This window comes from Balaenoptera acutorostrata, chromosome 1 (genome assembly GCF_949987535.1).
Source record: "Balaenoptera acutorostrata chromosome 1, mBalAcu1.1, whole genome shotgun sequence".
In the NCBI taxonomy this organism is placed as follows: domain Eukaryota; kingdom Metazoa; phylum Chordata; class Mammalia; order Artiodactyla; family Balaenopteridae; genus Balaenoptera; species Balaenoptera acutorostrata.
In genome coordinates this window covers 196,643,420-196,924,641 of record NC_080064.1, presented here as the reverse complement: position 1 = coordinate 196,924,641, position 281,222 = coordinate 196,643,420, and the positions used below count along the sequence as shown (strand labels likewise).

Below are 281,222 nucleotides of genomic sequence, written 5' to 3'. Positions count from 1 at the left end.
ACACCCTAGTCCCAGAGCACCGTCACACACGGTCCCCGCTCGTCCTCCCCACAGCCCGCTAAGCAGCGGGAGAGTCCATGTTGAAGATGCCACGTTGGAGGCCCAGAGAGGTGGCTCGCGTGCCTGTGTCACACAGCCAGCCAGGGGCAGAGTTAGCACTGGGGTCCCACCGGTGCCCTCCCCTCTTCCCTGGGCAGACGCTCCCCCCGCCATCAGCTCTCCCACTGGCCTCCTGTGCACCTCCTGGCAACCCCCAGGTGGGCCCCTCGGCCTCCCAGACTGGGGGCCGCACGGGGCAGGGGGATGACCCCCCCCCGGTGCCCTGCAGACCCGGGGTCCCCGTCAGAGTAGCCATTTCCACTCGCCTCCTCCTCAAACCTCAGCACCAAGAACCCGCCCCCACTCCACCCTCAGCAAGGCTTTGTTCCCTCCTGCACAGAGATGCCCCCAGAAGATCCCTCCCACAGCTCCCGTCACCAGCCTGATGGACAGCCCGCTGCGCCCCACGCTCCCCGCCCCGCCCCCCACCCCAGCGGGAGCCACTCCTCCTGCAGCCAGCCTCTCGGCCAGCCCAGCCCCCGTCCGCCCCTCCTCACGGCCCTCCTCCACCTGCACGTCCGTCCCGGCCGCCCCCTGCCGCCCAGCTACCTGTTGTCTACCTGCCGTCTCCTCTCACCTGTCGCCTAGTTAGTTCATTCCTGAGGACCACGCCTCTCACCTGGGCCGGCTCCTCCTCCCCTGCGCCCGCCTGCTGCCCCGGTGGGCTGCCTTCTGCCCCGCCCCTGCTCTGAGACCCTGGGAGTCCCAGCTCACCTGGTTTCTAGCCTGCGTGAGGTGCTGTCACCTCTCCCTCCTTCCTGCAAGGCCTGCGGCCTCGGCTCCCCCGAGTTTCCTCCCCTTTCCCGTGCTCCGTCCTGCAGCCTCCCTGTGACCTGTCCCCAGGCCAGCCCCCTCTCCAGGGAAGGCGTCCTCAGGGTTCTGTGTCCTGCATCCTTGCTTCCCGCGGGCTCAGCTCCCCGGACGCTCCCATCACTCTCCTAACGCGGTGCTGATAATCCGCACCGCGCGGCTGGCCTATTTCTTCTAAACGCCAATCCTGTGCTGCTTCTCCTTGTCAGTTCTGCGAATGTCCCACTTGTGCCAAAAGCACATCGCGTCCAAAGTCGACCTCCTCACCCATCCCCGCAGCCTGCTGACCTCAGGGCCCTACTCCCTGTTCAACCCGTGAGTCTGAGTGTTGTCTGGACTCCTACCTTCCCCCACTGTGCCCTGGGGACTCCCCCTCAAACCTGTCCCCTCCCCATGGTGACTTTCCTGACACTCAGTCCTCGTTTCATGCCTTGTCTATTGTGCCTCAGAACAGCCTCCCAGCACCAACCCCCCTTCCTCCCAGCCTGACCCTGATCCTTCTAAACAGAGAAACCTGCTGTCTTATCCCCCCACTTAAAACCCTTAAAGGCCCCCAAAGCCTCAGAATATGGTGCAGAACCCTTGCCTGGGCTGACAGGCAGCTCCGACCCAGCCCTGGCCCTCATGCCAGCCTGCTCGCCCTCCCAGCCCCCTGCAGCCCAGCCGGGGACAGCTGCCCACCCCTCTGAGTGCCACATGCTGTTCTGGGGAGAAACTTCCCGAACCCTCAACCCCACGGACCCCTTGGCCATCATCTTCCACATCTCAGCTTCTCCAATACTTCCTGCAGAAAGCATCCCCCAGATGCCCCCAGACGCTCTAGGTGGCCCAGCGACGGGGCACGTGTGTTTCCCCATCGCGGCCGGGGTCACCCCTGCTCTGTGACGTTTATTTTACACCAGACTGAGGCCGAGTTCCACAAAAGCAGGAGCAGGTCCACCAGGCTGGCCCTTAACCCCAGAGCTGAGCACTTGTCAACACAGGCGAGTGGCTCAGTCACTGTCAGATAAATGCAGGGAAATGCTGAGAAGCGTGGCCCTGACCTGGCTGACAGCCCGCCCGCCCAGGGTCACCTGCTCAGGGCTGCAGCCTCGCGCCCTCACTGCCCAGTCCCCGGGGAGGCGGCGGCAGGAATCGGCCTCCAGAGGTGCAGGCTGACCCCCTCAGCTTCAGCCCTACCCAGGCAGCCACTCAAACTGTCCCCTCCACTGCCTCCTCTTGGCGGGGAGCTGAAATAATCCCCCTCGCAGCATGGCTGAAAAACTAAACAACCTGGGGCACACGTGAAAGGGCTTCGTACGCTGCAAAGGTCTATAGAAGGATGTTTCCATTTACAAGTGGGACCGGAGCATCTTATATCAATACCTAACATGTACAGAGTACCAACAATACAGCAGGCCCCGCTCCACGCCTTCTGCATAGATTATTTAATCCTCTTTTTTTTTTTGTTTATTTATTTATTTATTTATTTATTTATTTTTGGCTGTGTTGGGTCTTCGGTTCGTGCGAGGGCTTTCTCCAGTTGCGGCAAGCGGGGGCCACTCTTCATCGCGGTGCGGGGACCGCTCTTCATCGCGGTGCGCGGGCCTTTCTCTATCGCGGCCCCTCCCGTCGCGGGGCACAGGCTCCAGACGCGCAGGCTCAGCAATTGTGGCTCACGGGCCCAGCTGCTCCGTGGCATGTGGGATCTTCCCAGACCAGGGCTCGAACCCGTGTCCCCTGCATTAGCAGGCAGATTCTCAACCACTGCGCCACCAGGGAAGCCCCTATTTAATCCTCTTGATACCAAGGAAGTATCATCCTCCTTCTGCAAGTATGACACGGAGAGGACAGGTAACGTGCCCAAGGCCCCGCAGCGGGTAGGAGGGCCAAGGCGGGACTCAGCTCAGGCGACGTGACTCCAGCCCCACAGCCCTCGCGGCTGCGCCATTCGGCACGTCTGTGCCGGGCCTCCCAGCCCGCGCGACAGGTGGACACGTGCACACAGGCGCTGAGGAACCTTCCGGCGCTCACCCTTTCCGACAGTTCAGGCAGTTTCCTCTGCAACGTGCAGGACATTCTAATTTGTCAGAACGTACAAAATCTTGCCTCTCCCCAGCTCCCCTTCGAATAATCGCTGGGTTTCTCCATAGAGGGCCGCCAGGCCACTCGGATAAAGTACAGAAGGAACACGGTGTGGGAGGCTGAGGGCCTGGGGCCGTGGGGGGAGCAGGCAGGCCCCTCCCGTCAGCCGGGCCATCCAACAGAGCCGGTGTCCAGAGGGGCTGGTGGGCCACCTTCTGTCGCCTGCGGGCACTGGCCAGGGCGCTGTCTGCTGCACGCCTAGCTTCTCCTGGCCGGTTCCCTGCAGACTTGGGATCCCGCTGCTGGGGGGGTGGGGGGGGCGGGGGGAATCTGCCAGAGGGGGCGGGGCGCAGCTTGGGGGAGGGGTGGGCACCGAGCCTCATGCCAGGTGCGGGGACCAGGGGAGCCATCCCTGCCTTCTGGAAGGTGTGGAGCTCAGCTGGAGCATATCCCTGGACCAAGGAGGCTGGGCTCGGTTCCAGGCCCTCCTCAGAGCGGGGAGGCACCCCAGCTGTGGTCCCAGTGCGTTTCCAGGCCCGGCTCTGGATGGGGCCGAGAGGTCCCTGAAGCAGGGGTATGGCTGCCCTCTGCAAGGTGAAGGAGCACAGCCTTGGAGCTGGACCCGTGCGGCCCCGAGTCCCTCCACCTGCCTCCATGCTCCGATGTTAGGCGCTCACACACCCTTTCAAGCTTCTGCTCCTCCTTCTGTACAATGGGGATAAACTCCTGCTTGCAGGCTGCTGGAAGGTGTGAAAGTGACCTTGGACGGGGTGCAGCTGCTGTTTTGGTTCTGTCAGACGCTGGCTGCAGGAAAAGCCAGAGGTTACGATGGCAGGAGGCTGAGTGTCTCACAGGAAGCCGGGCAGCTCGGCTCTCAGCCCAGCATCTCAGCGTCGGGCCTGGTCCTCCCACAGGCCCTGCAATTCTCAGCCGTAGCCCTCGGGTGTGGAGGCCGGCTCCACAGGTCACTAGAAAAGGCACTGACAACCCAGCGCTAACCTTGACCCATTTTCTGGCATCCGATCCCAGTAACACGTCACTCCTGCCTTGGGCCTGACAGCTTATGGTGGCAAGTGGCACTCCCCGCTTCACCAAGGTTCCTGCTGCCGTTGTACTGATGAGGCGACCGAGGGGCAGGGCCTCCCAGCTGGAAGGGGCAGGGCTGGATTTGTCCCCAAGCTTTCTAATCCCACTGCTTCTTTTTCCTGTGCCGTACTGCCGTCTCCTAAATGGGACGTAAATCCAGTTTAGCAAGCCAGGGAACAGAAGCATTTTGAAAGAAGCCTGCCATAAATACACAGGGCAAAAGAATAATTCTGGTGTCGAACACGAATTCAAAACGCTAGGATGTCAGAGCGGCACGTGGAGGGTCAGATGCGGGGATGTGGAGGATTCAGAGGAGGGAGAGCTGAGGGCTGTTTGTTTAAATAAAATGATCAGCAGAGGAGATTCCACCGTGTTACGAAAGGAAACCAAGACCCAGAGGAGGAAAGCGCGTGGAGCCCAGCGTCCGAGTCCGTGCGAGGAGCCTGGTTCCAGAAGGAGGCCAGTGAGACCTGCAGACCCAGCCCAGCCCACTTCTAGTCGTGGGCCCTTTAAAATATCTCCACCAGCGGTGTCCTCATGCAGAGAATGATAATAGCTGACATCATCAAGGCCGGTTCACGCTGTGCCTGACAGACACAATATCACATTTAGCCTTTGCAACACCGTCCAGGAAGTGGGTATTGCTGTTGAGCCCATTCCGGGAAAAGCCAAGTGAATCACCCACTGAGAAGCAGTGAGGCCAGGTGTCCAACAGGGGCCTGGACGGTACTCTTGAGCTGCTGGTATTATCAGGAGGATTGCAGGACAATCCCTGACCCAACCCCACCTCGTCCTCTACTGATCTGGCCCAAGCCCCTTCCCACACCCTGCCAAGCGCCCATCCAAGCCCACGCAGCCCAACGCGCCCAGCACCTCCCTGCACCCGGTAGCCCTCCGTCCTCCGTCTCAGCCGGGCCCCTCTGATGGCCCCAGGAAACTCTGCCAACTAGAGAAGGCCACTCGCCATCCGGTTCCAGAAGAATGAAGTCAGTGACACTGCATCGCCGACCTTCGACACCCCCTGAAAGGAGGTCAGAGCGATGAGGAATGAGGCTCTCTGTGCTTTGTGAGAAACCCGCAGAACAAGCCTTCAGAGAGTTATATAGTTTCAGATTTGATGAGCCCAATTTCTTGCATCTTCTCATACCTAGAAAAGCACTAAAATCATCATTGGAAACATCCGCTCCTGGTGACGAGTAGCCCCTGACCGAGAGGTGTGCTTGAGTGCACGAACCCCTTCTCCAAATCGCGTATATGCTGACTCCCCTTTTACCTCTTTAGAATAGCTCCTCAGAGCTACCGAGAGCCTGTCTCCCGGGCCGTAGTCCTCAGTAAGTCCCCAAACAAAACTGAACTCACAGCTCTCACGTCCTGTGCTTTTTTATTCAGTTGATAACTCCTAGCACTCACTTTTACTGTAGCACTTATTACATTGTATCATAACTAGGAGGCTACAGCTTGTTTATTCCAAGTATACAGTGTTTCCCAAAGGTAGTAGATTTATCAACTTTGTATCCCCAGCAAGGAAAAAAGGAAGGAAGGAAAAAAGGAAGAGAGGGAGGGGGGGAGGGGGGGAAGGGCAAACGCCAGAGACACACTAAGTAAACTGCTAAACAACAGGCATTAGATGGAATCATTTGAAATTGCCAACATTCTGCCCCTTTCGTCTACAAATCGGCAGTCTGACAATATTTAACCTACTACAATGAGGGTGGGTTTCCCCACTGCCCAGCACCGCAAGCCCGCCCCTGCCCCTCTGGGGAGCAGAGCCCCGCCTTTCGTTTGGGGGCTGTTTATATGTGTCCTGATGTCCTCATCACACACATCGGTTGGGAGAGAGTCTCCCAAGGTGGGCGCCAGGTCAGGACTGTTTTCGGGCAGCGTGCAGGCCCAGGACTCCAGGGGACTGTCCTAGTGACCCGGGTAAGTCACCAGCCGCTCTGCACCTCTGTGTGAGCAATGAAGTTAGAGCAAATGACCTCTTTTAAAATCAGTTTGTTGAGTGATAATTAACTTATAATAAACTGAACATAATCAAAGTACACAGCTGGATTGTTTCCGAAAATTGTCTACCCCCATGGAGCTGCCAGCACCACCAGGATAAAAGCTATGTCCACCACCCCCATGATTTCTCGGCGCCTGTTGGTGACCCCTCCTCTGCCCCTCCCGACTCCGTTCGAGACCCTCCCCCAACCAGGCACCCGCTGGGCCGCTCGATGGCTGGGTCACATTTTCTAGATTTTCACCTGAGTGGACATACAAGGCACGGGCTCTTCTGGGGCTGGCGTCTGCCGCTCGGCACAGTTATTCTGCGGTTCATCCGCGCCCTATCGTGTACCGATGGTCCTGTCCCTTTCATTGCTGAGGAGCGCCCATTGTACGATACTCCACATTTACCCTTTCATCCCAGTCTGGGGCCGCAAAAAGCTGCTAGAACAACCACACCCGAGTCTTTGCAGCAGGTGGCTTCCTAGGACCCTCTCCTCACTGTCCCAGCTCAGCAGCTGCCGAGGCCCCACCATCCTTTTCCTCCACAGGGATCCGACTCAGGAGGAAGCAGGAAACCAGCTTGCTTGGGTTTGAACCCCGCTCTGCCACTTGTGGTGCGACCTTGGGCAACTCTCGGTGTCCTTCGTTTCATGGGGGTGATAGCTGCCCCCAGCTCCTCGGGGCGCCGTGAGCCGTACAGGACAGCCCAGATCTGAAGCGCTCTGCACAGCGCCAGGCACCACGTTCAGAAATGGCAGCTGTTGGCACGTTGCCTCTTAGAAGTTGGATCTGTCTGGGGTCTCTGGGCAGTTACCCAACCCTCCGCGGCAGCCCTATTTCAGTGAGGGCCGAGGGAAAGAGTGACTTGAGCAGGGCCAGGCTTTGAGCTGGGGGTTAGCACAGATGTGTCCCGACACCCACCTCCACGACCGTTCCTCGGCAGGCAATGGGCAGTGGCACTGAAAGGCCCTGGGATTTTTCTAATTGCTTTTCTTAGTGGTCCCTGAGGACCGCTGAGGGAGGCTCAGCACAGCCGGCCAGAGGTGGATGGGAAACCACGCTCCTTTGGTGAGTGCACAGGAGCCAGCAACCTGCAGACATCATGGGGGGGTGGAGACAGGTGGAGCAGAGAGGCTGCTACCCCCTTCTACCTGCCCACAAGGCTCCGTGCAGCACGGAGACCAGAAGCCCAAAGGGGCGTCTGTGAGTCCGAGGTGGGCAGCTAGAGTCCTGGGAGGCTCTGGGCCCTCAGGCATCTTTCCAGACCAGAATTCTGGCTCTGCGCCTTACTAAGGACATCAGTTCGGGTAGGGTGGGCTTTGCCAAGGTAACACACAGGCTCGTAATTTCAGTGGCTCAACATAAAGTTCATTCCTCGCGTACATCAACTTGTGTGCGGTGCCGGGGGCGCAGAAAGCTTCCACCTACAAGTGATACATGTGAGTTCTGCTCACATTTCATTGGTCAAAGGAAGTCACAGGGCCACGGCTAACACCAGAGTGAGGACATGCCAGCCTGCCCTGTGCCAGAGGCAGAGGGCCGGAAATATTTGGTGGAGGCGCTAATGACCACGACACTAGCCAAGTGACCTCTGAGCCCATTTCCTCTTCTGCAAAATGAGGACAATGACAGTATTTGCCTCACAGACTGTTGTGAGGATTATAAAAAACACATGTAACACCCTCGGCACAGGGTAGCCCTGGGGCGAGTAAAATGAAATTCAGATGCTCCTCCAGGTGGCCCCCAGGGAGGCTGAGCCCAGGGGCGTCCATGCTCTGTAGGGGTCTCCCACCTCTGCAGACACGTACCTGGCTCCTGGGGCCCCTCCACCGAGCAGCCTGCAGAGGCTGGAAACTCTCCCCCTCCCAGATCAACAAGGACCCCCTTCGGTGGGCAGACCTCACCGCCACACCCGCTGCTCCCAGCCTCACCCACACTCATCTCTGACTTCCTGTCAGTCTTTATGACAAATTCGCCCTCTGTCCAGTCAGAGGACAGGGGCGCATAAAAGAAGGGATGGAGATTCTACGGGAAATGAAGGAAATTCATTTCTATCCTGTACAGGGCCTTGTGCTGGGTGCTCCCCCCAGGTTACCCCTTTTTGACCTCATAATAGACCACGATGAGGCGGGTGTGACCGTCCTCGTTTTGAGGTTAGGGAACTCACCCAGGTCACACAGCTGCAAGTGGCAGAGCTGGACCTGAACCCAGATCTCTGTGACTCCGGCTTCCGGGCTGTCTTCTGTTATTTTGTGCAGACTTTACTTCTACACAAATCATGAGCTCACACACAGCCCAGGCTCGGGCGTTCAGTCTTCGTGTCCTATCACGCTGTGGTGGAAACTGCTCCCTCTGGGGCTCTTAGTGCCAGCTCAGAGGCTTACTGTGTGACTCTGGACAAGTTTCTTCACCTCTCTGGGCCTCAGTTTCCTCACCTGAAGATGACGCTGTTGAACTAGATGACCTTAGGGACTCTAGGATTCTGGGACATTGAGGCTGCCCACACTTGCTCCCGCCTTTGGCTCTAACACTGTATTAGAAAGCACTGCAGAGAAGAATGGACGAAGATCCCGTATTTGAGGTTATGTGGCGTATTAAACCCTCATCAACATCTGAAACCAAAAATAGTGTGCCGTTGTTGTTTTTTAAAAAGACTGTCGGGTATTTGTAATCCACAGCAGTTCTCTCTTTCTTGCTATTTATAACAAATTCTGGTTTCCTCTATGGCTAAGTCTGTCTCCTTCCATAACAGAGGAAGTCAGGCTGCGCCCTCGCTGAGCAGAGGTCCCCACGTCTGCACCCCAGTAGGCCCTCTCTGGGGTTCGGAGCTCCTGCTGGCGAGCAGGACTGGTCTCTGTCTCCGGCTGGGCCACCTGCCAGCAGGGTGGGCTAAGGCCTGATCTCCCAGGAACCCAGCTGGGCAAGGCTGGGGGCTGCAGCTGGAGGCCGGGAGCTCTGTATCCCGCAACCCCAGAACTCCAGGTCAACGCTCAGATATTTCCTCCAAATGCCAGTGCCTGGTGCTAACGCTAAAGAAGAACCACAGAACAGGACTCAAGTTCAGGGCCTAAGGGTCTCTCTTAGGTGTTCTGATTTGTTACTGTAGGGTTGCAGTCGAGAACCAGGCCGACCCGAGAGATCTGGGCCAGACGGCTGCCCCCAGGTGCTGCCGGAGTATTGTCACCGCAGTAGCACGGGAGCCTCCTGCCGCGGAGCCCCCCTCACAACTCCCCAGGGTCCCATCTGCCCAGACGCCCACCGCTCCCGTCGGGAGAGATGATGGAGGCCCAAGACGCCGGGGGAGGGCCTCGGCTCGGGACAAGAGCTGAGGCTCAATCTGCAGTCCAGTAGGGGGAAGGATGGGGCCAACACAGGGTAGCGTGCGTGTGTGTGTGTGTGTGTGTGTGTGTGTGTATGTGTGTGTGTGTGTGTGTAGGAGGGTGGGAGATACGCATGCAGGCAGCTGATGCAGAGAAGCCTCAGGGTTTGGGAAGGAGGGAAGGAAAGAGGGGCAGCGGGAGGAGGGGGTGGGGTGAGAACACACCTGAGGAGGAAGCAGGGCTGTGCTGAGGCTGGACACCCACTAAGAGGGCGGGCACCATCCTAGGCTTCCCCGGACCCTCTAACTAAATCTGCCCAGGCTGTGGTTTAGGCCTCTTTACTACCCCTAGGATCCCCATCTGACCTCCTCGCCTCGGGACAGCAGCTCCAGGAGTCTGGACATCTAGCTGCCCTGTTGCTCCCTGTGGCCCAGGAGGGAGCCGCCCTGAGGCCCTGACCTCTAGGAGGCCTGACTTTCCATCCCTTGTGCCTCCCTGCTCCTCCTGGCTCGACACCCTGTGACCTGGAGGGATGGGGGGGGGGGGGGAGACAGCGGCTCTGGCGCCATTTCCCAGCAGTGAAGCTGTGAGTCAGAAGGTCACCTACTCTCGGAAGTCAGAGGGGACCTCTGGAGGCAGGAAACCAGAGTCGGGCCCCGGAGAAGCCCAGAGTCTGGTGGGCAGGAGAGCAGCTTTGCAAAATGCAACGTTGTCATCCGAGAGCACAAGCCTGGAACACAAGCTGGGGAGCTGTGCTCCCTGGGCAGCTGCTCGGAGGTGATCTGGGAGCCTGGAACCGGACGCATGAGGTCAGATCCTGGGTCTGTTGCTTATATGCTGGGTGAGACTCAGTGTCCCTGTCGGCAAAACTGAAAAAGAATACAGCCTAGCTCACAAGGTGATGAGCACGAAATGAGAACACGCATGTAAAGCACCTCGTTTGTGTAGTTGGCCCCTAAATGTTAGTCTCCTCCCCACCTTATCTTGGTTGGAAGAGAATGTGCAGGATCTCACTCTTCAGCATTCTGCTGGCCTCCTGCTCTGGCAGGAGTAACCTACTGGCCCCAGAAAGACCTTCCTCTAGGTTCAAATGCTAGTGAAAGGTGCAGGATCCCCCCCCCCACGACCTCCCCCATTCCCCTGCCCCTCCTCCACCCTGGGGCACTGCTGGGGGTGCTGCTCTTTTCCATCAGGACTGGGTAGCGAGTAGGGGGTGTTGATTTGCCCTTGAAATGTGCCCTAGAAATTATCTTTATTTTTTGGTTTGACCATAGTAGGTCAAACCAAACTGGGATCTGGGCTACGGATGGAGCAGTTATCTGTGGGTTGGGTGGGGGAGGGAAAGAAAGGGGGATGGCAACAAAGATGCATCCTCAGCCCCTAACCCATACCCTTTCCAAAATCTCTGGCATGGTTTCATCATCTGTGGGTGATGCAAGAGGCTTGGAGTCAGACTCCCCTTCCTCCCCAACCGTCCCGCCGCCCCCCCAGAGCGCTCCTTCCACATCTGGAGCTGCAGCTGGGTCCTCCTCTTGGGCTCTTTCCAGGCAGGGAGCTGGTTGAAGTGGGAGGGGGAGGGCAGCTGGTGAGAGGCCCCGTGAATGGCCCCAATGTTGGGAGCCGGGGGGCAGGGAGAAGGGGTCGGGCTCAGATGGAGGGCAGAGGGACTGCAAAGGCCACTGTGACTTCCCACGGCACTGGCCACCTCCATCACTGCCCCGTGTTTCAAGTTCCCAGGGCTCCCCTTGTCCTTTATACCCAAACGAAGGCAGCTGCCCTCCACACCCCCTTCCCACTCACCTCCGCACAACCTCTACCCAGGTGCCCGGAGCTGAGTGCCCCCTTTGTTCCCCGTCTCCCTGGGGCAGCTCAGGCCTCCCACATTGACCCTCTGCCCCCATGGCCACAACAAGCAGTGTGAGCTAGGCGGGGAGCGGGGTCATCTGTGGGTCACAAAGGTCACTGGAGCCTCCGTGGTCTCACAGAAGGGAGGGGCCGTCTGGCCGGGGATCAACCCAGAGATGAACTTTAAAACGCTGCAGGGTGTAGGTGGAGGGAATTTTAGTTAGACATTAGCAAGAATCCCCCTCAGTAAAGGTTGGCAAATTCACTGGAATAAATGCAGAAGGGAGGCCTTCCCGGCGCTTTCAAAATACAAACCGCCAGGCGCTGTGGGACCCTTTGCAGAGAAGCGCTGGGCCCAGAGACCCGGGTTCTTACCCTGGCTTAGCCACTGACTCCTGTGTAACCTCGGTAGTTCCCCTCTCTGTCCCGGCTTCCGCATTAATGGGCTGGGGTCCCACCGAGGCTGAGGGTCTGCGGCTCCGGGGTCCGAGGCTCCGGTGCGGTCAGCTCCTCGGCCCGCGTTCCTCCGTGACCCCCAGGCCACCAGGCCAGGCCCCCCGGCCAGGCCCCCAGCAAACGCGTGGACGTGAGGCGAGGGGTTCCTTTAAAGGCTTCCGCCCCGCCCCTGCTGCCGGCTCGGGCCTTCGATTGGTGCAGCAGGCTCGGGGGCGGAGCTAGGGGGCGGAGCCGGGACTGGTTCGGGGGCGGAGCCTCCGCGGGGCCGGCCCCCGCCCCCTTTGTTCGTGCGGCGGCGGGAGGCGCTGCGGGCTGGAGGTGCGCGCGCGGGAGCCGCGCCGTGGGGAGCGGGTCGCGCCCGGGCTGTCAGCTGGCTCCGCGCCGCCGCCCGATGGCTCGAGGGGGCGCGCGGGCCCGGCCCCGGGGGTCCTCCGCCGGCCGCGGGTGAGCCCTCCGCCGGCCGCCCGCGAGCATGTCACCTCCAGCCGCCGCAGCCTCCGTCCGCAGCGCCCGCGCCCCCGCCTCTCGCAGCCGCAGCCGCAGCCGCCGCCGCCGCCCGGGGCATTGGTCCCCAGGCCCCCGCCCCTGATCGACGCGGGACCCGGCGTCGGAGCACCATGGCGGGCCAGGGGGACTGCTGCGTCAAGGTGGCCGTCAGGTAGGACGGGCGGCGGGGCGCGTGCGCGGAGGACTCGGCTTTGTCTCGCGTGGGCGCGGGGCGGGGGTCCGGGGGTCCCGGGGAGCCGCTCGACCCGCAGTCGGCGTCCGCGGAGGTCGGGCTGGCCAGGCTGGAGGGCGCCGCGTGCTGGCCCGGCCCCCGCAGGGATCAGCGGCCCCGCGGGCGGCTGGAGGTGGCTTTGTTTGGGTGGTAATTTCGGGCCCCTCTTGGGAGCCCTTAATGATCAGAAAATCGAATAAACAAGGAAATCCGGTATTTCACACCCAGCCCTGGCCCAGGCCGGAGCGTCTGTGTGTTTCCTCTTCGCCTCCCCACGGGCTGCTGTCTCATGCGGGCACATTGGATGGGGGGAAATTTCCCTGCATCCACCCTAGCCGGCTGGTCCTGCGCTCTTGGTCCAGCTGGGGAGGCAGCACGTCGCCCCCGGGCCCGTTCAGCAGACAAAGATCGAGTGCTGCACGAATGGAAGGGCTGGGATGGGGCCTTGGCCCTCCTTGGGGAGTCCGCCGCTTTGGAGAGAACCCTGCCGGCCCTGTCCCCAGAGGGGCTGGATCTGGGGAGGGAGGATGGGGTGTCTCCGAGGTTCTGCCTCTGAGAGGGCAGGATGCTGTGACGCTGATGCCCATCGTCAGGCCTTCAGACAGAGCTGAGCGGGGCGGGGTCGCATGGACTTACCTGGGACTTGAAGGGGCACAGAGGCAGAAGTGAGGTGGGCAGAGGACAGGGCACCTGGAGGTGCGGGGCTTTGTGTTGGGTGGGGACACTTCATGCCACGTCACCCCTCCGTTTTTGATTTGGGCTTTTCTCTTTGAGGGGGTCTGATGGTGGGAGAGTGCCAGTCTGGGACTGGTCACCAATGAAGGGATGGTGGAGGACATCATTCAGCCCTGTGTGATGGGGGTGGGAGTCTGAGTCCGGGTCTACGGTGGGTCTGAGCAGGTCTCTGGTTTCCCTGGTTTGTAGATGACCCAGATTCCAGGATTCCAGGGCAGTCACTCAGAGATGACTATGGAAAACACCCCAGGGCAGGTGCCATCACCCCCACCACCACCAGCCACCTGGCCAGCCCTCTGCAGCCTGGAGGGGGTCAGGGGATGGCTGATCACAGCTCTGGGGTTGAGGGAGGGAGACCGAGGTGCCCTCCCCCCACGTCCCCGGCTGCACTCAGCATCACTGGGCACAGACCTGTTGGCCCCGGATGGCCTGAGACAAAGAGGAGCCCCAAAGGTGCCTGGTGGGCCGGCTGGGTGGGGCCAGGCTGCTGCGTGGCTGACCGTGCAGCAGGATCCTCTGGGGGGCGAGGGCGAGGGAGGGTACGGTGTGGGTGGGCGTGTGGGAGTGGGAGATGTAGATAAGACAGCTGCAGCTGAGTGGGAGAGTCCGGGCGCATCATAAAAGGAAACTGTGAACCAGGGCTGGGAAGGAGGGGACTTGGGGTGCCCCTCCCAGGGGGCTTTCCTTTAGACTCCATCTTACCCAAGAGAGCCAAACAAAGCCCCCCCGCCCCCACAAGCAGGGCCCCCAGGCTAGACTGGGGCAGGGTAAGATGTGGGAAAGCCCGCGGCCTTGGCATCTTGTGCAGAGTGAGGAAGAGCTGGTGTTCCCTTCCCACCGCCGCCAGAAGTTCCCGGGACCCTTCCCGCCCAGAGGGCATTGTGCCTGCCCACTGCTCCGGCTTCTGCCCGTGACAGGCGTCATCTCTGCTTCCACGGAGATTGCCCCGGGGGGAGCCGGACGCCCCCACTCCTTGCCTCTGTTGCTGATCTGGATGGAGGGGTGGGGAGATTTGAGCATCAGAAGAGCCGGGCTTTCAGGGCCTCCTGGAAGGTGAAGGCCCCACCCACTCCTCCCCTCCCACCCCAGCCCAAGCGCCCAGCCAGGCACACGCCAGACCTCAACGCGCAGCTGGCCGTGGAGGGCAGACAATGCCTGGACAGAGCCCAGTTTCTAATCAGAAAGCTGAGGACAGGACCTGGCTTGGGCTGGGGCTGGGACGGGGAGCAGATGGTACCACTGGGGGGCTGTAGGGGAGAATTCTCCGGGCTTTGGGGTCCCCTTCAACCCCCCCAGCCCCACCCTTGGCAATCGCTTGTCCCACTTAAAGGATTGGGCGGTGGGCTGGAGTAGCGTAGAGCATTGCTGGGAAGAACCAAGGATTTGGAATTGCCGAGAGCCTAGCCCAGCAGCACACCGAGCTGTCTTTTTGGAAACCCTTTCTTATATCTAACTGAGAATAACTAAAGGCAAGCCCTGGGTCCCACTCTTGAGACAGGGAGGCCGGGAAAGAGACAGACTTGGTCTGGGGACGGGTGTGTGCGTAGGTGTAAGGGTGGAGGTCCGGGAGCTGCTAGACTAGGTAAGAAGTGCCAGGCCCAGGGCTCTTGGCCCTGTAATCTCTCCAGATGAGGATCAAAGCTGGCTTGTCTGCAGAGCCACGGGGAAGGCCAAGGGGGTGCAGAGCCAGAGGAGGCGACTTTCAGGACCTGGGGCTATGGGATAAGGGGAGAAGGTGTACGTGTGAGCAGACCCCAAAGCCCCACCCCAGGCCACCCTGGAGTCTGGCCCATCTGCCCCTGAACTCTGCCCCGGGACTCCCAGGCCAGCCCCTCCAGCCTGCCCCGTGATACGTTTATCCATAAATCCCCTCGTACGATAAGGACTCTCTCAGCTCCTCAGCTCCGAGGCTGGCCTAGGGGCCCGCTTCTACCTGGGGCCGGGGTTTGGACGGGGTGCTGGGGAGAGCTGACCTGCCCCAGGCTGCAGAAATACAGGCCTGACTAGTGGGGGGAGAAGGGGAAGGGGTGGCTGTTAAGAAATGCCAGTTGGCAAAGTTGAGAATGGGGAAGGAAGCCAAGTCACGTGGTGCATTTATTTAAGACCCTTTCAAGCCCCCAGCTCTGAGCCCCCAGCCCGAGGGGAGCCCTCAGTATGGCCTAACCTCCTTCCCCCTTATCTTTGCCTGGTTTCCTTAAGCTTCCTTCCTTAGTCTGCTAGGGTGGGGATGGGGGCTCTGCCGGTTCCACATCCATCCCTGGACACTGCAGGGTCAGGCAGGGGCTGGAAAGGGGACGGGGAGCACCAGCCAGGGGCCCAGGGACAGTCAGATGGCAGCCCTGCTCTCTCCTTCAGGTTCTCTAGCTGCAGTTATTCCCCTGGATCCAGGCTCCTCTGACGTCTTAAGTCAGTGTCTGTCTAAATTTTGAATCAAGACAATTGGTGGTTTGGGACAAAGACACTGAAGACAGAAAAAACTGAGTGAGGGTGGGGATGCCGTGCCTTCAGAGCCCCCCTTCCCCGCCCCCTGCCCCCACTCTGGCGGAGTCCAAGGCCAGTCAAGGCCAACCAGTGCCCTCTGTGGCCCCTGCTGTCCAGTTCACAGACCTGGAAAACTGAGGCCCAGGCAGGGCCTCCTGTGGCCAGTGGAGACCTGAGAGTCTCGGTGGCGGGCTTCTGCTGCAGAAATAGGGCTTACGTCATCACCAGGAAGTGCAGTGTAGTAACCGCAGGCCCCGGAAGTGTGCCCCCCACCCCGCCCCAGCCAGCCTGCCTGATTGGCTCTCAGCTTTTGAAGACCTCATAGAGGGGGGTGGGGCGGGGGCTGAGGAAGTGGCTGAGGTGACATGTGCCTGGCACCCTTATTCCTACAGCTCTGGGGGCAGAGGGCAGGGCTGGGGCCCACGAAGTCGGTTACTGGCTGGGTCATGGGGCCCCATTTCTGTTTTTCCTTCTGGGCCTCAGTTTTACCCACTGTAGAATGGGATCAGCGCTTTGTTCTGGTTTGTCCATTTGTGACGAGGAGCGGTTTGGATGCAGTAGAAGGTGGCCGGTCCTTAAAGGGTGACTCTTGAGAAGCTAAGTGTGAATAAAATGTTTTAAAAATAAGCCCTTAAAGTGTACCTAAGCGGTGTCTCTCTGGGTTAAGCCACAGTGACTGGTAGGTAAAAAGAGGAATTCACCTCGAGCCCTTGGATCGATTGATTGATGATTGATTGCAGGAAGCTCGCTGTGATAGAAGGACTGAGCAGGGAGGGGCTGGGCGCTGCCATTTCCTGCATGCTCACTGAGCGCCAGGTGTCACGCCTGCGTTGTCCCACGGGAGCCCGCGAGGTGACGGATGTCATGCCCATCGTAGAGATGGGCACAGGCTCACAGCAGTAAATGGAGGCATCTGAATTTGAGCCCAGGGCACCCTTGCTTCCAAGCACGTGCTTCTCACACTGCTCCACGTGGCCTCCTCGTCCGGCTGCTAATTAGCTCTTTCTGGGCACCTCTGTGCCTCCGTTTCCTCCAGCCCTTTCTGCACATCATGGCCGTGACCGCGAACGTGGGAAGGTACTCGGGGAGGCACACAGGGCTGTGCAGATGTGACGGGTGAGGCCGGCTGGGCCTTCTCTGTGGGTTGCCTGTCCCCACGTGCTCCTAGTTTGGGGGAGTTTCTCCCCCACCACCACTGGGTGGGAGCCGCCCTTCTCCCTTTCCTGAGATACACGCAGCTGCCCCTGGAATTTGTTTTCCTGCCTGAGTGCCACCTCGCCACCCTCTAGGGAAGTTCCAGGACAGCCAAGTCTCCTCTTGCTCCCTCTACACCCACCCCCACCCCAAGTGCCCTTGGGCTCCTGTCTCTCTCCTTTAACCTCTAGACAAGCAGCTCCTTAGGAGGAGGCGGGGGCCCTGAGAGGCTACTGGGCTCTGGAGGGGAGGAAGCCTCCTGCTGGGGTGGGGAGTGGGCTGGGATGGTCGGCCTTGACCCCAGGGGCTAATTCTCTGTCCCAGGGGGATGGGGCGGTGGAGCTCAGTGGCAGGGGCCACGGAGCCCACAGCAGGTGGCAGCACTGTTGGCGGCAGTGTCCTGTCCTCTGGAGCACTCCCTCTCTCCCCTCGGCTGCTCTGGGAGTGGAAGGGATGGAGGGCCACGGTTCCCCATCCCCAGGCCCCCAGATGCCTGAGCCCCTGTCCCTCTGCCATCCTCGGCGGAAGCCCGCCATCAGAGTGGTGGCAGAGGCCACCAGTCCTTCCTCTAGGCCGGACTGGTCCTTCCTGAGGCTGGAGTTAAGGCGCCCCGAGGAGAGCCTGGCAGGGCGGCTGGGGACCAGGGCCAGCGGGGTGGGGAGAGGCTCAGGCCAGGCGCCTGTTGCTGTGCATTCCTCAGCAGGGGAGTGTCCCCAGGGCCCAGTCCCCACTGAGCTGTCCCCCACCAGATGCAGATGCCGGCACAGCTCTGGGCTCTGCCGCGTCTCCTGGGAGGTCACGGGAAACCTCTGCCAGATGCCCCGGGATGCCGGAGCACAGCTGAGCGGGCTTCCCTGAGCTGGGAACGCCCTCTTGCCAGGCCCTGAGCTGCTGCTCATAGGCTCACAGGCCTGCAGGCTCGCGTGGCCAACAGCAGGCAGGGGCCTCTGAAGCTCAGGATCGGGACTGGCCGCCCTCGCCCTCGGCCCCTCCTCGCTCCAGCTCCTGCCCTCCCAGCCCCTCTGCCCGCCTGCTTCCTCCCCCGTGCCTGCTTCGGCCATTCTGGGGGTGCCTGGGCCCAGCTGAGATCCCGATGCCCTGGGGGGCTGTGGATAAGACTCCCCGCGCCCTCCCCCATTGGACGGCTTGTCCGGGCATTCCTCAGAAGTCAGTGGCCAGAACCCTGGGATGAACAGAGAGGAAGAGAGAGAGAGAGGTTAAGGGCATCCTCAGGAGGGAGTAGGGTCAGTGTGCTGAACCCCAGGTCTCCTGTAGGTTCCCTCTGAGTGTCTGCACCGCTCCCTGTGCTCCCGGGAAGATGTGTGAGGGCAGAAGTAGGCAGAGGGGGCTGACAGACCCCTTTCACCAGCTGAGCCCTGTAAACCCATGCCCTTTGACCCCGCCGTACAAAGCCTTCTTTTTTGGGGGTTCAGAGCCAGTCTTTTCCCTGCGGCAGCCTCAGGAAGGCTGGGCTGGGGAGGGTCTGAGAGGCCAGGAGAAGGGCCGGTGGGAGGACACCTGGGCCCTCTGGCTGTCATGGGGCTCCCCACACTGCACCCCTGCAGCTAAAAGGGCCAGCACCCCAGGCTGGACCTGCCACCCTGCTTCAGAGAGGACAGGCCCCCACGGGAAGACGCTTTCTCTGTGCTAAGTCGGCTAAAGCCCCCCGGGTGTCTGGGAGCCAGACTCCCCTGAGAGAGCAGGGATTTTGCTTCCAGCCGCCTTCCCGGAGCTGGCAGGCTGCCACGGTGGGAGGAGGAGGGGGAGGAGAGGACGCCTGGTAAAGTGGGTGCGGGCGTCCTCTTTCTGCCACAGAGGGAGGTGGGCGCTGTGCTCATGCAGGGAAGCAGCCTTCTGCGTCCTCGGCCCCCTGCTTCCCCTGCCCAGGCCTCGGCTTTCTTCACTACAAAATGGGGAAATGCTTCCCCAGCAGACAGCTCTCAGCCCTGCTGGCAGCTGTCAGCAGGATCATCTTTCTCCAGCCCACCTCTCTCCGCGCCAGGGCTGCTTAGAGGGTGAGGCCAGACTGGGCACAGTCAGGCTTGGTTTGAATTTCACCTCCACCATTAGGAGTGTGTGACTTCGGGCTTGTTCAGATTCTCCTTTCTGAGCCTCAGTAAAGAGGGGTCTTTACACATGACATGTGTTCATGCATGTAAAGGAGCTCCACACGTAGGTTCTCAAAAGATATTAGGTACTGTCCTTATCCGATGAGGCTTGGGTGGTATCAGTGACCATGATTCCAGAGGAGGAAGATTGCACAGTCTCCCAGGCTCCCCTTCCCAGGGCTCCACAGCCTTTGCAGGCAGGAAGTTCCTTCTGCCAGCTTATCTGAATCCCTCCCGCTGTAGCTGGTTTCCCCTTTGGTCTCGCTCTGTCACTGATGGGGACGAGCTGATGATCCCTGGCAGGTCATGGCATGGCCGAGTGATTTGGTGTGCCAGGCAGACAGGAGGTCCTGGGGCTCCTCTTGGTGTCCCCTGCCACACACACACACACTCACACGCACACACACACACACTTCCACGACGGAGGCCACGACAGCCCAGCCCCAGATGAAGGCAGGCACGCGACTGTGGGCTGGCCTGAGGAGGGGAGGCCGTGAAATCTGGGCAACCTTGGGAGCAGGACACCCCAAGACGGGGTGCTGGGCGTCCTTACTTCTCTGGGCCTCCCTGGGCTGTCCCGCTTGGCCAGGGGCTCCTATTCAGGGTTCCAGAAAGGTGTTAGGGGGTCCTGAAGGAGAGAAGAGCAGATAGGCTTATATCCTTGGGGCTTTTTCCAAAGGGACTAGTTACATGGGCGACCGTGGCCATCTGAGGGGAGATTCTAGTCCGGGTCTGTGGTTCTTCTCAAAGACTTAAAGGTGAGGCCTGAGAGGGTGTCTCCCAGCCTGGAAGTTCCCAGAGTGACATTAGTCACAGGTGGGCAGCTGCATGCAGGCTGGTTCTCCCTCCTTCTGCACTGAATCTTCAGGCCCACAGCCAGGAAAGGTGGTCTTCCTAGAAGACGTTGTTACCAATTAGCTATGTGACCTTGAGCTGCATTAATTTCTCTCTGAGCCCTCATTTGTAAATTGGGGCGGGGGGCGATACCCCCCTTAGAACGTGTGCAAAGTGTGGTAGGTACAGCGACCAGCAAAGAGGCATCTTGCTCCCTAAGTGCCGAGTTATTACCTACTGGGGAATTGAGTCAGCAGAGATGTAACGGGGTTCCAGGTACCAGCAAAAAAGGGTGTCAGGAATCAGACCATACACCACAGCTGTAAGAATTTTCTAGGATTCTGCAACAGTTCTTGGTTATTTTAATATCACAGCCTGTTATCTCTCGGAGAAAAGTAGGACTTCTTCGAGGGGAAAGAGCCTGGCGGCCTCATCCCTAGGAATTTTGGGCAAAGATTTGGGGGCAGGTCAATGAGGGATCAAATGAGGGACCGGAGGCAGCTGATTGGGCAGGACGGATTTCACCTGAGAAGCTGAGCTACACCCACCGCCCCTCCCCCAGCCCAAGGTTACTGGGCGGAGCCCTGGGCGATGATTGGCCAGCTTTGTGTGATGTCACCGAGGACGGGGTGGGGTGTGGGGCTCCGGCCGGCTACCCTTTGAGGGAGGGACTTTTCCTCCCGGGCGGTATCAGCATCCCCCCGGCCTGCCTGTCTCCTCTGTCCGCCCCTTCCGCCCTGTGCCGGCTCCCCGAAAAGCCCAGGGACCGTTGAGCTCAGCGGCTGCCGCAGGCCTGGGCTCGGGCTGGCGGCCTCTGTCCCCCGCCTGGAGCACCAGCCCGTGTGGGGGCGGCCCCGAGCGCCCGCAGTCCCTCTGCGCCAGCGTGCGTGGACAGATACTAAAATCACCAGCCACAGCACACCAGCTCCCGCCCCGTTGCGCACCGAGGACCCTGGGCCAGATCCCGCCTCCGAAGAGCTAGCGCCGGCCCTTCCTCCGCGCCCCCGTCCCACCCCCTCCCCCTCCCACCGCCCTCTCTGCGGGTTGCCAAGTGGCGAATAGACCGGGCTCTGTTCTGGGAGATTCCGGGCCTTTCTTAGTGGGGCCGTCCGCCCGCCCTCCCCCTGCAGGACCTGGAGAAGGAATGGGGGAGGTTTGGGGGGGATGGGGCTTGGGGTGAGGTGCCCGTGGGTGACATTCAGGGGGGTCTCTGGACAGAAATGATACTGGACGTTGGGTCCACAAAACTTTGACAAAAACAGGCAGCACGGTTTGCCAATTTGAGTTTCCAAATATTGCATTAAATCATGATTTATCTTGAGTACTGAGTTTTTTCATGCTCCCTTAAATTTTGCACTTGAGGCGAATACCTCAGTCACCTCACCCCGGCCCTGCATCTGGTCCACAGCACCCAGCGTCCATGGTTTACTGGCAAGACCCTGGAACCTGGTTCCCGCCCCTGACCTCCCGCCCGCACCCCAAGGGAGGAACAGGGCTGGGAGTGGTGCCACCCTGCATAGCCGGAAGCTGCCTCCTTCCCCTCATCTGGGGCCGTGATGCTGGCGGAGGGCCACTAGCTCTGAGGGCAGCCCACAGAAGTGACCTCACCCCAGGCGGGGCCGGGACAGGAGCTGCCGGAGGGGAGGGCGATGGAGTTCTTAGAAAGTTAAAGCTGGGAAGAGGTCGTCCAGATGACACAGGAGGAAGCGGGGGCTCCTGGACCACAGGAGGATGGGGCAGGGGCTTGTCCGGGGCCCGTCTTTGTCTCCCGCCTGCAGGGCCTGGGTTCAGATTCTCCACTGGGCAGGGTGTGGTGGGCAGGAGCCCCAGGACGCTCGCCCCCGCTGGACTGTGCCTTGAAGGCTGGGCGCCGGAGCCCAGCCTGGCGCATGTGTGAGGCTGTGGTCAGACTCGCCCCCGGCTGCCTCTTGCCCCTGATGGTGATGCGTGGAGGGAGTTTATATATCCATCTAGACGCTGAGTTTCCCCGGGCAGGAGGCAGCTGGACAAGCGGAGAAGCCGCAGGCTTCAGACTCCCAGCTTCCCTGTATTTACTGTGTGTGACTCAACTGCTTCAAGCCTCGACTTTCCTCTCTGGACAGTGGGCGTTGAAATCCCTAGCTCATCACCTCCCTTAAGTGAGGTGGTCCGTGGCAGGTGCCTGGCCCAGCACCTGCCCATGGAAAGCATCCATGCAATCTTCATTCTCTCTGCTGCCATCTCCAGTTACTCATTCAAGGCCCATTCCCGGGACTAACACGCCCCCCTCCTGGTCCAGGTCAGTGGCTTTGGGAACTAGTGACTCATCCTGGGCCCGTGTCCTCTGTCTCCCAGCTGGTACCCCATTCTCTGGGTAACAGTACTCACCCACCATGGCTGCCAGGCACACTGGTGCGTAGAGTGGGCCGGTGTGGGGCTGTAATCTCTGTAATCTCAGTAATCTCTGACCCCAGAGGACCCCGCAGCAGGTGTGCCAGGCTCTGGAGGGCCCCTCCTCTACGCCCTGTCTCCTAGACTGCTCTCCTGGCCACCCTCTTGGTCTGGGGGCTGGTGGGCGGAGCAGAAGCTGGCCCCTTGTCGACTGGCTCTGCCCGGCAGGGCTGCTGCCCCCTCCCGTGCTCCCACTGTCTCCCGGGACCCTGATTCGATTTCCTCCAATCACCAGCATTGCCATCTGCCTGTGGTAATTAAATGGTGTTTGAACGGGATCCAGAAATCCCATCGCAAGCAGCCCACATGGCAGGGAGGGCGTCTTTGGGAGCTGGTGCCGGCCAGCAGAGCTGGAGGGGCCTCAGAGGCTGCCCCCCGCCAGGCCCCCGGTCCCCCTGGGAGCCCTGGACACCCTGGGCCCCCCGGGCCCGAGCTCCTGATTTCCCGCCCGATGCCCGGTCCCCCCTGAGGTCACTGCCTGGCACGCTGGGCCCTGCCCCTCAGCCACATGAAGGACAGGAGCATCGAAGCAGCAGAGCACGCACCGCCCGGGCTCAGACCCTGCTGCCCCTGCTGCCTGCGGCTGGCCGGGCACCAGCTATTTCCTCATCCACGGCGGGGACCACAGCGTCCCCCTCGGTGTGGTCGTGCGTGTCGGCTGCCACCACCAGCGGTCCAGGTGGGAGCGCTGCAGCCTGGGCGTCTTACTGGCAGGTCAGGTTTCTGGTCTGCAGGTGCAGAAAGGATGGGTGGAATCCACAGCTCCCTTCCCAGCCAGAAACCAGTCTGAGGGGGACTGAGAAGCTGGATTCTCACTACAGCCTGTCCCGGAACAGCTGGATGGGGGGACGGGGTGGTAGCCTCCTTGGACGTCCAGACCTGGCAACTTCCATGGTGTAAGGACCTGTCCACACCTCAGGGGAAAGGCTGCTGCAGGAAGGCCACCATCCATGGGTGTGAACTGGGCCTGGGGTTCTAACCACTTGCTCCCCCGGCCTCTTTAACCCCCTCGCAGCAAAGTGCAGGTAGCAGGCCCAGGTGAGCACCTCACCTGGCCTGCAGCTCTGAGGGGCCTCGGGGGCTGGACAGCCGGGGACAGGGGCAGGATGGCGGCTCGGAGGGCCCGGCTCTGCAGCGAGGCTCCCCGAGGTCCTGGACGCCTGCCGGCCTGGCCCTCGCACTCTTTTCTTCTCCTGGTAAATGTTGGCTTAGGGAGAGGAATGCTGACAAGCAGCTCATTGTGAGAGCCCGGCAGAGGGGCTGGCTTTGTGAGCCCACGAGCCGCGGAGCCTACCCCCCCGCCCCCACCGCCTTACTTTAGGCATCAGGAGGTGCTCCCTGCCAATCCCGACACACGCATGCTCACTGACTCACACTTGGTTGCCATGGGGACCTCCTCCGGCAGTGGCTGCTTGGAAGAGGGGAAGGGGCGGCCGGCGCCTGGAGACGGCCCTGTCCAAGGCTGCGCCCCACCTTAGCCCTGATGCCGCTTCCCTTCCTGTTTACCGGGGAGCCCCCAGGGTCTAGGATTTGGCCCCTCCTGTGGCTGGTGCCCCTGCTGGATGTCCCTGCCTTTCTCCAACTTTTGCCTGGACCTGCTCTGCCGGGCTGTGCCTGGTCCGGCCCCCTTGGCTCCCTGAGAGGAAAGAGCTTGTGCCTGAGACCGCTCCTCCGGCATCTGGTAGAGGGGGGCGGGTCCTGAGCTGGGGGATCCCTGCAGCCCCCGCAGGCCTGGGCAGAGGCGCTGGTCTCCTGCGGAACGCAGCCCCGGGGTGGGCAGCCAGGCCTCGCCCTTCCTTCCCCTACCTGGTCTTGGGCTTTGCCTGCCCAGAAGGGGGCCAGCTGCCTTCTCGCCCCCGCTCTGTGGGACGGACTCACAGGCTCCAATTGGGAGCGTGTGCTTTAATGTCAGTCAGACCTGTCACGATCCGTTACACGACCTTGGGCGAGTCATTTAAACTCTCCCAGCCTCTGTTTTCTCATCTGTAAAATCAGGCAAATAATACATACCTCGCCGGTTTATGGTAAAGGATACATGAATTCATTTAGGTAAAATACCTTTAACATAGATTCTATACGTAGAGTGCTCATAAAACGTTAGCAGCTGCTGCTTTGGGAGGTGTTGATATTGCTATTACTGTTACTGTTAGCGTAGTATTACAAAGCTGCCCTCACCCTAGGTTTCCTTCCTTCTCCTCCCGCTTGTGGGGCAGGAGGGGCCTGGGGGAGTGGATGCTTGGCGGCAGGACGGGCAGGAGGGTGGCTGCAGTCCCCCCCGCAGCTGGTCTGACCCAGGACTCCCCCCGCCCCGGGCAGGATCCGGCCCCAGCTGTCAAAAGAGAAGATTGAGGGCTGCCACATCTGCACCTCGGTCACCCCGGGGGAGCCCCAGGTCCTCCTGGGGAAGGACAAGGCCTTCACCTATGACTTCGTCTTTGACCTGGACACGTGGCAGGAGCAGATTTACTCTACCTGCGTGAGCAAGCTCGTGGAGGGCTGCTTCGAGGGCTACAATGCCACGGTGCTGGCCTACGGGCAGGTAAGCTATACCTCCTCCCACCTACAGCCACTGCAGCCCCGGGCTCCCTGTCTGACGGGAGAGAGAGCCGCCCTCGGAGCAGCTGAGACGCGGCTGCAGTTTTGTCTGTGGTCCGAGGGTGCTGCCGCGTTGCTGGCTGTGGCTTTGGGACCAGGCCGGGCAGGGACCCAGGCTGGGAGGTAAATGAGGGGGACGCAGCCAGGGTCCGGGGCTCGCTGGCGCCCCCAGGGTGCTGGATAACACCCTCCTCCCGTCTTTGCCAACGCAGACGGGGGCCGGGAAGACATACACTATGGGCACCGGTTTCGACGTGGCGATGGCGGAGGAGGAGCAGGGCATCATCCCGAGGGCCATCGCGCACCTCTTTGGGGGCATCGCTGAGCGCAAGCGGCGGGCACAGGAGCAGGGTGTGGCTGGGCCCGAGTTCAAAGTCAGCGCCCAGTTCCTGGAGGTACCGTGGCCTTGTGGGTGGGCTGGAGGGAGACGGGGGCAGCAAGACCTGGAAGCTGGGCTCCCCGCCAGGGCCGCGGGAAGAGCCTGGGGAGCCAGGGAGGCATCTGCCTGTGATGAGCTTCCCGCTGCTGGAAGTATCCCAGCCGGAGCCGGAGGACCACCGGGTGGGACACTGAAGGGGCTCGCTGCCTCAGACAGAGCTTGAGTCAGTGAGAACCTGTAGGAGCTCTTCCAACCCTGACTGATTACAGCCCCGACATGTACCAGATGTGTGACCTTGGGCAAGTCATTTCACCACTCTGCAAAATGGGGGTGATGACACCTGTTTCCTAGGGGTTTCAGGGGATGATGAGGAAGCACGTGCCCAGCACACAGTGAGACTCTAGTTCTCGCCCCTTCTGGCCTCTGCTGGGTCCTCCCCAGCCTCAGAGCGGCCTGCCCTGTCCCTTTCTGGCTGAGGTCCTTCCTGACCCTCTGAGCCTTCTCTAACCCCAGGGCAGGAAGGTCCTCCTGAGGGGCCTTTCTGGCATCTGGCCCTGCCTCTCCCTGGGAGGATGTCCGGGTGCCGAGCCCAGGGACCATGGCAGCTAGGGGCTTTGCGGGTGGGGAGGGGACCTCTGGCCTCCCAAGGGGCCTCTCAGAAGCGTCTCCAGGAAGGCCGGTGGGCCTGGGTACTTCTCATGAGGCCCGGTGTCACCAGGCTCCTGCTCTAGCACAGCTGGACCGCGCAGCTCCAGTTCCCAGTGTCCAAACTCCAGCCCACGGACCCCCGGCCCTGGGACGTTTGCTGGGTGTGGGGCCACCCTGGGCTCAGACTGCACCCAGGTTGTCCTCGGGGGGAGAGATGGGGCCCCAGCCCTCCCCAGGTCTCGTGTCCCCCCCCGTGCCCCCCGACCCCGGCCCCAGCGGGGCTGCTTTCCCCTTAGGGGACCTGTACTGTAGACTTGAGAGTTTCTCTTTGCTCTTCTGGACTTTTGCTTCTGATGAAGAGTCTGCCTCTGTGTGTGTATATGTGTGTGTGTGCATATATGTGTATGTGTGTGTATGTGTAGGCACGTGCGTGTGTCTGTATGTATGTGTTTGTGTGTATATGTATGTGTAGATGTGTGTAGGTGCATGTTTCTGTATGTGTGTGCACATGTGCATATGTGTGCGTCTGTGTATGTCTGCATGTGTTCGTGCGTATGTGTATGTGTGTAGGTATGTGTGTGCGTATATGTGTATGTGTTTGTGTGTATGCGTGTTCTATGCTGTGTATTTCTATAAGCTTCCTCATCTCTTTGTTTTTTCCTTTCTCCGTCCTTTTGCCATAGAGAGCCCCAAAGAGCAGTTCAGTACCTAGAAAACCCATGCCAAAGGGCGACCCACAAGGGGTTAAACGATGCAGTGCGTCTGTCCCAACAGACAGACAGACACCAAGGCCCCCGTGTCTGCACCGGTCCCTTCCGTTTCCTCTTCCCCTTCCTGTGGGGTATTTCTGTCCCTTTAAGGCCATCAAAGCCTCGGATGTCCGAGGGCTGTGGCCTGCCCCCTCCCCCCACGGGATTCTGTTGGCCGCTGACCAGCTGCCCCGTCCCTCCTGCTCCCCGGCCCCAGCTCCCTGCAGGGTGAAAATTCCAGCAGGTGAAACTTTCCCTGCCAGCAACTCCAAACACAAGAGTCTGCAAGCCTGAGACCACCTGAAATGGGGTGATGCTTCTGGCCAGGCCACCTCCCATGGTGGCGTCCCCAGGCTGCCCTCCATCCCACATTCCTCAGCCCCCAGGGACCATGGGCATCGCATAGGGCGCTGCTCAGCTCTCCACTGAGTCCCACCTCCCCTCCCTCCTGGAGCCACCCCCCCACCCCCCTTCCCGCCCTGTAACATCCCAGGCTCCGCCCCAACCACGTCACATGCTGTTCGTCCACGTGAGGGCTCGAGTCCCCTTGTCCCCACCAGGTCCTTAGCCCCCCACCAGGGCTGAGCGCTGGGTGCCACTTCCTTGGGGAGTGGAAGGGCTCTCAGGATAGCTCTCCCCGGGGCCCAGCTGCCCTGCCCTGTCCAGGGGAAAGATCCCGGAGCCGGAGCCCAGAGAGGGCCAGGGGTGGCCAGGTAGCCTCCCAGAGCCTGGTTTCCACACCTGCAAAGCAGAGCTGGCCTGTGACACGAGAGAGCCCCGGGGGCCCCTCCGCACCCACCTGCACCCAGCGGCTGTCTTCCGCCCGCACAGCTCTACAACGAGGAGATCCTCGACCTCTTCGACAGCGCCCGTGACCCCGACGCCCGCCACCGCAGGTCCAACATCAAGATCCACGAGGACGCCAACGGCGGCATCTACACCACGGGCGTCACCTCCCGCCTCATCAGCTCCCAGGAGGAGGTGAGCATCTGAGGAGCTGCCCGGGGGCTGGGGGCTGGGGCTGGGCTTTGCAGCCAGCTGGTCCTCACGTCGGCCCTCCGCAGCTGATCCAGTGCCTGAAGCAGGGCGCCCTGTCGCGCACCACGGCCAGCACCCAGATGAACGTGCAGAGCTCCCGCTCCCACGCCATCTTCACCATCCACGTGTGCCAGATGCGCCTGTGCACCCGGCCCGACCTGGTGAGCAGCCCGCGGCGTGTCGGAGGGCGGGGTGGGGACGGAGCCCGGGCTCTGGGGGTTCGGGCTCACCCTGCCGGCTTGCGGACCTTTCTTTTTCTCAGGGGGGGAGAACCGGCACGTGCACGCAGTCAGATGCGCTGTGTGTGTGAGACCCCCAGCCACGCTGCACCCCGAATCCCGAGGGCAGGGGCTGAGAGCAGAGGAGCCCAAGGTGGGCGGGGGCCGGGAGTCACACGCCCGCTTCCCTGCAGGTGAACGAGGCCATGACCGGGCTTCCCGACGGCGCCGCTCCCTCGGGCGAGTATGAGACGCTCACCGCCAAGTTTCACTTTGTGGACCTGGCCGGCTCAGAGCGGCTGAAGCGGACGGGGGCCACAGGCGAGCGTGCCAAGGAGGGCATCTCCATCAACTGTGGCCTGGTAGGCACGCGGCGGCCAGCAGGGCTCAGCCTCAGACCCTCCCCAGGCCCCCCTTGGGCCGGCTACTGGCCGGAGCCCCATATGTCCCTACTGTTGGGCCTTTGGGCCTTCCCCCTCCTCTTGTCCCCGACTGCCTGATGTCACCAACCATCACATCTGCCTTTAAACCCTCGGGGAGCCTGAGGGCTGCTGGGGTCAGCGGGACAGGTCCTGCGGCTCACCAGTCGCTGGTCCCCACCCCGCTCCCTCCCTGAGTGCTCTCTAGCGAGCGTGGCCTGTCTCCCGCAGCTGGCCTTGGGCAATGTGATCAGCGCCTTGGGGGACCAGAGCAAGAAAGTGGTGCACGTGCCCTACAGGGACTCCAAGCTCACCCGGCTCCTCCAGGACTCGCTGGGCGGCAACAGGTACCCGCCCACCGCCCCAGGGAGGGGCAGGGGTGAAGGCGCAGGGGCACACTGGTGGGAGGGTTGGAGCCAGAAGGCCCAGTGGACAGGGGGCCCTCCCGCCCCTGTGGGCCACAGGCCTCGAGGTGCCCGTCGGCCACTACGGTCGGACCCAGCTTTCTCGTCTGCACAGCAGGGAGGAATAGTCCTAAAGGAGGTGCTAGAGCCCAAAGGGGAAATAGACGGGGACGCTAAGGACACACAGGGCCATGATTTCGGCGATGACACATCACGGCCTCCCTCTCTGTGGTCACCACTGTTGGAGTGGAAACCTGGGCTAGGTAGTCCGGATCCCCACGTCCCAGGTTCTGCCCAGGTCCTTAGGGCTTCCAGGCGGGAGCGGGATCTGCTCTGAAGTGATGCTCCTGGGCCGGCCATGCCCTCGTCCCTCACTCCGCACCCCACCGCCCCATGCTCCCCAGCCAGACCATCATGATCGCCTGCGTGAGCCCCTCTGACCGGGACTTCATGGAGACGCTCAACACACTCAAATACGCCAACCGAGCCCGCAACATCAAGAACAAGGTGGTGGTGAACCAGGACAAGACCAGCCAGCAGATCAGCGCGCTGCGGGCCGAGATTGCGCGCCTGCAGATGGAGCTGATGGAGTACAAGGCGGTGAGCAGGCCCCCCCACACACACCGGGCCTCCCTGCGCCCTGGGCATCGCCATGTGCCAGCCACGGCGCCCAGTGCCGGGCTCACCTGGTGGGTGACCTGTGCATACGAAGTCGGAGCCCTCAGGGCTTAGAATATAAGAGAAGGAAGAGCACACCCCTGGTTGCGTAGATCTCATGTGTAGGGCAGACGCTCTGCTGGGGTTTCCCGTCTGCTGAATATGCCGTGTTGGACCAGACAAGACTCTAAGCTGCGGCACAGGATGAGGAGAGTTGATGGGGACCACGTGAGTGGTCCAGCGTGCCTGGGGGATGCTGCAGGGGAGAGGGTTGGCCCTCCTTGCTCAGGTGGTCAGGGAGGGCCTCATGGAGGAGGGGACCTTTTATAGGATCTTGAGGAATGAATGAGATACCAGCAAAAGGAACTGTAGCAGGTGTCCTAGGATGCCAACAAGCCACGTGCAAAGGAACAGAGACAGGAAAAACGAGTGCCTTTGGGGGAGCGTCCCATTCTATGTGACTAAGGCAAAAGTCACCAGCCGTGGCCCCTGGCCTGAACCTAGCACACAAGTGGGTTTTGGTTTGACTCGCCCTTTGCTTTAAAAGAATGCAATGTAGTTGTCGTGCTTTCTGAAAATCAGGGAGTTTCCGTTTTTCTTTAAAAATTTGAAGATGTAACAATCTGGTGCCGAGCTGGCTGGAGTGGCCCAAGTGGCTGCCCCGTTTAGACTGAGTGCAACTCTGTGCTCCGATCCCCACCCCTCCCTGTAGTCTCATACCCAGACTGCCTTCCTCCTTCATGCCGACCACCGGGGCCCTTCGGGTTCCGACCCTCGGGTTCATGTCTGGGGAGACAGGAAGGTGCGCAGTGGAGAGGGAGGTGGAGTGAGAACGCAGTGGCCTGGAGTGGCTGGTCACAAAATGTGGACTTCTTGTTGTCACTGGGGCCACGGCAGGTTTCTGAGCGCTGGGAGGTTGGCAGGGCCGCCACGCCGAGGGAGGGGCCGGGGCGGGGGTGGCAGGGAAGAGTATCATCCCCCCCTCCCCACCCCTGACCCCTCCCCCCGCCCCTCCTCCCAGGGCAAGAGGGTGATCGGGGAGGATGGCGCCGAGGGCTACAGTGACCTGTTCCGGGAGAACGCGATGCTGCAGAAGGAGAACGGGGCGCTGCGCCTGCGGGTCAAGGCCATGCAGGAGGCCATCGACGCCATCAACAACCGCGTCACCCAGCTCATGAGCCAGGAGGCCAACCTGCTCCTGGCCAAGGCCGGTGAGTCAGGTGCGCCAGGCTGGCTCTGGGCGCGGGTGGGCTGGGCCCTCCGACCCTCACCCAGCCCGGGACGTGGGGCATGCAGGTTGGCGTTTTCTTTCTCTGAAAATGCGATCATATGTACTGTCCTGTGACTCCTTTTCCACTTAGCATTATGCCGTAGGGATCTTTCTGTATTTTTTTAAAATTATTGTTATTTTTGGCTGCGTTGGGTCTTCGTTGCTGCGTGCGGGCTTTCTCTAGTTGCAGCGAGCGGGGGCTACTCTTCGTTGCAGTTCTTCTCTCTGCGGCGGCTTCTCCTGTCGCAGAACACGGGCGCTAGGTGCGCGGGCTCAGTAGTTGTGGCTCGCGGGCTCTAGAGCGCAGGCTCCGTAGTTGTGGTGCACGGGCTTAGTTGCTCCGTGGCATGTGGGATCTTCCCAGACCAGGGCTCGAACCCGTGTCCCCTGCATTGGCAGGCGGATTCTTAACCACTGCGCCGCCAAGGAAGTCCCGGGATCTTTCCGTATTAAAAACACACAAGCCTACTTAATTCTCTTCAGCCACAGTGTTCCATACGTGATGGCGACGAATAATTTATCATAACAGCCTCTATTGATGGATATTTGCTTGTTTCCAGTCTCGCTGTTACCAGCTGCACCTGTGTGCCTCTGCGCCCACAGACAAGTCCCTCTTTGATAGATTCCTGCTTGAAAAAAGCCCTGTTGGAGGCACTGATACAAGACCACCAGCTTGGAGCTAAGGTCCTCGCTGTACTTACTATCTTCTTAACTGTTCTTCCTCCCTGCCACCCCCTCAGGAGACGGCAACGAGGCCATCGGTGCTCTGATCCAGAACTACATCCGGGAGATTGAGGAGCTGCGGTGAGTGAGCCCCTGCACACCTGGGAGCCCGGGGGCCGAGGCAGTGCCGCTCACCTGCCCCCCACCCTCCCTTCCGCAGGACCAAGCTCCTGGAGAGCGAGGCCATGAACGAGTCCCTGCGTCGCAGCCTCTCTCGGGCCTCGACCCGGGGTCCCTACTCCCTGGGCGCGTCCCCGGTCGTCCCGACCAGCTCCATGGAGGACGCCTCTGAGGTCATCCGCCGAGCCAAGCAGGACCTGGAGAGGCTCAAGAAGAAGGAGGTCAGGCAGCGGAGAAAGAGGTGAGGGGAGGCTCCCCGCAGGCGGCCCCCAGGACCCCGTGCCCAGCAGGGGCTGTGCGTACCCCGGGTGACCTGGGGACTCAGTGGGCGGGTCTGGTTTGTGGGCGGAAGCCTCCCACGCTGGGCTTTCCCCGAGGAGAGGGAGGGTGGAGTCCACCCAGGGTTCATTCTGAGTTGGGGGCCAGGGGAGAGCAGTGGATCCCTGCAGAACCGGAGCCCAGCCCCCTACAGGGCCCTAGAGAGGAGGCGCTCTTGCCCCCCCATCCCCCCCGCCCCACCCACACACTGGAGGCAGGTTAGTCCCCTAACCGGTCCACCCTTCACTCCTGGGCAGCCCAGAGAAGGAAGCCTTCAAAAAGAGGGCAAAACTCCAACAGGAGAACAGCGAGGAGACGGATGACAATGAGGCCGAGGAGGTGAGGGTGCCCCACCCACCTGGGGCTACCCCCATGTCCCTGCCGGGGTGAGGGTCCCCGTGACATCCGGGTGCCGGGGAGGGGCTGGGGTCAGCCTCCAGTTGATCCTTATGCCTCCGGGTAGCTGACTGGTCACCATGGTGATGTCCATCCTTCAGCCCCTCCTCCCAGGTGGGTGATGGGGGCGGGAGGCTTCTACAGAGGGGCTCTGCCCAGGCTTTGGGAGGAGTGGGTGGGACTCTCCCAGGAGGGAGGGTGAGCCGAGGTCCCCCCAGCACCGTGACCCACCCACTCCCCACCCTCCTGACGGTGCCTGGTGCCCAGGAGGACGAGGAGCCGGAGGAGAGCGGCTGTGAGGAGGAGGACGAGGACTCGGGCAGCGAGGAGAGCCTGGTGGACTCGGACTCCGACCCCGAGGAGAAGGGTGCGTGCTCCGGGGTGGGGTGCCCAGGACGGGGGTGCTCCTGGGTGGGGGTGCCCGGGGCGGGGTGCTCCTGGGCGGGGTGCCCGGGGCGGGGTGCCCGGGGTGGGGGTGCTTCTGGGCGGGGCTGCCTGCCACGCAGGCCCAGAGAAACTGCTCGGGGCAGTGGGTGTCCTGGCCAAACTCAGGCGTGAAACCAGTAGTAGCAGAACAACAGGGATGCGATGGCAGCAGCAAACTCTCACTGAGCACCCACTGGTGCCGGGCACTGAGGTGAGCTCTGCCCATCACGTGCCTGGCCTCTGCATCCTCACAACCACCCTGGACGGAGGTGTTAGGACTCCTCCCAAGCTCACGAGGGTTGGTGGCCTCCCCCAGTGTGGGAGATGCAGAGCTGGGCCTTAGACCTAGGTCTGGCTGGTCTGAAGCCCACTCCTCTAAACGGGACGTGTGTCCCTCAGCTCTGCTCTGACCCAGAGTCCTGCTGGCTGCTCTGGGTCCTCTCCCTCCTCCAGCCCTGCTGGCTCCCAGGTCGTCCACGGCGAGTGGGCATCAGCCTCTGGGGCACAGCAGGGGTGGGTGGGACGCCTGGTCCCCCCACCCCCAGCTCCCTGGCCCAGGCCTGCACTTCCCGGGCAGCTCTTTAAGGGTGTTGCCACCTGGCAGCACCTTCCCACCATGGGATGTGTCACTTCCTCTCGCCACTGGTCACTGAGTGGTCACAGCTGGCTAGGGGAAGGCCCGTCCCCTCCACCACGCCCCTGGCCCCCAGTCCAACTGTCTCTGCCCCCACAGAGGTGAACTACCAGGCTGACCTGGCCGACCTGACGTGCGAGATCGAAATCAAGCAGAAGCTGATTGACGAGCTGGAGAACAGCCAGCGGCGGCTGCAGACACTCAAGCACCAGTACGAGGAGAAGCTGATCCTGCTGCAGAACAAGATTCGGGACACGCAGCTGGAGCGGGACCGCGTGCTGCAGAACCTCAGTGAGGCCCCGCCCCACGAAGCCCCGCCCCCACGAAGCCCCGCCCCATACCCGCCACACACCCCCTCCCCGGGCCCCTCCCCGTCAGAAGGGCACCACTGGGTTACGTGGGCCTCTGGGCGGGGCATTCTGACCTTGGACTGTGCACTTAGACCCACAGTCAGAAAGTTCTTGTGTCCAACTCTGGTCCCTTTGCTACGTTCTCAGTTTATCATTTCTGTTATTTTACCATCGCCTTAAGTATTAGAATCCTGTCTCCAGGCCCATGAAGGTGAACTCTCTCAGCCTTTCTTCCTGAATTTGCTCCTTGGGTGTTTCCTTTGATCGCATTTACAAGTCTGCTTCTCATAATGTATCTTCCTTACATGGCTCTCAGCCCCTTCATCCCATGATTCACTCACTCATCCACTTATTCGTTCACTTACTCAGCAAACATGCATTGAGTGCATCTTGCAGAGCAGTCCTTGTTCTAGATGCTAGAGTTTTGGAGTGCACATTCTAGTGGGGAGAGACAGACGTAAATAAGATAAGTGGCAGATCCTATAGCATGTCAGGGGGTGATAAGTGTGGTGGAAGAATGCAGCAGGGAAGGGGGCAAGGTGTGCTGGGGAGGGGGTGGGCGTGTTGAGAAGGATCGTCATGGAAGACTTTGCTGAGAAGCTGGCATCTGAGCAAAGACTGGAAGGAGGTGAGATAGTGCTGGAGAGAATGAGTGAGGGGAAGAGCATTGCAGGCAGAGGGAACAGAAGATACCAAGGCCCCGAGGCAGGCATGCACCGGGCGTGTTGGTGGCATGACGAGGGCCCCGATGGCTGGAGCACGGTGAGAGGGGACACTAGCAGTCAAGGAGATCATGAGGAGAAATGTCGGACCAGGTGTGTCAGTCATTTTAGGATTTTTGTCTTATTCTCTGAGGGACATGGGAAGTGTGGGGTTTTAAGGGGCGTGATGTAAATTTTGAAAGCATTCCGGCAAGATCGCTTTGGCTGCTGTGCAGGGAAGCAAAAGTGGAAGCTTGAGACCAGTTAGGAAACTCTTACAAAGGTCCTGGTGAGAGATGGTTTGGACAGGAGGAAGTGAGAAGTGGTCGTGTTCTGGATCCATTTTGAAGATGGAAATGAAAGACTTTGTTGATTGGTTGGTGGGGGATTAAGAGAAGGGAGCCAAAGATGCCTCCAGGGAGGGAGCTTCTGGAAGGACGTGATGAGATACTGAGATGGGGAAGACTGCTGGGTGAGGGGGTGGAGGGTGAGGAGGTGGGCTTGCACCTGCTAGTTTGCCATGTTTGTTAGACGTTGGCAGTTCAGGTAGGAAAGGTTAAGGGTGGAGAACCAGGTCGCTTCTTCTCCCCGAGCCCACTCACTCGGTCTTCTCTTGCTAACTCTTCCCCTTCCCACTGGTCCCGGCCCTTTCCTCCAATCACGGGTCAGAACCGAGCCAGCGGGAGTGGTCCTCAGGCGCCTCATGGCAAGCTGACGAGCAGGGGCTCAGAGATCTCAGGATGAAATCACCCCTTCGAGGTCCCTAGAATGCCCTTGGGCATCTCCTAGTCCGAGCCCCTCCTTGTTCACACGAAGGAACGGGCGGAGGAGGGTGTGACTCGCCCACGTCACGCCCCGACACTGGAGCCCAGGCTGCCCGGGCACTGGGGCCCAGGGACCTGCGCAGACCCTGCCCCGCTGCACGCAGGTACCATGGAGTGCTACACGGAGGAGAAGGCCAACAAGATCAAGGCGGACTATGAGAAGAGGCTGCGGGAGATGAACCGGGACCTGCAGAAGCTGCAGGCCGCGCAGAAGGAGCACGCGCGGCTGCTCAAGAACCAGTCTCGCTATGAGAGGGAGCTCAAGAAGCTGCAGGCCGAGGTGGCCGAGATGAAGAAGGCCAAGGTGGGGGCCGGGGCGGGGGCGGGGCGGGGCCAAGGTGGGAGCGGGGGCGGGGCCAAGGTGGGAGCGGGGTCGGGGCCGAGATGAAGAAGGCCTAGGTAGGGGCGGGGCTGGGTGACGCCAAATTGGGGGCGGGGCCGAGATGAAGGCGGCAAAAGGGGGCTGGGGGGCAGGGGTGTAGTTTCAGACCCACTTACCGTGTTAAAAATAATCATCGCTGTCAGCGTGGCTGCTTGTCTTGACACACGACATTGCCTGTTTCAACCCCATCCTGGTCCTGGACCCGGTCCTCTTAGTGCGTTGTCCAGGGTGAAAGCACCTTTCCCCCTGGAGGGGCAGGAGAGGGTCCCCAGGGGCCCCGCCCCACCATCGTGGCCTCCAGTCCACACGCAGTGCACGTGAGGCCTCCCACCTGTGCCACGTTTGCCTATACTCATGATAATAATTATGTAGTGACGATTGGATGTGGCTCTCTGCCAGTCCCCCAACACCACAACTGCATTTGGTCCTGAGGAGGAGCTGGAGAAAGCAGCCCAGGTGTCACTGCCAATTCCTTGGAGAGTGACTCCCGCCTTCTGGGGCAGCGCTGGGATTCAGACTCATTTCTCTGCCACCACCCTTTTCCAGTTGCCATCGTCGTCCAGGGCGCTCGAGCCTGGCTCCTGGCTCTTCTGCCTCCCCGTCCAGCTGGGTCCTTATTCCCGCCTGGGCCCGCAGATCCGTGCTGCCTTTATGTCCTCCATCCCCTTGGCTGCCTGTTGCGCGTTCCTGCCCTGGCCCCAGCCCCCCGTGTACCCCAGCTCCCCGCAGCCCTGCGCCAGGCGCTGGGACAGGACCCCAGTGAGCTGCAGACAGCTGGCCTTGGGAACAGGTCCCACAGAGGGGAGCACCCAGTGCCATGGTAACTGCGTCCTCACCGCCCGACTGGGCTGGCGCTGACCAGTGTGCAGCGGAGAGAGGTGATGCCATGATGATGCAGATTCTGCCAGGTGGACCCTCAGCCATCGGGCTAGCCACCTCCCCTGGGCAGGCTCTGTCCCCAGCCACGCCTGGGCCACACATCCAGGGCCCATCAGCCTGTGCAGGGTGGAGAAGGGCCAGTCTCGCTCTGCTCAGACTGTCCGTCCTGCACTGGCCCCAGGGAGCCGGTTTGCCCCTGGACCTCCACCAGCAGATGCTGCCCCGGGCTGCAGGAGGAAGAGGGGGACTTGGGTCAGCGGGCGCCCTCTGGTGGTAAGAGGGAGGGACCAGGGCCTTGGTTGTCCCCATTCGGGGGCTGCACTGCACACTCTGCAGCTCCTGGAGCGTTCTGGGGGCTCTGCCTGCGTCCTAACTCTGTCTCCCTGGAGGCTCCCTGGCTAACACCTCTCGAGGCGGTCCTGGCTAGTGTTGGCCGGCCGTCATCTCAGCAGGAGGTGACCCTACTGTAGATCCCTATGAGGCAGGACCCTTCTGTGGCTCTGAAGCCTGGAAAAATAATATAATAATGCCCAGGACGTGTGTGAAGGACAGAGGGTCCCTGCGTGTTCCCGGGTTTCAGTCTCAGCTTGCTCAGCCCTTCAGCCGGGGGCCCCGCTCTGCCCAGCTAACTGTGCCCTTGTGAGCCTGGGAAAGAGGCTGAACAGAGCACCCTTGGGCTGTCCCAGGGTGCCCAGCAGGGGCCCAGGGTTTCTGTCAGAAGGACCGAGGGCAGCAGTCAAGGATTCTAACCAGTTGCCGTGAGAGCCAGTGCCCAAGACCCTCCCAGCGCAGTTCAGGGGCAGGCCCTGCAGTTTACAGAGGTGGCCTAAGGAGAGGAGACACTCAGAACAGTGCTGGCCTCAGGTGCTGTGCTGTCACATGCCTGGAATGTTCCCACCCGTTCTGAGACCACCACCCCTGTGATGACCTCCCTGGGACTCGGCCACACAGGCAGAGCTGGACAGATGGACCTTTGTCCAGAAAGACACATTCCTCCCCAGGAAGGCTCCGGCCCCGGTTCCATAGGAGGGCCGCTGTCTCAGTGTGCGTGCAGCTCCCTGTGGGCGGGGCTTGGGTCCGCTTCCAGCCCAGGCGTGGCTTCTCTTGTCAGCCCCAGCCCTTTGGGGGAGCGTTTGTTCTGGACCCCAAAGGCCCGGCAGCAGGGAGCCCTCCTCCTCTCTGTAGCTTCCCCCCGACACAGCCTGCCTTCTGAGGGAGAAGCCAGCGCAGTCCTTCCAGCCTCCCACCCGGGCCTTTTCCTCTCTTAACTGCCCTCAGGGCAGGCTGGTGACGTTCCTGGGGTGTCTGAGGCCTCAGTGGCAGAGGAGGGACAGCGCGCACCTGATTCTCGTGGCGCCGTCCCATGGAAGGAGTCTGACCCCTGTGCACTTTCCACTCTGTGCTCTGGGGCCAGGGGGGTGGACGCTACAAGGGCCCAGCGCACGGCTCCCCGTTGTGCCGGCTCACCTCTGGCCTCCCGGGTGATGCGCTCTGAGCCTTTGGCCGGCCCTCCGAGAGCTCGGCTCCAGGCTCTGTGCTTGGTCGCCAGCTCCGCTCTGACCTGCCCTGGTACCATCCCCACGGCCGTGGTAAGAGCTGGATTTTGAAGCCAAGCGACCTGGGCCAGAAGTCTGGCCACCCATTACTGATTTTATGACTTTAAGTCATTTTGTCTCTCTGAGGCTCCTTTCTTATTTGTAAAATAGGAGTGAGAACGCCTGTCGCGTATGATTATCATGAGCACGGGGCTGGGCATATAGTGTGGGCTCAGTAAATGATGCTGGTTTTTATTGTCGTCACTGTGAGAACCTGGCCTGGGAGCGTGCCCCGCCGGCAGCTCAGCTGCGGGTGGGAGAGAGAACGCTTCTCCATCCAGGCAGGGCCACTTGCCTCTAGCAGCTTAGGCTGGTCCCAGAGTGGCTGGGCACCGGCAGTGGCTCTGCGTGAGGACCACCAGGGGCTGTGAGCAGAGCACTGGGGGCCGTGGCTGGACCCTGCAGAGTGGTCTCACCTGCACGGCTGGGCTGGCAGTAAGGCCGCTCCTTTCGGTAGGTTGCCCAGGTGGTGGGACACCTTCACTCCTGTGGACAAGGTGGGGCCAGACCCCCTGAGGCACTGCCCCCTGGTGGCTTCCACCCCTGCCCGGCATCCTCCGGGCCAGCCCCTCCACGCAGGCCTCGGGCATCCCCTCAACCCCACCATCAGGCCCGGCCTCACCCCTGCCCCGCCCCGTCCCAGGTGGCCCTGATGAAGCAGATGCGGGAGGAGCAACAGCGGCGGCGGCTGGCGGAGACCAAGAGGAACCGGGAGATCGCTCAGCTCAAGAAGGAGCAGCGGCGGCAGGAGGTGAGGGCAGCCTCGAGGGTCCCTGGGCCCCCCGCCTCCCCGCGTGCCTGGCCGCCCCTCCTGACCATGCGGGCCTGAGCGGTGACGGTGGCGCTGGAAGGAGAGGCGCGGCCCTACGTGGGAGGGCAGGACGGCTGCGGGAGCCCAGCCCGGTCCTCGTGGGCTTCCGAGCCAGGCCTCGAGCCCACCGCCGGGTAGGACCCTGCCCAGGTCACCAGCAGCTTCCAGCGCTGCAGGGAGGCCTGGCGGGCCCGGTCCTCTGCTCCAGGCTCCTTGCCCGCGGTGGGGAGAAGAGGCCGAGAGACGTGTCCTCGTGGAGAAAGGGACCCAAACGCTGGGTCCCCTTTACCGGCGAGTTTTGGCTGCACAAGGCGCTCACCTCCAGGGCCGGCCCGGGTGGAACGGGCTTCGGGCCCGAGTGTAGACTCCACCCTCTCCTCTCACCCACAGTTTCAGATCCGGGCTCTGGAGTCCCAGAAGCGGCAGCAGGAAATGGTCCTGAGGAGGAAAACCCAGGAGGTGAGCCCGGCCCCTCCCCCGTGGCCCCTGCCCTGCCCCCCTGTCCTGAGAGCAGCCCCCCTGTGGCCCCAGCTCCCCCCGGCCACGTGCTGACTTGGGGTGGCCCCCGTGGGAGGGCCTTTCTCAGCTGGAGTGCTGAGGCTGGGGGTGGGCTGCAGGCTCTGGTCCAGATGCCGTAGTGGTTAACTTTTAAAAAGGACCGGGAGCCTCTTTTGTGTCCATTTCACATTGGAGACCCTTTGGACCTTTCTCAGTCCCAAACCCAGGCCAGGACGAAGTGGCCCTGTATTCTCCCTGCCCCGCGCCCCAACCTGGGCCTTTCCGTCAGCTGGGGGCACCCTGTCCACTGGGTCCCGCTCCTCTGGGCCCCCAGGTTTCTGCACTGAGGCGTCTGGCCAAGCCCATGTCTGAGCGGGTGGCGGGCCGCGTGGGACCAAAGCCACCCATGCTGGACTCGGGCACCGAGGTGTCGGCCAGCACCACCTCGTCCGAGGCCGAATCGGGGGCACGCTCCGTCTCCAGCATCGTGCGCCAGTGGGACCGCAAGATCAGCCACTTCTTGGGGAGCCACCCCGCGCCCACCATGTCTGGCGCCCGCCCTGCCAGGTGAGGCAGCCTGGGGCACCTGGCCGGTGCGGGCGGGGCCTGGGAGGGGCAAGCGCCGGGGTCCCCTCGGCCGTCGGCTCTGGGTCGGAGTCTCCACGCAGCTGCAGAGGCTGAGGGTGGTCCTTCCCCTGCCTCTTTGTCTCTGCCCCCCAGAAAGAAGTTCCAGAAGAAGGGGGCCAGCCAGAGCTTCAGTAAGGCCGCCAGGCTCAAGTGGCAGTCGCTGGAGCGGAGGATCGTCGACATCGTCATGCAGAGGATGACCATCGTCAACCTGGAGGCTGACATGGAGCGGCTCATCAAGGTGGGCCCCCCCCGCCCGGCTCTGTCCCCCCCGACCCCCTCCTCCCTGCGGGCCGGGCCGGGCAGCAGCCTGAGGCCTCCTCCCTCCCCCCAGAAAAGGGAGGAGCTATCCCTCCTGCAGGAGGCGTTGAGGAGGAAGCGGGAGCGGCTGCAGGCCGAGAGCCCGGAGGAGGAGAGGGGGCTGCAGGAGCTGGCAGAGGAGATCGAGGTGCTGGCGGCCAACGTCGACTACATCAACGACAGCATCGGCGACTGCCAGGCCACCATTGTGCAGCTGGAGGAGACCAAGGTGCCCGCGGGGCGGGGGAGCGGGAGGGCGCCTGGGCCCGGGGGGAGGCAGCCCTGGTGACGCGGGCCCTCCGCCTCCCGGTCCAGGAGGAGCTGGACTCCACAGACACGTCGGTGGTCATCAGCTCCTGCTCCCTGGCCGAAGCCCGCCTCCTGCTGGACAACTTCCTCAAGGCGTCCATCGACAAGGTAGGCCGGGGCTCGCCTCCTGCCGGGCCCAGCGGGCAGGCACCCCCGTGACCAAGCACGGGGCCCGGCCGCCCGGCAGCGGCCCTCACAGGCGCGGGCAAGCGCTGAGGCTGTAAAGCGGGGGACGGCTTGCTGCGCGCGCGGCTGTAACGGGACGACGGGGCCAGAGGCTTGGCGTGGCGCCTGGCACACAGCAGGGCCTCCGTCGGGGACGACCCTAGCGTCTGGTGCGAGCCCATCCAGAGCAGGGCCGGGCCTGAGCCCGCGGAGGTGGAGGGAGCAGCGTGCGTGCGTGCGTGCGTGTGTGTGTGTGTGTGTGTGCGCGCGCGCGCGCTTCCGGTGGGGCAACAGGACCGGACAGACATGCTCCGCCCAGGGGTGGGGTCAGGGGCCTCGTGCAGGAGCAGACGGCATCCCTTGGCCTGTGTCGGTCCCCTGTCCCCTCTGCCCGACGGAGCGCTGGCCGTGGGGACTTCCTTCCCCAGGGTCTGTGCCTGCGGGGCAACTCGGGGAAGGGGCAGGGGCTTGGCCTCCTTGAGCCCTCACCCGCCCCAGGGAGCTCTCTCAGCTCTGCTTGGCGACTCGGGAGCGTGTTCCTCTGCCGGGGCCGCCGTGACCAGCCCCGCGGCCAGGGGACCTAAACAGCAGACGTTTACTGCTCCCCGTCCTGGAGGCTGGGGGTCAGAGATCGAGGTGTGGGCGGGTCCCTCTGAGTCTCTCTCCTGGGCCTGTAGACTCGGCGTCTCCCTTCTTGAGGTCCTCCCTCTGTGTGTGTTTGTGTCCTGATTTCCTCCTCTTGTAAGGACACCGGTCATAGGGATGAGGGCCCCCTCTAGAGACTTCATTTTAACTTAATCATCTCCTGAAGACCCCATCTCCAAACACAGTCACGTTCTGAGCTCCTGGAGGTTACAGCATCTACATATGCATTCTGGGGACACGATTCTGCCCATGACAGGGAGTGTGCCCCACTGCATGGATGGGGGGGAGGTTAAGGGGGCTGGGGTGCATCGCAGGTCTGTGATGGGCACAGGCTGGGGCCTGGGAGCTAGCGGGGAGGCGTCTGGTTGGGAGCAGATTCTGGGAGGGCAGTGACGGCGGTCCCCACAGCCCCAGGCCGGGAGAGGTAACCCCAGGCCTCCTCGCTCCCCACCCTCAGGGGCTGCAGGTGGCCCAGAAGGAGGCCCAGATCCGGCTGCTGGAGGGACGGCTGAGGCAGACAGACATAGCAGGCCCCTCCCAGAACCACCTGCTGCTCGACGCCCTGCGCGAGAAGGCCGAGGCCCATCCGGAGCTGCAGGCCCTCATCCACAACGTGCAGCAGGGTACAGGGCGGGGGGCAGGCCTCGCGGCCCCCAGGGACCCCCAGGGCTCCCGGCCTCCCGCCTCAGAGACCCTCCCTCCCCCAGGCTCCCCGGAAGCCGCGGTCGGATCCCAGAGGGTGAGGGGCGGGAGGGCGGGTGAGGGGTCGGGGCCTCACCCCTCGGCTCCCTCGTCCCCGGCAGAGAACGGCTACGCCAGCACAGATGAGGAGGTGTCTGAGGTCTCGGAGGGGAGGTGAGTTTCCAGGTTGGGAGCGAGCATGTGCCTGGGGCTGGGTTGGGGGGTTGCCAGAGGGTCGAGGGCTCAGCCTGGGCTTGGGGGCTCTTTGGGACCCATGAACCTAAGCCCCAGGGAACCGGGACATCAGCTGTCGCCATCCTGACCCTCCTCTGCTTTTTCCTTAGCTTCTCCCACTCGTTCACCATGAAAGGCTCCACCAGCCATGACGACTTCAAGTTCAAGGTGAGCCCCACCAGCAGGCGGCCGGGGGGCTCCCCGCAGCCTGGTCCCCACCTTCCTGGGGCTCTACCCCTACCCTCAGCCCCAACCCAGTACTGCCTCCAGCTGGGGATGCGGCGGCCAAGAAGGGTCTAACCTGGAAAGGGTCAGGGTGCCCAGATGTGTGACCCGTTACAGCCCATTCCTTTTGAAATGGGTGGAGTGACATCATCACAGCCCGAGGCCTCGCTTTCAGAACTCACCCTCTTCCCCACCAAGACTCTGCCTCCTGCTCTGGGTCAAAGGCCAGCTAACCCTGGATGTCTAGTTACTGCATGCGGATTACTGACTCAGCAGGGGGGGGTCTGTCTGACACTGAGGGACAGAGCCACGAACCAGGACTCACTAAAGAGAGAAGGGAAGACCCTGCAGACTGGGAGCAGTGACCTGTGCACAGCCTCTGAGTAACTGATTAGCTGGTGAGCAGCAGAGGTCAGCCTGGCATTCTGTTTGCCAAGTCTAAAGAAGGGCAGCAGAGGCATTTCCTGTTGGTTTGGTTTCTCCAGAAGCCTTGGGAGACGTGTCTGGGTCGTGTCTGCCGGGGCCGTTCCATCACCTCCTCTGCCTCAGGCCGGCGGCACGCCTCCTCGCTGGAACTCCCCCAGCTCCCCGTTCTGTGCCGTCGTGTTTGGTCAGTGGGTCCACCCAGCCCTTCCTGTCTCAGGGTGAGCCCAAGCTGTCCGCCCAGATGAAGGCCGTGTCTGCCGAGTGCCTGGGCCCCCCGCTGGACGTGTCCACCAAGAACATCACTAAGTCCCTGGCCTCCCTCGTGGAGATCAAAGAGGACGGAGTGGGCTTCTCCATCCGAGACCCCTACTACCGGGACAAGGTCTCTCGGACCATCAGCCTGCCCACCAGAGGGAGCACTTTGTAAGGAGGGAGCCGAGGGGTAGGGGGATGGGTGGGACCGGGAGGTGGGCCTGGGCCTCACTGGACCCTGCATTCCAGCCCCCGGCAGTCTCGAGGAGCGGAGACGTCCCCTCTGACCCGGAGGAAGTCATACGACCGAGGGCAGCCCATCAGGTGAGGATGTGTTCTAGACCCTGGGGGCGGGAATCGCTGGGAGGCCCGCTGTAGACCGTCATGTACACGTTCATCCGGCCCCGCTCGGCTCCCCGCACGGCCCCTTCCTCACTTTGCCAGCTGCGGCTCAGGAAACAATCTCTCCATAAGCACCTGAGCTGGTGGCCAAGGCCGCTGCTAAAAACTGCCGGCTGCCGTGAGCTCAGCGTGGGCGGATTTGCAGTGGCCTGGACTGGTCACGGGACCAGTGGGCTTCAGCCCCGTTCACGGCCAGGGGTCCTTGGAAGGCCTCAACCCCTTTCAAGGTCTTGTCCTGTGGGCGGAGTGTAGGTGAGTAAGGACAGTCCTGGGAGGGGATGCAGGACCGAGGACAGTCCCCAGCCGGCCAGCCACTCATGGGGCCCCACGGGCTTCTTCGGGTCTCCCGATGCCTCTCAGGGTCACCTTAATTTTCAGAGATGTTTGGTGGCCTCCCCAGGTCACACAGCGAAGTAGTAGAAGGTCAGGGGCTCAGGATGACCTCATGCACCTGCCTTGTCGGGAGGGGAACATGCTCCTGTCCCTCCCTCCGGTCCAGCCGCCCATGGCCGTGGCTGCAGATGGGCCTTTGGTGGGAGGAGTTGCAAGTACATCTGTGCACCCGGGGCCCCACAGACCGTCCCGCCCCCCCGTGACAGAGAGGACACACTGAGTTGCAATTGGGGGGAATGTAGGCTGGACTCGTGATGACCCTCCAAAGGGAGGGAGGATGGGCTGAACCTGAGGACCACCTTCCAAAGGGCAGGGTCGTGGGTGCTGGAAGGGGTGGCGCCGTGAGGCCTTGGACTCTTCCCTGGAGATCAGGTCACGCTGTTTGTGGCAGTTGTGTTGTCAAGTCACCGTGAACACGACTTAGCGAATCCTGAGCTGTTGTTCCCGGGAAATACAGGGCTGGGCTCCTGGGGGCCTCTGGTCCCAGCGTTTGCATCAACCCGTCATGTGAGTTTCTGTTTCAAGACACCTAATCCAATATGTACCGTTGACTCATTAACATTGAACTCAGGGCCAACAGCCCTAGAACTCACGCCTGAATGAAGCTCATCTAACACGTATTTTCTTTGTAAATCACGTCCCAGCTTCCTTGAGCTCAGGACACCAGGTGGCCCTGCAGCACCATCTTCGGGGCCATTTTAAACACTGAAATCACCAACCAAAAGCAGAAAAATATGAAAAGCATGACACTAAATAGACTGGAAAGGGCGCTGTGTATGCTGTGAGGGAGGTAGGGCCACCTCTTTTGACCTCAGCTGAGAAGATGTGTGCTTGGGTCCTCATGCCTGCAAATGGCCAGGAAAGCCCTGCGGATATTGTTTGGGGCTGACAGATAGGCTTTGATGAGCAGGTGAATTAATTCCCAAATGCGGAACCCACGGATCACGAGGACCAGCCCCCGGGGGCTAAGCAGGAGCTGGGCCGTAGGACCCCCTGCCCTGCAGGCCTTACAACCAGATGGAAGGTGGTGCAGGTGACCCCGCGTGTGCAGGCCCGCGGGCAGAGGTGCGGTTACTAACGGATGCTGCTCTGTCCTGCTCACCTGCCAGGTCCACAGACGTGGGGTTCACGCCCCCCTCGTCCCCTCCCACTCGGCCCCGGAACGACCGAAACGTCTTCTCTCGTCTCACCAGTAACCAGAGCCAAGGGTCAGCGCTGGACAAGTAAGAGCCGGGCGCCGGGGGGCGGGGGGCGCAGAGGGGACAGGGAGGCTGTGGGCGGGTCCTCGCCGCAGGCAGGTGGGCAGCGGGGAGACCCTAGGCATGCTGTGCTGGCCCCTCTCCCGGCACCTCCGCCCTTTCTGTGCTGACTGTGGACCCCTCCCGTCCCCTGAGCGTGTGGGGACCGCAGGAGAGGGCACGAAGGAAGCCGCGGGGCCAGGCCCGGGCAGTCGGGCACCCCGAGGGCCTACCCAGAGCTGCCCCTGCCTCTTCTGCTGATTCTGGTTCTTCTCCCCTTCCTTCAGCTTCAGTCACGCATCCCCCCCCCCGCCCCCGCTAAAGCTCAGGCCACGCCCCAGCGCCCTTGTGAAGGGTCCCTGCAGAAGGAGACCCCGTTTCTGTCACATGGTGGGGTCAGCTCACCCCTACTGACCGCTCCCGCTGGACACTTACCTCACAGTGTGGTGGGCACCGCCCCCCAACGCCGCCCCAGGCTTGCACACACGGGATTCCGCTGGAAGTATATAAACCAGCCGTGAGGACTGCCTTCCCTGCTTTACAAAGAGGAGAGAGGCTCAGAGGCCCCGGGACACCTAGAAAGCAGTCGAGTTGAGCCCAAACCTGGGATCTCTGACTTGTGGGGCTCCGCGTTGGCGAAGGGGGAGGCCCCGCCCTCCTGTGCTCCCCGCCAGGCCCCCCACACTGCTGGGCACCCCCAACACCCAACTTTCTGCAGCCCCCGGGGGGCTCCTCTCGGCTCTAATAGCTCCTCTGTCCTTTGGCGGAGCCCAGGCTACGAAGTGCTAGTCCTTGCCTACATCACCTCTCCTCACAGAGGCAGAACATTGCTCCTGCCCCAAACCTGCCATGGCCCCCCTTGCAGGAGGACAGCAGCGAGCCCGGCCCACACCAGCCAGGGGACCCCCATGCCAGCCAGGGTGCCCCCCATGCCAGCCAGGGGCCCTTCACACCAGCCAGGGGCCCTTCACACCAGTCAGGGGCCCTTTACCCCAGCCAGGGTGCCCCCCATGCCAGCCAGGGGACCCGCATGCCAGCCAGGGGCCCTTCACACCAGCCAGGGGCCCTTCACACCAGTCAGGGTGCCCCCCACACCTTGACAGTCACAGGTCCCTCTCAGCAGCTCTGGGTGGGACCCTGGCATCCCAGCCCCAGGGGCTTCCAGACCCCGGTCCTGCCCGGTGGGCCGGGTGTCGGGCCCATGTGTGTGCAGAGCCAGCTCCCGGGTACCGTCCAGCGGCTCCTGGGGCCAGTGCTTGGGGTTCAGCAGGCCCTCGAAGCACTGCTGGGAGAGGCCTGCCCCTGGGAGGGGTGGGAGCAGGCACAGCGTCGCTCAGGGGGCAGGGGGCCCCCAGCTGGTGCAGTGAGGCAGCCGGGATCCTGGGACCAGCAAGGCCCGTCTCCCCTCCGCCCCTCCCCGCCCCCATCCCCGCCCTGTTGGCCGAGGGGCGTCCCCAGCTCCCCGGCCTGCCCCACCTCCTCTCCGCTGCCCTCAGGCCCTCCCTCCTCTCCTCTCTCCGCTCCCCCTGCAGAGAATAACCACCCTCTGACCTCCCCACGCTGCTGCCGCCTCCGCTCCCTCGTGTGTGTCCCTCTCTCCCCCTAATCCAGCTAATTTTCTGCCCCCAGGTCTGATGACAGCGACTCCTCTTTGTCGGAGGTCCTGAGGTACACAGAATGGCTCGCTGCTCCCTCTCTGTCCCCCTTGCCCCGCACCCTGGCCTCAGCATGCGGCCCCTCCTCTCCGTGGCTTCCCCAGACCCCCTCCGGCCCTTCTCACCCCTGGTTCCTCTCTCGTGGGTGCTTCGTGGCCTCTGACTGCGCCAGGCTGGAGCTGGGGGCTCGGGGGGGGCATATGGATGCTGGTGGCTCGTCACCGGGTGGGAGGGGCGGGCAGGGAGCCTGGGGGGCCGGACCCCTGGAGAGAGGCTGCTGGAGGGTCGTGCTGCTCAGTGTCGGGGGCTCCCTCACCGACCTTGGCTCTGCACGAGAAGTGGCCCTGCCCACGTCTCCTGGCCCGAAGACCAGGAGTACCAGGAGACCTCTCTCCCCTCAGCCAGTCCCGCGCACACGCACACACGCGCACACACACACGCACATACGCGCGCGCACACACACGCACACCCCTCCCGCTGCCCGTAACACGGAGCAAGTCCCAGGACCTGGTGGGCCTGAGCCCCAGCTGGGAAAGGGCCACCCTGGGCTGAGGGCTCCGCCTGCTCTTCCGGGGCGACCGCCACTCACTGTCCCTGCCCCCGGGGGTGACGCCTCTGTAAGCGTCCCCTGGCTGCAAGGCTGCCAGCCACCCCACCACTCCCTGGCCCCTCCCATGGGCGGAGGGTTATCCTTTAACTCGGGGTCTTCCCACTGCTGTCTTGGGCTCCTTCCCCGGCTCCTGTCCCTGGGCCCAAGCCAGCGTCAGAAGCGGGGAGCTGGGGGGTGGGGCTCTTCATGTGCCTGCGACACCGGGGACAGCTGGGCCTGTCCGACCGCCGTCCTTGGGGGTGCCGGTGGAGTCCGGGGGCTCTTGAGCAGCTGCGGGCAGGGCAGGACATTGGTAACGTCAGACGCTCTCGGCCACAGGGGCGGCGCTGTCTTTGGAAAGAATAGGCCACGTTTCAGACGTGCACGTGACTTGGCCGGGGGCTCATTCCCAAAGACCCTCAGTGGGAGAAAAGTCCTCATCCTCAGGCCCTGCAGGAGGCTGGTGTGTAGCGAAGTTCTCAGGCCCGCCCAGGACAGGCCTCCTTCGTCTCTGAGTGTTCGCGGGGAGGAGGGGGCCATACCCCTCCAGGCCATACCAGCTGCACAGAGCCTCACTCCCCAGAGGGGCCTGCACGTTCTTCCCACGGAGCTGAGCAGGGCTCCCCAGAGGGACTTAGCCCTTTGCAAATGGCAGTCACGGATCTGACCTCACTGGTCCAAGAGGGCCCAGGTGGGGGTGACGTGCACGCCTGCATGCGCGCGTCTCTGCATGGGCGTGGCGGCCTGGGCGCCCTCCCTCTCTGCACTCCTCGACCCTCCCTGTGGTCACCGAGGTGCCGGAGGAGCTCAGCCAGCTCTGGGGCCTCTGCCCTGCCCGGCTGGGGCCTGGGGGCGTGTGTGTCTTGGGTTCTGGGTCAGGCAGGCGTCGGAGGGGACGCCCGCGTGTTCTGGCCCCCCGGCCGTGCCTGGCCGGGCTTGCTCCCCGGAAGTGCTCAGGATGGCGACTGAGAGGCTGCACCGCAGGCCCCCGTCTGCGCGGCTCTCGGACCTGGGGGGCTGTGGCTGGAGCCCCCGCCACAGCCCGAGTGCCCCTCCGCCTGTCCCTCACCCGGGCGCCTCGCTCAGCCTGGCCGCGGTCCCGGGCTGACGGGCGCCTCTCTCCCTCTCTCCCGGGAAGGGGCATCATCACCCCGGTCGGAGGAGCCAAGGGCGCGCGGACGGCCCCGCTGCAGTGCGTCTCCATGGCCGAGGGCCACACCAAGCCCATCCTCTGCCTGGACGCCACGGACGAGCTGCTTTTCACAGGGTCCAAAGGTGGGCGGAACCCGGACCGGCCGGGTGGGGTCAGGGCCTCCCGCCCTCGCGCTCCCTCTGCCAGAGCGGGCTGCCCAGGAGACGGGATCACCGCCGCCAGGCTGAGGAGGTGGGGTCTCCTGCCGGGGCTCAGGGCTCCCCGCCCCGGGCCTCCCCTCCTAGCTGGCCCTGGGGTCTCCATCCAGTCCCTCCTTCCAGACCTGCCTCCGGAACTCCAGGAAGCATGCCAGGTGCCCTGCCTTTGCTCATCTCAGCCCCTCCCCGACCCCAGCACTTAGGGCTGCGCACTTCCTACGATTCCTTAATCCCAACATCGGTCAGAAAACGTTACCTTCCAGCAGGAAGAGCAGCTGTGCAGGAGACAGCTAATAGAAAAATGGGAAATATGTATACACCTACCTGCGTGGCAGGAGGGAGAAGGTTGTGAATCTAGGTGAGGTTGATTGGTTCCAAGTTTTCCCCCTGAGACTTGCTTGCCGTCGTTCGTTAATTTGGTCAGCGATTGGCAGGCACGGGAGCTTTATTCTAGCCCCGGCACCCCGGCGATGCTCCGTGAAGCTGGTGTTGGTGGGCGTTTGCCCGAGAAGCCCTGGTGGGAAGTGCCGGGCTCGTCCGTGCACCGCGGGAGCAGGCGGGAGCACGCGGGAGCACGTGTTCGCCCCCGGACCCGGAGCCCGTCCCCTGGGCAACCCTGGACCACCTCCCCTGGCCTTGGCGGCCCCAGTGGCTGTGGGGACAGGAGTTCCCCGGGCCCCGGCCGTGACGGCTGTGTCCCGCTCATGCCCACTTTCTCGCAGACCGCAGCTGTAAGATGTGGAACTTGGTGACAGGGCAGGAGATCGCAGCTCTGAAGGGCCACCCCAGCAACGTGGTCTCCATCAAGTACTGCAGCCTCTCTGGGCTCGTGTTCTCCGTGTCCACCTCCTACATCAAGGTGTGGGACATCCGAGACTCGGCCAAGTGCGTCCGGACCCTCACGTAAGTCGTCCCGCCCGGCTCGCACTGGTGGCGGGGCAGGAGCCAGGACCCAGCCCAGGAGACCCGCGAGGGACAGCCCAGCCCTTACCTCTGACCCTGCCTCTCTCCCTCACGGGCAGGTCCTCAGGCCAGGTGGTCTCAGGGGACGCCTGTGCGGCTGCGTCCACCCGCACCATCACCAGCGCTCAGGGAGAGCACCAGATCAACCAGATCGCCCTCAGCCCCTCGGGCAGCATGCTGTATGCCGCCTCGGGCAACGCCGTCCGCATCTGGGAGCTCAGCAGGTCGGGGAGGGGCCCGGGCAGGGCGGGGGACCCCCGGGGCAGCGGGACCTCGGCCGCTCCTCCGAGCCCCAGGTTGCAGGCGGCTTGTGCCTGCATCTCGATCTTGCTCTGAGCGGGGAGAGTCCCCTGGCCGACGTGTTCACCCCAGGGTGGACCCCCAACCCCACCCCAGGGTACCCCGATCCACCCCCCGACACTGGGCCTCTCCTCCCCTACAGGCTCCAGCCCGTCGGCAAGCTGACCGGCCACACCGGCCCCGTGATGTGCCTGACGGCCGCCCAGACCGCCAGCCAGCGCGACCTGGTAGTGACCGGCTCCAAGGACCACTACGTTAAGGTACGGGCAAGCCCTCGACCTTGACCTTGAGGCCGGGCTCGGGGGCGGCTCTGTGCTCCTGCTGCTCTCCTTGCCTCGGCCCTCTCCCTCCACTGCCTTGGGACTCATGGAAAATAATGAGACCCCTGGGGGATTTATGCTGAAAAATCACCCCCAAGGAGCCAGGTCTGTGCAGAAGGTCAAGATTGCAGCGTGATTTTGTACATGCTGAAAAATCAGAAAGAACCTAAATGTCTACGGGTAGAATAACAGTCAGGTAAATTAGGGAAAACCCACAGGACGGGAAGCAGTGCAACTGATTACACGATAAATATGAAAAAAAACCCACAAAGAGCACAAGTCAGCACTGATGCTGTTTGCTCCCTGGTCGTGTCATTGCAAACGTAGGTACAAGGTCGGAAACTGGGATGCAGTGGATAAAAAGGGGAAGAGGGTGGTGGGATTATGATGAATGTTTTTATTTAAAGTACAAGTAGTGTTATATTTATTTATTAAAAAATTAGAAAATTTTAATAGGAAGCTCACACCCCAAACCCACCTTGAGTCAGCCTCCCTTCCCCCAGTTCCTGTCCCCCGGGAAGCCCATCTCCACCCGGCCTCCCTCCCGCCCCTCCTCCGCAGATGTTTGAGCTGGGTGAGTGTGTGACGGGCACCGTCGGCCCCACCCACAACTTCGAGCCCCCGCACTACGATGGCATCGAGTGTCTGGCCATCCAGGGGGACGTCCTGTTCAGTGGCTCCCGGGATAATGGCATCAAGAAGTGGGACCTGGAGCAGCAGGAGCTCATGCAGGTGCAGCGGGGGCGGGAGGGCTGGGCTGCGGAGAGGCGGTCCCCTGGGCAGGGCTTGGGGACCCTGTGTCCTGGGCCAGAGCCCCCCAGGCTGCCAGTTCTGCAGCCTCTTCCCCACCTGTGTTTACCCCCCTGGCGGGCACCTTCTTCCCCCAGTGCCCCCCCGCCAGCCGGCACCCTCTTCCCCCCTGTGCCCCCCCCGCCCCCTGGCGGGCACTCTCTTCCCCCCTGTGCCCCCGCTGCCGGCACCCTCTTCCCCCCAGTGCCCCCCCCCACCGGCTGGCACCCTCTACCCCCCTGTGCCCCCCCGCCAGCCAGCACCCTCTTCCCCCCAGTGCCCCCTGCCGGCACCCTCTACCCCCCTGTCCCCCACCCCCGGCCAGCACCCTCTACCCCCCTGTGCCCCCCCGCCAGCCAGCACCCTCTTCCCCCCTGTGCCCCCCCGCCAGCCAGCACCCTCTTCCCCCCAGTGCCCCCCCCCACCGGCTGGCACCCTCTACCCCCCTGTGCCCCCCCGCCAGCCAGCACCCTCTTCCCCCCAGTGCCCCCTGCCGGCACCCTCTACCCCCCTGTCCCCCACCCCCGGCCAGCACCCTCTTCCCCCCAGTGCCCCCCCCCACCGGCTGGCACCCTCTACCCCCCTGTGCCCCCCCGCCAGCCAGCACCCTCTTCCCCCCAGTGCCCCCTGCCGGCACCCTCTACCCCCCTGTCCCCCACCCCCGGCCAGCACCCTCTTCCCCCCAGTGCCCCCCCCCACCGGCTGGCACCCTCTTCCCCCCAGTGCCCCCCCCCACCGGCTGGCACCCTCTACCCCCCTGTGCCCCCCCGCCAGCCAGCACCCTCTTCCCCCCTGTGCCCCCCCGCCAGCCAGCACCCTCTTCCCCCCAGTGCCCCCCCCCACCGGCTGGCACCCTCTACCCCCCTGTGCCCCCCCGCCAGCCAGCACCCTCTTCCCCCCAGTGCCCCCTGCCGGCACCCTCTACCCCCCTGTCCCCCACCCCCGGCCAGCACCCTCTTCCCCCCAGTGCCCCCCCCCACCGGCTGGCACCCTCTTCCCCCCAGTGCCCCCCCCACCGGCTGGCACCCTCTTCCCCCCTGTGCCCCCCCACCGGCTGGCACCCTCTACCCCCCTGTGCCCCCCCACCGGCCGGCACCCTCTACCCCCCTGTGCCCCCCCACCGGCTGGCACCCTCTTCCCCCCAGTGCCCCCCCCCACCGGCTGGCACCCTCTTCCCCCCTGTGCCCCCCCACCGGCTGGCACCCTCTACCCCCCTGTGCCCCCCCACCGGCTGGCACCCTCTACCCCCCTGTGCCCCCCCACCGGCTGGCACCCTCTACCCCCCTGTGCCCCCCCACCGGCTGGCACCCTCTACCCCCCTGTGCCCCCCCACCGGCTGGCACCCTCTTCCCCCCAGTGCCCCCTGCCGGCACCCTCTACCCCCCTGTCCCCCACCCCCGGCCAGCACCCTCTACCCCCCAGTGCCCCCCCACCGGCTGGCACCCTCTACCCCCCTGTGCCCCCCCACCGGCTGGCACCCTCTACCCCCCTGTGCCCCCCACCGGCCGGCACCCTCTTCCCCCCTGTGCCCCCCCACCGGCTGGCACCCTCTTCCCCCCTGTGCCCCCCCACCGGCTGGCACCCTCTTCCCCCCTGTGCCCCCCCACCGGCCGGCACCCTCTACCCCCCTGTGCCCCCCCACCGGCCGGCACCCTTTTCCCCCCTGTGCCCCCCCACCGGCCGGCACCCTCTACCCCCCTGTGCCCCCCCACCGGCCGGCACCCTCTTCCCCCCTGTGCCCCCCCACCGGCCGGCACCCTCTTCCCCCCTGTGCCCCCCCACCGGCTGGCACCCTCTTCCCCCCTGTGCCCCCCCACCGGCTGGCACCCTCTTCCCCCCAGTGCCCCCTGCCGGCACCCTCTACCCCCCTGTCCCCCACCCCCGGCCAGCACCCTCTACCCCCCAGTGCCCCCCCACCGGCTGGCACCCTCTACCCCCCTGTGCCCCCCCACCGGCTGGCACCCTCTACCCCCCTGTGCCCCCCACCGGCCGGCACCCTCTTCCCCCCTGTGCCCCCCCACCGGCTGGCACCCTCTTCCCCCCTGTGCCCCCCCACCGGCTGGCACCCTCTTCCCCCCTGTGCCCCCCCACCGGCCGGCACCCTCTACCCCCCTGTGCCCCCCCACCGGCCGGCACCCTTTTCCCCCCTGTGCCCCCCCACCGGCCGGCACCCTCTACCCCCCTGTGCCCCCCCACCGGCCGGCACCCTCTTCCCCCCTGTGCCCCCCCACCGGCCGGCACCCTCTTCCCCCCTGTGCCCCCCCACCGGCTGGCACCCTCTTCCCCCCTGTGCCCCCCCACCGGCTGGCACCCTCTACCCCCCTGTGCCCCCCCACCGGCTGGCACCCTCTACCCCCCTGTGCCCCCCACCGGCCGGCACCCTCTTCCCCCCTGTGCCCCCCCACCGGCTGGCACCCTCTTCCCCCCTGTGCCCCCCCACCGGCTGGCACCCTCTTCCCCCCTGTGCCCCCCCACCGGCCGGCACCCTCTACCCCCCTGTGCCCCCCCACCGGCCGGCACCCTTTTCCCCCCTGTGCCCCCCCACCGGCCGGCACCCTCTACCCCCCAGTGCCCCCTGCCGGCACCCTCTACCCCCCTGTCCCCCACCCCCGGCCAGCACCCTCTTCCCCCCTGTGCCCCCCCACCGGCCGGCACCCTCTACCCCCCTGTGCCCCCCACCGGCCGGCACCCTCTTCCCCCCTGTGCCCCCCCACTGGCTGGCACCCTCTACCCCCCTGTGCCCCCCCACCTGCTGGCACCCTCTTCCCCCCTGTGCCCCCCCACCGGCTGGCACCCTCTTCCCCCCTGTGCCCCCCCACCGGCTGGCACCCTCTACCCCCCTGTGCCCCCCCACCGGCTGGCACCCTCTTCCCCCCTGTGCCCCCCCACCGGCTGGCACCCTCTTCCCCCCTGTGCCCCCCCACCGGCCGGCACCCTCTTCCCCCCTGTGCCCCCCCACCGGCTGGCACCCTCTTCCCCCCTGTGCCCCCCCACCGGCTGGCACCCTCTTCCCCCCTGTGCCCCCCCACCGGCTGGCACCCTCTTCCCCCCTGTGCCCCCCCACCGGCCGGCACCCTCTTCCCCCCTGTGCCCCCCCACCGGCCGGCACCCTCTTCCCCCCTGTGCCCCCCCACCGGCCGGCACCCTCTTCCCCCCTGTGCCCCCCCACCGGCCGGCACCCTCTTCCCCCCTGTGCCCCCCCACCGGCCGGCACCCTCTTCCCCCCTGTGCCCCCCCACCGGCTGGCACCCTCTTCCCCCCTGTGCCCCCCCACCGGCTGGCACCCTCTTCCCCCCTGTGCCCCCCCACCGGCTGGCACCCTCTTCCCCCCTGTGCCCCCCCACCGGCCGGCACCCTCTTCCCCCCTGTGCCCCCCCACCGGCCGGCACCCTCTACCCCCCTGTGCCCCCCACCGGCCGGCACCCTCTTCCCCCCTGTGCCCCCCCACCGGCTGGCACCCTCTTCCCCCCTGTGCCCCCCCACCGGCTGGCACCCTCTTCCCCCCTGTGCCCCCCCACTGGCTGGCACCCTCTACCCCCCTGTGCCCCCCCACCTGCTGGCACCCTCTTCCCCCCTGTGCCCCCCCACCGGCTGGCACCCTCTTCCCCCCTGTGCCCCCCCACCGGCTGGCACCCTCTACCCCCCTGTGCCCCCCCACCGGCTGGCACCCTCTTCCCCCCTGTGCCCCCCCACCGGCTGGCACCCTCTTCCCCCCTGTGCCCCCCCACCGGCTGGCACCCTCTACCCCCCTGTGCCCCCCCACCTGCTGGCACCCTCTTCCCCCCTGTGCCCCCCCACCGGCTGGCACCCTCTACCCCCCTGTGCCCCCCCACCGGCCGGCACCCTCTTCCCCCCTGTGCCCCCCCACCGGCTGGCACCCTCTTCCCCCCTGTGCCCCCCCACCGGCTGGCACCCTCTTCCCCCCTGTGCCCCCCCACCGGCTGGCACCCTCTTCCCCCCTGTGCCCCCCCACCGGCTGGCACCCTCTTCCCCCCTGTGCCCCCCCACCGGCCGGCACCCTCTTCCCCCCTGTGCCCCCCCACCGGCTGGCACCCTCTTCCCCCCTGTGCCCCCCCACCGGCTGGCACCCTCTTCCCCCCTGTGCCCCCCCACCGGCCGGCACCCTCTTCCCCCCTGTGCCCCCCCACCGGCTGGCACCCTCTTCCCCCCTGTGCCCCCCCACCGGCTGGCACCCTCTTCCCCCCTGTGCCCCCCCACCGGCTGGCACCCTCTTCCCCCCTGTGCCCCCCCACCGGCTGGCACCCTCTTCCCCCCTGTGCCCCCCCACCGGCTGGCACCCTCTTCCCCCCTGTGCCCCCCCACCGGCTGGCACCCTCTCCTGCCTCCACCATCTGCCTTCAGGCAGCAGCTCTCAGGAAGGGTCTGCTCTCGGCCCCCGGTCTGACCACTCGCCCCCTTCCCTTCCGACCCCTCTGAGGGCTAAAGGGCTGTCTATCGGTGCAGGGCCTCAGGGCCGAGCATGGGAGCAGGAATGAAGGACTCACCTCTGGAGCCTGGGGCAGGATCCCCCGCTTCCCGCCCTCACGGCTCGCTCCTCCCGCAGCAAATCCCCACGGCGCACAAGGACTGGGTGTGCGCCCTGGCCTTCGTCCCGGGCCGCCCCATGCTGCTGAGTGCCTGCCGCGCAGGCGTCATCAAGGTCTGGAACGTGGACAACTTCACGCCCATTGGCGAGATCAAGGGCCACGACAGCCCCATCAACGCCGTGTGCACCAATGCCAAGCACATCTTCACCGCCTCCAGGTGGGTGCCGGGCAGAGAGCTCTGCTCCCGCTCCCCACCCTCTCCCGGGCGCTGTCCCCGCGGGCCGGGTCATGGAGCAGACCCCACGGCGCCCGTGGCCTGAGCCCGCCTTCGCGGAGCGCCCGTGGGGGATGCTGGGCCCCAGGCTGGGACCACCCCCTGTCTCCCAGCCCTCCCTGCCCCTGACACAGCAGCCTTGACCCCTGTGCAGGTATCCCAGACCACAGAGCAGCCCACCTCCCTCAGCCCCAGCTCTGGTCCCATCCAGGGACGCCCAGGCCCTCTGTCCCAGGGGCAGCTGCTCAGACAGCCTCTTCTTTTTCCTTCTTGTTCCGACCACGTTCCTTCTCTCCGCCTCCCCCTTCCCGCCTCCTCCTGCCTCTCCCCCCACAGTGACTGCCGGGTAAAGTTGTGGAATTACGTCCCTGGACTCACCCCCTGCCTTCCTCGCCGAGTCCTGGCCATAAAGGGCCGAGCCACCACCCTGCCCTGACCTCCGCGCCCCCTCCGCTCTCCTCTCCCCCTCCCCCTCCTCTCTCCCCCCCCATCCTCCCTGCTCCCATCTCCTCTCTCATCCTCCCCCTCTTTCCTTTCCCCCCTTTCTCCACTTCGATCTGAGCTGCTTCTTAACGGTACGAGATTATTTTACTCCTCTTCCCTTCTCTCCCCGCATATCCTGCCTGCCCCGAGATTGCCCCGCCTGCCCCTCTTCTTTCCGAGCATGGACGGGGGACAGACCCCCAGGAGAGGGATGCCAGGTGGCAGAGAGCAGAGGGGGAGCATTCAGTCCTGGACAAGACAAAACAAAATAGCAACAACGGAGAGAACCCGTGCTAAGAATCCTGTGGGGCCTTGGTGACCACAGGCCCCTCCCTCTGCCCAGCACCCCTCCACCCCTGCAGCCGCCCTCGGCCTAAGCAACGCTTGCCCCTGGGCCCCAGCCCCGCCTGGCACGTTGGGGAATCTGGCCCATGCTTCATTCGGGGGTGGCCAGCCGTGCCCTCTTCAGGAATTGACCAGGCCTCTCTTGCTCCGCCCAGTGACCTGACAGTGAAGTTCTGGAGTGCCCGGCGCCTGGTACCCAGCGGCCCCCACTAGGAGTGAGCTCAGAGGACAGCCTGACCCTCGGCCCAGCAGCCGGGATGCACAGAGGGGAAGCTGGGGCCCAGCGGGGCGGCGCCCGGGGGACAGAGGCTGTGGCCCTCCTGCCCGCCTTCCTCTCCCTGACCTTCCCATGGGACACTGCCCCCTCCCTCCCCCGCCTCCTGGGGACAGGGAGGTCCGGGAGTTAATTAAGCTGTGAAGCCAGAGGGCGTTTCCCCTCATTTCTCTCCCTGCAGCCTGCCCCCCCCAACCTGTCCCCGTGTTCTCTTGCCAAGCTGGCCACGCCCTCCCTCCAGCCTTGGCCCGGGGGGTCTGTCCGGGAGGTGGCGCAGCCCTCGCCGTGCCCCTCCGGCCAGCAGGCCTCCCCTGCATCCTCTGGCCCAGCCACTGCACCTGCCTCTGAGCCCAGAAAGATAGCCCTCAGGTAACCATGGAAACCAGGTGTAGGCAGCTGGCCCTGCAGCTGACCTTAGCCCCCCGGCCACCAGTGGCCACTCCCCGTGGACCCCAGCAATTCCTTGGGTCCCTTTCTGACGGGGCCACGGTGGAGCTGCTAGAAAGATTCCTTTGGGGAGATGGTCAGCGTACTTCAGTTATTTAATTTATTTTTTATTTTTATTTTTGCTGTTGCCTCCTGGAAACTGACTTGAAGTTTCTTCCCACAAGCTTGTTCCTTCAGCTCTTAGGGGCCAGGAGTCCCAGAGGGGATCCGCTCCCCGCCCTCCAGGGCCGCCCCCCCATGTGCTTTGCGGAGGAGGGCGGCGCCCCTTTGACTCTGCAGCCTGGGCCCGTCCCCGACCTCGCCCGGGGGCCGCTCTAGTGCCCCCGCCTCCGGCCGCTTGGCGGGTCAGTGCCTTCCTACGCCGGGGCCTGGCACCCGCCCCGGGCAGCCTTACACCAGCCATGCCCGCAGAGCCACATGTGTCTTCTCACCCGCGGGGTCTCCTGCCCACTGTCCCCACTCCCAGAGCCCCAAGTGGGCCATGTAGGAAGCAGCTCGGAAGACTGTCCACCATGAAGGGGCTTGGACGGCACGCCCGGCCTGGCCCCTCCCCAGTCCCCCGGCATCTCACCCTGGCCAGGCGGAGCCCCCGGCGTCTTTCCCTGGTTATTCAGGAGACTTGCGTTCAAGCCTTAACTGGCACGGGCCAGGGTCTCTCCCTGTAGGGCCAGCGGTGAGGATGGACTCCACTGAGTTTCTCCTTTTCCTTGGGGCCGTGGACTCCCCACTCCCGGGATGTTGTTAAATCCGCATTCTGTTTCTTTTTCTTTTTCTTTTTACACTTTCTCTGACACTTAACTGGTCTTGTGCTTCCTGGCCTCACTCAGTCTGAGGGCCGGGAGCCCCAGCTCTGTTCAGAGGACACAGTGACTTTTGGATCTTCCGGAGGGGGCCCTGTGCTCTCCCCTCGGTGCCCCTCCCCACGTGGCCAGGGCTGAACTCGCCCTGTCCCCACTGCTCCGAGCTGCCCCCCAGCTCAGAAAGCCGTCCTGCTGTGAGGGCCCCCTGCTGGACTTGGGGTCGACATCGGGGGAGCAGACGTGCAGCAGGGACACGCCCAGAGCCGGGACAGTGTCTTCAGGACTGGAAATCCCTCCTGCTGGGCCATCCCAGGGGTGCCGGGAGCCCCCTCAGCCGCTCAGAAGTGGGTACAATTCTCTTCTCGGGCCCCAGCCCTCCCCCCACCTCAACAGAAAGCTTCAACCTTGCCTCCTGTAAGAAAGAATCTGCATGACTGTTTACAAACTGTGGAAACACAAAAGACTGGAGGCCTCAGCCTGGGGCCACTGGGCAGCGGCTGCAGGCCTGTCCTTGCACGAGGTGGGCCCTTTGGCCCGCGAGAGGTGTTCAGCGTCCCTGCCCGTTTTCTGCTGTTTCTTCTGGGTCAGCTACCTCATGGCAGGCTGGCTCTGCTGTCCTGGCGGGAAGCACTGACTCTGAACTTGAGGTCTCGGGAGCCTTTCCCAGCTGTGCTCCAGAGCACTGAAGTCTGCCCGCTCCTTCGGGGATGGGTTGGGTACATGGTTGGGGGGCCCCCAGCGCCCTTCGATGCACAAGCATCCTCAATGAGGAAGCACAAAATGGTTGTGATTTGAGCACAAGGCAGGACTGGTGGCAGGCGGCCTGGGCAAACCCGGCCAGGAGGCTCTGCCCATGGGGAGACCGAGGACGCCCACTTCAGGGGCTGCCCTCGCTCCGACGGGGCTCGGCCCGCAGCCTGTCCTAATTCCGGGACTCATCCTACTACTTCTGCCCTGTTGTGCCCACCCGAAGGCTTGAGGCTGGCCCTGCAGGCAGGCCACATTGGAGGGCTGGGGGCCCCGGAGTGGCACCCTTTTTCCCCGACATCCCGAAATGTTGAATGCTCCATCCCAGGTCCATCCCAGCCCCACTGAGCCTGTCGGGCCTGGACCCATATCCGGTTCCGGGGCTGAGCCCCGGGAAAGCTCTCCAAGCTGGCTGGCAAGCTCCCCTGACGGGACCATCTTCCGGCCACTGCCCATGGCCTTCTCAGCGCGGTCCTGGGCCAGGCCTCTGCTCTCAGCATTGACCAGGCCAGTGTTTGCCTCCATCTGCAGGGCTGGCTCCTCCGAGGCAGCTGGAGTTGAGTCTGGAGCTTGCCGAGGAGAGAGAAAGGCTGAGACAGGCCAGCACGCCCGAGCCTCTGAGGCGGTCAGGGTGCCGCCTTCCACCCCTTGGGGGGCCATCTGTGGGTCCAGGCATGGTCCAGCCCTGCTGCCCGCCAGGGGCCGGGTGGCTTGGGCAGAGGGAGTTTAAAGCACAAACCACCGGAGGGAGGACTGTCACCAGGACCTGCTCACGCCACCCGGTGTGGCGGAGACGCTGGCAGGGCTGCTGTGCGGTCGGGGATTCCTGGCCTCTCCCACCGTTGCGGGGCCTGGCTCTCGGGCATCCTCTGGAGCGGTCTGGGCTGGGTGCGGGCACACCCCCTAGTCGCTCATCCCCACGTCGCCCGGTGTGCTCAGCACGGTGTTGTGTGGCCAGGGCCTGCCCTGCCAGAGTGCTGAGCTCCTTCCCACCAAGTGGCCCAAACCCAGCGCATCTGTCCCTTTGCACCCCAAGCAGCCAGGGCTTGGCTGCTGCCCACCACGGTCCCTTCTCTTTTGGCTCCCAAACCCTTCCCAACCCTCTGATGTGCAAAGATAGAGTTGACAGGGAAAGTTCTGGTTCTTCTAAGGCATCTTTGTTCTCCTCCCCCTTCCCCAGTGCTCAGAGGAGCTCCCAGCTGCACCACACCGCAGTCCAGCCCTTTGAACTCCTGTCCCGAGGGCCTTGCAGGGAAGCAGGGACAGTTCCGGGAAGAGCCGAGGGTCAGAGAAGACCCCTGCCGTGAAGCCCTGCCCTGCCCACCAGCTCTTTTCTAGCTATCCCCTGCCCGGGCGCAGGGTTGCATTTGGTTCAGCTCCTCCGCTGGGTGGTAGCACAGGTGTATATATGTTTTGTACGTCCGCCAATAACTGTACATAGTGTATGAAAGTTATTTAAGCCTCATGCTGTACATTTCTGTTCCCGGACCAGATGTGAGTGTTCTAAGGAGCTGTCATAAATAAAACGCGAATGACCCTTGTCTGTGGTGTGTGGTGTGACCCTGAGGGCTGTGGCTGTTGGGCTGGTGGTCCTTCCCTGGGGCAGGGGTGGGGGGTAGGGGCTGGGGGCGGACGGGGGCAGGCATCTGGGCCAGGCCCAGCGTGAGGGTCAATACGCAGGCCGTGAGTTGGGAGCAGGCTTACTCACTGAGGGAGCCGAGTTCCCTCCAGCCTCCCTGTGTCCCCTCCTGGGACAGGTGCGCAGCTGGAGGCAAGGGCACCAGTGTTTCCTGAGCGCCTGCTCCTTTCCAGACACTGTTCCAGGCGTCGTCCGTCGGGTTTTCATTACCTGTGTGACAGGCGGTGTTTGCATTTTCTGAAATGAGAAACATCTCAGAGGAAGCTGCTTGCCGGCATCTCAGCTGCTAAGGGCGGAGTCATGGCTGACACCTGTTCCTGCCACTCCATCGGGCGGGAGGCGCTGTGCGGGTTGCCCCCCAGATGCGGTTCTGTTCCTCGTGGCTTAGGAGGAGGGGACAGAAGCACAAACGGTCACACGTGCCAACGGCTCCACTGAAGGCGTGATGTTTGCTTCCAGATCACGGCTTCTCAGTCTTAAAAACTCATATTCCCTTTTCTTTTTCCCACTGCCTTAAAAATCCTCTGTGCTCTGCCCAGACGTCCCATTATTTTGAACATAAAAGCCCCACTTTTAACATAAAAACGTCTATGAGATGCCGAGCAACCCTGTAATGTGCTCTTCACCCCGGAAGACACAGAGTTGTTACTGTAAAACGGAGCTGCTCTCATGCGTGTAACTCACTAGATCCTGTTCGTTACCACGGTTTTCCAGGCATCGGTGATGCTCATATAACTTAAGATTGTATGCACTTCAGGGTCCATAGTGTCCCGACGCCCTGCACTAGCTCTGTGTGCAAATCTCTACTTTGTCAGGTTTAGCTCTAGCAAAGAAAACATTTTCATAACAGTCTTATTGAGATGTAATTCCCATACCATAAAATTTACCCTCTTTTGGTGGGGTGGGGGGTGGGTACTGACTTCATTTTGTTTCTTTCTGTATTCCCTCAGTGCCTTGTGGCCACAGATGCTGAGCAAACATTTAAAGAGGGAGAGTGGGAGTCAGTGAAGAGAGAAAGAACAGCAATCCTGGCGGTCCAGCAATGAGCTGTCAGCAACTATCTAAACCTACGTTTTCCTTTTGAAAACCACACATCGCCACCCCTCCCCCCCCCCCACCCCGCACCACCACCTCCGGGGCCAGTCTGCACCTTCTTCCCTCCCCCGACCACTTTGAAGCTTTCCTTTCTGATGTCTGTATTAAGAAGACAATTGGGTCTCTCTTTGCTTTGTTTTCCAAATACAAAAGCAAGCTGCTTCGTCAGCCTGCACAGGCCCTGATGCAGAGCTGGACCCACGGCTGGTGACAGGTGATGGCGCGGATGGGGTCGCCATGGGCGGAGGACGGTTCCTCCCCAGAGGGCCCTGGTCCTCACGAGGAAGGGGCTTGGCAAGTTGGGGGACCCTGAGCCAGTGACAGAGATGCATCCCCCAGCCCCGCGGTGGGCACGGGAGCCCGGCGGCTCCTGAGCCCGGTTGTTTTGGGCTGGTTGGCCGAGCTCCACCCACGCCACCTCCCACCCGGTCTCACCCCACCCTTGCTCCCCACAGGCCATCTTTCACACAGGATTCTGCCCTTCGGGGCAGAGGCTACTGTCAATTGCGGGAAGTGACAACAGGGCATCGCCAGCTGTGGACCAGTGGGGAGGGGTGTGGATGAAACCAGAAGACGGAGGGCCTGGAGCTGACTGCACTCAGCGGACTCCCCCTCGGCCCCCAGACTTTGGCCACAAAAGGTGGTTTTTCCAAATTCAAGTCTTGAAGAAGCCAAGGCACTTAGGGGTGGGGAGGCAGGAATGGCAAGTTAAGGGACATTGCTTTTTATTCTTTTAATGTGGGATTTTTCTCTCCAGATTATAAGAGTAATAACTACTTATTATGGCCTCTTTTTAAAAAATTTTTGGCCGCACCCCACGGCATGTGGGACCTTAGTTCCCTGACCAGGGATCGAACACACGCCCCCTGCCCTGGAAGGCAGAGTCTTAACCACTGGACCGCCGCCGAAGTCCAATAACTATTTATTATAGAACACTTGGAAGACAAACGAGGATGAAGAAGAGAAATTCTGTTTAGGATGTAAGTTCCCAGGCAGCTTTCCCAGGCGGCTTTCCCAGGCAAGGAATTTGCACTTCTCAGAATCTGACACGAGCCATTCATTGCCAGGGCTGGGTGGCATCTTAAAAGATAGTTTTTTCCAAACCTCTCAATTTACAGATGAAAGGAACTGAGGCCCAGAAGCCAACAGATGTGGCCGAGATCATTCCAGGACAAGAGGGCCCTAGAATCCATTTCCTGGGCTGGTCTCTGCCCATTGAGTCCCTTAACTTGGCTTGACCGAGGCAAGGAGCGTGATTGTCTCTGAAGCGGGTCCTATACCGATGCACTTGACCTGCTGATAGGTTTTAATACGATCCATCCTTTGTCATTGCTTGCAGCAAAGCAGGATTGCGCTTTGGAGGGCAAGGCAGGGACCGTGAGTGTGTACCGAGTCCTGTGACTTTCCCCAAGCACCTCCACCTATAACAGTGCGGCCGGAAAGGCCCGGAGTGCCAGCTGGTGACAAAGGCGGTGGGTGGAGGAGGCTTCTGGCCAGTGCCGAGGTTAGCGTGAGCTTTAACGCTGCCTCTGAGGTCTGTTTGCAACCATGACAGTGACTCCCGCTACTCCCCAGGCCCAGATAACTCGGGGAGCGAGGCCACTGCTGAGCGGGAGGCGTGGAAGGTGGAGACGGCCACTGAGGGGGAGCTCCACACGTCCCCGGGGGCTCGGGTGCAGGTGACAGAGGCCAGGTGCTGCAGGGCCAGAGCCAGGCCGGGCGTCCGCCTCGCTGCGGCCAGAGTTTGGGCCGTGGGACCCCTGCTCTGTAGGACATGGGGTCCACTGTCCCTGTACCCAGAGCTCTGCCCGGAGCCCGGCTGACTGAGGTCGGGGGCAACAGGTGACACCCCGGCTCCGGGGCGGGGGGGGGGGGGTGGGTGGCGATGGGAACAGCCAGTGGCCCTGCGTGGACGAAGAGCCGCCCCGGGACGGTGGGACGGCCCCAGGCAGGGCCGGTTCCAGCAGGAGCAGTGGAGACGGTAGGTGCTCACCCAGCTGACCCCTCGGCGTGGCAGGAGGGACAGCGGCCAAGTTTTCCATGCCCAGGCCTGAGCGCTGTCACCTGGGCCGGGGTGTGCTGAGCCCAGGGACAGCCCCAGCGGTGCCCTGCGGAGTCGCCTTGTGCCGCTGACCTCCCAGGAGCTGACTGATGCCCTTTAATAAGCCGCTTTCCGGAGTAAACCAGCCAGAGTGCACTCCGTTGCCTACGGCCAGGAACCCTGCCCACACCCCCTGTATCCCCAGAGTCCCCGCACTCTGGCCTCAGGGCCCTGGCTGAGTGAGGGCGGGGCTGGGAGGGGCCTGGACCCAGAGGTTCGCTGCAGAGAAGGCAGCTCTATCCCACGGGCGGGAATGGGCTCCAGGGGAAAGACAAGGAAACACCTCCTGCTCGGACGTTCCCTCTTTCTCCTTTTATTTTATTTTTAATTAAGAAACAATTTTTTTTTTTGACCGTGCTGCACGGCTTATGGGATCTCAGTTCCCCAACCAGGGATTGAACCCAGGTCATGGCAGTGAGAGCCCGGAATCCTAGCCACTAGGTCACCAGTGGTCCCTCTCCTTTTATTATAGAGGCTTTGCAGGGATGCCCCCCCAGGTCTAGAGTAGGGCTCAGAAGCCCAGCCGCAGTCACTGCTGCCAGCGTCTTGTCTGCCCTGGACGCAGGCTCAGAAACGGGCCTTTCTCGGCTTCCTGCAACAGAAGCAGGAGCTGGGGGTGGTGACTTTCATCTTCTCCTTGGCTTCCAGGACGTAGGAGGTCTGTGCGGCCAGGCAGCTGACGGCGGGGTCGGGGTCTTCCTGCATGTGCTTCAGGGCTGTAACGCAGACACAGCGGTGCTGAGCAGGAGGGCCTGGGCCTGGGGGTCGGGGGCTCGTGGGCAGGGGGGCGGTGCTGAGCAGCAAGGGGCAGGACAGCTTGTAGAATGTAAGCAAGAGTTCCTCCTGGGGGTGCACACACCCCGGTCACAAGCAGGACCACACCTGCCGGGCTCCAGGAGACGCGTCTGAGGCCCCCCCGTCTGGTCCAGAACCAGCCCTGGAGGTCCTGCCCACTTTCCCCTCCCCGGCTCTGCCCTGCTCTCCCCAGAGCACAGCTGTGAGCAAGGACTCAGCCAGCAACCGGGAGGCCCGCCAGGCAGGGATGCGGTGCTTGGGAGAGGGGAGGGCAGGAGGGAGGGGTGTCTCCAAGGATGGGTGGGGGACACAGGGCGGTGACCCGGGCAGAAGGGAGGCGCTGGGAGCCCCCGTGTGCCCCCAAGTGAGAAAAGGCCGGCGTCCCTCCTGCAAAGAGGTCTAGGAACCGTCCCGGCCGATGAACGGCTGGAGCTCAGCGGGGTGAGGGGCGGTGAGTGACTTGGGGGATGGGAGGGCCCCAACCAGAGCCCCGAAGCTAATGCCTGGGAGACAAGCTCCTTCCTCACTCCTCCCCAGGGGTGATTTTTGTGAGCCCGTCTGCCCACTTCCCTTCATTTCTGAGCCTACCCCGCCAACCCCGGTGCCGCATCTGACAGCCACGGGCGGTGTGCAGCGGGGTTGCACTGACCTGCGTAGGTCTCCTCCACCTCCCTGGCCTCCTCCTCGCTCAGGGTCTGGATGATCTGGCCTGCGGGGGGCACAGAGGACCAGTGGGGCCCCGGCTGCACCTGCTCTGTGCCTCTGCCCCAAACCGCCGCCATTCCTGCCTTCTGTTTGTCTGTCCCTCCCACGACTGGCCTCGGGTCCAGACTTTGCCCCTGAAGTCGAAGTGACCTCGTCCCTGCTTCTCTGAAGGGCCCCAAGCAGATGGGGCTGGGGAGGGGGAGGGTAGCCTCTGCCTTGAAGATGCTTTTCCTCGGGTGATCGAGCTGACCCCTCCAGTCTCTGAGCCTCCCTGCCCAGCCACCAGTACGTGGCTTAGCCCAGGCAGGAGCTTCCTGCGGGGGGTGGGGGTCAGGAGCAGACAGTCCTCTGCCCTCCAAGGTCACGACCCCAGGCCCTATCTGCCCGCTGTCCCGGCTCCTCGGGCTGTTTGAAGGTCCCCGGGACAGGGACACGGTGGTTCCAGGAAGAGGGAAGGCCCACCATACCTGCAAACCACACGGCTGCCTGGCGGATGGGGGCCTGCGGGCTCTTGAAAAGCATCACACTCTGCTTCAGGAACCACAGGGCTTTGCCTTCCTCCCGTTTCAGCTGTAGGAAGAGGTGCCGGCGTGGGCAAGGTGCCCGCTGCTGGTTCTGCGGCCCCGCCCCCTTCCCCCCGACAGTCTTGAGAGCACACTGAAGTCATCCTCTCAGTGCCACATCTGTGACAACATTCTAACCTGCATCCCCTCCCGCCCGGCTCCTAAGGGTTTATCTACTCTCTGAAGGCATCCCAGACGGCTGGAGCCCCGGCGACCACTTTCCCTGCAGGAGGCATGAGACTCACACAGAATCACCCCAATCTCTGGCTCACACATTTCCCTCTCCAATCCCATTGTTTCTATATCGTTTATTTACATCTCGGCTTAAAATCTTCAATCTCCAGGTCAGCTGCCTCTGGCGGCAAGAGAACCCGTGGTGTCTACACCACTGTTTAAACAGGGCCCCGCGGTGCTGTGTGCAGTTAAGTGTTTTACTACCTTCCTTCCACACCTGGGAAGGCACCCACCTCTGTGTTTATCCGTGCCCCTCCCTTGAAGGTTCCGAGGATGACGCGTCTTCCCTTTGCAAAGACCACCAGCCCCGACCCCGTCTCCTGCTTTTCCTTCCTGGCTACACCCGACTCTCTTTTTCACTCTGCATCCAAGTTCTTAAACAAGGAGGCTACATCCATGGTTTTTCATATTTTTTTGGCAGTAGAACCTTTTCTTCAAATAAAAATCCTAACTGGAAACCCTACATCCCAAACCGACAGAGGCGGGACCGCACTGGTTGAAGGTGTGGTGAGGCTGAGCCGGCCCACTGGCTCACCTGCATCTTTTGAAGCCGCCCCAAGAAACCCTTAGGTTCCTGCTCCCTGGGCCCCTCCCTCCACCGCGCCCCCCACTGACCCTGCTCCTGCGAAGGTCACAGCATCCCCTGTGGTCCAAACCCAACGGGCGCCCCCAGTGTCTCTCTTCCTACATTCATGCTACGGTCACCATCACTTCCTGAGGCTTCTCCCCTTGGGTGACCGTGACGCTCCTCTCTTCTCGTCCCTCTTCTGGAGGATCCTCCTCTGCCGGATTTTCTCTCCTAGACTCTCGCTGGGTCCTGGAATCCCGATGCTGACTACGTGCCCGTTCCGCTGTGCAAGTCCAGGTTCAGGGCTGCAGCTTCCACCTGCCGTTCAAGTGCATGTCCCCGCCCACGGCAGCCCACTCTCCCTGCGTCAGTGCCCCGTGTCTGACGTCCAGTGGGACAGACCCCACAAGCCTTACTGACTCCACGTGTACGAGCCGAACCACTGGCGTCCCCTCCACACCCGCTGCTCCCTCTGGGTTCTCCCCTCAGCCCCCGACACCGGCACTCACCTGTGCTAGGAGCCCGGGAGTCCACCCTTACCTGCACGCTCCGCATCTAATCAGCCTCCAAGGCTGGCTAACCCCCCATGTCTTCGTCTCCATGACCCCATCACCTCTCCCTGGCCCCCGGCCCAGACCCAGTCCTGTCCCGGGAACTTATCCTCCGACCTGCCGCCAGGCGATCGATCAAAAATGCGTGGCCATTCGACCACGTGACCCCCTTGCTTAGTGCTTCGATGGCTCCCCGTTTCCTACAGCATCAAGTCCTGCTCTTGTGTCCCAACCTCCAGCAAACGGTACGACCCAGCCTCCTGCTTCCTGCTCTGTGGTCCTGTACCAGGACGGCGCCCCGGCAGCCATCAGCCAAACCAGCCCACAGATGTTTCCGTCTTCTCCGCACCGTGTTTCAAACATTCTAAATTGGCTGCCGATATAAACGTGGGAAATGGCACCTAAAATCAGGATTTCCACTTCCTACAGCAAAGTGGAAGATGTAGCGACCCTGAGCCCACGTTCTCTCATAGACGCAATCAGCGGGTCTCAGCCTTCTCAGCTGGGGACTGTGCTGTCCCCAGAGGGATGGATGGAACTGTTGAGAGGATGAGGGGAAGGACACAGTTCCTCATGTCCCATTGATACCTGTGCAATCAAAACCTGATTTCTAATCGTCTGTGCCCAGAACTTGACTTTGTCTTTTACAGAAACACAGAGTACTTTTTATGGTTCAGATACACACTGGATTTTCTAGGGACGCAGCTACAACATAGATCAAAGCAAGACTGTAATTCACATTTTCAGAACTTCGCCAAAAATCATCCATCACTTTGCAAGTCACATCACCAGCGGCAACACTTGTGGGGTCACTATTTGCATCCCCAACACACGACCTGCATTTGTAGCAGGTCCATCCGCGGGCAGGAGGCCCCACGTCACGTCTCCTAGAGGCGCTGGGCCGGGCACGGCCATGCTTATATCACGGTCACATCCTGCCATGTTATCACGTCATGTTATGTTATGTTACATTCTATGAAAAAGTACTTTCACTTCTCCTCTGGAGCTAGGGTTTTATATCTCTTTACTTTGGGAGTCTGTATAGGCAGTGATATTACCCACACAGGTCACTTCAGGATAGTAAGGGGCTGTTATCCAACACGTGCTCTAATGAGGCCGAGAAGCACGGCCAGAGCTGGACCACGACCCTCAGCCCTCCAGACCCACCTGGTCTGCTTCTCTGGTTGATGTTCCCTGTGTGGCCTGGAGGCATTTGAGTTTTCTGCTCCTGCTTTAATGATTCCAAGCCACTTGCAGCTCCCCACATGCTGGGCTCTCCCGCCCTTATTTCCCATGATCAAATCCTATCAGATGAGGTGGACCAGGTCCCCGGACAGAGTGAGAGCCCCGCCCCACTGCTCCACACCCCCTGTAGGGCAGCACCTCACCTGCACTCCTGAGCCCAGCCCTTTGCCGAAGTGTTACCTCGCCTTCCACTCCCCGCTCCCCCCAGATGACACCTCTGCAGGAAGCCGTCCTTCAACTCCCAGACTGGGCTGAGCGCCCCTCCCTTGCACTACGAAGTACATTCCTCTCTTTCAGCCTTGACTTGACTGTTCCGCAATGACCCACTTGTGTGCCTGGTTCCCCAACTCAGACAGGAAGCACTGGGAGCGGGGTGGGGCAGGAGTCACATGTAGGTGCTGAGCGCAGAGCGGATGGTCAGTGGGCATCTCATCACCGTACCACTGCAAACCCAGAAGCCGCAGGAAGAAGACCCACACGGCTGGGTCCCCCGGCCTCCCTGCCCAGGAGCAGGCGCTGCGCGAGCCGCGACTTACCAGGGCTCTGAGGATGGTCCAGACGTCTTTCTCGGCAAATATCGCTTTGAGCTTTGACCAGCCCATCAAGGTGGCCGTACGGCAGAGGGCGGGCCGGGCAATCTGCAGAGACAGGGAGGCTCAGTGCAAGGAGTTACAGGGCAGGGCAAGGAGGAGACCCCGAGGGGCACGGAGAGAGGAGACAGACGGCGGTGAGGTCAGCCCTGCGGGGGACGGGACTCAGCAAACCCCGAGGGACCCAGGGTGGCAGGAAAGCCGGGCCGTCCTTTGGCTGTAGCTGCACCCTTTCTCCTACCAATAAGAAGTTGAAAAATCAGGGTGGTAATGATTTTCCCAGTTGCTGTGTTACTGTACGGAGACCCACCCAGCCCCCAAAACAGCTTCTCAGAGAAGAGATTTCCCTGAAGTCTGGATCCTCCAAGCGGGTGGTCACTCCTCTCATCAGGGTCGGCTCTGCCAGAAACATCCACGCCGAGTTCCCTGAGAGGGACCGCCCCGCTCCACAAAGATAACGTCCCAGCTCAGCTGCTGGTTCAGCGCGCCCCCACACGCGCCCGTCACAGCCTCGCCGGGCAAAGGAGCCGGGCGTGTGCAAGCCGGAGCCAGCACTTCCCAGCTGCGGTTCACGCGCCCAGCCTCCCGGGCTCAGAGCCGGGCCATCCACTGCAGAACATGGACCGGTTCCGGGCCCTCTCTGTTCTGGACGCCGTGCTGCCTCCAATGGGGGCCTCCCCGCCCTGGGAGCCCGTCTCTGGTCAGTGGCAAAGGGCAGAGAGCGGCTTGGAGAGGAGGCCAGTGATGCCCGGGGCCGGGAACCACAGGGGATACTGCTGGGAAGGAAGTGTCACACCCACAGCTTTCCACTGTGCGCTGGTGGCTGCGGAAAAGCCCGGGGCAAGCGTGGGGTCACCCCGAGCCTCTAAGTGCTGCCCTCCAAGGCCAGAGATGGGAGCCTCCTTCAGCCCCTCCCCCAGCGCCCGCTCACATCCTGTCAGCATCCCCCCAGCCCCTGCCCCGCGGCCTCTCACCTGAGCCACGCTGACGTTCGCATCCTGCAGGTGGAGCACCAGGAGGACCAGCAAGTTGAGGACCTGGTGCCTCAGCGGGAAGACGAGGAGCCGCCTGCTGACCTTGGCCAGGAGGGCCCCGTAGATCTCAAAGGCCGTCAAGCGCAGACTCTCCGCCTCCTGCGTGAGAACGCACGCACACGCACGCACACGCACGCACACGCGTGGGGCACGCAGCTGTGCACCCCGCCTCCCAGGGCGGCAGCCCCGAGCCCCCCACCATCCGCAGGCCCCCCACGATGTGCCCCGGCCCCGGGGCGTCACGACTCTGCCAGTGCCCCCTGCACCATCCCCGGGCCAGGGGTCGCGGCCGGCAGCCCCCAGCAGGTTCCACCTTCCAGCCGGAGGGCCCTGGAGACCGTTCTGGCCACTCCCTTACTTGCCCGACACCCCAGAAGGGAGACGGGCCCTCAGGGGACTCACCTCCTCCAGGAAGGGCCCGAGCGTGAAGGCAAGCTGGATGAGGAAGGGAGCAGCGTGCTGCCAGCTCAGCTGCTCTACCAGGCCCCGCAGCACCTGGAGGGTCTCGGCCACGATGCCGCTGTCCGCGGAGTAGCAGCAGTTGAGCACGTAGGGCTGCAGGGCCCGGAGCTGCTTCCCCTGCGGGGCCGGGCGACAGGGGGACAGTCCTACCGCCGGCGTCCACCCCGCGCACGACGGCGGTGCCGGCACGCCCCCTGCTGCCCTGGACCTGGGGCAGCGGCGGAGGCGGTGCTGGCAGAGGGGCCTCCCCGGAAGGCGTCGGGCAGCACCTCTGCCCTCGTGGGGAAGGGAGAAGACAGAGGACACCCCCTCACCACCACCTCCAGCCAAGGCCCCATCTGCACCTCCTCCCCATCCCTGGCAAGGACGCCCGACTCCAGGAGACCCAGCTGGCTGGGGCGACCCTGGGGCTGGCTCAGGACAATCTCCTCTTTCCTTCGCTGGGAGGGTGGGAGCAGCAGGGGCTCACGTCCCGAGCCCTGTCCTCAGCGGGCTGGCTGCACGAGGACTTCCTTGGTCTGATCCTGAGAGGGGGGCCCACCCCGTCCACAACTGGACACTCTGGGCCTCCAGGTCCCCTGGGGTCCCGCCCACGGCCCGGCCGGCTCACCGTGTGCTCGTGCCTCGCGAGGATCTCCACCGCCCGCAGGAGCAGCTTCACAGAGGCCAGCTCCTCGCACTGGAACCAGCTGGCCAGAGTCCTGACCGTGACCTCGTCCACGATGGCCGCCACGACCGGGGACTGCAGCAGCTGCACGAGGACGCGAAGAGGGTCAGAAACGATGGGTCGGGAGGAAAAGTCCTCAACGACCTTGCATCCAGGGTCCTGCTTGTGAGTAAAGAAACGCTCTTCAGGATTTGGAAGAAGGGCTTAAAATGGCCAACGCTCAGCTGAAGGGTCACGTCACATGCTATGATTCCAGAAGTCATCCCTCCATCCTGCAAGTCTTCCTGAGGCATCTGTGACAAGGGGAACTGCAGAGGATAAAAGTAAGAAATGCACCGATGTGCATATAAATATGTATATATGGAAGGAGGGCATATTTGGTTGTTCACGTATGAGACGCATGGGTACAGGACTGGTGTGGTCAGAAGGACAGGCAAAAATGGGAAAGAAAAAAGGCTACAATTAAGAGAAAATAGCAAAGATAATTTTATTCACATATTGATGTGAACTATATGTGTATATTTGTTATTTAAAATAAAATTGAAGGAGACAAAAGCTAATCAGATGCATTTAACCACTGTGGGCTTGCTTTGCGTGCATGCACCTGTGATGTATGCATTATCTATGTCCCCACGTGTGGTCCTGATGATGGAGATGATTTTGTGGACAGCTTGGCACTTCCCACCATCTCCGACTGGTGGCCACGCAGACCCACCCCCCCGGACTTACTAGCTGAGCAAGTTTCTTAGATTCTTTGAACCTCAGTTTCATCCTCTGCAAAATAGAGGTAATAACACCTTTTTCACAGAGTTACAGGGAGAACTAAAATAACTGAGCATCCTGTTCTCTAAGAACCCTGAACAAAAGCTCGTGGCCCTGACGGTTTTACATATTTCTACTGTGATCATGCCCGGGCAACGGATGAGGATAACGAAACAACAAACAGGGCAGGTGCAAAATGCTGTGAAGTACTAGAAGCTTCCACAGCCATTCACTCTCTTTCATAGACCTTGATCCACTCTCTTAGCTGGTACCTAAATCCCCACTGGTTTTCAAGCTTACAATCAACTGGGTCTCCCTTTAATTGCTGGGAGTGAGGTCCGTTCATACCCCTAAACTGTGGGGGTCCAGCCTTTTCCCCAGCATGCTGACCCCTCCCTTCCCCCTTCTCGGCGTGAAAGTCCAAAAAGGGTGGCAGATGAGTGAAGGCCCATTCCCACTGTTTTCAACGGATATTACACATTTTGGGGAAATTCTACAGAGGTTCTCAATCCTAGCTGTGTTTCTAGAAGACAGCTTTAAACTTGGGAACTTCTCAAACAAACTGATACCTGTACCCCATCCCAGACCAATTCAAAGAGAACATACAGGCAGGGAGCGGGGAGAGGGGTGAAGTGGTGGTCTGGCATTAGCGTTTTTCAAAGCTCCCCGGAGGGGCTTCCCTGGTGGCGCAGTGGTTGAGAATCTGCCTGCCAGTGCAGGGGACACGGGTTCGAGCCCTGGTCTGGGAAGATCCCACATGCCGCGGAGCAACTAGGCCCGTGAGCCACAACTACTGAGCCTGCGCATCTGGAGCCTGTGCTCCGCAACAAGAGAGGCCACGATAGTGAGAGGCCCGCGCACCGTGATGAAGAGTGGCCCCCACTCGCCGCAACTAGAGAAAGCCCTCGCACAGAAATGAAGACCCAACGCAGCCAAAAATAAATAAATAAATAAATAAAATTTAAAAAGCTCCCCAGAGGATTCTGAGATGCAGCCAGAGTCCAGAACTCCTGCCCTCAGGAGAGCAGCCTCCATCCGGGGTGGCCCCCCTGCCACCCGGCATGTGCCTTGTACCGGTTCTCAAAGCTGGGTCCAAGGACTACCTAGACAACAACCACTGGGGTATTTGCAGAAAATGAAGACTCTGGGCCTTCCCCGAGGGCCGTGGAGTCCGAGTCTCTGCAGACAGGGCCCAGGAATCTGCATGGAAGCAGCTTCCCCACAGAAATTAGGTGCACTAATGCTTGCCAGTCACTGAGCTAGGAGTCCCCTTCTGGTCAGGGTTCTGGTCCTACATGTCCACACTCCCCACCCTTAGCAGGAGTTCTGCCAACACAACATACGTCCCTGAATGCCTGGAACAGCACCCCACCCCGACGTGCACACGTTAGCTCTTGGTTCAAGGCGGAGGCACCCTCAGACAAGACACCAACGCCCTGGAACCTACACAAAAACACACCGCTACACACTAGGATAATATCTGTTTATATTCTAGGATTAGCACTGTGTAATCTTCTATCATCTCTGCTATTTCAAAAGTAATCCACTCCTATTAAAAAAAAATCAGGTGGCTTGAAATTTTAAAAGGAGCTTATTTAAAGCTGTGGTGAGTCAGAAATCCTGAAACTCCTTTTGAACACTGCCGGTGGAAGTATCAATATAAATTGGTACAACTTTACTGGAAAGCAGTTTGGCATTAGTCTCAAAAGTTATAGAAGACATTCATGTTTTTTGAACCAAGCCTTCACTTATTATATTCAGTATTTAAGGAAATAATCTGGAATATGGGCAAAGTCTTTCACATAGAGATGTTCATTACAGTGTTATTTATAATAGTGTAAAATTAGAAACTGAATGTCCAATTTTAAAACATCTTCGTGATGAAATATTACATCCCCATTAAAATTTATGTTTACCAAAAACACCACGTAATGACGTAGAAGATGCTTAAAGAGAACAGGATACAGAATATGAATAGAGAATGATTTCAACCATGATAAGCACACACACGCCCCCTCCACTCAGACCAAAAAGTGGTTTCCTGCAGGCATCACGATTATTCATGGTTTTGTAATTTTTAAGATTCTTTTCCGTTTTTTCTAAACTTTTTATGCCTTTTTTCTGCCAGGTGGCTGAAATACGTTGAGCCAATCAGTGGAGCTGAGCAGATAGTGACTTTATTTTATTTATTTATGTTTTTTATTTAATTTAAATTTTTTTTTTTGGTTGCACTGGGTCTTAGTTGCAGCTCACCTGCTCCTTAGTTGTGGCATGCAAACTCTTAGTTGCGGCATGCATGTGAGATCTAGTTCCCTGACCCAGGCCCCCTGCATTGAACCACTGCACCACCGGGGAAGTCCTGAGAGTGACTTTAAAAGGAGGAGGTGGCTGCAGGGAGGAGCCATGTTGTCCCATAAAGTCAGGGCGGAGCCGAGATTCAATCACACCAGGTAGACTCAAGGCCTGTGACTCCACATAACCGACCAGCTGTCCTGAGCAATGTCCCCCGGCCCGATGTGAGGCCACGGCCTCCTGGAGTGACCGTTCCCGGAGGGGCCGCCCTCCCCTGCCCGCCAGCCACTCACCTCGGTGACGAGCACGAGGGCCGTCAAGTGATTCTCTTGGTCCATTTCCTGGAGGATCCCGACGGTGAGGCTGAAGACGGGGCAGGTGTGCCAGCAGTTCTTGATGATCATGGCCCTGCGGGGGGAGCCCAGCGCCCAGCGTCAGGCCTGAGAGCGGAGGGGGCCCCAGGACAGGTGGGGCTCCACCAGGATGGGTGGGTCCCCAGCCAGGTGCGGCCCAGTCTCACCTGGCCAGCAGGGCCACCCCCTCGTGGTATCTTTCAGGCCTGGTGAGCAGCTCCCAGCCACCCAGTCTCTGAACATAAGATACGTGGTCGCTGTACCCCGTGCTCCTCATCAAGGTCTTCAGGGCCTCCACGGTGGAGCTGGGGGGAGGGGACAGAGAGCAGAGGGGAGGTCGTCCTCTCCCTCACCTGAGAGCTGCTTGTGCGCCCAACCTCACTCACGGCCGCGGCCTGCTGCTGACGGGACAGCCCTCAGAGACCCCGGCGACATTTCACAAACGAGGCACCCAAGGCCAAGACAGACGTGGCACCCAGGGGACACGGGAGGCTGGGAAGGCAGGGGGCGGGGCCCAGGTCTACGGATGCAGGTGCACTGTGTCACCTGCTGCACTGATTTCACGGTGGGACAGGATTCCTGCGTCAGCCCAGAAAGCCAGACTTAAGAAAGAGTCTTTTCTAAAAAGCCCAGCAAGAGCTGTTGAAGGATGCGTGGGGAGCACACCCGGGCCCGGCAGTGGGGAGAAGGGGCTGGGTCGGGCTCCAGGGGGAGGGGGGGGGGCGACAGACAAGGGCCCTGAGAGACAGCGCCGGAGCACTGCCCCTTGCAGCCCCGGCCGAGGCCCAGGGTACCTGACGGGGTCCATCCACTGGGTCACGTGGTGCTGCTCCCGGGCGGCCTCTGTGGCCCCTTCCACCTTGAGGAGGGGGATCTGGAACAGCAGGGCCGTGAACAGGGCGGGGAAGAAGGCCTGCACCTCCGTCCTCCGGCTGGGCTCCAGCAGCAGCTCGTGGAGGGCCCTGGTGGCCTGCAGTGGGAGGAAGGCGGGGCCGTCGTCACCTACATCTCCAACGCTCGGGCCCTGATGCCGGGCAGCCTCTGACCACAAGCAGCCACCGGGCCGGGCTGGCCGGGAACCCCACGCCCCTGAGCGCGGAGGCTGAGTCAGCGTGAGCCAGGAAAGCAGAGGGCGACGTCTGGGCTGTTATCCGTTTAAAGTGCTCTTGTAACTGTGCTGGTGGTTCTCTTCTCTCGCCACCCTTGAGAGGTCAGGGGGGCTGGGGGGCTGGTCTCCCCCAATCCCACCCAGGAGAACTAGAAACCAGTCCTTCTGTTTCCCTATAAGGCAGAGTCCCGGGGAGAACCCTCCCTCCCACCCGTCCCGAGACTCTGCCGTGAGGACATTCAACCTCCTCTGTAAAAGGCAGCGGCCCGAGAGCTCAGGACAGCCTAGGATGGGCACCAGGGCGCCCCCTCCCAGCCCCCGGCCCCTCCTCGGGCCCTCGTACAATCAGCGGAGAGATCTCTGTTCTGCCGCTGGGCTCCTGGCCCCTTGACTTCTGCTGTGGAGTCAGCCTCTGCAGGAGATGCTCCATGATCACTTCGTAGCCTTTGGGGATCGATGCCAGGATTTCCCAGGGTTTGCGAGCCCCCCTGCAAAGGGGAGGCCCAACCCACAAGGTCACAGTTCTGGGGAAGAGCTCTGGGCTGCTTTGCCCAGCGCCCCAGCCCCCTTCTTCCCTCCCTCCTCCCCACTTGTCTCTCTCCCTTCTCCCCTCTCTCCCCACTTCTATTCCTTTCATCTTTGCATCACCTCCAGACCTCCCTCTTCTCTGCCATCTCACACAGAGGCGACTCTGAAAATGTTCACATGGCCTAGGAACTTGACATGAGAAAATATCTGAGGCCAAAGCTTTTTGGCCCGACTCAATGTGTCAGATCAGTCAGAAGACCCTCTTCTCTGTGGCCGTGTCCAAGCTCTCATTACGCACTCATCTCCCGGACCTCAGATGTCATGTCCAGTCCATAATCCACGTGCCAGCTCGTCACTCTCCAGGCCCGGTCTGGTCACCTCCCCCCACAAGGCTCTTCCAGCCTTGTCTGATGCGCTGACTTATGTTTGTAGGGAGTATCTTCCCTACTCCTCTTGACCTGACAAATTCACACTCAGAGGAAAGGGAGAGATCTGAAAATTATCTTCTACAAATAACATAATGCAATTTCAGGAAAATCCGCTTGGTGTACTCAAGAACCTTTGTGAAACAGGAGGAGAGAGCAAAGAGGACATGAAGGAGAGATGAAAGGCGAAGATGAAGACACTGTCCCTGCTGGCAACGTGGCATCTTGGGGGCTCTGGGGACAAAGATGAAGGGAAGAACCCAAAGAGAAAAAAGTGGGTGCTTGACCAGGGTTTTGAGTGTTAATCAGTGGAAGAGACAGACTGCAGTGGGCTTGCTCTGTTCTGGCCATCACAGCACTGCAAGCACATCATTTCTCAAAAGGGAAATGAAGGCTGCTTGTTAATTTCTGATAAATACTGTTCATTATGATAAGGAAGTTTTTATTTCCATTCTATATTTGCTGAGGTTTTTTTTAAATTAGTAATAAATTTTGAATTCTTTTACCAAATTCCTTGACAGCATCCAATGATAAGTTTAAAAACATGCATAACTGTTAAAGTAAAAATTACAACTTTTTTGGTGGTGTTTCTTCAGTGTGTATAGACATAATACATGTGGCAACTATACCACGAAGTAAGGAAGATAAAGGAAGCTACGCGTTGAAAGCATCTACGCTTTCTTGAGGTTGTAAAATATTAATTCTACTTAGGCTATGACAGTTTAGGTATGTCAGTATACTACATAAATTTAGGTTGTAAGTCCCTAAGAACCCACTAAAAATTGATACAGAGTCAAAATCCAGTGGATAAATTAAGATGGAGCACCTAAAAAACCTCAAACAATCCAAAATAATTCAGGAAATTGGAAACATAGGAGCAAACAATGGAGGAGACAAACAGAAAACAAGTCATGAAATGATAGACTTAAATCCAACCATATCAATGTCATCTATATATCTATATCTATACACATACACACACATACATATACAATGAAATATTATTCAGCAATAAAAAAAGGATATCTTAACATTTGTGACAACATAGATGGACCTTGAGGGTTCTGTGCTAAGTGAAATAAGTCACACAGAGAAAGACAAATACTGTATGATCTCACTTATACACAGAATCTAAAAACAAAAACAGAAAACCACCAAGAAAACGAGATCAGAGTTGTGGTTACCAGAGGCGGCGGATGGGAGCAAAATTGGAGAAAGGTGGTCAAAAGGTACACACTTCCAGTTACAAGATAAATAAGTACTATGGGTATAATGTACAACATGATGACTGTAGTTACCACTGCTATATGATATACATATATGTACATGAAAGTTGTAAGGAGTAAATCCTGAGTTCTCATCACAGTGATAAAAACTTTTTTCTTTTTTTGCTTTCTCTTTTTATTGTATCTATATGAGATGATGGATGCTAACTAAACTTATTGCAGCAATCATTTCACAATACTTGTAAGTCAAACCATTATTCTGCACACCTTCAACTTATATAGTGATGTACGTCAATTATATCTCAATAAAACTGGGGAAAAAATCCAACCACATCATTAATTACATTAAATGTAAATAGCCTAAATGTACCTACTGAAAGCTAGAGATTGTCAAATTGGACAAAAATACAAAACCCAACTTTATGCTGTATACAAGAAACCCGTTTTAAATATAATGATCCAGAATAGTTTAAAATAAAAGAATGAAAAAAAGATATACCATGCAAACACAAATCAAAGGAAAGAAAAAGTGGACATATTAGTATTAGACAAAGTAAACTTCAGGACAAAGAATATTAACAAGTACGAAGAGGGAATTAACCGATGATAAAAAACTCAGTTCACTGATGAGATGCAGTAATCCTTAATGTGTATCCACCTAACGAAACACATGAAGCAAGAAGTGTTAGAACTGAAGGACAAAATAGACAAATCCATAATTACACTTGAAGACTTCAGCACTTTTCTTTCAATGATTGATATGCTAAGTAGACAGAAAATCAGCAAGAATATAGAAGTCTTAAACAACACTATCAATCAGCTTGACAACCTATAGAACCCTCCACCCAATAACAGCAGAAAACATATTCTTTTCAGGCACATGTGGAAGATTCTCCAAAATATATTACATTCTGAGCTTTAAAACCAACCTTCACAAATTTTAAAGAATAGACATCATACAAAGTATGTTATCTGGCCATAAATGGACTTAAACTAGAAATCAACAACAGAAAGATATCTGGAAAATCATCAAATATTTGGAAATTAAACAACACTTCTAAATAATCCATGGGTCACAGAGATAGTCTCAAGGGAAATTAGAAAAGATTTTTGAACTGAATAAAAATTAAAATACAATATAACAAAAATTTTTGAATGCAGCTAAAGCTATGCTTAGAGGAAAATTCTGAGCTTTAAAATGCTTATTTTAAAAAATAAGAAAGTTCTCAAATCAGTATTACATTTCCACCTTAAGAAACTATAAAAAGATGAGCAATGAAATTCAAAGCAAGCAGAACAAAGGATATAATCAAGATAGGAGAAGAAATGAAACAGAAAAACAATAGAGAAAAAAATCAATACAAGCTGATTCTTAGAAAAGAGCAATGACATTAACAATCTGCTAGCCAGGCTGACCAAGAAACAAAGAGAGAAGACACAAATTACCAAAATCAGTAATGAAAGAGGGAAAATCACTACAGATATTAAAAGATAATAAGGGAATACTATAACCTACTCTTCAACCATAAATATGATAACTCAGATGAAATGACCAATTCCCTGAAATACACAAACTAGCAATACTCGCTGAAGAGGAAATAGGTAATCTGAATGCTCTATTACAATTGAATAAATACTTTCAAGTAACTATTGAATAATTCAACCCATAGTTTAAAAACTTCCAACAAATAAAACTCTATATCCAGATGCTTTCATGAGGGAATTCTACTAAACATTTAAAGAAGAAAATAATAGAAAGTTTACACAATCTCCTCCAAAAAATAGAAGAAAAGGTAATATTTCCAAGGTCAGAATTATCATGACACAAAAACCAGACACTTACTACAAAAAAAGAAAGAAAGAAAGACAGAAAGAAAGGAAGAAAGAAAGAAAAATCTACAGATCAATATCCCCCCATGAAAAAGTCCACAACAAAATAGACACAAACATCCTTAATAAAATTTTAGCAAATAAAATCCAGCAATATCTAAAAAAGGTAATATATCACAACCAAATGAGGTTTATCTCAGGAATGCTAGACTGGTTCAACAGTCAAAATGTAATTTACCATATTAAAAGGCTAAAAAAGAAAAAAACACACAATTATGTCAATAGATGCAGTAAAAACATTTAACTAAATTTAATCTCCATTCATGATAAACACTCCCAACAAACTAGAAATGAAAGAGAACTTTCTTAATCTTATAAAGGACACCTACAAAAAACTTACAATTAGCATCATACTTAGTGAACCCTGGCCCTCTGCATTGGGAACGCAGAGTCTTAACCACTGAGCCACCAGGGAAGTCCAGGTAGCATCATACTTAATGGTAAAAGACTGAAAGCTTTTCCTCTAGGATTGGGAACAAAGCATAGATGTCCACTCTTACCACTCTTATCCAACATTGTATTAGTAGTCCTAACCAGTGCAATAAAAGAAGAAAAAAAATTGGAAAGAACTAAAAACTGTCTCTATTTGCAAATGATATGATTGTCTATGTAGAAAATCCCAAGGAATCTACAAAAAAGCTCCTTAGAACTAATAAGCAAGTTTAGCAAGATTGCAGGATATAGGTCTATATATAAACATCAGTGTTATTTCTATGTACAAGTAATAAACTAGTGAAATTCAAAAAATTGTAAGTATCATTTACATCTGCACACCAAAAATTACTTAGGATAGAACTAACAAAATATTTGCAACATCTGTATGCCAAACATACAAGAGTGATGAAAGAAATCAGACAAATGGAGAAGTATGCCATGTTCATGGATTAGGAAACTCAATACCATGAAGATGTCAGTTCTCATACTTATCTACAGATGCAGTGCAAATCCGAATAAAAATACCACCAGGATGTTTTTTAAAGAAATAACAATGTCAGGCTTCCCTGGTGGCACAGTGGTTAAGAATCCGCCTGCCAATGCAGGGGACATGGGTTCGAGCCCTGGTCCGGGAAGATCCCACATGCCGCGGAGCAACTAAGCCCGTGCACCACAACTACTAAGCTACTGAGCCTGTGCTCTAGAGCCCGCAAGCCACAACTACTGAGCCCCCGTGCCGCAACTGCTGAAGCCCACGTGCCTAGAGCCCGTGCTCCGCAACAAGAGAAGCCACCGCAATGAGAAGCCTGCACACCACAACGAAGAGTAGTCCCCGCTCACCACAATTAGAGAAAAGCCTGTGCGCAGCAATGAAGACCCAACTCAGCCAAAAATAAATAAAATAAATAAACAAAATAAAATAAATTAATTTTTAAAAAAGAAGAAAAAGAAATAATGTCAACAGATACACACTACTATATATAAAATAGATAAGCAAAAAGAATTTACTGTATACCACAGGGAACTATATTCAATATCTTGTAAAAGCCTATAATGGAAAATAATCTGAAATATATATATATATATATATATATATATATATATATATATATATATATAACTGAATCACTTTGCTGTACACCTGAAACTAACACACTATTGTAATCAACTATAATTCAATAAAGAAAGAAATAAGAATGCCATATAAATTTTTATATGGGGAAGCAAAGGAAATAGAATAGCCAAAGCAATTTTGAAAAAGGATTTTAAAAATTGGAGGACATACTATGTGATTTCGAGACTTAATATAAAGTTACACTCTTCAAGACAGTGTGGTAATGGTGAAAGAATTGAAAATAGATCAGTAGAGCAGAATAGAGCCCATAAATAGATACACACAAAAATCGTCAGTTGGGTTTTGATAAAGGTGCGACGGCAATTCAATGGAGAAAGGTGAGATTGTTCAACAAATGGTGCTGGAACAGGTGTCTGTACACAACAAGCTGAGCCTAGACTCGTCCATCAGACCTGGTAAAGTTAATAAAAGTGAACCATACACTTAAATATAAAACATAAAAGTATAACACTTCTGGAGGAAAACATGAGTGGCAAACCTGTGAACTTAGACACCATGAGAGAAAAAAAAAAAGATAAATTGGACTTCATCAAATTAAAAACTTTGCTCTGCAAAAGACGATCTTAAGAGAACGAAAAGATAATCCACAACATGGGAGAAATATTTGAAAATCATATATCTGAAAAACGACTTGTATTCAGAATACATAAAGAGCTCTCAAAATTCAACGACAAGAGAAACAACCCAATCAAGAAACGGGTAGAAGATTTGGACACTTGACCAAAGCAGATACACGGATGGCAAATAAATACATGAACCCATGCTCAGCATCATTAGTTCTAATTAAATTAGGGAAACGCAAATAAAAACGACACTGAGATGCCACTGCACACTTGTTAGAATGGCTAGATCTTTCTTAATGACAATACCAAGTGTGGACAAGGATTTGAGCCACCAGAACTTTCATATGTTGCTGGTAGTAACGCGGATGCTACAGCCACAGTGGGAAAGTTTGGTAGTTCCTTTCAAAGTTAAGTACACAGCTCCCATATTGCCCAGAAATGCAACCCTTAGGAATCTATCCAAGAAAGATGAAAGCTAATATTTACACAAACACCTATGCACAAATACTTATGGCGGTATTATTTGTAATGACCCAGAACTGGAAACAACACAGAAGGTGACTGATAAACAAACTGTGGTCTATGCACACAATGGGAAGGGACGCACTGCTGACACACACAGCCACCTGGATGAATCCCAAAAGCTCCAAGTAAGTGAGAGAAGCCAGACTCAAAGTACGATTCTGTTTTGTACAGTATGACTGGTACTGCATGATTCTACTTCTCGGACGTTCTGGGAAAGGCAAAACGATAGGGGTGGAGAAGAGATCAGGGGCTGCCAGGGCTTGGGGTGGGGAGTGGAGTTGACTCCAGCACGAGGGGATTTTGGGGCGCGATGGAAATAATTTGTACCTTGATTGTGGTGGTGATGATTGGGACTATACAAAACTGGTAGCACTGTGTAGCCAAAGGGTGAATTTTACTGCATGTAAATTTTTACATTTTTTAAGTTTAAAAGAAATTATAGCATAGTACATCCATACAATATAATACCAGGCGGCCATTAAAATTATGTTTACAAAAGGGTTTTAATTTGGGAAAACCCTATGATAAAATGTTAAATGAAAAGGTGTGCAAATTGGCATATACGGTATGAGTGTGACCGTACTTCTTAAAACCTTTTTTGGTGTGTTTTTTGTTTTGTTTGTAAAAATTGAAAAAATCATTTTTAAAAGGTAGACAAGTTATAAATTATACCTAAGAGATAGCAGAGGTTGCCTTGGGGTGAGATTTAATTTTTTTTCTTTTTCAAAAATGTATATGCTTTCCAAATTTTCTGCAGTAAGCCCATATTACCTTTACAATCACTTTGTCCCAAGTAAGTATAGAACTTACTTGTGCTAAAAATTGGATATATTTTAAGAATAAGCAGATGAAAAGAGTGCTGGGACCTTGTCCGTCTGGCACTGAGAGCCTCACCTACCTCTGGGACTGGTCGTCTATCTTGAACAGCGTCAGGATAACCTCGTCGGTGTAGGTCTGGGCCAGCAGGTGAAGGACCTTCTTTATGGTCTCCTGGGCCACGGCTTCCGTGATGCTGTCCATATTGTGGCAAATGTACTCAGTGATCTCGGGCACCTGCACGGGAGGGGTGGGGCGGTGCTTTGTGGATGTTCAACACCAGCTCGGCAGGAGTCTCAGAACCAGGCACCCACGTCAAGCTGCAGCCGCACACGGATGCAAGGCTGGGGGCGGTGCTGCCCCCATGGTTTAAGAGGCACGAAGGAGACAGCAGCAGGGAAGGGAGAGTGGAGTCATGTCTGGAAGCGTGATAAAGATCAGATCAGGAATCTGGGGGGCGGGGGATGGAGCAGGGAGGACGGGAGGTAGAGACTGTTACAGAGGGAGGGCGGGCCGGTCCTCCCCGCTCACTGGCCACGCGGACAGCAGGCGGTGCGGGCCCTGCAGTCGCTCTGCCTGGATTCAAATCTCACCTCCCTACGGACGAGCTGTGTGACCTCGGCAAGTGTTTCATCCTCTCTGAGCTCTATTCCTTCATACAGAAAATGAGAACAAGTTTACCCTCCTCACGGGCCCGAGTGAACACGTCTAGGGTGTGTCACATACGTGCTCAATAAACTCCAGTTATCCAGGCCACGCCCTCCCTGAGCTTTTCTCCATCTCCAAAAAGAAAACGATTACTTCCCTGCAGACTTGCTGTAAGAATTAAATAAAATAACATGTGGCTGAGGCCAGCCCAGGGCGTGGCACCTGCTACTGGCAACACCTGAATAGTTATTGAATTCGGCATAACCCCGGGAAGCCACCTTGGGTCAGGGCCCGGAAGCCATGGGGAGGCGTGTTCCAGTTCACTCCAGGGACGGGGTTCTAATAACGAACATGGTGCAGGAGGAAACGTGAGCTACGTGTAGGGTCGTGAGCGTCAGCAGGGATTCCTCGCGTGTGTGGGAGTTGGGGGGCTGGCCTCTGGGGATCCCTTCGACCTGAAGAGCATTCAGATGGCGCTCCAGGCCAGGGAGAAGAGGAGAGTCCAGGAACTGCTCAGAGGGCTTGTTGTTGGTGTCAGGGGTGAGAGAGGGGAGCAGGCTAGGCCACTAAAATGACAGTGAATCCATCCATCGGTCCATAAGAGCTTTCAAAGTGGTATAATAAAAAGGACAGGTACAGAGACACCGTGCTGGCTTAATTTTGCTGAGAACCAGTCCCACCGCCGACAAAGGGTCTGTATTCCATCTCTAGTTCACGTCAGCGTCTCCTAGGTTTACATATATAGATATACAGATACAGACACACATACACATACACATACAGATATAGATACAGATATATCCTTGTCTTGCTGTGCATTCGCCCACCTGTGTGAAGAAGAAGCACTCACAGGCCTGACAGAGTGTCTGGACACAGGAGGGATGCCTGAGGTCTCTCCTGGTCCTGGGAGCCCACGGGAGGCTCCTGCTGTAGCTCTGACCCTATTCTTCCCTTCCCAGTGGAGGTGGAGGCCAGGTGGTCACCCCTCCCCAAGGCAGGGCCTTCCACCCAATTGCAAACCACGTCTCCTTTAACTTTTTCTCCTCTGGATTAAAGGATTGCAATTCCTTAACCCCAACCAGTAGGACGTGAAAGAGAGCAAGTTCCAAAACAGAACAAAAAGGAAGAATCCTGAAATTGACCTTGAACCATGAAGTCCCTCAGAAAGACTACCTTCCCAATGTCAGGCATAGAGAACTTCAGGATCATCCTCAACATCCTGGAAGCTGCCCGGACGTCGTGCCTGCTGGTGTTGGTCATGGCCTCCATCGACACCATCATCACATCTGCTCTCTCCTTGGGGGTCAGGTACTCCCTGAAGAACTGAGGATAGAGGAACCAGCATTATCTCCGCAGCGTCAGATACCACTCTGGGTCTCCCCACAGTCTCCGGACCCCGGGGAGGCCAGCCAGCCAGGGTCCAGTGCAGGCGGCCCCGGCCAGCACCTGGCTACCCCATGGCGTGAGGCCAAGCTGCAGAGTGTCACCAGCCCTCAAGTCCCCAGGTGGGACCAATGGTCCAGACGATAGCACACAGAGGACCATGCTAAAGGCATCTGTGTTTTGCATTTGGAACACAAGCAGGCGATTCCATTTGGAGGTGAGTTCTGATGTTGGGCGGGTTGACAGCACTCCAGAGCAGACCGTGGCTTCCCCGGTCTAAAGCAGACGTGCCGTGTGTGTGTGTGTGTGTGTGTGTGTGTGTGTGTGTGAAGCTGCACATCCCAGGGGAGCTCGTGCAACCCAAACAGCATCGAGGCCCGACTCTGGGCCTGGTTCTATTGCTGGGAGCTGGGGAGGCGTCTGCCCTCGAGGCACTTACTGTCAGGGCAGCGCAGGGAAACGGTCAGTCATGGGGCAGCGTGGAAATGCTACCAAGGGACAGAGTGGGGCATCCAAGTTAGACCTGAAGGACTAGAGAAGGCTTCCCGGAGGAGGTGCCTGGTGAAAATGGGGGCGGACTTCCAGGCCGAGGGAACAGATTTGGCAAAGGCCTGGAGCAGCTGCCGGGTCTGTCCTGCAAGGGAGACCTGAGCTGGTGGAAAAGGGGCTCAAGACGAGACGAAGCCGGAGCCGATCAGACGGGCCTCGCTGGCCGTGTGAAGCTGGACTTCGGTGTGAGAACAGTGGGGAGTCGGTGCAGAGACTGAAGGGCGGTAAGGTGATGCTATCTGTAGCTTCGCAATAATCCTCTGACTGCTATGCAGAAAATGGTGCGACAGGGGGCACGGCTGCAAACAGGGAAGGGGCAGGAGGCAGCTGCAGTGACCAGCAGGAGAGGACGGCCACGGCGGGGCCGGAGCAGAGTGCATCGATGCCAGAGCGATTTAGGAGGCAGGATGGACAGACGAGGCGATGGATTGGGTGTGGACAGGAGGGAGAGGAAAGAGAAGGGTAGCGCTTGGGATTCTAGCTGGAGTGGCTGGAGCTGGCTGAGCCCGGGCACCACACCTGACACCGGCAATCCACCTTTGCCGCGTGAACAGAGGGAAAGCCGGGCTGCAAAGAGAGGCGCGTGGAGAATAGGGTGGATTGCACCTTATTTTAAAAACCCTCTCAGTGACCTCAAACTTCAACCCACCCAGGTGCAGCTCGGGGGATGGGCGTTCCCCTCCAGCATGCTGTCCGTGAGACTGTGAACTCTGGGGGCCCTTCCCCGCACCGGGGATCACCCCTCTGCGCCCCAGCCCTCTTCCTCCCCTGCCAAGGCTCCCCACCTGGGCATCCCATACTCGGTGGAGGCCGAGGGTTACCATTGTGAGATCCTGTATGTTGGCCAACCATTCCGCTCGGAAATGCTTCTGCAGATCCTTCAAGATGTTCTCTGTCTTGTGTTTCATACCTCCGATCCAAAACCAACAGTTAGGGGCAGGGCCTTAACAGGGAAAAAGGAACACGCCCAGCCCTCTTCCCCTGCAAACGTCAGAGAAGATCAAGAGGGTTTATAGGTGGAATGACGTTTGCCCAACAGAACAGGGAGGGTTCCCTGGTCCCTAGTGCCAGGCCAGTGGGTGGAGGCAGAGCGTGGCGGTGAGGTGCCTGGTCCTCTAGCAGCTGCTTCTCCTGTACCACGTTCCCCCCTCGACCCGCTGCTAAGCAACCGGGAAATACACCCTATTCAATCACAAAAAGTCAAGTTTCTGAAACTCCCTTTGGGGGAGACTTGCAAATTCCTCTGGCACCTCTGTAAGTGTGTGTGGCGGTCTGTATCTTTGGTTTTCCTGGGGCAGAGAAAGCCTAGATCAGGGGTGCCCAAGTTTGTTCTGTGAGAAAGGAGCCTCCTTTTCCCAGCTTCACACCTCACAGCAGCAATGGGACAGCTGGGAAACACGGAGGATTCAAGCTGACCTCACAGGTGGCTGCAGGCCTAGCTCCCTGTTCTCCCAAGACTCTCCTGCAACCTCTGAAAAGAGGGCATTGCATCAGCACTGCACTTGGGGTTCATCCAGATAAAGCGTATTTGCAGCATTGCAGCTGCGAGGGAGGCGGGCCCTTTGATGCCCCCAGCACCACATGGGGTCTCCACGGTCGTCCTTGTCACTCCTACGAACCAGAGGGTCCCACGGCCACGGCCACGAGGCAATCCAGGCTCATAACACTTACTTCTATGAAGCACGAGGATTCTGAACAGGTAGTGCAGAGCCTCTGAGGCCCCCATGCTGATCTCCTGATTGGGGTTCATGCAGAAGAGGCCTAGGGTGCCCATGAGCCGCCCGCTCATCGAGAACTCTGCCATGTGCTGCAGGAAGGGGACACTGGCTGCGTCCAACCGTCCACAAGGGAGCTCCTTCCCCCACCCCCGGGGCCACCATCCCCTCCCCGCCCATATCGCTCAACACCTGCTGTGGGTGCCCGCCCACCAGCTCTGCACTGTACTGGCAAAGGAGACCTTCCAACTCAACATCCAGGGGAGTGGAGCGGCCAGACCTCTGAGACACGCTAGCCAAAGGGAGCTGTGGGCCCAGCCCGGCTCTCTAGGCCAAGGTCCCCCACCAGGGCTGAGATGTGTGTGCCCGATCGGAGCTCACAGGAACAAGGGGGGAGAAAAAGGTGCTCTGACCACCCTCCAGGGCCCCCTGCAGAGCCCCGGTCAGGTGTCCCAGGTGCACAGAGGCAGGGGTCAGCCTTCCCCCACCCCAGGCGCTCACCGACAGCTCAGGGAAATTGCAGATAAACCTCAGCAGCCGGGAAATGGCCCCCAAGGCCCGAGACTGCTCGTGCACTTTCTCCGACTGTACCAAGCAAGGCAGGATGATCTAGAAAGAGAGCGAGAAGACCCCATCCACACCTTCCATGGGAGCACTGCCCCCTCCCTTCTTAGTCTTTTTAGTGAGCGGGGACCACTCTTCATTGCGGTGTGCGGGCTTATTGCGGTGGCTTCTCTTGTTGCGGAGCACGGGCTCTAGGCGCATGGGCTCAGTAGTTGTGGCTCGCGGGCTCTAGAGCGCAGGCTCAGTAGCTGTGGCTCACGGGCTTAGTTGCTCCGCGGCATGTGTGATCTTCCCGGACCAGGGCTCGAACCCGTGTCCCCTGCCTTTGCAGGCGGATTCTTAACCACTGTGCCACCAGGGAATTCCCTCCCTTCTTAGTCTTGAGTCCACATCCCCGACCCCCTTAAAGACAAGCAGGAGCCTCCTGCCGCAGCACGTAGGCCAAAGAAACGACAGGAGGGAGGCCTCAGCTGGCAGCAGAGTTTATGTATTTCTAGTTTTCTGCAATGAACATGCTTTGCTTGTAAAATTAGAAAGAAAACAATAAACATCATTAAAAATGAAAAAAATACAAGAAATGATACATTACAAAAGAACGATGTCCCAACGTGGACACAATTCCTCTCTAGATACGGCCCTCGTCAAAGTTCTTTAGTAAGATACCTGGGCAGGGACTTCCCTGGTGGTCCAGTGGGTAAGACTCCGCACTCCCAATGCAGGGGGCCCAGGTTTGATCCCTGGTCGGGAAACTTAGATCCCACATACCACAACTAAACCCGCGCACCGCAACTGCTGAGCCCACGTGCTCTAGAGCCCACGTGCCGCAACTAGAGAAGCTCGGGCGCTGCAACAAAGACCCAGTGCAGCCAACATTAATTAATTAATTAATTTAAAAAATTAGATATCTGGGCAATCTTGTCTCTTTATCTTTAGTCACACCTAATATTATATCCAAAATTATATTATCCTAATTCATTCCCATCTTGCTCATGAAAGTTGGTTTCAAGTGACTCTGGGCTATTTCTCAAATTCACACTCACCCCTAAGGGTGACAATTTATCATAACTGAGAATATTCGGGAGACTCTATGAAGACAGAGGGAGATACAGGAACCTGTCTCCGGGTGACAGTCACACCTGCGGAGGTTTGAGGACTGATGGCCTTTGGCTGGAGCGGCCCCCAGACTGTCCTTACGTTCCCTTCCTCCCCCCAACACACCAGATTTAACACAGGACTTCAATTTCCCTGACTGCTGTGGACACGCACCTCCAGGAAGCTCTGCAGGATGACCACGCTGGGCTCCAGACGCTCCAGCACAAGAGCCTGTAACATATCATCTAAGGCCTGGATGGTCTGGCAAGTGGGGGACGTGGCGTGTCAGAGGATGGACAGCGCCCTGGGGCACCCCATCCCCCTCAGACCCCTCCCCACGGGGAAGGAAGCCAGGCCAGCTCTGCCGCCACGCCCCCATCTCCCCAAGCGCTGGCCTCTCTTGACCTCACTGAAGCCCAGACCTGCTCCAATGGCAGGCCAGAGCACAAGAGTAGGCACTGGGCAGTTCTTGCAACAAATACAGCCCCATGGGGCCCCCACCGCCAGAGATTCGTTCTCTAACGTTTTCGATCAAGGAAACTTCCAGCTTGAAAACTGAAAATTCTCGGGAAGATTTGGCCAAGTCTATTGGCCGGTAATTCCATAGAATCTGTGGGTTTATCACCAGACTGTCTCCTCCTGAGACTGGGGCTGTCATGGAACTAGAGAAACGTAGCCCTCGTGAGAGGAGGAGGTGGGCCGCGTGCGAGCAGGAACCAACCCCGGGGGAGATGGGGAGGGTGGGCAGCCCGGGGAGGAGGGGACAGAGGCCCGGAGAAAAGAGGACGGTGGGTGGGTGGGCTCCTCGGGGGCAGACCAGCCCCTGCAGATGGGCCAAGGTGGGTACCTGGATGTAGAGACTGGCACTGTCCTTGCAGTCCAGACTGGGCGTGATGGGCGGCAGGGGCATGACGCTGGAGAGGCCGGCCTTGGCCAGGTCCAGCTTCTGGGACAGGCGGAGTGGTGGGTTCACCTGGCTGGAGGGGGAGGGGAGGGAGGGAGCCACGGGAGGGCTTTGGAGGACAGGTTAGTGTCGAGGGCCCCGGGCGAGACTCTGCTCTGCCCTCTCCCTGAGGCACGGGAAACAGTGGGACCTGAGCCCCACGCGCTTCCCTGCCAGGGAAGGGGGCCCCGGCCTCTTGGGGAGCCTTCCCCACACTGATGTCCTAACAGCTTTCTAACAGTGAAAGCTGGGGGGCATCCCACCCCAGGAGGCTGGGAGACCAGGTGGCGGTCGTGGGCCCTGCTACCCACAGCCCAGAACTCAGGTCCCCAGGCCTTGCCCTCCTCCCAGCCCCAATGCTCCCGCAGCAGCAGAGACCCTGGGGCTCGGGGGAGGGAACGGCTCGGGGAACCTCAGGGCCGCGATGCAGAGCATGGCTTGCGGACGCACGGTGCTGACCAAGGCCTCCGTGGATTCTTCAAGGATTAATGTCTGGAAGGGCCAGGAGGAAAGGAGAATCCCCCTCAGAGAGGGACGCCAGCCCCGGGGCTGGGATTCGTCCTACTCGTCCCCGGAGCACCAACGCCGAGAAAGCGTGGGCTTTTCTCACCTCAATTTTCTTGGCCAGGACAGTTTGGGGAAAGTAATCGTCCATGTTGCCATTTGCCTGGGCGTGGACAACGCCACTCATGGTGTCCACCGCCCTCAGGAACTTCAGCTTGTCGACGTCGAACTAGGATGGAGGGACACGCAAACCTCTGCCCGCGGCCCCCCTGCCGCCTGCCCCCAGACCCTGCCCCACGCCGGGCCCAGGCCCTGCCCTGGCGTTCACCGTGGCCCAGCCCCTCTGTAGGCGTCCGGGGACGGGGGCCCACGAGGCAGGTACTTTTGTCTGGCACCTGTCCAGTGGCCTGGCCGCCTAAGAGGCCAAGTCAGGCAGCTTCCAAGCCAGGGCTAATATCCAAAACCCAAGGAAGCGTGAGCCCTCGTTTTTTCCTACTTTCCTCCACAGCTCTCAAAAAGCTCCAGAGAATTTCCTTACCACCTGTTCTTGTCCCAGAAATTCCAGAATACACTCATAGGCTTCTCTTTCCGACTGGCGCAATCCTGAAAAGGGACGCAGTTGGGAGGAGGTCTGGCTGATTCTCTCGGTGCAACAGGAAAGCAGAAACCCCCTTCCCCCCACCCTCAGCCAAGAGGGCTCAGCGGCCGTCGGGGTGCAGGGTGGGTGCCCCAGCTCCAAGAACTAGCTTCTCCAGGCCTGTGGCCGAGAGTGGACCTCAGGGGCTTCCGTGGAAAGGCAACTACGTGGAGACTTGGTTAAGAGATTTACTGCATCAGGTACGGCCGGGATAGGACAGCAATGGAAAGAGAGAGTCCTTCAAGTCACCCCCAGGGCCACAGATAGAAATCCCCGAATGGGAGGGGACTGGAAACCCCAAATCAGCCTCAGCATCTCCCTTCACGACTGGGCTGGTGTAACCCTCGGGCGACCTCTCTGAGCAGGGGACCCAGGTGTGGACACAGAGACCGGGGGGAGGGCTGAGGCTAAGAATAGGCCTGTCCACCCACGGCCGTCGGGAGTGGGTGAAGCAAGAGGACGGAGGTGGTGGCAGCCCTGGGACCCGAAGCAACACCGGCCACTAAGCCTGAGGTCAGGCCATTTCTCACTGCCCCGCCGCGGAGCGCCCTGGGTGTGCAGGTGGGGTTAAAGGCACAGCACAGCCGTTACATTTCAAGTGCCTGAATTCAGGGCCCTGCTCTTGTGCTTTACGAGCCCCGTGACCTTCACGAGTTAAAGTCTCTCAGCTCGTTTCCCCGTCTGTACAGTGGGATGACCGTCCCTATCCTTGTTGTGAGGATTAAATGAATGAAAGCATGATAATGATAAATAATAAATGATAAATAATGATAATAATAAATAATTAACACATGATAATGATAAATAAAGGAGAACTCTTGAGCAAATTAAATTCTCCTTTAACTCGGGGATGATAATCAGTGTCCATCACTGTTATGATGTTTAAATTAATTCATTCACGTAAAAAATTTAGAATGACCCCTGGCCCACAGTAGGAAATCAATAAGTGCCTTCTTCTTCACACATTTCATTGAGTACCTTCTATGTGAAATGTGCTCTTTCAGGCAGAGCTTACATAGCGTGGACATATCAACAGGTCCCTTCACGGGACATTGCTTCGTGTCCTTGTGAAGGAATTACTTTTGCATCTGCTCGTACAGCTTTGTGTGTATGCATATACACATATATATGTATAGGTACATACACACAGGAGGTCAGAGAAAATCTCATTGACTGAATCTGAGTGGCCCTGGAGGCCGTGAGGAGCAAGCCCTACAGATATCTGGGGAAAGAACTTTCTAGGCCAGAAGAGCAGCCCTTGCAAAGGCCCTGGGGCAGGACCACGCCTGATATGTTCCTGGAACAGCCTGGAGGCCTGGAGCCTGGAGTGGGGGGAGCAGGGAGAGCGGCTAGCCATGAAGGCAGAGCGGTCAGGGCACAGGTCAGGAGGGCCTCGTGAGGCCACCGTAAGGATGGCCGTAGGGACTCTGGCTTTTGCTCTGTAAGGGATGGAGCCCTGGGTAGGTTCCCCGTAAAACAGTGGCAGGTGGTCTGCTTTGTTTAACAGAATCACCCTGGCCGTTGGGTTGAGACTAGAGAGATGGGGGGATGGTGTGGAGCGTGGCAGGGGGTGCATGGTAATAACGCAAGGGAGGGGTGATGGGGACTGGGACCAGGGCAGGTAGGAGCAAGCGCTCAGACTCTGTATCTATGTGGAAGGCAGGACCAAGAAGGGAGAGCAGTGAGCTGGGTGTGAGAGAAAACAGAAGCGCAGATGTGGAGCCTGAGGGACTGCACTAGTGGGTGGGGCAGGTCTGGGGCTGGCAGCAGAGTCCGGAGCGCAGCTGGGACGCCTACGAGGCATCAAAGTGGAAATGTCACCGGGCAGCTGGATTTAAGAGTCTGGAATTCAGGGGTGGGATCTGGGACTTGCTGACACACTGGTGGGTCAAGAGGTCTGCCGTGGCTCTCCTGAACGGCCAAGAGCCCCAGACAATGTCCTGGTCCCCATCCAGCTCCAGGCCCCTCAGAGAGGCACGTCTCAAAAGAGACAGGCATGCAGAGACCAGAGCTGCGACTGGGCAGCCAGGAGCAGGCAGACTTGTGCGATCAATGAGTCCCCAGCGAGGGCCGGGCAGCCAAGCACCGTCACCGCTGAGCCGCTGGGAGCTGAGACACAGACCCTTCCTGGGCTAACTCACGTGCCAAGTTAGGGTTCCAAGAGACATGGCCAGCCAATGGTGAAAAGGTGACCTTGTTTAATTTTCGCTTGTTGGGAGGTGAATCCATCTGCACACTGGGGGCGGCAGCCGGGGCAGGCTGCGGAAAAGGAAAGGCAACTGGCTGAGCAGTGCCAGCTCCGGCCCCACCGCCGGCTCCCCGCTCCCTCCCCCTGGCAAGTGGGGACCCTCTGAAGGGCCCTGCTTCCTCCCCACCTCTCTGCATGGAGATGGTTCAGACTCAAGGTGGCCTCCCATCCCTCTGCCTCGGATGGCCCGCTGCTGAAATCCTGAAGCCTCCGACCCCTTGCCCAATTCATAATCCCACTCTGCCCTGCGGTTGGGGGGCTAACAGCCCCCAGATGTCTGCCCAGGTCCTGCCTGGGAGCAGGAGGAAAGCGCTGCCTGGCCACGCTGGACACTGGGTCCCCAGCCGGGGTGCCCACTGCCCCTGCCCCCAGAGGACCCTCCAGGGGCCCGTCTCCTCCTGCCGCCCCGTCCTGCTGGCTGGGCTTGGTTGCTCCCTTTGCTGGGGAGCTTCCCCCTCGCCACGCACCCTGGGGACACTGGTCACGGTTTCCCTGGGCCTCACTCCTTATAATCGTCTAAAACACAGAATCCACAAAATCTGGGCCGTGATCCACGACTCAGTTTGGTGGAAGAGGTCCAGGCCTGAGATCGGGATGCTCACACTTTTCCAGAGACCCCGGGCTGTGTCCCCTCGGAGCCCACCCCCGAATGGAGCGTGCCGGCCCCCAAAGCCACAGTCCCCGGAGCCCAGGGCGGCCACCCCACCCACGGGCATCTGCCCAGCCTCACGCCCTGCCCCGGGGCCGCTGCGAGGGCCGGCGCAAGGGACGCCTCACCTGACACTCAGCGCCTCAGCTCTGGGGCCCACGCCTGTCCTGGGCATCGAGGCTCCAGGGGGCGCCGCGCTGGGTTCCAGAGCGGCCCCTGCAGGGCAGGCATGGAGGTAGCCCATGCGAGCTGCCCGCCCCGCCCCGTGGTGACCTGGTAAGTCCCCCCACCCCGACCCCATCCAGCTTTGGAGAAGAGGGGCTGTTTCTCCCCCCAGAACGGCTCCGAGGAGGCTCAGCCCCTCCCATCACTGAGCACAGTCTCAGGAACCCCAGGGGCTGCCGCGGCCCCGGGTTCTTCTCGGGGAGGGACCCCCAGAGCCCAGCTCCTCGGGCCCCGGGCGTAGGGGAACCAAGGAGCTTCAACTCCTGCTTCCATCCTGCCCGGGGATGCAGAGAGCTTCCCCCCGCCCCCACCAGACGCCCACACGCCCCCCAGGGACCTGGCCAGACGCTCTGCTCAGGAAATTCAGCACAAAAGAACCTTCCTCACCAGCTCGGCCTCACAAAGACAGACTTTATTGGAGTATCTTGCACGGAAACCCCACCGCTCCAGCCCCGCAGCCGAGGACACAGCCACTTCTCAGGTGCACCAGGCATCACACAGGACCGGTAAGTTAATGCAAAGGACTTGCAGGCGTGGAGGGCACTAGCCCGAGGAGCCCTGCGCTCCGGGAGGACCCGGCGGGGCAGGGGGCAGAGCCTGTGCACGAGGGCAACGGGCTCAGACGCCAACCGCAACGGAACAGCGTCCAAAGTCAACACGATGGGGCAGGTGGACCCAGAGCCAGGATGCTGCGGGCCGGGAGGAGCACAGAGATGCAGGCTTCCCTTCAGGCCCCTCCTTCCTCCCGACCCCTCGGCCGGGCCCCCCCGCCCCAGGCGAACTGTGCCTTGTCCGGGTCAGGCCTCAAAGTTCTTAGAGCCTCGAGCTGTCCGTGTAGCCCCCGTCCTACAGACAGAGGGCGCCACGTGGGCAAGATCAGCGCTGGTGCGTCCAGCCCTCCCGGCCTCAGCCCAGCGGCTCTCTCCTGGGAGCAGGATCCCTATTTCGGGATCTGACCCGGCAGCAAAGGCCCAAGGATGAGAGCCCGGGACCACGGACGGTCTTAGCATGGCCGGTTTCCAGGCCTCAAGTCTCAGCACTAGGATGATTCATTAACACCCTGCAAGGCGGGTGTCCCCACGTCTGTAAAATCAAGGACTTGACCTCCTTCAAGGAAATCCGGTCTCAGGGCAGAAGCACAGCTGAGTGGGGAGAAGGAGCAATGACACCCCTGGCCCTGGGAACACGCCACAGGGGGCGCCCTTCCAAAAGCACGTGTAAAGTACTGGTTTTTAGGATGATGACGAAAAGACATCAGAGGAAGCGGGGTGGTGGCCTGCAAGTCCTCAAGAGGCCCGGAGGTGGTCAGCTCCCGGCCAGGGCCTCCTGATGCTCCAGTCTGGAGAGGTCTCCAACCCAAGGCTCCTGGGTCTGGGTCGATGCTGGGAGCCTCAGGACAAGGGCGCACACAGTGACAGGGGTCCCTACAAGGAAGTCACGGGGTCAGGAAAAGAGCAGGGCCCAGGAAGACAAGACTCTGCCAGGACACAGTGACCTTTAACCTAGCTCTCGGTGCGTGCATCACAGAGCACATTATAGAGGGGAGGACTCGCCCCCAGGTCGGGCACCCCTACAGCCTGAGAGCTGGGAAATGGGGGATGGAGGTGCAGTCCCCAGCAGCAGTGGGGCAGGAGGGCCAGGGGCTGTTCTCTGGGGATGCGTCCCCTACCACACGTCTTGCACACGGAGACAGATGCTGTTAGTCAGAGGCAAGACCTCGAGTCCGGTAGGCCTGTCTCTGGGGAATAAAGCATTGTCATATTACAGGGATCTTGGGGACAAACCACAAATATAAATCCTTAGGCCAGAGCTTCTGAACAAAAACTGGTAAAAAAAAAAAAAAAAAAAAAAAGTCTCAGCTCCAGGTCATCGACCTGCGATGGGGGAGGGGAGCCGAAGAGGGCTTCAAGGGTGGGCAGTCTCAGCCCCAGCCCCGCTGGGAAGCAGTCTCTTCGGCCAGCCGGCCGCAGTGTCCAGAGCCCAGGGTCACACCTGGCTGATGATCTCTCCATTCTCAGGTACAAACACTTGCACGGGGGCCCCCTCAGGCGATCTCCGGAGCACACACACGGTGGGCACCTGCCCGGGCCAGGGGGAAAGGAGAGGTGGGTGAGCAAAGCAGGTAGAGACATCAGGACAGCAAGCCCGGCCACACCATCCTTGTCCCTTAAGGACGCTGACCGGGGCAGCACTGGCCCAGCCACTCAGCCCTTGCCTCCCCAGCAGGCTCTCTGTGCCCTTGTCCATTTCCACTACAGCTTTCTTTGGGGTGTGACAGGCACCCTGACCTTTGCTCCACGCCCCCCCCCAACCCCAGCTCACTTCTCATCACCCTCCCCGTCTGGCAGGTTGGGATGGGCTGGGCCCGGGCCAAGGACAGGTCCAAGCTCGCAGGCATGGAAAGGCACGTCAGCTGGAGGGTGCGGCCTGGGACTGCGGCCAGGGTGCTGCCAGGCTCAGGATGCCAGCTGCAGCCCAGAGAACCGGGGGTGGGGGAGGGAGGTGCAGCTGGGCCCTGCCAGAATCTTGGGTCTCAAAGAAGCAGCCTGTTGGGGACTTCTGGAGCACACCCGCTGCAGAGCCCTCCGTACCAGGGAACAAGAATAAAGAAAGGCTCACTCAGCACTTCCCTGGTGGTCCAGTGGTTAAGACTCAGTGCTCCTAACGCAGGGGGCGTGGGTCCGATCCCTGGTCGGGAAACTAAGATCCCACATGCCACGCAGCCAAAATAAAAAAAAAAAAGCTCATGCACGGTCCCCCTCTTCCAGAAAGAAAAAACTGGGCACAGAAATCAGGGTGGCCATGCTACCTCATGTCGGGGCGCTCCACCTATATGCTACCCACCAACTCGGTCCCTGACCTCGGGGGCCCCAGGTGATAATAACACCACGTATTAGTACTTACTATGCATTGCTCTAATCACCTCACACATATTAACTCATTTAAAGTTCTTACTGCCCCTCTGTGATGGGTCCTTTAAGACTCCCATTTTACAGAGAGAGTGACAGAGGATCAGAGGAGTTAATAAACCTGCCCAATGCCGGCAGGGCTGAGACTTGAACCGGGGCCTGCGCACTTAACCATCAGTCACCCTGCTTCTCAGCTGGGTGGGGGGAAGAGAGTGGGGGGGCGGGAGCTGGCTGACAGACAGTCACAGGTTCTGGCTCCTGCAAACACACTGTCAGTCTCTCCCTCCGTCCTGGGCGCTCAAGTCGGGAGACTGGGGGGTGATGTGTATTGGCCTTACGGTTATAAATAGAGGCCTATCTGTTTTGTAGATCATCGATGGAGCCATTAGGAAAAAAGGTCTTGGGTGTCTGGGAGGGTCACCTCCACTGGCGCACGTGGACACGCGCTCTAGACGTGCAGGCGAACTTAGGAGGCCCCCAGGGGAGTCTTCCTGGGGGCCTTCCGGAGCCGCGAGGAAATGCTCTGGGGCCTATTCCTCCGAGCTGAAAGCTGCCCGGCCACCGGACTGCAGGCTCTGCGGCTGCGCCCCGCCGCCCGATCACGGGACCTGGGAGGGCCATACCCGTGCGCGTACCTGCGTGCGCGCGAAGCTCTCGGCGCCAGGCGGCAGGCTGCGCACGCGGAAAGCCCCTTGGCGGTCCAGCGAATGGGGGCGCGAGCTCCGGAGCCGGGCCCGCTCGTGCCACGACTTGAGCTCCTCAGACACGGCCGCCTTGCTGAGCCCGCGGCCCGCGGGGCTGTCGCGCAGCGAGGGCGTCCGGGCCACGCGGCCGTGGGCGGGCAATGGGCGCTGCCAGCGCGGGGCGGCCGCGTCCTCGCCGCGGCCCGAGCCCCACTCGCCCCACTGGCCAGGCGGCGGGCGGCCCTCGGCCAGCACCAGGTAGCGCGCGGCCCTCAGGCAGGCGGGGGGCGGCCGGAGTCGGGGGCCGCGGGGCACGCGCGGGCGGGGCGGCGCGGGCGGGGACAGGGGCCGCAGGAAGGAGATGTCGGGGCTGCTGCTGCCGGGCGGCGTCGGGTGCGACAGGCTGGAGGCGTCGGAGCCGCTGTCCTCGGAGCACGAGTGGCAGGCGGGGCACGGCACGGGCGCGGGTGCCGTCACCGTGTAGTAAGTGGGGCGGCGCCGCGGGAGGGCGCTGCGACCCCTGCCGTCGGGGCCCGCGCGTAAGGGGTCGGTCCTATGGAGAGAAGAGGAGGCGCTGAGCCAGCCCTGCCTGCGCGGCGGGGAAGGCATCGCGCGTGCGCGGCCTCGGCCACGCCTCCCCACGTGCCCACAGCCTCCTGGCCTGGCGCGTCCTACACGCCCCTCCTGCACCCCACACCACTGCTCCACTGCGCGCTGGGGTTTGGCTCACGGAGGCCACAGCTGCTTCCTGCTCTCAGCCATCTCAGGTGCGAGGTGTCCAGTGGCATTTCATCCACACAATCTGAACGGGCGGACACCGTCAAGCATCCGAGGTGAAGATGTGAAGCTGGCGTGTGGCCCCGAGGGACGACCACATGAAGGGAGGAGAGGGCGGGCCCCTCTACAGCCAAGGGCAGAGGCCTCAGGAGAAACCGCCCTGGGGCACCTGCATCCTGGACTTGCCGCCTCCCAGTCTGGAGGCGGTGGTTTGTGCCCAGCTGCGCTGCTCTGTACGGCAGCCCCAGCCGACTAGGATAGGGCGGCCGCATGCAGCTGGCCCTCCCCAGGGCACCAGCTCCGGACAGCCAGCGGGGCTGGAATCCAGCCTCCCTCTGCCAGCACCCCGGGGGCAGGCCTGTCCGTCCAGAGGGGGCGCCTTTCACTAATCTGCACAAAGGCCCTGTGTGTAAAAAGGCCCCCCAGTATGTAAACTATAAAATGCATTGCTGGACTCCAGCCCAGCGCTGCCCAGAAGCAAAGTTAACCTGACGGAAGAACCCAGCAATGTCCTGAGGGTACCCTGGGCTGTCGGACGGTGTGGCCGACACTGCCTGTCATAACTCGGTCACTGAAACGAGCACCAAACAGCAGGGAACTTGCAAAGGAGCATTTAGTGGATTCTCCTTATTCATGGGTTCTGTATTTGCAAATTCACCTACTGCTCAAATTGATTTGTAACCTCAAAATCAACACTCCTGGCACTTCCGTGGTCACGTGTGGACACATGCAGGGTGGTGAAGATTCTGAGTTGCCCGGCAGGCTTTCCCAGCTGAGGCTCTGAGTTCTGGGTTCAGCTCTCATACTATTCCCACAGTCTATTTAATACCATGCTTTTCATATTTTTGTGCGTTTTGTTGGTGATTTCAGTGTTTAAAATGGCCCCAAAGCTGGTGCTGCAGGACCGTCTGGTGTCCTGAGCTCAAGGAAGCTGGGACGTAATTTACGGAGAAAATACGTGTTAGATGAGCTTCATTCAGGCGTGAGATCTAGGGCTGTTGGCCCTGAGTTCAATGTTAATGAGTCGATGGTACGTATTAGATAAGGTGTCTTTAAACAGAAACCCCATAAAACAAGGTTACGTATTGATCCGTTTACAGACACATTGTGACCAGAAGCTGTAACCCGGTGTGTCCCTGGGAGCAGTGGTTCAGCGTTTGCACTCACCTCACAGGACATAACTACCCAAGTAATGAGAATCAACTATATGTCAGTTGAAAACGTGACCCGTCCATCGTCAAGAGACCAATACTAAAACAATCACAGACAACTACAAAAGTCTCTTCTAAGATACGCTCCTGCTCCCGCAGGAGAGTCTGCAGGGACGGGGAGAAAAGTGGAATCCGGTTGTGCAAAGAGACAAAACCGGAGTCTTTGGAAGAAAACACCTTGCTTCACAAGTGACTCGCCCTTGGCTTTGCTGGTTGGGGCGCAGCCTCTACTGAGAGGTGCGTAAGAAAAGATCCCAAGGAGAAGCCACTGCACAAGCCATGTGTCACCCACGGGTGTCCCACATAACCCTGGAAGCCACCACCCTCCGAACGTAAATTCTCGACGGTGGGTCTCGCCCCCTGCATCACTGGGGGGTGGCCTGTCTCTTACCTCAGGGGCTGTGACTGGCCCCTCCTGCCCTGCATCTCAGGGGTGGCCGGGGCACTGGTGCGGCCCTGCCGCTGCCCAGGAACGTTGCGGACGGCGACCACGTAGCAGGAGGCAGGGCTGGAGGCGCTGGGCCCATCCTGTGGGGTGCTGGCCGGGCTGCTGGAGATTGGAGGGATTGGAGACAGGTCAGCAGCGGGAATGCCTCCATCCAGGGGCTCCGGTGTGCGGAGGGATGGACTCACGCCTCCCCCCATCACACGCAGGATGGGGGTCTCCTGCACTGTGCCCCGCCCCTGCTCAGATCCCACCTGCTCCTGGCCCTCCCTTCCCCCCGCCTGACCTGGACTCGCTTCCGGGCTCGGAAGACTTCCTGGGCTTCTCGTAGGGGTGGTCCAGGCTTGTCTCCTTCCAGGGGCTGTTCTGGATGGGGGACCGCTCCAGGCCCCCCATGTCAAGGCCTGCTGGCTGCAGCCCCTCGAGGCTTTGGGGCGGGAGAGGCCGGGAAGGCGCATCTGGGGACTCGGGGGGAGGTTTTGGCACTTGAGATGCCTCTGCAGGTAAAGGAAACCCAGGAGGGCAGTGGTGGGGGAACCAGCCCAACTAGAACCTCCGTGGCCTGCGCCTGGCTCGCCCTCCCGTGGCTGCTGGTCCGGCTGTGCCAGGCCATGGCTCTGGGCCCAGATGCTTCTAAACACTCTCTTCTCCTTTCAGACTTACTCCTTACAGCTCCATTTTACACCTGCCTCCTACAGGAAGCCTTCCCAGATTGACTTTCTTGGCTCACATGACTCCCCTTTCTAACCTTTGCTCCTGATGCCATGTCTGCAGCTAACCTCCTGTTTCCCTATTTTTCCTCTCACGCTGTGCCCACGTGTGCTGTTTCTTTACTGGCCTGGGCCCTCCCCTGGGCAGGACCTCACCACCCTCTTGGTCCACCTTGACCCCTCAGCATCGTTAGGGTTTGTCACCAGGGTTCTCAATCTGCGGACTTGTGTTTTCTCCCTCAGTGCTACCCTCTTTTCACAAAGGGCAATGGCCGTGGCCCGATGGCTGAGGCTCTGACGGGTACATATTGAAGTAAAAGCTAAGTCCCAGGCAAAGGCAGGGAGGCCCAGGGCCCAAGCCTCTGCTGGAATTCGCCTTCCCCTCCCAGTCACCATGACTGAGCACCCGGACCGGCAAAGGGTCAGCACCATCCCCACTGTCACCCATGCACAGGGCACACAGGCATCAGTGTCCCAGCGGAGCAGACACTGAGCCCAGCCCAGCTCCCGCCTCCTTTAGCTCGCTGAGAACTCACAGTAAACGCCGCCCAAGCCCTGAGTTCTCGCGGAGGAGCCCAGCGCTCACAACAGCCCCTAAACCGCCCTCTCACCTTCCTCACAGAGCAGCCCATCCAACAGGGAGCTGTCATCTGAGGCGCCGAGCTCTGGGGAGGCCAAAGGAGAGAGGAGGAGGTGAGGAAATGCCCCCGCAGACCTGGGGCATCAGCAGTGCTGAGCAGCCCAGGCCTGCCCCGCCCCTTTCCTGATAGCAGACCTGGGGCATCAGCAGTGCTGAGCAGCCCAGGCCTGCCCCGCCCCTTTCCTGATAGCACCCCTTATCAGGAGATACCAACCGTGTGTTCAGTACTGTGCTAGGTGTGAATTTATCACTTGGAAGGAGAAAGTAAAAATCAGTAAATAGGAGTGAGGAGACAGGAAACTCCATTTTAATCCTGGCTCTGCCATTAGCTTTGTAAACTCGAATGAGCCATTTCAATGCTCTGGGCCTCCGGTTCCCCATCTATTAAAAAATAAAAAAAGCCAGGCCTTCCTCTGGCAGGGTTTCCAGGCAGTGGAGGGGAAGGCAAAGAGTCATTTTGGAAGGCCCCTGGGGTAAAGAGATTTCTGCTAACTTTTGTATAGTCTTCTGATACCATAAATACAACTCAGCTCAAGCACCCCAAATCTGAGAAGCCCTGCATTAGCAGCAGCAAGAGCAGTGAGAGTGGGAGTTGCAGCTGTGGGGTCATGGGGTCTCACAATGCAAGTGAGAGTCTGGCCGTCTGGGTCAGGAAGGTCCTTCCCTGGTGACAGGACAGCCACCTGAGGACATGGAGGGTGGCCCTTCCTCATGGGCAGCAGCAATCTGCACCGGGACCCAGGAAGTCAGAGGGCTCGAATTTGCCCTTGTCCTTAAAACACCGAAACTTAAGATGCTCAGTCTACACCTAACATGACCCGGATGGAACTCACAAAGCATTTTCAACTACATTTGAGAACACGGATGAGGGCAAACTGACAACAGCTAATTATTTCTCTTGGGCTTTTCTAAGTGCCTTATATACATGAATTCACGTGATCCTCGTAACAACCCTGTTAGGTAAGATTACCATCTCCATGAAGCAGCTCAGGACACAGAGGCTTGGAGGAGCTGATAACATAGCTTAGGGCCAAACTGCCGGAAGGTGGTTGAGTCAGATTCACACCCAGACAGTCTGACCAGAGTCTGGCTCTTCACCACCACGATTTATGGGCTCTCCTGTTAGCCGGCCTTTCATGCAGGGGTCATTAACCAGAAACTTCTAAGAAAAGTAGATTCAGATTCCAGCCATCTGAAAATCCTCTATAACAGGGATTGGCTGGTGGCAGGCCTGTGGGACAAAGCCAGTTAACTGGCTGCTTTTTTTTTTGGCCGCACTGTGAGGCATGCGGGATCTTAGTTCCCTGACCCGTGCCCCCCGCAGTGGAAGCATGGAGTCTTAACCACTGGACCACCCGCGAAGTCCCTTTTAAAATTTTTTTCTTTTTCTGGCTGCTTTTGTAAATAAAGTTGTATTGAAACACAACTATGGGTTTGTTTATGTAATGTCTGGCTGCTTTCATTATATGATGGCCAAGCTGAGTAGTAATGACTGAGACCACATGGCCCACGAGCCTAAGACATTTACTCCCTGGACCTTTACAGAAGTTTGTCAACGTTTGCTCCTCAATTTAAATGAAACAGAACCTTTACACAGAGCAGTGTGTAAACGGTGCAGGGTCAGCTGCCCACAGAGCAGCCCAGGCTTCGCTCAGCTCACACCAGCCTGTGCTTTAGGGTTCAGCTGGGGAGACATCCTCTTATCTAATCCTGGTTCCCAGCCTCTGATCTTTTACAAAAACCTGGGGAACCGAGATGTTTATTTTTCACAAATGTCAACTTGAAGAAATTGTGGGACTGTTGCTGTCACGGTCCAGGGATGCCGGCGTCGGGGGCTGGGTATAGTCACGTGTTTTGGGTTTGAATTTATGGTCTGGGACGACAGCCATCACCCCCGGCTGTTTAATCACAGGTGGTTCATGAGGGCTGCTCGCTGTCTTGGCCACGCTGCCGCACAGCCCTGCTGAACTGCGCCCGGCCCTCGGCCCAGCAGCGGCAGGAGGACACCCCAGGCAGAGGCCATACTCACAAACGCTGGGCATCCTCAAAGGCTGCACCGTCCAGTGCAGCAGCCGCTAGCTGCATGTGGCTATTTTAAATTAAATTAAATTACAATTTTAGTTCCTCAGCCACACGGGTCACAATCCAAGTGCTCAGCAGTCCCATGCAGTGAGTGCCTGCCATATTGGACAGCACAGATCTGGAACGTTTCATCATGGAAGAACTTCTACCAGCGTTGCCAACACGGTGCTGCTAATCAACAAATGCGTCCTGAGCACCTGTTACATCAGCTCGGTGCTGGGGGGCATTTCTCATCAGGCTCCCTGTGGTCAATTAGTCCCACAGCTGACCACTCCCTGCCACCTGCAGAGGACCAGCTAATGACTGTCACCTGGTATAATTAGGTTCCAAATTGAGTAACCTGCGTGTGGAGACCAAGAGGGTGGGTGGATTTTTCTAACATTTTTTTGGTTAGTTTGCTTTTTTTTTTTTCCTCTTTAATTCAAAACACCTTCCAGCTACTAATTAATTTTTCATACATCTTTATTGCTAGTTAATTATTAATCCCTCTCTACTTCCTGCTCTCAGGGCGAGCCCAGCTGGCCAGATGAGCCAAGAGCAGGAAGTACCTGCCTAGAACCACCTCCTCCTGGGCTCCCAGGAGAAGACATTGCAACCCAGGACCTCAGGCCTCATCGACACAGGACACTAGACCCAGGACCTCGGGCCTCGTCGACACAGGACACTAGACCCAGGACCTCGGGCCTCGTCGACACAGGACACTAGACCCAGGACCTCGAGCCTCGTCAACACAGGACACTAGACACAGGACCTCGGGCCTCGTCAATGCAGGACATCAGACCCAGGACCTCGCCTGGTCAGGACAGGACATTAGACCCAGGACCTCGGCCTGGTCAGGCCAGGGCTGCAGGTGGAGAGCAAGCCTGCCTCTCTGATCAGGAGGGTGGAAGCAGTCGCATGGCCAGGCCCCTTCCCCGCAGCTCTATTTCCGCTGGACTGAGCGCCCCCTCCCGGGGATGGTTGGCCGGGCCCCTTCCCCGCAGCTCTATGTCCGCTGGACTGAGCGCCCCCTCCCGGGACGGCTGGCCGGGCCCCTTCCCCGCAGCTCTATGTCCGCTGGACTGAGCGCCCCCTCCCGGGACGGCTGGCCGGGCCCCTTCCCCGCAGCTCTATGTCCCCTGCACTGAGCGCCCCCTCCCGGGGAGGCTGGCCGGGCCCCAGGCGTGCCCTGACCTGCTCCCCACCCCCGACGAGCAGCATCATCGTCGCAATGCTGGCAGCAGAGCCACAGCCCTACACCGTCCACCACCCCACACCGCAGGCCTGTGGTCAGAGGAGCCCACAAGGCGGGGTGAGGCCAGACGGGACACAGGAGGGGCTGAGACACACAGACGGGGCCCAGCCCCCCGGCCCCCTGCCACCAGGACGGCAGCGAGCCCTCAGGGGCTTCCGTGCCCAAGTCAGCAGCTGCCTTTCAAGGGGCGGTCGCATCCTGGGCCCTGTCAGGAACGGAGGGAGGACGGAGGCCCCTCTCCACCAGAACCGGTCGGCCAGGGGGTCGGCCGTCCTGCCTGGGTCTCCCTGTCGCCCGGGGTTACTGGGTCAGCTGTCGCGTGGAGGCCTCTCCTCCCTCGTCCTCCACTCCTGGCTGCCGGGGGGGACCTGGGAGGCGTCTGGACTCACCCTAAATTAGAGGCCACGTGCCCAACCGGGGCAGGAGGTGGCCTTGGCACAAAGCTGACCTGAGGGGCAGGGGTGGGAGCTGGGGAGCCCAAGTGGAGGCCCCAAATCCAGTTCAGCCCAACTCCCTGCGCCAGCTCTCTCACATGCACGGGAGGCCTGGGACCCAGGAGAGGCCTGGGGGAGGGCGAGCCCAATGCCCTGGGGCCGGAACGGAAGGGAGGCCTCCAAGGACTGACCTGACAAGTTGGGCTCAGGTCAGGAGAAAGAAAAAGCCACACGCAAGGGCCCAGAACCACTTGCTGGAAGAGGAACCGGCCTGGACGCATGATGTCCACTGATGCCGGGGCCTGGACGACTCGCTAGGTGCCGCACAGTCAGCGGGCGCTGGCCCCCGGGCTCAGGGACTAGACTAAGAGGCCCAGTAACTAGAGAACAGAGCACAGGGGCCCCAGTCCTGATGGGGCGGCTCTAGAAGCCTAGATACTTCAGGGATGGTGGGTGTGCACTTCCACCAGAGCAGCCACGGGCCCTGCAGCAGCGCAGCGAGCAGATATGCACAGAATGCGGGCCCTCGGCAGTGCTCACGGGTCGCACCACCTGCCCTGTGGGCCTGGGATCAGGAGGGCTGGACAAGCCCTCGAGATAAGCCGAGGTCAGCCTGGGGATGCCTCCTGTCCAGGAGGTCTCCTGGAGGGCGTGGATTTCGAGGGAGGAGTGGCTTGTTTTCTAAGGAAATGGGGAGGGTCTCAGGAGGGCGATGGCTGGGCTGAGGCTTGTGGGGTTGCCACGGGTCAGGACAGGGTGGGGCGGACCGGGGAAGCAGGTTTCCCCCACGACGGGACGGACGGGTCTGGGACCGGCCGCTGCTCACCTGGGCCTGGGGCCAGGGCGGGAGGGGCCCCGCTGCCTCGCTGCCACTCCCCTAGGCAGCGCTGCAGCTCCCGCAGCTTCGTCTCCTCCTGCTGCACCGCGTGCTTCCGCTGCCGGCGCGCCTGGCGGTCCAGGTTCCCCTCCCGGCACAGGCGCCGCGCCGCCTCGGCGATCTGCAGCTGCAGGGCCAGCTCCCGCTCCAGGCTGCTCAGTGGGTCCTGGGGGAGGGTGCAGTGAGCGACACCGGAACAGCCCAGCAGACGGCGGCGTCCGGGCCACCCAGCAGCCTGACCCCGAGCCAGGCGGGGAGGGACTGAGGTGGACGCTTCCCTCCCACCCCAAAGGGCTGGGCAGACGAGCCACCCGTCACACCACGGGGAGGGACCCGAGGGCCCAAGCCGCCCCACGGCCCTCCTCCCGTGCTGAGAAAGGGAGGACGGCCCCAGGAGCCAGAGCGGCCCGTCCGCACAGGCCACTGCCCCTCCGGGCCGGCTGTGCTCTTGGCTGGCCTTCTGCCCACGGGGGACTGAACCCCATGTCCTCCCTTGAGGTCCCAGCCCTCCCGGTTTTGGCGCAGGCACGGCTTCCCTGAGGCCACGTGGGCTACACGTTGGCGGGTGCCCCTCGTCCACGCGGAGCCAAGCGGCCCGAGCTGCGTGATGCTAGAGCAGAGACCCCCGCAGAGGGGAGGCAAGGCCTGGGGACCACAGCCGCCAGCCTCGGGGAGCAGGGACGGCGCCCTGCAGCGCCTCACCTCTCTGTGCAAGGCCCACTCGTCCAGCTTGTAAGCGGCTCCGATCCTGCGGCGGACTTTGGGGGCCTTCTCCCCCGGTCTGAAGGGGTACTCTGCGGGCAAGATGCCCGTCAGCTCCTGCGGGGGAAGTGAGGTCATGCCAGGTCGCTCTCCGCGCACCCAGCCCTTGGCCGAGCAGGAAGAGCCCGTCCGGCGGGCCCTGGGTGACCTGTGCCCGCCCTTCCCCAGAGGCCCCTGCCCACCTCCGCGCGTCCCAGCGTCCAGGGCTGTCCCTCGTCCGGGGATCTGCCCTGGCCTGGCTATGGTCCCCCCAGGCGCCTCCATCCACTCGGTCCCCTGCAGCCCCTCCTCTGCCCGGCCCCAGGCCTGGGCCCTGCCCGGGAGAGCTGTCCCCTCGCTGTGCCATCCGGTGCCCTGTCTGACCCCCAGCGCTCTCTCAGGCTGGGGCTCCCACTCCTCGGCACCGACAGCCCAGCACGCGGCTCCGGCGCCTGGGGTTAACCCCGCGCGCATGCGCGCCGGGGCCCAGCCTCACCGCTTCCCGCAGGCAGAGCCGCCTCAGCTCCTGCAGGCAGGCCTCCAGCCGCTCCTCCAGGGCCCTCTGCTGCTTGCGCACCGCGTGGGTCAGCTCCTTCACGGGGGCCACCGGGCTGTCGGGGCCTGCGGCGGGGCAGGGGCGCGCTAGGGGAGCCTGTCCCGGGCGCTGCTGGACGCCCCCTGGGCTGACGGCGCACACGCGCGCAGACGGCCTCACGCCCGCCCAGGCTGCGGGCCGAGTCACACCCGAGAGACGGCATGTCCCCCGGCGGCCCGACGGCACCGTTACGGCTCGGAGGGACCGGCTGCCCCTCGGCCACGTGCGGTGCGGGCAGACTGTGGTCAGAGCCGTCCCTTCCCGCCCGTCCCTTCCCAGCCGCCACCCACGGCAGGTGCCCTCTTCCCTGGCTCCTCCTCCTCCTCCTCTTCCTCCCCCTCCCCCTCCCCCTCCTCCTCCTCCTCCTCCCTCTCCCGCGCTCACACACACACACACACACACACACACACACACACACACACACACGCCTCTTCTCTCTCTGTCCAAACCAGACCCGACTGGGCCAACCTGAGCCACGGCTCCTTCACGCGAACCAGATAAGAGTTTTCAGCTTCTTAGGAATCATGGGGCCAGAGGTGAACACAGCAGGTAGCTGTTCAGACAGGATCAACACTCCAGGCCAGACCCCCCCCCCACCCAGGGAGGAAAACTCCCAGCCCTCCCAGGGTCTGCACCCCCCTTCCCCGCACAGCGGCCTCCCCGCCGCCCCCCCTTGGGCCCCTCAGCCTGGCCAGGCCTGGAGCCTGGGACTCGAGGAGTTGGTGGGGTCGGGGGGCCCCGAAGCCCTCACCGGACTGCAGGATGATGCCGCTGTCGGTGTCGCTGACCTCATCCTTGCTCTCCATGGTGGACTTCTGGGAGGAGGGGGCACAGAGGAGGAGGGGCCGACACCCTTCCCAGCCTGGGCCAGGATGTGCAGGTGGCCTGGAGTTTCCCCAGCTTTTAAAAGAACAACAAAAAATGATACATGTAAACCCCCTTGCCTCCAAACAGAGCTGTTGAGTCAGGTGGGTGAGGCCGGGAGATGTGGCGTGAGGCCCATGCTTCCGGAGGAGTGAGTCTGGGATGGGGGTGTCAGTGCTGGGGCGCTGTGGACAGAAGGCTCTGTGGGCCCCTCCAGCGCACCTGCCCTGGGCCAGCCTGGCCCCCTTCCACCTCCTTCCTAGAGAGGCCTCCAAGCCCAGGGGGTGACAGCAGTGGTGGCCACAGGGACCACGACACTGGGGAGAAAGACCATAAGGAGAGGAGCAAAGAGAGAGGATGAAAAGGAGGGGACAAGAAAAAGGTGGGAGGACAAGTCAAGGAGGAAGGGAAGGAGAGGAGGGAGGGGAAGCGTCTGTGCCAGGAGGGAGGCACGGCTGACGGTCCTCAGCCCGAGACCCATCCCGCTGCCCCCGTGGGTGAGGGCACTGGGCACGCAGCCAGGCCTTGTCCCGAGGCCCACAGCCCAGGCTGCCTGCTGTCTGTCTGCACCAGGCGGTCCACCCGAGGGCAGGTGCCCAAAGCCGTGAGCCAACTCCCGGGCCACCAGCTATGCCTGGGAGGCCCCTCGAAGGGGAGGGGGCCCGGACCCCACACCCCACAGCCGGGAGAGAGGCAGCGCGCACGTGCGTGTGTGTTGGGCGTGTGCTGCCGGGGCTGGAGGGGTGACCAGAGTCGAAGCTGCCCGAAGATGGGAAGGAGACCACGGCCACCCTGCTTGCCCGGGCTGGGCGCACGTGTGCAGCTCAGGTACAGTTCCAGGTGTGCGTCTGCCAGCAGCAGTCACCCCGGCCGCACCTGCTGATGCTCCCTCTCTCCTGGCCAAGTCTGCACCCCTGCTCAGGGTCCCAGCTGGCCAGGGCCTGGCAGCAGCTGGCTGGAACCAGGGTGGGGTGTGCGGGCGGGGCCCCGGCAGGCGGCCTGGAAGGAAAGCCCAGCCACCTCTTCCCTGAGTCAGCCATTGAGCAACAGTCCATAAGTCCTTCGGAGGCTCTGTCTGGAGCTTATCCTGCTTCTCCTCAGGGCACCACTGCTGGGCGGGGGAGGGGGGCTCCTCAGCCAGTGGGAGAGAAGGAGGCCTGGGGAAGCTGAGCCCGCAGCCAGGCCCGTGGGGGAGGGACCGCTGACGGCCAGGCCCCAGGAGCACCTCTCTGCCCATGGACAGCTTTACAGACCTACATAAACAACACAGCCTATCAGAGCACCTTGGGCATCAGTTAAAAACCTCGCCCTGAAAACAACAGGTACCAGCACTTTGGAGTTTCAGTTCTCCAAGGAAGTGTAGAGAGTGGAGGGTAGGATTTTTTTTTTTTTTTTTTAAAGTCTATATGGGGCCTTTGCAAAGATGCCAAGGAGAGAGCCTGGCCACATGTTCTGGGAACCGAGACCAGGGTACTTGGCGTGAGTTAGCTCTGCCTGGTCCACCCTCCCAAACCCTCATCCCTCCTGGAGCTGGAGCGGGACAGAGGGCAGGCGGCCCCCCCGCCGCTCGCTGCACAGCCCTGGGCAGCCTGTGGGCCCCCCCAGCAGCCAGGGGCAGGGCCCCGCCAGAGCGAGGAAGCAAGGCCGTCCTAGCACGTCTGCTTGGACGAGGGAGGGGGTGATGTGGGAGGGAAGCCATCAATTACTCACACTTACTAATTAATAATTAACCATTAAGGCGCTGCCTTGGGAAGCTCTGACAACTCAGCCCTGCCTCTCCTGCTCTTGCCTGTTGCAGAGTGAGCAGCAATGGCGGGGACCGAGGGGTGGCCCGGCACAACGGCCCCCTCAGCCCCTTCCTCCCTCTGGCCGGGGTCGGGGGCGGGCCTGCTCCAAGTAGGGCAAGAGAGCACGGACCCGAGGTTGGAAGCCTCAGATTCCAGCCTGGGTCCTGCCGTCACCTATGTGATCTTAGGGGAGCTCACCTCACCTCACCTGGCTGGGCCTCCCGTCCTCACAGGCACGGTGAAAACTGCACGGTACCTGGGGCCCTGGCCAGTCCCCATACTGAATCTGGATAGCGCCAGGCTGAGCAGGAAGGACCCACACACGTGCAGCCCACGCGTCTGCCCCTCCGGAGGCGGCCCTCCAGCTTCGGGGACCCTGTCCCAGGGCCCGCAGGCTCCCGTGGGTGTTGAAGGCTTGGCTTTCAGATAAAGGCAGTTCCGGGAACATCCCCGCCCCTCCGCATGGGAATCCCTCCCTGCCCTCCAGACCCGCAGCCCCAGGTGGCAAGCCCCGTCCACCCCGGAGAACAAGCGAACAAACGCGAACGACGTCCCCAGGAAAAGGCAGAGGAGGACAGAAGGGGAGGAAGGGGAGCGCCATGCATTTTCCCTCCGGCTGAGCCACTGGGACCCTCTCCCGTCACAAATGTGGCCCCAAAGAGAGGCCCTGGGCCTCCCTCGTCCCGGCCTTCCCCACTCCCGTGGAAACTGAGGCCTGGTAACTACAGCGCCGGGAACTCATCCGAGCCCGCCAGCACCCCCATCACCCCTGTGCCCTGTGGCTGACGGCCACTGCTGGGCCCCCCACCCCTAGGCCGGCTTGCCCCTCGCCCCAAAGACCCGCTCCAGCTGCCCCGCCCTCACCTGCTTCCAGCTCTTAGTCCAGGAGTCCGGGAAACGCCCCCTGGTCCCAAGTCAGGGGACTGAGGGGCCTGGCATGTCACCTCAGGGTGTCCCAGGCCGCCCTGGGCTCTCTGACCCGGTTCCGCTCCACACCGATGGCCGGTGGCTGTCCCTCCCCTGGTCCCGCCTGTGTCCCTCCCAGGCTGCCCGGCCCGGGGAGCCAGGTTGCTTGTTCCGACTTGAGTCAGAGGGAGGAGCGGGTGAGCAAGCCCTTCCCAGAGCAGCTCCTGGCGCACAGGCAGCTCGGGCCTCTGCACTTCCGGGGGCCGCGGGGGCGGGAGAAAGGGGCTCCCCTCGGAGGAACCCCAGAAGAAGGCAGCTGGGATCAGGCCTTCACGGCCTCAAGGGCCCCCCCTGCCCTGGGCTGAGCTGCCTGCCCCCCCAGATTCCAGCTCCGCCCAGCGCCCAGAGCGGGCGAAGTTCCCGGCGCGTGGGGAGCACCAGCGAGAAACCTCCACGCTGACAAGGAGGGTCCCTGCTCCCCAGACCCTGAAGCGGGGCCAAGGCCAGATCGGATTAGAAACTCCAGGCCGGGCCGTGACCCCAGCACTCCACGCGGGGCGGCTCTGGGGTCCCAGAGCAGGCCAGGCCGTTCTGATCACAGACATTTCCCTGCAGAATCATCATGGCCGCCACCTCCCTGTTTATCATTTACAACCATCCCTCCACAGGGCCCATGGCGCATTGACCTGGACCCCAGTCCTCTCCCTAGTCCACAGGAGGGCCACTGGGACCCCGGGGTCTAAGCCCACTCCCCAACCACCGGGGGCCAGAGACCAAAATGGAACTTGTTCCCGACAAGAAATGAGCCTCTGGGTCTCCACCCCACTGACCTTCAAGCAAAACCAACAGTTTGGAATTCAGCCTATTTCATTGGGGGAAGCAAGGGGCAAAGACACTGTTACCCATCACCAGGAGGCAGGAAAACAGACAGTGCTGCACAAGAAGGAGACCCCTCAAGGCTTCCCCCAACACCTCCTTTTCTCACCACGCCCCTCACCCTGGGATCCCAGCACTCACGCATCTCCAGTTGCTCCCCTCCCCCAGCCCCAAGAACACCTCCTCAGCCCCAAGACCACCTCCACAGCCCCCAGTCCCAAGACCACCTCCGTAGCCCCCAGCCCACCTCCCCAGCCCCAAGACCACCTCCCCAGCCCCAAGCCCACCTCCCCAGCCCCAAAGACCACCTCCCCAGCCCCAAGCCCACTTCCCCAGCCCCAAGACCACCTCCCCAGCCCTAAAGACCACCTCCCCAGCCCCAAAGACCACCTCTCCAGCCCCAAGCCCACCTCCCCAGCCCCGAAGACCACCTCCCCAGCCCCCAGTCCCAAGACCACCTCCCCGGCCCCAAAGACCACCTCCCCAGCCCCCAGCCCCAAAGACCACCTCCCCAACCCCCAGCCCCAAGACAACCTCCCCAGCCCCAAAGACCACCTCCCCAGCCCCAAGCCCACCTCCCCAGCCCCCAGCCCCAAGACCACCTCCCCAGCCCCAAAGACCACCTCCCCAGCCCCCAGCCCCAAGACCACCTCCCCAGCCCCAGCCCCCAGGGCAGAGATGACTGAGGAAGTCACCCCCCCAACCATCTTCTGTGGAGCTGTGTCACCAACACAGGCAGCCTCCCCACTGCCCCTGCACACACACCCAGCTCCCCTCACATTCCTGTGCACACCCTCTGTCCAAACAATGTGAGCCCTGAGCCCTCCAGGCTGACTACCGCCTTCTTTCCCCAGGCTGAGGCTGAGGGGCCCCAACAGGGGACAGGCTGGGGGGCCTGCTCTGGGTCTCCCAAAGAGCCCACAGCCCTTCCCTTCCCCCCCTACAGGTTTGTCACTGTCTTCCCACAACAAACAGAGGAATTGACTCTGACGCTGGCACCCAGCCTCCACCTTGCCCATCCCCCAGCTCCGGGGGGGGGGGGAGGGAGTGATGGAAGTTTCTAGAATCAACTCATAGCGTATTTTTTAATGCATAAAATAAGATGAAGAGAATCACTAAGATAATGGATTATATTAAATACAGTTCTAAAAACAGTAAAACATAGTAATCTATATATGTTTCTTTACTAACATTAAACAGGATCTAGTAGTGGGCAATTCCGTAGCAATGACGATGGTAAATGATGTTTCATGACCGATGGTAAACCAGGTTTCAAGACAGCTATCACAACTGCACTGTGATATGAAACCCTCTGTGGTGTCTATTAATGGCAAATCACAGGTACTACCAATGGTTTCAAGGCAATGCTAAATGTCAGTAAAGGTTAGTGAAAAATAAACCCTTCCCATCCGAGTACATGACCCTCTGAATGCTATCCACAGATGCTTGGGTGCCCATGGACCCAGTTAAGAAACCCGCCCTCAGGTAACCACCCCCATCTCTGAGCTCAGGGAGAGAAGGACAGAGGACCGACCAATCTCCGCGTTGACCCTCTGGAATCCTCAAAGACCCCTTGTTCCCTCAAATTCACACGCAGCATTTCCCAGCCCAGCAGGATCTGAGGCTTGGAGTGGGACCAGCCAACCAACTCTCCCAAGAAGCCCAGGGCCATGGATCTCCCTGGCTGCCATGCCCTTCAATTCAAAATATCCAGAGTGGGCCTTCCAGAGGCCTGCTGAGAACGTGGGGTTCAGCACCCTGCTCCCAGCCAGTGCCCCAAACCCCAACTGCACCGCATCATCACCAAGACCACCAGTCGGTGAGGAAGTGGGGTTTCCCCACACACTTGGAATCTGATCGTTGAAAGAAGGGAAAACATTGCATCTCTTTAGGGTTTTCGTCTCCTAAGGAAAAGTCCTGAATCAGAAAACTCTTGCACCTCCTGCATCCACCCACTCTCCATTATTTTTTTTTAAGTTCCTCCTTTAAGTTTCCTGTGATACATGAGATCGGAAGTCAAAGCAAGGGCCCGACCTGACGCCCCAACCAGCACCCAGCAAAGAAGAGTCTCAGGCGCTCCTACAATTTCACTTAAACCATTAAGGAGCCAATGGTCGGCTGCTCGAGCCAAAACAGTGAAAAGAGAAAGGAGGGAAATATCCCGGGACCCTCCAGGCGAGGGGGGCGGGAGATGGTTCCTTAAACTGTTTTCTTTCCCCTCTCCTCCCTTCCCAGTGGGGAAGGTGCTCGCCTCCAGCGAGCGACTGTGGAGCGGGCTGGGACAGGGGACTCCACGACGGCCTGGAATGCGCCCTGGAATCAGACCTCTAGGCTCTCCTCAAAAAGCCCCTTTGTCCGGTCCACCCTGCTCCCCTCCCCCACCGCGCCCTCCGCGTCCAGGCGGCCCGAGACTCGGCTCCTTTTGTCTGCCTTCCCGGAACCTGCCAGGGGATCCACAGGCGTGGGGAAGGTCGGAGGAGAAAGGTCGAGGAGACGGAAACATGCATTTTCGGTAGGAACTCGGAATTCCCACCCCCCGGCAAATTCCCCCCATTCCCCGCAGGGCCCCCTCCTCTAAGGCGGAAGACTGTGGTTTAGGGGCTCGATCCCCCCGGCTCCCGCGTCGCGCCCCGGCGCTCCCCCTTACCTGTCCCATGGAGATCCCTCGCCGCCCGCCTGCCCCCGCGCCCCCCGCGCGCGCCTCGCAGCCTCGGGACCTGCTCGTCCAGGCCAGCTCTCCTCCCCCCGCGACTCCTCCCGGCCTCCCCTCCCCGGAGGTATTTCATTTAACTTCGGCATTTGCAGCATCCCAAATGTTAAAGATCCCAAGACATCTGTCCCCTGGGGCGTACCAAGGCCCAGAGGAGAGAGGGGAAAGACGCAGGAAGGGACCCGGGATTCCGATCTGGGAGCCGGGGCGGGGCCGCGCGTCGGGGCGGGGAGGTGCCCGCGGGGGTGGGCGTCCCGCGGGGACCCGGGCGCGGGGCGAGGCCGGCCCCCTCTTCCCGCTTCCGGACGCGCGCGCGGCGGGACCCCCCCGCGCCGCCAGTTCCCGCGGCCCGGCGGGGGAGGCTCCTCCCGGACCGGGGCCGCCTTCCCTCCGCGCGCTCCGGCCGGCCCGGCGGCTTCCGCGCCTGGAGACCCGGGCTGCGCGGAGGGGGTGCCGCGCCCACCCCCAGGGGCGCTCCCCGCCCCCCGCGCCCCCCCGCCTTGCCGCGGCCCTGCCGCCCCCCGGCGCCCCTGCGGCCCTGGCCGGGCCCCCTCCCGCCGCTGGCGGACCCGGTGGGAGAGGGAGGCGCGCGCTCCGAGGGGGCGCCTCCTGCAGCGTACCGCGAGCCGGCGCCCCGCCCGTCATTCATTCACTCACCCACTGGTTCAGGGAACACACTGAGCACCTACTAGTGCCCGTCCCGGCGGATCAAAGTTAAAGGGCCTCGGGGCTCCCCAAGCTAGCCGAGCAATCACTTGGCAAGAGGGTCAGAGGAAGAAGGCCAACAGCACCCAGGCGGGGCGGGGGTGCTGACCGAGCTGAGGACCGCACAGCCTGCCCGAGGAGGCCATGCCAGGGAAACTGGGCGTCGGGGCACGAGGAGGAGCCCAAGGCAGCAGCGACGGGATGCACAAAGGCAAAATGGCAAAGCAGCTCAGGAGGGTCTAGGAGCTGAGGGGACTTGGGGTGTGGGGTGAGGAGGGGCAAGGGACTAGAAGACTGGAGCCGCAGGCAGTGGGCCGGCAGGAAGCAAGGCCGCTCCGTGTGGTTGTCCAGGTTGTGCACCAAACTAAGAGGGAAAGCTCAGCCAGGCTCCACCCACCAAGCCGTGGGCCTTGGCCACAGCCGCATCTGCCCAGAGGCGGTGGCTTTTTCCAATTTGTACTGAAAAAGAGGCGCTAGGTGAGCTAAGCTGGCTGAAGAGTCATGTGGGCTGACTAAGGATTTCAGATTTTTATCTTGAAACTGACGAAGAGCTCCCAGGAAACAGAACCAATAGGGGATCCCCGGTGTGTGTGTGTGTGTGTGTGTGTGTGTGTACACACAAAGAGAGGGGAATTGGTCCACGCTATTCCTATTCCAAAGGCTGACAGGTCCACAACCTGCAGGGAGGAGTTGCAGTCCAAGCCCAGAGGCTATATGCTTGCCGAACTCCCTCTTTACTAAAGTCAGTCTTCTTGCTATTCAGGCCTTCACCTGAGTGGATGCGGCCCACCTACATTATGGCAGGTCATCTGCTTCACTCAGAGTCTACTGTTTATTTCAATGTTAATCTCATCTTTAAAAAAATACCTTCGCAGAAACATCTGGAATAATGTTTGACCAAATAGCTGGGTACCGTGGCCTAGCCAAGTTGACACATAAACTTAACCATCACACTACTGAAGACTGTCCATCCGAGGACAAGCTGGGCAGACTCACGTTCCGGTCACTTTGGTGTGTGAGCAATTGGCGCGGGGAGAGTCGCAGAACAGGGGAACCGTGGAGAGACGGTATCCAGACAAGGGGTGAATTCACGCTGTGGCATTGGGGGGATGGGGGGAGTCAAGAGCTCTTTGGGAGCAAGACCTAGTCTGACTCTGTAAGTGATTGACTAAAGGCTTGGCAAGAGGAAGGGGAGGAGCCGGGGGTTCCCGGGTCTGCTTGAGTTCCGGGTAAGGTGTGTTCATTTTAGGGCATGGGTGACAATGTCCTGAGATCGCCCGGGAAGGGTGTGCAGGATGAGAAAGGATGGGGGCGGGGGGAGGAAATTCTGGGAACACTTAAGGGATGGACAGGTCGTAAAGTACCTCCAAAGGTAAGCATTATTATTATTACTCATGCGATGGAATAATTTGTTGAAATGTCGATTTGCGGCCCCTCCCCCTCCCAGTCACCCCTGACTTTTCTCTGGATGGTAGGCAGTGGCTTCCTGAAGGCCTCAGCCCCGGGCCCACTGAGACAATGCCAGGGGGCCCGAGGAGCAAGGGTAGGATGTGGCTTTGTGGGCCCGGACACAGAGGGGAGAGAGACTGGGAACGGGAAAGAAGACGGCCTGTGCAGCGAGGACCCCGAGGTGCCTCGGGAGGTGATGAGACCTCAGTAGGGACGGCGGTTGGGATGCGGGGCCCCAGATTTCTGGCCTTGACAGATTCTTTCACTGAACGTGTCCAGGGGGCAGGAGCCCTGGCGACAAGAGACCCCCGGGGGCCAGAGCAACTAGGATGGCTGCCTTCCCCCCGCCTTCTGGGCTCCTTTAAGCCTTCAAGGATACTGCATGAGAAAATGCAATTTTTTGCCATCCCGGCAGGCCCAGGACAGAATCAAACTGATTTAAAAGAAATTAAGTAATATATGTGTCTTGCAAGCCTGAGCTTGTAGGTTGAGATTTGCAGCAACACTATTACCTTCATGTACAGGTAAGGAAACTGAGGCCCAGAGAAGCTCAAGCTGGGTTAAAGGCACACAACCAGTAAGGGACTGATGTGCTTTTTCGAGGTAGACCTTTCTGATTCCGTAGCCCTAACCTGTGGCCGAAAAACTCCAGACACGTAAAGGGATCAGACAGACATGGTGAAGGGAGGAAGCATGTCAGGGACAAGAGTTCTGGTCACTGCAGCTCTCACTCGGCCTTGGTGTGTATGGCAGGGCAGGGCAACTGTGGAGGGCTTGATGGAGGCAAAGTTCAAACACTCAGGCTCTGTCTCAAGGGGCCATCACTGCAAATGTGGTCATAAGAAAAAGGCATCTGTTTCAAAGACAAAGCTGGAAATCCACATTTTCTATGTGAAATCAGATTGGTACACCTTTGATTTTCTTGTTAAAAATTCAGAGGTGTCTGGGCTTCCCTGGTGGCGCAGTGGTTAAGAATCCGCCTGTCAATACAGGGGACATGGGTTCGATCCCTGGTCCAGGAAGATCCTCCATGCCATGGAGCAACTAAGCCTGTGCCACAACTACTGGGCCTGCGCTCTAGAGCCCGCGAGCCACAACTACTGAAGCCCACGTGCTACAAGTACTGAAGCCCTCGCGCCTAGAGCCTGTGCTCCGCGACAAGAGAAGCCACCGCAATGAGAAGCCTGCACACCGCAACAAAGAGTAGCCCCCGCTCGCCGCAACTAGAGAAAGCCCGCGTGCAGCAACAAAGACCCAACGTAGCCAAAAATAACTGATTTAAAATAATTTTTTTTTAAAGATATAATTAAAAAAAAATTCAGAAGGGTCAAGCAAACCGTGTCTACATGCGTTGGGCTGTGGTGCAAGGTGCTGCTCCAGGACCCGCCACCTCTAGGAGGCCGAGTCGGAAACTGGTTTGGACAGGAGGCCCGGAGCTCTGGAAGATGCTGGGCTTGGAAACAGAAGCCGGGCCCTCACTGGGGACTGACCGGATCAGACGTGGAGGGAAGGGGTGGGTGCAGTTTGGGAGAGACCACCAAGCCCGGATCAGCCTTCCCTCCTGCGCACTTTGGCTGAAGGGGGCAAGGGCGCGCCTCCATCAGCCATCAGAGGGGCTTTTGGTGGCTGGGCAGCGGCCTGCCTGCACCCTGAACCCCCCCACTCACACCCCCGCCCCAGTGGAGGGGGCTCACCCAGACCTCTCCCTGCCCAGTGGGAGCTGCCCTGGTCCCGCTGACTCGTCCCCTGGGGCCTCAGGCCCAGCAGAGAGGGTGAGGCTCCCCTTGCCCACCCCTCCCCCTGCTCTGTGGCCCAGACGTGCCCTGTCTGTGCCCTCGGCCAGAAGCTCTTTGGAGACTCCAGGATGACTCGGAGCCGAGGCCCTGCTTCCTCTCCTGACCGCATCCTGCAGCTCGCAGCGGGGGCAGGTGCAGGGGAGGCACTGCCCCGGGCCTCTGTTTTGGTTGCCAGAAGCTAGAACGGTCCAGACGGCCGCAGCCTGGTGAGTAGCTCTGCGAAACGCGGACAACTGACTTTGGGGCCAAGCCAGGGGGCTTCATTCCACTTCTTCTCGAGGGAAGGGAACCCCGACACTGGGGCCAGACAGGAGTCAGAGCTGCTTGGAGTGCAGGGCAGACCCATCCCCGGGGCTCAGGCTCAGGGCGGGAAAGGACCCACCGCCCAAGAGGCCAGCATCCTCCAGGCCGGCAGCTCTCGCTGGTTTCTCTCCAGAGTTTAGGGTCCCGCCCCGCACCCTCCCCGCCTGCCCTCTCTCTCCTCTTTCATTTTTCCTATGCCTTCTCTCTTCCTTCTCTGCTTCATCTCCAGCCCCTCCATCCCGGCCTGCGCACTGCCTGGACCAGGATCCCTGGGGCGCCACCCTCTCCCTGGCCCTGCTGCCCCCGCCGAGACCACCAGGGGGCGACAGTTCCCGGCAGAGCCTCCGGTCTCCGTGCGCCGGCGGGGGGACAGGGATGGAGAGCCAGCCGGGGCCTGGGGCTCTAATCCAGCAGGCTCTCTGCCTCGCTTCCCGCCCGCGAGCCCCCGGCCCCGCTTCCCCTGCGTCCGCCGTGGGACCATGTGTCCAGCCTGCCCCACCGCCCTGGCCTCTCTGGCCGGACCCCCTTTCCTTTCTGGAGACGCAAAGAGAACTGGGAACTTAAGAAAAGGTAGTGAATGGTATTAAACATAATACAAGTGCAGAGATAAAGCTAAATACCAGAATAAGGGGAGACAGGCATTTTGGGAGCTTTCCACCGTGGCAGAGACCAGCATCCAGACCAGAAGACACCCGGGTCCTGAGGGTGGGTCCAGAGGGCGGCTCTGCCCCAAGCTCCCCAACGGGAAGCGCGTCTGCTTGTCAGATGGCAAGTAGTGGTCACTGCCCACCTGGTCCCCACCCCTGTGGCCCCTGCGTGGGCGGGTGCGGTGGAGAATCCCAGGCCCCGGGAGCAGACCCGCCCGCAGGACCCCATGGTGCTGCCCCTGGCAAAGGCTGAGAACTGGGCAGCTGGGGGGGTGTGCCCTGCCCAGGGCTGGATTACCGCCAGTACTCCAGTAACCCCTGCCCTTTTCAAAGGCCTGGGCTGGAGGTGCCTCTGAAATAGCGCCGGACCCTCCCGGGGCCCTTGCATCACTTTACCTGGCAGGTGCGAGCGTGCAGAGTGGCTCAGGTTCATCATTTAGGAGAGATGTTAAAACACGTGCTTTGGAGTCAAACAGCCTCGGTTTCTTCCTCTGTAAAATGGTGGTGATGGGATCACGCGTGTGGCCTTGATGAGGGTAATGAAACTGCGCAGATAGAATGTACTCTGCACGGAGTAAGCTCCCAGAAGAAGGCAGTGATTTGTTAAAAGATGTTATTTCTACATTCCTCGTCTTAAAAAAAAAAGTTTTTCTTCTTTCTCACACTCAATTCTCAGGAAAAAATAATAATATTTCTGCACGATAATTGCATCTTTCATGTTCCAAACCTGCTACCGGTGACCAAGTTCCACTTCCTGTGGTTTAGCAGCTCCAGGCTTCAGAAGGCAAATCTCCTCCTGTGACCAGGCCGCCGGGCCTGCGGCCTTGGCACTGTTAACTGAAAACAAACTAGTGCCTCACACCTTTGGCGTCTCTTAAACTCCTCAGTGATGAGAATGGAAGGGAAGGGAGTGTTTTGAAGGGAAGTTGGTTTAAATTGAGGTCAGATGCTGTTGAAATGTTCCATAAACGCTGCTGCATGTGACCTTTCGGCACCTCCCTCAGAGCTCTGGTTCCAGCCACTCCTGCCCTCACCCTCTGTGACCTGGCGACTTAGGTCGATGCATTTCCACTGATTTGTTCATAAATGCACTCACCAAAGTGTTCTAGGTGCTCTGATCACTCTGTAGGGGGTGGGTGGGTTCTGTGGAGTGGCCGAGAGGTCCTAGGAGGAGCTCAGGCTTGCTGGGCACTTGTGACGGGACGGGCAGAAGGTCCCAGGCTGGAATCGGGGGGAGATGCCACCCGGTTTGTTCAAGAAACGTCAAAATTTCACTGTTGTCTTGGAGGCTGCAAAGTGGGTGATTTCCATATTCTTACCCACTGTTAAAAGCTGGGATTTCCAGCAGGAATAGGTAAGAAATTGAGAAGCAATTAAAATGCACCCACAGGGTAACAGGGAGGGGGGAGGTGAGAGGACAGAGGGACGTAAGCTTTACCATTTCTGTGTGAGCTTTTTGTTGTGAAAATGCATTCCCTGTGTATGTGCAATTTCTGTAATTAAAACAGAGTAAAACTTAATATGAAGACTTTCCAACATTAGTAAAAGCAGAGTCTAGTATAATGAACTCCCATTTATCCATCACCTAGACTTAGTAATTATCAATATTTCCCTGTATTTCCATAGTTTTTTTTTTCTTTAGTGAAATATTTTAAAGAAAAATCCCAGGCCTGGTAACCTATCACTTCTAAATGTTTCAGAACGCATCTCAGAGAAAAAAAAAACAAAAAACTGCACCTTTTTCTTATATAAACATGTGGCCGTTATCACAATAACTCCTTAATATTAATACCAAGTCCATTCAGAGTCCTCCAGTTGTCCCAACACTGTCTTTTAAAGTCAGTCTGTTTGTATCTGGATCCAGTAAGTCCTCCACGTTGCATTCTGCTCTTTTAATCTTGTGTGGGTCCCCTCCCCACCCTGATTCTTTTTTAATCATGTCAGTGACTTTTTGAAATCAGGTTAGTTGCCTTGTGAAATGACCTACATTCTGTGTTTCATCTGCTGCGTTTAACTTGCTCCTAACCCCACATTTCCTGCAACCTGGAAGTTATCAGCAAAGCCTTGATCGGGATTCTGGCTTCTGTTTTGGGTGAGAACACCTCACAGATGGTGTCGGACGCTCCAGCCCCCTCCTCTCCCAGAGGCAGGTAACCTCTGGTCGCTTCTCTTACCTGGAGGTTCCAGGTGACGGCGATCCTCCACCATCAGACTGTGTTTTCCCCTTGTCACTAGGAGATAATCTGTGAGGTGACATGTCCAGTCCCCATCAGCTCCCACCGAGTGGTTTTAGTATCTTTTTATCTAACAAACACCCATCACTGTGGCCTGAGTCAGTTATTGTACTGAGGCTGCAAAAGGAGATTTTCTATGTTTAATTATTTTTTTCTCTTAAAAAGCAATAAATTTCATATGATGTGAGCCGTTTCCTTCTTAGTGATCCATTTTCCCAATTCAGGTGTGACACAAGAAAACCCCCAGAAGACGTCCACACTGGTTTATTAGATTTTACAATAACCTCCCTATTTATACCACATGCTGGGGAGCCCTCGGCAGGCTCTGCTTACGTGTCTTTCCTGGTATAACGTCTGAGAGCACAGAGTATGTGTGGCTCTCTTGGTGCAGGACCCAGAGAAACAGGCTCTTACAAAAAGCATTTGTGAAGTGGCTGACACATGAATTTTACTTGCAGATTTGATGTCAGTCGTTTGTCTTTCTTTGGCCTCCTGTTGATGGGTTTGTTCATAGCAGCGGATGGCATGGTTGAGTTTGTGTGTATGTGGATGGTTTTGCCTTGACTTTAATTTTTAATTGATGGTTACATGCTTCTAGCCTTTGATGGGTGCATTTTATAAAATATTTAAAATATTTTTTAAAAGCAATAAACTAGATTAGTCTCTGGAGAACAGGCTGGGCCCCCAATCATGGGATTGTGGATTCTTTGGACTGACAGGGGCCAGAGAGGACCCCCTCACCCAAGCCCACCCAGTGCTGGGGTCTTGCCCGCAGCTGCCCGACTGTCCAGCACTGGTTACAGCGCTTCAGCAGAGTGGTGACTGTGGGTGAGGCTCTCAGCCCCTCTCACTGCAGGGAACGCTCTGGCCTCTGCAGGACGTTCCCAGGCCGGAGGGACCAAATGTCCTGGGTCTACTCATAGGCTTTCCCTGAAGGGTCCCTGTGATTAACTGACACCCTGGAAATCAGTGACGTACAAAAGCGGCTCAGTCACAAGACAGAATGCTGTGTGTGATTTTCAGTTTCAAGAAAAGAGATATAGGAAAAGAAAAATACAGCTTTACCCAAGTGACAGGGCCACGTGGCTTTATTTCCTTCTTTGATGCCAGTGAGGCTACCATCCCCATCTTTTTTTGTGTCGCGGATGGAGACTCAAGTTACCAGGCTTGTCCTGGAGGCGAGCTGGGAGTCTTTTTAATTTCTGTAGTCCTGTGGTCTTGCACACTGACTGGCACATAGTAAACTCAAAATGAAAATGAGTTGAATCAGTGATTTTGAGAAGAGAAATCCAAAATGATGGTATGACTCAATTCCATTTAACGAATGTCTCTCTTGGGTTTTTTACTCCCAATAGTTACAGCAAACATGCAATGCTTAATATGTGTCAGATAGTCCAGAGCGCTTCACATATTAACACATCTAACTCTTTCACATTCCCTTTGTGGTAAAAAGCATTATTCCCATTTTAGGATGAGGATTTTGAGGTGAATAACGACGACAGGGAGGAGGTGGCTGAGAGCTGCTGGTGTGTTTCACAATCAGCACCTGGGGTCTAAAATAATCCTGGTAATTCTGACAAAAACTTGGTTACATAGTTGTTGTGCTACATTTCAAAGTGCTTTGTTCCCAAAGCTGCTGCTACTGGAGAAGGTGAGGCGGTTTCCAGAGGCGCTGGGAGCCCCGAGGAGGGCCGGGTGGCAGGGGGTTTGGGACCCACGTTCAAACCAGCCCTGAGCCAGGAGGCGTAGGTGATCACCGCACACACTGACCAGAGCGGGAAAAAAAGCAGAGCACCTTGTGATTTCAGTAACATGACATGGGACCATGACAGGAGAAGGGCTGGGGGGAGAAGGTCAGAAAATGGAAATGAGTACAGTTAGGCTGCAGGACCCTGAGCTATTCTACTGTGAATGGGACCTTGTCTCTATAGTGATCACAGTGTTAGAAAATGAGGCCTGAGAAGGTTTGAGGCAGTAGCTTCTATAAAAACCGAAACTTTGTTTGAAAAGATAGAAAGAACTGGGCGAACCTGGGACCCTACCCGGTGCTGTGACTTTGTGGGCACGGGATCTGGTGTACGGACAGCCCGGGCGTGAGCGGCTTGTTTTAGGGTATCTGCGTGGCAGGGGATCAGAGGGGAAAGGGAGAGTGTGCACACCCGAAGACAGTCATTTTCAGAGCAGGGCGAGCTAGATTAATCCCCCCTCGTCTAGCACCTCTTCCTGGGCGAACCACAGCCTCCCAGACGCTGCAGCTGCTTCAGCTGCTTCGCGGGCCGGTGCCTGAGGCTTCTGCCCAGCAAAGCCCAGCACCTTCCACCCCGCCTGTGGGGTTACCCAGGCAGCCCTGGGGGTGGGCTTTAGCACTGCTTCTCCCAGTCCTGACCCCGACCCCAGCATGCCTGGGAAGAGCCCCCTTCCCCCTCTTAATCGGATGCCCAAACTTCATCTCCTGAGGGGACCCTGGTTGTATTAGTTTGGGTTCTTCAGAGAAACAGAATATATATAAAGACGTTTATTCTAAGAAATTGGCCCAGCCTTCCCTGGCAGTCCGGTGGTTAAGACTCCGTGCTCCCGATGCAGGGGGCACGGGTTTGACCCCCTGGTCAGGGAACTAAGATCCCCCGTGCTCATCACGGCCAGCCCCCCCCCCCAAAAAAAATAAACACAACAAAACAAAGAGACTGGCCCTCATGGTTATGGAGGTTGAGAGGTCCCAGATCTGCACTAGGCAAGCTGGAGGCCCCGGAGAGCCGACGTTGGGGGTCCCAGTGCCAGGCTGGGCCCGAAGGGAGGAGAAGCCTGACGTCCCAGCTCAGCTGGTCGGTGGAGAGTGGGTTCTCTCTGACTCTGCCTTTGTGCTCTAGTCAGGCCTTGAGTGGAAGCATGAGGCTGCCCCTGTGATGGAGGGCCGTCCGCTCTACTCAGTGTCTGATTCAAATGTTAATCTCATCCCAAAACACCCAGAATGATATCTGACCGAGCACCCAGGCTCCTGGTGGCCCAGTCAAGCTGACACATGAAGTTAAGCATCACCCTGATCTTTTGAGAACAGAAGCAGGGCCAGTGATGGTGGCCTCCACCCCAGGGCACCCTTCGGTTTAGTGCTAATTGGTGAGAAACAGGGTAAGCCAGGCACTAGCAAACTAGAGGAGGTGGAGGATGGCTTGAGCTGTGGACCAGGATGTGGGCTTTTCTAAGTCCTGCCCTGTGCGTGACCTTGGCAAGTCAACAAACCTTGGTGTTTGAGTTCCCATGTATAAAATGGGGGTAATAACACAAGTCCTTAAGGCAAGTTACATGAACTCTCCAAGGCTCAATTTTTTCGTCTGGTGAACAGGGAGAATAACATACATGCCATAAAGTTGTTGTGAGGATTAATAAGATAGTAGATATAAAACCCTTAGGTCAGCACCTCTCACATAGTATGTGCTCAATAAATATTAGCCATTATTTTAACACCTACTTCAGAGCTATATTGTAATAATATGTTGTATAAAAAAGGTCTTTGAAATCACATAATAAGATGGTAATATTGTATTCTTTTAAACTTGGGCAGATACCAAATTGGAAAATATTTTTTTACGATAATAACGCCTGGTGTTTGTTCAGGGTGTGGTGAACGGGCACCCGCATACCTCCAGAGAGAATGTAAATTTTTCAACATTTTTGGCACAGTGTACCAAAGTCTTAAATTGTTCATCATCTCTGATGAATAATTTCACTTCTAGGAGTTTGTCCTGAACAAAGACTCAGAAATGAATATAAAGATTTTTGTCCAAGGATGTTCATCACAGAATTACGTATAAGAATGAAAACTTGAAAAAAAGTTTAGGGGCTTAGTTAAATAAATGCGGTGACATTTCATATAACGATGTAATGTAACCTTAAAAAGATGTTTAGAATAATATTTAACGACCTGATAAAATATGGCATTTTGCAAGTGAAGGAAGCAGGCCACAAAATAACATATATAACGTGTATTCAACAAACTGTTACTGAATGCCAAGTTTGTGCCAGGCACTGGGTACACACTTGGGAACACCACAGACTCAGTGTTTGGTCTCATACAGATTGACCCCAATTTACTTGTTTGTTTATTTATTTTAATTGGATTTACTTGATTTACTTACTTATTTATTTTTGGCCGTGTGGCAGGCAGGATCTTAGTCCCCTGACCAGGGATTGACCCCGTGCCCCCTGCAGTGGAAGTGCAGAGTCTTAACCATTGGACCGCCAGGGAAGACCCCAATTTAGCTGGGAAACAATGTACATGTGTATTATTATATACACAGGAAAAGAAGGTATCTCTTCACGGTGGAATAATGGATGTTTTCCATATTTTTCCTTTATATTTTCCTGTAATTTCCTTTTTAAAAAAAAACAAAGAACCGGCATTACTTAAACAATCAGTGGGGCGGGGAAACTTACAATTTGTAAGAGAGAGCCTGGGCCTGGGCATCCCTGGGCGTGAGCTGGGTGTCACACGGGAGGGGGTGGCAGGGTCCAGAGAAGTCGGGAGGGAGAGACAGAGGCTTAAGCTGCACTGTTGCTGATCTGCGACCCTGACCAGGCTGCTTCCAAGCCCAGCCCCATCATCAATAAAATGAACGGATCATTCCTGCCGGCCCCGGGGTCACGAGGACCAAGGAAAGCATGTCTATGTGCCTTTTACAAACGTGTGCTGTGCTGCAGAGATGCAAGTGGTCGCTCTTACCTTAAGCAGGTGACTTCCTGGGTCTGGTCCTCCCTGCCCTCTTGGAATGAGCAAAACGGACCTCCAGCTCTGCAGGCCTGTGGTGGACGTACACAGGGATCTCACACAGCGCCCACTCTCACGAGAGATGCAATGGCACGCTCAGCAAACACTCTGGTGACAATAGGAGGAGAGTGGTTTCACCTCCTCGCTTCCTCCTTCCCTCCCGCGAACCCAGCATCCCTGCCCTTTGGCTCCCGGGTCTTTCCATCCTTTGCCCCACTGGACTGGGCGGGGGTCTTGATGGGCGTGGGGGAGGTGAGTAGCTTCCTGCAGGCCACCCAGCCAAGGCAGGGCAGCATTTAGACCCCATGGGCTCTGACAAACGAGATGTCCTCACCATGTCCAGAGTGACGCTGGGGCTGAGTCATCTCACCAAGCGTGGCCTCACCCGCTCTGCCATTCCCATGAACTCCCCAGATCACTCACCCAGGGGCCTGGGTGACAACACGGTGCCCTGAGAAAGGGCCCAAGGAAGCCCAGAATTAGTCACAAGTTCAAATCAGAGTCACACAGGCCGATGTGCCCAGCCTTTGCCCAGATGTTGACCTTTAAAAAACCCAGAGCAGCTCCACCCCGTCCTCCTCTTCAGGCCACAGACTCGGGCAAGGGGGGGGGGGGTGCAGCCACGGAAGGGGAGGGGCAAGGGCAGCCGGGCCTGGACCGAGCTACTCCTGAGGGTGGGGCTCCTGTGATTTCTCCTGTATGGCTGAGCCCCTTTGCTGTGCACCTGAAACTATCACAACGTCGTTAATCGGCTATACTCCAATACAAAATGGTTTAAAAAAAAGAACGTGATTTCCCTTGATCTGTGAGGCACCTGAGCAAAATAGATAGAACCATCTCCATCCTTCAGATGAAGAACGAGAGGCTGGAGGGAGCTGGCAGAGATGCCCAAGGCAGGCCCCGCCGGGACTGAGCCAGGTCAGGACCGGCTCTGTCTTTAGCTCCAGCGCTGGGGCACTGGGACTGCTCTTTGTTCACTGACCTTAAAAGAAGCTCGCAGAAAATACCACTCCCTCACTCCTACAGCCCTTTCCTGTGTGTCCTTTTTGTAGATCGTAATACCACGCAACAGACCCCGCTTTTACCCTTCACGTTATTTCTTATCATTTCGGATGAAGACGGGGTCCCGATGATCATTCCCTCCACGGGGGGTTCATGCGTGTCCCCTTCCCCACCAGGCACTGGGGACACAGCCTCAAACCAAACAGACATACTCCCTTGGCTTATGGAGCTCGCGTTCTCAAGGGAGAGACAACAAAAACAGAGAGAGACCGGACGGCTTCCCGTTAGTTGAGAAGAGAGACGCCTATGGTGCTTAACTGGAGGTAGAGAAAGAAAAGCACAAAAGGTGTTTTTTACCCAAAGGACTCTGGGGTTCCTAATGTTTTGCTTCAACAACACCAAGGTTAACAATTATTTTATATCTTCCAGCCTTGAAGTGTGTGGGTGTTTATTTAACACAAGCAATTCTGTTACCCCTTTTTTCTTTTCACTTATCAGCATTTTCCAATGTCCCAGCAGCGGGAGGGAAATGCTGAGTTTTGATAACTACTGTGCCGGGGGGAGATGGAGAAGTTTTCTGTCTGTCTGTCTGTCTTCAGAGAACTCAGTTCATCAGCAAGTCGGGAGAAGCAAGGTGACAGGGGTCCAGGTAGGGGCTCCGTCAGAACAGCCCAGAAAAGCGCTTCTGCTGTAAGCTGAGGCCTCATCGTATGAAACGGTCATCTCTTGCCTCGGAGGGCGATGAGGTGAGGACGGGAGGAGCCCCGATGTACCGAGGGCTTCAAGTTAAAGTGTCTGGACTCGGTCCTGCCAGCCCGGCGGCCCCACAGGCTGCAAGGCCTGCCCCCCTCGGGTGCGTGGGGAGGACGTGCCCAGGTGCGCTCCTCCCAGCTTGACCTCCCAGGGCCGCTGACAGGCGGCTTCGAACTGCTCTCACCCATCAGCCCCAAAGACTGGACTCCATGCCTGCCCGGGGGTCTGGCTGAGAGGCGGGCTCTCAGAGAGAAATTCTGAGCTCCTTTCCGCAACGACTGACGCTTCTTCAGGCCAAATCCTCTTAAAAGTAGAAACACTGAAATTTCCACCTCTCCAGAAACCTCAAACGATGTCACAGAGTCAGAAAATGGAGACCCTCAACATTTGTACTGGATGGTCTCAAAAGGGGTAGGAAAAAAAGCCCTGGGCTGATCTGAGAATCACAATGACACATTTCCTCTTTGAAGTGACACCTGGCTGGCAGATGACCTTAAATCTTTTATTTTTTTTTTCTCTCTCTCTCTCTCTGAAACCTTCAAAATGTGAAGCATCCTTTAAAATAATGAGAATAAAAAGATATGCTGCCCTCCTGTGGGACTGCTGTGCCCACGGTGGGATCAACTCTCTCGGTCCCTGACTTCACTTCAAATCCCGATCACTTTGAGGTCAACCTCAACTCCTGGGTTGAGTTTTGTCTGACCCAGTGTTCCATTCGCCTCTGCTCAACTAAAGACAGACACAGCTGTCAGGCGAGGGCAGCGACAGTGTTTATTGAGAAAGGGGAACTCACACCGGAGGGCCTGGTGTCCGGGCTGGGGGATAGAGAATCCAAACACCTGATGAGAGATGCCGGAACCCTCTGTCCAGAGGGAAGGTCCAGGATAACTTCCAGGGTGAGTCCTGCCGCTTGTTGGGAGTGGGGAGAAGATACAGAACCGGGGCAGGCCCGGGCTTCTGTTGAAACTGTCAGGAGGAATGGCTGGGTGACCCGACAGCAGGGCTGGTTCCCACGCTTTGGCGAGCTTTGAAAATGAAGATCTGAACTGATGGTGACTAATGATTCAGCAAACTCTGCCACCAAGACCGCTGAGTATAAAGGGCTGTCGGTTTCATAGTCTGTAGGATTTTTTGGAAAGTGAGGGGCCAGAGGGTCTGGCTTGGAGGAGGTATTTCTCAGAAGGCAATGGCGATTGTAGGGACCAAAGGTAACAGAGCCCAAGACAAGAGTGGCTTTTGGGGGGCTCTGGCCTGTGCTCCTACCCACGGGGCAGAGCAGGGAGGCCCACTTCCCCTTCCGCTACTTGGCGGACGCTGCGGTGTCCGGGCTGCTGTCGGCTCCATCTCGCAGGACCGTTCTTGGGCTGGAGACAAAGAGCCCAGGTGCCCACGGGGCAGAGCAGGAGAAGAGCTGGTCTCAGCGGCCTGGCGTGGGGGGAGTTCGAAACGCTGAGGATCTGGGAAAGCTCGTGAAGGAGACCCGGGGGGTCTAGGCGGTGCCGTTGGAGCCGCTCTCCGCGCTCGGGAAGGCAGGGCCGGGGAAGGCAGGGCCGGGGAAGGCAGGTAGGGGGTTGGGGGCGGCCCGCCTCGCTATGCCTCCCTCCCCTCTCCGCGCGCCGCTGCCGCGCGCTCCTCCGGGCCGGCCAGCTATGGGCCCACGGCCGAGGAGGCGTTCGTCGTCTGGGCTCGGCCCGCAGTGCGGGCCGGGCTCCGGAACGGGGAGCCGTAGTCCTGGGAGAGCGAGGACGCCGAGCTGCCCCCGCGCGCCGCGCGCTCCGAGCGCCAGCAGGCCCCGCGCCGCCGCAGCTGCGCGCGGAACGAGCGGTCGAGCAGCAGGTAGATGAGCGGGTTGGCGCAGCTGTTGACGAAGGCCAGGCAGGTGGCGACCGAGAGGCCCCAGCGCAGCGCCAGCAGCAGGCGGCAGGGCAGCGGCAGCGCGCGCAGGCTCGCCAGGTGGAAGACGGCGCGCAGCGCGCAGAAGGGCAGCCAGGAGCCCACGAAGGCGCCCTCGACGGCGAAGATGATGCGCAGCGAGCGGCTCCGGGCGCGGCCCAGGTGCGCCGGCCCGCGCAGGCGGCGCGACACGCGGCAGTAGCAGACGACGGTGACGGCCAGGGGCAGCGCCAGCGTCAGCAGCAGCAGCAGCAGGCTCAGGCCCTGGAAGGCGTCGGACGGCTCCTCGGCGCACTGGCTGCCGCGGCCCCCGGGGAGCGGCCGCAGGCGGCGGAAGGCCAGCGAGGGCAGGCCGGCCGCCAGCGCCGCGGCCCACACGCCCCCGCACGCGGCCACCGCGCAGCGCCGGGTGCGGCGGGCGCGCGCGGCCAGCGGGCGGCCCACGGCCAGGTAGCGGTCCACGCTGAGGCCGGCGAGCAGCAGGGCGCCCGCGCAGCGCGTTCCGGCCATGGCGAAGCTGCTGAGCTTGCACAGGCCCTCGCCGAAGGGCCAGAGGCCGCCCCGCGCCGCCGCCGCGGCCCACAGCGGCAGCGTGAGCACGAAGCCCAGGTCGGCGGCCGCCAGGTGCTGCACGAAGGTGTCCACGAGCCGCCGTGGGCCGCGCCGCCCGACCAGCAGCCACAGCACGAAGGCGTTGCCCGGCAGGCCCACGGCGAAGGCCGCCAGGTAGAGCGCGGGGATGTAAGCGTAGCCGTAGGGCAGGTCCCGGGCCTCGCACAGCTCCTGCTCCAGCTCCAGCTCCTCCGGGGCGCCCGACCCTGAGTAGTCCCAGGACGCCGTCCCCGGGCTGGGGCTCCAGGGCTCGGTGGGCCGCATGGCCGGCGAGGCCCGGGCGGACGCGGCGTCGAGAGGGAGGGTGGCTCTTCACGGCCGGTGCCCAGCACCTCCCTTCCTGTCACCCCCGGGCCGAAGCGACTGGGTGGGCAGGAAGGGGTGGGGGAGGAGGAGGGGGGGGGAGGAGGGGAGGGGGAGGGGAGGAGGGGGGAGGAGGAGGAAGGGGTAGGAGGAGGAAGAGGGGAGGGGAGGGGAGGAGGGGGGTAGGAGGAAGAGGGGAGGGGAGGGGAGGGGAGGGGAGGGGCGAGGGGCAGGCTCCTGGGGTGGAGACGGTGGCCAACGATTTGGGGCGGGGAGGGGCTTCCCAGCTGGATCCTTGAAGGAAAAGTGCCCAGGGCTGGGACACCGCCCTGCCTCCCTTGGGAGCGTGGCCTGTCCCTCTTCATAAGTCGCTCGGTTTCTTTGTTCATGAGCCAAGAACGGCAACCGTCTCAGGGGTCTGGTGGCCGGTTGAAGAGGCGCTCAGAGCCCCAGGCGGTCCTCACCCCCGCTTGGCCCCTGCTCCCCGCTGCTGTCTGTCTCTGTGAGGAGACAGGACCAGGGGTGAGGATTTTATCTGGGGAGGAGCCTCCCGCCGCGGTTCCCCTGCCTTCTAGGAAAGAGGGGTTCTGTCATCTGTGCACAGCGGGCATGTTGCGGGGAGCCTGCCCTTGGGGGGCCTACCTACTATCAGGGACTGGCCACCAGGCCCTCAAATGGTGTTAGCTCCCTGAGATGCTGGGCTGCGTGCCTTAGCCCAAAGAGTGGCTTTTGTGACCAACTCAGGTTCTCAGGGAGCCACAAGGGAGGGTTTGACCCTGGAGAGGGAGGGTCAGACTGTCCAGATGAAAGGAGCAGAGCCTGGAATCCAAATCCCAGCTCTTCCCCATCTTCCTGCATCGGCAAAACCTACCTGTTAAGCCAGACACAGATGTAAATTCAGTACGAAAGATGACACGAGATGGTACCTGACTCAGCAGCAGATTCGTTGTCCTAAATCAGGAGTCAGGAGCTTAGAAGGAGGGTGAGATCCCTCGTGGACTGAGAGGGGTGGGGAAGGATACACGGAGAAGGGTGGGCATGAAGCCTGGCCTTGAAGGAGGCGGTGGGGCCAGGGAGAGGATGGGGAAGGATGCGTGGGGATGCTGGACGACTCCAGTTAGGACCCAACTCTTCTTAGCAGACTTCCTCCCATGAGCTGCTGTGTAGCAACTGATGTGACAGTGTGTGTGTCCCCCCAGAGCCCCCGCCCCATCGTCACCAGGAATGAATGAACTGTTGGGCCATCTGGTGTTAAAAATTTGAGGTGGATTATTTATCCATTTTATAGCATACCGTCCCGTTACAGCGAGCTCCTCCATGTGCAAGGCCCTGTTTGGGTGTCGCAGAGATGCCGTTCTTGACCTTGGAGGGTCACTGATTAGGAGGCATGGGAGACAGATCCATGTGCAGGACGTGCAGTGGCCAGCGTGCTAGAGGTCAGATGGCCTGGAGTGAATGTTAACAAAGTCCCCCTGGAGCTCAGACGAGGGAACAGCTGCCTCTGATGGGAAGAGTAAGTCAGAAATCTTTCCCGGCACCTGAGGTCAGTTCCAGAAAGGAGCTGAAAGGTGAATTCTTCGAGCAGCAGAGCCCAGGCGGGAGGAGGGTGGCAGGAGGGGACGCAGGAGAGGCAGCAGGGGACTTGGATGTCACCAGTAGGAGCCACTGGACATGTTGAGGAGGGCAGTCCCCCATCTGCTTTGCACAGGTCAGTGCAGAACTGTGGACTGGACGGGGAGAAGCTCCAGCCGGGGGACCCCACCGTGGGCTGTTGTCATTGTTTGTGTTGGGGAGAGGGAGGGTCGGACATAGGGAACTGGAGGAGGGGACAGAAAGGAGAGGATCCGTTCAAGAGAATTGTGGCATCGAGGGCCTCAGCGCAGAGGAGTCGACTGGGCCTGGATGGCCAGTGGGGAGCGCCACGGGCGCTGCCCGTCCACTGAGGTCGGGCCCACGGAGAGGCTCGTGTGTGCATTCCGTTTCATGTTGATTTGAGGTGGGGTGATGGAATAATTCTTGATCCACAGCAGGCACTTCTGAGAGTGAAAGAAGCATCATCACAATCAACCTGGGCCATCAACCTGGCCCATTCTGCGCAAACTGGGACATGAGGTCACCCTAGCTGTGGCCCCTCTGGTCCATGGAGATCCCCAGGGGTGGCAAAGCCTAAGGAGGAGTGGGCGCGCGTGTCCACGCCGTTCCGGTCAGGAATTTCTCTCCTGGGCCAGTTACAAGACGGGAAAGGCAGGCAAGAGAAGAGGCCGGGGAATGGATGGCTCTGGCCCAGCCCTCCACGGCATCCCAGCCTCCAAGCCTGGGTTTCTCCTGAAGACGCACATACAGCGTGGGCACCTGAGGGGCCGCGGGAGACGTGGAGCCGTTTTTCTGATGTTTGATCACGTGGTTGCTGGCGAGGGATGCTCTCGTCCTGGGGGGCCTGGGGGCCACAGCCTCCTTCCCCCGAAGGCCAGCCGAGGTGGTGCTGCCTTGCGTGAGCCTGGGACAGTCAGGGACAGGCCCAGGGCTGCCCGGGCACCTCTCAGCCTGGGGCATAGAAGGGGCGTGATTCTGAAAGCTCGAGATGAACGGCCGGAAGCCTCCAGGTGAAAGAGAATAGGGCAAGGGGACCAAGAGGGCCATGGAGGCAGGGGGTGGAGGGGAGGCAGAGTGGGTTGTTTATTAAAAACACAGAGATTCTTGTTTCCTGGGCTGTGGCCTTGTGGTCCCGAGCACATGGTGGGTTCTCTCTGCCAGGGCCTGGGCGTTGAGCCTTTCCGCATGTCTCTTGGTGGCAGGAAGCAGCTCGGGCCAGAGCTGGGGACGCCGCTCTGGGCCTGGCCTGCCACGTGTCCAGCTTGGCTTCAGTGACTAAGGCCACCTCCATGACACTGGTCTCTCCTCCCCCCCCCCCCTCAGGGGACCCCCCGCAGGGTTAGAAACAGTCCATTGATGGAAACTCATCACGGTCAGCTGAGAATCCCGGCCACTGCTGATGGGTGTCAACACAGCGGAGAGGAAATGGTCCTCCCTCTCTCCATCCCACCCGGAGGCCTTCCTACGCCAACGGGCCCTCCTCCCTCTGGACGGCTGGAGCCCGGGTGGCCTGATTACCTGGGTCAGCCTCACCCTGCCCGTGGGATTATCACCTCCTGGGGTGAGGGAGGCTCCCCATCACCGCGAATGGTACAAGCCTGAGATCAGAGGAGATACTTAATAAGTAAACATCCAATGCTTTGAACTAGATGGCTTCCAGAAGTATTTTTATTTTATTTCTGGCCCTTTATGGGCTGTATATTTAAGCTCTTACCACTCTCCCCCTCAATGTTAATTTTTCTGTACAAATAATCATCTTAACTCTTTTGGAAAAATTTTGAGAATTATCTTGCCTTTTTCATCATAAAAACCACAGTCACGTCGCAGAACGTGTAATAAGAAAAGGCGTCCCAGCCCTCGTGAAGCATGACATGGTGGTGAATTTCTTTCCTACCAGTGAAAGACGTTTTCAAAAGTGGAGAATTCGTCTGTAATCCCATTATTCTTGGGTTTTCTATTTTGTCAACATTCCATTTCAGATGTTCTCCACGTACATATATTTTACACAACTGTTTCAGAGGCATGTATGTAATCAGAATGTGCCCTGTTCTATAGTCTGCTTTTCTCAATTCATGCAAATTCACGTTTTTCTATGTTGCTGAATTTTCTAATCCCTTAATTTTGGACATTTAGGTTGTTTGCAGTAATTTTTGCTGTTATAGAGATTTGTAATGAATAACTGCACTTAACGGCTTTTTTCTTCTTTCACACTGTTTTCAGGGTATAAATGCCCTCGTGAAGGTCAAAGGCTATGAGCATTTTCTTGGCTTGATACAAATGCTTGCAGTGATCAGTAATTATCTGGCATTGTAGGAGGGTACGGGTTCAGTGCAATCTTGTTAGAGATATTCATCAGTAAAATATATTTTTCCACTTTAATAGGTAATGAGGTCAAATGGTACCTCATTTTAATCTACATTTCTTTGAAAACAGTAAGACTGAAAATCTTTCTAGATGTAATTCCTCTTATGTGAACTGCCTAATTACGTCTTTCAGACATTTATCTATTATAATCTTTTGTATTTCTTATTAATGTGTACGAACTATTTATTTAGGATAAACCATTGTCCCATTTGGTTCAAATATTTTTCCAGACCTTTTTCTTAGCGATTTTTAATTTTTTGTTTTACATTTCCATAGTCATTTGTTGCTTTTAGCAGTTTCAGAGTTTAGAATGCTATTTTCTCTTTGATGATGTAGAAACATTCAATTCTATTCTTGTTAAAATTTTGTATCTTTTTTAATCCACCTAGAAGTGTAATTTTTTTTTTTTTTTTTTAGATTTCTGTCGAACTTTCCCAACACCATTAAATTAAAAATATTTTTTAAAACCCTGCTGTGTTGTGATGTCAAGTTCATTATGTACACGCCTCACACGCTGTGTCCGAGTGTCTGCTTCTGGCCGGTGAGCAGACAGGTCAGATTGTTACTGACCTGAGTTTGGCTCCCATGTCCGTTTTATAACTTGACGGTTGTGTGCAGCTGGGCTCCAGTTCCCGTGTCTTAGAGCGGGCGGGAGGGGGTCTCCCTGAGCGGGTGAGGATCCCATTAGAGTCCTGGGGAAGGCCCCCCTCCAGCAGGGTCTGAGCAGGGGGGTCATGGGCTCCCCCCTCCCCCGGAGCTGCCAGGCTCAGCTTCTCCCAGCCCCAGCCCCTCTTTGCTTTCTGTGCACACAGTGGGTGGTGGGTAATGATTTGGAATTGCTCTGGGAACCTGCCAAGGGATCATCCCCATCTGGGGGCTTCTAGACTCGACCACCACAGGTCCCTGGGCCTGGGCTCATGGGTGGTGAACTCCACGGAGTGAGGGGGGCTTCTGCTGCAGATGCCGACAGGGCTGAGGCACAGACAGGTGGCATCTCGCCAGTTCTGCGGTCGACGGGTTAACGGCTCGTGTGTGTACCTGTGTGTGCACTGCGCATGCGCGTGTGTGCATCCGAGCGTGTGTGCTGTGTGCGTGTGCAGGGCAGGGAGGGGTGTCCAGGGAAGGAAGGCGGCGGTCCTGCCCCTGCCCTGCAGCCTGCCCAGCCGAGGGGCGGGGCCCCACCCTGGCTGCCGGGCTGAGCAGCGTGTCACATGCTCGACTGTTTCAGAAACTCTCAGGGACTAAATCTGGGTGGCCGGGAAGGGGCATCAGTGTACCCCAGCTGCGCCCAGGTGACTCAGAGTGAAAGCGCCTCAGGGCTGCGACCTCACTGCCGGCCTGGGGGTCGGGGCGGGGGGGGGTGTGTGTCGGGGGCGGAGGGTGGCTTTCAAGGAAAGGGAGACGCCATCCCCTCCACGGCCGGGGCGCACACAAGGCGGCAGGAACCTGACAGATGGGCGGCAGGGAGGTCCCTCGGCAGGACCAGGACCCCAGAACGTGTTCGGAAAGGAAGTCACAGCTCTTGGTAGCGATTACTCAGCCCACGCAGGTTGCTCACTAGGACCTGCCATTACTTTCCAGTGATTTCACTGAAAGCTGGGGTGGGAAAGTGGGTGCACATTTCTAGTCATTTCAGTAGGAACTGGAGCAGGGTGGGGGGGGGCGACTCTCTTGGTGCTGTGACCCTGCCCTTCCCACCCCATCCTGCCCTTGACCCTGCCCTTCCCACCCCATCCTGCCCGACCCTGCGCTTCCCACACCGTCCTGCCCTTGACCCTGCCTTTCCCACCCCATCCTGCCCTTGACCTTGACCTTCCCACACCGTCCTGCCCTTGACCCTGCCCTTCCCATCCGACCCTGCCCTTGGCCCTGCCCTCCCCACCCCATCCTGCCCTTGACTCTGCCCTTCCCATCTGACCCTGCCCTTCCCACCCCATCCTGCCCGACCCTGCCCTTCCCACCCCATCCTGCCCGACCCTGCCCTTCCCACCCCATCCTGCCCCTGCCCCTGCCCTTCCCACCCCATCCTGCCCTTGACCCTGCCCTTCCCACCCCATCCTGCCCTTGACCCTGCCCTTCCCACCCCATCCTGCCCCTGCCCCTGCCCTTCCCATCCCATCCTGCCCTTGACCCTGCCCTTCCCACCCCATCCTGCCCCTGCCCCTGCCCTTCCCATCCCATCCTGCCCTTGACCCTGCCCTTCCCATCTGACCCTGCCCTTCCCACCCGATCCTGCTCGACCCTGCCCTTCCCACCCCATCCTGCCCTTGACCCTGCCCTTCCCATCTGACCCTGCCCTTCCCACCCCATCCTGCCCGACCCTGCCCTTCCCACCCCATCCTGCCCCTCCTACCACGGGGTGGATGCCCCACCTGGCAGGTAACAAAAAACAAGAAGAAAATGACGCGGTGCTTCCTTGAGAACCGCTCTCACGTTACTGGAGAGGATGAATTCTGCCACACGAATCAGCATGACTCGAGGCAGGCCGTGGCATCCTGTCCCCGGTGCGGGCAGCGGGGCGGCCTCGCAGAGGAGAGAACTGCGTTGGGGGCAACGTGATAAGCGGGGTGATGTCCTGAGTGGCCCCAGCGCCGAGGAGTCACAGTCACCCCAGCACCGTCCTCCCCGCAGCTCGACAGACACAAGAGGGGCCGTTAAGATAAGCCCAAGACCGTCCTTACAGTTTGACCTTTTCTAAGACTACCTTGATGACTTACCTCGGAATGTCAGACTGTCTTATTTTCGCGGTGTCTACTGGGGATCTCCCTGCGGGTTGCCGTGACGGTGGCCGGGCCGGCTGGGGAGGGCTCCCGAGGCGAGGTCTGGGCCCAGGCAAGGCGGCCCCGGGGTCGTGGGGGGAGACACTCGAGATGCATCGGGACCCGAGGCTCACCTGCGAGAGCCGCCCGACGCGAGACGGGGGGCGGAGGGAGGTGAGGCTGGGACACGTGACGGGGGTCCGGGCCTGGGTGTCTTCCAGGCTGCACGGGGGAAGGAGGAAAGGATGCTCTTGAAGGTTTCGGCCTTGGTGGCTGGAGGCTGCCAGGAGGGAGCTGGTCCCACTGGGAGGTTGCTGTTCGGTTCCTGAGCAGGTTGGGCTGGAGGTGGCCGTGAACTTCCAGGGAACAGGTCAGACGCATGGTGGCAGCGGGCGGGGCGCGGGGGGCCGGGACCCTGAGGGGCTGGAGGCCCCAAAGGAGCGCAGGGGGTGAGCAGGGCCTGGGGTGGGCGTCGGGGAGAGCGGAGCTCTGAGACAGGCCCATAACTCGCGGGGGGAAGATGGGGGCCCAGAGAGAAGGTCAGAAGGTCACCGTCATGATGACCCGGCAGTTTGGAATTTCGAGCTGCCCCCGGGTCCCAGGGAATGGTGTGTGAACCGGAGGGGTCAGAGCAGGAAAGCCAACGCGGGGTTCTTATTTTGAGGGCAGAAATATCTTTAGTAGGAAAGCAGGGGTGGCCCAGCAGAGACCAGACTAAGTCTGGGTCTGATTTTGAATTCTGGGCCTCCACTGACTCATCTGGCGAATACCGACTCAGCACTGTTACGTTTACACACGGATCGCAGGGTCAGGGACGCGAGCACAGACTTCCAGTGTCCGCAGACACAGCTGTGCGCTCCCCCAGGACCCCGCGCTCCGCCGCCTTCACACCCTGTGGCACGTGGGACGGGCAACACAGTGGCTGCTTCGGGCCCCAAGTCAAGAGGGTGCAGTTCACAAGCCGCCACCTTGCTGAAGTGCTGTGGTCGTAAAGTAGGCCCTTAACGGCGACTCAAAATTCAGGTCTGAGACCACGTTGCACGTGCGTCCTACCAGCTGATACTGTAGGACCGTCTTATGTTCCTTACAAGACCGGCTTTCATGAGACTGAACTTGCTGCCCGTTAAGGAGAAAAGGACTCACTTGCCCCCATCACAGCAGAGACTCTACCAGCTGTTTTCGAGGTCTGAGTGCATCTGCCTGAAGGCAGTCGAGTTCCCTGACGGAAGGGACCCTACCATGGTGGCCCTCGCATCCGACGACTCTTTCCTCGATACGTGGAGTCACCCTGTTGGCAGGCTTCGTCCATCTCCAGTACACTCGCAATCTCTCCGTTCGCCCATCCTTGTGAATCTAGGTATCCAAGGCCACGGGGACACACCAGCCTGGTTTTAGCTGCTGCTGCCGTGGGGCTGCTGGTTAGAGAACCGGGCACCAGAGGGAAGCCCACCTCAGCCCCACGTGCCGTTTCCCACCGCTGGTGAACGCGGACCGCCTTTTGCAACCGTCAGACTCCACGTCTTTTCATGCCACAGCACCTGCGGCGGCGGGAAACGCTGCCCCGTGCGGCCCGGGCGGGGAGGGGATCTGAAACCCGCAGGCTGACACGCCGGCTGGGACGCCGCCACTTCTTAGCTTTGTGTCCGTGACAGAGTCACTAACCTTCCAAGGCCTTGTCACCCTCGTCTGTAAAATGGAGGTGACAATGCTCGCGTCTCCAGAGAGAGCAAATCAAAGAAACTTTTAAGTCCCCAGGCGATGTGACGGTTTCCGTTTGGTCGGGGCTGAGAGCCACGTTTCCTTTCTCACATGGACGTGCACACCCCAAAGAACGAACCACTGCAGCCGAGTGTGACTGTCAACGACACACGCCATCCTGTGTGTCTTCAGCCTGCGATGCTTCGCACCCCAGCAGGTGCTCCTGACGGAAGGTGAGGACTCAACCACCTCAAGTCACAGACTGGGGCGAAGCAGAATAAAATACATCAGGAGCTGAGGTTCCACGGCGGCTTTGCTTAATGTGGTAAAAAAAAAAAACAAAAAACCCTTAGTGGGCCTTAAAATATTTTTTTGTTAACTCAATTGCTTTTGCCCTCTTCAATGGAAAGTAAAAAAATCCTTTTTTTTTCTTTCTTTCCGACGTAAATAGGAACTCACTCTCGTCGGAGCATGTGGAAGGGAACCCGGAGGTGCGGAGAGCCGGCCACCAGACGAGGTTCTAGAGCCGCGATGTGAAGAACAGCTGACGTACCCCCGAGTGACACAAACAGTTAACTTCTCACTTGTCTCTCTGAAAAGCAAAACTGCCATTTTAAGGAGATGCAGGTCTACTTTTTAAGCACCCGTAACTTCCGAGGGAGGGCAGAATTCCAAACTCACGCCCGATTCCTAGGTCAGAGCCTCCCAGCTGTGTTCCCTTTGCTGTTACCTCTCCGTGTGGACAGGTTACGAAACAAAGGCGCCTGTTCCCATCCACCAGGCTACCTTCCTCTGCCCTAAGTAAGGACTCCCAGTGAGCCAGGCCAGGGGGCACACGCCCGGGCACCAGGGTTTGCGCACGCTTCTCTGGTGTCGCCTGAGTCTCACGGTTAAATACTTTCAGTTTTGAAAATGCAAGTGCAACTCTGAGCTGAGGCCTGAGTGTCCTGTCAAAGGACCGAAGGTGGAGAACACACTCGGGCTTGGCACCTGCAGACGTTTCTTCAGGTGTGGAATTGTGTAGGAAGGATTTCTGTTGTTGTTCAACAGGTGTTAGATTTTTCTTTTTCTTTTTTTTAAACTGCTCTGGTCTGAATGAGGAGAATCGGCAAAATCAAAGTGAAACTTATAGAATAATGGCCAAGACCTGGCTTCCCACTGCTGCCAGAGACGGCGGGGTAGGGGGTGTGGAGGTTGCCTCGGCAGCCGTTCAATTCCAAAGGTACAGAGGGTTAGTTCTGACGCAATTTAATTACTAACTCACCAGAAGAAAGTGAAGCAATACGGACAAAATTAGTGTAGGATGAGCACAAACATTTACACACCACCACACAGACCGTCTGAGCCGAGCACAGAAGGCAACAGACTTTCAGCATTGCCTAAGTCAGGGTTCAAACAATATCTAGTATTAGTTACCTCTCGTGAATATCTAAACTGTTCGATTTAAACAGAGGTTAAGAGATAGGAAAAACTGTATGATGAGTTTGCCCAAGTTCGAATATTACCAAAAAACCCGTATTTTATTCAAGAAACAGAAAAGGTCCTTTGGTACCATGCTTTTATTCAAATGAAAGGGGAAAAACTACACTGTACCAGGAAGTAGCAAATATGACAGTATTTTACAGCACAGCGTCGTAAAAAAACCTGTAAGCAATCAATGCTCCAGAGCAGACAGTAAGCACACCAGACACTGTACACCGCCCCAAGTGTCCATGAAACCACAACTAAAAAGCCGAACTTGGCTTTAAAAACAGCCAAATAAAAACTGTAACAGTCATCCTAAAGCAAAATGGAAAAGCCGAGAGGAATGAAAAGCTTTCCAAAGCTGTGTCACATGGCAGAATTTGACAGGCCGCACTGGTAACCATTACAAGTTTGTTTGGCAAACTGAATTGAATAATTATCCTAATAATGTGACCCTCCAATGATGAGAAGCACCAATGTGTTTCAATAAGGTTCATGAATATCTCCAGACTTTATGCAATAGCATAATTTTCATTTGTATAATTTTAAAAACATAATTTTAAAAAAATCTGCAGACTTAAATATATCCATATTCTTTCTGCATGAAGAAAGTAAAACAATCATACTGAGAGCAAGGAACTTCTGTGGCAATATTCACATTCTACCTTTAGACATCGTGGACATTGTTGGACACACACGAATTTGAGAATAAAGGGTGGTCCTGTCTGATCTTACATAGTTAGTTCCTCCATTGTCTGGCAGCCAATTAAAAAAAATTTAATGGCCAAGTAATATCACCAAGAAGATTGCTTTGATAAAGGAAATTTAATTGATTGAAAAGAACAAATTTAGTAATGTAGAACGCTTATTAATTCTCCTTTTGACTCTCTATTATTTACCACATTTTGATTAGATTCACTTACTATTTTTTTTTAAACTAGTCAATCTAAACATGTATTTGACAATCAGTTCCTTCTCATTGTGATAGAAACGGTTGTCTGAAAGGTAAAATGTGCAGTCCCCCAGTTTAAATCTCCATATATTATATACACAATATGTATACACTTAAAATATAAGAGTTACATATATCCTGGTCTCTTACATGCAAACAGTAGATCACAAATAATTCTGAGCTACACATATATCTTGCACAGGTACTGGAAAAAAATCTGTGAAATTTTTTTTTACAGTTTTAACAAATATACATAAATATAAGAACATAAATTACAGTAAAATATTGACAGCATTTGAGAAAATGTTGATAACCCAGATGCACTGATGCCTAAAGGCCTTATAATAATAGAAAAGTACAGTTCAGGGACATCTCATTCCTACTCTTTTTAAAAAATAAGTAAATACATCATATGAGATATTAGTTATTTCTCTAAACAACTCAATTAGAGAAATGTATATATTTTAGTCTCTACTTCCCGTGAAAGAAAACAGACTACACATCTCATATATGCTACAATACTGTTGTCTTTCCCTCTAAGCTTACACAGTTGTCACAACACTGAAACATAACAGGGTCACAGAATCATTCAAGTCTTTTCCTGAGAATGAAGTTTTTCCCCAACTAACCCTCTGGTATACACCGTTAAAGGAACAAAGACCACATAGAGAAGATTTCAAGTGTGTACTTAATCTAAGCTGAACCACTTGAAAAGGATAAAGAAGAAGAAAAACTCAACATAAGCAAAAGAATGTGAAGCTATTTTAAAATTAAAATGTAGCCCTTTGTACATGTTTAAAAATTCTAAATATAATTTTTTATATCAGTTATAAATATAATGTAAAGACCTCTTGAGAACTCATGGCAGGAAGTCTTACATCCTCAGATTCCGAGACTATTCTCCAAGTGTCCTTCACTTCCGCCAGCTTATAAAGTGACATACTTTAAAAGAGATAGAAAGCCTTTTTGTTAAAAGAACAATCCAAATTATTCTGAGTTGGCCAGAAGTGGTGTAAAAACAGCACTGATTTAATCAGCAACTTCTTATAACATCTTCTTGGTTAAGCTCATGGGGTTTAAGTGAACCTATAGCAGCTCTTCACAACTTCTCCTCTTATTTAATAGAGAAACATTAATACTCGAGTGAATAATAAATATGGAATTGTAAATACTTAGCAGAATAATTCTTGCAAATGCTCTAACACCATTAAAACATGAGGGTTACTGTAAAACAAACACTAGTGTTTCTCTCAGCATCGTAAGAACGACGCCAGTTACCTCTGAAGGCCTATTTCCTACTCGCGTGATCTCCACATGAAACAAAATACAAAGGTATCTTGGAACAAACCCCCAGGAGAGAAAAACAGCAAAATAAACCATCTGAAGACAGGCATGTACATTAAAAAGTTTTTTTAAAAAAGCAACAAACAAAACACACAATTCGTTATCTTAGCTGTATTTCAACTAGTGTCCATGAGAACTCAGTGCTTCGATGTATCGAATACCAAGCAGGCGAACCCCCACCGGTGAGCCGGACAGCGTGTCACCACCTGGCCTATCACCCAGGTGAGTCTCCTGCACTCCAAACACTGTGGTCTACATTCCAGTTGTCATGACAACAGAGCTGGATGTCCAGTTTCAATTAATAAGTCTGTTGGCAATTAGAAAGGTTTTCTATAGGCAGGAAAGATGAAGTGCAAATTTAGCATGAATGTTCTGAAGCAAATATTTCCCGGTTCCTATGCTTTAGTGGGTAAAAGTTTCTTGGGCGTCACGGGTCTCTTGGTCTGCCATAAATGGCTGTGAATGGTAATTGCATCCACACTGGCAGATAAAGTTTTAGCGGGGATGTGGCTGAACTGTTTCCTGTCAGAATTGTATTTGTAAAGGCCCTCGATCATCTTTTTAGTGATAGATTTAGGGCCTATCCCCGTCAGCTTACTAATCTCTTCAGTCTCTGGGCAGTAAGTGTACAAAGACCTGAACTGGCAGCCTGAATCCCGGAACAAGATTAGGAAGTTGTTGGCATCTGACTTCTCCATTTCCTTTAGGATAAGAAACAAAAATAAAAGCCCTTAAACATTTTGCTGAATATAATTTATATAACCGTGTTACATTTCTTGGCCAGTTTTATGACATGTAATTTAAAATATAAATTCTTAGTAGCCAAAATGAGGCATGCGGTACACGTCCAGCACACGGGGATTGAGATGTGTGCAGAGACCTTACCGCTGAGGTCCTGTTGGCTGTGCCGGAATTGTAATCCTGGAGGGACTTAAAGGGCTGCAGGATCTGCTAACTCTCGGTCTCAGTCAGACTGTCTCTACCACTAACAATCAAGCACTGGTGATCTCCTTCGCAACAGAGCTTCATTTTAAAACAGGCAGATCATGTTATCTACATTTATGAAACGTGAATGAGTGACTCTGGGCAAGAAAATAATTTATAATTTTATATGATCATCTTAAGTCTATGCCTAGTCTTTAATAAAATCTGAGGTCTTCCAGAATCCCGTTTGAAAGTAAACTCAGTCTAACAATGAGAACATAGTTACAGATCTTTCATATGCTGTTGAAATTCTAGGAGTCCCCTGAAGAGTATTTCCTCCTGAATTGAAAGAGAAGACTCTGACAGTTTTACAATGTTGCCAAATCTAATTTTCATGCAAACATGCTTACCTCCAGTATTTTTTTCTTCTGACCTTCATTTACTTTTCCAGCCAAACAGCAATGAGCTAAAGCATTTTGTATTATGTGCTTATTGGATTTTGCACTGGGTTCTTTGAAGAGCTTTGGTCCTATGGCAGAATTTAATAACAGTAATAAAACAAAAACAGCATTCCTAGGTCAGAAATACGACTGTGTTTAAATGATGCGACCATCCCTACACTGATTAAACTCTGTAACAGAAAACCACATTCTGTGCCTGAGGGCCTCTGGCTGCTCGGCAGCGGTCAGAGCACTGTTGCATCCGCAGGGACACCCCTGGGGGCCTTTGCTGGCCTCCCCAGGCGGCTCTCAGGCCTTGCTGTGATCGTCACACTGCCTGTTTCACCTCTTTCTCGGGTTTGGTAAGGTTATTGGTGAGCTTAACGCAGAATGGGACCGCGAGTAATTTTAGCTTTTAAAAGACAAGAAAAAGCTTCATCTTTTTCTTCTTCCATACCTCTGGGGTTTTTTTTAGCATTTGTTTTTCACAACGGAGTCTGTAAAGCACAGAAGCCCTTTTTGCCACTTCGCTAGGACATTCGCGCTTGTGAAGGGCCGTGTGTTGCCAGGCTCCTTCCCCCTCACACTAACTCAGCTCTGCCCCGAAAGGCCCTCGGTAGTGCCGAGAAACTGGTTCTTTGGGAAAGAAAAAACATGAGGCCTGAGTTTTACCTACTTCTAGAGTAAACTACTCCTACCATGGCTGACTCAGGGCCAGCGATTGTTCTGCAGCCGCGTAATTCCTGGAATTTTAACAGTCAGTCCGTGAGCTGGTCTGAGCCGGTCAGGTGCACGCCGCAGCCCTGCAGCTCTGGGCTCTCAGCGGTGCCGCAACACGGCCGTTACGCTGGCCTTAAAGGCTGACACGCTGCTGAAGGAGGTTGTCTTAGAAACCACAGAACAGGGAGGAAAAGCTCACGCCAAGTCAGCAAGCTCTGCCTCCTTGGGCCTTTGGGGGCCACTTCCAGGCCACACGGACACAGGCGGGACGCAGGCGGTCTCCGCGGCCTCTGCTCCTCCCCACCGTCTTCTCCTGTCCTCCCACCTACCTCTCCACGGCGCTCACATTTCCTCTCCTGCTTCTTTTCCTTAGTTCTTACCTACTTTCCATTCTATGTGGTTTTCCTTCAATAACACCTCTGCAAACAGAGGCTGGAGGAGGGTCTGATGGGGACGTGCAAGGCCGAGTGCCCTCCTAGACCCAATGCATTCCCATGTCTTTTAGAGCCTCTCAACACTTTTTCAAGATGCACTGTTCCAGATACTGAAATCCCAGCGTTAGAGGAGGGGCTCGGTGGACTCTAGCTGTTCCCAATACTCAGGACCGATGCACTGCTGAGGGACCCTCTCTAAAACCTCTTCAAACCCAAACTGCAACACAGAAACGGCCTGCATTTTTAAGGGAGAAGCAGAGGAATGAGGTGTAAGTGGTACTACTACTTTTTAGAAACTTACCTGAATTCTTCTGGGACAAACCATATCACTGAAACCGACTTACCTGAAAGTGACCACCTGCGTTCACTGTTTCGCATCAGTCTTCCGTGTTTAGACCGAGAGGCAAGTCAGTGAACCTTTCCTAGCACAGCCTGCAGCTAGTCTCAGCCCCGTGTTAAACTGTTTCCCTAAGAATGCACAGGCACTGACCTGTGTACTCTGTTCCAGAAGCCACAGAAGAAGTGGTCGAAGCGTTCTCCCAGTCCTTTTCGCCATTTCTACTGCCACACCGGCTTGGAGATAAGAAGCCTTCTACAGACTCTGATCTAAATAATAAATAACATTTTAATGCCTCAGGTAGAGAAAAACATTCGGGGCTCAGAAGGGTATACGTGAGCACCAACCAAACTCAACCTAGAGGCTTAAAAACAAGAAGACGGTGATAACTTTGTCTCGTTCACAGCTATACATCCAAGTCCTGAGAACTCAGCAGGCACTCCATAAGTGTCTGCTGAATGACAGAATGAATGTTTGTCCACATGACAATCGGCAATTAATGCAGTAGGGTGGTAATACAAAGGTCAGAGCTCAGAGCTGGTGACTGTCACTAGAAACGTTTTTTTTTTTTTAGATGGGTATTATAGTATAAAATAATGAAATACTGATTTTTAGCTTCTAAGGTATATATATCCTAGAGAAAGAAAGAGACAGCGTACAAAAGAGATCTTTCCTAAGTCACGAGCAACTTACTTTGGAATTATTCTAATGGGGAAAAAAAACTAGAGGCGGCACTATACAGATGAGGTACTTTCTGTTTTTACCATGATTGTATCACAACAGTAGTAGCAACGACTGATGTACAATTACGGTTAATGTCTTATTGGTGTCATAATTCTAAAATTCTAAAAGATAAAAAACTGAAAGATGAATAGACCTCTTTACATATAAATTTCTTTTAACAGAAACCCAAACTGTCCTAGTGAGCAACACTTATAAACATTTGTGACTACAGTTCATTCACTGGGAAATATAAAATAACGTTTTCTATGAAAACGCTTATGCTGCAACTTACCTCGGGGTCCTCCTGCCTGAATGCACACTCTCGCTGTCGCCTGTGTTCAGTGACGCCAAAGAAAGGCTAGAGACTGAAAAGACATGATAAATTCGTGATCCTGGATAAAAACAAGATTAGAAATTCAAAAGGAACAACTAGAAAAGAGTCTGCTCATTAGACAACACCAGCATATGAAAATGGAGCTCACGTAGTTTCTTTTCCTTTTTAGATGCATAATACGTTTGCATGCATATATGCACAATTTATTCAAAATTAGCAAGGAACTACTTTTGAGAAATAATGAAATAAGTGAGGAATTAAGAGGTACAAACTTCCAGTTAGAAGATAAATGAGTCATGGGGATGAAATGTACAGCGTGGGGAACATAGTCAATAACTGTGTAATATCTTTGTACAGTGACAGGTGGTAACTAGACTAACCCTGGTGATCATTTTGAAACGTATGGAAACATCAAATGAATCACTATGTTGTGTAACAGGAACTAACACAGTGTTGTAGGTCAATTATACTTCAACAAACAAACCAACTCATAGAAAAAGAGATCAGATTTGTGGTTACCAGAGGTGGGGGGAGGGAGGGGGAACTGGAAGAAGGTGGTGGAGAGGTACAACTTCCAGTTATAAGACAAAGAGTCCTGGGGATGTGATGTACAGCAAGACGATTATAGTTTATAATTTGTCTAACACTGCTGTGTGATATACGACACTAAAGCTGCTAAGAGTAAATCCTAGGAGTTCTCATCACAAGGAACAAATACGTTTTTCTTTTCCTTTAATGTTGTATCTATGCGAGATGAGATGATGGATGTTCAGTAAATTTATTGTGATCATCATTTCATGATGTAAGTCAGATCATTATACTGTACATCTTAAACGTATACAGTGCTGTATGCTAATTATATCTCAACAAAACTGGAAGAAAAAAAAAGAAATAATGATAAAATTAATTGCTGTTAGGATTTATTCCAGAAACAATGTGGTAATACGAGATATAACACAGTGATTATAAGAAAAAAAGTTAACCATAAGAAAAATTAACAGAGAAATTAACAAGAAGAATAAAATATATATAGGAATATCTAATTACCAGGTAGAAAATTAATTTATTAATTTCAGCCAATACTGGGTATCAAAAACTTTCACTGACTAGAAAAGGTAGAGTTCTCTTTATTTTTTGAATTGAAGTATAGTTAATTTACAATGTTGTGTTAGTTTCTGGTGTATAGCAAAGTGATTCAGTTATATATTATATATATATATATATATATATATATATATATATATATATATATATATACACACACACACACACACATTCTTTTTCAGATTCTTTTCCATTGTAAGTCTATTACAAGATACTTAATATAGTTCCCTGTGCTGTACAGTAGGTCCTTGTTGGTTCTCTCTTTTATATATAGTAGTGTGTACCTGTTAATCCCAAACTCCTAATTTATCTCACCCCCTCCGCCCCTTTTCCCCTTTGGTAACCATAAGTTTGTTTTCTATGTCTGTGAGCATTAGAGGTCTCTTTAAACAGTCAATGTTATGTTATTTTCCTTCAGTTTTAGAATTACTCTATGAATTCTCTAAAATTTTCCATGGCATTTAGTTTTAATAAAGTAAACATTAAAAAAATAAGAGTATGCATGTTGAATTTAGAAAAAAAAAATATTATCTCAACTCCAGAAATTATAAATTTGGATTTTTGACCATTTATATCTTAAAGGAGGGACTCATGAACTCCTGATCTTATATTCCTGGTTGTACTGACATGTTCTGTACACATTCCAGGCACACAACGCTTATCCTTAAATTTACCAGTACAGAAAGGGCAGTTAATGATCCAGGGAGCTGACGTCTGAGGGCGAGCTCCCTGCCAGGTTAGTGTTTAAGCTGGATGTCCAGCCCCTGCGTTTGCTCTGTTGGCCGTATGCATGCACACATAATACACTCAAGTCACCGGAAGCATCCTCTGCTCATTCTGGTTCTGCACACAGGGAGTGTGCAGTTCAGCCCCGAGCACCCCCAGCCAGCGTGCCTGCCCGGGCTGCTGTGGCTATGAACAGACTCCTCACAATGCACGTGTTACCTGGAGGACCTTTTATGGGTGTTTTGGGGGATTCAATGTGGTCTCTGTGGATAGACTTTGGCCGCTGCTTTTTCTGCTTTGCTCCCTGAGGCCGAGGCTTGATGACCGTGTCCATGTCTTCCATGAGCTTCAGCTGCTTGCGCCTCAGGTACTCCTGCCGGATGAACTCCCGGCGGGCTCGCTCATCTTCCTTCTTCTGACGTTCTTCCTCGGTTTTACGCCTAGGAAACAAGCGGGTACATTTCTTTGTGCACAACACTGTCAGGTGTGCGCTTACGTGAGAAGGAAGAATGATTCAGCCCCTGGGAAAATGGTTCATTTAAAATGTACTTGAGATAATTTAGGTCACTTAAATATACTATTAATAAGTAACTACTTAAAAAATGCATGTGTGTGTGTGGGTGTGTAAAACCCAGGGAAATTACTTTCAATTAATGTTTCTGGAGAACTGTAAGATGCCTCAAACTCAGGATAAAAATATGCAATCAAGTAACACTTTGGGAAAATAACTTCTAAAAAGCACCCCAAATCAGCGTTGTCTCTATATTCTGCAAAGGTCCCTAAACATCGTTAACAAGAGTCAGGGGGACACCACCTCCCACGGACCCTGCGCAGCAGCCCCCACCTGGTCTCCTCTTTCTTGTGCTCCATCTCAGCTTCCAGCTGTTGCTTCCGCAGCTGGGTCTCTTTCTCCCTTCTTAATCGTTTCTCCAACAAAGCTGCCCGTTTCATTGCCATATCATTTTCTGCTTTTTGATCATCCTATGAGTGAATGTCATTGAGAAAGAGGAAACATCTGAGGCACCAATATCCTCATGTTCAATGCTTGTGGCCACATGGAGGGGTCACTCTTAATAACTGAAAATCCAAACTGTCTAGTGAAGCTCACTCCAACCCCACCACAGATGGACATGTTCCAAAATTATGAGGGAAGAAATGAATTAAAGTGGTAATACTTTTATCAAGTAACAAAGGACACAAACTTCTTTGATTACATGTTTTCAAAACTTAGGAAGTTAGCAAAGAACAACATAAAAAGGGAAAAAAAAAGACAAAGTTTTTTTGGGCCCTGATAAATAACTGATAGAGTGGAGAGTTTCCCCACAATTTTTAAAACTGCATTTAAATTGTATTTAAAATACATGCTTAATATAGAAAACTCAAGTAAAAGCATCACAAAAATCAGCTACCCAAAGTTGTATCACATAAATGAAGCTATTGCTGCATGATTTTTTTAAAAAAGTTGAGGTCCTGACAGTTTGCTTGCTGGGTTCTGAACTATGCCGCAGGTTTTTCCTTTGAAGAGAAGATGGGCATACTTATACTCCTAACCCCAGAGCTAGTTCATGACCTGTAGGTGTCCTGAGCCTGCTCCAGCTTCTACCTGAATGCTCAGGGAGCTCGGAAGTCAGGAAAGTAACCAGCTGTAGAAGTGGTTCCCTGTCGTAATGATGCCTTGCTTATTTATTAATTCAACAAGTGTTTCCTGTGTGTCTAATACATTCACAACATAGTGTCAGACATTAGAGATACTAGAATATGAAAAAGACAGGGCACCTTAGGTTAAGGAGCTTCTAGATCCCACGGGGAAGAGGTACAAACAAGGTGCTTTGCACAGAAACCCAGAGAGAGATGAACTCTGAATGGAGAAAGTCAGAAGATACCATTCAAACAGTCAGTCCAAACATTCACACGTCTGTGTCAAACAAACTACACGCACTGCAATTTGCCAGGCACTTTACTATGCTCTGGGGATAAGGAGATGCAGTGTCTCTAGGAGTTCACAGTCTAAGAGAAATCGTAACAGAAGCAAATCACAAGGCAGTTGGAAATTCTGGGTCAGCAGCATTACTATGAGGATGTTTAGGATACAACAGACACAGAGGAGAACATATTCACATCTACCCAAGGAATCATGAAAGGCTGCAGCAAACAGATGAGGCTTGTCTTACAAAACATCCCAAACAGAGTTATGGGGGGAGAGGGTGGACCAACAGGCTTGGATCAGTCTGTGAAAGGCCCCTGAATACATGCTGAGGGGTTTAAGTTTATTCTACAGGCAACTCTAAGAGACTCCGTTGAGTTATGCTACCAAGTAGCAGTGTGACGAATGGGACCATGACCGAGGCAGGGAGCCCCGTGAATGAGCTATGACCACGGTCCAAGGGGGGAGTACTGGGCAGTGAAAACTGAAGTGAGGAAACGAGGGTACAGTTGGACTGTACGTTTTACACCCAAGGATGCCCCTCTGTTCTCCTTTCTCTGCAGGAGCAGAGGTAGCAAGGTCTCTAAAATTAAACACATCTATTACTGTCTACAGTAGCAGCCTATTAAAAAAAATAGTAAGCTTTACACGGTTAAGAGAAAAAAACACAACCCACATTCAAATTTCTAAACATTGAAAAGGGCCGAGAGGGCCATCTCTCTATGACCAACTTGAAAGTAAGTTACCAGGTTCCAATATTTAATGATCCTAAGTAAAACTAGCGATTGTAACCACTTTAAGTATTCGCGGGTTTTGACCCCAATAGGACTGCTGTACGTTTCATTTAAAGCCCGAAATTATAAACTGTTGCCACTCAGTGCTGTCTTTCTATCTATATTCCACATTGTGGAGCTATTCAGGATCACAAACTATCTACTTTAGTCCCTTAACTAAAAAAAGAAACATGAGTAGCACACATATACATGTTTCTGATTATAAAAAACCATATTATTCCCTATAGGGAATTTGGGAAAATATAAAGATGAAAAAAAGGATGACAGGAGAAACATTTTAAAATAATATTAGGCTTTTCTGGTTCTAATATCTATGATAAATTTCAAGATCTTACCATCACGAGGTGATACTGTTCAGTATTTGTGTTAGTTGGCTATAGTATTGTTTAAACATATGTCATAACCAACACCGATCCTGAGATTAGGGGTCATATGCTACACCTTCGCCAATGCTTCTAGAGAAGCTATTTCAATGACAACTGCTCAAATTATATACTTTTAAATGTTTCACCTTGCAAGAGTCCATCTGGTCAGTTTTCAAAAGTTTTTTAAAAAACAATACATATAAGGTTAGATGGTCAATATTAAGAAAATAAACTAAAACAGACTTACATGCAATGCCAAGTTACGAGCTTTTTACAAAGTGGCCACTGAACATCTTTTGGAAGAGTGTGAATCACTTGGTTTTCAAAAGGCTTTGGTGAAAGTGAAAGAGAGTCAGAGGGGACAAAAACAGCACGTCTAAACATGTACCACGATGTGATGAAAGGAAGACTGTTCTAGAAACCAATGTGCCCGAACAGAACTGCAGTCCACAAGGGGCAGGCCAGAATACATTTTAGGATTAATGGCAGACCTGTAACGAGAAGGGCTGCTGCTAAAGAAGCAAGCGCGCCGACTGAAAACACCCACCAGTGAAGAGGCCTTAGGACCACGTGGGCTAGGTTTACCTTAAAGAAGAATCCACAGCATACTTTCTGGTCGTCATCAGCTTGTTCTTTATCACTTTCTCCGTCATATTTTTCAACAGATACATCAGCCTTTTCAGGGGCTTTCAAATCTGAGAGGGAGACTTCAATCAGATTAGCACTTTTAGGCGGAGCAGGTGGGAAGGCAGGTCTGGAAGGAGGTTCTGCAGGGTGATTCACGCAGTCCTCGCTCAGGGTGGGCCCCGCCGTCTCCGTGGCGGGCTGCGCCGGGCCCTCGGGAGCCGCAGAGGGCAGGGCCCGTGCCTCCTCGTCCTCCGGGATGTGTCCACGCTGCTCCCGAGGGCCCGTGGACCCCTCTCCCTCCTCCTCCTCCTCCTCCTCCGCTCCCTCCTTGCGTCTGGACTCCTTGGCTTCCGGCTCTCCGCCGCCCCCCAAGCACACAAAGGACCTGGTCTGAATGGGGACCTGACTCGGGGAGAACCTCCTGAGCCGAGGGAGGCTGTCCACAGACCGAGGGGGCGTCAGCGTTCGGTGCAAGGGCGTGAGTTTTAATTCGTTAGGCCTGGGAGTCCTCTGAGTTTTGACGGAGAAGGAGGCGCTCTTCCGGGCAGCGGGCTGCGGAGACGGGTGCGCGGGGCGGGGGGCGTCGGCCGGCGGCCGGTGGGGCTTCCCTGCGCGGGCCGGCCGGTGCGGAGAGGGCGGGGGCGGGGAGATGACCCAGGCCTGCTGCTCGCGCATGTGCATCAGCAGCTCCTGCTGCAGCGCCAGGCGCTGCATCTCCCGCTGCAGGACGAGCAGGGAGGCGTTGAGCCTCTCGATGGAGCGCGTGTGCTCCAGCAGCTCGCCGTCCTGCGGCGGCTCCTCCGCGGGGCCGGCCGGGCTCCACGGCCCCTCGGGGTCGCCGGGCGCGCTCGGGGACGGCGGCCACCTGCCCACGGGGCTCTCCGCGCCCTCCTTGGGGTCCGCCGGGGACCCGCTCCTCGGCCCGTTCGCCTTCTGCGGCTCCTTCTCCGGCGGCCGCTCCGCGTACACTTTCCCGTCTTCCGCGCCGGCCGCCTCCTCCCGGGGCGGGGAGGTGCCGTCCCCTTTCCTTTTCACCACGGTGAGAAAGGCCGTCCGCCCCATCTTCTGCCTCTGCTGGGTGAACGCGGCCTCCATCTTCTTCTTCTGGGCCTCGATGGCCCGCCGTTTCTCCTCCAGCTTCATCCTGAGATGCACCACCTCGGAGGCCAGCAGCTGCGTGGTGTCCCGGCCGTGCGGAAGGCCCGTGTCCTCTGGGGTCTGGGCCCAGGCCACCACGTGAGGGATGTTGAGCTCCGAGCCCTCCGGCGTGGTCTTCTGAGAACTGCTGCCGCTGCTTTTTCCGTCGGTGTGATTCAGCTTCCTGAATTTCTGTTCGGCAAAGCTGGTCATCTTCACGCCGGAACTGGAGGAGGCGCTGCTACCGGGCTGGGACCTGGTGCTGACGGTGCTGGGACAGGGACTCGGGGCCTCTCTGGCGTTGTAGTCCGGGAGGAATTTGGACGCGTCGTCCACGTCAGAGTCCAGACTCACGGTGTAGTCTCTCAGGGAAGAGTCTTCATCCATAGTTTCCGGAATGTCTTCTGAAGGGACGTGGATCCCCGTGTCCACCTCCGTGTTGTCAGTGACGGGGCTCGAGGCACCTTTCGTGTCCGCCACGCTCTCGGGGCTGGACTGGCTGCGCGGGACGCTGGAGTGCAGGACGCCCACCTCCTGGCTGTGGAGGAAGAAGCCGTTCGCGAGCTGGTCCGGCCGAGGGGTGTGGGCAGGCTTCTCAGTGTCGTGGATTATCTGTAACGCTTCTTCGATGCTGGGAGTCCCGACCTGACTGCCAAACTCATCGAGAAACACTCTGTTCTGCAGAGCTCCATTCGGAAGCCTGTGATGCGTGTTCTGCTTAGAATCTAGTTCGTCTGTGTTTAGGGGCACGTAGGCCATCAGGTCGCCGTGAGAGCCCACGTGAAGTTCCTCTTCGATGCTTCCTGCCCCCTCCTCCCCATTTACTGGCTTGAAGGACAAATTTTTCCTAATGTTCTTGGATACACGACTGTTGTTCAGAGTAAGTCCTTCATTACTAATAGAACGAGTGATTCCTTGGTTTGGAGTGGATCTCTGTATACTACTTTCTTTATCAAAAGAAATATCAAATGAAACGCCATGCACTGATGATCTAAAAAAAAATTAAAGAGAAAATCTTTAAATAATCCCAGAAAGGAAACAATCTGATATCACTGAACAACAACAGTTATTTGAAATTATGCTTCCTTTCTTTCCCATTTCTCATAATCACATTGTCCTCAAGGCGAGGGTAAGGCTATCGGGCCACCCGTCACGTTTGGCCCCTTTGGTCAGTCTATCATCGGACCACGTTGCCCTTTTCAAATGCAGGTACTAATTAAATTGCAGTCTGGCTAACAAGGGGGGGCGGGGGATGGACAGTTTTTGAGAACGTGAGTACACTAAAAGTAAGTCTCTGTTTACCTTTTCTCCTTGGGCCATGTCCCTATGAAGCTGTCAACATAGGACATAGATGAAGACCTTCTTATTCCTCCTTCAAATGCATAAAAGTAAAAGTCATTGAAATCACGTAAAAAAATTTAACTTACAACAATTCAACAGATTTCACATAAGGTAAGTACATGTGGAGAAATAAAGATCATTTTGTTAAGAAAAGCAAGCATAGAGAAACAGAGCCCTTTTAATGTGTCATATGTAACACTTCTTAGAAAAAAGAACTGGATACTTTTATTTACATTTATTCTCAATCATTTTCTAGTTAACCACTTAAATGGCATTTTCCTAGGCTTTTTCAAATACATTACCTGAGGCTGAAGGATGAGCTTGGGGACGTGAGTGTCTAGAAGGCAAATGAGGACGAGAGTGTGTAAGCGCAGCTCCTTCCCCACTGCAACGTAAAATACACGTCAATCAAGTGTCATAAAATGTCTAGCTCTTGCATATAAATTTTAGATACAACAGCTGAAGTCGGAAACAACACTCACTTCCGACTCTCCATCCTAAGTGAAAAAAAAAAAATAAGGAAACATAATATAGTGTTTAAACCAAAGAATGGCGGTGATTATATGTATCTCTACGTATTTTATGTCTTTTAGCCCAAGAGCTTGAAACACTACTTTCATGTAGAGCTCAACGTCCTTGTGAGATAAGATACGGCACATTATTTTCATTTTACAAATAGAAAAACTGAGAAAGAAAGGAAAGTCGTCCACTTGCAATATTCTGGTCGAATCTCAATCTCTACAAGTACAGGAATGATGAATCCTTGTGAAAGAGCCTGGCACCTCCTGCTCGCGGGCCTGTCTGTAGGTCTTTAACACTTACATTGTTTCTGATTTAACTCCACCCTGTTCTAATTAATGCAGCGGATTACATAGTCTACTTCTCAGTTTCTGATGACGTTTGGCCACAATTTAATTTTTCTTTTTCTACGTTTTCAGTCCACCACGGCCTACCTTGTAGCAGGCGAAACTAAGCATCCCGACCCCAGTGGGCTGAGAATAAGCTGGGAGCAGGACCCAGTGACATCTGCAGCTCTCTGTGACCACACTACCTCTCGGCTAATGCGAACTGCGAACATGAACAGCAACTAAAGGATACAAAGGTAAACCACAATGCTGCATGCTTTTTTTTTTTTTTCATCTTCATCTTTTTTTTTTTTTTTCCAATTTGGATTCATTTCTTTCTTTCTTTCTTTTTTTTAATCAGTCATCAATTTTATACACATCAGTGTATACATGTCAATCCCAATCGCCCAATTCAGCACACCACCATCCCCACCCCATCGCGGTTTTCCCCCCTTGGTGTCCATACATTTGTTCTCTACATTTACGTCTCAACTTCTGCCCTGCAAACCAGTTCATCTGTACCATTTTTCTAGGTTCCACACACATGCGTTAATATACTATATTTGTTTTGCTCTTTCTGACTTACTTCACTCTGTATGACAGTCTCTAGATCCATCCACGTCTCAACAAATGACTCAATTTCGTTCCATTTTATGGCTGAGTAATATTCCATTGTATATATGTACCACATCTTCTGTACCCATTCCTCTGTCGATGGGCATTTAGGTTGCTTCCATGACCTGGCTATTGTAAATAGTGCCACAATGAACATTGGGGTGCATGTGTCTTTTTGAATTACAGTTTTCTCTGGGTATATGCCCAGTAGTGGGATTGCTGGGTCATATGGTAATTCTATTTTTAGTTTTTTAAGGAACCTCCATATTGTTCTCCATAGTGGCTGTATCAATTTACATTCCCACCAACAGTGCAAGAGGGTTCCCTTTTCTCCACACCCTCTCCAGCATTTGTTGTTTGTAGATTTTCTGATGATGCCCATTCTAACTGGTGTGAGGTGATACCTCATTGTAGTTTTGATTTGCATTTCTCTAACAATTAGTGATGGTGAGCATCTTTTCATGTGCTTCTTGGACATCTGTATGTCTTCTTTGGAGAAATGTCTATTTAGGTCTTCTGCCCATTTTTGGATTGGGTTCTTTGTTTTTTTAATATTGAGCTGCATGAGCTGTTTATATATTTTGCAGATTAATCCTTTGTCTGTTAATTCATTTGCAAATATTTTCTCCCATTTTGAGGGTTGTCTTTTTGTCTTGTTTATGGTTTCCTTTGCTGTGCAAAAGCTTTGAAGTTTCATTAGGTCCCATTTGTTTATTTTTGTTTTTATTTCCATTACACTAGGAGGTGGATCAAAAAAGATCTTGCTGTGATTTATGTCAAAGAGTCTTCTTCCTATGTTTTCCTCTAAGAGTTTTATAGTGTCCGGTCTTACATTTAGGTCTCTAATCCATTTTGAGTTTATTTTTGTGTATGGTGTTAGGGAGTATTCTAATTTCATTCTTTTACGTGTAGCCGTCCAGTTTTCCCAGCACCACTTATTGAAGAGACTGTCTTTTCTCCATTGTATATCTTTGCCTCCTTTGTCATAGATAAGTTGACCATAGGTGCGTGGGATTATCTCTGGGCTTTCTATCTTGTTCCATTGATCTGTGTTTCTGTTTTTGTGCCAGTACCATATTGTCTTGATGACTGTAGCTTTGTAGCATAGTCTGAAGTCAGGGCGTCTGATTCCTCCAGCTCCGTTTTTTTCCCTCAAGACTGCTTTGGCTATTCGGGGTCTTTTGTGTCTCCATACAAATTTTAAGATGATTTGTTCTAGTTCCGTAAAAAATGCCATTGGTAATTTGATAGGGATTGCATTGAATCTGTAGATTGTTTTGGGTAGTATAGTCATTTTCACAATATTGATTCTTCCAATCCAAGAACATGGTATATCTCTCCATCTGTTGGTATCATCTTTAATTTCTTTCATCAGTGTCTTATAGTTTTCTGCATACAAGTCTTTTGTCTCCCTAGGTAGGTTTATTCCTAGGTATTTTATTCTTTTTGTTGCAATGGTAAATGGGAGTGTTTCCATAATTTCTCTTTCAGATTTTTCATCACTAGTGTATAGGAATGCAAGAGATTTCTGTGCATTAATTTTGTATCCTGCATCTTTACCAAATTCATTGATTAGCTCTAGTAGTTTTCTGGTGGCATTTTTAGGATTCTCTATGTATAGTATCATGTCATCGGCAAACAGTGACAGTTTTACTTCTTCTTTTCCAATTTGTATTCCTTTTATTTCTATTTCTCCTCTGATTACCGTGGCTAGGACTTCCAAAACTATGTTGAATAATAGTGGTGAGAGTGGACATCCTTGTCTCGTTCCTGATCTTAGAGGAAATGCTTTCAGTTTTTCACCGTTGAGAATGATGTTTGCTGTGGGTTTGTCATATATGGCCTTTATTATGTTGAGGTAGGTTCCCTCTATGCCCACTTTCTGGAGAGTTTTTATCATAAATGGGTGTTGAATTCTGTCAAAAGCTTTTTCTGCATCTACTGAGATGATCATGTGGTTTTTATTCTTCAATTTGTTAATATGGTGTATCACATTGATTGATTTGCGTATATTGAAGAATCCTTGCATCCCTGGGATAAATCCCACTTGATCGTGGTGTATGATCCTTTTAATGTGTTGTTGGATTCTGTTTGCTAGTATTTTGTTGAGGATTTTTGCATCTATATTCATCAGTGATATTGGTCTGTAACTTTCTTTTTTTGTAGTATCCTTGTCTGGTTTTGGTATCAGGGTGATGGTGGCCTCATAGAATGAGTTTGGGAGAGTTCCTTCCTCTGCAATTTTTTGGAAGAGTTTGAGAAGGACAGGTGTTAGCTCTTCTCTAAATGTTTGATAGAATTCACCTGTGAAGCCATCTGGTCCTGGACTTTTGTTTGTTGGAAGATTTTTAATCACAGTTTCAATTTCATTACTTGTGATTGGTCTGTTCATATTTTCTGTTTCTTCCTGGTTCAGTCTTGGAAGGTTATACCTTTCTAAGAACTTGTCCATTTCTTCCAGGTTGTCCATTTTATTGGCATAGAGTTGCTTGTAGTAGTCTCTTAGGATGCTTTGTATTTCTGCGGTGTCTGTTGTAACTTCTCCTTTTTTTCATTTCTAATTTTATTGATTTGAGTCCTCTCCCTCTTTTTCTTGATGAGTCTGGCTAGTGGCTTATCAATTTTGTTTGTTTTCTCAAAGAACCAGCTTTTAGTTTTGTTGATCTTTGCTATTGTTTTGTTTATATTTCATTTATTTCCACTCTGATCTTTATGATTTCTTTCCTTCTGCTAACTTTGGGTTTTGTTTGTTCTTCTTTCTCTAGTTCCTTTAGGTGTAAGGTTAGATTGTTTACTTGAGATTTTTCTTGTTTCTTTAGGTAGGCTTGTATAGCTATAAACTTCCTCTTAGAACTGCTTTTGCTGCATCCCATAGGTTTTGGATCATCGTGTTTTCATTGTCATTTGTCTCTAGGTATTTTTTGATTTCCTCTTTGATTTCTTCAGTGATCTATTGGTTATTTAGTAACGTATTGTTTAACCTCCATGTGTTTGTCTTTTTTACGTTTTTTTCCCTGTAATTCATTTCTAATCTCATAGCATTGTGATCAGAAAAGATGCTTGATATGATTTCAATTTTCTTAAATTTACTGAGGCTTGATTTGTGACCCAAGATGTGATCTATCCTGGAGAATGTTCCGTGCGAACTTGAGAAGAAAGTGTAATCTGCTCTTTTTGGATGGAATGTCCTATAAATATAAATTAAATCTATCTGGTCTATTGTGTAATTTAAAGCTTCTGTTTCCTTATTTATTTTCATTTTGGATGATCTGTCCATTGGTGTAAGTGAGGTGTTAAAGTCCCCCACTATTATTGTGTTACTGTCGATTTCCTCTTTTATAGCTGTTAGCAGTTGCCTTATGTATTGAGGTGCTCCTATGTTGGGTGCATATATATTTATAATTGTTATATCTTTTTCTTGGATTGATCCCTTGATCATTATGTAGTGTCCTTCCTTGTCTCTTGTAACATTCTTTATTTTAAAGTCTATTTTATCTGATATGAGTATAGCTACTCCAGCTTTCTTTTGACTTCCATTTGCATGGAATATCTTTTTCCATCCCCTCACTTTCAGTCTGTATGTGTCCCTAGGTCTAAAGTGGGACTCTTGTAGACAGCATATATAGGGGTCTTCTTTTTGTATCCATTCAGCAAGCCTGTGTCTTTTGGTTGGAGCATTTAATCCATTCATGTTTAAGGTAATTATCGATGTATGTTCCTATGACCATTTTCTTAATTGTTTTGGGTTTGTTTTTTGTAGGTCCTTTTCTTCTCTTGTGTTTCCCACTTAGAGAAGTTCCTTTAGCATTTGTTGTAGAGCTGGTTTGGTGGTGCTGAATTCTCTTAGCTTTTGCTTGTCTGTGAAGCTTTTGATTTCTCCATCAAATCTAAATGAGATCCTTGCCGGGTAGAGTAATCTTGGTTGTAGGTTCTTCCCTTTCATCACTTTAGTCATGCCACTACCTTCTGGCTTGTAGAGTTTCCGCTGAGGAATCAGCTGTTAACCTTATGGGAGTTTCCTTGTATGTTATTTGTCGTTTTTCCCTCGCTGCTTTCAATAATTTTTCTTTGTCTTTAATTTTTGCCAATTTGATTAATATGTGTCTCGGCGTGTTTCTCCTTGGGTTTATCCTGTATGGGACTCTCTGCACTTCCTGGACTTGGGTGGCTACTTCCTTTCCCATGTTAGGGAAGTTTTCGACTATAATCTCTTCAAATATTTTCTCTGGTCCTTTCTCTCTCTCTTCTCCTTCTGGGACCCCTATAATGCGAATGTTGCTGCATTTAATGTTGTCCCAGAGGTCTCTTAGGCTGTCTTCATTTCTTTTCATTCTTTTTTCTTTAGTCTGTTCCACAGCAGTGAATTCCACCATTCTGTCTTCCAGGTCATTTATCCGTTCTTCTGCCTCAGTTATTCTGCTATTGATTCCTTCTAGTGTAGTTTTCATTTCAGTTATTGTATTGGTCATCTCTGTTTGTTTGTTCTTTAATTCTTCTAGGTCTTTGTTAAACATTTCTTGCATCTTCTCGATCTTTGCCTCCATTCTTATTCCGAGGTCCTGGATCATCTTCACTATCATTATTCTGAATTCTTTTTCTGGAAGTTTGCCTATCTCCACTTCATTTAGTTGTTTTTCTGGGGTTTTATCTTGTTCCTTCATCTGGTACATAGCCCTCTGCCCTTTCATCTTGTCTATCTTTCTGTGAATGTGGTTTTTGTTCCACAGGCTGCAGGATTGTAGTTTTTCTTGCTTCTGCTGTCTGCCCTCTGGTGGTTGAGGCTATCTAAGAGGCTTGATGGGAGGCTCTGGTCAGAAATTTCTAATTTGGATATGTAATTTGATAAATTACAATCTCTCCTTTGGTTGTTGAGAGAGCTATCACCACTTCAAAACTATGATGCTTTTCTTCTCAAAGCTCGTGTTAACTGTATTGTTAACAGATTGAGTCAGGATAATTGTCCTTGACTACTGACCTGGGGCGGTCGTGGTTTGAAGCCGGGTGCTTATTAATAAACCAAAGCTCACCCAGTCACTCCTCCAAACTCCAGAACTCCACACTCCAGAGGCCCTCCATTTGACCTGCATTCTTATTATTTAATGAAAGCTTAATTCACGAGCTTTCCAAAAGCAGCAACACCCGGAGCACGTGCATACCTTTGCTGTCGCTTAGCTCCCACAGCCCACGCCCCTGCACCGCACATCACTGTCCTCTCACTCGCGTCCCCGGTCCTGGGAAACCCGAGGAAGAGGACCCCACGCTGCTCCCTGTCACATCTGTCTCTCTCATCCCCCCTCCAGTAGCCTTTCCACAGCCTCTACCCTTCCTACGTCTACAACAGGAGCGTAATCGTGAAGAGATGCAAGTTCAGTTATTAAAATAGGTTCACTCTTTTCTTCTTCCCCAAGTAATGGCTAAACTTTTGTACATTCCTACAGTTGCCTTACTTCACGCCTGCATAGAGGATTTTGATGTGGGGTGATTCCCGTACAGGTTAGTAGCCAAGTGTGTGCAGTAGCTGCTACAAATGTCTTGCTTTGCTGTCTTCTTCCTTTGGCTTTTTTTCCTCGTAAGGTCACCAGTCAGGTGCGATAACATTTGTAGATGTGGCTGCATTATTCTCAGCAAGAGCAGAAATCCCTGAATCCTTCCCCAAAAGTTCTATAATGGGAGAACTACAAATGGACCATATGGAAACTCATAGAAATGAAAGGATTACACAGTGACTCTTCAAGGAAAAGGATTCAGACATCCATCTGGTTATAGGAAGTTCTTCTGCTGGGAGAAAGGAAAAAGGTAGCCACTCAGATATCTGGGAGACAGAGAAGAGATTAGTCTTCCAGAGGATCTTAAGACATTTCCCAGTGTCAGGAAGGTGGAAGATCGTCCACTCAAGTTCCTAGAAATAATAATCATGGAATAACGTAGTCTTTAACTGGAAACTTTCAGAGGTTTTAAAGATTTAACAGTACAAGAGTTACAACCTAGAATATTGAGTGTTTTCTAAATTTTCAGGGAAGGAAATGCCAGTATCTAACCAACCCAGGAAAGCACTGAGGAAATAGCGTGTACAAAAAAAGTTTCCGACGGGATAAAACAGAGGCACTCCTAGATCAGCCACATTCTAACCTGATCTCTTTGTGGTAAATCTCAGGGATGGTTACGAAATAGAAAACTTAGTAGAAGTAAGAAAATTTATAGGAGTAAATCAGAGGGTAAGGGAAGGAAAATGCTTTCTTAATCTGAAGGAAATACTTAGCGAGATCAGCAGTTCACAGTGCTAAGCCCTACAAAGGCAGTAAGATTACTGTAAGGGTTCTGTCCACGCTCATTAGCACACAGTAGAGAGAGAAACTTCTTAGATGTGAGGAGGGGGTGACAACTTCAGTACAAGTTCATATTTCATGCAGAAAGAACTTTCAATTTCTTACTCATAATTTTTAAAATGTATTTTTAATAGCTCTGCTTGAATTTCTAAAAAAAAAAAAATCACAAAATACATCCGTTTTAAACTTAAAATAAAAATCAGGTCAGTTAAGGAGCCCAAAGTCAATACACATTTTAGGTTCTAATAAATATGCATTAAAAGCGCTTATAGGATCTGCTGAAAGACATTTTTAAACAAATTAATGTCCCTATCACATACTTGGGTCAGAAGTCAGGATTATCCTGCTATTAAATGTTTACTTTGCTTCCAGTTCAGTTCCTGATACTAAGAACTAAAGCATTAGATAAAGATTCAACAGTACAATAAATATTCCACTGTGCTCTATGAATAGCTACAGTAACCAGCAAACAAAACAGTAGGGAAAACTGCCTCAAAGATTAAAAAATTGTTAAAGGGCTTCCCTGGTGGCGCAGTGGTTGAGAATCTGCCTGCCAATGCAGGGGATACGGGTTCGAGCCCTGGTCTGGGAAGATCCCACATGCCGCGGAGCGACTAGGCCCGTGAGCCACAATTACTGAGCCTGCGCGTCTGGAGCCTGTGCTCCACAACAAGAGAGGCCGCGACAGTGAGAGGCCCGCGCACCGCGGTGAAGAGTGGCCCCCGCTTGCCGCAACTAGAGAAAGCCCCTGCACAGAAACAAAGACCGAAAACAGCCAAAAATAAATAAATAAATAAATAAAATTTAAAAAGAGTAAAACCTTTATAAATTACTATTAATGGAAAACCTATATCACCTCTCCTAAGTTGAAAGTAACTGAAAGAAAAGTGAACATAAAACAATGTTTAAAAAAAAAAAAATTGTTAAAAAATTGAAAATTTAAAAATTTCCCCCTGGCCTAAGAGTTACCTATCATTTAAGCATCAAATAATCTCAATTATAAACAAGTTATGCGGCAAAAATTTAGTTTTAGGCTGATTATTTGGACCTTAGGATAATATTCCCCCACTTTTCAGTGTGATTCATAAAAGCCTATTTATGAAACATTCATTTCAGTGTAAATTTCAATTACGGTGATGTTAAAACAGGCTTTAATAGGGTAAGTTAATTGAAACTTATTTAGTTCAAAGTCCAACTGAAACTTTAAAAACCCTAATGTAATAAAATTTTGATTTCCTTAGTGAATGGAATCGGTGTTCTGGACTCTACCTTGGGGTGAAGTCAGAGCTGTCCAAGGCGTTTCTCTGGGCAGCATTTAAGACAGGAACTGAGGGCAGATCGTCCACAGGTTCAGCTACAGGAAAGGAAAAAAACCTCAGAATTACATAGTTAGCATGTTTCCAACACTGCTTCAAGAATTATGAGCCACAAATAAATGTTTAAATTTAACCACAATTTTCCTTATTACTTATAGAGAAATCTTAGCGTATTTAGTTTTCTCCTTAAATAATTTTCAAAAGGACAAATTTTCTTTAAACTGTTCTTGGAAGTGTCCTGGCTTAAAAAATCCACTTGACTGGGGCTTCCCTGGTGGCGCAGTGGTTAAGAATCCGCCTGCCAATGCAGGGGACACAGGTTTCAGCCCTGGTCTGGGAAGATCCCACATGCCACGGAGCAACTAAGCCAGTGCACCACAACTACTGAGCCTGCGCTCTAGAGCCCGCAAGCCACAACTACTAAGCCCACGTGCCACAACTACTGAAGCCCGCGTGCCCTAGAGCCTGTGCTCTGAAGCAAGACAAGCCACCGCAATGAGAAGCCTGCGCACCGCAACAAAGAGTAGCCCCTGCTTGCCGCAACTAGAGAAAGTCCGCGTGCAGCAACAAAGACCCAAAGCAGCCAAAAATAAATAAATGAATTTAAAAAAAATCCACTTAATTAAGGCTAATTGGGAGAAAAAAAGGCTTAATATAAGATAAATACACCTATTTAAAATAAAAATAAACGAGTGTCTAATTTTGCTAAAAGCTTTCACAGAACTTCAGTTACACATGGTCACTTTTACGTCTATGAAATAGTCGGTATTTTGGTAATCAATTAGACAGAATTTCATTGGTTAGTAATTAAAACCACTGGTATAGTTCACATTTTTGTAAATAATGCTCATTTATTTTTTGCTTTGGAGACCTAATATAACAGCTGTTGAATATTTTGAATAGCGGGCTTCACAGATGAGATCATACAAAGCAACGTACATGAAAACTCTATGTTAATGGTGAAAAGCTGTACAATATCGTTTGTGGTAACTACTGAAGACACCTGGCTTTATGCAGTGGCCTTCGGGAAGGGCCTCAGCTGCTCTCTAGGTCTGCCTCGTTACATGACAGCTCTGCCCTAAGCAGCTCAGAGACACAACAGGTTAAACACTCATTTCCTGCATGTTTTACAGAATTTGGCCTGGGACGCAGTGGGCCAGCTGACTGAAGGGAGCTCACTCCACTCACCAGAGTGGTATCACCCTCCCACGTCCCTTACCCCCTGCCGCCTGAGTACATATTTTTCCCTCTTTCTTGATCTCTTTCTCCTCTTTAATATTTTTTGAGGGAAGGGGTGGGGAGGGGGAGAAATAAGGGAAAATACAAAAACGTGGCACCAAGGAGAGCAGCTAGCTAGTTGGGAGGCACAGTAATCCCGCTTCGTGTCGGACAGAGAAGTGGCAGCAGAAAGAACCCAGAGTTATGATGGAGGCAAGTTCTCTAGAGGGCCCACACTTATCATGTGGAATTGATTTTCCCCTACAGAAATAAAACTCTGGTTTTATAATGGAAGCCGATGGAAAATTTGTTCTGCTTTAGAGAAAATATAGCAAGATTTTTTTTTGTTCTTCATTTCCAGAGATCTTTATAGTAACTTACCCTTTTATTTCTTATCAGCGTCCTTATTATGAGCAATCAACAGATCATGGTACTGTAACAATCACAAAACCTACTAGGTTTAAAAATAAATATAACAAGCCCCTTTATGGTTTAAGGGCAAGTTCAAATTACAGATTAAAGCCAAGCCATAATTTGAGTGGCTTCTGGGCAACAATGTTAAAAACTCAGACTCTAACGGGGAACAAAAGCTAGGGATGGGGGTAAAAGATGCAAAGAGAAGAAAGTGGGAAAACAGTTAAAGCTAAAAGTTCCACAACATAAGCCGTGGAATGCAGGGCTCTTCTCGCCACCTCCTTTTCCTCCCCTACACCACGTCTCTCACGGAGAATTTAATGGCTTTAAACGTTGAGAGAGAATTTATCAAGGCTAGACTAGGAAACAGCAACAGGCTTCCCTGTAAAAGAATAACCAGGTGAGGCTATCTGAACGCTCCATCCTGCTTGTTTACGGGAACACTGATCACCTCCTTGCGGACGAGCGTCGCGGGGCTGGACGAAGGAGGGCTTCACGACCTCAAACCACCAGAAGAGCTCCGCCATGAACACCAGGTAGTTACTCTGTGCGAGAGGCAAGAAGTTAGGAGACAAAGCAGGTAACGCCCGACCACAAAGCAATGACAGAGAGTTAACCTATTAAAACACAGCTCAAAATAGCATTCACCCATCAAAATCTGTGATTTTTTTTTTTAAAGAAATGATAAAGCTTATAATCCCTAAGGCTGTGCTGTGTGTTACCATCTCAGAAGCTTTCCATTCTCAATTATATTTCTTTCTCCTACACGTTTATTCTTCTCCTCAGCTGAATCCTTCCTGCGTGGCTTTTACACGTGCTCAAACCTCTGCCACTGAACGCGGCCGAACCGGCACCTGATCCTTCACCCTCCGGCTCCGTCCACCCGGCCCGCTCGTCGCTTCAGACTTTTGTAACACCGGCCTCTCCCAGCAACCTGCTCTCAGCCCTCCTCTCCCTAATCCACTCCAGCCTGGCACTCAGGCGCCCTCGCTCTAAGCCGGCATTTGCTCAAGCCACCCATGTCTGTGTCACTAAATCAAACAGATTTTTTGGTCTTCATTGCCCCCAACCCTCAGCAGCATTCGATACTCCTGATGTCTGAAAACTGCCGCCCACACCCACCAGCTACGGAACGGCCCCCAAAGGCACGACTGCACTTGCACGTGCACTTTCTATTTCTCTCACTGTGCCAGTCGCCTTCCCCACAAGTCTGATCAGATCCCATCCTTACTTCCCTGAACGACAGCCACCTTCCCAGTGCACAAAGCAAACCTGGGAGTCACCGCGACACCGGCCTCTTTCTCCCCTCATACGTGATTCGCCGGCGAGGCCTGCAGGTTCTGCGTCTCAACAGCCCCGGAATCCACCCACTTCTCTCCACCTGCATTGTAACTACCCTCACTCAAACTGTTTCCACCTCTTGGTTAGCACACAGTCATTTTTTTCTTCGGCTTAGGAAGCCAAACTTTTCAAAATGCAACGCCCCTTCCCCCGCTTGCCCCTGCCCTTGGGAGACTGACTGACTACAGCTTACAAGCGGGTACCTGATGGGGTCCCTTTTCAATTTCTCCAGCTTCGTCTAATACCATATTCTCCAGGGTTCCTCATCTTACCCATCAGACTATATGGTCAAAAGGACAAAGCTGTGCTCACCACTATATCTTCAGTGTTTAAGACAGTGCCTGGTACATAATAGATGTCCAATAAATATTTACTGAATGAACATATAAATGAATAAATAAACATAAGAAAGGCCAGTCACTGGCAAAACGTCGAAATGTTGATACGGAATATCTCTGGGTAGTAAGATGATTGTGATTTATAGTTTTTCTTTATACTTATAGTATACTTTCTAAAACCAAAGTATAAAATTATATTTAAAGCACTGGTGCTAGGTTCCAGCTCTACTAGTACAGTTCACTGAAAGCTATGTATATCTTTTAGAAAAACACTGTTTAAGTACCCCATAATTGTCTGTTGATAGGAAATTAATTACTATCTTAAGGACCCTGGAGCTCAACGTCACTAATCATCAAGGAAATGCAAATCAAAACCACAATGAGATACCACCTCACACCTGTCAGAATGGCCATCATCAGAAAGATAAGCGATAACAAGTGCTGATGAGGGTGTGGAGAAAAGGGAACCCCTGTGCATTGTTGGTGGGGATGTAAAATGGTGCAGCCACTATGGAAAACAGTATGCAGATTCCTCAAAAAATTAAAAATAGAACCACCGTATGATCCAGCAATCCTATCTGGGTACATAAGCAAAGAAAATGAAAACAGATCTCTTGAAGAGATATCTGCACTTCCATGTTCACTGCAGCCAAGACATGGAAACGACCCGAGGGTCCACCAGCAGATGAATGGATGAAGATGTGGTGTACCTGCAGCCATGAGAAACTAGGGAAGTCTGCCATTTGCAACCACACAGACGGATCTTGAGGGCACTGTGCGAAGTGAAATACGTCAGACGGAGAAACACAAACACTGTATGGCATCACTTGTACGTGGAATCTGAAAAAGCCAGACCCACAGAAACAGAGAACAGGGTGGTGGTTCCCAGGGACTGGGGTAGGGGAAACGCGGGAGTACTGGTCAAGGGTGCAGACTCCCAATTATGAAATGACTACGTTCTGGGGAATCGAATAATTATAGTTAATGATAACTGTATTATATACCTGGAAATTGCTGAAAGAGTAGATCTTAAATGTTCACAACAAAAATGGTAATTATGTGACGTGACGAGGGTGCTGACTGACACTGTGGTGATAATCATTCTGCTGTATGTAAGTGAATCAAATCAACACACTGTACACCTTAAACTTACACAATGTTATTTGTCAACTGTATCTCAATAAAGCTGGAAAAAATTTATTTTAAGCACCTTGGTAAGATAACTGTCCTAATAACATAACTGTACTGTGTTTGGCCACTAGATGTCACCATAGTAAGAAATAATTTTCTCAGTAACTAGTTATGAAGAGAATTTCTTTCTGAATTTACGATGATTAAACAGCAATAAATCTGTCACCATATTCCTGGAATGGTACCAGATTAATTTCATTTAAGAGCTCTTCTTTCCTTCTTTCAGTTAAGACAGTCATGTAGCTATACATTAACATTCTTAAAACACTGTAAGCAATATCAAAGAATACAAATATACAGAACATAGAATAAAAAGTAAAAGGTATACTTTAACCCCTCTCCCTCGAATCCTAATACTGCACTCAGAAGAAACCACTGTTAACAGTTCTGTGTTTCTCTCTCTACAGACCTTTTCCCACGCATCTGTATGTGTGTAGATGTGCATACAAACAGAAAAAGGATTTTTAAATATATGTAAATTGCATCATGCCGTATATAATGTGTGCTCCCCACACGCTTCACTTAGTAACTCCTAGTGAGCTTTCCGCATCAGTAAGATACCCCTGCCTCCTTCAAACAGCTGCTTTACAAGACATTTCAAGTGTGGCCCTCCCAAGGTGAACTGCCAACTCTTCACCACCACAAACAATCCTTCTATGTCCTTCTGTGCACTTTAAATGCGGTTAGAGAATGCCCAACTGCCCTCTAAAAAGAGCACACCAGTTTACAAGTTCCCCACGAGGGGAAAAGAGGGCTCACTCCCTATTCCCCACAAACACTTGTTACTCAAGTAAACAGATGACAAGGTGGCCAGCACCATGGACCGCGCAACCTCTTGCGGGCTTGGAGTCTTAAAATACTCATCTGAGGTCAGAACTGTGGTTCTAATAATTTAGCAGAGAACACAGAAAGTGACCAAACTCTTCTCTGCAGATAATTATCTATTTTTAAAGTGCCTGATTTAAGAAAATGTCTTTGTATCTGGATCATGCCCAGACTAAGTTGATCCAAACAGCAGGGCTATCTGTTATTTATTGGAAGTCCAAGGTATACAACTTAAGCAAATGTAACCTTACAACTCAGTGTATTTAATGAGGTCATTTTTTTTCTTTGAGATCTCAGTAAAAGTATTTAAAACTTTTAATAGGAAGCGCCAGGAAAAGTATTAAGATAAATATGAAAATATCTCCTAACTTCCATTTTGGTAAAAATGGCAAAGTGTAAACACTCAAAATCAATCAAGGTGTTTCTTCTGATGTGCTGGACAGTGCAGAGTGGGCACTGTTCTGGTCAACAGGGGCAGTGGCTTATTCTGGAAACGCCGTTACCCCTGGCTCCGTCAATCTGCCTCGCGGTAAACGAGAAACGGGTACAGGAAAAAGAGAGAGACCAGAGAACGAGAATTTAAAGCATCACAAGGCACTAGCATTACTCTGGGAGGGGTCCTTTAGCAGCTTCTATGAAGGTGGGCATTGCAAATACAATTAGGACTGACATAAAGCTGTTCCTCTCAGACTTCAAACAATTCGAGTGTAAGATCATTTATTCCTAAAGCCTTTAAACAGAAGTGTTAACTTCAGGCGGGTGTACGAGAGCCGTGAAGGAATTCTGCAGCTGCAGCTGCTGGTAACACCAAGGCAGCGTTCCCACCATGAAGTTCTGGAACCTGCAGCTCAGAAGCCATCACGCCTGAGACACATGTCTGTCTTCACCACTAGAAAGAATGCTCTGAAAGGACAGGGGGGTCTTTGTGTTGTTTGCTGATTTATCCCAACCACCTAGAACACTCTAAGGCGCTCAATAAACATTTCTTGAAAGAAAGGCACTAAGCAACGGCCCGAAGCTAAGAGGTCGCGTGACATCCTGAAGCAAGGGACAAGTGTATGGCTGATAAATGCGATTACTTCCTAAAAGGTTCATTTCCAGATGACCGTAATATTTCCTGCCCTCTTCCTTTCCCTAGGCTTTGCCTCAAGTCCTGGGACCGGAGGGCCCCTTCTTCCCAGACGGAGTCCACAGTCCTGCTGAGCGGCCACACCTCCTGCACGCTCACCGCGAGCGGCAGCGTCCCTCCAGGACCCAGAAACGCTCACTGGCTTATCCGCTATTTTGCTAACAACATCAGAACAACGGTTTAATTCTGTACCATGACATTAAGTTTAGCTTTGTACTATAAGAGAAACCTGTAGCTAACAGTGTAGGTTTTTAAAAAATAAAAAATAAAATAAAATCGGCAGAAAAATCAAACAAAAACTATTTTTTCAAGAGTTCTTTTGCCTGAAATTACAGTTAATTTTGTAAGCTTAAAGCAGCTATACTGTTTATGTACCTAGTTATATGTTTTTTCAACGAACTTGAACAAACAAAGGGGAAAAGGATGATCGAAATACCTTTATGGAGGAAGCAGCGTAGAGCATGTCTTCCAGGGTGAAATGGCAACACTGGTTCAAATATTCTTGGCAGAATTCTTGAATCAGCTGCAGATTATAGAGGCTATCAGCCAAAGACATGGTTTCTTTCAAGCAAATATCTTCAAACAGGAAAAGAGCAACGGTTAATTTTGATAATGTACATTTCAGATTCATTTTGTAATTATTACCTTAATACAGATATACAACTACGTAGAATCTGTCTGACCCACACATATAAAGTCAGTGATCACTACACAGAGGCTTAGAGACCAAGCACGCCTTTACTCAACTACTTCCTAGAATTATACATAAATGTTCTTCTTAAAAAAAGCCTTCATTACTTATTAAATTTACCGTCTTAAATATTTTTTACCATCTATCCACAGTTTAGAATATTTCAATGGAACACTTACCTTCTAATCTGACGACACCAGGACAGTAAAAATGAATAAGGGCAGCTAACGCACAGCCATCCGAGCCATCTTTCAGCAAATTTTCTACCAACGGAATGCAAGGCAGTTGCTTAAGCAATGTTTGCTCTTTCCTATAACGAGCCTACATTAAAAAAAAAAAAAAAAAAAAGAGGTGAAAATGAATAAGTACTAAGCAACATACAGGAAAAAAACAGTATTGTAGATTCCAGTGTATCAGTAATAAAATATAAGTCAAGAGAAATGAGACCTACTCACCAGCATCCTTCTTTTCTAAACATTACCACTAGACCTCACGTTACCAACAGCACTTTGGTTCTGAAGCGAAGTACTTAACATAACATGACAGTGCTCATTTATGTGAAATTCACTTAGCCTAAGAATTTACATGTAAAAGCATCACAAAATGGATTTTGAACATTTGTTTTCCAAATCATCAGTTCTGCTCTTCTGCAGATGATGACATTCATTCACTTTAAGGTTAGACTTCACTTAGACCACACGTTCTTATATGGAAAGAGTGAGACTCGAGCTGAAAGAATGAGGAGAGTCATCAGAGTTGGGAGCAGGCAGAAGAATGTGAAACTATTCTTAAAGGAAATGTGGCGATAGAAACATCACTTTGAGGAACCGGAATAATATTCAATACCATGAAGATATTCTGGCTTCTCATCTGAATGCTGAGACAATGCAAATAAAGTGTAATGACTTTGAAACTGAAAAAAACCCTCCTGGTTGAGGTTTCATTAACCAATAACAGAGCAAGTATAAGGGTTTCTGCTCCCTCTCAGAAAAACAGATGAAATTCTTGTGTTTTAAAGATTGGCCGGTGTGAGTGGATACAAACTTGTAAGGCGGTTCTCTAGAAATGAGACACGCTGTAAAACTCAGAGGTTACGAGAACGAGCTCTTAAGTCAGATTACCTAGGCTCAAATCCTGGTTCTGCCACTTCTTAGCTCTGTGATCCTGGACAAGGTACTTCAATGCTCATTTCTCGGTTTCCCCATCTGTGAACTGGGGATAATCACAGTACCTACTTCACAGCACCACGGAGGATTACAGAAGATGATGGACATAAAGTGCAATGCACACACGGGCACACAGCGGGTAATCGCCAGAGGTCAGCTGCTACTAGCTATTAGCTCTCCTCAGGCCAAGAAAAATAACGCTGAAGGCTTGATGAAGATGCACACTGAAGTACTTTATTAGCAAAATTTACAATTATAGTGGTTACTGATATTTAAATACAGTTTTTTAAAAAGTATCAAAACTAATTTTTCTTCTAACTTCATCTAAACTGATTATATTTCATAATTAAAATACAATTATGAAATATAATACTTTCGTGAGAATAACAGAAAAATATTATAATTTACTGAAAGAGAAAATTTACTATTTGGTGGTGAGGTCAGATTTCCTCTAAATGATATCCCTCAGAAGAGCATACACATTCAAGGAGGAGACATTTATCCCTATTTCCCTGTCACTGGCTACTCAAGAACAAGATTCATGGAACATTTTTTCCTCTGAAGATTTTCAGAGGATCTTGTTCTTGCGAATCAGTGCGGACTAGACATCTGGGTTTAATGGTATGTTCCAAACTCATAGACTACCCATATTCAGAAAAAAAATCACATAGATACACTACATAAATTCTTTAATTGATTACTGACTTTTACATAATCCTTAGAAAACTTCCTCATTTTGCTGCTGGCAGACAGTTTAAAAATCAGCCATGAAGAAAGAGGAGAGAGGAGGGGAGGAAGGGAGAGAGAGAAAGAAATCGGCCAGTGGCCTCTTCTGGCCGTACGCTGCCCCTCACACTTGGTAGTAAGCACCCTTCCAGGTCCTCCCCCTCCTTTCTTGGGCCAGCTAGAAACAAAATAGTCGCCTCTTGGGAATCCCCTACATTGGCTGGGCTCAGGGCCAAACTTCCCAGATCTCCAGGTCTACCCTTGTTTTCGGCCCACGGTCTGAACTGGACTGAGCTGGGCGCCCAGAGTCATGGAACAAAGAACCGAATTGTGTGCTGTGTTGTACTGCACCCTGCCAAGGAGCACTGCTGCACAGGGCGCACACAGACACACACACACAGAGCTTCGTAAGGCTGCAACCACAGAGGCCCGTGGCTTAGGCCCATCGGAGGTTTATACGTGGCATGCCGAAACATCTTCCTGAAGATTATATCCTAGAAGAGGCATCAGGTAAACCAACTTTTAATCCTGAAGTCATGTGGGACTCCCCGAAAGTTCATCTGCAGTTCACAAAGGTTAGAGTCTTTTATACCTGAACATGCTCTATGCTTTACAAACTTACTGCTCTTTCTACAAATGGAGAAATCTGGCATTTAAAAGGGACATACTTTTTTCTATCTTTCAACGTTATGGTGCACTTCTAAGTTACACTTCTGTTTCTGAGGGTGTAAAATACTTAAGTGGTCTAAGCCCCAGATGCCACCGTGAAAGATCAACTCTTCAAGTCAAACCAGAATTGAATCTAGCTCAGGTCCAGTACTGGGAGGGACACAGAATCCGTCACTTCTTTATTACACAAAAAGTATCCTCTACATTTCAGGCCAAAAGGAAATGATTCTTTCAAAAAGATGACTTTACAATACAAATAGTTTACATGTGCAATTCATATTCACTTTTACTAACATTATTAAAACTAATGCAAATCTATATCCATACTTTTTTTGTTACCTAGTTACTGATGGTCTGTGAGTACTGACAGACTAGCTTACACTTTAAATTATTTTTAAAGCTTCTAATCCAAATTTTGACTAGATTTTTAAAATCTTTCTGTTTTACTTTATGATCAAAAACACCTTAAAATCCAATCTCTACTTGTGACTAACAGAATTATATGTAATGACCATATCGGCAAGACATAAACGATACCATTCTACAATTACACTTCTGGAGAGCAAGTTGAAGAAGCTGTGCAAACTTACTGGAACCAATTTCCAAAACCATTTGGAAGGAGACTTCGGAGGAAGCAGCAGGAAAAGAGGGGAAGCAAAAGGTAAAGGGAAAATTCATCAGAAGTTTTTAAAATTAACAAGTTATAGTAAAGTTTCTGTTAGTGGAGTTCCAAGTTTATAGTTCTCAAAACATTTTTTAAATGTTAATACTTTACAATTTAGCTTAAACTATAGAGGTTCCTAACGATAAAGACCACCACCTTCCCTCCCCTCACTCCTCTCCCAACATGGATGTGCGTTTTTAGGGTACCCAGGACATGCTGTGTACTTCGGCAGCAAAGAATTTTACCTCCCAGTTCTGGGATCACACATCACATTAGAAAGTAAATTTATATCACAAGAGGGAGTAGAAAGATTCTAGGGCTGGACTTGCAATCATTAAAATTCTTAGACATTAGGAGGCCAAGTCTGATAAGGTAGTCTTCTTCCCAGAAGGAAAAGAAGAAAGACTGTTTCATAAGTGCACGAATAAAAGCAAATAACAATGTAGAATTGAACAAAATGATCATTTCTTTTAATGACATAAAGAATTTCTTTCAGTTAATGAGGGATAAAAAACCAGTTGGCAATTCTCACCAGTTATTATTTTTATAGAGTCTCTAAGGCAAGTAGCTACTAACACAAAGAGAATATAAATGTTATTAATTTTACTATCTAGGGGGTGTTCCAAAGAATATAATTTTATGTCTTTAAGAAGATGAATATACAATAAGCCCATAATTTCAGATAATATGAGAATAATTTGTAACTGTTTATCTTTGTATTTCCTAGCACAGTTTTTTGGCAGCCCTAAATTAATATTTGTTGAAGTGAACCAAACTAAATGGGGTCTGAGTTAAAATTCATGTTCAACTTCTATGCAAAAAGTTTTTCCTGCAGAAATTAATAGTAAAAAATAACATTATTTGGAAAAATAATATAAATGAGGTATTTTCAAGAACTTCAAAAATCAGAAAAATGTCATCTCAAGAATCAGAAAAATACCAGCTTCCCACAAAGAGATAATATTTCCAATAAATTTTTCTTACTGCATCAGGAAGAATAACCCTCATAATTTTTTTGCATGTATTTGAAGCTCTCATTTAACCAAAAGTTTTTGGCAGCTGCAGTCATAATAGCCATAAAAAGTGCAAGAGCAGGAAGCCCCTGTGAATGCGTCAGGGTTCCCAATGAATAACGGAAATTTCAAAAACAGGAGTTTTCTTGTTTTTGAGACTAGAAGAATCCATAACACAGAAACTGATGATAATAAGAAATTACTATGGATTATACAAAACAGGAGATGAGTCTCTCGTGGTTCAAATTAGTCCACATTTCTTGCAAAATATTCAATACTTGAACGTTTTACTAATTCAGACAACTCTGAAAGAGCTCCCAATGGCTGCAGCTGGAAAAACTGAGCAACAAGTCAATACCACAGACTGGACTGTAACCCAAAGTATACAATACATACACAGGCGTCCACGGATTATAACCCCAAGTACAGAGCACATACACACCAATCCATACTGATACAAATAAACGGCTGAAGGATATAAATAAATGGAGAAAGTACAAATCTCCCTTACAGAAGAATTCCAGATAGTATATATCCTCTTCCCTTCAGGGAGGGAGCTTAACTTCCCTCTCCTGGAACGTGGGGTGGACTTAGTGACCCACTTCCAAAGAAAAGAGCATCAGAGGGGGAAATAGAAACTTTACAATGAAGGAGACCACTTCAACCAAGTGATCAAGGTGGACACCATCAGTGACAAATCGTGTTCATGTCACGTGCTCCCTGATGTGATGTGATGAGATGGGAAGCCACCTCTGTGATGTTCTTCTCCAAAGGCCCACAGGCCCAATCTCATCACAGGACACAGGAGACACACCCCAATTCAGGGACCCTGGTAAAACACCTGGTCAGTACACAAACTGGTGTAACCTAAATAAAGTCTGTAGTTTGGTCAACGATAATGCACCAATGTTATTTTCTTGGTGTTGCCGAATGGGCCACGATTACGTAAGATGTTAACATTGGGGGAAACTGGATGAAGCTGTACTATCTTTGGAACTTCTCTGTAAATCTAAAATTATTCCACAGTAAAGTTGATTTCAAAAATAAATACACACGAAAGTAGGTGAAGGTGGTCAAAAGGCACAAACCTCCCGTCACAAGATCGTAAGTACCAGGGATGTGACGTGCAGCGTGCTGTCAACACTGCTGCACGTTACGTAGGAAAGCTGCTACGGGGGTAAATCCCGGGGGTTCTCATCACAAGGAACAAACGTGTTTTTCTATTTCTTTAATGCTGTATCTATACGAGATGATGAATGGTCACTAAACCTATCGTGGTCATCATTTCATCATGTATGTAAGTCAGATCATTACGGCGCACACCCTAAATTTACACAGGGCTGTATGTCAGTTAGATCTCAATAAAACTGGGAATGAACGAATCAATGAACAAATGAATAATGATGGACAGAAACAGATTATAACCCATTAAATAAAATAAGAATCCATCAGTTCATACAGATAATAAAGAGATGATAGGTAGATTGATAAACAGATGAGGTCAGATTTGCTTACAATAGAATCCTAACTAATAAACGTAGAAGAAATGATAAAGTTAGAGAATTGCCATTTTGTAACCACCATAGTAAAAAGTTAACTGAAGTAGGTATCATCAGTAAATGCTAAATCTAGGAGGTGGGGAAACACTGAAGAGGAACAGGATATTTACAGTCTCAAAGTACCCTCCTCTCAAATTACTTATTACAAAAGGAAAAAATAATAACCATGCAGTCAAAAAACCCAAACAATATCTTAACCAACTGATCAAAATTAGTATCACCTAGTAGGGGCAAATGGATATCACATGCCTCTGGATACAATACTGTGAAAAGGACACACTTTACATAGTATTCTAGGCTAAAAAAAGCACAACTTAATCTAACTATGAGGAAATATCAGAAGAACTGAAATTGAGGGATAGTCTATGAAAATGACCTGTATTCTTAAAAAATGTCAAGGTCACGAATGAAAAAGAAAAGCTGAGGACTGTTCCTGTTTAAAGAAGATGACAGATACAACAACTAAATACCTTACATGACCCTGGACTAGATCCTGGACTAGAAAAATATATAAAGTTCAATTGGGATGACTGACAAAACTGGAACATAGGCTGTGAGTCTGATCAAAGCACTTTATTGACATTAAGTTACCTATCCTGTGGTTGTGTAAATGAATAGCTTTCTTCCTAGGAAATATACATTGAAATATTAAGGGGTGAAGGGGTATGATACATGCAACCTTCTTTCAAATGTTTCAGAAAAATCTACACATATATACGTCTGCGGGTGCAACATGTAATGCACAGAGCACACAAAATGTTACACTGATGGATCTGGGTATAGAACATATAAGGGTTCTTTGAACTATCCTTGCAACTTTCTGTTAAATCGGAAATATTTCAAAATAAATGTTCTTAACAAGTTATATTAAATCCATACCAATCCAAATCTTTGTAGGGTGTTGTATCCAAATGCACAAGACTATTGATCTATAAAGCTGCTGAAGAAATCTAATTTTTATAGTACTCTTAGGCAAAGATTAAAATCACGGTACTAGGATATCTAACTAATATGTAAGTTTCTTCAGACCAAATCATCTTTATAAAATATTGCTTGGAGAAAAAAAAGTTATGGTACCATCTCTGAATTTTAAAAATGTTTAAATATATACATAAATGTGAGAGTTTATAATGAAGAATTTTGATTTTACAAGAATGTAAATCAAGAATAAAATGATTATAATTTCTAGCCAAACCAAATAGTTCAAATGCCAAAAATCCCACTGTTGGGTAACAGAGCAAGACTTCATAACCTACTCTGTGCTTGGCAGTGTGTTCTTCATGAGGACCCCTGTACTTTACAGACTATGTGAAATGAACACTTACTTTCACAAAGATTTTAACAATGAGAAAAAGGATAAAATTCATTTGAAAATGAAGGTATTGAATCTAAAACATGGCACAGATGAACTTATCTATGAAACAGAAAGAGACTCACAGACATAGAGAACAGACTTGTGGCTGCCAAGGAGATGGGGAGATGGGGGAGGAAAGGACTGGGAGTTTTGCAGTTAGCAGATGCAAACTATTGCATACAGGATGGATAAACAACAAGGTCGCACTGTACAGCACAGGGAACTATATTCAATATCCTGGGATAAACCGTATGGAAAAGAGTATGAATAAGAATGCATATATGTGTATAACTGAGTCGCTCTGCTGTACAGCAGAAATTAACACAACACTGTAAATCAACTATACTTCAATAAAAAAGTAAATGAAGAAAGATAATAATAAAAGAGGAAAAAAAAGACAATGAAGGTATAAATGCTATGTTTGTGCTAAAATAAAAATGTGTACTAACCCAACTATTTACGTGAAGCACACTCATTCATTCATTTACTCAATCACTCACTCAGCAAATCCTGGTTGTGAGGTTAGTATGTACAATTCCATGGGCCAAGTACCGTGAAAAAGTCAGAGTGACATGATCCAGTAGTGTCTGGATACCATACAGTTTGTTTTTCTTAAAGGTCACTTAATCTGCAGTTGTTTGGAACACAAATAGCATTTTTTTCCCATAGAAACAAGGTTTACTGGATCCTATGTCAGCATATAAAACCCCCATTTAGTTCACAATGTGTATGCAAAACTACAGAATTAAATCATATATATAATAAACGAGGTTTCCATGGAAATCCTGTAACTTAGGATGATGCTGAACCTTATTCCTGATTAGAGCCAGGAGCAAAATGGGGGGCGGGGGGGGGGGCGGGCAGGATTAAATCCATCTCCAAGGCAAGGGTTTCTACTACTAAAGGGGGGAAACTGGAAGGAAAGGGCTGGGGGACTCGAGGGACAAGGCAGGGGCAGAGCTGGGGGAAGCCGGGAAGCGGGTACAGATCTCCACTGGGGACAGTGGACAAGAACCAAGCCCAGGGAAACCACTGTGATCCCAGGCACCGGATTCAGACAGAAGTGTAGGTGGTCTCCGCACAACTTGCCTGGTGAAGCTGGGGACGCACAAACCAGCTTTTTCCCTTTCCCTCCTCTGGTCTCCTCTCTTACAGAGTATCAGTGACTAGCAGCATTCGCCCAAAATGAACAGAAGTGCTGTACAATAATGAAGATACTTAAAATAACCCAGATGGAAAATAAAGTCTCTGCATAAGATAATTTCTTATACCTCAATTCAAATGCTAGACAACATGTTTAAAGGGCTCTCATTAATATATTTTAAAAGATGTAGGAAATATACTTTAGGTCTTAGTATATAACAAACACAAACACACAAGTGTTCGGAGAAAAAAAACTCTAAAAGCCTGTTCAAGAAGTTTAAAGAATTAATCCGTGTTAACGTTTCTTCTACCTTCACAAAATAACCATATGTACAACTTATAATTCCTGGAATGTAATTTTAGAGGCTGGTCTTACTACAAGTCATTATAAGGCTGATACACTGAAAACTGTTTTCCTGTTTCATATATTTTACCAAACAAAGGCAAACCCTTTATTTTTTGCCAGAAGAATGTCAGAAGCTGAGCTCTAGTCATTAACAATTTTCCCTAAACACCGTCATCCAACTAACCTTCATTCTGCACTGCTACTTACTTGGTATTTATGGAAACGCTTTCTAGGGTACAGTTAAGACCACCAAAAAATAATTTGATGAACACACAATTAACGCTTCCCCAAACAGCACACACATATGAACACAGGGTCTCACAAAGGCACCTTTTTTTCTTAGGAACATGTACCTTTTGACCTCCTGAAGCTTCCACTGTGTGGTGGTCTTTCAATTTCTGTTCTTGTTCCATTATGTCTTTCAAATGTTCATTTACCTTAAAATATAAAAACATTAATTTGAATTTATAGTCAAATATAACAGTAAAATAACATGTACCTTAAAAGGCCTGTGTTCAGATCTCTGATGTCAAATACCAGTACCACGCAAATGAACAGAAATTCATTCTCCCAACCAGAAAAAAGTATCTTACAGGTGTTTTGTTTGAAATTCTAAAATTCATGACTTTACCAAATACTTGTTGAGTACCTAGTACATGTCAGGTACTAGTTGGAGTGCTAGGGGGAAAAAAAGGTACTTGATAACTTCTGTTTTAATGCTTGGGAAACAATAAAACTTTTTTCAGTAAAAAGTTTACAATCTCTTTTAGGACTACTAAGTGAAAATTATTTTCCTCAAAAACACTCTGAATCAAATTCTTTTTTTTTCTTAATGTCTTCCTTGTCTTTTATTCTTTTCTTTAAAATAAATTTATTTATTTTTTTATTTTTGGCTGCGTTGGGTCTTTGTTGCTGCACGTGGGCTTCCTCTAGTTGTGGCGAGCAGGGGTTACTCTTCCTTACGGTGAGTGGGCTTCTCATTGCAGTGGCTTCTCTTGTTGTGGAGCACGGGCTCTAGGGGTGTGGGCTTCAGTAGTTGTGGCTCACGGGCTCTAGAGTGCAGGCTCAGTAGCTGTGGTGCACGGGCTTAGTTGCTCTGCGGCATGTGGGATCTTCCCGGACCAGGGCTCGAACCCGTGTCCCCTGCATTGGCAGGCGGATTCTTAACCACTGAGCCACCAGGGAAGCCATGAATCAGATTCTTAGGCTGTGATCTCATAGGCATGTCCCTGGATCATGAGTGGGTTTTAGTGTGGTCATTAAGGCCACAGTTAAATTACATGAAAAATTTTTGCATATGGGAACTTCTTAGGGAGAAGGTCTGATTTATCTAACAGATTGTTCAAACAGCCCATAATTCAAGATGATTAAGAAACAATCTGTCCAGTGCAAAAGTATTTCTTCAGAACAGTTTAGACAATTTTGGATTCTGAGTTACTGATTTTAAGGTCAGTCCAGTAATAATAAGCAAATGTTCAAGTTAATTAATAATGGCGTTCTGGAAAATCTGAATGGTATTATCAACCACTGTAACTCTAAACTAAATCAATAATTTTCTAACCTCTTCTGTTGCTTAAAATTCAGTTCAGTGCCTAAGAAAAAAAGACTGAAAAATTTGAATTTATGATAAATTTAACTAACAGTTACGATACTCTCCGAGGCATTAGAAGGAATTTAACCAACACACAGATTCATCTTGGTTTGTACTGCCAAGTAGGCTGCCGTGCTCTAAGATGTCAGGGCACCGACTTGGCGGTGTAGAACACTCTTCCGAAGAGACAGCAGAAGCAGAAGGGACCCGGCTCTGACTCAAAACCCCCACTCACAAGCCATGACCTTAATAATTTCCTGATACCAGAGCCTTCGCTGCCAGCTGGAATAAAACCTACTTCACAAGAGGTTTGGAGACTATGGCTCTAGGACGGTCCCCAGTGATCCCCTTGAGTGTGGGCAGGGCCTATAATTTGCTCCTACCCAACAGAATACAGCTAAGGGGATGGGATACCACTTCGGCGCTTACGTCTCGCACACTAAGCCCCACTCTCTCCTGCTGGCTTTGAGGAAGCACGCAGCCATCCCTCGAGCTGCCCTACGGAGAGGCCTGCGTGCTAAGGAGCTGGGGGCAGGCTCCAGGCAGCAAGGAACGGAGGCTCTCCGTCCACCTGCTGGACCTAAGCCCTGCCCACAACCACGTGGGCTTGGAGTGGACCCTCCACACCCAAACTTTCCAATAAGACCCCAGGCCTGGGCAACACCTTGACCCAACCTTGTGACAGACCCCGAAGATGGAGCATGTAGGTAAGCAAGGTCTGGATCCCTGACCCACAGAAACTGGTAACACTGAGATGGTTATAATAAGTAAATAACTGAGCTGACAGAAGTTTTAAGCAGTGAAGTTTGTGGTAATTATTACAGCAAAACAACTAATACAGAGAATAAGAGATAATGTATAAAATGTACCAAGTAAAGTGCATAATACAGAGCGCAGACCCCATAAATAGAAACTACTGCCATTACTTAGAAACAATACACCCCCAATGTAATTCCAGATAGTTAAATGTCTGTAAGGGCTTTAACAAATCCTACTCAAAATAGTTTAAGTTGATGTAATGGCATAAATCATCCAAAATACCAAACTCATGATTATAAGAAAATTTTACATGTTGATAATTCATTAACTTTCATAACAGGGAAACTACACGAAAAGTACAAGACATGGTCACTTCAAGTTATTTAACCTACCTGGGTACACAAGACAGATAAATGAGATAATTAGCTTAGTAATTCTTAAGCCAGTTCCCAGATGCTGGTTAGAAAGTTCTAGCACTAAAGTTGAGTCATGACATTCTTTGTGCAACTCACGGATAAAAGTTAAAGATGTGTGTGTATCAGAGAGCCCATCATGACCTGGAGGCAGTTCACCACTGGAGCAAGCGCTGAGGACCAGTGAACTAGAGAACATACAGCAAACAGCTGGCGCTGGCATATGAATTAAAAATAAATGCGCTAAAACGTCACATGCATTTTTAAATATCCATTAATTTAAAAATGTACACTAGCTTTTATTTAATCTTTTTCATTTAAAAATACAGAATAGTCATGTGTATCCTTGCCTTGATGTAAGTCTAAAGTCAGTCAATATTTGTTCCTTCCTCCTGAATAATACAAAAACCTTAGAAAGGCTTTAATTCAAATCACCTCCTCTCATCCCTCATGTTACTTTAACCTAGCAACATAGTTCTTCCTTTTTAAGGGCCTCAGAATTAGGCACGATGATGATTTTTTTAATAACACTTGCTTAGATTTACCCATGTTGCACACCAACTCCCCTTTTTATCATTGCTTCCTACACCCCACCTTTTCCTCTAGTTCCACTCTTTTCTTCCTGAAGTACAACCTTTCAGTACTTCTTTCTGCAAAGGTCTGAATGATAAACCACCTCTGCCTGAACAAATCTCGATTACAACTTTAGTCCTGGGCAAAAGTACAGAACTCTAGGTTCATCGTTATTTTTCTTCGGCACTTTGATGATTTTGCTGCACCGTCTTCTGGCTCAACTATTACTGCTGAGATGTCTACTATCACGTTCCTTTGAGAGAGGAACTGTCTTTTATCTTTGGATTCTGCAGTTTCATTGCTATATATGTAGGCGTGGATTTAATTTATCCTGCTTCAAATTCACGATGGTTCCTGAATTTGAACGTCTATGCCTTTCATCTATTGTAAAACATTTTCATCCATTGTCTCTTCAATTATACTCTCCCCAGCCTACCCCTTCCCTGTTAACTCCTTTTGGAATTCCAATCAGGCCTCTAGGCAAGTCTGTTAACCTCAATGTTATATATCCCATCTCATTTCTCTGGGCTGATTCTGGGTAATTTCTTCTCGTTAATTAACTCCCCTCTTCAACTACGTCTAATCTTCTGTTTAATCTTTTTATTTCAATGACTAAAACTTTCAATTTCTAAAGTTATATTTTATTCTTTTTCCAATATACCCTCCACACTGCCTTATTCTTTCCTATGGCTTTTATTCCGTGTTTTATTTTCAGCCACTCAAGCATTTATTTTTGTCTTTTCAGACTGTTCTGCTCTCTGCAGCTCTCGGCGTGTGGGCCTTGTTTGTCAGGTTTGCTGGCTCTCCAGTGTACGTGACGGCATCTTCATCATTTCCTAAACACCGGTTGTTGGTACTTTTGCATCTGAGGGAAGAGTATCCCTCCCCCACTGCTGGGGACCCTCACGGTTTGGGTGTAGAAGTGACCTTCAGAGCAACTTTTCCTCTGCCGGTGTGCCAGGTGCCAGGAAGATACCACTGGCCTGGCACTGGGCCTTCTGGTCATCTGCTGCCCCCACCCCATGCTCAGTCCAGAAGGCGCCCTCCCCAGACCGGGAGGGAGACGCGAAGTCAGCCCACGACGACCCCACAGGCCGCGTCTTCTCGCCCGGGGGTGGTTTAGGTGTGGGCCTGAGAACCACTCTCCTGAGGGAGACCTTCTGGGGGAAGGTTCCTTTGCTAATAGCAGCGCCCAGAAGACCCTACTCTCATCTTTGCCGGACACCGTTATGACTGCACGTGTATGACCTCTGGAATCACCGAAGCCATCGTAAAACCACGCACGGAAGTAGCCCTGTGGCAAAGCTGGAAGCCCTGCATTCCTGATGACACTAACGCCGACACAGCCCACCTCCAGGTGGGACTTCGGAGCAAAGACATCGCGGCTGGTGTGCTCGTTTCCACCGAGGGCTTGAGCTCTTGGCGGGTCTACACAGAGGTCACGGTTCCAACTTCCCGCAGCCGGCAAAACCCACGGCCTCATCTGGCATCTAGCGACTCTCAAGCCCCGGCAGAGGCTCAACGGCCCCTGAGAGGCCACCGAAGCCTGCAGCCCCGCTTTGTTTCTGGCACCCGACAGTTTCCTTTTCTGTCTCTGATGCTCAGCTCTGTAGCATAAACCTTTCCAACTGCGTTTTATCAAACATGTCCAGGAGTTTGTAACAGGAAGGGCTACCGCTGAATCTGACACGCTGCCAAAATAACTAAAATGTTCTGTCCTGGCAACATGTGTTACAAGGCCTCATAACGTCCACGCATCTTGAAGCATTCTGACGGATGTACCAATTATGGGGGGTAGGGGTTGACAGGGCCCAAACCTGGGAAAGTTTATAACTTTTTCTAGGTTTTTGATTTGGTCCTTTTTCTTAGCATTTTCTTTTCTTTCTTTTTTTTTTTTTTTTTTAAGTTAAAAAAGAAACCCTTTAGAATTTAGTATGAGGTAGTTGTAACTGATCTGTCAGTTTGGAAATATCTTCATGATTTTTTTTAAAGTCCTTATCTGATTCTCTCAGAAAAGCAAACTGGTCACACGTGAACATCCTGAACCCCTATTCCTTCACTTCCTCATCCACACAGTCAACAGCTATTTACTGAACGCCGGACGTTATATTAAGAGGCTAGGGACACAACGGTGCATAAATACAGTCTAGTCCCTCCCCTCACGGAACAAGGGAGACAGAACAAAAAAGGAAAAAAGGGTAAAAAGCTCCCCCCGACAAAAGCAATCTGTAAGGAGTGGTGCAAATCAATAAAGAGGTGAGTAGAAAATCACGGGACTGGGGAGACCTATCTGAGCAGGGACGCTGTCCCAGAGGCGGCCTCTGAAGCTGCAGCCATGACACAGAGAGAAGGCTGCAACACAAGCAAAGGCCCTGCGGTGGGAAAACCTGGTGTGTTCGAGGGAGTGAAAGAACAGTAAGGCTGGAGCCTGGTGAGCCCAAGGGAGGCCGCAGATGGAACTAGAGAGAGGGAGGGCCAAGTAACAGAAGGCTCCTGTATTCGTAACTCTTGTGTACCCCGCCTGACTTAGCCGTTACAATCTTGTCCTCTGTGATCTTGCTTTTCTTAAGTGTAAACTCATTTACAGTCAACAATGCTGATAACTATTCTAGCCATGTAATTCCCATTTTTCTTTTTTAATTAATTAATTAATTTATTTATTTTTGGCTGTGTTGGGTCTTCGTTTCTGTGCGAGGGCTTTCTCCAGTTGTGGCAAGTGGGGGCCACTCTTCATCGCGGTGCGCGGGCCTCTCACTATCACGGCCTCTCTTGTTGCGGAGCACAGGCTCCAGACGCGCAGGCTCAGTAGTTGTGCCTCACGGGCCCAGTTGCTCCGCGGCATGTGGGTTCTTCCCAGACCAGGGCCGTGTCCCCTGCATTGGCAGGCAGATTCTCAACCACTGCGCCACCAGGGAAGCCCCCATTTTTCTATGGTAGCTTTTTTTTTTTAAATACTTGTATTATCCAGAAGAAAAGGCAACTAGGTCAGGATGAGCCAAAATAAGAGCCAGAAGAAGCAGTACATACTCCAGTGGAGAGAGGAGGGTGATGTCACAACCGGAGAATAGACGCCGACGCCGGGGCTGGTGGAACAAGCGAGAAAAAGCTACTCTGAGCTACTCTGACGTGCAGGTTCGATCAACTGGTTCCAATCCTGATCTGAAAACTGAAGAGGGTGGACATGGCTGCCTAAAGGTGTTGGACATTCCTAATTAGGTGATCTCCTTATCTTTCCGTAGCCTCCCGAAGTTCTACAGTGCCGAGCCTGATTCTGTGGCTGAAACTCCGTCTTCGATGTACTGAACACCACTGCTTTGCCAAACACTGCACCGGTCCAGGCACTAGCACTAAAAAAAGAAAGACGCGCACAGGACTCGTCCTCATATCGATTATTCTAGTTGGTTTAAATGATTAAACTCTGAAAAGTGCTATAAAGGAAACAGAGCATCACAGTAGAAAATAAGACGTGCCAAGTGCCTAGTTTAGACAGGCTGTGAGGAGAAAGCGCCAGCCAAGCTGGGAAATGATAGCGCAGAGGCGCTGAGCCGCACAGAAAGCTGGGCGATGGGCGGCCCAGGAACGGGAAACATCGCGTCCAAAGGCTCAGAGGTGAGCCCCACAGCTGGGATGAAGGGAGGGAGGGGAGAAGAGGAACAGTGGTCCTGACCTAGGACGGAGGTGCACAGAGGGGTCAGGCTGGATGGTACTTTGTCGGCACTGGTACACTTGACATTTTCAGTGTAAAATGTGAACTCAACATGATCCGAGTGGCCTGAAAAGCAACATTCTGGGGGTCCGGGTTCTGGTCCTGCTGGAGCGGCAGGTGTCACCCGGAGCTTCCCAGGGACACTGAGGAGAGCCCTGGACGAGACAGCAGGGCCGGGAGGGTCGGCCGCTGAAGGAGGAGCACGCCGGGTGCAGTCCGTCTGCGTGGCTCTGCCCTCAAGCCGCACGAGGCTGAGCCGCTGGGCTCAAGCAGGAAGCTGCAGCCTCGGGGGCTTGAGGAACAAAGGGGGCAGTCATCGGCGTGGCTGGGTACCAAGGAGGACGGGCAGCCTGGCAGGAAGGACTCGTGGACGGAGGAGACCCCAATCCCCACAGAAGCTGCCACAGATCCTTGGCTGGCCTGCACTGTGCTGGCAGGAAAGGGCCCCGGAGACCAGGCAGGGGACACGTGCTGGCAGCCCGGCAGGGAGGTGGTGTGGCGCTCGGGCGTGGAAGACGCCCGGGCGGCCCGCTGAGGCTTCACAAGGCTCACATGTGAGTTCAAGATGCGGACAGAAAAGCAGTCACCGGATTTGTCCAAATGGGAGGCTACAGTGACCTCAGCAGCGACTTCAGGGTGGGAGTGGGGGAGGGAATGGAGCGGTTCTGTGTACAGAGAAACAGGGTCCGATTTGGACAGGGAAGCTTTGTTTACCAGGCTGGGAGACACCAGAGCAGTCTTATTCTTACGAGGACGATCCGACAGGGAGGGAGTCGGGCGACAGAGGAGCGTGAGTGTGGCCCACAGACCAGCGGTGGGAGCATTGCCCGGAGCTTCTCAGAAAACGCAGACTCTCCACCCCAGCCCAGACCTACAAGCTCCCAGAAGATTCTTATACACATTAAAGCGTGAGAAAAACTGAAGCTGAGGACCAGTGGCCATGAAGAAGGGAAGAGAGAGGAGTCCTAGAGCAGTAAGTAAGGCGGACTGGCCTTTGACAGGAAGGGGACACTCTCCACTGTGAGAGCAGCAAAGAAAGACAATGATGTTGATGAGGAAAGGTCTCCAGATTTGGCAGCAAGAGGAGGGACTTCCCGCCGGACGGCTGCCCATCTCTACGCTACGAGACGAGCACTCGTGACGTCCGCAGCTGACGGCGATGGGGGAAGGGCTGGGGAAGGTCCGAGGAGCAGAGGAGGACGGGCGGTCATGCTGAAGTGCGGGAAAGGGACCTGCGCGGGGACACGCCTGTCGGGCTGACAGTGAGCGCGGCGTGTCCGTCTGAAGCTGGTGCTCAGGAATGCACACTAGCCTCCCCACGTGAACTCCTCCAGCAGTGTTAACCTCGTAGGTGCATCTATGGGATAAGGCGGTAACTGGGCCCAGCTGGGGTTTTATCAAATGAGCACAAGGGAAGGAGAAGGATGCGGAACTGACCGTCCAGGCAAGACTCTAAGTTCAGAAAGGAGAAACGTGAAGTCAAGTGAGACCGGGAAAATTAAAGGGCTCGGTGGTTTGGAACTCACGATAAAGGTGAACAATTTTAATAGTGGCGGTGTGAGAGGGAGGGAAAAGAATTAATCAAGAACGGGAGGTCTGCGGTGGGTCGTGAAGGCCACGCGGTTTCTGACGATGAGTGGGTCCAGGATAGGACCGTGACCCCTACAGCTAACGAGTGGAGGGCAGAGTGCCACACGGGCCTTTGACACTGATGCTGATATTACGGACCACGATGGAAGATGCAGGAGTCTTCACACTTGGCTTCTTGTTACAAGCGCCACGCAAGCATTCACGGGAGGACACCTGAAGATGTAACTTCTTTTAAATCCGTTCAGGTCTTGCTCACAGATTAGGTTTAATTTTCTCTGGGGTTACAGTTGTAAACGAAAGAGAATCAAGAGGAATTAACTATTCAAATTGGTAAAGGGAGTGATAAATTGACAATTTAAGCATCTTCAGAGCACAAATAACTAATCACAGTTCTATAAAAATTTCCAAGAGGAGGAATCTACAATCTATATAGTCTTATGCAAGTCAGTCAAGCAAACCTAAAAATCATCTAGTTGGAAATGAGAAACTTACTTCATTCCTGGATGCAAAAAATACTTACTGAGCACTCACAGCGTATAGTTAGTTCCCTACTTGGAGTGCTCTGAATTTGGTAATAATCTGATATGAACTAGATTAATCATTAAATGTAACTACAGATATTGTGGAATACATACAATCTATTTCCATCATTTTAACAGTATATATATATTTTTAAGTCTAAAGGGAATGGGAACTTTCAAGTAAGATCGCACAACTTTAGTTTTCACTTTGATTTAAAACAAAAAGAGTAATGGAATCTGTCTTAGTCCATTCAGGCTGCTACAACAAAAATACCACCGGCTGGGTGGTCTGTAAGCAACAGAAATGTATTTCTCAGAGTTTTGGAGGCTGGGAAGTCCGCGATCAAGGCGCCAGCAGACTGTGTCTGGTGAGCCTGCTTTGTCACACGGCAGAAGGGGCGAGGGAGCTCTCTGGGGTCTCTTTATAAAGACAGTGGCACAGGTCCCATGCCTGAGGGCCAGGCCCTCACGACCTAACTACCTCCTAACACCACCACATTGGGGCTTACGACTTCAACATATGAACTGGGGGGCAGGGGGACACAAACATTCAGTGTGGAGCAGAGTGGGGACGGATGATGTTTTCTGGTTCTGAGACTTTTTTTTACCCGAGGGAGCATATCCCTACCTTATTTATCCAGTACATGACGGCATCCTCAATGTCATAGGGCAGATCTGTGGCTTGGAAGAAAGCCGAGTACTGCTGAGCACACGCGGCCACCTTCTCCACGCTGACCATCTCCACGGTGTAAGCCATCATGAGGGTGTCCATCATGGCCAGGTGAGCACTCTGGAGACACAAACCGAGAACAACCATTAGAAACGGCTGCTTATATACGTTTACATGTTAACAATATTTCCTAACAAACAGGAGCACAACTAAAGGCTATGGAAGACAAGCCTTGGTAAGAAAGCATAAATGGTACAGGCCAGAGGTGAGCTAACGGAACCCAACTAATGTATCACTCAGATGCTTACTGGGGATCTATGCTCAAGACACTCATTATCTTCTACTCAAAGGATGCTCCTTTTCCTGCTTCTCCTGCCTTTGAAAATGTCGCAGTCATTGGCTCGGCAATACAACTTCCAACTTCAGAGCAGTCTCCGAGTAAGTGACCTCCTCACTCCTCTCCTCTACATGGTAGAAATGTACACCACAGGGTAGAAATGTACACATGCTACTTGTAAGCTGTCTCTCAAGGCCACCCTCCTGGTCTGGTGGCCTCCGCTCCCATTCAGACACCACCATGTCTCACCCCTGAACAAAGCAAAAATCCTTATTTTCCTGGCTCCAACTTCTTCCTCATCCTCTTCATCCAGCACGGGACTTAGTCTTTCCTTTGTTGCTGTTTTTTGGGAGGGGCGGTTTCAAACAGAAACAGTTATATGGGGGGAGGGCGGGTTTCTTAACATTTCCTAACATTACAAAGTATCTAAAGTCGAAAGTACCCTCTCCCCCTCCTATTTCCCAAGCAGTGTCTACGGTTTGGTACGTATTCTTACCAAAAATGTAATTTTGGTAAGAATTTACACTGCTTCCTATTCTTTGGCATCCCAAACAACGCTACAACCTTGTGTTTCTCCAGGGACGATTCTCCACCGTGGGACTACTGGGCCCGAGAGCAACTGCATGCTAAGTTTTGATGAATAATCACTTATCTGCTCTCTAGAAAGGCTGCAGCTACTTTCATATCCCCCAAGAATGTTAGCAAGGGTGCTTGTTTCCCCACACCGTTTGCCAACAGTAGACGTCATTTACTTTTTATCATCTGTATCAGTCTGAAGGTTAAAAACCCCACTCTTGTTCAGACTTTGCATTTCTCTGATTGAGGATGGGCATCTTTTGTATGTTTGGCAATTATTTGTATTTTTTCCTTGGAAAACTGCCTGCTCATCTCTTTGGCCTATTTTTCTCTTAGGTATATTCACCTTTCTTTATTTCTTGACTTGTAAGGGCTCATTATTTATTAGGTACATTAGCTCTGCACCATTCAGGTAGCAAATACTTTTTCCTAGCCTGTCTTTGGACTTTCAACTTTATTTGGAATGTATTATGCTGCAGAGAAGTTCTAAGTATTTACTCGGTAAAATCTGTGAATCTTAACGTTCTCCTTTACGACTCTGGAATTTCTCCCAAGTTTACAAAAGGCTCCCTGCACACCCCCAAGTATATAGAAATAGTATCCTCTACTTTTCCTATTTTGATACTTTAAATCCACGTGGAATTTATTTTTGAAGATGTTATCATCTAGGGACTAGTTATTTTTCCAAATCACAGACGTCATCATATCATGCTCCCGTAAAGTCTACCTCGTCTTCTATATAATAAAGTCTAAGGCCCCTCCCTATCAATCCAGTTTTACAACCTGCATTTCCTTCCCCGAATCTACATTCCATTTAGAACAGCCTCGGAAGAGTGTCTGCTGTTCCCCCAACCTGTGGCCAGGCTTCAAAAGCTCCCATGCCCTCCCCTGCTGTCGCCTCCTCACATTGCAGACTAAGTCCTGTTGTTGGTCTGCCTGTCACCCTCTTTCCGATCCCCTTTCCCATCAAAATGGATCATTCTTCCTACAGAGTGAGTATACTATTTATACTTGCATGAAATTCTTTTTTTCTTTCAGTTTTACTGCGATGTAACTGAAATACCACACCGTGTAAGTTTAAGACTGGACATACAGATATTGTGAAATGGTGACCACAAGAGGTTTCGGGGCACGTGCACTGAATTCTGACTTAACTATCTGAAGCAGGGCAGGGGAAACAGTGTCTGCAAGAAGCTCCCCGGGAGAGGCTCATGAGCAGCCAGCTGAGGACCACGGACTGTCCTGCTGCAGGACCAGCACCAGCCCCCTGGTGAGACGGTGAGACCCCAAGGGCAAGGGCGCTGTCTGAGCACCTTCGCCTTCCCTACACCTCACACAGTACCTGACAGCGAGCAAGGGCTAAAGGAAGGAAAGGGGCTGGTCTACTGCTCACTGTAAAGAGGGAAGAGCTAGCTTGACTCTGGAGGCTGAGGAAGCGGGTCCTGACTTGGAGGTGGTGGACCGGCGTACTGGGAACTTAGCAGTGTTTACAGGAAGGCAGGTGCTCTGTCTGAAGCAGAATGCCTGATAATGGCGATCAGAAAACCAATGGTGACTCCAGGTGCTGTCCTGAGGGCTTTATTAACATACCAGCTCTTCCATTTCAAATCTTTTCTGAAGTAAGGCTGGAGATAATATACATTTGTTATAACCCTTAAAGCTCTGAAGGAAGCATCATTTATGTTTTTAATGGGAGGAAGCTGAAGCTCCAAAAATTAAATAGTTTGTCCAAACCTATGTGCTCCTTCTACTGTGTCGTGCAGTTGGCAGAAGCTAAGTCACGTAGCAATAGTTAGGCAAGAAATACGTTCTGGAAATGATAAATAGACATCATATGCAAGAAAGAAAAATAAGCATAATTATTTGAACCTCAAGTCATGTTTTCACATTCTCCCTCTTTTTCAGGCAGCTACTGTCCAGAGACCCCAATTCCTTCTTCAGACTCAGAGTGGACACGGTATCAACCGCAGCGCGCCCTTTCACTCAGGTGATTTCTGTGTCCTCTCTATTCACTCGAGCCCTAGGGAGCGGGGTCCTGTCTTTCTCATCTTTGTTCCCAGCACAAGGTTTTGAGGGGAAAGTCTGAGTAATTAGTATTTACAGCATTACAAAGCATAACTCTTTTGAACAAAAATGTGGGAAAACATCTCGAGAGCTGTAAAACCATTCACCTCCTCTTCACTAAGACTCTTTCTCTTGGCAATTTATTCTACAGATACAATTTAAGAGAGAAAAAGGAGCTGTATGAATGAAACTGACCATTACAGAATTGTATATAACAAGAAAGGAAGCAATGTTACAAGCACAATGAGCAATTTATGCCATCCTAAGCTATTTAACAATAGGGGAAAAGGTGCACAATACAATACTGAGTAGAAAAAACAATGCCATACTATAACAATGCTCAAAATAAATATATACATATAAATGGGCAGACATAAGTGTATGTACATATACATCTTGAATATATATATATATAATATATATATATAAAACAGGAAGGGAAAAGGAATGAATAAAAATAAAACTTACTTAGAAATGACCTTGTTATAATATGCAAAAAATACATATAAAATCTACAGTTTACTTCAAAAATTAGGATAGTAAACACTAAGTATAATTAGTAATACATTTTCAGAACAAAGCTCATCTCACTGATTACTTCACTTCCTAAATTTAAAAACAGATTAAAAAAAATTCCACTACTGTGTTTTACAGATATTTCCATAAGATATTCACCCACTTTTAAACTAAACCTTCAAATTTTATTATTTTTTTTACCCCTTAACTTTATGAGGTAGAAGTAAATTTAAAAATTATGTATAACAGAAACTATATACATAATGAATCTAGAAAGCATCGACAGTGAAAAATAAGCTGTAGGCTACAATCAATCAATTTGGAATGATTTATGTCTCTGAATAAAATACACGCATTTAGTTTTTTACCCAAAACATTAAGGTCAGAATAATGATAACGGCAGCTAGCACTGAGTGTTACGCTCCAGGCGATGTTCCCCGCATTTGTATCAACTCACTTGATAACACAGCACTGTGAGATGCACTGTTATTAAACCTATTTTACAGAGGAGGGAACGGAGCCATCTGTCCGAGGTTACAGAGCCAGGAGGCGAGCCGGGGTGTAACCTGAAGCCTGGCGCAGAGCTCACACGGCCCACCAGCGGCCTGCAGACCCCAGGGCTGGGCACCCGGTGGCAGCGCAGAGCCCGCCATCCAAGAGCAGCAGTAGAAAGGCTAGTTAGGAAGGAAACGCAGGAAGGTTTCCTGCATTTCAGTGAAAAAGGCAAGGACCAGGAGACCCGGGAATTCACTGAGGCCGCTATTAGCGTCTAGATCTGGGTTACAGGTTACAGTTTTGTTATCTCTGACCAGTGGAGTCTAGACGAAAATGATTTACGTTTAGGTATCAGAAATGAAGGTTAAGGCTATTAAATAAAGAAGAGCATTGAAGTGTTGTAGGAAAGAAGGCTATTTATTAATGAGCCTCACAGATTAATAACATCCAAGTTCTACTATTTCATGGCTTTTTTATTCTTTTATCAGATGAAGGACTAAGAAAATATTTCCTAAACTGAACTCGGGCCTGTGGCGCAGTGGCCAGTGCACCAACTATGTCCAAGCCCTCCTAGAGGGACACGGGAGGGAACAGACTTAACAGACCGCCATGAACATGAAGAATTGGAATTATTCTGCTAAAATGGTACACGACAGCTCATACACATCACACTATAGTTTGTCAAAGTTAATTCCGATTCAGAAAATAATATTTTACACATCATTTATTTATATAAACAAGTTCACCATAATTTTCATTTATCCTTCATTTACATGGAGATACAAGGAAAACAGCACTTAAAGCCCTACTGAGATACCACTTCCCACCAGGAAGGCCATAATTAAAAAGTCAGATAATAACAACCATTGGCGAGGATGTGGAGAAATGGGAGCCCTTGTGCCCTGCTGGTGGGAATGTTAAATAGTGCAGCCACTGTGCAAGAGTCTGGCAGTTTCTCAAAGAGTCTGCCCCGGCAGCTCTGCTTTTAGGTTTATTATACCCAAGAGAAATGAAAACGTGTCCACACAAAATCTGTACACAAATATTCAGAGTAGCATTATTTCTAATAGCCAAAAAGGTGGAAACAACCCAAACGTCCATCAACTGATGACTGGATAAGCAAAAATGATATAGCCATGATTTTTTTTTTTAAATACATTTATTTATTTATTTTTTGGCTGCATTGGGTCTTCATTGCTGTGCGCAGGCTTTCTCGTAGCTGCACTGAGCAGGGGCTACTCTTTGTTGCGGTGCGCTGGCTTCTCATTGCAGTGGCTTCTCTTGATGTGGAGCACGGGCTCTAGGCGTGCGGGCTTCAGTAGTTGCGGCACGTGGGCTCAGTAGTTGTGGCTCGCGGGCTCTAGAGCGCAGGCTCGGTAGTTGTGGCGCACGGGCTTAGTTGCGCCGCGGCACGTGGGACCTTCCCGGACCAGGGCTCGAACCCGTGTCCCCTGCATTGGCAGGCGGATTCTTAACCACTGCGCCACCAGGGAAGTCCCCTAGCCATGATATTCTGAATGGAATATAATTCGGCAATAAAACGGAACAAAGACTGACACAGGCCACAACATGTGTGAACCTGGTAAACAGTGTTTTCTAAAATGGATTGTGGCAATGCTTACACAACTCTGAATACACCAAAAGCACTGCACTGTACGCTTCGAATGCATGAACTGCCTGGTGTACCAATTATACCTCAAGTTGTTACCCCCCCAAAAGATTAGATTGATTTATGATGCTCTGCTGACCCTTTTCCAGTGTAAACACCTCAAAAATGACTGTTTAGGTCTAAGTTAGGCAGTTAGCTATATCCATGTGTTTGCAAAGTATCTTTAAAAGGACTTCAAGGTGAAGGGACACATTTTTCTGGACAGTGAAGTATTTTAGATATTATTAAAAAATAAATTAACATTTGCTTACTACCATAAGTTTGTTGTCTACATAATGTTAAGCAGGAAACGTCTATATATGAATTGATGACAAAAAGAAAAATAAATAAATATGCTAAGTTAATTCTATTTTCCTCCCACAGATATTTATGTTCACTTTCCTTTTTTTTTTTTTTTTTTTTTAATGTTCACTTTCTTAAGGCTCCAACTAATCTGGATAAAAGGTATATATAGTTTACTTTAAAAGATTATTATTTATGATGTTTCTTAGATACTGTTAATTATTTTAGTAGCTAAAATCTTAGCGATAGATTTCTATAGTCGGTATGAGAATAGAAATTTTCCAGAAAAACAATTTATTTCCAATCATAATGTCGGTCCCCTTATATGATAAGAAAATCTTAGCGTATCAAAAATTCAGGCTATCAAAAGTAGTCTGGACTCACAAGTGTAGGTAGTGTGTTACATGAGGGGCAAGTTTTTTGCTAACATCACAAGGGTCTCTGGCCCAATGAGTGGAGTTCGATAGTAATACTTGCTACAAATGTTAAAAAAAAAAAAAAAAAAAAAATGTAGGCTGGTCCAAGGAGCAAAAAGCACTGGCCTTAAAAACAAAGGCAGGACTTCCCTGGCGGTCCAGCGGTTAAGACTCCACGCTTCCACTGCAGGGAGCATGGCTTCGATCCCTGGTCGGGGAACTGAGATCCCACGTGCCATGAGAGGCGGCCAAAAAAAAAAAACAGAGGCAGACTATCACTGAAACAGCAACGAGTTCAGCTGTAACCTACAGGAGGATGCAGGCACGGCTGTTCCAGTCATAGCGATGCTGTATCCAACCTGTAGTAAACACAGTCAGGACCAAAGCGGGCCACCGTCGTTCTGCTACACCAGACGGAACGGCGGAACTGGGCGCCCTGGCGAGGGAGGTGATGTCCATGAGATTCAAACTCTTAACATGAATGACATTTGCTTGTGACCACACGAAAGTGACACATCGATTTTATCTGGACACATCTGGTTAGACATGTGAATGGGGTAAAGAGAGAGTTAAAAAGTACGATTACTAGCATGGAACTATTAGCACAGCGATACTTATTTAGCTGCCATTTAACTCTGCCTACATTGAAAAAATACCGTACGACACACAATAAAGCAGTCGAGAGTTCTCTTTAATCTGTGTCCACAAGGGTGGCACGAGCATCTGGCTTACATTCTGTCATTTGCATCTGGTGAATCTGATAATCACACACCCAGTGGAGAACTGTTTCCAAGATAATGTTGAACCAAACTGATATCAAGCTTTATTACAAAAGGAATACATACAAGAAACAGTGCAGCCCAAATGTCTATCAGAACGCAAGTCCCAGACCAATGAAAGAAATGATGTCTCCCGAGCAGTTCCATCACTTCCTCTGGGCTATATTTAACCTCAAATGGCAAGTTAAGGATGTTTAACTGAGGCTGCACCGGGTAGACACAGACAGGAACTGCACATTAGTAGCAAATAAATACGGTAAACACAGGAAATAGTTTACAGCAGTGGTCCTAAATCTGGCTCATCATCAAAAATCAGAAAATTTCCTGGCCCCAAACGTCAGAGAGGCCCCAGAATAGCATCTTAACAGGAACCCTGCCCCCAAAGGCCCTCATCGCAACAGACTGACAGTGACATCACTCCACAACCCAACGCCATCAGGGGCTTCCCGGGGCCCACCACCCTTCCAGGGTCTCCTCTTCCACTGCTTTTCTGCGTGAACCTATGGTCCAGGAGCACAGGTGAAGAGCAAGGAGAGTGCCTGCGTTTAACCTTGACTCTATACACCTGCTACGTAATCCTGGGCAAAGCCCTCAATTTCTTTATGCTTCACTACCCTCAACTGCAAAGTGGGATGACAACAATAGTACGGGCATTTCGTGCCCTAACAATAACACAGTTTATGTCAAGAACAGGGTTGGGGTAGACCACTCGAAAGATCTGCACCTTTGTGACCAGGAGGTAACCTGGAGAGCCCGGCTTCCACCTGGCTGGAAGCTGCCCCAGTACGCAGGGAAAACTGCACAGGAGCAAGTGTGGAAATGCTGCCTGCTTTCTAATTAGAGGCTGGCTGGTGGATGGTGACACGATGACACAGATGGATGTGGATCTCAGCCAGCAGAGGTGGACCCGGGAAGCAGTGCAGCCGTCCCCAGCCAAGAGTGCACTCGGCCGGGGCTGCCCTCGGGGAAGGGCCCTGGGCAGATGCCCCTCTGAAGACTGAAACAGGAAAGGAGGCCGTGGTGTCAGTTTTGGATTGGAGATTGCCCTAAGAGCTCATGATCCTACGTGTATATTTCTCCTAGCCCTATCCTGAAGAAAGGGCCTGGAAGCAATAACACAATAAATATAACTGTGCCCAGATCCTGGTTTCTAAATAACATCTCCACATTAAAATAAACCCAAGGCTCTTTAGAGAATGGCTGATTCCAAGTCAGAGACAGGAAAAGCACCAAGTGAGCCTGGAATAGCTAGTTGTGTCAGAAAGAAAAAAGTATTCAAAGACTGATGGGGAGCTGTTAAAAGGATACAGGAGGGCTTTCCTGGTGGCACAGTGGTTGAGAATCTGTCTGCCAATGCAGGGGACACGGGTTCGAGCCCTGGTCTGGGAAGATCCCACATGCCGCGGAGCAACTAGGCCCGTGGGCCACAATTACTGAGCCTGCGCGTCTGGAGCCTGTGCTCCGCAACAAGAGAGGCCGCGATAGTGAGAGGCCCGCACACCGCGATGAAGAGTGGCCCCCGCTTGCCGCAACTAGAGAAAGCCCTCGCACAGAAACTAAGACCCAACACAGCCATAAATAAATAAATAAATAAAATTAAAAAAAAAAAAAAAAAAAGGATACAGGAGCCAGCCTGGGGGGGGGGGGCTCCCATTGGCCAAATATGGGCCCACGTGAGTACAAAAAAGATTAACAACAATAATGAATTATAACACAAGTAATCAAAACCAAAATGAATCCATGAGTCCACAGTGATAATCACTAAAGGGGAAAGGAGGATGAGAAAGCTTTTCTTCACAGAACAATGCCAGGTAAGAAATATAAAAGGAATGACAGAATTTTTAAATCACCATATTGCAACCACCGCTGCAGTAATTCATTCAGGCACAGATCACCCAGAGATGCTAAAACCGCTAGGTGAAGCGTCACTGGGAAACACAATGCGCAATAAATGTCAAAGTATCACTCCACATAATGCACCCGATTACAAAGGGAAAAGTGGTCAAACTCAGAATCACCAATAGCGGGACATGATGAGATTTAATGAAGAGCATAACACATCACCTCTTCACGTCATAGCACTCATGTCAAAAGATTTTACTCTGAATCTTGTATTGATATTCTTATCCCACAAAATTACGTTTACCGAGCAAGCGTTAAATGCTGTCTAGCTAAAACAGGAGCTGCTGACACATGCACAGAATAAGCTGCTTCTGTTTACCTTTTTAATTCCTAGGTAATTGTTGGTGGCTTTCTTCCCGAACCATACCTCACAAGGAATGCATTCCAAATGTGTATCTGTCCATTAAACAAGTCATTAGATGGGTACAGGAGAATGTACGGCCTTAATGAAGTTCTAATTAAGCAATACTTGCCAGTCCTGTTGCTACAATTAGATACAGAAACTGAGGAGGTTTCAATAAGCCAAAAAGAAAATATATATAAAATCAAGAAAAAAGCTTAAAGAATAAAATGCCTTCAACTGAGGTTACACATAAGCCCCGTAAATGATTCATCAGTACACAGAGCAAGAGGTCACAAGTGGTTTTCGGTCAGAAAACTGTCCTGGCATCAGTGCCATCCAGATGAGGCAGGCTTCTCTGCAGCACCCCTTCCCGAAACAATGCCACTCCTAAGAAATTTTAGGATCTAAAGTGAAAATAAATTTTATTTCTTTTAGTTACTATTTTGCTTTACCACACATTAAGTAACCATTTTTATAACAATACATACTTAAATATATTATTTTGAATTAATTCATATACTAATATTCAGTTTAAAAAAGACCTAGGAAGAGAAATAGGGCAATAGAAACCGATCACAATTGCTAAAATTTACTGACCTCTTATCACAGGTCAAGTACTACATTAGACGCTTCCCCGGCCTACTCTAATTCATCCTCACAACTGTGGAAGGTAGACAACAGTGTCGTTCCTTACATAGACGAGAAATTGGACCGCAGAGAGCTTCAGAACCAGTCCAAAGGCAGACAGCTATTTGCTGCCACTTGAGCCTGTCCTGCTCTAGCGACAAAGGGCTCCATCACCACCACTCTGCCTCATCAGCAGAGACGCGTTTGCCAAAGGGCACAAACCATTTCTGCTCCAAACTGTAGCATTTCCTTTCAATCTTAAACATCCATCCTTCATGAACTTTTTTTAAATCAAGCTTTTTATTTTGAAATAATTATAGGTTCACATGCAATTGTAAGAAGTAACACAGAGATGCCACGTACCCTTTACTTGGTCTCCCCCAATGGTAACACCTTGTAAAAAGCACAGCGTAATGTCACACCCAGGACACTGCATTGACACAACTAAACTACAGAACGTGTCCGTCACAAGGGTCCCTCCTGTTGGCCTCTTATAGCCACATCTACTTCCTTCCTGCCCCTTCCCTCTCCTTAGACCCTGGCAACACTGATCTGTTCTCTGTTTTTATAATTTTGTCCTTTCAAGAATGTTACATAGATGTGATCATACACTATGAAACTTTGGGGACTGGCATTCTTTACTTGGCATATTCTATGGAGATTCATAGAAGCTGCTATATTTATCAATCGGTTGTTCCTTTTTAATGCTGAGTAGCGTTCCAATAAAGCTCTTAAGACACAGATTACTTGAGATTATGACTGTTAACACTTTTATAAATGTAAACACATCAGCTTGAGCTACACGTTGAACATCTAACAGAAACGATCTCACTTACACTTTTAGGGGTCTGCTAAATAGATTACACTGAAGTACTAAATTAGTCAGCATCACAGGTGGTTGAACTTTCCCAGTTTAACTTACCTTTCTTATGAATGTTTAAAGCTCTAACTAAAGTTTGCACTCTTAAAAAGAAGGTTGTAATGGCACAGTTACAGTAAGAAGCAGTTTATTTTTGGTCAGCATTAACTGAATTCTTAACCTAACTAGCTTATACGAAAGGTAAATGTCTGTGGAGGTGTTTAAAGAAATAATAACTACAGGTGGTAGCTGCCCCAGAACACGTCTTCGATGGAGAGCACAGGAAAAAGTCTAGAAATGTAACAGACCACTCCAGCTCTCAGTGGCATGTCAGGCTCTCCAAGTGATGACAGGAGGCGGTGGGTTCAGAGATACCCGTACACGCAGGGTTACTCACTTCTACCAAGCGTGCTCAGCCCGAAACAGACGAGCGCACGCACGTGTGCACCTGCACACGTATACAGAAAAACGCCAAGCCTTAAAGATTTCACAAGTACTTGTCAGGCAGTGAATAAAATGCACATCTTAGTTTTTGTGCTTTTGTATATAATCTTCAGTTGACTATTTTTAACTCATGAGAAAAAAATCTAAGCTAATTTCTACTCATTTCTTTAGGTCTTGGGCTAAACATGGTATCATCCAGAAAGGTTTCCCTGATCACTACTCCCCACCTCTGACTAGATTAGGCTTAGGTGCCTCTCTGGGAGGTTCGCCAGCACCTAGCAGCAGCTGGTACCATGAAGCAGTTGCCTCTTCCTTGTCTGTCCCTGCTGCTGGACTCTAAGGGTCCCCATGGTGTAGCTCCGTATTAATACACATTAGGTGATCAACAGAGAAATGCCTGCCGAATGAATGAGCGTGCAAGAAACACACAGTGTAACACTGACTGGAAGAGCCAGTCCTCTCATGACACACCCTAGAGAACTGAAAACAGGTATTCCAACAAAAACGTGCAAATGAATATTCATAGCAGCATTGTTCATAGTACCCAAAAAGTAGAAACAACCTAAATGTCCATCAATTTATGAATGGATAAATAGAATGTGTTCCATCCCTACAACAGAACGCTTGTTGACAATAAATAGGAATGAAGTATGGCTATGTGCATAGAAGAACCTTGAAAGTATTATGCAAAGTAAAGGAGCCAATCAAAAGAAGGCCACATATTGTATGAGTCCATTTGTATAAAATGTCCAGAATGAACAAATGCACAGAGACAGAAAGGAGACTAATGGTTGCTGTGGGCTGTGGCAATGGAGTGGGGAGGTTCGGGAGTAAGTGCTGATGGGCACAGGCTTTCAGGTGTGCGGTGGAAAGTTCTGGAGCTAAGTAATGGCGATGACTGCACAACACTGTACTTAATGCCACTGAACTGTACTCTTTAAAATGGTAACTTTGGGGCTTCCCTGGTGGCGCAGTGGTTGAGAATCTGCCTGCTAATGCAGGGGACACGGGTTCGAGCCCTGGTCTGGGAGGATCCCACATGCCGCAGAGCAACTAGGCCCGTGAGCCACAACTACTGAGCCTGCGCGTCTGGAGCCTGTGCTCTGCAACAACAGAGGCCGCGATAATGAGAGGCCCACGCACCGCGACGAAGAGTGGCCCCCGCTTGCCACAACTGGTGAAAGCCCTCGCACAGAAACGAAGACCCAACATAGCAATCAATCAATCAATAAATCAATAAATCTTTAAAAAAAAAAAAGGTAAGTTCTATGTTTTATATATTTTATGATAAACAGATAAATAAATAAACTGGTCATACAACCAAAAACACCCCAAGATTTTTCCATTATTAATGAAAGATTTTGACCCATAGAACCAAAAATTTAAGTGAACCCTTTGCAGAATATGTATAAAGAAAAACGCACATAGGCATCTCATAGTCAAACTTCCAAAAAAAGGGGAAATCTTGAAAGAAGCCAAAGTATTAATATATGAAGAAAAACAGAATTAAAAAGAGAAACAGAGAAATCCACAATTAGTTGACGTTTTTAGTACTTCTTTTTCAAGAATCAGTAGAATAACTGAACAGAAAATCAGAAGGGGTATGGAAGACTTGAAAAGCATCAAGCAAAACGACCTGATGTTTACAGAACACGATACCAAAGAACAGTTCTTTTCAAGTACACATAAACACTCACCAAGACAGATTCAAATGCTGAGCCATAAAACAGTCTCAACATATTTAAAAGGAATGAAATCATACAAAGTACGTTCTCTAACCACAACAGATGTAAATTAGAAATCAATAATAAAAAAAAGATATCTGGAAAACATCTAGGTACTTGGATATTAAATCATCTGAATTTCTGAGGCAAAGAAAAATCACAAGGGAATTCAGAAAATATTTTGAACTGAATGGTAATGAACAATATTCATTGCTTTTTTACTCCATGTCAAAATTTGCAGGTTGCAGCTAAAGCAGAGCTTAGAGGGCAACTTATGGCTTTCAGTGTTTATAACAGAAAAGAATACTTTTCAATCAATTACCTATGATTCCATCCTTACAAAGCTAGAAAAAGAGGAGCAAATTAAATCAAAATAAGGAGAAGAAAGGAAATAATAAAACTAAGAGCAGAAATTAATGAAACAGTAAAAAAGCAAAAAAAAATAATGAAATGAAAGCTGGTTCTTGGAAAAGATTAACAGACTTGATAAACCTCTACACAAATTAATAATATCAGAAAAGAAAAAGGGGGCATCACTACAGGTTCTACAGATATTAAAAGGATAATAAAGGAATATTATGAACAACCTAGTGCTAGTAAATTTGACAAATTTAGATGAAATGAGCAAAGTCCCTGAAAAGACACAAAATAACCAAAATTGACATAAGAAACAAAAAAATATTTATAGCTGTAAATATAATTTACAGCATTTATAGCATTCACCACCCACCTAAACCTATTTTTTTTTACAACCATGACATAGGCAAAGACTTCTTAGGACATAAAAGCACTAACTATAAAAGAGAAAAGTTATAAATTGGTCTTCACCAAAATTTAAAATTTCTGGAAAGACATTATTAAGAAAATGAAAAGGTAAACCACAGACTAGAAGAAAATATTTGTAATACATATAATGGACAAAGGACTTGTAGTCAGAATATAAAAGAATTCTTACAGTAAGAAAATAAAAAGCCCAATAAGAAAATGAGAAAAAGATTTAACACACAAAAGACAATGTATGAATGACCAATAAGCATATAAAAAACACTAAACTACATTAGTCATCAAGAAAACGGAAATTAAAACCATACAGAGATACTGATTCACATTAGAATGGCTAAAATTTAAAAAACACCACCAGGGCTTCCCTGGTGGCGCAGTGGTTGAGAATCTGCCGGCCAATGCAGGGGACACAGGTTCGAGCCCTGGTCTGGGAAGATCCCACATGCCGCGGAGCAACTAGGCCTGTGAGCCACAATTACTGAGCCTGAGCGTCTGGAGCCTGTGCTCTGCAACAAGAGAGGCCGCGATAGTGAGAGGCCCGCGCACCGCGATGAAGAGTGGCCCCCGCTCGCCACAACTGGAGAAAGCCCTCGCACAGAAACGAAGACCCAACCCAGCAATCAATCAATCAATCAATAAATGAATAAATAAATAAGCTTTAAGAGAAACCATTGGAGAGATTTAAAAAAAACAAAAACAAAAACACCACCAAAAGTGTTGACAAGGATGTGGAGCAACTGGAATCCTCATACACTGCTGGTGGCAAAATTAAAAATACAGCCACTTTGGGAAACTGCTTGACAGCTACTTAAAAGTTAAACACGTGCTTACATATGGCCCACCAATTCAACTCCTAGGTATTTACCCAAGAGAAATGAAAATATATGTCCTCACAAAAGTGTACACAAATGTTCATAGCCACTTTATTTATAATAGGTCAAACCCTGTAAACACCAATGTACACCAATAGGTGAATGAATATTGTGGTTTTCATAAAATGGAATGATACTAGGCAATAAAAAGGAACAGACGACACATAACAACATGACTGAATCAACAAAATATGAGCGAAAGAATCCAATTTCAGAAGTTCATTGTTCCCTGCAGCGCTAAGTGCTGGGAGGTGGCGGCACTGACTCCCAGGAGCCGGGCACAGGGACAGCTGTCACGCTCGGACCTCCTCCGTGGACCCCTTCTGGGTGCGCCAAACCATGGACGGTGTGGGGCTGGCCGGGAAGAGCCTTCACACCGGGCTGACTCTGACGCTCGGAGCTTCGGCCTCTGGGGTGTCTCTGGGCATCTCCGAGCTCAACGTGAAGATCCTGGTGAAAACTTGAGAGTGGACCACATTACAGATTGAAAAAGGAGCCTCAAAGGAGTCAGTTCTTAAAAATTCAGCTTCTGTTGGTATTATCCAGAGATGAGTCACCCATGGAAAATGGGCTGTCCGGTCTGTGAGGAAGGGACTTGGAGCTGTCTGACGTGTTTTATTTCTCCAAGAAGGGATTGGAGGCCATCATGGAAGATGCAGTGAGCCAGCGGTTCTCCTCAGAGGAGCCAGTGTCATGGAATCTCCTCACAGGGACAAATGTAAATTTCCAGACATCAGTCCGTGGTGCTGGGCGTCATAGTGCGCTACCGTGTCCTACTGCCTCTGAGAGTTACCTTGGCTTTCACTAGGATCAGTCTGTTGGTTTACAGGAAGTACCCTGGTTGGACAGTTGTCAGAAAGCAGCCTCAAGAACCGGCTGAGTGAACTGGTCCACTGCCGGATCTGCGTTCGTGCCCTCTCTGTACTACTCACTATCGTAACACGCAGTACAGACCCCAGAAGGGAGGCATTTGTGTGGCAACCATACCTCCCTGTAGATGTTTTATCTTGACAATGGATGGGTGCTATGCTACGGTTGGCCAGGTACATGCCTGGTGGATGGGAATTATTCAGAGCTATGGTCAAGGCTTGTCCACATGTCTGGTCTGAACGCTCAGAAATGAAGGACTGACACCTGGTTACCAACAGGCTAAAAGAACATATTGCTGATAAGAAAAAATTACCCATACTAATCTTTCCTGAAGGAACCTGCATCAACAATACTTCAGTCATGATATTTAAAAAGGGAAGCTTTAAAATTGGAGGAACCATACATCCAGTTGCAATTAAGTATAATCCTTAGTTTGGTGATGCATTTTGGAACAGCAGTAAATACAACACGGTGAGCTACCTGCTTTGAGTGATGACCAGCTGGGCCACTGTCTGTGCTGTGTGGTACGTGCCCCCCATGACCAGAGAGAAAGGAGAAGATGCAGTCCAGTTGGCTAATAGGGTTGAGTCTGCTACTGCTGTACAAGGAGGGCTGACTGAGCTTCCTTGGGATGGAGGGCTGAAGACAGCCTAGGTGAAGGACGTCTTTAAGGAACAGCAACAGAAGAAGTACAGCAAGACAACTGTGGGCAATGGGTATCTCAACATGGAAGCAGACTGAACGCCACCCAGGGTTTCCAGAACTAGTCCTTGGAAATGAAATGTGGTGGAGTTTTTTTTTGTTTTTTTTTTGGGGGGGGTGCACTGTTTTGTCTTACCGTTTTTGTTTTTTTATTGTTAATCTTTTCTACAAGAGGACTGTCTCTACCTCTTTATGCCAGAGGCAGAATCCACGGTGCCCTTTTTGGCTTCTGTTGTTGTTACAGCATTAGCCTCATGAACTGTAAGTAGTTTACTGAGTTTGAACATATTCTGCCTTTTGTAAAACGACTGTGTCATTGTGAACTGAATGAAATATTTGTACCGGAAAAAGGACTTCTAAAACATCTGTGGAACTCAGTTGTGTTTGGAACTCGTTGATAGAGTAATTCTCAAGAAAATACCCCGAAGTGTGTTCATGATCAGCTTTCTCACACCCTCTCCTCCTATTCCCTTCCATCACTTAAACATGGATTTCACATCACTCGAGTTACTGTTATGGTTTTGTTCTACTACAAGGTTGAAAAGAAAAATGGAGGACAGTATTTAGGAGAAAGGACAGATTTGTCGCCACTTGATCTCAAAGTTGAAAGGAAATTAAATATTCTTTACTAGCGTGTTAGAAGAGACCTTCTATTTGGTGAGCTTTACCAAAGAAAATGAGTCCATGTTACTGTGTGTGCACATTTACAGGTAGGCAACTTGCGAATAAGTTAGCCAGCAATAGGTGATAAAGTTTTTAGTCTTCCTTGTTTGTATGCTAACGATCTATACTTAAGCCCTCTCCCATCTGCTGATTTGTTTGATCTTGTAACCAAACACATTTCAAATAGGAGCCTTTGACAACAATTGCAAATCCCACTGAGTGTCTTCAGCGGGGGTAGGAGTGACGGAAGCACTGTTCCTCCCCTTCCACCCCTTCGTCCTTTATTTCAGAATTTTCCCAGTTTCTTGAACAGGAAAGTAAGTGGTAAAACTACCTTTTGGAAACTGAGCTTTAACTTTCTTTAAATGGGAAAATAAGTGTTTCCCAACTCTGCAGCATAAGCAATGTTGATAGCAATATAGTGTCATCCAAGTGTTATTTCTCTTCTGGTAACCAGGTACAAAATGTGACACCGTTTTACGGTGAATATAAATAAATTCTACATTTCTAAAGAAAATAAATTAAAAAAATAAAAGTTCATACATTATGCTTTTATCTATATGAAATTCTAGAACAGGCAAAGCTCACCTACAGGGACAGAAAGGAGATTGATGGAGATCTAGCATGGGATGCGGATACGGAGCTGACAGCAAAGAGGCACAAAGGAATTTGGGGAGCCAATAAAAACATTTTATATTTTAACTGGAGTAGTATTTACATGAGTGTATACATTTGTCAAAACTCAAACTATTTACTTTAAATAGGTACACTTTATTTAAATTATGCCTCAACAAAGTTGATTTTTAAAAAGAAAGCTCTGGGGGCTTCCCTGGTGGCGCAGTGGTTGAGGGTCTGCCTGCCAATGTGGGGGACGCGGGTTCAAGCCCTGGTCTGGGGGGATCCCGTGTGCCGCGGAGCAACTGGGCCGGTGAGCCATGGCTCCTGGGCCTGCGTGTCTGGAGCCTGTGCCCCACAACAAGAGGGGCCGCAACGGTGAGGGGCCTATGCGCCGCGATGAGGAGCGGCCCCCACTTGCCGCAACTAGAGAAAGCCCTCACACAGAAATGAAGACCCAACACAGCCAAAAATAAAAAAAAATAAAAAAATAAAAATTAAAAAAAAAAAAAAGAAAGCTCTGACCTGAAAGTCACTCAGACTTCATTGAGCGTCCTCTTCTTCATCTGTTAAATGTGGATAATACTTAATTTCTCACCCCACAAGGCATCAAATGAGATCAAAGTACATCAAAGTACTCTAGATGTTGTTATGTGACACAATGATTTATAGTGTTTTATTACTTCAGGCATTAGACAGTCAGTGTATGACTATGGGAGTAGCCTGCAGAATAATTTATTACCTAAAGATAATCTTCAAACTTCATCGTAATCATTTATTTTTATGTTTCCCCAAACAAATGCTACATGGATCGATACTTTAAGGAATGAAATTAGGAGTGTGCCTGGCCCACTAAGAGTGGGGCTGCAATGAGCCACCAAAGACAGCGGAGGCAGGAAAAGACAGCCAGCGCTGGGACAACAAAGCGTGCGGTGCTTTACGGAAAACCCACGAAAGCAGATGATTATATCCAACACATCAAGATTTAAGTACAGGACATCTGTGTTTTTCAAACGTCCTAACCATAGTGACCTGGGCAAGTTTTATTTTTATGACCGTTTATATATGGCAGCTCAGGCTCGTCCACCACCACTCAACATAATTGCTGCCACCTCATGCCAACGACGTAAAATGACAGCTATGTTCTTTCATTTGCTAACCAATACGACATTCCTAGTATAGCTGAGCCAGTCACATATGGTGTACTTCAAAGTATGTTTGTGTTTTATAGCTTTCCAGATTTGAAAGTTTTCCAGGCATATGGATGCTGAGCCAAAAACTGTGCTTCACATCTCAAAATCTAAAACAAGTTGCATAAAATACACTGAAATATGCTTCATCATATAAAAATAACCATCAGTAAAAGCTCCAGTTAACACTCAAAAAACTGCCCGAAAGGAAGTTTGTCAGCAAATTTCTTTCAGCTGGGTATGTATGAAAAATGCACCTGACAGTACTAGCTTTACCAGGAAAAAAAAGAAAGTGAACCACACGAGGTTCTGACACAATTGTAGCTGTTCCCTAATTTGCCCACCGTGCAGTCAGGATTCATCTGCCAAGCACTGTCTATGGGGAGGAGAAAAAGGAAGGTCATGATGTCTCTCCCTGGTGACATGGAAGGTTACCACCCAGGTTTTTAGAAACTACAAGGACAAGTTAAAGTTGAATAACAGTGGGCAAAATTTCACAAGATTTGGACACAGCTATGGCAGAAACTCAAACAGCAAAGTAAGAAGTAGGAACACCTTTCCTCCAACCCACCAAGTAGAGGTCACTATTTCCTTCCAGATGAAGGCCTGTGGGCAAGCAGTGCTGAGACAAACATGCCACAGTGGCAGAACTAAGACACCAAACTTCACCGAGGCCGGCATCACGGCCTCTACACATAGATACTGGCCAGACGTAAAGAGCTGTAGATCTGGGAGGTACCTCACACTAGGTAACTGGCAGGAAAACAAGTGCTTACGTGAAAGGAGTTTAAATATGTATAGGAGCCAGTGCACTTAGAACACATGCTGTCAGCCACGAGACCCCCAAACTAATCTGGTGACATAACTCTCAAGAAACGCTCCTACCTATGATAAAACTGTCAAATCTCCCCTATGTTCATTCTAAGGTGAAGAAATGTGTAAAGAGATCAAAAGACTATCAAGTTTTTTTGTTAACCCTCTGAGCTGGTAATACAATACCTTATTGTCCACATAAAATGCCACCGCTATAATTTTGGTAGACCATAACAAACATAACTCCTCTAAAACATTAATTTTTAATGACCCATTAAGTACTGACATTATTCAAATCTAAATTCTAATTTAGATCATTAAAAAATTCAAGAAATAATGCTATTATTTATCAATAACAATGCTGTTTAACAAAGGAAAGATAGAAAAAAAATCAGTTTTCCTTGTATTTTCAGGCTTTCTTCAGTAACGTTCTTGGAGCTATGTGGAAACTAGCGGTGTGGCATAAGTTCTGCCAAAGATGGGAAGGAAAAGCTGATTATAAACAAGTGGTACCAGTGCACCATACTGCAATTAATAAAATGTCAAAATACCCAAAGCATTTCTGAACCTATATGCCTCATCATTTTTTTAAAGGAAACTTAAGGTTTTTTTTCAAAACTACTTCAGAAAAATCTATGAGATCATTCTTAATATATCATGATGTTCTACATATTAAACAGACAGGTTAAAATATATTCCCAGTCTGGGATACAAGACCAAAAAATAATTACCGAGCAAAATGAGGATAAAAATCATTAAGAAAAATAGATGTCATCAGAACAAGATGACTCTTGATACTATCAAGAAATGTTCAATTCTTCATCCTACACCCTTGTCTGTTCTCCACAGTGTCTTCTGTGCATTACTTAAATATTTGTTGTTTCTGACAATTCCATCCCTAACCTTCTCTCTTTACTCTAAAACATGCCCTCCCCGGTCATCTCAATCCCATGGCTTCAACTATCCAGGACTACTCAGGTGATTCCCAAATCTCTATTTTCAGCACACATCTCAACGGGCATCTCTTCCTGGATGTCCTGAAGGCATCTTAAACCTAACCCATCCCAAAGTGAAGCCTCTATTCACTGCAGCATGGCCATTTCCGGCACTGCCGATTCCTCCTCTCCCCTTTTCCCTATCTCAATAAAGGTCGCTGCAATATGCACTCAGTCTGCTCAGTCTTAGTTACACAGTCTCATTATTTCTATGTTTTAAACATGGAACTCTGATCCTGTCATTGTTACACTTACAAATCTTTCAGTGCAGGGAGGTTCTAAACATCCATCAAGGACTGGGCAAATAAATTATGGTCTTTTCACACCACAGAGTATTGTACAGTCTTCAAAAATGATGGCATGGGTCTATATTCATCAATATGAAAAGATGGTTATGACCCTTTCCAGGCGCTCTCCCTGCCCCTAACTCCACCGTCTGCCATGCCTTCCCAGCCCTAACTCTCCCTCCTCAGGACTCTCTGTTTAGTTTCTCAATCTGCTAACAAGCAAATTCCTTCCATGGTTTGTTCAGATTTCTGAAGCAGAGACTCTCATTGGCTTCATTTACCATCTTGGGCTAAGCAACTAGGCAGAAGCTAGGGGTCAACGACTCCTTGGATTTAATCTGCTCCTACCAAAAAATGGCTCTGGCCAAATGCAATAAAACTCTGAAGTTACTTTATAATTAAAATATTTCTAGAGAAATACCACGTAACTATATAATGAAAGAATCTGAGCAACAACCTAAAATCTACTGTAACTGGATTTAGTTTCTAAAATATATCCGGCTTCCCTGGTGGCGCAGTGGTTGAGAATCTGCCTGCTAATGCAGGGGACACGGGTTCGAGCCCTGGTCTGGGAAGATCCCACATGCCACGGAGCAGCTGGGCCCGTGAGCCACAACTACTGAGCCTGCGCGTCTGGAGCCTGTGCCCCGCAACGGGAGGGGCCGCGATAGTGAAAGGCCTGCGCACCGCGATGAAGAGCGGTCCCTGCACCGCGATGAAGAGTGGCCCCCACTTGCCGTAACTGGAGAAAGCCCTCGCACGAACCGAAGACCCAACACAGCCAAAAAAAATAAAAAATAAAAAGAAAATAAATAAATAAAGTAGCTAAAAAAAAAATAAAATAAAATAAAATATATCCTTGGTATTAATAGACCTAATTATATCTCAAGCATACTTCACTTCATGAAAACAAACTGGTAAAAATGCATTAATTAATTCTGTGTTATAAACAGAATTAATTAATGTGAATTTTAAAAAAATTTCAGCTTTACTGAGGTATGGCTGACATAAAATTGTTAAGACATTTAAAATGTACATCCTGGTGATTTGATATACGAATATGAATTGTGAAGTTTTAAACAGCACAGCTGGATACAGAAAGCAGAGGTGGAGAGAGAAGTCAACACATGATCCTCAGCTGATTATTTGAAAGCAGACAGGCACTTACTGTATTAAAATGGTAAAGCAGAAAGCCAACAATGTCATCACTTAATTAGATTCTCAGGGCCTCCCTCCCCCAAAAGACCTCATCTGGAAGCTCAGTAAACATGCGTGTCGTGTCATGAGTAATTACAGCTCACGCTACTCAAATCTGTAGGCAAACAAAAACAAAAACCACATCTCTACCACTCTCTCAGTTGTAATTCTGAATGACTTCTCTTTCAAAGTAGATTTAATTTTTAATTTAAATATTCACCAACATCTCTTCTTCCTTCACTGAGGCAGCGTCTTCCCTGGGCCAAGAGCTGGGAACACAACGTGATCAACACGGCCCTGACTTTGTGGAGCTGATTCTGTACAAAAAGCACCCTCTCTGTTGGCTGGATGGATAACTGTAAAGTAGTAAACAATTTTTCCCTATTTAGAACTTTATCTGAGGAATTTCATTTTGGCTCCAGCATACAAAAATAAGCTGAACTCTGTGATTCACTCTTTCTAAAAAAATGACTTGTTATAGAGTTTAAAAAAAAAAAAAGAAGGAAAAAGAAAAAAGCTTTAGCAGATAAAGCCGTTTTTTGTGTGGAAGATCCGTACTCCCTCTCCATCCTCATCTCCCAAACAGAAACAACAAAAGGCTTAATAGTAGGGATAAAACTGAACCTACTGCAATATAAACATATATCATTATGCTGTACACCTAAAACTAATACTGTGTTATATGTCAATTGTATCTCAATAAAAATAAAACACTGTAAGAAAAAAATGGAGGTAAATACCATATTCTATTTCCTTCCAGATTATTATCCAAGATTTTCCACCATCTCTTTTCCAGTCAGTTTTAAGTGTTTTTCTGAAGTAGCTTTATCATCCAGACCAAAAAAAAAAAAAAAATCTAAATCCTTTTAATCATAAAATTGGCTTAAGGAAAAGGAAATACACTCTCTTTTCTAAGCCCTCACATCCTTCCCTTTAGTCCATACCCAGGAAAGAGAAATATTGATAAGAAATGGACTCCAGCCAAAGCAATTGTGAGAAAAGAGAACAAAACTGGAGGTGTCACGATCCTTGACTTCAGACTATACTATACTGTCATCAAAACAGTATGGTACTGGCACAAAAACAGACGTATAGATCAATGGAACAGAATAACGAGCCCAGAAATAAACGCACACATCTATGGTCAATTAATCTACAACAAAGGAGGCAAGAAATACAGTGGAGGAAAGACAGTCTCTTCAATGAGTGGTGGTGGGAAAACTGGACAGCTACATGTAAAAGAATAAAATTAGAACATTTTCTCACATCATACACAAAAATAAACCTCAAAATCAATTAAAGACCTAAATGTAAGACCTGAACTCCTAGAAGAAAATACAGGCAGTACACTCTTTGACACTGGTCTTAGCGATCTTTTTCTGGATCTGTCTTCTCAAGCAAGGGAAAGAAAAGCAAAAATAAACCAATGGGACCTCATCAAACTTCAAAGCTTTTGCACAGTGAAGGAAACCGTCAACAAGACAAAAAGGCCACCTACTGAATGGGAGAAGGTATTTGCAAATGATAAGGGGCTAATACCCAAAATATACAAAGAACTCATACAACTCAAATCAAAAACAAAACAAACAAAGAAAAAAAAAAAAGACCAAAAAAAAGCAACCAAAAAAAAAAAAAAAATTAAAAAATGGGCAGAGGACCTGAATAGACATTTTTCCAAAGAAGACATATGGATGGCCAACAGGCATCATGAAAAGATGCTCAACACCACTAATCATCTTGCTCATGACCAACCTCAGCGGCCTTCTTTCAGTTCCTGAAACACACATCCAGGCCTTTAGCTTGCTGTCCCTTTTCCCTGGATTGTTCTTTTCCCAGATGTCACACATGCTGCTTCTTTCTGGTATTTAGGTCTCAGTTCAAATGTCAACGCTCTAGACAAGCCTTCCCCGACCACCTCCTATGGAAACAGCATGCTTCACTCCCTCTACCTCTTTCTTTCTGATTTATCTTCTTCAGAGCATTTACTACTATCTGCAATTATTACAATTTGCTTAGCTTTTTATTGCTCATCTTCGCTACTAAAATATTATTAGCTCTGTGAAAGCAAGGCTTGGGCTGTCTTCTCATCACCATCTCCTACCGCCTAGGCCCACAGTAATTCTCAACCAGTGTTACTGAATGAATCAAGCAGTTCATACTGTACAAATTACAAGTCAAATAAATGTGGCCCTAAAATTTCAAATTCCTGAACATGTTTCCTCCAGGAAACTCTCAGTAGGAACTTTATCATCCAGACGTGAAGCTGATTTATTTTGAGGCTCCCTCTGTCAGCGACGCTCTCCCCCTTATCTCGGCCTAACTGACCCCTCGCGGAGACCTCTGCTCATTCTCACACGCAAGGCTGCCCCAACCATTCCATCCATGATGGGCACGCACACAATTCCCTCGATCGCTCCATCCCATCATCCCGCTCTTATCTGCTTCATAGTCCTCGTGACTCTCTGAAGTTACCTTTTTAATCTGTGTACTAGTTGGACTGTTTACCACAGACTAAATATTTTAGCTTCAGGAAAACAATAATCAGCATTCTTAGATCCCTGAAAGTATAGAAGAACTTCCTGAAAAGACAGGCCCCAGGGACAGCTTTGTAACACAGCTCACTTTGTAACACAGCTCATTAAAACCCTCTTTTCAACCACAGAACAGTGCGAGCTCAGAAGAAATCGAGTATTACCAAGATTTTTTTTTTTGCCCCATCACAGAAGCTCATTTATCCAGGTGTCTAAACACAGGCAAGCATTCAAATGGAACAGTCTGTAAAGTTTGTTTTTTTTTTTTTTGGTAAAGTTTTTAAATAATCATCTATTTTCCTTCTTTAAATCTCATCACCGACATTAATTAAAAACAATCTGCTAAACTACCACAATCTACCAAGCTACAAAAATGGGTCTGTATCATGGGGATGCGGGTGGGGGATCAATCTGTTGGACACAGACTGGGGTGTTGGTGGCCAAGAACCACTGCTGTGGCCATGCACCGCTGGACAGCACTGGGCTGTAAATGTGCAGATTAGAAGAATCCGCATTTCTACACCAAACCTGCTAACACAGCTCAATCTTGGTGCTCCAATTATATCTACTAACGCTGTATATCATATAAATAAAGAAAAATCATCCTCTACAGTACTACCTACTTAAGTTTAGTAACCTACAATGAATAGTTATCTTTCTTCTCTTTTGAAAAGATGAAAAGTCCTAGTTAATATACATTTACTTCACCTTCAGTAATCATCAAAAAGTACTGCTGGCAGGTCTGTAATATCAGATAACTTCCTAAGTATCTTAGCTTTTGCTACGATGAATATGTTATGGAGATGAGATTACAAACCGAAAGAATAAAATTTTCATTATTTACAAGTGAATTATCTATTTTACAGACAAAGTCTGAAGTAATTTGTTACACCACACTTTAGACACTAGCTCTGAAAGTCAAATTTTTTTTAAAAGAATATGCATCTGAACCCGTAATGTATACTGCATTTCAAGTCAAATAAAATGATTAAAATTTTTAAATTGGAAAATAAGACAGATATCAAAGTGTTATTTCAGAAAAATTAATCTGGCAGCAGTATACCATAGAAATTAGATAAGATAGATAGATAGATATAGATATATTATTATTATTATTATTATTTTTTGCCTCACTGTGTGGCTTGTGGGATCTTAGTTCCCAAACCAGGGATTGAATCTGGGCCCACAGCAGTGAAAACGCTGAGTCCTAACCCCTGGACTGCCAGGGAAGTCCCCAGGTAACATAAATCTTAAGGAGGCAAGTCCACATACAAACTCTATTCCCACAGTTCTTTTCATTAAAACAGATACACGTTGGTAACTTGTATATTAGAATACATTTTTAAGAAAAACATGAGTATGGTTATTTAGTTTTCAGTACCAACACTGTCATTTCACCATTCTTCCCTATAAAAAAAAAACTTAACTAAACAAGCAATTTTAAACGTGGGTTTATGCCCCACTCATGGTCACGCGTGAAGTAGGTTCAGTCAATTGCAGTCCACATTTCTTCCAAATAGAACAGGAAAAAAATCAAGTTACAAGGATAACTGTCACATGCGTGTATCTAGCTAGACCAGGCATGGGTCCTGAGGCAGAATGTATTTCTAACTGTGAGTCTTAGTCAAGAGAATTTCAAAACTCCAGGCCAGATGGTTGTGATGGTCTCTTTTCGCTCTAAAAACTTTACTTTTACGGTTAAATCTGTCCTCACCTGGAAATAAAGGGAAATGAGTGGCTTCTTTATTTAATGTTTAGCTATGTTTCTTTTAATGGCAGGCAACGGAGTCTGTTGAATTAATTACGCTAATTTAAACAACAACTGGGACTTACTGACGGGGACACTGAAGCAGTGCACAGACTCTGGGAGCGCTGGACCAGGGGGCTCAGGAAGCACAGAAACTGAAGGGCTCCGGGGCCTCGGCAGGGCACCTGCGAGCTCCGCCTCGCCTTCCACCACAGTGCTGTGAGTTCCTCGCCGCTGCACAATGCAATCAGCCGTCCTACATCAGGCAGCCTAACCCCTGGATAAACCAGCAACAGCAGGGAGGGAGTGCAGACATGGTCTCTGGGGAAACAAACTCTCCACCATCCCAATTTGTCTAAAACATCTGATTTTTATGGCCAGAAATTAACATTTCATTTTTAAGCACTATGCACTAGGCATAATATTTGGTTCGATATGATCAGTATACATAGTATATGTGTATATTAAAACATTAAATTATACACCTTAAACATATGCAAGTTTTATCAATAAAGCTGGGGAAAAATGAGAAATATAAAATATGTTTTCAACAGATAAAGGAGACTGTGCACTATATGTAAGAGCAAGTCTTTTAAAATAATGAACATTACATTGAACATTATAATAAGGATGATATTTTTCATTTCACATATTCTTAAAAACTTGGGTTATTTAAAGTCATATTTTTCTAAAGCACTTGTGAAAATAAATCCTGGTGTAAAGCATTTTTAAAATTTAAAAATTATTTTGCAAAGTGAATCACTCTATTTTTAAAAGTCTGTATCTTCATACGTCAGCTGCCACTAAATGAGATGTCCCTATGTAAGAAGAGTGCCTGCTGTGATCTGAATGTCTGTGTTCCCCCAAAACTCCTATGCTGAACCCTAAAGCCCCAGGTGATGGCACGAGGAGGCGGGGCCTCTGGGAGGTGGTCAGGTCCCGAGGTGGGGTCCTCGTGAACGGGATTCGTGCCCTTGTAAGAGAGGCTCCGGAGAGCTCCCTACCCGTTCCCCCATGTGAGGCCACAGCGGGAAACTGGCAGCCTACAACCCAGAAAAGGCCTTCACCAAAACCCCACCATGCTGACTCCTTGACCTTGGACTTCCCAGCCTCCAGAACTGGGGAGGGGGGGGGGGTAAATTTCACTTGTTCATAAACCACGGAGTCTGTGGGATTCTGTTATAGCAGCCTGAAGAGACTAAGACAGCCCCTCGGTTGGGCGACCAGCACAACTCCCCTTCCCGCCGACCCGCCCTGCCCTTGGGGTTCCTAACCCACTCCTCTCACCATTCCGTGTGTCTGCTGCACACCCTCTCCCTGTGTCACATCCTGCTTCACGCTGACATTCTCTGCCGGTCTCCCCAGAATCCACGCAGAATAAAATCCACAAGGACAGGAACAGGGGTGGCAGCACAGTGTATGTGCAGAACAAGCACTGGGTCAGGAGTCAGGGAGGCCCGAGATTGTCACTGTTCTGTCACCAACTGGCTACACAATCACCATCTGTTCACTGCCTCTTTGCACACCTCTTCCAGTAGGAACTGAACAAGTAGCTACTAACAACATCCATCCGTAAAGTTTCCTTACTTGTTAAAAAAAGAGATGGTAATAACTGCCCTATTTACTTTTCCTAGTTGTTACCAAAAAAAAAAAAGTGTAAATGCTTTATAAGCTGTTAAGCACTACAGAAATAGTAGGGTTGTTTGTGTGTGTGTGTGTGTTAGGGTTTTTGCAAGGCCATACGTATCAACAGGATGAGCATGGGCTTGGGAGTCAGCAGATACAAGCTAAGCCCGAGCATCAGCATTTCTCACCTGTCTGGCCTTGGGCAAGTTAACTCACCTTTCGGAGTGTCAGTTTCCTCATCTATAAAACAGTGATACTAACACCTGTATCAGATATTGCACGGATAATTAATATCTGTAAAGTATGTTCAACTCTCCTCATACCTGACTTCATCCCCACAACTCTCCACCTTCGGTCCTAACCCATTTTCACACCACAGATCCTTCAATCCATGTGACTCCTCACCTCAGGTCTCCAGGAGCATCTTTAGGGCAGAGACCATAGACTTCATCACCAACACCTAGCCTAGAGTACATAGTGGGAACTCAGTAAGTACATTAAAGAAGTGAATTCCCATCCATCTTCTTGGTAAATACATAAATGTAACATAACAAACTAAAAAACCAGACATTTCTAACAAAATGCATATCAATCTTACTTCATTCCTTAGTACAACAAAGACCCACTTTCACTTACATACATCCCTATGTTTTTCAACAGGTGCTAAGAAGAAAAGAGAAGCTTAAGACGAGACTTAGAGTAACCTTTATCTTTCTGACCAAAAATAAGACGTAAGACCATCAGCTCAAGATTTTTAAACTAAAAGGCTGTCCCTTCACTTATTTTGTTTTTTTAACCTATTAGGTAAAAGTATCAGCATTCAAAACCACCAGAAGCAACAGAGGATGGGGAGCTAAAATCTAGACCCTGAGGCTCCCAGAACGAAGCGAAACCAAAGAGCTGGTTTTCCCAGCTTCTAGCAGTAAGCCAACAATTAATTACTTGGAGTTGATGTAAGGGCTAAAATCTTTTGGCCAGTCCTTATCCTAGGTTCTCTTCTTCATTTCCCAACTGAGGACTTGACTTCAGACTATATTACAAAGCTACAGTCATCAAAACAGTGTGGTACTGGCACAAAAACCAACATACAGATCAATGGAACAGGACAGAAAGCCCAGAAATAAACCCATACACTTATGGTCAATTAATCTACAACAAAGGAGGCAAGACTATTACATGCAGGAAAGAGAGTCTCTTCAATAAACAGTGCTGGGAAAACTGAACAGCTACATGTCAAAAAATGAAATCAGAACACTCTTTAACACCACACACAAAAATAAACTCAAAATGGATTAAATACCTAAACGTAAGACCTGATACCATAAAACTCGTAGACGAAAACATAGGCCGAACACTATCTGACATAAATCGCAGCAATATATTTTTCGATCCATCTCCCAGAGTAATGGAAGTAAAAACAAAAATAAACAAATGGGACCCAATTAAACTCAAAAGCTTTTGCACAGCACAGGAAACCATAAACAAAGCGAAAAGACAACCCACAGAACGGGAGAAAATATTTGCAAAGAACGCAACCGACAAGGGATCAGTCTCCAAAATTTTCAAACAACTCATGCAGCTCAATACCAAAAAAAACAAATACCCAATCAAAAAATGGGCAGAAGACCTCAAAGAGACATTTCTCCAAAGAAGTCATTCAGATGGCCAAGAGGCACATGAAAAGATGCTTAAAATTACTATGAGAGAAATGCATATTTAAACTACAGTGAGGTATCACTTCACACAGGTCAGAATGGCCATCATCAAAAAAATCTACAAACAATAAATGCTGGAGAGGATGTGGAGAAAAGGGAACCCTCCTACACTGTTGGTGGGAATGTAAATGGATACAGCCACTATGGAGAACATTATGGAGGTTCCTTAAAAAACTAAAAATAGAATTACCATATGACCCAGCAATCCCACTCATGGGCATATATCTGGAGAAAAACTTGGTTCAAAAGGATACATGCGCCCCGATGTTCACTGCAGCACTGTTTACAATAGCCAAGACATGGAAGCAACCTAAGTGTCTATCAACAGAGAAATGGATAAAGAAGATGTGGTACATATATACAATGGAATATTACTCAGCCATTAAAAAGAATGAAATAATGCCATTTGCAGCAACAGGGATGGACCTGAAGATTATCACACTAAGTGAAGTCAGTCAGACAGAGAAAGACAAACACCATATGATATCACTTACACGTGGAATCTAAAAAAAAATGATACAAATGAACTTATTTACAAAACAGAAACAGACTCACAGACTTAGACAAGGAACTTATGGTTACCAGGGAGGTAGGGGGGTGGGTAGGGACAGATTAAAAAAAAAAATCATCTCAATTCCACCTCAAAAACGCTTCTCCCGCAATTCCACGGCCTCCAGCGGTGTCTCTCCCACAGCAGAGTGACTGTAACACGAGTCTGATGCCCTCCTCCCTGGTTTAAAGCCCCATCACTTCCAGGATGAAGTGACACTTGGGGGACACAGAAGCTCATCCGTGCCCTGTCCCCATCCAACGCTCTGGCCTCGGTTCTCATCGGCCCCGACATGCACCCTGGGCTAAAGCTGTGACGGTGCACACGGCTCTCACACCCTTGGCACTCATGCACCACCTACAACAGGCGCTTCTGTGCCCACCTGGCAACCCCTTCAGAGCCTTCAAGACTCAGACTAAGAGTAGGACCGAGTTTGGTGCCTCTGTACTCCTGAAACGTGCGTACTACAGTTTGCTTATGTTTCTATAATCTGCAGTAGAAAGTGAGCCACTGAAGGACAGGGACTCTTTTTCATCACAGCAGGTAATACAGAGTACACGACAGAAGGTCCGTAACTAAACTGAATAAATTAATAAACGGCCTGACTGACTTCAGTTTTATTATAAATATAAAGGTTACTGTGAGATCATCTGGTAAAATAAGCACCAGTTGTCAAGTTATTTCCATGAGAAAGTAATTTGGAGTTCTAAATAACTGTTACAAATAAACTCAAACACAATAAACACGGTTGTAAGATATCAAAAGATAATGTGAATCTGTAACTGAGGCGTACATGTTACCTCGAAATACTAATGGAGCCCAAACTAGGTACATGATCCATGGGAAACAGAAAGACCTGGCGCTAGGCATGAAGAAAAAACCCTGCTCAACAATGGCTGTGAGAATTTAAAATAATTTTTCACAGACGAGCTCTGCTCATAAGTTTGTAAGGCATTATTATACAAGGGTGACTAGAAATAAGTACCTTCTCAACCACTACTATCATGTTACATGTATATAATCCTTTTCCTCTAAAGTGCAATTTTTAACCTTCTTCAATGGGGAAAAGATTTTTTAAAGCTCCTACATGGGTACAGGACCCTGAGTTCAGTGACAGAGGTGCCAAGGAAATCCCAACAACAGCTGCTGACTGGACCAGTGTGTTGGCAGTTGGCAGGGAGGGAGGGAAGGAGGACGAGGAGGAAGAAGGACTACACGATGCTCCCCCCAGCTCGGCTCGTCTGTCCCACACTTTCCGTGTGCCCAGCAGAATGGGTGGTAACCGGGGGATCACCATGCACAGTGTTAAACCACCGCCCAGGAAGACCTGATCACAGCTCTGCTTCACCCGCCCTCCGTCCGCAGCCCCGCACACAAGGCTACGGGAGCAGAAGCCAGGGCAGAGGGCCGCGCAGACTTCCAGAGGCACACGGCCCTGCTCCCTCCCGCCTACAGCCCCTCTCTCCTCCCACCCGCTCCTCTCGGCCCACCTCCCCGGACTTCCCCCCAGGACTTCCCTGATCCAGGCAAAGACGAAACTATAGCCAACTACAGCCAGCCGCCGCGGCAGAGCTGGCCTGAATCCCGCCTGCCTCCGCCCCTCCCTGCGCTGGCTCGGGGCCGCGTTCTCAGAGCCTCGGCTTCCTCATCCGGAGAGCGGGGACCATACACTGTCCTCTAAGGATTGTTGTAAGATTTAAATCATGTGAGATGGGGGGGGGGGGGGGTGAAAGCTGGAAGCACGCTGCCTGGCACAGAGTAAGCTAAACCAAAAGGGCTTCCAGGTGGGGTGCTACGTGAACATGTACACAGCCGGATATAAGCAAATCAGCACCCAAAGTGCTTCACAGTGTTTTGCCGGGTTTTGTTTGCTTGACGCAGGCCGGGGGAAAAAAAGTCAACAAACCACCACCACCGCCGACAAAAACCCCAGAAAAATAGTATGAAAACTTATTCCACGATCCTGTAACCACAAAAAAAGTTACAGACCCTCAACTTCGGCTCGTAGCCTCCTCACCATCTAGGAAGCCCACCCTATTTTTTAGCCTCATCTCACATTTATGTCTCCACACAGGCAACACTGTAATTAGTGACACATATGCTTTCAGTTCAAACTTGGGTCAAGAATTCCTTCAGGCCAGTCACCTCTGTCACCCACCCCTTTTCCCAACCACTGAAACCCCATTAATCATTCATCCTCTGAAGCCTTTCCTCATCCTCCCTGGCAGAAATCATCACGCCCATCTGTACGTTCCCATGCCTATTGCTTAAACTCATACTTAGAGCACTTATTTCATGCTAATTAGCATTTTTTCCAATCTTCTTCCTCACTGGATTCTAAGTTCCACATCATTCAAGTGGAGGTGTCAGTGGTCAGGTGAATGCACAGACCACAAAACGTAATAAAATAAAGTAACGCTTCTTTACCTACAGGAATGTGCTTCTTGAGGGTAAACAAATATTTCCATCATCCTTCTGTGTTTTAAACACAGCTTCACCGGCCTGCCACTACTACAAAGCAGTGCAACGGACAGCAGCAGGGATGCGTGCTAACTTTTTAGCTTCTGTTTTCTGAATATCCAAAAACTTCCCTTATAACAATCCTGACAGTTCACTGAGAGAACATTTTATGCCTTACTTATCAAATGATTTATCAGCCCACTTTAATTTCCATTAATTAAACAGAGCGTTAAATCTTTTTGCTACTCATTAAAAGAAAGCACTTCAAAATAAAATTTTTGTTATATGATGATGATTGTTCCAAAACAAGATCTGATTAAATAATAAACGTTATTTTATAAATCAAATATGAAAATCAATCTCCTTATTTCATATCACACATACTATATACATTTACTTTAGTGGGGTTTTATAAATATCAACTCTTATTTCCTACATATACAAACACGGCTGGAAAGCTGATTTACAACCAAGAGTTTGATTCATAAGCAGTCTACAGTTTAGATAGTATGAGTCCAAATATTTAAGTGCTCAAATTTGCTTCAAATTACAGCACTCTAAATTAGAAAGTCACGGTTTTAGCTCATTCAGATTCTAATTCTACTTTTGCTACTGAATAACAGTGTTACCCTAGGCAAATCATTTAACCTCTCTAAATTCTAAGTTTTACATATTTGAAATGACTCTGGATTAGATCAAATTTCCCAGATCACATTCTTGATCATACAAATCACCTTGAACACTTGTTTGGAAATACATGTACTGACCCCTCTTCTAAAGGCTCTATGCTAGCAGCTCTGCCCTGGGGGCCGGGGGTCTGTGTTTAAAGTCCCCACGGACTCGTGTCCCCCAGGCTCCTCCTGACTGGGAAGCTTTCTACCACATACTGGTTTCTGATCTCTAATGCTCTTTCTGGCTCTACAGTTCTACGGATTTAAGATTTTATGACGTGGATCAAATCCCCCAGCCTAACCTGATGATACCAAACACAATCCACGTGCAACTTCGTTTTGCTGTGGAGGAAAGTTCAAAAGCTATCATTCTTAACATCTGGCTCCACTTGCTGTACAAGTCCCTCAATTTTCACGCCATCCTACATACCAGAATTTGTGCTGACAAATTATCTGATAGCTAACCTGATCTGGGCCAGAACACACTTCTGGTTGAAGGCGCTCCCCTGTGGTTTCAATGCACACAACTCGCCGTACGTTTAACGCCGACTCACGTGTTAGTGTCAGCTCTCAGAGCCTGTGCTTCCAGCCCTGCAACTGTGCCTGGTTCACATCTGTCCTTTACTCACATATGTGTGACAGCCATCAGGCAGACCACAACTGCAACCCCTTCTAGCAATCTGACAGATAACGATTAGGTGCTGAATAAACTTTAATACATCATAACCATTAACTGGCTTTGAAACATAATGCCTGAAAACACTTGCCCATGGATAGAAATATAGAAGAAAACATTTTAAAGGCTATACTCTCAAAATCTGTCTTTAAAAGCACTGTGACAGAAAGCATATGCTCTCCAACGGGTGTTCTCATTTTTAAAAAAAGGCATTGCTTTCAATCCCCACCTACCCCAAGTTAATAAAATCTGGTTAGTCAAACTTGCCTTAGAATGATATTTCCGCTACCACCACACATTTCTTTCCCCCAAAAGGCTGTGAGGCAGCATACAGAAATAAAAGATCTCAAACATGCCAAGATAATTTAGAGGTGGGAAGGGTGGTAGGGGTCAATATATTCAGTACAGTTAAACACACCAGTTTTCATTATACTTCTCAAAGAGCAGGACAAGGCAGGAAACTGATTCTTCGTACTCTAAAAGCAGACCAAACAGTTTCTCAGGAAACAAAGCTTTTACCAGTACTCTGAGAAATTTTCCCACATAGGTCTTAGAAAATAGTTATACTACAGCATTGTCAATCAAAATTTCACAGCAACTGGAAAACTTTAAATCAAACTGTAAGAAAAACTGAAAAGTATACAATTAAAACACAGACCAGTAGGTGCGACACTGCAAGGGTGAAGGTGATGTTGTCAGGCGTGAGTGCCTGATGCCCACAGACAGAAGCCAGACCCAGAGAACCAGAGGCCGTATCATTTACATCACATTCCTTAAACCTCCTCTACTGGAGTCAGATTTAACAGCAGGATCGATACAGAGTGAAAGAAACCTGACAGGCACGCGATTAGTCGTCTACCAAACCTGTATCTTCACACGCACAAGCTGCACTAGGAAAAATAATGAAGAAAATGTGGTAAGTTTGTTTCACTCTTATTAAAGAGGATCTAAAATAGATAACCTCCTCTAACGCTAGAAGGACCAGGTCATGTGACGTGTATCTTTGGTACCTGAAAGAACGGGTACTGAGCAAACACAGAGACTCAACGTCGCGGACGTGCTTTATAACCATCCATTTGGCCTGAACCATGGAAGTAAAAATAATCAGAGCAGGAGCGTCCCGCAGCGCAGCGACTGTAGAGAGGTGAGCACCTGTGGGGACACCTGAGTAGAACCTGCTCAGCCCTGGTGCTGGCAAGCCATTCACGTGTATGACGTGCACAGAGACAGGTGCCCAACCATCAGCGGGAACCCGCAAGGTGGACGTGAAGCTGTCAGTGAGAGGTGAAAATCTCACATCTGATAATAAACACTCTTAATTTTCCTTAATAATTCTATTATAAATCTATTACTAAATTCATTAAATTTTTCTTGAGACATTATTCTCCATTTCTTGAAATAGTGTTTTTTTTAAAAAAGGAAAATAGGCAGGAAGCAAAAGTGGGTCAATCATCTCTTTCAGCACTATATTTGGTAAACTAATTTTCGTTCATTCTTTGAAATTCTTCAATTTCAAAATTTCATATAGTCTTCTCGTATATCTCTCTCCTTCCTCCAAAGTAAGACAAACAGTCTCATGCAAGAGCATGATTTAATTAAATGTGCGAATCCGCTGTTCTAATGCCATTCTCGACGATGCCCAGGGTTTTGTAAACCTGAGCTAAAGCGGTACCACAGATGGAAGCAGCATACGATGAACTCGAGCATCTGTGTGTCTCCAGAGACTATCATGAGAGAGGCCTGCCTGCTAGTCCCAAGCCAGCGCAGAGCCCTTCATTGTGTGTTTTCCACAAGAACGAATTCAAGTTGTTAAATAAACTAAAATATCTGATATGCAGACATTTACCAAGAGGTCATTCAAGCATGTAAATGAACACTTACAAACCCCATCTCTTTCCTCATGAGAATAAAAGGATGCACTTTACATCTCTTCCAGTCTCTATGATGGAAAAAAGTTTTTAAATCAAAAAAGAAATCACTTTAGTTTAGTTGGAGATTATGTAGTTGTTTCTCCCAGGTATTAGAACAGCACCAAACATCCCAAAATAGTTTATTAAAATCTTCCTTAATTTGTTTACTTTGCTATACACCTGAAACACAACACTGTAAATCAACTATACTTCAATTTTTAAAACTCTTCCTTAACCTGAAAATGAGGCTTGTAAGAAAAAAGGTATTTTTTAAACTCTAGGCAGAGATGACAATCCGACTGTAAAACCTATGTCCCTCTGTATTATAATACAATTCACAAACGTACACACTTGAAACAAAATGATCTTGGGTGCATAAAGACTCACCATCTGTATGGGTTTCTTGTGGAGATCGCGTTCTGTTACCAGTTTTTCTTGGTCAGTGACATAAAGACCTTTCTGTGCTAAAGCCTGGATGACAGCATCATGGCCCAAAAGGGGTTTCGCAGCGTCGCTCTTGAGGATGAGGCTCCCAGCGCGACAGTACAGCTCGGCCGAGAGAAGCAAATTAACAACAGGCGGCTTGATGTGCTCTTGGTCGTACTGGTCTGTGTAAAACGGCTCTCCAAGCTCCTCTGGCACATTTTCTACAAAGATTAAGGGGAAACAATTTCTTAACAAGATTTCTATAAAAGAAACACAGTTTATCTAATAATTATTCATGTCTTAAAAGTTAAGATTCCTTATAAAAATAACAATAACCCTTTAACTGAAAAGATGATTTATTCGACCTTGGCAGGTAATCTGGAACGAGAAAGAGATAGAATTTGCCTTTACAGAAGATAACGGTTCCGCGTTTATGCTAAAAAGCGACTAGCAAGCGATCAAGGGGAGACGTCCTCTGAGTCCAGGGAGTCTGCGGAAGGTGTTCCCACGTGCACGCTCGAACACGGAGAGCGAGCCACAAGGCTCCGAAAAGCCCATCCCAGCGAATCCGCTCACGTTCAAGCGGTCAACCAGGAAACGCACGATAACAGCAGCTATTTCCAGGGACCGCCAGGCCTCGACGCCTGGGAGTATAGAATCCTTTGCCCACAGCTGCCCAGCTCGCCGCTGCCAGGCAGAACCCGCCCGCCGCGCGCCGTCCCTCTGCCTCCCACCTGGCCTCTCCCTTCCCGCTGGCCTGCGGTGGCTGCTGAGGGGCGGCTACCGCCGCGGTTCACGGAGAACCACCCTTACAAGCCCGCAGCACCAAGAAGCCCTGTTTCCTCCGCCTTCCCACCGACCCCCCCCCACCGCACCCCAAAAAGCCTTCCTGGGCACCCAGCTGCTCCCTTCGGGGGAGACAGACAGGGCAGCTGGGCGACGGGGCGGTCTCTGCGTTTCTCTCTGGCGGCCAGGCCATCCCCCGGGAAGAACGCCAGGCAAGGACGGGCGTCGTCCCCCACGAGGAAAGGCGGGCATCTGCGCAGGAAGCCGGCGTAGAGCCACAGCCACAGAACCTGGCAGCTCTGGCCCGACACCAGCCAGGCCCCCGCCTGCCTTCTCCGGGGAACGAGGGTTCGGGGCCACGCGCCGCCCATCGCGGATTTGAGGAGCCTCCTGAACAGGCAGCTCTAGCACGCGCTCAGCAACGTCGGCCTTCCAAAAAGCGTATTCGCAAGCATTAATGTACTCCGCAGCAGTTTTACCTTACAGTTTTTGACAAGTCCTATCATTTAGAAAAATATTTTCATCAAATAATAGTATCATAACGATTGCACATTCATTTTATATATGAGTATGGTTCTGGGGAATTCAAGGATTTAGAAATAATCCTTACCCTCAAGGAGCCAGTAGTCTACAAATAATCTAGACAGACAGGTAAAGTTCAGCTATTCAGAAACCGGAGACAACACTAAGCAATAAATGATCAAGGGGCTTCCCTGGTGGCGCAGTGGTTAAGAATCCACCTGCCAATGCAGGGGACATGGGTTCGAGCCCTGGTCTGCGAAGATCCCACATGCCGCGGAGCAAATAGACCCGTGCACCACAACTACTGAGCCTGCGCTCTAGAGCCCGCGAGCCACAACTACTGAGCCTCTGTGCCACAACTACTGAAGCCCGCACACCTAGAGCCCGTGCTCCACAACAAGAGAAGCCACTGCAATGAGAAGCCCGCACATGGCAACGAAGAGTAGCCCCCGCTCGCCGCAACTAGAGAAAGCCCCCACACAGCAACAAAGACCCAACGCAGCCAAAAATAAATAAATAAATTTAAAATGAAAAAAATAAAAATAAAAAAAAAAGAGAAAAGAAAATCAGAGGAAGCATCAACTCCAGAAGCAAGGTCATAAACTTAGTTTTACATATGCTGAGTTTGAAACAATAGCAAAAATATCCAAGTGGAAATATCCAAAAAGCAGCTGGGAATACAGGACTCTGCAAAGAGGTCAAGAGTAGATGTACCAATTTGGGATTTTGGAGACATCTAAAAATATCATCCTCATTTAATAATTGAAAACACTTTCCTTCCTTCATAGCTGCATTAATCAGTAGTGAGCCAGCCTTAAACTTAGTAGCTGCCTCAGCGTGATACATGAGCTCCGTTGTAATCTACAGAACACGGTGCTGGCGCTCACTTAAATTTTAGTATCACAGGAGCTAAATGGAAGCTACTCGTAGAGCAAATTTAAAAGGGAAATTATTTGATTTTAAGATAATTATTATACATAATAGATTTTTTCCCCCATAACAATAAAACGTGACTAATGCAGGTGACTTGGTACCTAAACATTAGCTGTGCAAAGAAAAGTGACTGCTCATTATCAGGATGACAAACTTCACCACACCTGTACATCCGCTTACATTTATTTACGGCTTTTACATCCATTCTCACACATGATCTTTATTACAACTTGGTGGAACTGTCAAATCAGACAATACACAGAAAAATATTAGGAATGTATAATACTTAATAAGGGCCTTTATGTGCGGGCACTGTCACAAACATGCGTTCTGTCGTTCAATACTAACAACCCTCTTGCCCCTATTTTACAGATAAGGAACTCAAGAAAGGTTATCTTGCCCAAGGACACATAGCTGATAAATGCAGAGTCTTAGCTCCAAACCTTGTAGCTAAACAGATTCAAAAATAACAAAGGTTTGCCAGGATCACCAAGCTGGAAGGTGGAAAACATATAGCTTAGGGGCTACTTTCATTTTATTATGAGAAACCCACAAATCTAAGTGATGAAAGTGTAAGTTTCAAAAAGATCTCAATGCAAGGAAAAGGGAAGGGATCCACAGCAAGTCAAAGAATGTTTCAAGAATATGACAAAAACAGATTATTCCACCCCAAAAGAATGCAAAACTGCATATTGAGTATTGTAAAGTAGGTCACTTTTAAGAACAAGTCTTCAAGAACTAAATATGCTTAAAAGAAGACTTCGAAAATGTCCATCATTTTGCCAACAGTACAAGACTGTCATTTTTTAAAAAACAGTTTGGAGTTGTATCACATTTTTAAAACAAATGAACTGAAACCACATATTAGAAAATAAACAGGCAAAATCAAAGATAAGAGGTTTCACCCTCCCCCTCACCTCCAGAGTACAAGAAGGTAAGAAATTAATACTTCAAGAAACTGAAACTCCACTCCCAGAATTGCAAAGGGTAAGAGACAAGTTCTTCTTGTGCACCAGGACTTAAGCAAGAACCTACCTTACTCATGTTATTATAAATCCTGACGAGGGCTAAGCTTTGAAATTAACAATCACCTGAAATGCTTGGGCACGGGCAGAGGGCATAGAAACAGTCTTGCTCAAGGCACTTTTCTATAAAGCTGAGTTAGTACTAGTTGCATCCGTACACCAGCAAATGACACAGATTTCCTTAAAACAGTGAACGGTCAGGGGGTACAAGGGGAATGCAACTGAGAAATATCACCACTCAACCATGGGAACACTGCCTTATTTTCCAAATCTAAAAATTATGTCTAAGGCAATTACTAAGACAGAATTTGTGAGTTTCAAAAACTCCAAGTAAAAGTAAGTCCTACACCTGGAACTCTAAATTAACCAAAAGACACAAAAAAATGGTCAGTTAACATTTTTTTTTAAAATCATAGTACCAGTAATCAAAGAAAGTTACAATGGGACTTTGCCTATCAAAATGGCAAATAATTTTTAAACCCACTGTTGACAAGGATGTATTAAAATGAGTACATCACAGAAATCCAAAAAAGAGGGGATATATGTATACGTATAGCTGTTACACTTTGCTGTAGAGGAGAAACTAACACAACGTTGTAAAGCAACTATACTCCAATAAAGATTAATATATAAAAAAAAAAAGAGTACCTCCTACATGACCAGAGGGCAAGGGCCATAATTATTCCCCATAATACAAACCGTAGCATCTTAGTGCCTGATACATGGCGAGCATGAAATAAATATTTGATGAATGAAAATGTTATTATTTTTTTTTAAATTTTAGTCATTAGTCTTGTCCTAAAGGGACTCCCAGATTTCAAATTTCCCCTCAACTCCCAGATTCTGTACTAGTAATCCTAATTTACTCCTTGTACCTGCTTTGAAAAACCTGAGAGTTTTCCCCTAGGCCACTCTTTACTTCTGCAATAGTATCCCTCTCAAAACCAAACCTTTTTCAGTTAACCTACATTCCCCACCATCAGGAGGCAGCATGACAGAGTGGGGAGAACTGGGGCTTTGGATTTAAAAGCTGTGTCTTACCTGACCCGGGACCGTGAGTGCAGGAATTGTCTGTCCTGAGTTCAGGCTCCCCAGTCGGCACAGGTGTGCAGCCGTGGCTGCTCTTGCCTTCAAGTTCCTCCACCTCTGGGCCCACCACACCGCAGACGCTACAGGGTGCCACGTCTGTCCCTCGGGGCCTGGGCACCAGCTGCTCCCCTGCCCCTCATCCTCCTCCTGCGGTCGGCCTTCCCATCGGGAGCTCAGTCAGCGGTCATCTCCCAGATACACCTTCCCTGACCCCAGGCAGTCATCCTGTTTCAATTACTACTATCCCGTAATATTGAGGTTTGCTTATTTCTACCCCCTCCCGCTACGGCGCAGCCTCGAGGAGAGCAGGATACTTTGCTGTCCTCTGTCACAGCACCTAGAACAGTGCCTGGAACACAGCAGGCACTCAAATATTTAAGCATGTACAAGGTAAAGTACCTAAACTGAGCCCGGCCTTCAAAGAAGACACCAGTGAAGTTAGCGCCCCTGCGCCCTCCACGCACCCAAGACATGCTGAAGTCACCTCCTCCACTCCTCTCCCTGCCCTGAGAGACGCAGGGACCTCTCCTGAGCTCCAGATCCTCACAACCCTTCACGTCGCAAAGAAACCCCAAACCCAAAACCAGAGCCCAGTTTCTCAGAGACAAGGGCAGTAGGAAACATGGAAAGGGGGGAATCAGAGCGAGCTCTGCGGAGCTGGACTGAGACGGGAAGTATCAGTATGAACACATGGTGTCTGACATGTACCTGTGACAGAGGGAGAAGCAGCTGTAGCTGCGTGTCACATCTGCACGTGCGTGTTTCCTAGCTCTGTCTGCTAAATCCCAGCGGCAGTAAGCCTCGCACCTATATCTCAGTTTCTAATACGCCTCCCATTAAAACGAACCAGGGGCTTCCCTGGTGGCGCAGTGGTTGAGAATCTGCCTGCCAATGCAGGGGACACGGGTTCGAGCCCTGGTCTGGGAAGATCCCACATGCCGCGGAGCAACTGGGCCCGTGACTCACAACTACTGAGCCTGCGCGTCTGGAACCTGTGCTCCGCAACAAGAGAGGCCGCGATAGTGAGAGGCCCGCGCACCGCGATGAAGAGTGGCCCCCGCTTGCCGCAACTAGAGAAAGCCCTCACAGAAACGAAGACCCAACACAAGCAAAAATAAATAAATAAATAAATTAATTAATTAAAAAAAAAAAAAGAAACGAACCAGGACTCCTCCAGAAATGGCTGTTTCCTCCCAGGCTGGAGCAGGAAAACTGCAAGATCAGTTGAGAACGTGTGTGTGTGTGTGCGTGCGTGCACGCACGTGTAAGGAAAGTAAGGAAAAGCTAACAAATGATGGGACCATGTCAAAAGGTCACAGGATTCAGCCGGAAGGAGATCCCATTGACCAAATCTGAGACAATCTGAACATCAAAATAAATAATGACAATAAAAGATTATAACCCACTGAATAAAACAAGAATGTCCACCCTGATGTAAACAAATAAATGAATAAGTATGTGAAAGAAAAAGAAGGGAAAACTCTTCCTTGTAGTAGAATACCAACTAAAAATGGGATAAAATAAATGGGATAACAACTGATTCAAGCAAGAATCATTTTGGATGCTAAATTGGTGGGTTTGATGAACAGGGTATTTCAAATTATCTCCCCACAAATTGCTTCTTAATTAAAGATGGAAAATAATAACTTTATAGTGGAGAGAAATGGCAGATACCGCCTGAAGCAAGTGATCAAAGTCTGCATCACCAACTGAACGTACATCGTGTGCCCCTGACACAACCCACTGAAAACACAGCACCTCTTCTGCGGTCGTCCCTCCAGGTTTGTATAACTTGAATCCATCAAGAAGACACGTTAGACAGATCCAAATGAGGGACATTCTATAAAATAACTGGCCTACTGTTTTCACAAGATAAAAATACATTTTAATAAAGGGAACAAATCGACCCTGCAGGCTCAGACATTTGGGGGGTACTGAGAACTGGCATTTCCTACCTCCTGCCCCCACCTCCCTGGCATCTCGGCGTGTGAGGGAGGACGTCAAGCTGATCCTGGGAGGAACAGAGGGTAAGGAAACTGTGCTCTGTCTAGGTATTTCTCCTCTGGGGCTTCCTGGCTGCCCAGTGGTTCATCTCTGGTGCCTCCTGGGCATCCCTGCCCAAGCCCCCCGAGGAACACAGGCATGCTGCCAGGCAGGGGGCAACAAAGCACACCTGCTGCTGGAGAGACAGGTGATGGAGGTGGCAGAGATGAGAGGGGGTGCGAGGGTGGGTCAGCTGGAGGCAAGCAGGGAGGGAAAGAGGGAGCGTAGAGAGTAGGTGGTCAAAGGACAAGAAGGAAGAAAGCCAAAGAAGATGGGGTGGCACCAGGGGACAGGAGGAGGAGCGGGTCTGGAAACGTCTCCGGTTCCTGGGTCTCCATCACCTCTTGTCTGGGGCAGGGGTCTGTGTACTGTTCCTTCAGACTGTCTCGGTATTCTTGTTGGGACACTGCCCGCAGCCACACCAGAATCTGACCATCGTCCCAGTCATGGAGCCCAGGGGCGGAATGAGGGCCCAGCATTCCAGAGAGGGCAGAGGACCACGAGGCAGGAGGTGGCCCAGGTGGAGCCTGCAGGGAACCGCCTGCTTGTGCCGGGGCACAGGGCAAAGACAGTGCCCAGGGCAGGGGCCTGACACCCAGCTCAGCATGCAGCTGGGGTGCTGAGGCTTCACAATGTCAGTATCACGGAAGACAGAGACAGACTGAAACGCCGTTCCAGGTTAAGGAGCCGACCGAGACAAGTCTACTAAACGTGATGCATGATCCTGGACTGCGTCCTAGAATGGGAAAAAAAAAGCAGCAACACAGGACATTAAGACAATGGCAAATCTGAATAGGGGATGTGGATTAGATAATACGGTATCGAAGTTAAATTTCCTTATTTTTATAATTTTACTGAGATTATCTGAGACTTATCGTTCATCTTAGGAGAGAGCCTGAAGTATTTAGGGGTAGAGGGTACAATGTCTCTAATTCTTTCTCAGACAGTTCAGAAAACATTACGTGTGTGTGTCTGTATATACAGACACACACAGATTTATGTGGGGGAAGGGAAAGGGAGAGAATCATAACGCAAATGGGACAAAAGGTTAACAACTGGTAACCCTGGGGAAAGGGTATGCAGGAGTTCCTTGTACTATTCTTATACATTTGAAATTACGCTGAAGAGAGTCATGAAACCTCAAAATGCCCCAAATCAATCTTCTCCCCAAGCGTAATCATTCCCGGTGTTCCCTGCATCACAGAAGTACAGCGGCATCTAGGCGTCCCTCAAGCCCCAGACCAAATCCATCACCAAATCCAGCCCAACCCTCCCCTTCTCGCAATCTCAGCTCACACCTCCTGGTCTTGGCTCTCGGAACTCTGCATCTGCACTACTGCATTACTCCTATACTTGTCTTTGCAATGTTCACACCTGTCCCCACTCCAAACCATTCTCTACTGGAGCCAGAATCTGCTTATTTCCCGTAGGCAAACTTGAGCACGTCACACACCCTGCCAAACCTCAGGGTTTTCAATGACTTCTGCTTCTTTAAGGACTCAAAGCCTTCCTCTGACCTACAAGAAAGACGTGACGCTGCCCCTGCCGGCCCACTCGGTTCCTGGAACCATGCACACTCGCTTCCCCTGCAAAGCCCTGCCACATTCTCGTCACAACTGTTCAAATGCTCTTTCTCCCTATTCTTTACTCCCTTCCAGATTCTTGGGGGCCAGTGATCCATTCAGTTTGGTCCAATTTCCCCCCAATAAAGGGAAATAACAGAACAGTTATCCTGCCTTTCCTGTACCTCAGAAAATGCACTTTTACTTCCGAGGCTATTCAATTCTGTTATAAAAGATGCATAAGTCTGTAAAATATATGTGAAACCTTTTAAGATATTTGAAGTATAGATAAGTACTAGTAAGCAAAAAGTTGTTAATCATGGACAGAACTCAAAGAATGTATCAAAGGTAAGTGGTTAGCAGCATATGTATGTTAAACATAGTAAGGAATGGAAAAACCAAAAGATACCTAATATTCATGAGGTCCCAAGGTGCTAACTATTCATGATACACAAGATACACCAGGCAATAAATATTCATGATATATTAAATATACATGAGGCTAAACAAACAATAGGCAATGAACACTAAATATACATGAACACTTAAAATTCATGAATGCTTAACTGGGCCACCCATCAGTGACACACATTCTGGCCTACGTGTGCTCTGCCCAAGGCGCACAAGACCCAAGGCTATTCATCAGGCTTCCCGACAAGCCACAGCTGTGGCAGGCATGCATGTCCTCTGCGTCTCTGGTGGAGCAAGTGTGCGGCCTTGTGTCACTGTGGGCCTCCTTGTTCGAACCTCAGCGCTGGTTGTTGTGACCGTACCATCTGTGGGCAAGGCTGATGGAGCAGAAAGAGACAGACAAAGAACGAGGCGTGGTGTGCTGCAGGATTCGGGGAGGGTGTGTTAATTCACCCCCCCCCTCTTTCCTTCCCCTCGCTTCTCCCTGTAAACTGATTTAACAATCCATGTGATTTAAGCACTCTGATTTGGTCTGTGAGTCTTCCTGCTCCGTGACCTCCAGGGTGGGTGCCTGGCACTTCAGCGTAGGAATTCCTCCCCCAGGGCACCCAGACATTTAATACAGGGAAGAGAATTCCCACTAACAAACAAAGAAGTCATGACACAAAGAGAAATAACGAGACAGTAAGTGCCTCCTGGTGGAAGTACACAAACCTATGGAGTACGCAGAAAAAAAAAAATCAAACTTGAATCTGTACAATTCTCTATATTTAACTGTCAATGTATAAGAAATACAGGGGACAAAAAGAAACCTGTTAAACAATCCCGTGGTGATCCAGGCCGTGGGAAACGACAGGACAAATACTATGGTTTCTCCAGTAAGTAAACTGTAAGGAAAACAAAATTAGATGGAGGGGGAGCCTATATATTTAAAAAACTTAGAGAGACATACCAAATTGCAAAGGATGGCCCCTATTTGATACTGAACGGAACAAATGAACTGTAAAACAGAAAAGTGGAAACAAAAAGATGACTGGTGATGTGGAGCTGTGTGATGACGGCAGGACCACGGTAAAGTTTAAAAAGGGAGCGCCTGGGGACTTCCCTGGTGGTCCAGTGATTAAGACTTCACCTTCCAATGCAGGGGGTGCGGTTCGATTCCTGGCTGGGGAGCTAAGATCCCACATGCCTCCGGGCCAAAAAAAAGACCAAAACATAAAACTGAAGCAACACTGTAACAAACTCAATAAAAACTTTAAAAATGGTCCACATCAAAAAATCTTAAACAATAAACAAATAAAAATAAAAAAATAAAAAGGGAGCGCCCGGCTGCCGGAGACACTAGTATGTTTATAGATGCAATGACACGATGTCCGGGACTTGCTTTAAATAACCGGCGGGGGGGGGGGGGGGGGGAGGCGGTGAGCCGCTGGCCGTGGAGGTCAGACGCGAAGTTCGCTGTCATTGTAGGTGTTTGAGATTTGCCATTGTCACACGGCTTCGTTTGCTTGAAGAGGAAGGAGGAGGCAGGACAAGGGCAGAGAAGTTTCTCTGAGGAGCCCTGGGTGCCCTGGGACAGGACGTGAGAGAGGGCGGGGCGCGGGAGGAGCCTGCCCCCCCCACCCCCGCCTGCCCTCCGCCGACCCAGGTGCGCTTTCCGTGCCGCGGCGAACACGTCCCCGGCCGCCCCGCTCGCTTTCCTCCCCCGCTTCCCCTGCACACCTTCCGCCGCCGAGCTGCGAAATCCCGAGGCGCCTCCGGCCGCGCCTTCACCCCCCAGGCTGGGCCTCCTGTCCCGCTTCCTCGCTCCCCCTCTGGTCACTCTCTGCGGCTCTCCTGTCCTGGGGGCCTCCCCCCACTCTCCCGCGGGGTGACTGGCACTTACCCACCCTGCGTATCTCCATCACCACCTCGCCTCTCATCCCCGAGATCTTCTGGGCCCCACGCGGGGCTCTTCAAGGGCCCAACGCACACACCCCCGTCGCGGCGCTGCTCTCTCCCGCCCTCTTTCCCTCGCACACACAACCTGGCCCTCTCCCACTGTTCTGTGCCTCAGCAAGGAAAGTCGGTCTTCCCACGCCCCACAATACCATCTTTCCTTCGCCGTGTCCAGCCAACCACCAAGCCTTACCTTTGACGCGCATCCACTTCCTTCCGTATCCACCCGCCTTCAAGCCGCTGCCACCTCTCACCTGGACCATAACAACCTCCTAACTGCTCCCCCTTCACAACCCTTCGTCTCCCTCCAATGCATTTTCTGCTCTGTATCCAAGACATCTTTTTCCTCGCTGTGGTCAAATACACGTAACATTAAAATCGCCATTTCAACCATTTGTAAGTGCACTCCCAGAGATCTTTTGAGAAACAGTCTTCCAACAACATTACCAAGTTTAAAACACAAACTGAGTGGCTCAGGGTCCAAGAGGGAAGGAGACTTTCCACTAGACCTAGCCTTTTATACCTCTGGACTTTTGAATCGGTGCCTGTCTCACCTCTTCAAAAAATGTTAAGTGTCAAAAGTAAAAATTTCAAGAACTTATAATCAACACCTCTAAAATCTATGTTAAAAAAAATGGAGGTAGCTAAAAAAGAAAAAAGGATTATTTCTGCTGTTTCAAAATCTGTTACAATACAAAATTCTACAAAACACGTAAATTAGAGAAAAACTTACAAGTCAGCACCCTCATAATATGAATGTCATTAAAAAAAAGAATGGAAAACAAGAAGACAGTTGAAAGAGAGTCTTGAAAGTAGCAGTAAAATGCCAGCAGAAAAAAATGAAACCATCTACTTTGAAACTTTCCTTTGCTGAGGACAAATGTCTTTTAAAGTATTTCAAACATTCCAAATATTTTTTATTCCAAGAGCCTAAAGTACTCAAAATTTGCTTATAATTCCCATTTTAGAGATGGAAAATGGTTTGAAGGAGATGGCTCGGAGTGGGAACGGGGGTAGATTCAAAATAACTTTTTAAGATCATACACACACATTCCCAGGAACCTGTATTTGTTAAATATGGAGTAAGGAGACGAACACTTTTTCAGTGAACTGAAATTCTATTTCTTTACCTCAAAAAACCATTTTCAGGTGCTTCATAAACTCGACTAGGCCTAACACTCGGGGTGCAACCGTGAGGGTTACACAGGGAGTTCGGTTTTCTCTCTAGTGCTGGATTCCCAGCCTATGTTTTATTTTTCCCAGTTCATAGTTGAAAAAGTTTTTTTTAATTTTTGAATTTTATTTTATTTATTTTTGTATACAGCAAGTTCTTATTAGTCATCCATTTTATACACATCAGTGTATACATGTCAATCCCAATCTCCCAATTCATCACACCACCACCACCCCATCCCGCCACTTTCCCCCCTTGGTGTCCATATGTTTGTTCTCTACATCTGTGTCTCAATTTCTGCCCTGCAAACCGGTTCATCTGTACCATTTTTCTAGGTTCCACATATATGCGTTAATATACGATATTTGTTTCTCTCTTTCTGACTTACTTCACTCTGTATGACAGTCTCTAGATCCATCCACGTCTCTACAAATGACCCAATTTCGTTCCTGAAAAAAGTATTTTTAATGAAAAGAATTCTTTGAAATTATTAAAGAAATACAATCCCATTCCACAATGGGAAACAGAATATCCAAAGGTAGCCTAAGTGTGAGATGGATCAATTCATGTTTCAATGTATATGCTTTTTCTTCTAAAGAAGGCAAAACAAATGCTTATTATCATGACTATTCAGCAAGCAGGGGAACTGAGACAAAGACTTTAGGAAAAAGCCCCCAAAAAGGGAGCAGGTGGTAGAAGGAGAGCTGGAAAGACACTACACTGTCGGGGTGTCGCCCTTTAACCCAGAATGTTACGTTGATGCAGAATGCGTGTTTAAAAAGAAAAGGAGAAACCATGCAAGGCACAGGAAGGAAAGTGCTAAACATGATCAGTGAATCCAATTATTATCTCAGCAGAAGCACCATGCTGTGACTACTAACAAATGTGTAATATTAATTTAAAGATCATTATTTGTAATTTACCAATAGAAAAGGTCCATAAACTAGTACCTAAAAAACTAGATCCACTGGGGGGGTGGGCGGGGAACGACCCTGAAATGACAGATCAATGCTAAATATGTTTCCTATTTCTGTACTAACTAATCAAATACAAACAGGTTTGTTGAAGGAAAATTAAATATACTTTTAAATTCCACGAAAAACAAAAAATTTCAGGGACCTCCCTGGTGGCGCAGTGGTTAAGAATCTGCCTGCCAATGCAGGGGACACGGGTTCGAGCCCTGCTCCAGGAAGATCCCACATGCCGTGGAGCAACTAAGCCCGTGTGCCACAACTACTGAGCCTGTGCTCTAGAGCCCACATGCCGCAACTACTGAGCCCATGTGCTGCAACTACTGAAGCCCGCGTGCCTAGAGCCTGTACTCCACAACAAGAGAAGCCACCACAATAAGAAGCCTGTGCACCACAACAAAGAGTAACCCCCACTCACCACAACTAGAGAAAGCCCGCGTGCAGCAACGAAGACCCAATGCAGCCAAAAATAATGAATAAATGGATTTGCCTTAATAAATAAGTAAAATAAATAAAAATAAAAAAAAAAAAAAAAAAATTTCACACTTACATTTGAAAGGTTTTCACGCTTTCTTTGTGCCTTCACTTCCAGTATTATACTACAAAGCTGTAATGAACTCTAGGTAGAGTATAACACAGAGGTCAAAATACAAACTTTAGTATAATAAAGGTTTTGACTCTAATTTTTGTTCCACCATTTACAAGCTGGATGATTAAGGGCAAGTTATTTAACCCCTCTAAACCCATTTCCTCTTTTATAAAAAGGGCAAACTATCATATTTCCTAAATTCTTATTTTCCATTTGAATATCTGTGAAATCAGGACATGTTGTAACAAATTCGTACTTTAATGTCCAAAAAACCTTTTTAAATTGAAGGTGTATCTCACAGTCTTCATAGCAGTGATTCTTAAGCTGGGGTCGTATTGGCCCCAGGAGACAGCGGGAATGTCTGGAGACATTTCTGGGTGTTACAACTGGGGAAGAAGTAGGAGTGGGGAATACCACTGTCACCTAGTGGGTAGAGGCCAGGATGCTGCTAAAATCCTACAATACATAGGACGGCCCCCTCAACAAGGAAGGAGCCAGCCAGTAGTTCTGCAGTGGGAAACCCTACCTTAGAGTGGCAGAAGAAGAAACAAAATAATATCTACTTAATAGGGTCGTTCTCAGAATTAAAATAAGGCATATAAAATGTTCAAAACTGTACTTAACACAAAGTATGTGCTCAATAAATCATAGTAGCTTTTTCAAAAATCCAATGTGCTTAGGGTAATTTATTTATCTACTAAACAAATACCAAATTCCCTAACGTGGCCCTTCAAACAATCCCAATTTACCTTTCAAGCTGCATCTCCCACTACTCATCACATAAACCTCCTCCAATCCTGCTGGTCTATGTTGTTGCACTAACGGCACTTGGGTTCCGCACTTGGGTTCCGAGCTCTGTGTTGGCACACAGACCACGTGCTCCACCCGCCACCCGCATCTGCCACTCAGGCATGGTTTAAATACCTGTAGCCTTTGACACTGTTAATAAGACCACCCACCTGGAAACTTTCTCCTTCCAGGGCCTCAGTATCTTTACACTTTCTTAATTCTCTTCCTAACTCTCTGCTCTAATTCCATCTTCTTTTCCTCAGCCTCCTCCCAAAACTATTCTAAGTGTTCACCACCCTAGATTCTGTCTCAAATCTTTGCTATCGCTCTGTGGTGTCATCTACTTCTGATTTCAATTACACTTTATAGGCAGAAGATTCCCAAACTGCTATTCTGTAGCCTCACCTGGTCAATCATACTCCCTACCCACATTTACAGCTACCTACCTTACTAGATTTCTCAGATAAGGTAGCTGGCCAACACATCAAGCTTAAGGTTCCCCAGAACAAAGCTGACTTGCCATTTAACTTGCTGCTCTCCATCTCTGCCAATGGCACTGGACTCACCCTCCCAGTCACCAAATCTCAAAAGCTCAAGTAACCTCATTCTCCTTACAACCTCAGGGGACCTCATCCTCTCCCCATGCACCCCAAATTCAGTCATTTAGAAACACTAGGGGGCTTCCCTGGTGGCGCAGTGGTTGAGAGTCTGCCTGCCAATGCAGGGGACACGGGTTCGAGCCCTGGTCTGGGAAGATCCCACATGCCGTGGAGCAACTGGGCCCGTGAGCCACAACTACTGAGCCTGCGCGTCTGGAGCCTGTGCTCCGCAACAAGAGACGCCACGATAGTGAGAGGCCCGCGCACCGCGATGAAGAGTGGCCCCCGCTTGCCGCAACTGGAGAAAGCCCTCGCACAGAGACGAAGACCCAACACAGCCCAAAATAAATAAAGAATTAGAAACACTAGGGATTATACCTTTGCAATGTTTTTTCTATCTCTTGCCTCTTTTCCATTCATTTGACTTCTCCCCAAACAGCACATGGTAAAGTGGGCTGCCTGAAATCAGGCTCAGAACACAGCACCATAAGCTGGGTGGCTCTGGGTGAGTCCCTAACCCTCTGGGCCTCGTTTCCTCATCAGTAACACTGGAGTGATGGAAAGTTTCCACCTCTCAAGGCTGGCATGAGGATTAAAATGAGATGATACACGGAAAGTGACCGACACACAGTAAGTACTCAATTAATATTAGCAGCATTTCCGCACGGCTGCTTCAAGCTCTCACGATCTCTTGCCCAGACTCCTACAAGAACTTCCCAAACAGGCCTCTCTGCAATCAGTCTCTCTTAACCACAGTGCTGTCCGCTGAGAGCACATCCTTCACATGTGCATGAGAGTCAGGTATGAGACAAGTTTTTGAGAAAACGTGTTGGGATATACAAAGAAATGAAATAAGGGTTATTTAAAATAGCAGATGATTTTATATTCTGCTATATGTTTTGTAGTTTGTATCAAACTACACGGTATGAAAGGGAGAATGATAGTTGATAAAGTTGAAATGATAAAGTGACACTAGGAATTGGGCCTTAAGTGCCACGTTACGAACTCCAAATGCTGGGAATTCCCTGGCAGTCCAGGGGTTAGGACTCAGTGCTCTCACTGCCATGGCCTGGGTTCAATCCCTGACTGGGGAACTGAGATCCTGCAAGCCTCACAGAGCTGCCTCCAAATGCAAGAATTCAGTAAGGAAGAAGGTCATAAAAGGGTTTGCACCCACCATTTTCCCCAAAGCACTTAAAGCAAACTCAGTAATATCACTGCTAAATGGGTTAAGCTGTTCAAATACATTAGACACAGCACAGTTTAACTTCCCCCTCTTCCGCAATTTGCTTGAAGTATCTAATTGGTTTACAGATTAAAATTCACCTAAACAAACTTATTCTTCATTTGATCAAAACTGTACCTGCATTCTTCCACAAAATAAACTATGAAGATTTGGGTTATTTGGAATATTTTTAGTGTAAAGAAAAAGAATATGATTCCAAGCTCTGATAGAAGACTTCAAATTAAGTAAATACTCTATTTGCTTTCTAGGTATTACAATGCTAGCGCTTTATTTACCTTTTATAGTTCAGTAACTTCATTCTGTGCCCAAAATTGATTTCTAGCTATCATTTGAAATGAATTTTCCAACATACGGTTCTAAAATTGACTTCTTTTTAATATGTCAAAAGTTAGAAACTTTCTAACGGAAAAAGACTAAATTGGTGCCTGAAGACCGGACATGTCATCATTAAAGAAGTGATTTTAGTAAATCATAACTTAAATTTGGGCTAATGTTTTGAATGATTAACTGAATACCACTAGCAATACCTCTGAAATATGTTGTCTACTAACATCTGCCATATAACAGTATCTGCAGCAAATGCAGAAAATTTACATCAAAAGAAATGAAACATTACATTTTTTCAACTCACTCCATATAAATTTATACTTTGAAAGACTGTTGATTAAAGAATAAAATGTACAAAGATAACATTCTTAATAATATAATTTCTTGTTACTAAGTGACTCTTAAGGTCTTCTAAGCTTGATTTTCATTCCATTTTAAATATGACTTTCATCCACTCTGTTGCCAAGACAACTGTAAGTACCAACAACATTCATCTAAACCATCTCAGAGTGTGTTAAGATCTGCCCATCCTTTAAAGAAAATAAATCAATAAGACTTCTAACGCGTGCTGTGTGCCCATTCTGCACACTGGCAGATGAGAGGCTTACTGTGCAGAGCGGGGTAAACAGCGCAGACTTAAGAGTCAGAAAGACCTGCACTGGCCCGCGGGATCCACCACTCGCCAGATGTTTAACCTTGAGCAAATACATCTGAACTTCTTCCCTCACCTGCAAGATGAGGACAATATCTTTCCAGAGGGATGCTGTGGGAATAAACGAAGCAATGTGTTTGAGGTATCGGGCATACAAGAGGCATGCCTGCCCTCACCAACGCCATACCCTTCAGTCAGACAATCAAATCAAAGCTCAAGTCTGCCCGTACTAAAACTGTGACCGTGGGGAAGTTGTTTCACCTCTCTGCACTGGCGTCCTCTCTTTTTTAAATGAGGAGTACGCCACCTACATCACAGAGCTGCTGTAAGTCCCAAATACACGACATAATGCAAAGCATCTAGTGCAGTGCCCAGGCACAACACACATTCCACGGATACTCTGTTCCTTCCTCTTCTCTTCTTCGCCAAGTGTGTTCAACACTTGTTTCTCAACTGGTCCAGGATCTAGTAAACTTGCCTGACAGGTATCCAGGGAGTAGGCCGTTTTCTGCTTAGGAACCCTCGTGAATCCAGGGCAACACTGTGGCATCTGTACTACAAGTTTCCTCTCAGTTTCAGAAGGAAAGAAAATATTTTTGCTATTCCCTCTGCCTTCCATTTTGTACACATTGCTTTTCCACAGAGGTCATTATATCAATTTCACTCTTTCCATCTTTTCTAAATACTTAAATAGGGACTTCCCTGGCAGTCCACTGGTTAAGACTTCGCCTTCCAATGCAGAGGGTGCAGGTTCAACCCCTCGTCGGGGAGCTGAGATCCCACATGCCTCCCGGCCAAAAAACCAAAAACATAAAACAGAAGCAATATTGTAACAAATTCAATAAAGACTTTAAAAAATGGTCCACATCAAAAAAATCTTTAAAAAAAAAAAAAACTTAAATAGCTTTCATTTCTCCCCTAAATGGATATTAGCTTCAGTATGCTGCTTAAGTTAAAACCAAAATACATCTATTATTTTCACCACCGATATCAGTGGTGCCAGAAAACAAAAATATACTAACACTTTGTGTTTCCTCCCAGGTGTTACTCTACACATTTAGGTCCAAAGAAATCTTTAAAATCTAAATTATTTCAAAATAAATTTTTTATTATATTTACTCCTGATGCTAGTTTTAAAACCTTTAACATCGGGACTTCCCTGGTGGCACAGTGGTTAAGAATCCGCCTGCCAATGCAGGGGACACGGGTTTGAGCCCTGGTCCAGGAAGATCCCACATGCCGCGGAGCAACTAAGCCCATGCGCCACAACTACTGAGCCCACGTGCCACAACTACTGAAGCCCGCGTGCCTAGAGCCCATGCTCCGCAACAAGAGAAGCCACCGCAATGAGAAGCCCGCGCACCGCAACGAAGAGTAGCCCCCACTCACTGCAACTAGAGAAAGCCTGAGAGCAGCAACGAAGACCCAACGCAGCCAAAAATAAATAAATAAAACCTTTAACATCTTTCTACTTCAATATCAAAGCATGATAATTCAAATAAAACAAAAGCTGTCATAAACACAAAATCACTGTAACGTGAAGTTTCCCTCAAAACTAATTCAAATAGTTTTCTAAACACTGAGATTCATTTGCTAGTTAACTAAATATGCAGCCCTGATAGTCACCTGTGTATGTATCCAGCTGTGTATGTTTAAACAGTAAGAATGAATTAAAACATTTACCCACAAATTTTCACGGCCCTAAAATTGGAAATAAGCCATCCTCTTCCCCTCAAAAAAAAACAAAACAAAAAAACCACTGTATTTAACATCTGGAGAAAAGTCTGTAAATATAAGAAACTTCTCAATAAATATTTTACACATCCAATATTTATTAACTAGGCCACAGAAATCTTACAAAATAACTCAAAGTTATTAGATGAAATTACCTTCCATGAGCATCTCCACGTGAGAAGGCAATGCTTTCAGAGCTCCACAACATGGGCTCCTAAAGCAACAGCTAAGGAATTACAACAGGAGGCCCTTTTCCTGTCATTTTGCAAAGACTGGGTAAAGGCGGGAGTGTCTGACGCCTACTGTCCTATACAATTTGTGTCAACAGCACATGCCCTCCAAAAACTCTTCTATTAAAAAAAAAAAAAAATCCCACAGTAGGGAGTTATTGTTTTTCTTAATTTATGAAGCCAAAATATTTGGGAAAAGGAATGTGTCTGAACACGAAGTAAAAATAGGACATGACACACAGCAAGCTAAATATCGGGTTTAAATAACTGGTTTAATAGAGCCTGAAACGTGTACGGGAGGACACGGGCTTCAAGAATGACGACAAAAATTAATACTGCGCTCCGACAGAGGCCACGGTACAGTCCACGGATCGTGAATCGCAGCCATGGTTACAAATGTCAAAGTCAATGTAGTCTGTGTGCCATCCACCTCCTTCCAATAATAACGAAACCAACTCAGATTTCTCGGTGGTGTAATCACAACTATGACTGTGGGGGAAATGAATGCAGCACAATGAGGAAAATACCACAAATTAAAACCACCCCATGTAAAAACATGACCAAATTGGTCACTGGGAGGGGGAAAACAAAAAACAAAAAAACACACCCACTTCTGCTATCCAATAAAAGAAATCTGGCCGCATCCCACCTGCCCAAATCAAGGGCTCCTGATTGAAGAGCAAACCTGCGTTATCCCCCCTCCTTTCTTCTCCCATCGCGTCCCCGAGCCTGTGCGCGGAGACACGCGCGAAGGGGACCGGAGGATGGGAAACAAAACGGGGACGCGCGCAGCCTGCGGGGACAGAGGGATGGAGGGATGGGGGGCGGGCACCACGTACCTGTCCCGAAGGCCTTGGCCACCAGCCAGGCCAGATTGCAGGCGATTTTGGCCCTGGAGAAGTCGTAGTGGTCGAAGGGCTTGATGGCTGGAACAATGAACGTCCTCCTCCCGTCCCGGGGGTCTGCAGCATCCCCCATCTTCACGCGCTCGGGGCGCCGGCCCGCCCTTCACATGGTGCTGTCGGCCGCGGGGTAGGCGCTGGGGGGTGGGGGTCGGGGTCTGGGTCTGGGTCCAGGCCGGGGTCCGGGCCGCTCAGAGCATCGGCCCCGCGCGCCCGGCCCGGGATGAGGCGGCGCCGCGTCCGGCCGTCCCGCGAGCCTCCCGCGAGCGCGCGTGCGGGCGCCTCCCCTTTGTCTCGGCGCGGCCGGGCCCGGGCGCGGCGGGGGCGTCCTCAGCGGTCACGTCGCGGGGGCCGTCCCGCCATCGCGCCGCCCGCAGCGCCGCCCTCCGCTCGCGGCCCTGCCCTCGGGGCGCCCGCCGGCCGGAGCGCGGGGCCGCTGGGACTCGCCGGGGACGCGGCCGGGGGACTCGGGCGGCCCCCACCCGGCGCAGCCGGAGCCGCCTCGGAGAACGTCAAAGTCCCTGCGGCGCGGGCGCCGACAGCCGTCCCTCCTGGCGCCCGCTCCCCGCCACCGCCGCGCTGCCGCACCGCGCCCTCCGCCTTGCGGACGCCGTCAGCCCGGCGCTCGGGCCCCGCCCGGCCAGCCCTGCCCCGCGCTTCCCCTGCGGCCGCCCGCGCTGTAGCCGCCTCCGCCGCCGCAGCTGCGGTTTTCCAGCTGCCGCACTGGACCGAGCGACGGCGCGGGTCTGCGCATGCGTCCTCGCGCGGCCCGCCCCGCCCGCCGCCCCGCGGGGGTCCCGGCGGCCCGCGGAGCATGCGCGGTGGCGGCGGCGGCTCTGCTGGTCAGCCGAGTGCACATCCTGGCGTCCTGGCCCGGCGTGCGGCGGCCGCTGACCCTGCTGGAGAGGCGGGGAGGGAGGGGGAGACGGGCCTCGCTGTGGCTTTCGTGTTTTCGCGACGCAGTGCTGAGGCACAGGGAACTGATGTTTATTACAATGCTTATTTGGTGGCACACACTTTGCTGCCAACTTGTGCCTAAACAATTCCATCTAGTCCTCTAAGTAACCCGAGGGGGTGGGTGTGATCGCTGATTGACCACAAAGGTATAGAGGTCAAGTGGGGTGATTAAGTCACACGTGGGGCTTGACCAGGATTGAGGATCTGGGAAGCTCCGCACCGGTGTTGATTTCATGACTTCAGGATACTTTACTCCATGCTCTCCACTTAAATGTCCTCTCTCGGGAGGGGGGTACATCCATCAGCGCCTCCAAACAAAGCATCAGTTCCTGCACGAAGCCAACCGCATGACCTGGCATTCACAAACCCTTGTGGCTGCATTTTGTCAGAGCCGCTCCGTTTTCCCGAAGGGGCATCTTCTCAGATGTCAGTGTCCTGGCTCGGCCGTGCTCCTTCTGTCCCCTTGGCTCACTCCTACTCGGCCCGCAAGGCTCTCACAGGAATCACCTCCTCCTGGAAGCCTTCCCTGACAGCTCTTGATCCTCCCCGTCAGGGCTGCCAGGCAGGTGCTCTTCTGTTCCCAGAGCACCGTGTTGTTCCGTCCCAGCTCTTGCACATACTGTACATGCAACCATCTAGGACTTGTCTGTCTTCCCACTGATGACAGCGTTTATCTCCCGCACCCATGTAGGGCCCAACCCATAGTACTTGCTCAATTAATGTACAAGGACTCGGGATGTATATCATCGTAGTTCACTCTTGTTGAGCTTATTTAACTCAGAATTCCTCACATTATCTCCTTTCAATACATTATCGAATTTTAATCATTGTCCAACCCTGTGTTATCTTCATTTCACACACATACAAAAAAGGAAAGCTCAGAAAAATTTGAAAATTACCCCATATCACACAACTAGTAAACTGGTTGACCCAAGATTTGAACCCAGGACTGTCTTACTCCAAAGTCCATGCTTTAACTACTAGGGCTTCTCTGGTACTCCCTGCCCTTAAGATGGAAGCAGGACATATGAAATATGGGGGATGGGGAGCAGGCTTTGGACCCTACTATCTAAAAGGGCAGCTCCACTGGCAAGCAGGCCCCTTTGATCCCTACAAATACTCCCCCGGAACGTAGTAGGGCATTACAGATAAACCTACTAACAATATGGGCTACAAAAAGAACGTGAGTGACAAGAATAACACACCACAGGGTGGTTGATGTCATTTTTCAATAAGTGAATGAATATTAATAAAGTATTTCTCATGGGCAAGGCCTTTTGCTAGATCATTCAGGGGATAATAAAACTAGCATATGAATAATAGTTGACACAGCACATTCATATGATAACTACCTTAATTCTCACATCCATGCTGTGAAATAGGCGTTATTACTATCTTTCAATTCTAGATACAGGACTGAGGATCAGAGGGATTAAGTTGCGTGGGCAAGATTTCATGGTTGATTCATACCTGAGTCTGACTTCAAGAACAAGCACAGGTCTTCTGGCTCCACTCCCCGGGCTCCTTTCACTGTGCCTGTTCCCTCCCCAGATTATGGAGGCTGACATGTACATAAATAAATATAATACAATGACGTAAAAGAGGTAAGTGCACATAAAGTGCAGAGGGAACATCCGGATAGAGGAATCAGGAGGGTTTCGTAGAGACTTCTGTTAAACCGAATGTACTCAAGTTCACCTTCAACGAAATCCTAAAGTGACAAGTCAAATTAAGAGAAACCTATATACTGGAAAGGTTGAAGAGAGATGCCAAAGCATTTCACCAGTCACCGTGACCATCTGCAAACCAATGCAAGATTCTCCAGGCCCAACCAACTCTATGCTGTGTTTGTGACCTAGCACAGTGCTTCGCTCACAGAGGGTGCTGGGTGAATGCTTGTTGAATTTTACTGAAAACGATTTCAACCTAAATAAACACGATGAGGAAGAGAAGGAAGCACAGACAGTTGCTCTGCTTGTCCTTTGATTCAGTGGTGATGCATTTAGTAGCGATGGCATAACTATGACCCCAATTGGGGGGGAGTGTGTGTAGGAATGGAAAAAAAAAATGCCTACACAAAGAGCAGCTTTTATTTTCAGGGAGGCTGTGAAACTTGGGGTCATAGTAGGAGGCTATTATTAACAGAGAAACACCCTGAGTACAAAGAAGAAGGATTTACTTTCAGGGAGACAGACACTCTAATAGGGTGCTCTTTGTGATACCTTCCGAATGATCCCTTTTAACAATTGGAAATCTCTGCAGAGTACCGCTGTCAAAAAGAAACGCTCTCCGCTGCCTTCTTGAGGTATCTGACTTCATTAAAAATCAGAAACAAAACCCAATGATTCTTTGGGCCAGCTTGTCCAACTGCACAACCATCCCTCTATTTTTTATCTCCAGGCTTGGAATCTATCCATCAGGCAACAGTTACACTATTCCTACATGTCTATTCCTCCTCCTCTCTGTTTTAAAAGTTGATCTTCTTTCTCCTGGAAAATCCACAATGTCAGCCAGACTTCCTTCCTTGGGGCCATCCTCCATTTCTCTGTCTTTGGATAGACTCATAAATTTATTCATTCATTCATAAGCCAATATTGATTGAGTATCTGGGTGCTGAGACTGCAGTGTCGAACAAGAGAGCTGAGAAAGCAAATTTTGAATGGGAAAACTGAGAGATCTCGGGGCCTGGGCAGCCCAACTCTCCTCCCGTTGGCATGATTACATCTTCATAGGCTCAAAGCCTCGTTACGTCACCCACAGAAATCTTCATTGCGTCCCCTCGGAAACAGAGAAACACTAAACACTACACTACACTGAGCACTACAGTAAGAATGCACGTTATTTCTTTAACTGAATGCACGTATTCACATACTGTCATCCATTTTCAATTAGATACACTAACAGGAGCTAATGCTTATTGAGCACTTTCTGTGTATCAGACCCTGTTCCACATACATTAACTTGTTTAACCTTCACCACAGCCCGATTTTCCTCATTTGGCAAATGGAGTAACCAAGGTACAGAGGACTTAAGGAAGTGGTGGAGACCTTATGTTATTTTGAAACTCAAGGAACTAGAATAAGTCACCTTTGAATCAGCCAGGTTAAGAATGACTGGCAGGGGTGGGGTAGGTTTAAAAAAAAACCAAGAATGCTTAGCTAACCGATGACAATAAGATGTTAAACTGGCTGAAGTATAGCCGCATCTGGTAAACCAAGTTGGGGTAGAAGAGTGTGGGCCGAACGGCGGGCACTCCATCATTTCTAGACACGGTTGTGGTTTTCTCCCGCAGAGCTAACAGAGTTTTACAAGGATTACCTCATCAACCTTCACAACGACTCCAGCGAGGCCTGTGTGGTCTGAGGCCAAGTGTGGAGCTGGGGCAGCTGAAACCCTGGGATCCCCGAACCCTCCCAGCAGGGCCCCGTGAGTCAGTGTCTAAACCCAACCGAGAAGCCTGGCCCTCAGCTTCCCAGGGGCGGCCCTCCCGTTTCCCAGATCCCTAAGACCTTTGTCCTTTATTTATTCCCTGCTCAAACCTGAGTCTCCAGTAATGGGCAATGCTTCTACCACTTTCAGAATCATTGAAGACGGGTAAGGATGTTGGAGGAAACAGAAAGAACATCAGTCTGGGGGAACTCCCTGGTGATCCAGTGGTTAGGGCTCCGCGCTCTCACTGCCGGGGCCGGGTTCAATCCCTGGTCAGGGAACTAAGATCCCACAAGCTGCATGGCGTGGCCAAAAAACAAAAAATCAAACAAAACAAAAAACAAAAAAGGGAGTGAGGGCTTCCCTGGTGGCGCAGTGGTTGAGAATCCACCAGCCAATGCAGGCGACACGGGTTCGAGCACTGGTCGGGGAAGATCCCACATGCCGCAGAACAACTAAGCCTGCGCCACAGCTACTGAAGCTCGCACACCTAGAGCCCATGCTCTGCAACAAGAGAAGCCACCGCAGTGAGAAGCCCGCAGTGATAAGCCCGCGCACCGCAACGAAGAGTAGCCCCTGCTCGCCGCAACTAGAGAAAGCCTGCATGCAGCGATGAAGACCCAACGCAGCCATAAATAAATAAATAAATAAATTTATTAAAAACAAAAAAAAAGGGAGTGAGGACCCTGGGGTCCACTACTGTTTGGCCACATGATTTGGGGGAACACATGTCACTTCTCTGCTCTCCGATTTCCACTTCTGTAAAACAAAGGAGGTAGAGTTAGGCAAATTCTAAGGTACTCCCAATGCCAACAGGCCACAATGGGAGGGTGACATCTCTGTACTTTACCAGACCATAACTGAAGGTTTAATCAGTCAGCTGGCTAGCGTTCAAGATTTAAATCTTTAGAGCATTACTTTAGAGCATTAGAGTTACTTTTTTTATTTCCAGAAAGCATTATGATAGGATAATGCAAAAAGGCTAGGGGAGGTTACAGGACAAGAAATGGGGTCCTCCAGTGAAGGCAAGGACCAAATAAAAACTGGAAGGGGACTTCCCTGGCGGTCCAGTGGTTAAGACTCCACATTCCCAACGCAGCGGGGAAGGGGGCACGGGTGCAACACCTTGTGGGGGAAGATCCCACATGCTGCATGACTCAGCCAAAAAAAAAAAAACTGGAAGAAGTCTAGCAAGAGGGGAATGATGCAGCTGTTTGTGGGTAAATCCAGTAGTTCCGCTACTTGAGTCATCAAGGTCTAGAGTTTTAGAACCTCACCTAGTCACTCATGAAGATTTTGTTCTTTTTATCAAGTTCTTGATGGAAACATCCCACATACCCACCAGTAGAGGATTGTGTCAAGACTGATCAAATAAATTACGCTGTACATAGGGATCATATAGAGAGATCTCCAAGACATCATATGGTCAAGTAGAAAGAGGGGTGCAGAGTAGTAGGTTTTAGCTGGTATTTAGAAAACATGCCTGATATGTTACTATAAATTCAGATTATGAAGAATCAGGTACATATTAAAATGTGTGAAACTATCATAAAATAACAATAAAAAAATTCTCAGTACTAAAAAAACCCGAAAACCAAAAACCAAAAACAAAAATACATATTCATTGACTCTCCATGGATATTCCTGAACGTTTGAACAAGAAATTGGAGGAGTAGGTGACAGACCTAGGTTCCTCTTTATATGCTTTGGTTAGTTGTGGCACAGGGGCTTAGTTGCTCCGTGGCATGTGGGATCTTCCCGGACCAGGGCTCGAACCCGTGTCCCCTGCATTGGCAGGCAGATTCTCAACCACTGTGCCACCAGGGAAGCCCTTAATCTATTTTAAACTCACCTCTTCACTCTTTCCTGCGATGTGACTTCGTCTCCCCCCGACCCACTGACACTGTGCTCACAAAAGTCCTTCATGAGCTCCTGTTGTGACTCCTGTGCTCCTGTTTCTCTGGCTCCCGTGACGTGTGGCACTTACAACTGCCCCTTTGTTCCTGAGGCCATCTTCTCTCTCAGGTTCTGTGGGCTCCGGGAGACCCGTGTTCTCTCTGCTGTCCTTCCAAGCCCAGCAGAGGAGACGGTCAAAACTCAGCCCTTGGCCCCCTCCTTCCTCTACACTCCTGCTCCTGGCATCACAGGGATGTCTTTATGGCTTCAACTCTCATCACTGGACCAGGCGGTTCGCTAATCCGTGTCTCAGCTTCTGACTCGCACGTGCTGCTAACATGTGTCATCGTCCTCGAGCCCTGCACCCAATCAATCCGAATATCTCTCACTTCCGTTCCCTCTCATCCACTCCCACTATTTCTCACTTTCTGAGCCCACAGGTGAATGTGAGAATCTTCCTAAACCTGAATTTTGGTGATTCAACAAATATCCACAACCAGCAAACTTTCATGGTTTCAGACTATGTGTCTGATACTGTCCTAGGCCTTTCACATACTGCAGCTTATTGAATTGAATAATAAGATAGCATGTACTCGAGGTATTAATCGCATTTTACAGCTGGAAAATGGAGGCCCAGAGAGAGTAAGAGAATTCCTCAAGGTTTCATGGGGAAAACAGAACGGACACTCAAAGTCACGGCTCCTGATTTCAAGGTCAGGAATCTCTCCATCCGCACACACCTACTTTCTTGCTCTGCCTGGCTTCCTAGACGTGGTCTAAACATTTGCCTTGATTCTGAGGATCCCCTACAAAATGGCCTTCGCTATGTTTGTATTTCCCCAGTACTCTCCAGTACATATCAAGCCAAATTGCTCTCAAGACCTTGAACATATTGAATCCTTTCCGAGGCTTATTGATTTGGATGATTTTTTTCTAACCTCCTTCCATAACACCCTCCACCAGACCAACATGAGCTATCGAAATCCTCTCATCTTTCAATATCTGCCTCAAATGCCACCTTCTTCATGAAGCCTTCACTGCCCCACCGTTGGCTTCCCGGATCGATTTGTGCCCTTTTATGGTAAGTTTTGTCTTGAATTATAATTCTTTCTGTGCACCATAAGAGAAGAGACAATCTTCTCATGCAGCTCAATATTAAAAAAACAAACAACTCAATCAAAAAATGGGCAGAAGACCTAAAGAGACATTTCTCCAGAGAAGACATACAGATGGTCAGCTAACACATGAAAAGATGCTCAACATCAGTAATTATTAGAGAAATGCAAATCAAAACTGCAATGAGGTATCACCTCACACTGGTTAGAATGGGCATCGTCAGAAAATCTACAAACAACAAATGCTGGAGAGGGTGTAGAGAGAAGGGAACCCTCTTGCACTGTTGGTGGGAATGTAAACTGATACAGCCACTATGGAGAACAGTATGGAGGTTCCTTAAACAACTAAAAATAGAATTACCATATGACCCAGCAATCCCACTACTGGGCATATACCCAGAGAAAACCATAATTCAAAAAGACACACGCACCCCAATATTCATTGCAGCACTATTTACAATAGCCAGGTCATGGAAGCAACCTAAATGCCCATTAACAGACGAATGGATACAGAAGATGTGGTACATATATACAATGGAATATTACTCAGCCATAAAAAGGAATGAAATTGGGTCATTTGTGGAGACGTGGATGGATCTAGAGACTGTCATACAGAGTGAAGTAAGTCAGAAAGAGAAAAACAAACATCGTATATTAACGCATATATGTGGAATCTAGAAAACTGGTACAGATGAACTGGTTTGCAAGGCAGAAATAGAGACACAGATGTAGAGAACAAACGTATGGACACCAAGGGGGGAAAGCGGCGGGGGGGTGGGGTGGTGGTGGGATGAATTGGGCGATTGGGATTGACATGTATACACTAATATGTATAAAATGGATAACGAATAAGAACCTGCTGTATAAAAAATAAATAAAATAAAATTTTAAAAAACAAAAAAAAACAAAACAAGAGAAGAGACAATCTTATTCTGCTTCATAACCTCCATCAGTGCCTAATATATAATAGACCACAGGAAGTATTTGTTGAATAGAAAAGAATCAGTGAATTAACAGGTAACAAAAAATACACATTAACACACATTTTAAGACCGTGAATCAGACCAATATAACTTAACTAGCTTATACGGGAATTAAAAATGGAAAGTTAATCTCCTTAATACTATACTAAGTCGTTTGCATTGGTTCCTAATTACTAGTCTATTATATTTTACTAGAATTTATAGTGAGAAAATGTAGTGATTTTTTCCATAAACTAATTTTCTTCCTCTGAAGGACTATTTTTTATTATGAGATTGTTCCCTTCCTGATTTTTTTCTGTTAAAATGTCCTATCTCTCATGGAATAACCATGATTACTGACGATGGTTGAACTTTTTGTATCCTCATTTAGAGAAATGAAAAGTGGACAACCCTGTATTTTCTCCTCTCCAGTTTATTTACTTATTCATTCATTTGGGAACCATCGCTGCTCTGTGAAATCCCAGTCTGGAGGTCACTGCTCTAATCGACCGAACTAAGTGAATTAGTCCTGCCTAGCTTCTTAAACAAAACTGGCTCCAAATAGCATTCAGAAAAACAAAGGACAAATGTGTTATTTTTGTGTTATCATATTTGCTATGGAAACAGTTATCACTCTCGTTTCAAATACGTTCATATTTGAACAAGAGATGGCATATGGGCTAAATTTTCCTTCTTTTTTAGTCACTAAAAATATAAATCAATTCTTCCTTTAAACCTCTTGTTAGGAGTTACGCTTCAACTTTTGTGGACCTCTTTCTAAATGGATTTCGAACTGCTGCTGAAGATAGGATATGGTCTTTCCTTTCGTGATGCCCTATAGACAGCTAGAAAAATGTACTGCCCCCTCTCTCTGATGTTTGATCTTTTGGGCCAGGCTACTGGGGGGATGCTGAATATATGATTTTGATTAACAGAAACAAAATAAGGTGGCTTCCTTCTCCGGATTTAGTTTTCTCATCTGTCCCCATCTTCCTCCTCATTTTCTACATCAGAGAAATGCAGCTTCCTGTTTAGTTTCTTCTGTTGTTGATTTAAAGGTTCTGGATAAAACTGGAAGAGGAAAATTACAGCTTGAGCTTGAGCATTTGAAAAGGCAAAGGCTTGTGGCATCCAAAACGATATTGCTTATGGCACTTGGGTAACTCAACATTATTTTTGCCACTTGAGAAACACTTAGGGTCTTCAAAATCAAAGCTGGAGTTGAAAAGGCAGGAAAAGCAACAAATGGCCCAGTGGGTTAAAAATGTGCAGAGATCGTCCTCCACGATTCCCAAACAAAAGAGGTGCCCTTGAAAACAGAAGAAAGACTCTGGAGCTTTAGCTGATCCATTTTAAATCTGCTTAAACCTGTTTCTTACTGCATTTTAAAACATTTTTTGTTACATTAGTGGACACAATTCAGAATAATAACAACCATTTGTAAAGAGTATCAGGAGATTTTTATTTGAAGGTAAATAGGATCGGAAATGCTCGGAACCACCTGGACATGTGCGAATAGCAAACCATATTCTCACCACTGATCCTGTTTGTCGACATGAATATTCACAGCGCGGGGCTGGTTCAAGCAGGTTGGATACTTGTACATCATTTAACTTTCGATTTCATTTGAAATGAGTTTTGTTATTTACCTTCCACAGGCCACTTAGCTAGTTTGGCTAACTTTTGGGAGTGAGGATGGAACTGAGAGATGGGAGCAAAGATGTGGTGGGTAGGATAGGAAAAAAATGGTCAGAACCACAGCCTGTTCCCAAATCTTGGCCAGCACTTTTTAAAGTATGTATTTTTTCATTAGGAAAAGGGAAAACAGTACAAATAACTTAAGGAACCCTACATTAATACTAAAAACAATTTAGAATACGTTCTTCTAATTGCAATTGAGTATATTTTTTATACTTAAAACTCACAGCTTTTTCTCATGGTGAAAACAATCCACATTTATTTCTTTGATTTAGAAAATACAGAAAAGCAAATGGAAAAAAGAAACACCTGCAATTTCACCACCCAGAGATATGCTTTGTATATACTTCCATATATTTTGTACCAAAGTGAGATCATATTGTATATTCCACTTGTACCCTGTTTCTTTCACATAATAGTATTATTAATATACCTTGATATTAATAATTATTCATCTAAAACATCAGTTTAATGCATAGTAGAATTCCATTGTTTGGATGCATTACTTTTGTTTGTTTGTAATCAAACCCCTGTTACAGGATATTTTTGTTATTTCGAGAATTTTTGTTTTTATGATAAAGCTGTGAGGAATACACTTGAACATACATCTTTGCTTACTTCACTGATTATTCTTAGATATGGATAAGTTCTTAAATGTGAATTGTCCATTCATTTTTGTTAAGTCTTTTGATATATATGCTATACTGCTCTTCAGAGAAGTTGTAAAAATTTTCATGCATACCAGCAATATGTTAAGAGTACACATTGTTTTTTAAATTTATATTTCTTTAATTGCTAACTAATGATGTTAAACATTTCTTCACAATTTTATTTGCCTTTTTTCTCTTATAAGACTAGTTTCCCATTTATCTATTACAGTATTCATCTTCTTGTATTGATTTGTGAGAGACATACTATATATTCAATATATTAGCTTTGTCTCTCAAATAGTCATTTTTCCAAATTTATCACTTCTTTTTTTTAAAATTATTCCAAATGGGTGCACCATTTTATTTTATTTTACTTTTTATTAGAGAATAATTGCTTTACAATGTTGTGTTAGTTTCTGCTGTACAACGAAGTGAATCAGCTATATGCATACCTATATCCCCTCCCTCGTGGACCTCCCCCCCACCCATCCCACTCATCCCACCCATCTAGGTCCTCACAGAGCACTGAGCTGAGCTCCCTGTGCTATACAGCAGGTTCCCACTAGCTGTCTGTTTTATACATGGTCGTATCACTTCTCTTTTAATGTTACTTATAGCCTTTTTTTTTTTTTTTTTGGTCGCACCACGTGGCTTCTGGGATCTTAGTTCCCCGACCAGGGATTGAACCCGGGCCCTTGGCAGTGAAAGCACCAAGTCCTAACCACTGGACCGCCAGGGAATCCCACTTATAGCATTTTTCTTTTATAAATGTATTTTTTTTTAATTTATTAATTAATTTTTTTTTGCTGCGTTGGGTCTTCGTTGTGGTGTGAGGGCTTCTCATTGCCGTGGCTTCTCTTGGTGTGAAGCACGGGCTCTAGGCGCGTGGGCTTCAGTAGCTGTGGCACGGGGGCTCAGTAGTTGTGTCTCATGGGCTCTAGAGCGCAGGTTCAGTAGCTGTGGCGCATGGGCTTAGTTGCTCCGCGGCATGTGGGATCTTCTTGGACCAGGGATCGAACCCATGTCCCCTGCAATGGCGAGCGGATTCTTAACCACTGCGCCACCAGGGAAGCCCACCACTTATGGCATTTTTATGATGTATTTGTTTTTCTGTAGTCAACTCTGTCAATCTTTTCTTTTCCAGTTTCTACCTCAGATGTTAAACTTAAAAAGCTGTTCCTCCACTGCCACCCCACCCAAAAGGTTATATAAATGCACATATAAATTAATAAAATACACAAATGAATGAATTGTCACAGGTATTTTGTCTGCAGAGGTATTGAGACTACACTGTTTTGATCTCGAGAACATTTTTACTCTGTGTAGTAACACAAGTATTTTAGTCAGAAGTATACCAACAATGTTGATTATGAAGATAGTGTTTTCACAGTGAGTGCCATTAAGCTAATCTAAATCTTTGACCAATTTTCTGTACTGTGAAGTTAAACCACTCTCATCTTTTTTCATTTTCTTTTGCTGTTTTACCTAAGTTATTTTTATTGGGATTAGTTCTTTTTCCATGTAAATTTACAAGATTTATTTATTTTTTTGTAAGACCTTTTTGGCCATATCAAATTCTAACAGCAACCTGCGATTATAAGTTTTCTTTTGTGGCCTACAATTTTATTTAACAAGTTCAGCTTTCCTGAGTCACATTTTTATACCTCTAAGTTTGTTTACAAAATGGGATTCTCCAAGCAGCTGTTTATTTATTACTGCTTTTACTGTCTGTAACCTGGGCTGTTGTCTTTTTGATTTTGTGTGGATTATTTCTTTCAGTGATTTTCATTATGAGTTGGATAGTAGACTGACAGGTGACAACGTTTGTAAACGCCGTGTTTCACTATAGCACACGAGAGAACAAAGTGGGAGCCCTTTGCCAGCCCAGGGACAGTAAGTGATGCGGTGATTTAAAATATGTCCACTTGGGCTTCCCTAGTGGCGCAGAGGTTGGGAATCTGCCTGCCAGTGCAGGGGACACGGGTTCGAGCCCTGGTCTGGGAAGATCCCACATGCCGCGGAGCAACTAAGCCCGTGCGCCACAACTACTGAGCCTGCGCGTCTGGAGCCTGTGCTCCGCAACAAGAGAGGCCGCGATGGTGAGAGGCCCGCGCACCGCAATGAAGAGTGGCCCCCGCTTGCCGCAACTAGAGAAAGCCCTCGCACAGAAACGAAGACCCAACACAGCCATAAATAAATAAATCAATTAATTAATTTAAAAAAATAAATAAATAAATAAATAAATAAATAAAAATAAATAAAATATGTCCACAAATTCTTCTTCAGGTGATGTGACCTTCAAAAGTTGGAGCCTGATTCCCGTCCCTCGAGTGTCGCCTGCAAAGAGGGACTCAATTCTAAGGAACAGGGAAGAAGCACAGGGGGCAGCACCCATCAACCCAGTCCCTGGAGACTAGGTCACGAAAGGCATGGCAGCTTTCGGCCTGCTCTCTGATCACTTGCTCCTGGAAATCCTGCTGCTATGTCATAAGGACACTCACGTGGTTTCTGGAGAGGTCCCCTCGGAGGAGAACTGAGGCCACGGGTCAACAGCCCCGTGTGGGCACCACCTTGGAAGCAGATCCTCTGGTCCCCGGTCCCCAGCAAGCCATCAGAAGAGGCCACCAGCCTCCTGGGAGGCCGAGCCACAGGGACTCAGCCAAACTGCTCCTGGATCCCTGACCCTCTGAAACTATGTAAGATAGTTTGGGGTTAATTTGTTCTCGGCCATCGTGAAGGGGAGATGACAGTGAGTTGAGGGGAGGGGTCAGAAAAGGCTTCCTGGAGGTGGCACCTGGGCAGTAATTTGCTCTCCATCAGGGATGCTACAGCTGGTGATGCCCTTCTCTGTACTGCTCCTCCACCCTTCAAGCCACCTCTCCTTTCAGCCTCGCCTCCCTACCTTCCTGTCCTTACCTTTCTTCCCCTCCCTGGTCACTCTCTCCCCCTCCTTTCTCTTCCCATTCACACAGCAATGGGAAGGGTTGTATGAACCATTCTGGATTTTTGGTAGGAAGAATACAGCTTTGATGATCACGTATTACCCCCACTAAAAACATTCACTTCCACGGTACAGATTCCTATGGGATGGAGATGTACTCCACACCCCCTTTCATCCTCCTAAGACGTTCATCACTTTGTGTCCACTGTGGGTGGGCAGCCCAGGATTTCAAACGAACTGTTGGGGAAATAGATACTTTATTTATAGCTCAGGGGATGTTTAAAATTAACTGTAATACAAAAACAGGGCCCTTAAATAGTCAAATTAGACACTTGGTTTTTATTGATGAACAGAACGAAGAGAATAGAACCATAGCCCTAATATGTCTTTTGCCAAGAAGAAAATTTGCTGACAGAGATGGGATGAACAGCTGAAAACTCAGAAGTCAAGCCTATTTGTACCGCTTTTCAAAAGATTTGCATTTGGTGTGGTGATATTGCTTACAGAATTGTCCATTCTCCGCAGAGCTCTCTTGGCCTCGGTTCTTCCATTGGCTGCTTCAGTGTCCTCACAACATGGCAGCAGGATTCGCCTGGAGCAAGTGACCCAAGACCACAAGGCTTATAAAAGATGACTCGGTAGTTTACGTAATAATCAGATTTTCAATTTATTTACTCCTGTCACTCACGTAAATAAAGCACCTTAATTGCCTCTTCCTTTTTTTTAATAGGTCCCTTGACAAATATTCTTTGGGGGCCATCAGCTACAATATGTTTTGTGTCTTGAGGTAAGTTCTTTCCTTCAGTAAACTGTTTTCCACCAGACACTTCCAGCTAAACATCCAAAAGGATAGTATGTCATTTTACAGAATAACTGTATGTAAGAAAGCAATAACACCTCATAATAATGATGTGTTATAGCAGGACCACATTATAGTATGACTGCACACAGAACTATCTCTTCTGAAACATAATGACCAAATACAGTAAATGTTTGAACTGTGCTAATCTATAAGTTGCATACCACCCTAACATCCAGGCCTGAACAGAATTCCAACATAAGAAAAGAGGGTCATTGCCTTAATTTTAAATCTCTTAATGAAGATTAGAAGCCGCATTCAATTTAGAAAAACCACTCAGCATTGCTTCAGTTGATGAAATGCTGGAATAACAATTGTAATTCTAAGGACTGTGTTGTGTTGCTTTAGACATTCCAAGGGGACTAGAGAACAATGCTGAATAAAACAATGAAGGGGACAGTCTAGCCTGGTGGAAAGACAGACTGAGTGGCCTCAGAGGGCTTGTTCAACCCTTGAGCTCTGTGACACTTCAGTGGTTCCTCACAGTTTCATGAAAGTTAATAAAAATGGTTTTGTCCTACTCTTTTTAAAAAAAAATCTATTAATTATTGTAGTTTAGAACAACATTACATGGTCTTTACTACAAGCTGTTTTTTTTTTAACTGATTCAGTAGGACCCCAGGTACTTTTTTGCAGAGGAACTTCTCTAAAAGAAAACAAATTACCACTTTTTCCAGGCAAATATCTCAGTTCTTTCTAAATCCCAAACGGAACTAAAACTACATTACGTAAAAGATGCTTGCCAAGAGTATGATTGGGTTTTGATCAAAGGTCTTATTGAAACACACACTTTCCTAATTGCATCCTTTCCCAAAACTTCTTACAATAAAAAGTGACAACATAACTAATGAAGGGAGAAAGTCAGGCTCTACATAACATGTTCGGTTTGCTTTACCTGGTGTGTGTGTTTTCAGAATTTGTAAAAACACAAAACAAAAAACCTACCACCACAACAATCCCTTGAAGCAAAGTTGTATGACGAATAAAGTGTTCCAGCCAAGTTATACATCTCTGCAAAGGGAGGTTTGAATGGCAAGTGCTGGGCAGGACAGAGCCCTCAGGGCAGTAGAGCCCCTGGAACAAAGAAGCATTCAGGAGTCTCCAGGCCACTGCACGCCCCAGTCTGTCACTAGCTAAACATGAGGCTGCTGGAGCTGTTAGTGGGGTTTGCCTGGAAAACTCAAAGGCATGGAAAGAAACACATTGAAGTGTGTCTGGCATCTGCCCATGCGCTGCACTTCTGATAGACCAAATATTATTTTGGCACATGTATAATTTCATTAGCTAATAATGAGCTTTTACCATTCAGCAAAACTAAGACACTTCAAGCTCAGTGTATCATGCTCCCAATTTGGTTTTTGTTTGCTTTTTTCCTTTAACTTCACATTCTGTCTTAAAGCACATAACCACGTCCTAACCATCAATGTCAAAGAATCATCAAAAACCACAGTTTACTGTTTAAATTTGATAAGTCACTTTTAAAAAAAAGGGCAATCATTGCAATCATCTTGGAGGTGTGCGGAGGCCAGCTTCTCCTCCGCAGGTTGTAATCTTAATTTAGGTCCTAATTAGAGAAGATTCCTTTTTGATACTTTACTGGATTTCAAGGAATGAGTTACAGAGAATGTTCTCCCGGAAAAGCAGAAATAAAAATAGTGTAAGAATGGATTAATGTAACAGTTCTCAACATTTTTTATTCTCAGCTGCCCATTTTTAATTCCCTATATCATTTGTCAATTTAAATACCTAAAACAGAAGAAGCATGCCCAATTAGCCGTTTTAAAAAAGGCTTAAAAATACAAGAAGGGGCTTCCCTGGTGGCGCAGTAGTTGAGAATCTGCCTGCCAATGCAGGGGACACGGGTTCGAGCCCTGGTCTGGGAAGATCCCACATGCCACGGAGTGACTAAGCCCGTGAGCCACAATTGCTGAGCCTGCGCGTCTGGAGCCTGTGCTCCGCAGCGGGAGAGGCCGCGATAGTGAGAGGCCCACGCACCGCGATGAAGAGTGGCCCCCACTTGCCACAACTAGAGAAAGCCCTCGCACAGAAACGAAGACCCAACACAGCCATAAATTAAAAAAAAAAAAAAAAAATACAAGAAGAAGACTACACAGGTGTAAAAGTTTAACTCACTATGTCCCTCTACTGCCATTTTTGGGTTTTTCTCAGCCTGGGTGTGTCCCTTGAACTGCCCTCGCACCCCGCCCTCGCTCCCCACCCTCACCCAGCACCCCTTCGTGGCAGGTGGAGACCCAGGTGCATGAGGTGGTGCTGGGAAGAGAAAGAATCACTGCGTCCAGGTGCCCTCAGGGCCGTGAGTTCTCCCAGCTCTGCACTTGACCACAGGGTGACTTACCTCACTGGGACTCAGTTTTCCCATTTCGAAGTAGGGTGCTGAAGAAGGCGGTAGGAATGGCCTAAGTTAAATTAAATCACCTTTGGCATCTAAGTCTGCCTTTTAAAATAGTTTCTATAATTACGTAAAGAATTACCCACTCTATACATAGAAACAATGAAATACCACTCAGCCACAAAAAAGAATGAAATGATGCCATTTGCAGCAACATGGATGGACCTAGAGATGATCATACTAAGTGAAGTAAATCAGAGAGAGAGACAAATATTATATGATATCACTTACATGTGGAATTTAAAATATGACACAAATGAACTTATCTACAAAGCAGAAGCAGACCCAGAGACATAGAGAACAGACTTGTGGTTGCCAAGGGGGAGGGGGTTGGGGGAGGGATGGACGGGGAGTTTGGGGTTAGCAGATGCAAACTATTATATATAGAATGGATAAGTAACAAGGTCCTACTGTAGAGCACAGGGAACTATATTCAATATCCTATGATAAACCATAATGGACAAGAATATTTTTTTTAAAAGTATATGTACATATAACTGAATCACTTTGCTGTACAGTAGAAATTAACACAACATTGTAAATCAACTTATACTTCAATAAAAAATATTAAAATTGAAAAAATAAAAAAAAATTTTAAGGTTCTGAACTTCAAAAAAAAAAATGACCCACTCGTATTATTTTCAATTTGCTCCCTTTATTTTTGGTCTTGGGCCTGCGTCTTTAAAAATTCTTTTCCTTTCCTCTGGTTCCCTTCTCCTCCTGGTTGCTCAGCTGTATTCCTCTCTATCCCTATGTTCCCCCCCAAGCCTGGTTCACAGTTTCCTTCATCATTCTCCCAATTTTATTAAATACGACTGTGTCTTCACTCTTTCACCCTAGTAAAGTAATTTTGGAAAACACTGCTTGATTTTAAATGACTTATTCATTTGCTGTGTTAGAAGTAGAAAATGCTAGTATTAAATCAATGTATCATAAGACATTCCTACTCAAGTTCAAAATGTTAGAATAATAGGACTTGTATTCAGCAACTACTGCAACTATTTGAAGGTATAAATCAGGCAGGACTGGTTTTGCTTTGTTTTAAAATATTTCAGGAAACTTACTTAGAATATTTCAAGAACATTACAGAAAGTTACAGAAAATAGCAAAGCATACTGACCATTGATCTTTGTCAAATCTGAATATTTTGCTATATTTGCTCCAAGGTTTAAAAAATAAAATGTTACAGGTACAGTTAAAACCTTCTATATGTTTTCCCCATCTCATTCCTCACCCTCTGCTTCCATGTATACATTATACACTGAACGTTTTTTCTCTTACTTCTTTTTATAATTTTATTACATATGAATGTGTAACAAATAAAACACGTTACTGACATATGCTTTTAAATTTTATATTAATGATATCAGACCATCTTTCAGTGTTAACGTTTACCCATGTTGACCCACTTAACTCAAGTTCATTCATTTTGATTGTTGTATAGCATCCTTTTATATGAATATACTACAGTTTATTGATCCACTTTACTATTAGTGGATATTTAGGTGTTTTCTAATTATTTGCTATTGCAAACAGTGTTACAGTAAATATTCTTGTACTCTTGGGCACGTGTGTGAGAGTTGCTGGGGGTTACAAAGATGCACCTTTTCAACCTAAATATGTATTTCTCAATGGCTCTCAAAAGTGTGTGAGTTTCAGGGGACTTACCTGGTGGCGGGTGCAGTGGTTAAGAATCCGCCTGCCAATGCAGGGGACACGGTTCGAGCCCTGGTCCAGGAAGATCCAACATGCCTCGGAGCAACTAAGCCCATGTGTCACAACTACTGAGCCTGCACTCTAGAGCCCATGAGCCACAGCTACTGAGCCTGTGTGCCACGACTACTGAATCCCGTGTGCCTAGAGCCCGTGCTCTACAATAAGAGAAGCCACCGCAATGAGAAGCCCGCACACCGCAACAAAGAGCAACCCCCGCTCGCTGCAACTAGAGAAAAGCCTGCGCGCAGCAACAGACCCAACGCAGCCAAAAATAAATAAATAAATAAATTAATTAAAAAAAAAAAAGATGTCTCCTCGGTTGTAAAAACGTGTGTGAGCTTCTCCTGGTCCACATCCATACCAGCTCTTGACATCATCAGATGTTTACATTTTTTCTGATCCGACATATGGAAATGCAAGATCATTTTCATTAGAATTTGCATTTCTCTGATTGCAAGTGAGTTGGATCATTTTTGTTTCATGTTAATTGAATTTCTTCTGAGACTTGCCTATTTTCATCCTTTACCCATTTTGCTTCCCTTTTCTCATTCCCAATATTTCTTCCTTGTGTTTTTCTCTTATTTTCTGATTAGTCTTGCCGGAAGCATGTCTATCTCATTAATAGTTTTAAAAAGTAACTTTTGGGGAATTCCTGGTGGTGCAGTAGTTAGGACTCGGCATTTTCACTGCCAGGGCCCTGGTTTGATTCCTGATCAGGGAACAAAGACCCCACAAGCCAGGCAGCACAGCCAAAAAAATAAGTAAATACATAAAAATAAAATAAAAACAAACTTTTGTTTTTATTAATCGTCTCCCTTTGTTTTCTATCTTGTTAATCTCTGCTCTTACCTTTATTTCCTTCATTCTATTTTCTTTGGGTTTACAGTGCTGTTCTCTTTATTACTTCTAAAGTTGATTCTAGCTCACTAATCTTTACTTTTTTTCCTTTTTTAATGTGATTATTTAAGGCCATAAATTTCTCTCTAAGAACTCCTTAGTCTTTGACCCACAAATGTTGATGTATATTGTTTTTCAGTTATAAGAATTGTCTAGTTTATATTACTTCTTTCTTGACATGATAATTATTTGTGTTTTTATTAAGAAAAATTTCAAAGCATTATGTTCAGAGAGCACATTCTACGTATGATATTGATTATTTGATATGTGTTAGAATTTTTATTGTGCTCCTGTGTGATGTATTTTATATATGTTCCACGTATGCTTGGACAGATTGGATTTTATCTAATTATTTGTTGCAAGCTTCTTTATATGTGCATTTGATTAAGGTTGATACATGTGTTTTTCAGACATCTGTATATTTTCTAATTTTTGTCTGCTTTCTATGTCAATTACTGAGAGAGGCATATTCATACCTCAACAATATGCTTGTTCATGTTTCAGTTTCTCCTTGTGCTTTGGACAATTTTGGCTTCGTATACTCTGAAGCTATGTTATTAGGTGCCTGCAAGTTTAGAGTTATTATATTTTTCTGGAAAATTGTTTCCTCTTATCATTGGATAGTTACCCTCTTTGTCCCTGATAATGCTTTTTGGCTTAATCATGGAGCTTTCTTTTGTTAGAATTTACCTAGCATAGCTTTTCCCATCTTACCTTTTCACCCTTTTGGTGTCCTTACATTTTAAGTTTCCTGCTTATTGATGAGAGACAAACAGGTGGTCCTTGAGGCTCATTCCCTCCTACATCTGGTAGCTTAAGGAGAAAGTAGCTCAGCAGATTAACTCGATGGAAGGACAGGCTGATACCACATCCTAGTAGAGCCAGCTTCCTCTTCCTAATAAGTCCATTTCTTCCATCAGGAAGGTCCCACTGTTTTGCTGTAAAATAGATGTTCCTTTCCTCTCCTTCCAACATCCTTAGAAATATGTAGAACAATAAAGGGGGGGGGCCTCTTTTTGGATTCTGTGACACATCACAAAGTCCCCACTTGAGCACATTTCTCTGGGGGATAATAAGAGATGGGAAGATCATGTGCCCTCTGTTGTTCTTGGCCTCTAAGTTTCCTCAACAAACAGCACTTTAATTTTCCATCACATGTAGCTAGTGGTATATATTAGTCTGCTCAGGCTGCCAGGACAAACACCATAGACTGGGTGGCTTAAACAACAGAAATTAATTTTCTCCTAGTTCTGGAGGTTGAAAGTCCATGATCAAGGCTCCAGATGACTTAGTTTGTGGTGAGAGCTCTCTTCCTGGCTTGCAGACAGATGTTTTCTCGCTGTGTCTTCACATGGCCTTTCTTTGGTGTGCACATGTGCACATGCGCACACATACACACACACACACACACACACAGCAAGCTCCCCGATGTCTCTTCTTATAAGAACACTAATTCTATCAGATCAGGGCCCCACCCTTATGACCTCATTTAACGTCAATTCTTCCTTAAAGACCCCACCTCCAAATACAGCCATACAAAAGGCTTGAGAAAAACTCCAGTATAAGCAGTGAGAGGTAAGGTAAATGACGTAAGGTTATTTTTATATTTCTTTAAATTTAGAGAATTTATCAGAAACATTTAGTCAAATATCTCCTAATAAATTTGGTATGAAAATCTGAACATGTGCTAAGTCAACTGTCACATGAAGCGTTAATCATTCTGTTATTACTCTGTTAGCCAAGAAGGGTTTCATCTTGCATAACGTCTATAATAAAGAGCAAAGTAGATGAGGAGATCATCTTAATGCATTCTGTAACTCATTCCTTAAAATTAAATATCAATTATAATTGTTTTGCCTAAATTCTAAAGTGTCTTTTAAAGGAAATTTGGAATTACTGCTCTTTTTTAAAAAATAAATGTATTTATTTATTTGTTTATTTTTGGCTGTGTTGGGTCTTCGTTGCTGTGCGAGGACTTCCTCTAATTGCAGCGAGCGGGGGCTACTCTTCATTGTGGTGCACAGGCTTCTCATTGCGGTGGCTTCTCTTTGTTGCAGAGCGAGGGCTTCAGTAGCTGTGGCTCATGGGCTTAGTTGTTCTGCGTGCGGCATGTGGGATCTTCCTGGACCAGGGTTTGAACCCATGTCCCCTGCATTGGCAGGCAGATTCTTAACCACTGTGCCACCAGGGAAGTCCTTGAATTACTACTCTTATCCAATATTCAGAGAGGGAAATTTTGATGACAAATCAATAACATATTGCTTTAAATATTTTATAGAAGGTGTTTTAAATAAGATACTTGAAGTGATAATCATTTTTTCAATAATCAATTTCCAGTACTTGCATTTAGGTGCAACTTTGCCTACCAAAAACCTTGAAAGAGCCAACGTACATCTACATTAGCAATAAAAACTGTCATAAGTCCTTTAAGTGGTGCTTGGGTGAAATCAACTTCTAAATACTCAGCTACAGTGACATGGCAGGGTTTCTTAATCAGAACTGTTTTGGTTTTGAGCAATAGAAATCTACTCAAGCCATCTTGAAAATATACTATATAAAGGGTTTATTATAAGTAATTAGGTTATCACAAGGAACCTCAAGAATGGGGCAACGTGAAGAATTAGACAACTAAACAAGAAAACCAAATTAGAAAACTAAGCCTCTGCATTCTTACTTGGGGACTCTGTGGCTTCCTGTGTTCATCACATTTCTCTCTTTCTCTCTGCAGACCTCTTTCCCTGTGTTCATAGTCAAACATTTGCCCCCATTCGCTCTCAAGTATAATCATAACATAAACCTGAAAATGTATGAAAGGACTCTCTAATTTCAGGTAGTCATATCTAACAACCAGGCTCAAGGCTCAGGAGTAAAGGTGATTTTTTCAACAATTATCTAAAAAGTGAAAGAATTCTTATTTTCGTTCACCAAACTCAGGAAGGAAACTATTAATTTTTGAGTTGGTTTATCACTGGAGTTTCATGAGATTAAATGCAAGTCTGAGGGATGTGATGGTTTCTTTTTCCAAACCACCATATTTGGAAATATAAGACATGCTCCAATTTTACAAAGAAATCTTTCATTGGGAAAATTAAATACTTGTCATCACACGTGTATTGATCCTGCCTTGCTCTCTGTCCCTTCTTCCCGGGACCCCTTCATCAGTCCCCAGCCTCTGGCCCCTGTTGCTCTTTGCCTGTGTCCCAGGTAGGACTGCTCACTCTTAACTGTCCCTCCTGAGATACTAGCTGAGGTCAGAGCCCGGGCTTTCCACCACCAGGGACAAAGATCACGTGTCAGACATGTTGCTTTCAACACTCCAAATTAGTTTTAAACAAGTGAGGGGAAGATGAAGGTTTGGCTGACTTATCTGTGGAATAGGCAAATTCAGATCCAGGTGATGACAGATAATCTAGACAATTCCATTTCTGGACTTGTTTTCCTGCATTAGCCAGACAATTAACTCGGCAATTAAAACTCACCAGATAACCTCATCATCTTTCATTTGGCAGTTTCTCGAGACAAAGCATGGCTACTTGCTTCATTGGGAGCAAATGCTGATTTTGTACTTAACCTGCCCTGTGCCGTCATAGGGCACAGAAGACTCCTGCTGACTAACAGAGAAAGAATTGGAAAATGGGAGTTAGGTACAAGTTTCAACCTTTAGAGAACGAGGAGCCTTTGGGTTAAGGCTCTCCTTACATCGTTTAAATCTTTGAAATGAATCATGACTGATTCATGGCCCAGCTATTTTATTTTATTTATTTATTTTTTTACTTTACTTTATTTATTTAATTATTTATGGCTGTGTTGGGTCTTCGTTGCTGCGCGCGGGCTTTCTCTAGTTGCGGGGAGCGGGGGCTACTCTTCGTTGCGGTGTGTGGGCTTCTCATTGTGGTGGTTTCTCTTGTTGTGGAGCACGGGCTCTAGGCGCGTGGGCTTCAGTCGTTGTGGCTCTCAGGCTCAGTAGTTGTGGCGCATGGGCTTAGTTTCTCCGCGGCATGTGGGATCTTCCCAGACTAGGGCTCAAACCCATGTCCCCTGCATTGGCAGGTGGATTCTTAACCACTGCGCCACCAGGGAAGCCCCCAGCTATTTTATGTCTAAAGGACTGACATCTTGATTTTTAAATTGACAACAGTAAAAAGTGAAAGTCTTTCTTTGAGAAACTGGTATCCTTTCAGATCATTTCTGTATCTCTCCAGAAATGATGTTGCAAAAGGCTAATGATATATTATCAGATTTACAGAGCAAATCAGTTCACATCATTTCATTGGTTCTACTAATATGCTTACTGGTTATGCAGAGGAAAATATATTGTTGTTCCCATCTCAGAAATAGAGAAAGTGGCACAAAGCCCTTTTAGAGTCCTGGCCCACAGATCGCTGGCAAAACAGGGAGTGAGCCGGTGGAGGCCTGCCTCCCATGTTTTGAAGTGCTATCTTTTTTCCTATTTCCTGGCTCTTCTGTGTTGAAACGCTTCATGCCTTTAGTTGGGAAATGCCTTCATTAGAAATACAGTTTAGTCACTCTGGCCTTTTGGAAGTGGTTGTAAAATGGCTGATCCTCGTGTTTTGGTTTGTGTTGGGATGTTTCAGAGCTGGGCGGTCCAGAAGATAATTTAGGGGCAATAAGGGCTAGCAGAAAGCTCCCAGGAGGTGGGAAAGCACTGAATTATCAGCACTGTTAACACCACCAACGAACACTCCCAAGAATCTACTGCAGGCTAAGTCTGGAGGCATAAGACCAAAACAGACAAACAAATAATCATGACGTAAACACTGCCCTCACGGAGTTTCTAATGAGGTGTGGGGCATAAATGTAAACGTAGATGACAACGTAAAGTAATAAGACTACGTGTACGGTGAGCACAGTTTTCAAATGAAATTTGGGTGGTGTGGACTAAGGGTACTTATGGGGGTGGAACCTCTTATTTTACTGCCAATCAGCAGATGGAGCTCAGAAGAAGGGGTGATTCTTAAGCACCTGGGCTGGTTGGTTAGACCTTGTGGAGGAGGCGTGGCTTGAAGGGAAGCCTTCAAAGAACATTGGAGCATAGACAGGCAGAAAGGAGGTAAGGAAGGCATAACAACAAAACAGGAGATGGCATGGGTGTGGGACTTCTGCGTAATGTTAGTTGGAATAGAGGGAATAAGTCATTAAGAAATAAACTTGGGGGCTTCCCTGGTGGTGCAGTGGTTAAGAATCCACCTGCCAAGGCATGGGACACGGGTTCGAGCCCCGGTCCGGGAAGATTCCACATGCCGCGGGGCAACTAAGCCCGTGAGCCACAACTACTGAGCCCATGCGCCACAACTACTGAAGCCCACGTGCCTAGAGCCCATGCTCTGCAATGAGAAGCCCACGCACCACAACGAAGAGTAGCCCCCACTCACCGCAACTAGAGAAAGCCCGCGCGCAGCAAGGAAGACCCAATGCAGCCAAAAATAAACAAATAAAACAACTAAATTTAAAAGTAAGAAACTTGAAGAGCACGTAAGGGCCAGGTGGTAGAGGGCTTTGAATGCCAGCTAAGGACATACGAGTTTACAGGTAGCGAATGGGCTGAACTTGGGTGGATGCAATTAGGAAGTGATTTTACTTACCACCACTTGCTGAAAACATACTCCAAATAGGATTTCTCTTCTTCACCCCTTGAGTGACTATTTGAGCAAGGTCCAGAGTTTTCAGGGCAAACTTAGGGCTTTGACTAAATATAAACAAACATGCCAGTCCCTCATCCGGTCAGAGCTCCTCTCTTGCCCTCTGCTCAGGCCAGACCTCTGGTTTGGGAGCCAGCAATGGGTGGGCGTCTGGTCTGTCCCTGCTCTATATCCCCCCCACCACGGCTCTTAGCTTCTTTAGGGTTGGAGACAGTGGCAGGTAAGGGATTAGAGGGAAAGTGGCAAAGTCTATTTCTCACATCTGGTGATGTTTGTAATTCTCGTTTGGCCACCTAATGTGTGGCGGGCATCCAAATGCTGGCTCTTTCACACAGCATGTAGCGAGGTCTTTGGAAGTCCCACCGGATGTCCTGTTACAGCACTGTTCCTGGCCTTTATCACCTCCATCCCCTTGTGGATCACCCACAGTATCCCTCTGTAGGGATCTAGGCAGATGGTTCTCTTGGATGGGGTTCTTCCAAGATCATCCTTTCCCAGCTATTCGCTGTGGTACTCACTTTGTCCGCTGGAAACATTGCACATCCTTGCTCCAGAATTGGACGATGCTCCCCAGAACAGCAGACTATTCCCACTGCTGCCTTTTCTTCCTGCCCTGACACCATGGGCAACTCCAGCTCAGCTCCCCACCCGATGAATTTTCCAGTGGAAAGTTAGGCACTAGTCCCTACCTTCATCCTGTATGACCCAATTTCCTGGGGGCATTTTCTCCCCCAAATGTTATGTTTCCACATTAGTAGCAAAACATCTGGCTGGAAAGTGAGATTCCAATCTCCCCTCTTGTAGACAGCGCCAATCTCTATAAATGGGTCAATTGGGATCCCTTCTTTTGGTTTGGAGGTGGGAGGGGAAGCAAAACTACAAGACTTTCTACTCACATTTGAGTTCCCTTACTACCAAGAATCTCACTGATGGATCTCTTCTGTTATAAAGGTTGGAAATGGGGGATGGTATTGATTATCGATGGATCCGTTTGGTCACCTCTTAGTTAGTCCTGCAGGGATGTGTCTAGTCTCTTTCTTAAATATGGGTGCATTGTCACCCGTTGTCCAAGCCTTGAGGCTTTCACTGAAGTATTGAGACAAAATCTCCTCCCACATCCTGTGATATGGGAAGTGGGAGTCCAAGGAGGAGGAAGACACGAGGAAAGGGAACACATTTAAATTTTCTTCATTACAATTTGCCTAGGACTCTAGTGGTCTGTCTGTGAGCTTCTGCAAACCATCCTAAATGATACCACTGGCCTGTTGGCTTGTTGGGCTGTGGCTGTCTGAACTGAACTTGAGTGAGCACTCACAGGCCCTAAAGATTGCAGTTTTGTCTCTTTGCATCATCGGTATCATATGTCCAGCCACTCGTGTCCATCTACCTCTTTCCTGCTTCCCATTAAGAATCGTTCTGATGCTTTATTTTCGAGCAGTTGCTATCTAATATTCTTTCAAGCTGAGCTTAAATGAATATTTATGCACCTAAATGTGGGTATTATTTTCTCTCCCAAGTTATGTTCCTTAAAGTAAATCCGTTTTCAGCCACAAATGCCTGTATCCCATCTCCAAAATGAGTTTTCAGTACATTCCTCTTTGATGTGTGCTCTCCACGCAGATTATGGCATGCATTTGAGGTGTCATGTGGGAAAACTTCGGGTTTATGATTTTTTAATTTTTAAAAATGTTTTGAACATTATAGCAGTAGCCCATGCTTCTAATAACAAGTGCAATAACATGGAACGAACATATATAAAAGACAAAGCTAATTGTCTCCTCTTTTTCTACCTCTGTCCCAATGCCATCCATTCACTGCTGCTACCCTGAGATAACCAACGTCAGTATTTTGTTAACACATATACAAATATATATTTAGATACTTTGGGGGTTTATCTGTTATCATACTTTATACAATTCCAGATTTTCCAAGATTCAGTACTGAATCCCAACTTTCTTTTAAGTACTCTCAGCCCATGCAGCCCAAATTACTTTTTTTTAATCTGACAGTTTATCATAGATTTCTCTGCAAGTTAGTAGATCTATGTCTATAACAATGTTTTCTAATTTCTTCATACATAATCTCCCTCATACACGTTATTTTACATAGAAGAGTTTATTCCGTGTATACTAGAGTACGTTCACTTTGCTTAGTCTTTCCATATTATTTATTTATCTGCATCCTCTCCTTCTCTCCTCTCCTGCTCCCCTATCCCTTTGACCACCCCTTTCTCCTCCAGGGAATTTGTGCAAACAAGATGATGCATATTTTTCTGTGTTTTTCTCCAGACATATAACTATACATAGATATGTAGATTTTCAACCATTATTTGCTTTGCAAAAATGAGATTATATTATCTACTCTGCTCTCATACCTTAGTTTTCTCTTGCAATAATGTCTCATCCAAATCCCTTTATGTCAACTGGCAGATTGCTAATGCATTCTTCTTCATGGCTGCATAATATTTCACAGTGTGAATGAATGTAACATATTCAGCCATTCCTCTCTCAGTGGACATGCACTTTGTTTCAAATCTTTTTCACTATGAATGACCGCATGCGGGATCTTCATTGAGTCATGCAGGAGCTTTTGTTGTGGCACACGGGCTTCTCTCTAGTTGTGGTATGCACGTTTTCTCTTCTCTAGTTGTGGTGCGCCAGTTCCAGAGCGGGTGGGCTCTGTAGTTTGCAGCACACGGGCTCTAGTTGGGGTGCATGAGCTCAGTAGTTGTGGCACGTGGGTTTAGCTGCCCCACGGCATGTGGGATCTTAGTTCCCTGACCAGGGATTGAACCCACGTCCCCTGCATTGTAAGGCAGATTCTTTACCACTGGACCACTAGGGAAGTCCCCTATTTCTGAGTTCTTTATTCTAAACCATTGAACTACGTGTCTTTCCCTCTTCCAAATCCACACTCTCTTAGTCACTGTAGCTAGATTACAAGCCTTACTATCAGGTAGAGTGATTCCTCCCCTTTTATTCTTCTTTGTCAAGATAGTTTAGCTATTCTAGGACCTGTTCCACATAAATTTTAGAATAAGCTTGTCTATGTCTTAAAAAATCTTTGCTGGGATTTTGATAGGAACTGCATTGAAGCTACAGGTTGATTTGGGGAGAATTGACATCTTTACTCTTTGGTCTCCCAGTCCATGAACACAGAATGTCACTTTATTTATTTAGGTCTTCTTTTATTTCATCAACATTTTACAATTTTCAGTGTACAGATCATCTACATGTTTTGTTAAATATATACCTAAGTATTTCATTTTCTTTGGGGTGATTGTAAATGGTATTGTGTTTTAAATTTCTTTTCCACATGTTCATTGTTAGTATGTGGAGATACCCTGGGTTTTGTGTGTTGATCTCTTATCCTATGATCCTGCTGAACTCAGTTCTAGGGTTTGTTTGTTTGTTGCAGATTCCTTGGGATTTTCTATGTACACAATCGTGTTATCTGCAAATAGGGATAATTTTATTTCTTCCATTCCAGATGATATGCTTTTTATTTTATTCTTGCCCTAGAGCAGCGACTAGACTTTCCAGTACTACGTTGAATAATAAAATAGTAATAAAAGGGGACATCCTTGTCTTGTTCCCAATATTAAGGAGAAAGCATTTGGTCTTTCACCATTAAGTGACATTTTAGCCATAGGATTTTGTAGATTCTCTGTGAAGATGAGTTAATTCCTCTCTATTCCTATGAATGGGTGTTGGATTTTGTCAAATGCCTTTTCTTTGTTAATTGATATGATCATTATGATCCTATGACTTTTCTTCTTTAGTCTGTTGATATAGTGATTACATTGATGGACTTTCAAATGTGGAACCAGCCTTACATACCCAGAGTAAATCCCACTTGGTCATGGTGGATAATATTTTTTAAATACTATGTTGGAATCAATTTGCTAATATTTTGTCAGAATTTTTGTATCTAAGTTCAAGAGAGATACTTGTCTGTTTTCTTTTGTTTTACTGTCTTTGTCTGATTTTATATCAAAGTAATACTGGCCTCCTAACACATGAGTCAGGAAATATTCCTTCTGTTTCTATTTTCTCGAAAAGACTAGGTAAAACTGGTATTAATTCTTCTTTAAATGTTTGATGATCTCTCCAGTGAAGACATCTGGGACTGGATTTCTTTTAGGGAATTTTAAATTACAAAATCAGTTTTTTAATGGCTGTAGAATGATTTAGTTTCTCTATTTCATCTTGATTGAATTTTGGTAGTTGGTGGTTTTTAAGAAATTTGTCCATTTCTTTTAAGTTGTCAAACTTATGAACATAAAGCTGTTCATGGGATTCCTTGAAGGATTTACAGTAGCATCCCTGATATTCTGTTTTGTGTCAGCTCTCTTTACTTTTGTCAGTCTTGCTAGAGATGATCAATTTTAGTGATTTTTTTTTTTAAGAACCAGCTTTTTTTCATTGATTTTCTATGTTTTTCTATTTCTAATTTCATTAATTTTTGTTCTTTTTTTTTTAAGTCTCCTTCTACTTGCTGGGGCCTTATTTTGTTTCTCTCCTTTTAGTTTCTTGAGGTAGGCACTTAGATGACTGGTTTAAGACCTTTACTTGTTTCTAATGTGAGTGTTTGATGCTATAAATTTCCCTCTCAGCACTGCTTTAGTTGCATCACACATATTTTGATATGTTTTATTTTTACTTTCCATTATTTATATTTTTAAAAAATTTCCATTGAGACTTTCTCTTTGACCCATGGGTTCTTTAGAATTATGTTGCTTGATTTCCCCATGTGCAGAGGAACTAAGAGCTCTGGCCAACAGCCATCCAACTTGTTGGTTGTATGAGTGACCCATCCTGGGTGCAGATTCTGCAGCCCCAGGTAAGTTTTTAAGTGACTGTAGCCCTGGCCCACACCGTGAGTTCATCCTTGTAGCCTCCTAGCTAAGCCACTCTTGATCCACAAAAACTGTGAGAGATGATTAGTATTGCTTCAAGCCCCTAAGTTCTGGGGTAATTTGTTATCTATCATGGATAATTAATACAGTATAAGCTCTGTTCAGATTAATTTGTTATTTTAGCTCACTTTCTCAAGTTTTTTCCTCAACTGGTGGTTTGTCTATGATATATTCTCTGAATCCTTGTATATTTACAAGTATCTTTCATTCAAACTGATGGGTAAGTGATAATTCATCTGGGTATAGAATTCTTGGATTTCAATCCTTTTCTCTTAGTACTTTGCAAAGTTTGCTCCACTCTCTTTTAACCTCCAGAGCTGAAGATAAATCACATGCCTGTCTGATTCTCTTTCTTTATAGTTTGCTCATTTATTTTTCTGGAAACTCATAAGATTTTATCTTTATGTTGAAGTTCAAAAATTTTACTCATATATGCCTAGATATGGTTCTCGTTAATTATGCCTGGAACTTAGCCATTTGAAGTTGCAGACTCTGGTCTTTCTTCAATGCAAAAATATTTTCTTCTATTTTTATCTCTTCTCCACCTGCTCCTTGCCCTCCTTCTAGAATCTATCCTCCAAGGTCCATCTTCCAAATCTCTTATCTTTATGTTTTTGTTTGTTTATGCAATTTCTATCTCTTTGTACTTTTGCTCTGTCATTTGAGATTTTATTCCATTGAATTTTCCAGGCCTCTAATTTGAGTCTCAGCAATGGCCTTCATTTTATTAAAATTTTAGTCAGAAAATAAAGGTTTGATTTATCTAGAGAGGCTCTTTTATGCTGCACATAGATCTCCTTCGTGTTATTAGTTTTTTCTTACTGTTTTTCTTACAAGTTGTTGTCTGTCTCTTCCAGCGGCTCTATTTCCTAAGGGACTTTATCTGATAGTTTCATTTGCTCCTTCTCTTTCTGGTTGTGGAATTCCTGGGAGAAGCTTAAGTATCAGTGGTCTAGGGAGGATGGAAGGACAATGGTCTCTGATTGTCTGATGGCATAGCAGCAGACAGGTCCTCAGGAAGGAAACCCTTTTGCTCCCTGATCTCCTTTAATTCTCCTGGCCTCGGTTTGGTTCTTCTCCAGCTCTTTGGGGTCAACAAGAATATACCCATGTACAAGGGGCAGAAATCAACCTGCTGGCAGGCCAACTATCATGGCACAATCAGGGGGTCTGTCTACTAGACATCACTGTTTTTAGTTCTTCACATCAGTTCTATCCTACCCTGCCCCCCAACCCCCGCCCTGCCCAGAGTGAAGAAGGCATCACACAGGTCTGTGATTCCCACCCCTCTTGCCTACTGAGTGGCCCCAGCAGAAGGAGTTGGAATGCAGTTGGAGTTGGAAGCAGAGGTAACATGAGAGACAGTAAGCTGCAATCTTCCCCTTGCGTAAATTTGAAATTAATTATTTTTTCACATTCATTCAGATCATCTTTCATGCTAAGTGGATAGTGCACTTCTGTGAGCCATCTAAATATAAAAACATACTTGGAACTAAAATTCCAAGAACATTTTATAGACTCCTTACAGAACTCCAGCCAACCAAATGATTTTTGTTCAGACTCTCCAATGTGAATGTTTATATGTAGACATCAAGCATGAGAAATGTCAGACCTGGCATAAAAATGGAACAAACGGCAGAATCTATGGTTTTAGAAAGGAACGGTTATTTGATCTCTGTGCAAACCTCAGCATATTTCCTCTCTCTCTTTTTTTTATCCTCTGGAAAGCTATAATTTGAATTTAAGAGCAGTAGTTAGGAGCAAAATGCTAATCAAAATCAGAAAACCATACATTAAGCCCTCTCATGAGTGAGGCACTATGTAAAGCAGAACCCAGCACCCGTTTCTGAAGACTCGAAGCACTTTTTCCGACCCCAGCATCAGCCCCTCACTGTCCCAAATTTCTTCTTGCTGATCCCAGGATTTCCCCAGATGGCTCCCTTTCTTGGCTACGAACAGTCTGGTTTCTCTTCCAGAAATCCCCTTCTCCAAGGTTAGCCTCAAAGGGGGCTACTCATGCCATTTTTGAAGCCAGACAGAAGCCTTTTCATTTGAAGGGTTTTCACTGCTCCACGTTATTGAGAAACAGGGAATTAAAAGTAAACAAATGTTGGAAAAGTTACAGAAGTTTAAGAACTTACCAAAAGTTATCTTAAATACATGTCCTTAGGCCGCAGTAAAATGTAGCTGAGGCTGGGATGCCTCATCCAGCGTCTTTCTTTGGTTGCTCACATAGAGAGTTGTAAGTGCCAGCCTTGCGGGGCTTCCCCCTTCTGTTTCTATCACTCTTATTCCTCTGGCTACAGCTCAGGGAGACTTCCTCTCCCAGGCCCCCATCCTGAGCCCCTCTCCTTTTCTATCAGGTTCGGATATTCTGATGATCTTATTGGAGTAGAACTTTGGGTGCCCTAGTAATTCAACCAAATGCCTACAGGCATTTGAAGTGGGTCATTTATATCCCCAGAGCAGTTCTGTGTCTATAACCTTCATACAGGACATGTCACTAAATTATTCTTTAACAAGTATCACAGATGGAGGGAATTATAAAGCAATTATGAAGTCAGTGTCCTTAGTTTTCAGTAACAATCAGGCTCACGTGTAAGTCACAGCTCCAAATCTAAGTGGGGTAATGTAAGTTGGAGAAGAGGTTCAAAGCAAATTCAAATGATTAAGGACTTCCCTGGTGGTGCAGTGGTTAAGAATCCATCTGCCAAGGTAGGGGGCACGGGTTCGAGCCCTGGTCCGGGAAGATCCCACATGCCACGGAGCAACTAAGCCCATGCGCCACAACTACTGAGCCTGCGCTCTAGAGCCCGTGAGCCACAACTACTGAGCCTGCGTGCCACAACTACTGAAGCCCACACGCCACAACTACTGAAGCCCACATGCCACAACTACTGAAGTCCACGCGCCTAGAGCCTGTGCTCCACAACAAGAGAAGCCACCACAATGAGAAGCCCGCGCACCACAACAAAGAGTAGCCCGTGCTTGCCACAACTAGAGAAAGCCCAGGCGCAGCAACAAAGACCCAATGCAGCCAAAAATAAATAAATATATTGTTAAAAATTAGAAAGAAAATTCAAATGATTACTAAAGGTCTGGAAAATAAGAATATACTAAGAAGATATATAGTTTATCAACCTTGGTACTATTAACACTGGAGGATAATTCTTTGGAGGGCTGTGTGCATGTGTGTCCATATGTGTCCGTGTGTGTCTGTGTGTGTGTGTGTGTGTGTGTGTGTAGAACCATCCTGTGCATTGTAGGGTGTTTAGGGCATCCCTGCCCTCTACCCAGTAGAGGCCAGTAGCATTTGCCCTCCAGTTGTGACAAACAAAAAAGTCTGCAGACATTGCCAAATGTCCCCTGGGGATAAAATCACCCCGGTTGAGAATGACTGGGTTAAAGGAGTTAAGATATTCAGCACAGGGGGAGAGATAAATTAGGACTTTGGGATTAACACGTATATATAGAATAGATAAACAACAAGGACCTACTGTATAGCACAGGGAACTATATTCAATATCTTATAATAACCTATAATGGAAAAGAATCTGAAAAAGACTATATATGTATATATACAATTTAATATATATACAATTGGCAATATATATATATATACATCTATATATAAAACGGAATCACTTTGCTGCATACCTGAAACCAACATAACATTGTAAATTAACTCTACTTCCATTTGAAAATGGTTTTTAAAAAAGAAATCATAAAAAAGATATTCAGCACAAAGCAGAGCTTTTAATACAGGGTTCAAATACACGAAGGGGCCTCACACTGATGACAGTCAGTAGCTTTCTAATTCCACTGAGGACAGAGGAATTTCAACCCAACGGATTTGGATAAAACATAGTTGATTAACTTCTTGTGAGGCTTGTTACGTAACTACATGGGTTACTAAAAAGGACTGGAATTCCCTCCTCTGCCCGTCTTTTTTAAAAATTTATTTATTTATTTATTTATTTATTTATTTATTTATTTATTTATTTTGGCTGCGTTGGGTCTTAGTTGCTGTGCATGGGTTTTCTCTAGTTGCGGTGACTGGGGCCACTCTTCGTTGCAGTACAAGGGCTTCCCTTTGCAGTGGCTTCTTTTGTTGGGGAGCACGGGCTCTAGGCGCGAGGGATTAAGTAGTTGTGGCACGTGGGCTCAGTAGTTGTGGCTCGCAGGCTGTAGAGCACAGGCTCAGTAGTTGTGGCACCCGGGCTTAGTTGCTCCGCGGCATGTGGGACCTTCCTGGACCAGGGATCGAACCCGTGTCCCCTGCACTGGCAGGTGGATTCTTAACCACTGTGCCACCAGGGAAGTCCCTGCCCATCTTTAAGATGAGATAAGCCCTTTGTTTCTAAGGTAACTCTGATGCGGTAGTTCGTTAGAGGAGAAGATGTGATAGAACACCTTTCCGTTCCCCTCTGCCCGCGTCCCTTGATCTGCCACAAGGCAGGAGCCTTGCAGGGTTGGCGTACCTGCTACCAGCACCATCCTGTCGATCAAACGGGCCTTTGCCAAACAGACAATGTGAAGTATGAGTGTTGTTATTATTTTTACCTTATTAGGAAGAATAGAGGAATCCATAAAAGTGTCCTTCAGTGTTTTCTTTTGAAGATACATCTTAAAGGACTTCGAAGAAGTCTATCAGTTCTAAGTTCCACTGGGTATTATCTTACCCTGAATTATTTACTCACTGTAAGTGGTAAGAGGAAGTATTGTTGGCGTCTTTTAAGAACCACAGGGTGAGAACAAGAGGTCTGTGTAAAAGGAGAGTTTGACTTCCTAGAAAAGAAGCTGTCAGAAAGAGGAAGGAATGGCTTGATGCCTTTTAAACTTATTTATATTCCCACCTCGTTCCAGAAAGATTTAAGGCTGAATTCTTAATAATGAATGAATTTTTAAGCTCTTAAATCTACAGTAATATTCATTACTGAGCAATGTGTGACAAAGAATTCTTGCAGCCTGTGATCAGACTAGGGCTTCAGATTCTGGCAGGACAGTGTAGAACAACGACGCTTTGTATATCTCTGCCATATAATAGCTCATTCATG

The 281,222-nt window shown here is 50.8% G+C and overlaps 4 protein-coding genes and 2 pseudogenes across 9 annotated transcripts; 3 read left to right on the top strand and 3 right to left on the bottom strand.

Annotated features, from left to right (window-relative positions):
* Positions 1–11,974: 11,974 nt before the first annotated feature.
* Positions 11,975–60,504, top strand: KIF21B (kinesin family member 21B). Of its 3 annotated transcripts, XR_009007767.1 has the most exons (36): positions 11,975–12,327; positions 24,486–24,708; positions 24,977–25,159; positions 27,372–27,521; positions 27,605–27,739; positions 27,991–28,158; positions 28,447–28,562; positions 29,024–29,219; positions 30,298–30,487; positions 31,287–31,350; positions 31,430–31,630; positions 31,965–32,046; positions 32,371–32,470; positions 33,263–33,454; positions 35,143–35,342; positions 38,538–38,645; positions 39,096–39,164; positions 39,538–39,770; positions 39,924–40,071; positions 40,165–40,359; positions 40,446–40,547; positions 41,707–41,872; positions 42,053–42,104; positions 42,275–42,332; positions 43,033–43,238; positions 43,317–43,391; positions 44,972–45,085; positions 46,730–46,768; positions 48,483–48,619; positions 49,417–49,597; positions 49,717–49,881; positions 50,100–50,217; positions 50,839–51,009; positions 55,631–55,830; positions 56,224–56,462; positions 56,871–56,947. XR_009007767.1 is itself a non-coding variant. In XM_057544532.1 (35 exons), the coding sequence occupies exons 1-35, from the start codon at positions 12,287–12,289 to the stop codon at positions 56,926–56,928; spliced, it is 4,836 nt and encodes a 1,611-aa protein (XP_057400515.1). In that variant the 5' UTR covers positions 11,975–12,286; the 3' UTR covers positions 56,929–60,504. The 3 variants fall into 3 exon arrangements, 2 of the variants coding, with proteins under 2 accessions (XP_057400515.1, XP_057400520.1); XM_057544532.1 differs by lacking the exon at positions 56,224–56,462 and having other exon boundaries at positions 56,871–60,504; XM_057544537.1 differs by lacking the exons at positions 46,730–46,768; positions 56,224–56,462 and having other exon boundaries at positions 56,871–60,504.
* A 34,348-nt stretch (positions 60,505–94,852) lies between these two features.
* INAVA (innate immunity activator) lies at positions 94,853–115,059 on the bottom strand. Of its 3 annotated transcripts, none has more exons than XM_057554749.1 (10): positions 114,866–115,059; positions 108,537–108,685; positions 107,687–107,811; positions 107,152–107,268; positions 106,399–106,615; positions 101,794–101,847; positions 100,759–100,969; positions 100,419–100,577; positions 97,992–98,592; positions 94,853–96,526 (listed from the first exon to the last, which is right to left on the bottom strand). In XM_057554749.1, exons 1-10 carry the CDS (start codon positions 115,024–115,026, stop codon positions 96,434–96,436), a joined length of 1,887 nt encoding a protein of 628 aa, XP_057410732.1. In that variant the 5' UTR covers positions 115,027–115,059; the 3' UTR covers positions 94,853–96,433. The 3 variants fall into 3 exon arrangements, with proteins under 3 accessions (XP_057410732.1, XP_057410716.1, XP_057410724.1); XM_057554733.1 differs by lacking the exon at positions 114,866–115,059 and adding an exon at positions 111,301–112,338; XM_057554741.1 differs by lacking the exon at positions 107,687–107,811 and having other exon boundaries at positions 114,866–114,958.
* Positions 115,060–130,226: 15,167 nt separating this feature from the next.
* On the bottom strand, positions 130,227–131,348 carry GPR25 (G protein-coupled receptor 25). Its single transcript, XM_057533441.1, has one exon. The coding sequence runs from the start codon at positions 131,346–131,348 to the stop codon at positions 130,227–130,229; it is 1,122 nt and encodes a 373-aa protein (XP_057389424.1).
* Positions 131,349–141,351: 10,003 nt separating this feature from the next.
* CAMSAP2 (calmodulin regulated spectrin associated protein family member 2) lies at positions 141,352–246,761 on the bottom strand. Of its 2 annotated transcripts, XM_057543978.1 has the most exons (18): positions 245,995–246,761; positions 226,497–226,756; positions 190,162–190,323; positions 180,734–180,817; positions 174,892–174,924; positions 171,920–172,061; positions 171,486–171,625; positions 166,677–166,770; positions 164,547–164,631; positions 155,794–155,876; positions 155,453–155,522; positions 152,972–155,141; positions 150,148–150,284; positions 149,523–149,743; positions 147,432–147,504; positions 146,570–146,685; positions 144,896–145,014; positions 141,352–144,262 (listed from the first exon to the last, which is right to left on the bottom strand). In XM_057543978.1, exons 1-18 carry the CDS (start codon positions 246,131–246,133, stop codon positions 143,957–143,959), a joined length of 4,434 nt encoding a protein of 1,477 aa, XP_057399961.1. In that variant the 5' UTR covers positions 246,134–246,761; the 3' UTR covers positions 141,352–143,956. The 2 variants fall into 2 exon arrangements, with proteins under 2 accessions (XP_057399961.1, XP_057399964.1); XM_057543981.1 differs by lacking the exon at positions 174,892–174,924 and having other exon boundaries at positions 245,995–246,759.
* On the top strand, positions 196,495–196,626 carry LOC114235974 (small nucleolar RNA SNORA62/SNORA6 family; annotated as a pseudogene).
* On the top strand, positions 205,231–206,502 carry LOC103001324 (glycerol-3-phosphate acyltransferase 3-like; annotated as a pseudogene).
* Positions 246,762–281,222: the final 34,461 nt, after the last annotated feature.

Excerpts from the sequence above, each read along its gene's own strand:
- INAVA (XM_057554749.1), bottom strand. The coding sequence starts at position 115,026 with ATGCTGCAAATGCCGAAGTTAAATGAAATACCTCCGGGGAGGGGAGGC. Across the intron at positions 107,269-107,686 it reads GGCTCTGCCTGCGGGAAGCG|GAGCTGACGGGCATCTTGCC; the intron begins GTGAGGCTGGGC and ends CTTCCCCCGCAG. Across the intron at positions 106,616-107,151 it reads AGTGGGCCTTGCACAGAGAG|GACCCACTGAGCAGCCTGGA; the intron begins GTGAGGCGCTGC and ends ACCCTCCCCCAG.
- GPR25 (XM_057533441.1), bottom strand. The coding sequence starts at position 131,348 with ATGCGGCCCACCGAGCCCTGGAGCCCCAGCCCGGGGACGGCGTCCTGG.
- KIF21B (XM_057544532.1), top strand. The coding sequence starts at position 12,287 with ATGGCGGGCCAGGGGGACTGCTGCGTCAAGGTGGCCGTCAG. Across the intron at positions 49,882-50,099 it reads CGCATCTGGGAGCTCAGCAG|GCTCCAGCCCGTCGGCAAGC; the intron begins GTCGGGGAGGGG and ends CCTCCCCTACAG. Across the intron at positions 51,010-55,630 it reads AGCAGCAGGAGCTCATGCAG|CAAATCCCCACGGCGCACAA; the intron begins GTGCAGCGGGGG and ends CTCCTCCCGCAG.
- CAMSAP2 (XM_057543978.1), bottom strand. The coding sequence starts at position 246,133 with ATGGGGGATGCTGCAGACCCCCGGGACGGGAGGAGGACGTTCATTGTT. Across the intron at positions 190,324-226,496 it reads ACAAGAAACCCATACAGATG|AGTGCTCACCTGGCCATGAT; the intron begins GTGAGTCTTTAT and ends TTGTGTCTCCAG. Across the intron at positions 174,925-180,733 it reads AAGCTTCAGGAGGTCAAAAG|TCTCCTTCCAAATGGTTTTG; the intron begins GTACATGTTCCT and ends CTTCCTCCGAAG.